General features: G+C 40.4%; 2 protein-coding genes and 3 pseudogenes across 6 annotated transcripts; 2 read left to right on the top strand and 3 right to left on the bottom strand.

The window, feature by feature from the left end:
* Window positions 1-17,491: 17,491 nt before the first annotated feature.
* On the top strand, window positions 17,492-17,767 carry LOC308252758 (cytochrome c oxidase subunit NDUFA4-like; annotated as a pseudogene). The gene has a single exon. The product of its transcript is annotated as a cytochrome c oxidase subunit NDUFA4-like (transcript).
* Window positions 17,768-31,382: 13,615 nt separating this feature from the next.
* LOC308252759 (small ribosomal subunit protein eS26-like) lies at window positions 31,383-31,768 on the bottom strand (annotated as a pseudogene). Its single transcript has one exon. The product of its transcript is annotated as a small ribosomal subunit protein eS26-like (transcript).
* A 45,597-nt stretch (window positions 31,769-77,365) lies between these two features.
* Window positions 77,366-175,085, bottom strand: CMYA5 (cardiomyopathy associated 5). Of its 2 annotated transcripts, XM_080681932.1 has the most exons (13): window positions 174,714-175,085; window positions 130,350-140,409; window positions 127,715-127,810; window positions 125,917-126,150; window positions 124,309-124,331; window positions 119,888-120,006; window positions 114,828-114,977; window positions 110,489-110,635; window positions 109,294-109,441; window positions 86,083-86,216; window positions 84,789-84,888; window positions 82,590-82,763; window positions 77,366-79,063 (listed from the first exon to the last, which is right to left on the bottom strand). In XM_080681932.1, exons 1-13 carry the CDS (start codon window positions 174,860-174,862, stop codon window positions 78,817-78,819), a joined length of 11,781 nt encoding a protein of 3,926 aa, XP_080538058.1. In that variant the 5' UTR covers window positions 174,863-175,085; the 3' UTR covers window positions 77,366-78,816. The 2 variants fall into 2 exon arrangements, 1 of the variants encoding a protein (XP_080538058.1); XR_013961300.1 differs by lacking the exon at window positions 124,309-124,331 and having other exon boundaries at window positions 77,373-79,063.
* On the top strand, window positions 92,833-94,071 carry LOC308254491 (inositol polyphosphate multikinase-like; annotated as a pseudogene). Its single transcript has one exon. The product of its transcript is annotated as an inositol polyphosphate multikinase-like (transcript).
* A 1,073-nt stretch (window positions 175,086-176,158) lies between the features above and the next one.
* On the bottom strand, window positions 176,159-225,877 carry TENT2 (terminal nucleotidyltransferase 2). The gene is given in 16 exon segments (XM_080682698.1): window positions 176,159-177,603; window positions 179,416-179,495; window positions 181,316-181,407; window positions 190,106-190,242; window positions 196,961-197,004; window positions 201,412-201,540; window positions 201,917-201,993; window positions 208,352-208,421; window positions 209,995-209,998; window positions 210,001-210,153; window positions 212,306-212,397; window positions 212,489-212,603; window positions 213,621-213,858; window positions 216,471-216,548; window positions 216,751-216,921; window positions 225,682-225,877. Coding segments are annotated over 15 exon segments (1,518 nt in total). The 5' UTR covers window positions 216,885-216,921; window positions 225,682-225,877; the 3' UTR covers window positions 176,159-177,528.
* Window positions 225,878-288,358: the final 62,481 nt, after the last annotated feature.

Consider the following 288,358-nt stretch of genomic DNA (forward strand, 5'->3'; position numbering starts at 1 on the left):
GCAGCACAATTTACAATAGCTAAGATTTGGAAGCAGCCTAAGTATCCATCAGCAGATGAGTGGATTAAAAACTGTGGTACATCTACACAATGGAATACTACACTGCTATAAAAAGGAAGGAACTCCTACCATTTGCAACAGCATGGATGGACCTGGAGAGCATTGCGAAGCGAAATAAGCCAGTCAGAGAAAGATAAATATCACATGATCTCACTCATTTGTGGAATATAATGAACAACATAAACTGATGAACAAAAACAGATTCAGAGACAGAGAAGCATCGATCAGACTGTCAAACCTCAGAGGGAAGGTAGGGGAGGGTGGGGGTAAGGGGGAGAGATCAACCAAAGGACTTGTATGCATGCATATAAGCATAACCAATGGACACAGATACCGGGGGCTGAGGGCATGAGCGGGGGCGGGGGGGGAGTAATGGGGGGATAAGGACACATATGTAATACCTTAATCAATAAAGAAAGAAAAAAAAAGTGGAGGTGGTACGTGGGCCTTCAGACTGTTGATATTCCAGGAGTGGGGGTTGGAGGAGGTTCCCTAGAAGCACATTTGAAAGCAAGCAATGTAAAAGATAGGGAGGACATTTAAGAGTGCCCTGGGTTGAGGACTTCAGGCCTCCAGGCCAGATCAGCCTCAGGAAAAGGTGTGAATGAAGCAGCCTGCCCTCTCTGGCTCCTTGTCTGTTTTCCATCCATCCCACTCCTCTACACCCGCCCATTTGTTCCTCCTCCTTTTTACCAAAAATTATTTCACTGGGGGAATTATGTGACTGATGGTTGCTATATTACCCTCCTAGAAGTATGTCTAGCCTTTGCATTTTCAGTTTCATTAGGTGATGAGGACATGTTTTGGAGAAGGCTATAGGGAACAAGTATATTTAACCATTTTTTCCTTCAATAAATAATTACTGAGTGCCTAATATACTCTGGACCCTGGTGGGAGCAAGATGGAGGGTTCTTCGTGCCCTTTTGGTCTTTCAACATCAATGCTATGGCTGCTTCCCTCCTAAATTATCCAAGGGCAATAGTCACCACAGTGAAATTTATTTTCTTTCAAAGTCAACATGTTCTGTTATCAATGAGGAAATCATTAAGGTACTAAGAAACTTTTGGCGCTTCCTGGGTCAAATTATATTACAAGGGTCCCAGACTTAGTTGAATATGGCTCTACCTCAGTCATGTGTGGTTGGCTCCAAATTTCAATTTCTAGCTCTCTCTCTCTTGAGTTCCACACACAGACCTCCATTTGCCTGTTAATCAGCTCTATTCGAATGTTCGACCGGCACCTCAAATTCCACGTTTCAGAGACAAATACTATCTTCCTCCTCCTATGTGCCCCAGATCACTGAACACCTTCTCCACTTACCTAGTTATCCAAGCCAGCAGCTTGAGCATCATTCTTGAAGATTTTTCCTTGACCATATCTTTCAAACCAATCACCAAGTCCTGACTATTCCACCACTTACAGAACAAAGCTTCGTCATGTGTTTATATCAGAATTGGCCAAAGGCATGTTTAATTTCAAGCACTTAGCAGGGAGAAAACTAGACTAAGCACTCAGGTGCTTTCTGTCTAATATAATATATTGAGGGGTGGATTATTGAAAACAATTATGGCATTCATTGCCAACTTAAGAAAGTAAATTCACTTTCCCATAGCACATTTGTGACTTAAGCAAACAATTCCTTAAAAGAATGCATTTTCTATCCTCTGAGGTTATCACAAGCCTTTAAAGGTTACATTTCTGAGAAAATAAATAAAAGCTTTGTAAACAGTTGCTTTTCTTGGCAAACCCCTTTCTCTTTCTCACTGAAAATCTTAACAATAGAGAGGAACTGGTATCATGATTCAAGATGTAGAATAAGTACATTTTAATATTATTTGAGACTTTTGCCCCATGTGGATGCTAGAATATACTAAACTCTCTTTTTATTTATCTTTCTCACCATCTCCACTGCCATCACCTGAATTTAGCCCCATCATTTGTCTTGAGACTGACCAACAATCCCTAAAGGGAACCCCCTTTTCCAGCCTTACTACCTTCCTAACCATTCCCCAGCCTGAATGGTGTTTCCTAAGTGAGCTGATGTGCTCTTGTAATTCTTCTATTTAAAACTATTTATGTGCTTTCTTCTGCTCATAGATTATATAGAAACTCTAGAGTGGCATAATAGGCCTATATGGAAAAGAGGTAAAGATGTGATATTGTGATTTATAATAAGAAATATATAGTATATTTGGTCTTTGTTCCCTAAAACCCTCGGAATTTCCTAAGTGGTAAAGATGTCTTAATATTCATACATACCCCTTTCAACCACACCTGAGTTTATGTTAATGAGGTGACTTTTGGAAAGCATGAAAAGATGGAGGCTGGTTGCCAAGGGAGGAATAGTGGGTTGGAGCTTTCAATCCCACCCCATACTTTCACCCCCCACCTTGACCTCCAGGGAGGGGAGAAGGGCTGGAAGTTGAATTAGTTTGCCCATGATTTCATCAATCATGCTATGTAATGAAGTCCTCATAAAAACCCAAAGGACAGGGTTCTGAGAGCCTCTGCTGGTGAACACGTGGGTGCTGGGAGAGTGGCACTGTTGGAGGTATGTGGCAGCTCCTCACCCCTTCCCATATACCTTGTCCTATGCATCTCTTCCTTCTGGCTGTTCCTGAACTATATATATATATATATATATCCTTTTATAATGAACTGGTAGATGTAAGTAAGCTGTTTTCTTGAGTTCTGTGAGCCAGTCGAGGAAATTAATTGAACCCAAGGGGATGTAGTGGGAACCTTTGATCTATCACCAGCCTGTCAGAAGCCCAGGTGACAACCTGCACTTGTCATTGGCATCTGAAATAAATTAGGGGACAGACTAGTAGGACTGAGCTCTCAACCCATGGGATCTGATGCTACCTCTGAGTAGATAGTTGAATTGAATTAACTGCTTGGTTGTATGGAAAAAACAAACAAACATACAAACTGGATCTCTCCCTGAAATATTATTTTCATATCAGTCAGGACTCAAAAATAAAAAAATAAAAACACTCTAGATATTTTAAGCAGGAGAAATTTAACATAGAAATTAGTTATTTATTAATGTGTTGGAATGGTTTGAGATATAGCCAAATCTCCAAGAATGCCATAATAACTGGCCTGCAAGGGGAGATGGTACCTTTGACTAAATTAGGGAATCAGAACATATTACTATGGCAATGACATAGGTATTAGGAAGCTGCAACCATCACAATAACTAATAACCATGAAACCAACAAGTAGACAGTAAAATGCTGCTTCAGAAAAACTCGACATCTTCAAGAAAACAGCCATGAGCAACAGAATTACAGTCTCTGCCTCAGCTTCACTGTCTAAATTTAGAGAAGTAAATGTAATTGGTGGAACCTAATTTGCAAGAGAATCTTGGTTGCAAGAGAATCTCAGAAAAGTATTCTTCTGGTTGCAAGAGAATCTCAGAAAAGTATTCTTTAGGGGTCCAGGAAGACAGAACAGAAGACAGAATTGGATGCTAAGTATCATTGACCACACTCAACATACCTCTCTCTTGCCTTCTGTTATTGCACAATATTCTGGTTTTCCCCCTAACCCTATGAGGCCTCATCTTCTACCTGTTCCGTACATGTTGTTATTACTCAGGACTCAGACCTACCCATTTCTCACTCTATATTCTCTTTCTGGGCAATTTCAGACACTCTGTATGTAAGAATTCCAAAATCATTCTCTCCAGCCAGGTCTCTTTCACACTGTCTATATTTTCTAACTGTCTACTGGATTTCTGCCTACATATGTCTGCCCAAGCTGAACATATCCAAAACCAAACTAATAATTTCTCCTCCTCAAACCTGCTCTGTCTCCTGATTTCCTGATCTCAGTAAACAGTGACTAATCTGTCTCATTTCCCAAGCCATGTCTAATTAATCACCAAGTCGTGAGAATTGTACATATTAAGTTAAATATCTCTCATTTCCATAATCATCTCCAACCTGAACTCCAACTGATTTTCTGGTCTCCAGTCTTATCTTCAGTAGGTCTGTCCCCCATATTGTATTCAGCAAGCTTTGTCAAAAACATACATCAGATCTCTTAAGGCCCTTCTGGCTCTCTCTACCTATAGGAAGGAGTCCAGAGCTATTAATGTGGCTTCCAAGGTCCCAAGGCTAATATTCAGCTTGTGTTTACCTGTATAGCTATTTATACTGGCTGTTCAGATATTGAAATTCTCCCATACTTTGGAACTACATCCCTTACATTGTCACTATCCATCAAAAGGTTAATGTTGAATCTGTTCTAATTGGTTGGTGCTATTCCAGCCAGTTTTACCCAAAATATAGACTACTGGGCACTGCATTGGCTTCCACCATGAGAGGGTTGGCTCATGCCTGTGTCTTGGTGCTCTCCCCTCCTCAAACCCCAGGTGAGTGCTGCTTGGAGATCATCTTGGTATTCCTTAGCACACCACCTAAATATGCATTCCAAGCTCCAGGCCATGTCCTGGTGAAGTCCCCTACCAGTCTTCCCAGGCTCTGTGGTAGGGGGTGATGTTGGCCCCGATGGTCATGCTGGCAGCCTAGGACCCTCTGAGGCTGTGGCCAACACCACAGCCCAGTGCTCCCTCAGAGTGAACCTCACCTGGCCACATGTGGGAACTTCAGCCTTTGTTGGACTTGGTTCCCAGGGTATGTGGCTAAAAGTGGGGAGAACAGATGGTAGATGGTAAAAGGTCTCTACCAGTCTTGGTCAGGTGCCAGGCTTCCTCAGGAATGTTGGACACTCCTCAGAAAGATGGGAACCCATAAGGGTTGGTTTGGAGACCAGTACAAAATTCATCCCTGTGGAATTCCCCCTTTGTTTATTAGAAGAGCTTGGTTAAATATCACCCCATACACAGCTGTCTTAGGCATTAAAAATATTAATTTTATTACTAAAAGTGAGAACTAATGGGTATAGATGGCTGGCTCTGTCTAAATCAAGGGTGGAGAGCTTTTTTTCTGCCAAGGGCCATTTGGATATTTATTACATCATTTGAGGACCATACAAAATTATCAACTTAAAATTTAGTCCGCTTATATTTAGTCAAATATTTAATTAACTCACCCCTAATGCCTTAGCAGGGCCAGACCAAATGGCCCACAGGCAGGACATTCCCCACCCCTGCTCTAAATGTACATTAATTCAGTTGAAGACTATAGATACTTTAATGTCATTATGGATGAATAAACTGAAGTACAGAGAGGTTATCTACAACCTAAATGGCTGAGCCAAAATTCTGCACTTGCAGCTCAGTACTTAACTGCTCCCTGGAGACTCTCATCTAGCCTGAAGGATTAGGTCATATTCAAGTATGTTGTCCCAGTATATAACTTTCATGATTCAGTCGATATACAGATATTGAATAGATAAAAATTTAAGACAGTATTATACAGGCTAAGAAATTTTGTTAACGTAATTGTTGTTAGTTCGGCAGATGCTAGGAGAAAATTCAGCATCTTGAAAAATACCATTGAAGGTAAGTGAATTCTCCTCTTGCTCAGTCAACATGTTACTTTATGTCTCACATTTAGTGGGAAAATCTGGAAAAGTTTTATCATGACTCAGCGGCTAATGGGGCTAAAGGCAGGTATATCAAACAAAGGAATCACATATGTCAGTGGTTCTCAACCTTTCTGATGCCGCGACCCTTTAATACAGCTCCTCATGTTGTGGTGACCCCCAACCATAAAATTATTTTCGTTGCTACTTCATAACTGTAATTTTGCTACTGTTAATGAATCGTAATGTAAATATCTGTGTAAGACCATCGGAAAACACAGATATTTACATTATGATTCATAACAGTAGCAAAATTACAGTTATGAAGTAGCAAAGAAAATAATTTTATGGTTGGGGGTCACCACAACATGAGGAGCTGTATTAAAGGGTCGCGGCATCAGAAAGGTTGAGAACCACTGACATATATGAACAACTGGTATTATTACTTAAATCTCTTTGTAAGCAAGAGATTGAATAATATCTATAAATTTAGCACATTTAAAGAATAAGTGGAATACATTGTTAAATTTGGGGGCTTATATAATTATTTATTAATCTATATTATGTCTCAATACTGTTATCACACTCCTGCAAGGCTTGCACAGTCTGCCCCCTTCCTCGTGCCGGCCTTCCCTCTCAACTCTTCCTGTCGCTCAGTGCTCCAGCATTGGGGAAGCTTCAGCTCCTCAGATTCCTTCCCTCTTCTTGGAACATTTTTCTCCGTACCACCTCCATTCTGAGAAACAGCTTAAGAATCACTTCCTCCAGGAGACCTTCCCTGCCCTCTGGAATAAAGTCCCTGACTATACATTAGCAGAACCCTCTGGACTTACCCCAGCAAAACCCCATTAGCCATTACTGTGATCATGCACCCTAGTCTGCCTTGCTCACCAGGCTATACGTATAGTGAAGGCTAGGCAACCTCAGCCCTGCTCTCTGCTGCATCTCCAGATCTAGCAGACGGCCCTGAACATAAGAGCTGCCCAACAACTACTTGTTAAATAAATGAACATCTGTGTATGGTCCCTGAAAGCATTTTGCATTTCTCTTTAAGTTAGTAGAGTATATAGATATTTATTTTTAAATTGACTATTAAAATTTTGCAGAAAGTCAAATTCAAATATTTTCTAAGGGGGTTAGAATTGGGATTGGAATTCAAGGTTCTTGACTGCCAAAAGTCTTTCTCTATGGGTTGTTGTTTAATTCAGCAGAACTTCTTGTTATTATTCTATTTTCCTTTGTTGTCCAGGGTTCCTGCTCTTCTCCCTCTTACCCACAACTCACCATCTTCAGAATCTTCACATTTGAGCCCAGGCAGGCTCCTCATGTTGCTTTGACATGGGTAACCTTTTGTTCACTAGACTTTTGCTTGCCACCCCCCTTTTTTAAACATACAAATGTTGTATTTGGTTGATCTGTGGTTAAACACTCCTTGAAAGTTCATACCTCAGCCTCTTGGTGATCTCATAAATTTTCCACAGATTGTGTGTCATTCATAACCTAAGGATCTGGAAGGAAACCCAACTTTAAAATGCACTTCCCAGTAATTTCAGCCTGAAAGGTGATATGTCTGTTTTTCTAACATTTCAGTCACTGGAATGTGCGTTGGCAAAGTTTCCAGACCAGATTTTTGGGGAACTGGCTCACAGTTAAATTAAAGACACTAAAATCTAAGAGACACAGTTAAAGACACTAACATCTCAAAAGCCTCTTGGCTCCTCTACTTCAACTACACAGATGACTGCTGTGGAGACTAACATATATATTAGCTGAGATAAACAGGCATATGTCCTGGAAGAACAGTATTGTCCAACTGCTATTAGAAGCAAAGCTTCTGAGGATGGCATTAAGAATATCATAAATGCTGTATGTAGTCAGACTACTGGTTGATCGAGCTCAACATTCATTCATTCATTCATTCAACACACATTTCCTGCATAGAGGCTATGGGCCAGACTCTGTGCTAAGCCCACATGAATCAGACAGTCTCTATCCAGTTGGGCAGACAGACAATTACAGTGCACTGGTAGAGGTGTTTCACTGGTGGAAGGAATGACCACACTTGCCCTGGAAGAACTGGGGTTGAGGGGGAGATGTCTTCCTAGAACAGGCTCCATTTGAACTAGGTCTTGAGGAATAAATGGTAGCTCACTAGTCTTAGAAGAGAGTGGCAAGAGAACCCCAAGGCAACATTGTGATGAATGCATAGCATTGAGAAAGAGCGCTCTGCGTTCCAGAAATATTTAAGAATTTGATGTGCTTAGAACACAGGTGCCGCTCTAGGGGCAACAGGAGTACCGCTGTGGGAACCTAGTGACTTGGCCTTCATAGAATGATCTTGTAATGAACCATTACATTTAATATTCATGAATTTATCTGGTTTCTTTTTAGATCCATTTTTTTTTAAATTTTCATCTTGAATACCTCATGGGGGTAATGAGTTCAATTTACATGCTATAGGCTGTGTAAAGATGTACGTCCTTTATGTGTCCTAAAATACTCCCTTAAATAATCACCAGCAGGGTCATTTTTTCCTCTTTTTAGAATTACAGCATTACTCCTACTTGATCCCTAGGCATCACATAGCTAAAGAATGGATTTGAAAGGCACCATTAAAATCCTGACTTGGGTAACTATGCCCACCTAAAAGCCAAAAGCCACCCCTCCTTTACCTTCTACCTCACACCCATAGGTGGCATGTTGCTTTTCTGTAACTCTTTCCCTATTTGATAACTTCCCTTGATATTAATGTTATTCTTCTATTTGTTTTTAAAATAAAGCCAGGAAATCCATTTATTAATATGCAATGAGAATAAGTTCTTCTAAGTGACTCATGGTGGACAGAGCAGAACCTTCTTCCTGTGCAGCTGGGAAGAATGTGAGCCCGGCTGCTGGTTAGAAGGATCTAGAAGTTGAATGGCACCAGGTGCTGACAGCCTGCAGTGTCCATTGCCACAATAAGGACACACTTGGCGCCTGGACTAGACTAACTGAGTCTGAGGCTTGCCTGGGCTTCTCCCCGCTCAGGCCTGGGATGGGCCCTGCCAGGGAGAGGCTCTGGAAAGTCACCTGCTTCTGATACCATAAGGATAATAATGTTACGGGGAGGGGAAAGGCCTTATAGGTGGAATAAAAGTTGGTTTTGCAAACAATTTCCCTTATGCCCCAGAACTCTTTGAGACTCTGTCCTGAAACAGGATGCTATTAGCCAGAGTTGTTCTGGAGTTTTTAAGGAAGAACAGAATTCTAGGCTTGAACAATCCCTGGAGTGAATTGTTAGCTCCTCATATTTGACTTTCCTCCTCCTGCCGAGAGAACAAAACTTGCATGGCTCTGCCCTAAGCCCTTTCCCCTTGGTCTCTCCTTGCTTCTTGGCTCACCTCATCTCAGCCTTCTCACTTTCCTGGGCAATTTCACCCACTCCCACAGCAGGCAGAATGGGGGGCTGCAAAAAGAGCACACATGTAAGTCTGAGCTCAGGTGAAGGAAAGAGGGGAGGAAGGGAAGGTGGAAGCAATCTAAGGAAGTGTGACAAGGCTGCAGGGGTGTCCTGGAGCCAAGCTGCCATCAGAGGAGGTCTGGCCTCTAAAGAACAGGCTGCCATGCTCAGTTACTGGCCAGGAGTGCCTGTGGAAAGCATGGCCTCTGCACGTGGTGATGGATTTCCGAGTGCAGCAGCGGAGCTGTGGGCAATTAAGTTCCCTGAACTTGGAGGTATGAGGCCTATGCTCACAGCTGCTAAACCAGGAGCCTTCTCACTTCACCCCCCTCTGGCCAGCTTATAGTCATCCTTTAAGCCTTAGTTTAAACACCACTTCCTCAGGAAAGCTGTCCCAACCTTGGAATTGACTAGGTTTCCCTGATTTCTGCTCCCATAACACTTAATTCTAGTTCTGGTTCCATTATCTGACTCCCTCCCTGGATTCACTCCGAACTCCAGAAGGGCTAGAACTGTGTCTATGAATCCACAGTACCTGGGAGTACCCAGTCTCTGGAAGACACGCAATAAATATTTTCAGACATAATGAGTGACCAGACACTGGTCAAGTGAGATAGGTCAAATTGTGTGACAGTCTTGGTTTTAAGGAATATGCTTCTTCTGAAATTGTTCTAGATATAAGCTTCACCTTTATGGGATACTTTCAATGTTCAGGCTGATTTTCCAGAACAATTTACGAAGCTCCTTGAGGAAAACATTTCAAGTTAGAGCCATGTTCCTGAGCCACAGTGGCTCATTTCCTAACTCTGCCTTGGAATAGAGTCTGGAGCAAGGGAGATGAAGACGAAGGGATCCAGTGCTAACCTAGGTCCTAGTCCCACTTTGATCACTAACAGGGTCTTAAGTTACTTTTCTGAAAACACATGTTCAACTGCCCTTCCTCCTTGGGTTAAGAGCTCTAAAAAACATACTAGGGAATGTGTTGGCTCATTCTGATGTCAGCCCAAACCTGGACTGTAGTGTTATTGCTATTGTTTACAGACTACAAGTGCCAGGATGAAGGGAACATGGGAGCAAATAAGTGAGGGGAAAATGTGGATGGGGACATCATGACTCCTCAAGATGTTTTTGTGAGAGGTTGTGCCTTGGAAAATAGCGCAGGGGTTAAGAGAAGATGGAGCTGCCTAAAAGGAGATGAGAACTGCCTGATGAGGAAGGAGAGATGTATAAACCATGGAGACCCATTCACATGATTTTGCATGAGGTATAAATATAGGACCTTGAGGTTGCTAGACTCTGAAATGAATACTTAGTTCCAGCTAATACTCTTCATTGGGAAGATTGTGGGAAGTTCTGTTGTTTGAAGTAGCACTTCCTGACAGAGAAGTCTGTCGATCCATTTAAGATGTTCAGAACTGTGTCCCTCAAGATGTCCAAAATGCCTCAGCCAAGTTGGCCACGGCTCTAGGAAACATTACATGCTGCTGAGAACCATGTGTGTTGGCAGAGTCATCTCTCCTGCTCTGTGCACAGACCAGTTCAACCTCAGCCCACCAGGGTCAGCCTGCAGGGTCCCCTCTCTGCTCCCACTGGAAGCACTTAGACAAGAGCACTATCCTGGGTCCCTGAAGTTGCATGGCATGCTTGGAATGAATACCAGTACTGAAGAACCCAGAGAGACCTGGCCATAAGCCTTGATTTCACCATTGCAGCATTATGACCTCGGGCTGTTTCCTTAAACTGACTTTTTCATCTGTAAAATGGAGTTACAGCAGCCTTCCTCACCAGTTTGGTATGAGGATTTCAGATCATGTATGTCAAGTATCTGGCACACAGTAAATGTTCAATAAATGAGAACTATTATTATTATTATTTAGCTCAGTGGGGAGTGGAAAACAGATCTGGGTTTGGACCCTGGTTTTACCACTTATTAGCTGTTTGATCTAGGGCAGGTTACTGAGCCTTTCTGAGCCTCATTATTTTCCTTATTTGTAAATTGGGAAACACACTATTTACCCTTCAGTGGTGTTGTAAGAATTAGAGTTAATTTAAGAAAGGTGCCTAATTCAGTGCCTGGCACACAGTAGTACTCAATAAAAGTTTTCTGTTAGGATTATTTGTAGATCAAAGTTGGAATGAAAATTCTTGATGTTGGTTTGTACAGAGCAAGTATGTGTAATCATAACAAGCCAATTTGAATTGTTCTGTGGGAAATAAATTGTCTTTGAAAACAGGCTGCCTTATTTCCCCAGATTAGGCCAGTTCTGAACCTGTGAGCAGCAGAGGCTGGGGACTGGCCCAGGGCCTGGACGAGTCAGTCCCTCCCCCTCGCTCCAGCTCCTACAGGGGCCCCTTCATCTGCTCATTTTCCAGGAGACATTTTCTCCTCCAGCGTCAGGTCCCCTGAGGAGAGTTAGAGCAATAGGTCACTATCCTTTAAACTGCCACCGAATTTTCAGACCATGAGACTCCTGTCTCTCCCCAGTCTGGGCTGGCCCATCCCCAAGAAGAAAGGAAGCCAGGGGGTGGAGGAGGTTATAAAACCATTTTATGTCCGTCTTGTTTTAAATTGATTTCACAGCAGGGGAAGAAAAGGCAGAATCCTTCCTACATAACCTTTCAATGCAGGAGTTCTCCTCTGGTTAGGAAACCCATCTGGGAAGAGCTGGAGTCAATATGTGGCTCTCAGCTTCCTTCCCACGGTCAGTGAGCTCTGTCAGTGTCAGCCTGCTCCTGTCAGTGCTCGCCTATGAGGGCTGCTTGTGTGGGTCTCCTGTGCACCCCCTTTACACACTGGCTTGGAAAGGGGCAGTTCTGCCTCTGCCCTGGGCTGCCCTGGCCTCCAGATAGTCCTAACTCTTTCCCACTTAGGTGGAGCCCACGTGTCAGCTAGGGCATCCCAGTCCCTTAGATCTAGATACCCTTGGCTCTAACAACCCATGCTCTGTGGGAGCCCTAAGTCCTTCTGGGATTTTTATAGATTCCTGGGGGCGGGGGAGGGTGGGGGGTGGGACAGGGGAACTAGCATTCTATAATTACATTTTGTCTCTCAAATTTTCTGCATTTTGTAGCTGGGACATGGCCCCCAAAATAGGATGTGTAGTGCCCTTTATCTGGATTTGGTGGTTGTAAAGAATTTCCACACAACAGTACAGAGAGAACAATTTCAGTTCTTAGAAAACAGTTCAGCCATCCAGCCATGAATGTGGTGTGTGTGTGTGTGTTTCTTAAATATTTTTTAATATAAACACGGCCTCTAGGGAGGGAACTGGGTAGCAGAAAAACAAAGTGATGGCAGGTTTGTATATCTTTTTAACCTTTTGAATTTTGCACATTTACATGCATAACTATTAAGTGCATGTACATGTGCAAATATGTATACACCATATCCCATTTGTATGTAATATATGTACCATATCTGTGATATTGTCTTCCTACTCCATCTAAAATGCCCCATCCCCTGCCGAAACCGGTTTGGCTCAGTGGATGGAGCGTCGGCCTGCGGACTGAAAGGTCCCGGGTTCGATTCCGGTTAAGGGCACGTACCTTGGTTGCGGGCACATCCCCAGTGGGAGGTGTGCAGGAGGCAGCTGATCGATGTTTCTCTCTCATCGATGTTTCTGACTCTCTATCCCTCTCCTTTCCTCTCTGTAAAAAATCAATAAAATATATTATAAATAAATAAATAAATAAATTAAATTAAATGCCCCAGCCCCTTCTCTCTGCAGAGCCAGCCCCTCAAGGACTGATTTCACCTCTTCTTTACCCAACTACTCAAGCTTCAGTGGTCCCTTCTACTCTCTCTAAACCCCGGCAATTTCCAGTCTTGCTAAGGTTGGGACCTACTCACTAACTGCCTCGTAGTGTAACTCTGTTTCCTGAGAGCAGCACTTGTCTCTAATCAGTTCCTGAAGGGTAGAGACAGCCATAGCTTGGTTTCTTTGGATCCCTCACAGCACATAGCTGAATAAATGAATGAATGAATGAATGAATGAGCAACAAAGGCACAACTAGACAATTATGTAGGAAAAGCGCATGGCTAAACAAAAAAACCCTTTGGAACATGTATCAAGTACCTGGTATAAACTCCCGCTGCTCCCTGAACCAGCTGGGCTGATGGAAGTGAGAAGCTGCTTGCCATTAGGCTACTCGCTGTCTCTCTTCTGTCGCAATGAGAACAGTTGGGTCTTTTCTAGGAAATGGGTTTAGAGGAACACCCCGATATAGGAACATGTAATTCTATGGACAATTGTGAACTAGATGTCAGAAACTAAGACTTTAAAAACTATTTTTTAAAATTTAAAATTGATGATGGAATTAAGTTTGCTAATCAGCTGACCTTGAGATGGGGAGAAAACCCTGGGGTATCCGCAGTGCCAGCTTTGAATATGGAGGAGGGGGGCATGAGCAAGGAATGCATGTGGCATTAGAAGTGGAAAGAGCTTTACAGCCTCCAGAAAGGAACATAGCCCAACCAAAGCCTTGAGTTTAGCCTTGTGAAAATCCTGTCAAACTCCTGACCTAGATTACTGTAAGATTATAAATTTGAGTCGATTTAAGCCACTAAGCTTGTGGTGGTTTGTTATGGCAGCAAATAGGAAACCAATCCATGGGGGAAACCAATAATTCAATCTAAATCCTGACTTCAGGAAAATTCTTCTCCAGTTTCTCACCACTTAGCATCTCACTTTGCAACTGCCATGCTCAGATTTACGATGCCTTCACCATTTGTTCCAAGAACAACTTGCTTTACTTTGGTGTAAATACAGAGTTTATCCTGGTGGTTTCCTTGAAAACAAGAGAATCTGCTCCAAAATTAAAGTGCCCATCTCCAGAAACGCAAATGGCAGTTCCCTTTCACAACAATCCCCAAATGGCAGTCCCCTTACTAAAATAATACTTTGAGTTCCTATTCTCTAAGCATCCTGATACATAAATCACAGATATCTCTCCAAGTCATCTTCCCTCCATTCCCATTGCCACCTGTGGGGCTCTGCATTTTCAGGGGTCCACAAAACTTATTAAAATGAACAATGAGAGTCCCCCGCCCTATATGCTCTCTAACATGGCTTCTCAACTTTATGGAACTCATGAAAGGAGACAGATCAGTTAGTTTGCCCTTGATGGGTTGGTTTTGTTCTCTTCCTCCTTAGAGATAATGAGGCCTCAATAACAACTCAGTATTCTTAAAACCTCAAATGTTGCAATGAGAACAAAGCATGAATTTAATCTCTCTCCTTCACGCCTGTTTCTTACTTCCACATAGTTCACCCTAATCCTTGTGTCTAAAACCAAAATGGACTTGATTCCTCAGACCCAGTGAAGAACAGGTGAAGCTGGCTTGGCATGTCTGTGTTAAACTGCCCTGAGCAAAATGTATGTGTGAGAAAACTTCTGCCAGGGGAATAGTAAACACAACAGTTGCTGCCTCTTCCTAGCTAGGATGACTTTCTTGTGAGGGATCTAGGAGGCTTATTCTCAGACAAGTCCCACCACCTCCCAGGAGGAAGAAGACAAATTGGACAAAAAGGCCCAGCTCTGGGTGGGTGAGAATGGAATAAGGGACCAGGAAATAGGTCAGGAACTCATGTCACACTTGCTCATCACAAGCCCTGAAGGTGATCTCTAGGCGGAAACATGCCCATGATGAGGTGAAGACGGGATTGATGGAGGAAGAGGAGAAGGAGAAAGGAGGAAAAGAAAACAGTAGAGAGAAGGACTAAAAGTCATAAGGGATAGACTGAAAAGAAAATGGTGTTATGGCTGATAGAGGGAAAGAGAGCCCTGGGCTGCCTGACCCAATATCCTATGGTCAGGCCCTGGAGACCATCTGCAGGCTCCTCAGTCCAGTCCTTGACAATCTGGCAGCCACAGGTGGGCCTGCACCACGGGCAAGCTGACTTTCCATGCAGAAGGAACAGGCAGTGCCATGTAAGAGTTTCAGTAAAAGCGAACTCACCTCCCAAATGTCTTCCCCATAAGCCTGCTATTTGCCTGAACTTTCTTTGCCACTTGTCCCTATGGATTCAATCTTTGTCTTGGGGCAAATAATTAAAGCTAAGGCTTCTTGAATGTTTACATGTTCCAAGTACAGTTCTAAATGTTGTCCATGTATTAACTGAATTAATTCGCACAATAGCTTTGTGAGGTAGGTGCCTTTATCATCATCATCTTTACATTTCAGATAACGAAACTGAGGCACAAGTGGTGGAGTAACTCACGCAAGGTCATCAAGCTGGTAGGTGGTAGAGTCAGGATTTGAACCCAGTCTGGCTGGCTCCAAAGCCACATTGTTCCACCTGCACTACACTAACTCCCAAGATGAAAACCAGTACTTCAAGAAATTTACTACCATGAGAAACATTTGGAACTTTGGCCTCTGAGCATCTTTCCGCTACCCTCCAACTGGATTCACTAACAATTACTGTTCACACTCTCATGCCTACACACACACACATACCCCTGAGGTGTGACTGGAAAGCAACAAGGCAGACTCCACAGATCATAAAATTTAGTCTCATTTATTTGTAATAAAGTGTATAGGTCATCTGGCTGGCAAAGCTGTTACATCAAGTATCATTACTTAATTTTTGGAAGCCAAATTACAGCACTAGATGATAGAAAAACAAGTGCTTGTCATTTGAGTTTACTAACACTTTTCTCTCAGAAAAAGATGGTAAGATTACATAATAGTATATTACCAAAAACAACAATAACAACTGTCACAAAAATAGTCCTCTCTTGGGCAACTATTACATGTTAGAATAGAATTATAGATACATTATGTCATTTCATAGCCAAACTCAAACCAACCAGGGAAAATTTCTAGGTCCCAGGAAAGAAGTAGGAACTCAAACCCAAAAAGTTGAGCAGGTGCTAAAGCAAATGGTCCGGAGGGATATCAGAAATAGGTGCTGGCACAGAAGGTGAGTTTTTTTTTTTGTTGTTGTTTTTAAATATATTTTATTGATTTTTTACAGAGAGGAAGGGAGAGGGATAGAGAGTTAGAAACACCGATGAGAGAGAAACATCGATCAGCTGCCTCCTGCACACTCCCTACTGGGTATGTTCCCGCAACCAAGGTACAATGCCCCAGACTGGAATCGAACCTGGGACCCTTGAGTTCACAGGCCGACACTCTATCCACTAAGCCAAACTGGTTAGGGCAGAAGGTGAGTTTTAAGATCCACAGAAGAGAAAATTCATCCACAGGCTGCCAAGTAATAAGAAACAGAAACTGACCTCTTAGAACAAAGCTAAAAGCCAAAATGGGCTTTTCTTGTTATGGAATAAGCACTAGAAAACTCTGCCCACTGGTCTTAGGAGCAGCAGGAAGCTGACCATCTGCCCAGCAATGTGGGTGATGAAAGAATAGACCTCCAGAAACCAAATTTCCAAAATTGTGTGATGTGTGGGTGTTAGTCAAAATTTCTCCAAACCATAACTGAAGGAAGTTATAGTAAAAAACACACAAAACCATAAAAAGTATCCAAGAATGAACCCCACAAGGGCAAATGTGAACCAAGTGATACAGATGCCTGCCTCAATGCTGGCTCATCAGACTACAGGAAACCACCTGCTGAAGATGAGCTCATGCTAAACATGTCTAATTGCATGAAGAAAGGAACTATCTTGAGATATGTTAGCAGATGAAATAGTTGGGAATGTCCATATCCCATAAACTATAGAATGGAATAATATGAAAAAGTTTTTAAATGAATATGTTTAAAATATTCAAAAGATGGAAAAATAAAAGACACAAAGCAATATCAGGGCATAATGAAAAAGGAACATGCAAATTCAAGAAAGCCACATTTTCTGATATTATATACACCTTAAAATATAAGCAAATGAATGGGAAACATTAATGGTACACAGTAAGGTGGTTGGGGCAAGCTTAATATAGAAAAATCAATCATCTTCCTATATGTACAAAAGCAATAACCACTTACAATATATGACAACAGAAACCTAATTCACAAAAGCCACAACAAAAATATAAAATACCTAAAAATAAATATAACAAAAAATATTTAAGATCTATAAGAAGAAAACTTTAAAAAGCTACTTAGAGATGCAAAAGAAGACTTGGAAAAATGTAAAGACAAACTCTACTCATGCATAGAAAGATGTGACACTAAAAAATTTTTACTCCTAAGTTAATCTATTCTGTGCATTTATTTTTCAGAAATAGAAAAAATAGTGGCTAGAATTTTTCCAAAATTGGATGAAAACTATATACTCACAGATTCAGGAAGTTCAGCAAAACAAAGACAAACCACACAAAAGCATAATCAAATTGCTGGACACAAGTAACAAAGATGAAATCTTAAAAAGCATTCAGAGCAAAACAAAGCAAACACATGACTTATAGGGGAACAAAGATAAAACTTCTATTGATCTCTCATTAGAAACAATGGAAACCAAGGCACCGACTGCCTGCTCCCGGGCTGTGCAGTTTTGCTCTTCCCTGCTTTGAGGCCCTCTGCCACAACCATGCTCTGCCAGATCCTCAGTCAGGCCAAGGAACATCCAAGCTCCATCCCTCTCTTTGTATTTATTGGAACCAGAGGTACTGGGGCAGACCTGTAAGTTTTGCACCTGGCATTGTTCAATCCAGATGTCTGTTGGGACAGAAAGAATAACCCAGAACCCTAGAACAAACTGGATCCCAATGACCAATACAAGTTCTACTCGGTGAAAGTAGATTACAGCAAATGTAAGAAAGAAGGTCCACTTCTAAATGAAATGTTTCACTATAAAGCTGCTTAGAATGAAGGTCTTCTAGAAGCCATTTGCACAATTTCCCACTTAACCAGGAAATATTTCCCCTCCAAATGCATGAAATCATGTTGGTGTATAGTGTTGGGGTTTACACTGATTAATAAATATTTGAAACTTGAAAAACACACACAAAATGGAAACCAAAACACAAAAGAAGTGACATCTTTAAAGCACTGAAAGAAAAAGCTATTAATCTAGATTCTATAACTAACAAAAATGTTCTTCAAAAGTAAAGACAAAAATAAAAACATTTTCAGGTAAACAAAAGATAGGTAAATTTGTGGCCATCAGACTGGCACTAAAGGAAATGAAAGAGGATATGTTTGAAGCTAAAAGGAATAATATCAGATAGAAACTTGGATCTGTACAAAGGAATAAAGAAAACTAAAAATGATAAATATTTAATATAAAGTTATTAAATATAAATTACTTATTTCTAATTTTTAAATTTCTTCAAAAAGACATTTAATTGTTTAAAGCAAAAATAATAACAATGTATTGTGGGATTTACAACATATGCAGAGCTAAAATGTATGACAATAATAATACAAAAGATGGAATGGAGAAGTAGAAATATCCCAGTGCAACAGGGTAAAATATTTGAAGATAGGTTGTGAGAAGTTAAAGATGGTTATTGTGAACCCGAGAACAATCAGTGTTAATAAAAGAAGAGTAATAGTCAATATGCCAATAGAGGAAAAATGATCTACATTACAAAAGGACAGGGCTGTCATGACCTAAACGACCAGATGGATGACTGGTCACCAGGAAGTACATGGAGCACCTCTCGGTCCCTCCCCCGTGGCCCAAAGGCTCCTATCACAGCAAGGCTGGCGGCCGGGCGGGTTGGCAGGGGGGTGAGTGCAGTGAGATTGTTAGCCTCCAGCCCGGGGCTGGGCCAAAGGCCTAATGACCTCGCTGCTGCCGTGGCGGCTGTGGATCAGGCCCAGAGAGAGGTCTGGAGAGAGAGGCAGGGCCTGATCAGCAGCTGCTGCAGCTGCTGGTGAGGCCTGGAGAGAGAGAGAGAGAGGCAAGGCCTGATCAGCAACTGCCGTGGAGGCTGAGGATCAGGCCCGGAGATAGGCCCAGAGATGCTGACTGGCATAGAAATTGACCAATCAGAACCAAATCTGGGTGAAGTGCGAGGAGCCAATGGCTGCCTAGGAGGCGGAGCTTTTGACGCTCACTGGCATAGAAACTGACCAATCAGAACCTAATCTGGGTGAACTGCGAAGGCAGAACCTAAGGTGAGGGCTGAGGAAGGATTTTAAGGGCAACAGCTGTTTGGTGTAAGGTGTAATAAAGCGGTTCAATTTTTTCATGACCAGTTTGGCAGTATAGTGCATATGGCTGGCTATCAGTCCAGATATAGGGATTGTGTATTTTTGTCTGTCAAGAGCATCTCCTCCTGCTGAAAAAGGCTCCCCCCGCATATTTAAGCAATCCTATCCTATATAATCTATCTATACTAATAAAAGAGTAATATGCAAATTAACCATCACTCCGCTACACCCACAAGCCATGCCCACAAGCCACGCCCACCAATCAGGAGCGAATATGCAAATAAACCCAACCAAGATGGCTACGGCCACAGAGAGCAGGAGGGAGGCTTGGGTTTCCCGGGCAATGGAGGAAGCCAAGCTTTCCGCCTGCCCTTGCCTGCCTAGGCCTCCACTCAAGGCTACAAAGTTTCAATGATAGAAGATACATAAAACCAAACAGAAATGGTGGCAGCCACGGAGCTGGAAAGAGCAGGAGGCTAGGGTTGCCCCCGGTGATGGAGGAAGCCAAGCTTTCCACACACCCTGGCTGGCCCAGGCCTCCGCTTAAGGCTACAAAGTTTCAATTATAGAAGATACATAAATTCCAACAGAAATGGCTGCTGCCACAGAGCAAGCAGAAGGCTTGGCTCTGCTCCAGGCTACAAAGTTTCAATTATAGAAGATAAATAAATCCCAGATACCAGGGCCTCTGCTTGGGTCACCGGGGGGCGTGGCCGGCCTGCAAACCACCACAAGCCCCTCGCCCAGGCTGCCTCATGCCCCAAGGAACCCCCACCCTGATCCGGGACACCCTTCAGGACAAACCAGCTGGCCCCCACCCGTGCACCAGGCCTCTATCCTATCTAATAAAAGAGTAATATGCAGATTGACCATCACTCCAACACACAAGATGGCTGCCCCCATGTGGTCAAAGATCCTGCCCCCATGTGGACACAAGATGGCCACCACAAGATGGCCAGCAAGGGAGGGCAGTTGGGAGGGACCAGGCCTGCAAGGGAGCGCAGTTGTGGGCGATCAGGCCAGCAGGGGAGGGCAGTTGGGAGGGACCAGGCCTGCAAGGGAGGGCAGTTGGGGGCGATCAAGCCTGCAGGGGAGGGCAGTTAGGGGTGACCAAGCCAGCAGAGGAGGGAAGTTGGGGGCAACCAGGCCTGCAGGGAAGGCAGTTGGGAGGGACTCAGGCCTGCAGGAGAGAGCAGTTGGGGGAGGGGGGGAACCAGGCCTGTAGGGGAGGGCAGTTAGGGGTGACCAGGCCTTCAGGGGAGAGCAGTTGGGGGGAACCAGGCCTGCAGGGGAGGGCAGTTAGGGGAAAACAGGCTGGCAGGGGAGCAGTTAGGCATCAATCAGGCTGGCAGGGGAGTGGTTAGGGGGTGATCAGGCTGGCAGGAAGAAGCGGTTAGGGGCAATTAGGAAGGCAGGCAGGCGAGCAGTTGGTAGCCAGCAGTCCTGGATTGTGCGAGGAATGTCCAACTGCCTGTTTAGGCCCAATCCCACCGGGCAGTCAGACATCCCTCGAGGGGTCCCAGATTGGAGGGGGTGCAGGCTGGGCTGAGGGACAAACACCCCCCCCCCCGGTGCATGAATTTCGTGAACCAGGCCTCTAGTCTATACTAATAAAGGGGTAATATACTAATTAGACCAGGTCAACCAGCCATCTTCTGGACATTCAACTTCCTTCTGGACAAAGACATGGTGGTGGGAGCCGAGGCAGAGGCAGTTAGGGGCGATCAGGCCGGCAGGGGAAGGCAGTTGGGGGCAAGATCAGGCCAGCAAGTGGTTAGGGGCAATCAGGCCAGCAGGGGAGGGCAGTTGGGGGCGAGATCAGGCCAGCAAAGGAGGGCAGTTGGGGGCAACTAGGCCGGCAGGCGAGGGCAGTTGGGGGTGACTAGGCCAGCAGGGGAGGGCAGTTAGGAGCAATCAGGCCAGGAGGGGCGGGCAGTAAGGGGCGATCAGGCAGGCAGAGAGGTTAGGGGTGATCTGGCAGGCAGACAGAGGCGTTAGGAGCAATTAGGCAGGCAGGCAGAGTGGTTAGGGGCGATCAGGTAGGCAGGCAGGTGAGTGATTAGGAGCCAGTGGTCCCAGATTGTGAAGGGGTCCCCGATTGGAGAGGGTGCAGGCTGGGCTGAGGGAATCCTCCCTCCGCACATGAATTTCATGCACCGGGCCTCTACTGGAGTATAAAAATACTCAAATCCAAAACAGGGCAGGAAAAGATATAAAGAAGGAACAAAGATCAATTGGGACAAATAGGAATCTATTATATTTAAAGCCAACTATATTAATAATTACATTAAATATAAATTGTCAAATACTCAAAATAAAAGGCTGAGGTTGGCAAAATAGATAAACCCAACAAGTGTTATCTGCAAGAAATCCTACTTTAAATATAAAAAATGGAGAGAAGTTAAAGGCTGGGATGGGAAAAGATATACTAGGCAAACAATGATCATAAGAAAACCGGGATGACTATATTTATATCAGATTAAATAGATTTAAAGACTTTGATTATTGTCAAAGATAAAAAAGACATTTTGTGATGGAGAAACCAAGATGGCGGCATAGGTAAACACCTAAACTGCTGCCTCGCACAACAATTTCAAAACTACAACTGAAAGACAAAATGGACATCATCCAGAACCACAGGAAGGCTGGCTGAGTGGAAATTCTACAACTAGAAGGAAAGAGAAAAGCACATTGAGACTCAGTGGAGCTGCAGAAGGCAGAGGTACTGGGACGCGTGCGTGGAGAGGACTGGCAACTGAGTGCGCGGCTGGCTTTCTCAAGCGGGAGGGAGACGGAAGCTCCTGACTGCACTGAACTCCAGTTCCGGGCAAGACTCTGGGGACCCAGACTCATTCGGGGAGAAACTGGACTGTCTGGCGGAACTCAAGGGCGGCTTTCTCTCAAAGGTGCATGCAGCGATTACCACAGGACACAGAGACACAGGGGCCTATTAGGGCAGGGCTGACGGGAAACCAATGCTGTCTGCTCTGCCCTGAGACTCCGCCCCATCCAAGCTGAGCACAGAGGCTTTTGCAAGTCTTGTCTCATAAGGGTGTCTCCAGCACAGAAGTTCTCCCAGCGTAGACACAGCTGATCCTCACAGCCAATTGGCCTGGAGGTCAATTCCTCCCAGTGATACCAACAACAATCAATGCTTAACTATAACAAGGCTGTGCACACAGTCCACAGAGGGGTACAACAAGAGTGTCCACCTCAGGTAACTGTGGAGGCTGAGCCACTGGGCCCTATAGAACACCTAGCACACAAAGCCGCTCTATCAACTCAGGGAGGCAGCCAAAATGCAGAGACAAAGAAACAGATCACAAATGAAAGAAATGGAGGAAAGCAAGCGACTGGATATAGAGTTCAAAACCACGGTTATAAGGTTTTTCAAGAATTTCCTAGAAAAGGCCAATAAATTTAGCGAGACCCTCGAGGATATGAAAAAGGACCAACTAGAAATTAAGCATACACTGACTGAAATAAAAAATATTATACAGAGATCCAACAGCAGACTAGAGGATTGCAAGAATCAAGTCAAAGATTTGAAATACAAAGAAGCAAAAAACACTCAACCAGAAAAGCAAAAAGAAAAAAGAATCCAAAAATATGAAAGTAGTGTAAGGAGCCTCTGGGACAACTTCAAGCATACCAACATCAGAATTATGGGGGTGCCAGAAGAAGAGAGAGAGTAAGATACTAAAAACCTATTGGAAGAAATAATGACAGCAAACTTCTTCCACCTGGTGAAAGAAATAGACTTACAAGTCCAAGAAGCGCACAGAACCCCAAACAAAAGGAATCCAAAGAGGACCACACCAAGACACATCATAATTAAAATGCCAAGAGCAAAATATAAAGAGAGAATATTAAAAGCAGCAAGAGAAAAACATTTAGTTACCTACAAGGGAGCACCCATATGACTGTCAGCTGATTTCTCAACAGGAACTATGCAGGCCAGAAGGGAGTGGCAAGAAATATTCAAAGTGATGAATAGCAAGAACCTACAACCAAGATTTCTCTACCCAGCAAAGCTATCATTCAGAAGTGAAGGTCAGATAAAGAGCTTCACAGATAAGAAAAAGCTAAAGAAGTTCATCACCACCAAACCAGTATTATATGAAATGCTGAAAGGTATTCTTTAAGAAGAGGAAGAAGAAGAAAAAGGTAAAGATAAAAATTATGAACAACAAATACATATCTATCAACAAGTGAATCTAAAAACCAAGTGAATAAAAAATCTGATGAACAGAATAAACTGGTGAATATAATAGAATCAGGGGCATAGAAAGGGAGGACTGACAGTTCTCGGGGGGCATGGGGTGTGGGGGGTGTGGGAAGAGACTGGACAAAAATCGTACCCCTATGGATGAGGACAGTGGCGGGGGAGGGTAAGGGCTGAGGGTGGGGTGGGAACCGGGTGGAGGGGAGCTATGGGGGGGGGGAAAAGAGGAACAATTGTAATAATCTGAACAATAAAGATTTATTAAATTAAAAAAAAGACATTTTGTAATAATAAATGATCAATTTATTAAGAAGACATAATTCTACATATTTATATATTCAAAAACAGTTACAAAACACATAGAGCAAAAACTAACAAAATTGAAAGAAGAAATACAAAATTTCAATGCTTTTTTCCAGTAACTGATAGAATAATCCATGGTTGGCAAACTGTGGCTCGTGAGCCACATGCAGCTCTTTGGCCCCTTGAGTGTGGCTCTTCCACAAAATACCACGGCCTGGGTGAGTCTATTTTGAAGAAGTGGCGTTAGAAGAAGTTTAAGTTTAAAAATTTGGCTCTCAAAAGAAATTTCAATCGTTGTACTGTTGATATTTGGCTCTGTTAACTAATGAGTTTGCCAACTACTGGAATAAGTAATTAGAAAATCAGGGGAGATCTAGAAGATCTGAATCACACTTGCTCTAATTAATGGTTATAGAACATCACACCCCAAAACAGCAGAATAACATCTTCTTTATAAATGCACATACATAATCCACATAGAAAATGGCACTGGGCCATAAAACAAGTCTCAATGCCTTTAACAGGATTCAAATTATATTCAATATGTCCTGTAACCACATCCGAATTAAATTAGAAATCAATAACCAAAAAAGATATGGAGAGATTCTAAATAATTAAACAATGTATTTCTAATTAGTCCATGGGTCAAGGAAGCAGTCATAGAGAAAATTAGAAAATACAGGATGGGGCAAAACTAGGTTAGAGTTGTTCATATGGAAAATAGTACAATAACTAATAAAAAAAATACAAGAATAAACTCTAGGCCCTGGCAAGGAAGCTCATTTGGTTAGAGCAGTGGTCAGCAAACCGTGGCTTGCGAGCCACATGCGGCTCACGAGCCACGGTTTGCCGCTCTGTTGAGTAATGAGTTTGCCGACCACTGGGTTAGAGCATCATCCCAATATGCCAAGAGTTGTGGGTTTGATCCCTGGTCAGGGCACATCAGGAAACAACCAATGAATTCATAAAAAATATGCAGAACAACAAATTGATGTTTCTCTCTTCCTTTTTCTCTAAAATCAATATTTTTTAAAAAGAATAAATTCTGTTTTGCATACTTGCAACAATAAACCTATTTTTGCCTCACCCTGTATTTTGAATTAAAAGATTATGAAGATACAGCACATTAAAAATTGTGGGATGCATATGTCTCAGAGACCTCAGGCAAGGGAAACAAAGAAAAAATAAACAAATGGGACTACATCAAACTAAAAAGTTTTTGTACAGCAAATGAAATCATCCAACAAAATGAAAAGACAACCCACTGAATGGGAGAACATATTCACCAATGATCTGATAAGGGGTTAATATTCAAAATTTATAAAGAACTTATAAAAATCAACCCTCAAAAAAACAAACAATGCAATTAAAAATTGGGCAAAGGACCTGAATAGACTTCTCCAAGTTGATCATACAGATAGCCAATAGGCATATGAAACGATGTTCAGCGTCACTAATCAACAGAGAAATGCAAATTAAAAACCACAATGAGATATAACCTCACACCTGTCAGAATGGCTATCATCAGTAAATCAACAAACAAGTATTGATGAGCATATGGAGAAAAGGGAACCTTTATGCACTGTTGGTGGGAATGCAGACTGATGCAGCCACTGTGGAAAGCAGTATGGAGTTTCCTTAAAAAACTAAAAATAGAACTGCCTTATGACCCAGTGATTTCATTTCTGGGAATATATCCGAAGAAACCCAAAACACTAATTTGAAAAAATATATACACCCCATATGTTCATTTCAGCATTTTTTACAATAGCCAAGATTTGGAAGCAACCCAAGTGTCTATCAATAGACAAGTGGATAAAAAAGCTATGGTACATTTACACAAGGGAATACTACTCAACTGTGAAAAAAATAAAAGGAAATCTTACCCTTTGTGACAGCATGGATGGATGTGAAGAGCATTATGCTAAGTGAAATAAGCCAGTCAGAGAAAGACAAGTACTATATGATTTCACTCATATGTGGAATCTAATGAACAAAATAAACGGACAAACAAAATAGAAACAGACTTATAGAGAACAGACTGACAGCTTTCAGAGAGAAGGGGGGTTGTGGGGCTGGGTGAAAAAGGATAAGGGATTAAGCAAAACAAACAAACAAACAAAAAACTCATAGACACAGACAATGGTACAGTGATTACCAGAGGGAAAAGGAGGTTGGGGGGAGGTAGAAGACAGTATAGGGGGGGATAACTGGTGATAGGAGGAGACTTGACTTGGGGTGGTGAACACAAAATACAATATACAGATGATGTATTATAGAATTATACACCTGAAACCTATATAACTTTTTTAGCCAATGTCCCACCCCCCAATAAATTCAATAAAAAGAGACAGAAGTCCACTTTAATGTAAACACAGAGATAGATTACAAGTAAAATGATGGAGAAAAATATACCATACTTGAGTGGATACATTATGATCAGATAAAGATTTCAGGGCAAGAAATATTTCAAAGATAAAGACAGACATTTCATAATAACAAAGGACTCAATTTACCAAGAAGATACAATAATCTTAAATGTGTATGACCCAACAACAGAATTGCAAAATATGTAGGAAAAATAGATAAATCCACAGTTATTGCTGGAGATTTCAACACTCTTCTCTCAGTAACAAGTGGTAACAGAACAAGAAGACAGAAAACCAGCAAGTGTGCACAAGACCTGAGCAACACTACGAACAGACTTGAACTGAACTATATTCATATAGGACACTTCACCCAACAACAGCAGAATACACTTATTTTCAAGTGCACGTGGAACATTTACCAAGTTAGACCATAATCTGTGCCTTTAACAAACCTTACCAAATGTAAAATAATTGGAATCAAACTCTATTCTCTGAATAAAATGAAATTAACCTAAAAATCAATAACAGAAAGACATTTGGAAATAGCTACTATTTTAATTTAGTTGAGTATCTGTATGTTTGCATATTACTTTTCTGTTTTATATATTTTAACATTTCACATATATTTTTAAAAATATATTTTTTAAAATCTTTAAACGTTAAAACTAGCATAGAATGAAAGCTTGGTGAAATTTACATAGAGATAGCTCCTCCTTATTACTAGATTGTTATCAGAGACTCCATAAAACTCAAAGGAGGCTGGGGGGTGGGTGAGAGGGAAGTGAAGATTCAAACTCCCAGAAGGAAAAATCTTCAACAATCGAGTACATATAGAATTGTCAAGGGTAAATAAAATCTTCAATGTAAATTGTTACATTGTAAAGTGTAAGCCATGGTTTTATTTGTTCTGTGACATTTGGTAAAGGTAGAAAATAAAGATAAAATTTGAGAACCTTGCTCTCTCTCCAACAGCCTCTATTTGCCACTCCTCCATTGCTGCCTCCTTTCTCTCCCACTACCAGCCTTTTCCAATTGTAGAATTCTTGGCAGTAATTGGACAAAGAATCACCAAGGTCCCTGTTTAATGAACAATGTTGATTCAGGCCATGGATTGCATTACCTGTTTCTGCTCACAGCCCTGCCCACTCCTCTCCTCTCACCATAAAATATCATTTTTTATATATTAAATCTTTATTGTTGAAAGTATTACATATGTCCTCCTTTTCCCCCCATTGATCCCTTCTAACCCTCCCCTGTCTCCCACCCCAGGCCTTCACCAACCTATTGTCTGTGTCCATGGGTTATGCATAAATGCACACAAGATCATTGGTTGATTGGTCAAGCTCCTCCTAAGCTTAGCAGCTGCCACTATTTCCAGGATCTGGCAATCACAATACCTTGAGTCCCAGCTTAGCTTTGGTTTTCTTATCTGGGAAATAAAGATAATTAACCCACCTCACAAGGAGTTATGGGGGTTAAATGAGATAATAGATAAGGAATGTACTTTGTCAACAGGGAAAGCGCCACACAAAATTTTTATTGCCCAAAAGCTCAGCCCAAGGATCTTGAGGTGGTGCTCACTGGGGAACGTGGCCAGCTGCCTTTACCTCCTTAAAAAGGTGTGACCTGAGTCAGCGAACTATCCCATCATACTCACTAGAGGAAGGGCAGCGATGGCCAGCTGATCACCGAAATCCTTGCTCTCCCTCCCATGCTGCAGACTGACCAGACAGAAACAATACTCCCTTCCCCCTTAGCCCTAACTGTGGCCAACATTCTAGTTCTTGCCATTGGCACATGAGCCACAGCTTTTAAGAAGTAAGAGTGCTTTCTCCTTGCTCTTTTCTTCTGACATGCTAGATGTGTATGAAAAGGACCAGTGTCTGTTAATGAAGAGCCACAGGCCAGAAGGAATCTGAGTGCCTGAATCAGCACAGGGAGAAAGAGTGGCACCCAGTCACAAGAAACACCCCCATAGGACCATTACATGAGCATGAAATAAACACTTTTGGTCTAAAGCAGTGGGCACAGCCTTAACGAGGAGGATGCACAATGATTCTAGGATAAATTAGATTATAGTTATTGCCTTATTCCTGATAATATTTATTGCTTTATTGGGTTGTTGTGAGAGCTAATTGATGTAATGCATACAAGGTGGCAATAATGACAAATGTTCAATAAAATGTTGGCCATTATTATTAACAGCATACAATTACCAAATACTTTTTGAAAGTTTATTCCTTTACCCCAGGAAAAATTTCTACCTCTGCAGCTTATCTCCAGGTGACTGTGGCCATTAAGTGCACATCAAAATATTTTCCAAGGAAGTTCTTTCAGGGCTTCAGTGTTTTTCCTAAATAGTTTGTGTCTTAACCTGATCATCATTACCTAGCAAATATCCAAATCTAAAGTTTCAGGCTCAGCTTTTATCTGAAGAGCCATGGTGTGCATTTAATGATAGTCACTGACTTGACCTACAGTTACTCAGAAGTCCCATTCACTCACCTGTCCTCTCTCCAGGTTGCAGTCAATAAGTCAAGGATGCTGTTGCCATAAAGCTGCAGGTCCCACTGTAACCAGCAGAGGACAGTGCTTCACACAACTGCTGCAACTTTTGGAGATATCGCCCAGTGCCTTCCTATTATCCACAGGTTTATTTTATTTTATTATTATTTGTTTTTCTCTCCATTTTCATTCCTTGCCTTTAGAAGAATCACCATGATGTGTCAGAAAAGTCTGGTTTACCTTCCGTTGTGCTCAGCTTTTACAGATTTGGATCTCTTGTGTGGTCACTGGCACTCTTGTGTGGTTGGGGGAGGCATATCCCCTGGGTGTGAAAATAGGAGCCCCCGCGCTTTCCCGGAGCTGCTGGCACAGCCGCCTGCTCTCCGCGTCCTCCTTTCCTGAGTCACTTGACACCCACCCGGTTTCTGCAAACGATTTCACCCCATCTTCTCCCACATCATGGCAAATTCCAGGACCCCAGTCCTCTGTACTTCAGCTGTGTGTGTGCTGGGGGAGGGGAGGAGTTGAGAGGATGGGGGGAGGAGGTCAGGTGGCTAGGATGCATTTCAGAACCTCTGAAGGGTCCTGAAAACACACGCGCGGGGTCTCACCGCAGGCCTCCCGAATCAGATGCCTGTGGGTGAAAGTCTGAGAAGCTCCTGCAGGATGGAGGTCTGACCGCACTCCCACTTCCGCCGCCTGCACAGCGTGGCTGAGTTAATGAGGACCTAGACAAGGCAAACGGCACCAGGAGGGCCAGGTCGGGGTGCAGCTGGCATGACTCAGTGATTGATTGGTTCTGTTACTACCCCGTTTTCCCCACAGGGAAATCTGAGGCCCACTCACTCCCAACAGGTGATCTCACTGCAATCTTAACAGAAAATTAGCTCTCCAACTGTTCTCGCCCTCCTCAATGCTTTGGGTTCTTGTCCACATTCTCCTTCTCCCTCCCCCCTCCCCCCTGCCCCCTCCACACACACACACACACACACACACACACACACACACACACACACTCTCTCTCTCTCTCTGTCTCTCTCTCTCTCTCTCTCTCTCTCTCTCTCTCTCTCTCTCTCTCTCTCCACCAGTGTCTGTAGCCCCTCTCCCTGCCTCTCTGGGGACCTCTCCCATTATCACTTCCCCACCTGCACGGCAGGCATCGCCCTCTCCAGGGCTAATTTTCTCCTTCCAGAGCCTGGGCTCCTGTCTTCAGAGCTTCCTCTTTCTCCCTATGGAGCAATCACCAGTTTTATGAGTTTTCCCTGCTACTGATGAACCTTCCACTCCAGGAATCCCCTCTTCTTGGTCCCTGTTTTTGTGCTGAACACTAGCACTTCTTCCCATGAACTGGCCCATCTGTATCCACACAGGTCCCTCTTCAGACTGACTCCAGAGAGATTCTTCTAACATGTTCATCTGGTATGTCTTGCTCTGGCCGAAAATCTTTCATTGTCTACTGCCCAATACCACAGGACAAAGCCCAACCCCTGGGGATATCACACAGGCCCTTCTCCACTTGTCCTTTCCCCACCCCTGCACTTTATACACCAGCAATATGCACTCATGAGCCTCCTACAGAATGTTTGCCTTTGCCTACCTCTCTTTTCCCCATTTTGCTTCATAAAGCAAACTCCTATTCATGCCACAAAATCCAGCTCAGGCACCACTTCCCATGTACCCTTGAGTAGATTTCCTCACATTCTTGTAGGATAGCTCTGACCTAATATCAGGCTGTCACTGGTATATCTTCCCACCCTGCAACCTTGAAATCATTAAGTATTCCTTCTCTGTAGAACACTATTCATTTACAATTCTCTCTTTCCCTTCCACGCTTTAAGCTTCTTTGAGGTGAACTATTCATCTCAGTGCCCTCAGTGCCTAGAACTCAGTAATTGTAGGAATTGGGTTAGAGCAGTGGTCGGCAAACTGCGGCTCATGAGCCGAGGTTTGCCGCTCTGTTGACTAATGAGTTTGCCGACCACTGGGTTAGAGTATTCTCTCTGCTTCCTTTCACTGAGAGACTTCTTTAAAATACCAAATCTCTACCTTTATGGTGTTTCTACCCCCACTCACCTCTTCACCCACTAAAATGTATTTTCCTCCCACTTTTCTGATCTTTAAAGAAACAAATGACTAAGCCACAGATGCCCATTCACGCCCATCCCATCCTCATCAATCTCTGGGTCATGTGACAGTGTTGACTATCACCCTAATTGACATTCTTCCCTGGGTTTCTATAGTGGATAGTTAATGTTCTTGCTATATCCATTTCACCTTCTTCTGTGAACAGCACCCCATATTCCCCTAGGAAACCACTTTTCTCTCATTATCAGTCCATATCGTTTGGATGCCTCCAGGCCTAACTCCAGAGATGGGTACTGACTTATCTAAACATCTGTTGCCCCCAGAGATCAGCTTTAAAATGAGCAAATAATGGCAGCTACACCAAACAGTCAGTCAGATGAACTCAGATTCCTTCATTGGAAGTGTGTGTGTTTGTGTCGGGGGCGGGGGGTGGGGGGGTGGGGTGGAGAATTGCTCTTCCTGATGGAGAAGATAGAATGGGGCTCAGGAAGAAGGTTCCTGAGCCAACCTAGGGAAGCAGAATAAGATGAAAGAATAAACAAATCCCAAAGCCTTGGAGACCCCAAATGCATCTGAACCTGGACTACCCTGTTACATGAGTCAAAATACTAATTTTTTAATTTAAAAAATAAATAAACCAATATAAATAGAATTTTTTATCACTTGAAAAAATACTGTCTACTTATAATTATTGTGATCCATTTCCCTCACACATTCTCTTTCTCCTTCACTGGTTTCTTTCTTTCTTTTTTTTAAATTACAGTTTCCATTTCTCTCCTCCCCAGAAACTTTTCTTCACTCCTTAAGGACTTAGCTCCTTATGTGTGCTTTGGTCATGGGGCAGCACCTGCAGGTCTAAATCGGGGTGGGGGTGTTCGGTCCTTCCAGGCTTCACAAGAATGCTTCCTGACTACTTGCTGTGAATGGCACAGCTCACACAGTAATGTAGCTTCACATACAGCTTGAGGAGCACATAGGCGTCGAAGACACTCGCTTCGGAGATGTCCCTACTGGCTGCGGCCTCTACTATGTTTCGAATGACAAACTTGTTAATGGCCTTGTCCTTGGGCACGCACTGGGCGCAGCTGGTGCAATGAATAGGCTGCACATGGCCTCGGCCTTTTTTGGCAGGACCATTATTCCTTCTTTTCTTGGTTATCTTGGAAATGAGGACCCAAGAGAGCATCACTGGTTTCTTGTTTTCTCCTATCTCATACATGAAATCCTGTGCTTAATAATATAAATTTTCACTTGCAGAATGTTTTATAGCTCACAACTCACCCCTCCAGAGCCCTCCCCAGCTTTTACACACTTTTCCTTATTGAATACAACCAATTCTGTTGCTCCAATTCCCATTTCTATAGACTGATCCAAATTCTCACCTCCAATTCCAACTTCTTCACAAATCCCACCATCACTTTTCTAACTGCCCCCCCTCCCCCATTCTTCATTAGAGTCACACCAATACCTCTGACTTATCTAAAACCAAAGTCTGTCTTTCCAATTTCTCTGTTTTCCAAATCCAGTGCTCTTTCAGAATCTCTTAATTTGTGGTGTTTCCAGTCTGAAACCTTGGAGTTTTCCTTAATTATTCCTTTTCTCTTAGTTTGGGGATCAGCCCTGACTCAAGCTGGGCTAATGAGAATTTTCCAAGATTAACAGGAGAGATTGTCTCTTCTTGGGTTGCTGAGCTGATAGGATCTTTGAGCTGCAGGTGGATATCTTGCCTGCCTGAGGGAAGCAAAGATGAGAGAGGGCAGACTTTTCCTGATGGTGTCCTTTGAGCCCCTCCACCCAGCCTTGCCAGAAGCCAGACCTATACCCTAGACATCTCAGTTTTATGAGCGATTAAATGATCTTTTTTGCTTTGGCCCAATTGTCCATTTTGTACCTCTTATAGTGAGTCTGGTTGATACTGACTGACACAGACTTTGTCTGTTGCTTGTCTTAAGGGTTCCAGAGCTATCTGGCCATGGAATGACAGCAGATACTTAAGAAAGGTCACACAATCACTGATTGGCTAAGGATCCCACGAGGAGCTCTGGACAAGCTGACCTTAGATGTCCTTCCAGACTCTGAGAACCACTTCTGGGTGCATTGATGACCCTTCCCTTCCCTTCCCCTCTGGGAGTGCAGCATTTCCTCCAAGCTCCTTCCCTTTGGGCTCCTCACACCCACTCTTTGTCAGGGCTGCTGCTGCCATTTTCTGCTTGCCCTATGAAGTCATGATCTCTTGGAGGGAATGTGAAGACTGTGAAATTTTCTTTTTAGCTCAGTTAGTGTTATTAGAAGGAAGGGAAGGAGGAGAGGAGAGAGAGAAAGGAACAAAGGAAAGAAAGGCAAGAAATCTACTTTTTACAATAATTGTAAGCACTTAATTGTGAAGCTCTATCTAGTCTCCTAATTAAATTATTGATTCACTAGAGGCCTGGTGCATGAAATTCGTGCACTTGGAGGGGGGCGGGTCTCTCAGCCCGGCCTGCACCCTTCTCACAGTCTGGGATCCCTCGGGGGATGTCCTAAGCCAGCAGTCGGACATCCTTGGCGCTCCCGCCACCACTGCTGTGCTCGCCAGCTGTGAGCCTGGCTTCTGGCTGAGCGGAGCTCCCCCTGTGGGAGTACAGTGACCACCAGGAGACAGCTCCTGCATTGAGCTTTGCCCCTTGGTAGTCAGTGCACATCATAGTGACCATCATTCCACCGTTCAGTCGATTTGCATATTAGCCTTTCATTATATAGGATAATCTTTCTGTGTTGTGTTGGCTACTTTTTAAAATCCAAAGTGCTCCCCTAGGCTTCTTTTAGGTTGATTTTAAAAATTCAATCTATAGACAACAGTGCTATGTAGTATAGAAGGCTTGTAGTGGAAGGTTCAATCTAAACTCCAGTTCCAACCTCTCTTGATGTAGTCTTCTTGCTTACCTCTCTATTTTTCCATGATTCTCTTAGTTTCCTTTTTTATTAGAATGAAGTGCTCAGACCAGGTGCTTGAATCATAGTGATGTACCAGAGGATAATTGCAGAGAATGCTTTCAGAAGTGTTTAGACAAGTGACACTACTGTCTTGTCTGACTTGTCTAAGGAAAACTAGATAATGACATAATCATCCCCAGCAAACTACAGAAACAAATAATATGTCTAAGAATAAGACTACTTTGTTTTTTCTTATCAGAGACTTGACAAACAAACAAAAGAGAAATGAGGGAAAAACCATCTTAGACACCTTCTACCTTTAATTATTGGGGAGGTTTTCCATCTAGACATTTTTTAAGTGGTTAGAATGGTGCTGAGTGAATTGTGGCAGGTCTAGTTGACTCATATGTCCTAAAAGGGCCTCTGCAGTGCAGCATGTTTAAAATGGTAGTTGCTGCCTCAGGTAGATAAGATTTCTAAAGGAATTATACTGCTTGTCTATGCATTCAAGAATTTATATTTAAATACTTATTGAGAACCCACTGTGTAGTGCATGCATTCTATTAAACTCTGAGGGAAAAGATGCCAAAACATATGGCACTGTCCTTGCTCTCTAGGAATTTATTATCTAAATAGAGACCTGGTGCACAAAATTCGTGCACGGGGAGGGGGGGTGTCCCTCAGCCCAGCCTGCACCCTCTCTAATCGGGACCCCTCGGGGGATGTCTGACTGCCAGTTTAGGCCCGATCCCTGGATGGGGCCTAAACCAGCAGTCGGACATCTCTCTCACAATCTGGGACTGCTGGCTCCTAACCGCCTCTGCCTGCCTGCCTGATCTCCTCTAACCACCTCTGCCTGCCTGCCTGATTGCCCCTAACCACCTCTGCCTGCCTGATCTCCTCTAACTGCCTCTGCCTGCCTGCCTGATTGCCCCTAACCACCTCTGCCTGCCTGCCTGCCTGATCACCCCTAACCACTCTCCCCTGCTGGCCTGATCGCCCCTAACCACCTTTGCCTCTGCCCTTGCCACTGTGACTTTGTCCGGAAAGACGTCCGGTCAATCCAGTCTAATTAGCATATTACCCTTTTATTAGTATAGATTAGAGAGATAGGAAACATATGCTACACCTTTCCTTTTAGCTGAAATCAGAGGTTCTTTGTCAACCCTGGCCACACAGTACCATCACTTGAGGAGCTTTAGGTACTCCTGCCTAAACCTCACCCTAGACCAGTGGTCGGCAAACTCATTAGTTAACAGAGCGGCAAACCGCAGCTCACGAGCCGCATGTGGCTCGTGAGCCACAGTTTGCCAACCACTGCCTTAGACAATTAAATGATAAATATCTGGGGAGAGCTCAGGCATTAATATTGTTAACCCCTGCCCTCACCTCCACCCCTAATTCAAGGTGCAATCAGATTTGAGGAACTTTGGTCTAAGTCCCACCTCCTCTTGATTATGGAGATCAGTTTGCCCTCCCAGATTTCCCCAGCCAGAAGGAATAAATAGTATTGATTAATTCTCAAAGGTCTCATCTGCAAGATTTCTTTATTCACTATTGATGGAAGGTAAGGGCCAGCCAGCCACACCTAGGAGGTGATAGAGAATGAAGAAGTCGCAGTTAATCCAAACATAGTCCAACTCTTGGACTAACCATATATATATTTCTTGGTAGCCACGTGACATGCTTGAAAGTGCCTAGGTTCATAAACTGGGCTGCAGCAGTTGCCTGGTCTAAACAAGAAGTACATTTCATGTCGCAAAACTGGAATCTTTGGGAAGCAATTGAGGTTGACCTGGATTTTGTCTTCCTAGGCCTCCATCTTCTGACCATATTCTGGTCCAATGCAGGTGCACAGACCCGTCCAGCAGAGCTGGGCCTAGGCTCCCAAAACAGACATTCTTGGGCACTGACGAGGGCTGCCTGGCTGGGAGATGCAGCTTAGTCGTGATTAAAGTAGTCTTTTATTTCCCTTTGAGCAAATGAGCCCATTCAGCCAACCCTAACCCATTTGTCCAATTGATTCTAACCTAATCACCAGCACTAGCAGCCAAAGCCTCTAACGCCCTGACCTATCTCTGCAATGCCCTGACCCAATATATCTGCATCCTCTCACTGACAGTGCAGACCAAGCTCCAAGCTCCACCTCAGAATATGATTAATTTAGAACAACAGAGCATGGGAGACACCGACTGGAAACTTTTTGTATGTTACGGGAAAAAAAAAAAAAAAAAAAGCTAGACTGAGCAATGGAGACGTACGCTTCCAAGTAATCATTTCTTAATTACAGGATGCTTTATTCAGAATGTGGCAGGTTTTCCAAGTTCCAGAGGGGCTCCAAACCCTTACTCAGGACCTTCTGCTTTGGAAGAAATAAGAGCTTTCTCACCAATAGAAATACCCAGTCCTCAGGCCCAGTTGGATATTCAGTTTCAGAAGAACTCAGGCTTTCTAGAAAGGATTTCAGCATCATTGAAGCTCACTTGATCATAAGCTATGTTTTCTGGGAAGCAGTGACATCTGGTGCTCAACTGACCCCAAAGAGTTGGCCCTACCCTGAAGGATGAGATAAGACCATTTGACCTCCTTCTGCCCTCAGTTTTCCAGCTCCAGTGTCTCCAAATGTCATGATCTTAAATGTCACCTCCAGATGCGCTCTAGTCATGTCTCCTCCCTCTTGCCCTGATTCGGAAAGAGCAAGGAAGGACAGTAGAAGTGCCTCCCCTGGGCCCTCTATTCACAAAGGGCTTTCCCACTTACCCCTCAACACATGGGAGATGGGACCTGGTTTTCTGGGGTGGCAGGGAATTTAACCCATACAGTCCCTGACAACATCAGCAACATTGTAATTGCTCATTCCACCAACATTTGCTTAGTTTCTACTACGTGCTGGGTAGGTGCTAAACTGTACATTGCATAGGATGCAAAGCTGAGTATGAAGGAGCCCCTCTGGAGCTGATACTCTAATAGACTGGGCAGGGCACGGATGCCGAGGGGTCCTGGGGTAGAGCAGCAATAGCAGGGGACGTGGCCACGCAAAACCTTGTCCTGGAATTCTCACAGCTTCATTCAGATCATTTACAAAGGGAGAAATTCCTCATCTGGACTCAGTCTGAGAAGGCCTTTGGATGGTGATTTGTCCCTGGTGATTGCTGTGGCTTTCTGCAGAGCTGTCCTTTCAAGTGTCCCTGTGTTTTTCTTCGGAAGAAGAGGGCAGCCTGAGGGGTTCATAAGAGCAAGTGTGTTCCCTCTGGTGATCGCTCCTGTGTGAGGCAGTGAGGCCAAAACCAAACGAATTGGGGGACTTAGTACCCTTTTCCCAGCCCTCAAAGTATTTCATTAGGAATAAAGATTAATTAAGGCAAAAGGGCGGCCGGAGAGCGAATGTTCTTTTGGTGCATCTTCCTTTCCTAAGACAGCCTTTTTGGACCACTCTCTTAAACCAGGGTTCTTGACCACAGTTAGAAAAACTAGAAACTCCTGAGGGCTTTAAGCATGATGCTTGGGTCCCACCTCCAGTGGTTCTGATTCAACTGATTTGGGGTGAAGCCTGGGCATCATGGGTTTAGAGCTTCCCAGGTGATTCCAATGTGCTATTAAAGGACTGGTACTTTGGGGTCTCTCTTGCCATGTTTTCTTACTCTTTGTAATCTGTGTTATCTTCCATCATTTTGTTCACTATTATAAAGAAAGAGCTGAAGCCAGAGTTCTGGAAGTTAAACATTACAGCATCAAAGGCATTTATAACCCTAGTTTTCAGCCAGAGCTGGCCCAGATTTTATCTCCAAGGTCACCAGTTCCCAGGAGAAGTACCACCCATATTTCTGCTTATATCAGAAAACATCATCACACATTTATATTCTAAAAAGCCACATTCTCCTAAATTAATTAATTAATTAATTAGCCACACTCTGGGGCTGTTACTCCAATAATTTGTGGGCATATGGCTCTGGGTGTGTCTTTTCCCATTTGTTTTTGTCTCCACTGCCCTCTGCTCCTTAGTTTTTCCACCTTAAAAATAAAATCTTGGGATGTATGATAAAATATAACTTAGGTGGCCTACCTCCAGTTCATAAGGGCAGGATGAGGTGGAGAGAGCACTTCCCAGAAGACACAAGTCCTGCCTCAGTCACGCCAGTCCTGTGACCTGAGATGCAAGCCACTGACACTCCCTCCCTTCTCTCAACTAGAAAATGAAGGATAACATCCTCACAGCCCACATCCATACAGTCCATATCTGTGGGTTACTGTGTGAATCCCATGAGCCAGTATTTGTGATTATAGTTAGAGGGAGAAATTATTCATGTTCATCAGATATACTGTGACTTTAAATCTTTCCATAAAGTAAATTTTCTGTCCTCCTTTCCTAAGCTGCTATTTTGATTTCTTTGGACACCTTGCTTCCATTCAGGTGACCAGAGCTGCTGTTTCCTGCAAGTTTCATTTCAGAGGGCAGCCCTGGCGAGCTTCCATCCCAACTTCTGCAAATCACACCAGGGGAAAATGGGACTGACTCAAGTTACTGGGTTAAGTTTTCATGGATATTGTTCAGGGAGTACGTGCTGTCTCTGGGCCAAATCACTTGAAATCATCATGACATCAGCCCTGTTACTGCAAATCTGTCTGTGCCCCCACAGGAAGCAGGGAGAAGGATGGGTGCTGGGATGCAAGGTTACTCTTAGAAAAGCCACTTTCCTTGCCTTTCTGAAGTATTAGAGAAAGGCAGCCTACAAGCCCGGCAGTATGCCTGGTGTTTAGGAGAACAACAAAGGGTGACCAACTAGTTATGGCACTCTCATAAATAACACAATACAAAATAAAGTGGCTCCAGTGACTCAACTTCTGTGGAATGAGGAGAGACGCAAACAAACCACAGTGGCAGCTGCGCAGATGGTGAGTATCTGAAATACTCACCCCCATACCTTCTTGGCTACCTCTGACATCACTGATTGATCATTGCCTTGTCTGTAGAATAGATCATCCTGGATACAACCCCAGAATCCATCTTGACTCAGTTTAAACAGCTGTTACCAATCAATCAAAGATGCCAATTGTTATGAAATTGTTGTTCATTCCAGTACAAAGCTTTCAGTAACCAACTCAATTCACATATAGCATTTGGTCAGATCCTCAGATCACATCATTACAGCATCTTCCTCCTTTTTATCTTCATCATCAATATCGTCCTTGAACTCATCATCATAAAGCTAATTTGAGCATTTTCATCAGAAGGCACTTTAACCTTGATGTAGTACTCCACCAGGGGTGTAGGGGGCTTTCATTCTATCCTTTTATGCTTTAGTCTTGGTGGTTAAACCGGTTTCCTAATGATTTCAACATACTCTTTTCCTTTATTGTCCTTCCACTTTCAAACATAACTGAAAATATTTCAGAAAGAGAAAGAAGCTACCTGTGTTGTCCCCTTTGGTATAGGATTTTCTCTCCCTTATAATAGTAGGATGATACCACTAACCATCCTACTATTAATGAATGATCAATATTAGTTATTGAATACATAACCATCAATAATTAATTACTGAATCCATGAAAACAGACTCCTGACATTGAGGTAAACTGTAGGTGAAAACATGTGGTAGGAAGATGTTCTACAATAAATTGCAAAGGAACTGAGCTAGAGAGAAAAGTTAAAGGGAGGCTCCTGGAGAGAGAGCACCCTCCTCTACTGAAGGAGGAACATGTTCGCTACAGAAAGGAGCTCACTATCTTTTTTTTAAAATTTTTTTATTAAGGTATTATATGTGTACATATCTTACCATTGCCCCCCCACCCCACTCCCATACATGCCCTCACCCCCCCATGTTTTGCATCCGTTGGTTACTCTTATATGCATGCATATAAGTCCTTCAGTTGATCTCTTATTTCCCCCACCTCTCCCTAACCTTCCCGCTGTAATTTGACAGTCTGTTTGATGCTTTACTGCCTCTGTATCTATCTTTTTGTTCATCAGTTTATACTGTTTTTCATTATCCCCAAATGAGTGAGATCATGTGGTATTTTTCTTTCATTGACTGGCTTATTTCACTTAGCATAATGTTCTCTAATTCCATCCAGGTGCCTACAAATGGTAATAATTCCTTCTTTTTTATGGCAGCATAGTATTCCATTGTGTAGATGTACCATAGTTTTCTGATCCAGTCATCTGCTGACGGGCACCTAGGCTGTTTCCAAATCTTAGCTATTGCAAATTGTGCTGCTATGAACATAGGGGTGCATATATCCTTTCTGATTGGTGTTTCTAGTTTCTTAGGATATATTCCTAGGAGTGAGATTACTGGGTCAAATGGGAGTTCCATTTTCAGTTTTTTGAGGAAACTCCATACTGTTCTCCACAGTGGCTGCACCAGTCTGCATTCCCACCAGCAGTGCACGAGGGTTCCTTTTTCTCTGCATCCTCACCAACACTTGTCGTTTGTTGATTTGTTGACTCACTATCTTTTGCTTTCTCCTTGGCCCCTTTGCGCAGCACCATCAAAGACACTAGTGACCCCCAACTCCAGCTTCCTCAGGCTCTGTGTTCTAAATGTGGTGGCAATCAAGGTTTGAGGTATGATAAGAATGGAATTTAAATGACCACCTGTCTTGTGACCTGGCCAAGATCCATGCTTATATTTGCTTTGAATGTGGGAAAGAGGGATGTAGGGTACACAGGGAGGGCTGAAGCTGGTGAGCAGGGATGGAAGTACAATGAACATTTCATCACTCCTGAACAAAAGCAGTTTGGCTCTGTAGTAAGCTCTGTTACCCTAGGTAAAACCAGTCAACACATTCTGACATAGCCTGGTCTGTGCTTTCCCAGTATAGCATGGTGCACCATAGGTGACATTGCCAGTCTCTGTCAATCTCTGCTCTACAGCAAGCACCTGGGTAGTGGGTACTGATGTAGGGTAACCTCCCACCCTTCAGGAAATACTGTCTCAGTCTCCCTGACCAGCACTGGGTGCATTTGACTAATCAGACTGAGAAGGCTAACCCCTATTTTGTAAAACTACTGTTTGGAATTCTCTGCTGTTTTTTGTTTTTTTTTTTAGACGGCCTCTTATTCTAAAAAATAACTTTGCTTTCTAGCCTGCTTTAGCCTGCTTGAATAATGAGGAAGATAAACTTAGCTGTCTGACCTTGTAGGCCAGAGACTAGATATGCCCATAATTTCAATGCCATGCCAGGTGCATTTTTTAATTGGATAGAACTGTGTTGTTTTCAAGGCCAGCAGCGAGATAACCACTAAGTGCACACTCTTTAATAAAAAGGCAAGTTCTGCTTGGAGCCTTGCTTAGAATTTGAATTCATTTTCTCTAAGCCCACTGGTGAATAAAGTGTGACTCCAAACTCTCCGAGCATTGCTTGATTTATTCCGGTTCTCTGTAACAAGACTTTCTTCTTCTTCTTTTCCTTTTTATCTAGTTAATTGGGGTGACACTGGTTAACAAAATTATATGGGTTTCAGGTGCACATGTCCACACCTCATCTGTACACTGTATTGTGTGTTCACCACCCCAAGTCAAGCCTCCTTCCATCACCTTTTATCCCTCCTGTACCCTCCTCTCCCTCCCTCCACCCCTCCTAATCAGACTTTCTGACTCTGATGCTCTTTGATGTCATATCCTGCAGGAAGTCTAATCTCACCTCATCCTCCCTCTCACCCTCCAGCTAAGGTGCCTCTCCTTGGTACTTTATAATATCTTGCCTATTGGGTCTCCATCCCATGAGATTGCTAACAGTAGAAGCTTTATCTTGTTCCTGATGTCCCCAGGGTCCAGTCCAGGATGGGCACATATAACAGTTCACTAACTATTTCTGGAAGGGAAAAGGGTAATAGAATGACCAACTTGCCCAGGTTTGCTGGGACTTTCCTGGTTTTAGCATTTAAAGTCCTGTGGCCTGAGAAACCCCTCAGACTTGGGTGAACAGAGATGACTGGTCACCCTGCCAGAAAAGAGAGAGGGAGGGAAGGAAGAAGGAAGACAAGAAAGAGGGAGGAAGGAGTGAATTAAGTTAGGTCCAAGTGGGCCTGGGGCAGAACCCTGTGTGCTCTGACTTGCTGGTATGAGGTGAGTAACAGCTGAGCTATTGGGGACTACAGGGACATTCAATGAGCTCATCCCTATAAAGGAGCAAAGAGACAATGGGCCAGAGTAGATCTAGTCATAATTGAATTCTGAAAATAGAATTACTATATTCATTCAAGGAGCATCTGTTGAGCACCTACCCTTTGGCAAGCTCTGGACTAGATACTGAGAATGCAGAAGGAAAAAGGACTGGGCTTGCCCCCAGGAGTCCACAGGCAGCAGGACATGCTGAAGAAATGTCCTGCGTGCTTCCCATTTCATCATGGGGTAAAGCTATGTACACATTGCTAATACACATAAACATACTGGGCAGGTTGTCTGCCAGGTTGGCATACACAGAATCCAGAAGGACATTCTTACAACCTCTAAATAAGTCTTCACCATGCATTCCCTTGTCTATAAAGTGCACGCGCACACACACCACACACCACACACACACACACACACACACACACACACACACATACACACAACACACATATACACATACACACAAAACCTTACAATGTAAGAGGGCTATTGGTTTGTTTGTTTTTTAAGCAATATGTATGGCTTCTCAGAGAGCTGTTAAAAGGATCAACAGGCCCCTGGCTTAAATTACATGTGTTGGAGATCAACAGAGACTGGCAGTGTCACCTAAGGCGCACCACGCTATACTGGGAAAGCACAGACCAGGCTATGTCAGAATGTGTTGACTGGTTTTACCTAGGGTTACAGAGCTTACTACAGAGCCAAACTGCTTTTGCTCAGGAGTGAGGAAATGTTCATTGTACTTGATGTCATGGCCAGGCAGGCATGAGGCTGCAGGGCCTGCTGGAGGTCAGGCACCAGGAGAAGGCCCAGGGAAGGGAAAGATGAGAGGTTTCTGCTGAGCTCAGGGCAGATGGAGCTAATCCCCCAGATATCAGCCCAGCCTGCTCCTTCTGTGGACCTCCCATTCGAATGGCCCAAGGGCCAGAGAGCAGGCAGCTGTCTTCAAGCCCAGAGACATGGCATAACCAGGACGGTATGATGGAAAACAAGGCCAGGGCCCTGCCCTTTTTTTGCTTTACTCCTCGTTTTCCATTCTCAGCAACAGGTCATGGCCAACAAGGACTGTTTGGGTGACTTTTTGTTATGGCCCACAGACTCAGCCAAGGTCAAGTGGAGTTGGCCATCTATCTCTTGGTTGGTCTCCAATCTATCTTCAGATTCAACTTCCATAAATCTGACACTGTGGACAAAAAAGGGCTTTAATGGAAAGTAACCTCACAGGGTGATCTGATTATAAATTCCTAACTGAGTAGGTCCTGGAGGGTAGTCATAGTTACCTCCAACGTAACTTTTTAGTACAAGGTTAACTTTGCCTTAAGCAAGCCCTATCCATTGTTTCTGTGTATCCCAGTGGTCCGAAAACTGCCGCTTGCAAACCACATGTGAGTTTGCCGACCACTGTGTAAGGCATTACCCTTACCCAGAAGTTTTGACTTCAGGTTAAAGACATTAGTACATTATTAAAATGTTTTTTAAGTGTTTTTCCCTAAGGCAGTGGTCGGCAAACTCATTAGTCAATGGAGCCGCAGTTTGCCGACCACTGACCTAGGCCAACACACCCTTGAAATAAGCCTTAACCATCCTCTTAGAGAGCTCTTAATCTTGTCGACCATTTTGTAATTCAACCCCCACTTTGCTCTCCCCTACCTCCATGTAACCTTCCTTAACTTTCCTTCTTAATTTCAGATGAAAAGCTGCAAAAACGGTTCTTCTCCAAAGCTTGTTCTCCAACACATGTCATCAGTTTGGCTCAAATGAACTCTTATAAAAATTTTCTTTGGGTTTAGACATTTCTTATGTTGACAACATTGTGTCTGTTTGGCTCTTGATACCTGCTGACTGGTTTTTCCCCCTAAACTCCCACCCCACTCCACCTCCACCCCTATAGTTCATTTAGAGAGTGGATTCGTTTATGGAGAGAGGAATAAAATCTTTCTGAGTTGTTACAGATCTCAGAAACATGGTTGGAAGCACTTTGTTTTACAGATCAGAGGAAACAAGACACGGAATATGTCTCAGAATTAAGATGAACTCAGCATGCCTTCTCTTTCTCCTTTCTTATCTGTTTATAGAATCTCTCCTGCTTTTTCTCTTCGCTCCTTCCCTACCTCATTTCTGGCCATGAGCTAGGGTTTAACAGTAAAACAAGCCTTGTTTTCTGCCTTCTGGGAGTTCACAAGTAATTGGACTTACTACTATCCCATGGCAAAGACTTGGAGTTTTGCTTCTGAACAAGTAGGGTCAGTCACTTGGCCACTGTACCCCATGTTAACAAATTATTTAAACACAGTATGCTAAGCAAAGAGTAAAATAACTGGGAGGGCCCGAGGGGGAGAAAGGAAGGAGTAATCAGAAAGGCTTCCCAGAGGAGGTGATATTCAAGTTGAGTTCCCAAGAATAAATAGGCATATACTACACAGTTAAATTTTAACAAAAATTCTCAGCAATCCATAATAAAGATAAGTCAAAAACATGAAAAAAAAAAAGCAGGTTTATATCAGAGATTTTGCTTTCAGGATAAGCAGAGGGGTTCCTCATATAATTCACCCAGGCTGGGACCCTTCCTTTCACAGACTCTCCAGTCTAGACATAGGTATTCATGTCTAGACTGCTGCCCTTTAAGGTCCTGTAACTCCCATGTTCTCCATCTGTAATGGCGATAAGAAGTGAACTAACGTTATATAGAAAGCTTTTCTAAATTAAGGGTTAAGACAAAAAGATTTTGGCTCTGTGCACAGTGAACTAGAAATTTCTGCTAACAAAAATGCCCTATTCCCCAAGCCGGCTGGCTAGTTGAGGTTTTATTGCCTCTGTCTTTTGGTTTTGCTTTCTTCCTTCTGCTTGCTCTGAGGCCCTTCCTTTTACTCTGGGCTCCTGGGCTCCTGTCTTTGCAGCAGCATTTTCTTCTCTTCCTCTCACCTCTCCGCCCTCTCAGTTGTCATGCTTGACTCAGCCAGAGCTGTGTGGGAATGGGTGGGGAGTGAATCAGTGAGTTGGGACTCTGAAGGCGACTTGTCGCCTATTTTCTCTTCACTTGATAGGGTACACCTAGTTCCTCCTCAGCTGACCACTTTCAATGAAGCTATTTTGGTGGGTGAGGCCATAATCCCTGACTCCAGACAGAGAGTATAAAAAGCAATGCACATGGGGTGGACAGAGAGATTTATGTTTCTGGAGGAGGAGATTGAAACTTTGACAAGACGCAGCTGGCTGAGGGGGTGAGCTGGAAGATTCAGCCCTGGGGTGAGGAAGAGGAGGAGGAGACCTTTAAATAGCAGGTGGCTTCACTATTTCTATAAATGAAAATGATACGTTTTCACTGAACACTGATTACGAAAATGGTCTTTTATTAGACAGCTGCACCAACCCATAGGACGGCCCTTGAGGCTCCAGCTGGGGCACTTTCCCTGTAGTTCATACGCATGGTTGACTCCTGCCGCCCAGCGCCAGGAGTGTTTGTTATTTCTTTCTGTTCAAGGACTCTATATAGGCCAGGAATGAGAGACCCAGACCCATGGGGGTAGAAAGACAGGAACAGGCCAGGGATTTACTTCAAGCACTGCCAGATTTAATTATTCTTGCCATTTGTGTATTTATCTGAGTGTCATTCATCCTCCTTTTGAACAGATAGAAAAAGAGACACATGTGTTCTGCCTTGGGGGTGGGGGAGGACAGGGAGGAGGGTGCTGGGATGAGGCAGGGCTTGCAAAGACCTGGCAAGTCTTCTCTCTGAAAGGCAGAACTGAATGTAATTGATGTCTCCTCTCTTTAATTAACTGAAAAATGGCAGCATGAAGTGGGCAGGAGACTGAGGAGTGCCTCACCTCTGTGCGTCACCTGCCTTCCAGCCACCTTGCTTTTGGGAAGTTGAACCCAAGTCCTATGGCAGGTTAGGATAGTCCACTCCACTTGCCAACTTTCCTGGAAAACATAGCAGCCCAAGTGGTTGAGAAATCTCAGTCAAGGACGAATGAAAATCGTCTGGCTGACACGGCTCAGTGGTTGCGTGTCCACCTATGAACCAGAAGGCCACGGTTCGATTCCCGGTCAGGGCACATGCCTGGGTTGTGAGCTCGATCCCCAGTGTGGGGCATGCAGGAGGCAGTCAATCAATGATTCTCTCTTATCATTGATATTTCTCTCTCTCCCTCCCTCCTTCTCTCTCTCTCCTCTCCTCTCCCCCCCACCTTCCTCCCTGAAATCAATATATATATATATTAAAGGATCAATGAAAACCTCATTGGCCAGGCCCCATGCTAAGCCAGGGGATCCACTATCATGTCCCAAGAAAGGGTGAATAATAACAGCTAACATTTATTGAGCACATACTGTGTGCCAGGCACAGGGCTAAATGTTTCATATCCATTAACTCATTTAACAACTCCATGAAGTAAGTTCTATTTTCAGATGAAGCCACCAAGAAGAGAGTAAAGAACTTGCTCACAGAGACACAGCTGGGAAGTGGCAGAGCCAGGATTCAAACCCAGGTTGGTCAGAAGCCTAGTGCTCTTAGCTACCACCTTACACTGCCTCCCTTTATTCTGCATTGTGAGGGAGTTCAGAAGATGCCAGCCCAGAAGATGCTGCTCTGGCATAGTGTCTATTCTGAGGCAAAGGCACTTGAAAAACAGCAGATGCAAGAAAAACACTCTGACCTTCCTTCTTTTTCATAAAAGCAGGAGATGAAATTCTCTTATGAAAGATGACTTCCCTATACCAGAAAAGCAACATTCTTACCATCAAGAATAAGTTGAGATTGATAGAATTCTATACAAATGGACGTTAAAATAATTTTTCGCTTCCTTTCGCCACCCCACATAGTTTAGTCATTTTCCCACAACTGCCTCTCTTTGTTTAACCTACTATAAAAGCAAGTAGATTTCCCCATTTCTTTGGGTCTTCATTTCCTTATTTATTAAGTATATTGTATGCTTTTCTCCTATTGATCTGTCTTATGTCAATTTCTCAGGCCCAGCCAGAAAGAAACCCTAAGAGGGTAAAGGTAAAAGTGTGCCTCCCTTCCAAATTCACTCTCCTGCTCTCATCTTAGCTACTCATCCTTTTTCCCAGACTTTCTTTCGACACGTGGCATTACAATGCTGCCTCTTGCAAACATCAGATTTCCTTGGTCAGATTTGCTTAGCATGGGACTTTCTGCTAAGATATATCAGGGATATTACCACTTGGAAAAATGTAAGCAGAAGTTGTCTGCGATCCATCTGCTAGGTAATGAGGAGAACTGCTTATAAGCTTTGTGATAGTACCACCTTCTTTAGAAACATGAACGAAGAAGGGGGCCATAAACGCAGCCAAGACCTTGTCTAATCTAAACCCTTTTGAGATGTGTCAAGAGGCACATCATTCCAGAAGTATCTCACAGAATGAAGGCCTCTTAGCCATAAGTTTTGTAAAGCCATTTCCACCAAGTGAGGAAAATTGATTTCTCAACATGGAAAGCTGGTTTTGACAGCAGCCCTGGAAAAAACACTGGGTCTTGGGTGACAATCAAATAAATCAACTTGGAGGCTCAGCTGGATTCCCCAAACAAAGAGTGTGCATCTTCTAAAACCCTTCTTCTTTCCCCCGTTCCCCCCTTCCTCCCCCCACCCCGCCCCGAGGGACAGTGGGCAGACACCCAGATGCTTCAGAAACAGGACTCATAGGCATCTTGTGGTGTGTCCATTCCCCAGTGGGAGCAGAAGGCAGCACATTCACTTCCCAGATGCTAGGTTTTGGACGACAGGGGCTGGCCTCTTCCCAAGCCCTTTCTTGATGGTGCGGCTTTGGCTTGGGGATTAGGGTGGAGACTACTGCTCTGAGAAATGCATTTGCCCTTCGGTTGCAAAACATCTCCAAGTGATTGATGAACCAGTCCCTGGGAAGAAGAAATGTCACCAGTACCTGAAATACAGCCACCTCTAGAGAAAATATTTCACCCTTTCAGGAAGCCTCAAGCCACATGGACATTAATTAGAACAGGAATGAAAGAGGATCAGTTGCATTCCTAAGGACTGGAGGCTGACTAACAAAGGAGACAAGGTCCCACGTAACGAGATGAGAAATTTACTCACACTACACCCTGACCTTTGTTTCCCCTTTGGCTAAACATGCCTCCTACCCGATCTCGCCCTCCGCAGAGGCCATAACTCTTTCTCAGCAGATGGTGTCCGCCAGCCTTAGGAAATCAGGCGACGGCCTTCCCGGCTGCAGGTGGAAAGGTCACAGTCCGTGCTGGCCCAGGGCACACAGCTGGCTCGGGAACGAGCCTAGTTCAGAGTGGGCCTCTTGGGGAAACCATCAACCTTGTTCAGGCCAGGTCACCAAACTTTGTGTCTCCATTTTGTGCTCTTGTGACTAGAAGGTCACCTCTCTGGGCCTTTGATTCTTCTTATATAAAAGGTAGGGATCAGACTACATATGTGTTTTCACATCTTTATTGGCAGTGGAGCCCATATTATAGACTAAATACTACAAGTTACCCCATAACACATAAAACAAATACAAGGGAGCTGCTTCAAGGTTGGCATAACATGATGGTGAGGAGTTTTATCATTTGAATGCCAGCTCTGCCACTTACTGGTTCAGTGACCTTATCTGCCACACCTTAGTTTTCTCATTCATAAAACAGGATGACAACAATGCCTACCCACTTCATAGAGTTATTGTCAGGATTAATGAGATAATACATGTATAGCAAGTACTTAGTATAGAAAGGTTTGATAAGCATTTGCTACTATTATTTACCATTATCAGATTGAAGTGGGGTGGGGCCTCAAGTTTTATACAGCCAAGCCCTCCCCATCATTCTTACCTCATCCTTCTGTAGCTCTAAAGAAGCTTTAAGACCTCGGGGCTCTGTGTGGCCCAACCTGAAAACCACTGGGTAGATTAGTGTTTCCCAGACTTTCTGAGATCAGGTCGCCTGAGGTGCTTGTCAGATACCTCGGTGACCAAGCTTCAGGAGGGGGTGGTTCAGCTCACAAGGCTCTGTGCTTAATAAGCACACAAGGTGCTTCTTACTACCTTCAGGGTCTTTGGGAGACACCAGAAGAGGGTCCTGAAAGTCCCCTAAGCTATAGTATTCATGATTCCATTTATCTGCCTCAGTCAGGGCCAGGACCACACCCAGATAAGCCCTACTGGCTTGGGGCTACCCATACCAGATGCTGGGTAAAATAGCCTGTGCCCACCTCTGAGGTGCCTGCTGGAAGCTGGGGCTTGCCCTCTCACTGACCTCCTAGACTCTGGATCCTGGTCTTCCACTCCTAACCAGTGGACCTTGCCTATCCTCTTGACCTCAGCTGACTTTCCTGGCCCTCACATGTGCCTGCCCAGAGCAAAGGTCCCTGCTTGACCTCCCCTTGGCCTGCCCTGTTCTGTTATTGCCAGCATCCTGGTGGGACAATTTCATGGGTGGAATCAGAGTGCATTAGAGTAAGAAATCTAAAGAGATGCTATTTTCTACCTAATCTGTTTTCTCCCCATGGGTCAATTTGGCTGCACTTTTATTTTGAAATAAAAGAACCTAGAAACAAATGAGCAAACACCTTATTATTGAGAACCATCTGCAGAAAATTCCAGGGAGCAGCTCCAAGGTCAAAGCTTATCTGTTCTGCCTCATACACAAGACAGCCAGCAGGCAGGCAGGATGGGGAGTCACAGAATCATAAGAAGTTTGGGTAAAAGCAAGTATCTTCTTTTCAATTGAATGTAAGAGTTCTTTATGCAACCCAAATCTTGAAACTCAGAACATTTGTGTATTTTACAGAAACAACAACAACCATGTTGAGTTGGCTGGGGTGGTCAGGAAAACTCAACAGCAGTCCTGAGACTCATGCTTGGCTCTTTCCTTCTCTTTGATCCCAGATTTTCATTTTTTTAACAGTGCTGTCTGTTCTTTCTCTAACCTTTATGTTGGAGAAAACCATTTCAAGTCTCAAAATTGTGTATTTCCCTCTTTCCCCCAGCCCGATTCCTTCTTTCTGCATAGGTGAAGGTAGGGGAGGGAGGCAGACATTAGTTTCTATTAATACTGTGTGTGATTAACTCCCACCAGGGAGGATGAGCCCTGTGATGCCAGGCTAATCAGTGGTGCCATGAGTAAGATGCACCATGGGATTTGCTTTAGGTTGCTCACAGCCCTTCTGTGACAATAGAAATATTCTCTACCTGCACTGCCCAATAGGGTAGCCCCTAGACACATATGGCCAGTGAGCTCTTGAATCTTGCTAGTGCTGAGGAACTGAATTTTTAAATTTATTTCATTTAAATCTAAAGTTAAATATTTAAGTATGTGACAATTTAGGGGATTAGTGCTGTGTGTGTGTGTGTGTGTGTGTGTGTGTGTGTGTGTGCCCGCGCGCATGCACTGGGGGAGGTTTCAGAGGAGGTAAGCAGCAATAGGATCCTACAATAGCAAATGCTGATCTCCTCCCTCCTCTCTTGGTCTTCTCTTGGTCTGTGGTCTTCCCACCCACCACCAATAATTCTCTGAAAGGCTCATGAAGCAGTTTCTTCCAACATATGCACATAGATTTTTTTTTTTTAATTGTAGCTTCCAGCTACTGTTGTTATCTCAACTATTCTGGTCTAACTATACTCTTCAAGATTTCTAGCATAAAATATTAGTTTCACCTAGTACACTGACTCCAATCCAAACCATTAAGCATTTTCTCAAGAGGAAAAGTGAGGTCAAGTTTCAGCCCAGGTAGAAAGAAGTGTTACTATCCATTAGAAATGTCTGCTGTGGTGTTATTTACAATAACCAAGATTTGGAAGTAGCCCAAGTGCCAATCAGTAGATGAGTGGATAAAAAATTTACACATGAAATATTAGTCAGTCATAAAAAAGAAGGAAATCGTAACCTTTGTGGCAGCATGGATGGACCTGGAGGGTGTTATGTTAAATAAAATAAGCCAGTCAGAAAAAGACAAGTACCATATGATTTTACTTATATGTGGAGTCTAATGAACAAAATAAACAAACAAAATAGAAACAGACTCACAGAAACAGAGAACAGACTGACAGCTGTGGGGGATGAGGTTGTGTGAAATACTAGTAGGTGAAGGGATTAAGATAAAAAAAATCCCTCACAGACACAGACAATAGTATGGTGATTACCACAGAGAAAGGGGAGGGGGCAGGTAGAGAGGGTTAAGGGGGATAAATGGTGATGAAAGTAGACTAGATTTGGGGTGGAGAATACACAATACAATACACAGATGATGCATTATAGAATTGTACACTTGAAACCTATGTAGTTTTATTAACCAATATAACCCCAAAATTTCAATAAAAATGAAAAATTTTAAAAAGAAATGTCTGTCATGGCTGCAGGCACAGGGGAAATGGTGGCACTGGCTTTCCTATTTCCAACCCTACAGTCCATTCTTGTAGCTTTGCACTACGGAAATTAATACACTAATTAACTTACACTAATCTGTGTATTCTACACAGGTATTGTCAAGCCTATATAGTATGGTTTATTTTACAACAGACAGTCTCTGGCTTTCTTTCCCTCATTCAATCCACCGTCATACCCAACCCCAATATCAGTGACATTTTACTTTATTTAAAATTTTTGCCTTTTCAGAAAAGTTTTTATTTTATTTTTGTTGGGGTGACATCTATATATATAAAAGCCTAAGCAACCATCACAACTGAAACAACTGAATGGAAACTGAACAGGCTGCGTGGGGTGACCAGGCCAGCAGGGCGGTTAGTGAGGGATGACCAAACAACTGAGCAGCGGGCTGCATGGGGCGACCAGGCCAGCAGGGGGCAGGGGCTGTAAGGGGCGACTGGGCCAGTGGTGGGGGGGAGGTAGTTAGGGGTGACCAGGCCAGCGGGGAGGGGGAAGTTGGGGGCGACCAGGCCGGCATGGGGGAGGCAGTTGGGGGTGACCAGGCTAGCAGGGGGGACAGTTAGGGGTGATCAGGTAGGCAGGCAGGTGAGCAGTTAGGAGCCAGTGGTCCCGGATTGTGAGAGGGATGTCTGACTCCCTGTCCTAGGGATCGGGCCTAAACCGGCAGTCAGAAATCCCCAGAGGGGTCCTGGATTGGAGAGGGTGCAGACTGGGCTGAGGGGACCCCTCCCTCCCACCCCCCATGCATGAATTTCAAGCACTGGGCCTCTAGTTGGTTAATAAAATTATATACGTTTCAGGGGTACAATTCTATAATACATCATCTATATAATGTATTATGTTATTTTTTATTTTTTCTTGAGAAGAAATACATTCAGAAATTTAATGTTGGTTCATTGGTGATTTGGTAATAGGACATGAATATATTTCTAAAACTGTGTTCATATATCAATTAAAAATAAATCATATTTCATAGGAGTACATAGAAAATAAGTGGGATTGTAAATGTGTTTTACATGAGTCAGAATCTTTTTTGATGTTGGCTTGATAGGACACTGTACACTTAAGTAAACCTAACATCATCAATGATGTGACATCAAGTAGAAATTAGAATTGGTCACTTGCCCAGTGTCTTTTTATACATCACATATCCTGAGGACAATTTTTTTTAGCCACATATGGGTCTAAAGTCTCTTGGCAAGATACTATTAAAATATATAAGTAATTCATCTAAAGTTAATCTGTTGTTTAGAAAGACTAAACTAGGCTAGCCAGATTGAATTAAGGAAAGGAAATCAACTCTTCCCACAAGTCTGCCATGCGGGACTGAAAGAAAACAAACAATAGACTCCTGCTTTTCTTCCACTCTGTAATGTGAAGGGCTTTTTTTTTGAAATGCTTAGTCATCGATGATGTCACTTGATGCTCAAAGCTGACATGGAAAGGGCAGGTTGCATTTTACAGATGAAGAAATGGAGGCCCAGGATGGACAAATGCCTTGCTAATGGTCACAGGGTTAATTTTCTTGGAGCAGAGATCTCAGATTGAGGCTAAGGTGGGACCCAGCATCCAAGATAAGTATGTCTGATGTAGGCATGGGAGGGCCTTCTAGGAGATGACTGCATGAGGGTCGTTTTTGTTGAGAAGAATGGGGAAAGGGTACACATTCTCTGGGAGAAGCACATGGAGCCTATGTCACATTTTAGCCCTGGAGCCAACGCCATGGTTCTGTGTTCAAGTCTTATGGAGAAAGGGGCTCTGGGAAGAAACTCGGGAAAGGGCTCGGCAGGCTGTTTCTGAGAGCAGGTAGTGAAGAGTGGTCCAGAGTTCAGGAAGACGTAGCTTGTGAAACACACGAGGGCTCTGGCACATGAGGCCTCCTGGGGACAAAGTAGGGCTTTGTAGCTCTAGGCTTTGCTGCTAGGCACCAGCAGCTGTGCGCTTGAGGTGAGAAGCATAGTTGGGATCTGTCATCGGGGCATGAGCGGCAAAAAGATGCCAATCCTTTGCCCACATTCTCCAAAAGTCTGTTGCAGGGCTCGGAAGAGGAATGCAGACTGCTCCCCGATTCCTACTAGCCACTGACATGGGACATGGTGACACACAGGCCCCAAGTGGAGTCACAGGCAATAGATCGCAAAGGAAGGGGTGGAAGAGAACATGAGGACAGGTGGATGGTGTAGGGTGCTGCAGGCTCTCCTCCAAATATTGGGTTCGTACATTGGGTTATTATTGGGTAATGATGGTTCAGAGGACTTTTCTGTTACCAACAAGCTAGTGAGGCTTGGAGAAAACAGGTTACACAGTAATAAACAGAAACATAAAAGTCTGAAATTAATTTTTAAATGTGATCCAAGCTCTTTCCCAGGATCCAACCTGCTGCTGCTTAAGCTTTGTGGTCAGACCTGCCACATGGACTGAGGCAGAAGAGAGCAAACTAAGGAAGTGGAAACAAAGCTCAACCCCTTTGTGAGCTGCCCTCCTGCTTGCAGGAATGAGATCTTAGTAGTGGGCCAAGAGACCCTGGGGGAGCATGCCTGCCCCAAATATAATTTCCAGCTATCAGGCTGGTGAAAAGTGGGTCGCAATGATGAAAACTTGCCCACACTGGGCCTCGTGCTCTTCTTGTACACAGCCAGGCCAGGAAGTCTGTCCTTAATGCTTTCAGGGAGGTGGGAGGCCTCCAAGCACAGGATACTCAACAAATACTTGCTAGCTGACTCCCTAATTTTAACTCCCATGCATTGGTAGTGTTCAAGGAAATTTGGCAAAGGAAACCAAGTAACTATTTTTGGTTTCTCCTTAGATTACATTTTATTCTGCACAATTTTGAGCCAATACATTTAGAATATATAATTACATACGGGGTAGTTTTAGGAGTGCTACAGAACTTCCTGCCTCTGGTATTTATGATCTGATGCAGAAGACATCAAAAGGAGGAGTTAATGAATGGCTCACAGGCCCAGACATGTTACCCTCAATCCCTAGGTGGTTTTCTCTTCACCCAGTTTCATGTCTCCTCCATCTCAAATGGGAGTAGGGGAGCGAGAGGCAGCATAGCAGGGTTGAGGGCTCTTTCTCCTGAGCAGTGCCTCTGCACAATTCCTTTCCTCCAGAACCTCTCCTTTAGGTCTGGTGAATTAAGGAGCAAGGAGAAACACTGTGAGGGTCAGACCAAGCCGAGAGCCTCTGGGGGCAGCAGATCTGACCACACAGCCCAAGCAGCAGCAGCAGCAACAGGCCAGATCCTCTGGAAAGAGCTCGGATCACATTTAAAATTAATCTCAGATTTTCATGTTTTGTTTATTACTGTGTAACCTGGTTTCTCCAAGCCTCACTAGCTCAGCGCCCCTGAGGTCTAAGACAATGAAGGAAAGAGGAGCTCCCCATTTTCTGCACCTGGCTCTTCACTTCCCAAAACAAATGACACCCCTTGAAGTGGAGGTTAGCACCCGGGAAAGGCAGGAGCAGCTGGTGGAACGTGTGTGCCTGGAAACTCAGTGCCTACTATGTCCTCCTCCCCCCTTGTCTTTTACCCAACTCTAAATTTAAAACCATTTCCTTTTCACATTGTCCTATTATTTTTAACTTTCATTCTATAATGTTTACAAATCCTATGTTATCACTAGCTTCCCTTACTAACATGTTTCTCACTTCTCACCTCATGGCTTTTATTTTATTTTATTCACGTATGGCTTCATTTTTAATCTCTTCTCGGAGTTCAGCCATTTAGCCCATTTAAAATCTTGCCTAGTTATAGCTTCTCTTTTGAAAAAACTCTTAGTATTCTGTTGTTGGAATTATAACTTTCTTCCAATTTTCTAGATACAAAGTTGCTTAAATTTTATTTTTTAAACTTGAAGCCTTTTCTTTTTCTCATTTTTAAGCCTCATTCATTGTAGTTATTTTTTTCTTCCTTTATGTTGAAATGTTAAACAAATGTTAAAAAAAATAAGGGTATTTTTAAGCTTATTTTGAAATGTCTTTTCATGTTTAAATGTTTGGTTTTAAGCCCATCTTAACCATTTAGTTTTTTTAATTATTGAAATTAAATCTTCTTCATTACCCTTATGTTCTTCATATAAATATATTTATTTTCCATGATTTATTTTTCAAATCGTCAGCAGAAGGTGTGCCTCAGGAGTGTTAATAGTGGGAAGCCCCTGCCCCTAACCCCTAGACAGATTGGAGGTCCCCTTCCCTCCTGCCTCCCCAACAGGCTCCTCCCTATCTTCTTAACAGAGATACCAACCTAGTTAAGGATTGTGTGCAAAGACACTCTCCTCAACTGGCTTGAGAGATCTAAGTGTTAATCCCACCCCGGGCAGTACATTTCATTATGGTGATGGAGCCTTAGGGAAAAGGATCCTGTGGGCCCCCACTCCTGCCTCTTTTGGGGCCTGGGTAAAATCTGTATGTCTGACTCTAGGCGTTCCCATTCTTCTCTGCTCTGCCTGGGAGGGGGAGAGATGGGGAGGACACTCAGGATGCCCTTTTGAGGAGACTAGGGTGCCTGGGATGCCTGGATCAACTCTCAGAGCCCTCTTGGACTGATGCGATGGCAACAATACTCAATTTGCCTCCAGATTTCCATTGAGTCCCTTTGGTGGCTGTCTTCCTCAAGACAGGCTCTGCCCGCTCCTGCACAACCCAGCACTCTGCACTCCTGCCTGTTTTGGAAAAGGGTATCTTCCTTATACCTTTCGTGACCAAGAGACTAGCTGTTCAAACCGCCCTTCTTTCCTGTCCACACCCACCGTCCCTGGTCCCTGGCGGTGCCCCTTGAGAGGGCTACTTTGGGTCTGTTAGCAGGGAGCTCTACCTGGTGCAGGTTACCTGATTCAGAAATCCTATGAGCCCTCTTAATTCTAGAAACTGTTTAAACATAAACTGTTGCAGCTCAGAGGGCCTTGGGCCACCAGATCTGGTGAGCCATCTTACTGGGAGAAGCCCAACCAAATTCCACTCTAAAGCCCTCAGTTACTATTTCTGAGTGTCAAATAAGAGAATCTGTACCCCAGTGGAGAAGCAGGCAAAGAATACAGTACGATTTGGGCATATTCAGGCCCTGGAATATTTAACCTGAGTAGAAATCAACACACGGAGGAATGTCCATCGGACCCACTTTGTTTTGATACATTGTTCTCTGGGGGACCAAGAGCTGAAAAAGATTTTTTGTTTTTCTGGTAAGCATGCCAGGTTTGCATTTGCCACAGTCCAAACTGCTTGGCCTGTGGTTCTGGGGAGCAGACACATGCTTCTCCCCCCAGAAAAGTCTCCTGTCCCTACCCAAGCTGCGAGCAGATGGGTCAAGGTACAGGGAGGATCCACAAAACTGATGCCATGAAAAGAAATAAAACCTTGCCTACAGCACTTAAGACTACCCTACACATAGCAGATACTCATGAAAATATCTCACATGACACGAAACGCAGGCTGAGCCTTCCCTTGCTGTCTTTGATATGGCAAGATGCAGACCAAGACTCAGCATGGTGTCCATGTGATGCTTCTTAGCCTCTAGAGGAAGCTCAAGGTTCCTCCAGCACTGAGCACTGGGCCAGAGAGAGGAAAGAAGCGGGTGCAGGGAGGAACCTCATATGGACACAAATGCTCTGCCCGGACAGCTTCCTGGGAAGTGCTTTGCTGCAATGCCCCTTTCCCCTGAGGAGCCATGAGTGAGACAGAGGGAAGCAGGCCATTCAGTGAACGCTCCTTTGCCTGCTCTGGCTCCAGGCCATTCAGGGTGCCTCTCTCCTCCATCAATGAGTCTCACCATCAGGGTACTATGCTGGGTTTGGCAATAAAGGTTTGCAGCAACAGTAAGCCTGAACATGCTTGGCCTCGTCCTCTCTGCTTGTTCTCGTTCTTTCAGGAGACTCTGGACTAAACTGGGAGGGGAGGGAGAGAGGGTTGATGAGGAGTGGCAGGATAGGTATGAGGACTGACAATCTCCAAATTCAGAGAAAGGCTATCATATATATAAAAAATACTATCTAATAAAAGAGTAATATGCAAATTGACCATCACTCCAACACACAAGATGGCTACCCCCATGTGGTCAAAGATCCTGCCCCCATGTGGACACAAGATGGCCACCACAAGATGGCCAGCAGGGGAGGGCAGTTGGGAGGGACCAGGCCTGCAGGGGAGAGCAGCTGGGGGTGACCAGGCCTGCAGGGAAGGGCAGTTAGGGGAGGACCCAGGCCTGCAGGGGAGAGCAGTTGGGGTGGACCAGGCCTGCAGGGGAGGGCAGTTAGGGGTGGCCAGGCCTGCAGGGGAGGGCAATTAGTGGCAAACAGGCTGGAAGGGGAGCAGTTAGGCATCAATCAGGCTGGCAGGGGAGTGGTTAGGGGGTGATCAGGCTGGCAGAAAGAAGTGGTTAGGGGCAATCAGGAAGGCAGGCAGGCGAGCAGTTGGGAGCCAGCAGTCCTGGATTGTGAGAGGGATGTCCACTGCCCGTTTAGGCCCGATCCCAATCGGGCCTAAATGTGCAGTCAGACATCCCTCAAGGGGTCCCAGATTGGAGAGGGTGCAGGCTGGGCTGAGGGACAACCCCCCCCACCACCACCGTGCATGAATTTCATGCACCTGGCCTCTAGTGGAGACCTATAATATGCAATGCTATAAACTAAACTTTGATAGGAGCACTCAGATAATACTAATGGGAAGTTAAGTTGGATAACCTTTCTGAGGGACAATATGATTATATATGATCACCAACCCTTTAAAAAGTTAATATCCTGAATCCAAGGACCAATTCTTAAGGGGGAAAAATCATATTTGGAGCAAAGATTTAGATACAAGGAAGGTTATAGCAACATTATCTATAATACTAAAAACCAAAAGACCACAACTTAAATATCAAGGGGTAAAATTATCTAGCGCATTCAGATGATGAAATATTCTACAGTCATTATGTAGCAGGTATTCACTACTACTGGCATGGAAAAATGCTCTATTGTAATCCCTGTCTTTTAAAAACAATTGAAATGTACTATATGTCCTCATTTCTAAGATACTGACAACTGAAAGTGGCATAGAAGCTTAGCAAAAGTCTTTTAGGAAGAAATAATAATAGCACATCAAGCATATATCAATTGTAAAATACATGCCAAATTAAGAAACATTAGGAGAGAAATAAAAGCCTTAGAATAGAACAAATATAGTATATCTCTGGGATTACTACTGATTTTTATTTTATTCCCCAAACCTTTGAAGGTAAACATAATTGGGTTGGTGAAATACCTGGACCTGTGTCTAATGTTTCTGCCATGTGAAGGCAAATACCACTGTGGTTTCTCCCTGCCCCCGACTTCCTCCACCTGGGGAGGCTGGAGGAATCACTAGAATGGTGGTTTAGAAAAGACACTGGACTTGTCCAGCCCCTTCTTCCAGGGAGCCCATCTACCAGTCGAGATTGTGGGAGGAGGACTGCCCAAGCTCGTGGGAGGAAGATTGGAGGGGTTGTCTGTGGGGTTTCCATCAGTTCTGAGATTCAACATTAGGAAGCTCACCTGACAGTAGATATAAGCCCCATTCCCCAGCATCAACTTTATCATGAACTGTTCATATTTGGTTTGCCAAGTGCCTACTTTTTTTCTCACTTCAAAACCCCAGCATGGAAGAGGGGTGCTATACTGGATCCTCTCAAAACCTCCAATACATAGGTTGAAATTTATAGTCAGAAAAAAGTAGTTGTGCAAAGAATAAATCTAGTCAAGCAGAGCCAAGCCCCCTGGGGAATGATGCTGTGGAAAGGGGAGGGAGAACCCGGACGGTCAGGACGGGCCTCTCTGGAGACTAGAGAACAAGCAGGACCTAGGTCAGAGATGCCCTCTCTCCTTTCTCTGTGTTCAGCATCTCAGTTACAAGATGCCACTGAGAGAAAAATCTGCTTTTCCTCTCCTTGCAGCCTCTCTTGGTTGCTAAGCAGATCCCTTGGGTAACTATGTGGGCATAAAACCTTTGCAGAACTGCCAGGAATCTGCTTCACCCAATTGTCAAAATGAAATCATTCCTCTCACCTGTCACTACTTTGCACAAAACTTCCATTATTGAATAGTATGGCCCAGAATGTTATTCTCACCTACCTGTGAGCATAAAAATGAGTTTTGCATATTTTACCCCCAAGAGAGTGGGAGGGGAGGAAGGGGACTTTGGGAATCTCTCAAGCTGATACTTTTGTGAGTCTATGATTGGGGAGAAGCAGATGGAACAACTAACAGCATCCTCTGTCCTTGTTGAAAATGGTGCCTCAGGCAGGTAGGCTGTCCTTTGACTCAGAAATGACCCCCTCTGATGTTAGATCTACTGAATTAGAAGCAGAATCTCTGGGGGTGAAACCAAGAAATTTCTGCATTTTTAAAGAAATTCCTTGGGTGATCCTTATTTATTTTATATATTTTAAAGTTAAAAAACCACTGATTTTGCTGGCATAGATATATATGCAAATAAGTGCCATAAGATATTACAGGTGCTATGATACGTATGTCCAAAGAGTGAGACACTGTTGAAGAGATGGTCAGTTTTAACTGGAAGTGCAAGGAAAGAGTTGCTTTGAGCCTTGATCAATGACAAGATGTACTCTCGGGAGAGGAGGAAGGGGAGAAGGACGTCCTAGGCAGGAGAGAACTGCTAGCAAATATACAGCTATGTGAAGTTGTCCTGATGAGCTAAAAAAAGGAAAGATCACTAAACCTTGAGTGTACGGTGTTGGGAAGAGAACCACAAATGAGGGGATGAGAGAAGAGAGGACTTGGAGGTTAAAGAGTTTCAAATCTAGGCTGTGGTCAATGAGTTACTACCAAGAGTATTTAGCAAGAGAGTGATGTTAAGATTTGCATTTAAAAAAGGCAACTTTGAAGGCTGGTGCAGAAGTGGACTGGGGTGCTGGACAGGTAGGTTAGTTGGTTAGAGCATCGTCTTGATAAACATAAGTTGCAGGTTTGATCTCTGGTCAAGGCACATACAAGGATCAACCAATGAATACATAAATAAGTGAAACAACAACTCAGTGTTTCTCTCTGTGTCTCTCTCTCAAATAAACTTTTCTTTAATCCTCACCTGAGGATATTTTCCATTGATTTTTTAGAGAGTAGGAGGAGGAGAGACAGAGGGAGAAACATAGATGTAAGAGAGACATATCAATTGGTTGCCGCCTGCACACACCCTGACCAGGGTCTGTGCCAGGGAGGAACCTGCAACCAAGGTTCGTGCCCTTGATCGGAATCAAACCTGGGACCATTCTGTCTGCAGGCCAATTCTCTATCCACTGAGCCAAACCAGCTAGGGCTCAAATAAACTTTTCAAAAAGAGATGGATTGGAATGGGACAAGACAGGAAGCAGAAAGACCAAATGACGCTGTTCTGGTAGCCCAAGCTAGGCTCAGGCTGGGTAGAAGGGTATTGGGATTGAAGAACCTTGTCTTCTTTGGCCCTGATCTATTAAGCTACAGGTGAATTTGTGGTACCAGCACTGAACTTGATAATACAATACTACTCAAATATCATACCTATTTATTTAAAAAAATCAAAATGTATGGACCTATAGCTTAGGCTCCAAATATGATGATGATACTCCTTTCTAAATACTTAAAAACAAAAAACAAAAATTTTAATCTCATGAAATAAGTTATGGCCCTTCAGCAAATCAATTAATCTGGTACTTCTCAAATAAGGATACAATGGTACTGACTTAGGGAGGAGAAACCAAGATGGCGGCATAGGTAAGCACCTAAACTGCTGCCTCGCACAACAATTTCAAAACTACAACTAAAAGACAGAACGGACACCATCCAGAACCACAGGAAAGCTGGCTGAGTGAAAATTCTACAACTAGAAGGAAAGAGAAAAGCTCACAGAGAACTGGAGGTATGGCAAAGGGTCTTTGTGCACACAGAGAGGAAGGGCGGCTGAGAGCCTGGCTGACTTTCTCTGGCGGAAGGGGGAAGGAAGCCCCCGACTGCATTGAACCCCAGTTCTGATTGCACTGAACCCCAGTCCCAGGCGAAACCCCGTGGACCCAGGCTCACACAGGGGGAGTCTGGACTGTCAGGTAGAGAGAAAGGCACCCGGAGACTCGGAGACCCGGGGGAGACCCGGGGGAGTCCCGGCGGGTAGGGGTCTGGAGGCGTGCGCGCCAGTGTGCACAAAGGCTGCGGAGGTTGCCACAGGCTTTCCCTAGCAGAAGGGAGTGGGAAGCTCCTGACTGCACTGAACCCCAGTTCTGACTGCACTGAACCCCAGTTCCAGGCGAGCCCCTGGGGACCCATGCTCTTACGGGGGGGAATCGGGACTTTCGGGCGGAGACTCGGGAGCCGGGGAAGACAGAGGTCTGAAGGCGCGCGCGCGTGCAAGGGCAAGGCTGACTGGAAGCCAAGACTGTCTGCTCCGCCCTGAGACTCCACCCCATCCAAGCTGAGCACAGAGGCTATTGCAATTTGGCAAGTCTAATCCTATAAGGCTGTCTCCAGCACCGAACTTCTCCCAGCATAGACACAGCTGATCCTTACAGCCAACTGGCCTGGAGGTCAATTCCTCCCAGTGATACCAACAACAATCAAGACTTAACTACAACAAGGCTGTACACACAGTCCACAAAGGGGTGCACCAAGAGTGTCCACCTCAGGTTAACTGGGGAGGCCGACCCACTGGGCCATATAGGAAACCTAGCACACAAATCTACCTTACCAACTCAGGGAAGCAGTGAAAATGCGGGGTCAAAGAAACAGATCACAAATGAAAGAAATGGAGGAAAACAAACGACTGGATATAGAATTCAAAACCACGGTTATAAGGCTTTTCAAGAATATCCTAGAAAAGGCCGATAAATATAACGAGACCCTCGAAGATATGAAAAAGGACCAACTAGAAATTAAACATACACTGACTGAAATAAAAAATATTATACAGAGACCCAACAACAGACTAGAGGAACATAAGAATCAAGTCAAAGAATTGAAATACAAAGAAGCAAAAAACACTCAACCGAAAAAGCAAAAAGCAAAAAAAAATCCAAAAAGTTGAAGATAGTGTAAGAAGACTCTGGGACAACTTCAAGCGTACCAACATCCGAATTATGGGGGTGCCAGAAGAAGAGAGAGAGCAAGATACTGAAAACCTATTGGAAGAAATAATGACAGAAAACTTCCCCCACCTGGTGAAAGAAATAGACTTACAAGTCCAGGAAGCCCACAGAACCCCAAACAAAAGGAATCCAAAGAGGACCACACCAAGACACATCATAATTAAAATGCCAAGGGCAAAAGACAAAGAGAGAATATTAAAAGCAGCAAGAGAAAAACAGTTAATTACCTACAAGGGAGCACCCATACGATTGTCACAGCTGATTTCTCAACAGAAACTATGCAGGCCAGACGGGAGTGGCAAGAAATATTCAAAGTGATGCATAGCAAGAACCTACAACCAAGATTACTCTACCCAGCAAAGCTATCATTCAGAATTGAAGGGCAGAAAAAGAGCTTCACAGATAAGAAAAAGCTAAAGGAGTTCATCACCGCCAAACCAGTATTATGTGAAATGCTGAAAGGTATTCTTAAAGAAGAGGAAGAAGAAAAAAGTAAAGATAAAAATTATGAACAACGAATACATATCGATCAACAAGTGAACCTAAAAATCAAGTGAATTAAAAACCTGAGGAACAGAATAATCTGGTGAATATAATGGAATCAGGGGCATAGAAAGGGAGTGGACTGATAATTCTCAGGGGGAAAGGAGTATGGAGGGGTTCAGGAAGAGACTGGACAAAAATCATACACCTCTGGATGAGGACAGTGTGGGGGAGGTAAGGGCAGAAGGCGGGGTGGGAACCGGGTGGAGGGGAGCTATGGGGGGGAAAAAGAGAAACAATTGTAATAATCTGAATAAAGATTTATTTAAAAAAAAAAGATTTTTTAAAAAAAGGATACAATGGTACTGTCACAAAGAGCCACTAAAAAAAGTGTCTTCTAGGAGTATACCATTTCTTTGACAATTGGGCCTATTATTTTTTACTAGTTCAAATGCAAACATATTATACTGTGGCAAACCAATTTGGAGTCTGATGGCTCATTCTTCTCAGCTGTTGGCCTATCTGTAAAATGTGGGAATTGGTTTCCATTACCTCTAAGATCTTTTCAATACTCCAATATACAATGATTTTTTTTTCTCCTAACTAGTTAACACCCCCATATTTTCCCTTTAGATTTTAGAGAGAGGTCATTTTTCCTATTTCTGTAAGGTCACTCTCCTTAATTCATATTCCTGCAGTTGGCAGCTTTTCACCTGGTGCTCTGGTCCTTTTAAGCAAAAGGTAGGGCCTCTCACCCTCAGTTCTTGCTCAACCAGCAGTTTCTTTTGTCTCCCTCTATCTATCTTGTCTAGACTTTGTTACCGTCTTCATCCCTAATTTTGAAAAGGAAAAGTGGGGGAGGCAATAAAGATAGAGTAGGCCTTTCTTCGGAGAAGGGAAACTCCAGTCCTCCATTTGACTTTTCCCTATTTTGCTGGTTTGACATTTCCCCCTTCATTCTGAGAAGTCCCTCCTGAACTCTCTCATTTGGAGTATGAATTACTTTGCATTCAGTGACTTTTCAGCTTTTGATTTAACATTAACAACTTTGCCTGTCAGCCTCCCTTCCTTTCCAAATTTGTACAAGAGAGCTAAGAGTGTCCCCCACTTAAAGTCATAACATCACTTACAGTGAAATTTTGCTGAAACCTAAACAAAAATTGCACTGGTTTCATCAAGCAAGAGAGGCAGAGATATAAGCCTGATGTTGCTAAGTGAGTTTATATTCTTCATTTTCCCAAATCTTTCACAATCTCTCTCTCTCTCTCTCTCTCTGTCTCTGTTTCTCTCTCTCTCTCTCTCTCTCTCTCTCTCTCTCTCTCACACACACACACACACACACACACACACACACACACACACACACACCACTCTTCCAAATTGTATTTTTATGGATTGGTTTTGGAATTGGAAAATTCTGTCATGAATACAATACTGGTTTAAGACAGAAAACAAAAGATAAGGACAAGTAAATTCACCTCTCAATGGAAAAGAAACCATAGTGGGGTTTCTAGGGATCAGTGCATGACAACTTTTAACTAAATTTTTAAAATTAAATGTAGAGTAAGATATACTCACAAAACCTCCAGTTTTCAGAAGTCTTATCCGGTTACTATGCCATAATCTGATCAGAGCAAACCCACCACAGTCTCTCAAAGATAAGTGAAAGGGCAAGCTCCGTGAAAAAGGATCAAAGGATCAGGGTGAAAAGGTTTTAGGTTATATAGTTAGGGAGGAGGAATTTAAATTATACTTATAAAAGAATAATATCTGAGTTTTCTATTATGTTCCAGGAACATCATTATGATCAGCATCATTAGTCATATGCAAATTAAAATCACAGTGAGATACCTCAGTACATCCACTAGAATAGCCAGTAGGGAGCCTAGGAATCATTATTTATGGAATCTAGGAGTCACATATTTCTTTAATAAGCCTAGGTTGAATTAATGGGGCCAAAACTAGAGTAAATGGTTTTGTATATTTAGGAAGCATGTGGGAAACCAAAGTGTGTGTGTAGTAATGATAATGATACTAGTAGTGATAATGATAATAGCAACAGGGGAAGAAAGGTAACTATTTATTGTGCCTACTCATGTGCCAAGCATATATATTTCTCAGGCAAAGAAAGCACATTAGAAATGGAAGCAATGGGGCAAACAAACAAACAAACAAACAAACAAAACCCCACTAAAATAATTATTATCAAGTTTCAGGATAGGAAGAAAACAAAAAAATCCAGACTTCTCAATTTAGAGAGACAAAAGCTATATGGGGTTTTGATTAATATTTGTAAAACTCTAAAAAATTTTGCTAGGCTTCATATTAAAATATGATTAGAGGAGTTTACTTTAAAACAAAATAATTAAGTAACATAAAAATGCATATAAAGTAAAAAAAAGTAATTATAATAGTGTGGTACTGGCATCAAGACAGACATATAGATCAATGGAGAATAATAGAGAATTCACACATATATGGCCCATTGGTTTTCAACAAAGGTGTCAGGGCATTTCAATGAGGAAAGGATAATATTTTCAACAAATGGTGCCGAAACTCCTGGTTAGTTCTACATGAAAAAATGAATCTCAATCCTTACCTCACACCATATACAAAAATTAACTTGGAATGGATTATAGACTTAAATATAAGAACTCAAGCTATAAAATTTCTAGAAAAAAACATAGGAGATGATCTGAAACAAATTTTATTTTTAAAATATTAAATATTTCATGCAAACAAAGATTTGCAATTTATGTATAAGGTATCTATATATATATAAAAGCCTAAGCGACTGGCTGATGGTTCGACTATCTGACTGGTAGCTATGATGTGCACTGACCACCAGGGGCAGACGCTCAACGCAGGAGCTGCTGAGCTGTGGTGACTTGGCAACTGCGGTTCTCGGGTGATGCACCCGGAACCAGAGAGGAGGGAGCCCAATTCCAGGGTGCGTCACCTGAGAACTGCCCTCTCACAACCTGGGACCCCTCAGGGGATATAGGAGAGCTGGTTTCAGCCCGATCCCCGCAGGCCAGGCCAAGGGACCCCACCAGTGCACAAATTCGTGCACTGGGCCTCTAGTAAAGAATAAAATAACAATTGGAGCCCCTATAAACTCCTTCTCAATCACATTCCCCTCACTCTTCTCTAGATTTTATTGTTATCCTGAATTTGTGTTTATCATTATCTTAAATTTGTATTTATCATTCCTTTGCTTTTCTTCATGGCATTACTAGATATGTATATATCTCTAAAAATATGCTATTTCATTTTCCGAGTTTTTTAATATTATGTAAATGACATAATTTCTGCAATATTTTTACCAAAAAGAAAAGAAGAAGAACCTGAATCTAATCATAAAGAGACATCAAGGAAACCCAAATTTTGAGGTATAGTCTACAAAATAATCTGCCTATAATTTTCAAGAGGGTCAAGGTTATGAAAGTAAAATGAGGAATTTTTCCAGATTGATGAAGACTAAAGAGACATAACTAAATGCAATGTGCAATTCAGAACTGTATACTTCTGCTATAAGGACATTATTGGGACAATTAATGAAACTTGAATGGGGGCCTGAGAATTAGATAATAGTAATTTATCAACAATAATTTCCTAATGTGGTGGTTGTACTGTAGTTATACAGCAGAAGGATCTTGGATCACTTCCAAGCAAAAGTTTTAAGAACTGACAGGTGGTTCCCTGAGCTCCTCCTCTGCAGGAGATAGCAATGTTCCTGTTAGAGCCTGTTGCAGCAGCTGGGTCCCAGAGCAAAAACAAGAGGAGACAGAGCCACAGCCAACCCACAATGGACATACAGCAAGAGCAAGAAATAAACATTTGGTTTGTAAGCTATGGAACTGATGGGGTTTAGTTATTGAAGCACTAACCTGACTAAAGAAATAGGGAAATTTTTTCAACCAACTTTAAATGAAACCAACTAGCACTAGCCTGCATTTTTGACATCAATAGCAGTAGAACTGGATCAAGAGGGTGGGTGTCTTCTGTGTAATGAGAAGATGCTCTGACCTGACTAAGTCTTGGCCCCTCCCTGGGCAAGTGACTCTAGGCCCTCAGTCCAGCCTGGCCACAATCTAGACAGGTAATTGCTATCCCACCACCAGCACCATACCCAGGAGATGAGGACCACCTATGAAAATGTCCTGTCAGAGGAAAGGGTAAAAGAGGGGAGCACTTAAGCATTTGTGGCAGAGGAGACATTTCAGTGCTTTGTGAAACAAGTGATCTTCCATAAATGGGGTTAGATCAACTTTTTTTCTATCAGGGAAAAAATGCATTTGAACTCTACTTCATACCATACACACAAAATCAATTATATTACTTCATATATGTAAATTATATGTGTGTATCTATACACCACATACATAAAACCTAAATGTCAGAGCTAATGTAAAACAATAAAACTTTTAAAAAGAAACATACGAAAATATCTCTATGACTGTAGGGTAGGCAAAGCTTTGAGTACAAAAACAACCATAAAAAAAATTCAATTTTACTAAATAAAAAACTTCTGTTTATCAAAAATACCACTAAGAGAGTGAAAAATTAAGGTACAGATTAAGCAGTGATGTTTGCAAAATATATATCCAACAAATGACTAATATTCAGAATATATTTTTTAAAATCCTACCGAAAGGGAAAGTAGAGAGAAAGGGAGTGAGAGAGAACAAACACAATAAAAAAAATGGGCAAAATATTTAACAGAAACTTAAAAAACATATATCCAAATGTCCTATAAATATGTACAAAGGTGTTCAACTTCTATAACATCAGAGAAATGCAAATTTAAATCACAATGTGGTACCACTATATACCTATCAGAATGGTTGGAGTGAAATAGACAAATAATACCAAGTGGTAGCAAGTATATAAAGCAACTGAAACTCATATAGTGCTGGTTGAAGTGAAAACTGGAACTTACTTTGGCAGTATGTACTGAAGCTGAATATACACATGCCATGCTCCAACATATTCACTAAAAGATATGGACAAGAACGTTCATAGCAGTACGTTTTGTAATAGCCCCCAAACTAGAAACAACTCAAATGTCCATCAGTAGAAGAATGAAATAAGTTGCATTATCTTCATAAATTATACAACTATACAGTAAAGAGAATGAACAAATAATGCTACATACAATAGCATAGATACATCTCACAAATATGTTGAATAGAAGAAGTCAGAAACAAAGAAAAAAAATTACTGAGTGATTCATTCATATAAAGTTCAAAAACAGGCAAAATTAATCAATACTTTCAGATACTCGTTAGTCACTTAAGGAGGTGGGAATGGCTGGGAGTTACTGTGATGTTCTTTTTCTGGATATACACGTTACATGACAATACATATAATAGCTTTTAAAAAATTCACAGTGTTGAAAACTTGTTACATACTTTTCTGAATATACTTCAAAAGAAAGCTATCTTAATGGCTTAAAAGGATAGAGGTCTATCTAACAAAGCAACAAAAAGTTCAGAGTAGGCCCTAACTGGTTTGGCTCAGTGGATAGAGCGTTGGCCTGTGGACTGAAAGGTCCCAGGTTTGATTCCGGTCAGCAGCATGTACCTTGGTTGCTGGCACATCTCCAATAGGAGGTGTGCAGGAGGCAGCTGATCGATGTTTCTAACTCTCTATCCCTCTCTCTTCCTCTCTGTAAAAAAATCAATAAAGTATATTTAATAATAATTTTTTTTAAAAGTTCAGAGTAGGCGGGAGAGAACCAAAATGGTGTCTCAACAACGTCATTGAGATTCCAAGCTCCTAACTTCATGGTCTTTCATGCTCAGCATGTGAATTTCATTCTCCAGGCTGCAAGATGCCCGTGTCACCTCTAGGCATTGCACTGGCTTTAGGGGAGGGCAGAGGCAAAACACCCAAAGCCTAAGTGCATACCAACTGAGTCTAAGTCTGCAGAACTGTGGATACTTTCTATTTCAGTCATCACAGTTTTCTATAGTTTCTAAAATGTCCACAATGATAGGTATTAATGTGATTTTTAAAAGAAACTCTGCTTATTGGTTTGGTGTGGGGGGGAGAAAAATCATGTTTAGATGTTCAACTACAAGCTCTATGGGGGTAATTCACAGGGTTTCCTGTTGGGCTGAATAATTGCAGAATCCCTTCTATGCCTATAGGGGCAGAAAAATAGCCCTAAAGTTATTCTTGGGAGAGTGCAGAGCAATGTACTGCTCCCTGATTCTCATACAAAACCCTATGTGGAGGCCCTAGGTGCTATTCTCTGGGAGCAGAGGTGTTCCTGACCTGAAATGACTTGGGGAAATGGCAGCGTCCCACACAGCCAGGGTTTGGTGTGTAGGTGTCAGCCGCTGCTGTTCAACACTCAAATACATATTTTATCCATTTTCTGGAGCTCTGCAGGGTAGAACTTAGCTCAGAATAATTAAGGAGAAATGCAAATCAAGGAATAAGCCTGGTTATAGTTTAATTCACTGAAAGAAGACAAAAGTAAACAGCAGCATAAATTATATTTCAACAGAGTTGATTTCCTGAAAGATATGATTAACATTTTTCTTTTTAAAAAATGGCCTTTGAAATGGCTTGTGTTTCGAACAAGTGTATTCACTCCTTCTGAATGATAATGTCGATCCTGAGGCTTCACTTACCTTTAGTCGTTCCTCCCAGAGAAAACTCGCTGACCAGCACACAAACTTGGTGGGAGCTTCTGCTTGAAGGACCTGAACATTTTTCTCCCTCTGACTTACAGTTCAGGGACCATTTGGAGATGGCCCTCAAATTTTCCAGCGAAGAGAAGCAGGGAGTTGCTGCATAGTGGTCCTGAATTGTGAGAAGGTAAACTGTGTTAAAGAAGAGCCAAATCCTATGATTTTCAGCCTTCACTTTCAACAGTATTTGCGGCCTACTTTGTATAAGGGCCCAAGCTAAAACCTGGGGTATTCAGAGAAAATCTCTCCCATCACAGGAGCCTTGCTCAGTCACATCCTAGAGTCACCCCAATAGCCCCTGTCCCTCCTCCCCCAGCTATACTGAACTTTGACACTTTCTAGGCATCAGGCTATTTCTCACCTACTCATTTTTACTCTTTTATTTTTTATAGAATCTTGCCCAAAGGACACTGTTATGCCCCAACTCCTTGACTGAGAATCACTAGTTCCTGTATATTTTACTAAGCTTTACTTATTGTAGTTTATATTTCAAAAAGAACGCTCAGCTGGAGCCATTTTGGGGCTCAGCCCACCTGGTTTTCCAGATGACCTAATAAATTCATAATTCTTTACCAAAAAAAAAAGAGAAAAGAACACTCTCCCTCCTGTTTTTCAAATGTAAAACATAATAACATTACATGTTCTTTTTCAAAGTACATATGCCCCACCCCTAAATCAAGGCTCACTGAGCACAGCAGGCCTGAATCAGGGTGGGCTCAAATCTTTACTATTGAACTGTGTGGTCACTGCAAAGCCATGATTAAGGGCTTGCCCCCCTACATCTAAGGCTAGAGAGAAACGAAGAGACCAAGTTGAACTAGCTATGGTTTTATCCCAATTTATACAAGGATTTCACATAAGAGTGTGAATGCAGGAACTGGTATTACTATATCAAAGCACCTCTGGCTTTGTCCAGCCGTGGGCAAACTACGGCCCGCGGGCCGGATCCGGCTGTTCTATCCGGTTCTCTTGCTCTCCCCTCCGCTCCTTTACTTTGAATTTATATTAGTTCACACAAACACTCCATCCATGCTTTTGGTCCGGCCTTCTGGTCCAGTTTAAGAACCCATTGTGGCCCTTGAGTCAAAAAGTTTGCCCACCCCTGGTTTAGACTCTAGAGACTTAGGCCTGTACCCTTGTGGTAGATCTCTTGCAAAGGATTTCCTATCTCACAGCTTTACACTCAGCCCCGGTGCATAAATCTTTGAGCACTGACAATCTCCCAGCCATGCACTCCCTATGTGCAGTGACTCAGGGTTAAGAGAGCCTGACCACTTTAAAAAATCTTGCCTCTACAGACTAGAAATAAACATATAATAACAAAAAATGTTTGAGTCCCAATTTCAATGTCCAACAGTTCTGAGTCCCCATTTCAATATCAAACAGTTCCTTATGTGGACATGTCAGCAATGATATCTGGATACAGAGGCAAAGAAGCATTGAACAGACTGTCAAACTACAGCGGGAAGGCAGGGGAGGTGGGGGTGGGGCTGTAAGAGATCAACCGAAGGACTTGTATGCATGCATATAAGCATAACCAATGGATACAAGACACTGGGAGGGGGGGCAGGTAAAGGCATGTACTGGGGGGTAGGGGAGGCCGGGGGGGAGGTCAATGGGGAAAAAAAAAGGAGACATATGTACTACTATTTGTAATACTTCAAACAATAAAAAAATAATAATAAATAATAATAATAATAATAATAATAATAAAAGAGAGCCTGACTACTACTGCTCTAGCCAGGGTATGACTGACCAATGGCTGAGCACAAATTAGAAACGGAAAAAGGCCTCAGGCAGTTCTAAACAAGGAGTTTCCACCACAGGCCTCCTAATCCTCAGTAGTCCCACCAACTCTACTCCCAAAATTCCCCACAGCCTCAAGCAATCATGTTTCCAGGACTTGGCTTGTACCGCCTGCAATAAGCACTGCAAGATAAACAGGATGGGCCACACTCAGAGGAGCTCTATTTCTGGGAGAGGACTGGCTGCATTGTTAGGGGTAGGGCTAGCTGGTAAAGGGATAACCAGCTGACAGGTACACTATCCCAAGGATAAACTTGACTCTACTAGCATGTTTTAATCATTGAGCCCATTAGAACTATGGACCATAAAAGTGTGACAAACCTCAAGAGAGCAAATGGTTTGCTCTCTGCCGTCATGTCCACAGAGTAACTTGTTCAAGGTCATATGATAAGTATGAGCACAGGAACACTCATTCTTTATGCTCGATGACCTTGCTTTTCCCGACTCCCTCATGCCAACAGCAGAAGGGGGAGAGGGGTTTGCGGCTGACCATAGCAAGGTTTCTATATATCACATTTTAGCCTATATCAGGTCTCACCTGTGGCTTGGGGAACTCACAGAAAGACAAGGTTGCACACCTCAGAATTTTTCTTTTGGCAGCTAACAATGGGTCACATTGCACCTCTCGAGGTTACAGAGCTCCATGGTACAAACATGGGGCAGGAGCAGACAATTCTTTGCTCAGAGCTTGACAGTAAAGCCAGAGCCCAGTGTTCCAGAAGCATCAGGAAGGCGCCCTCTGGAAGCAGGCACCCGAGGGACTTCAGAAAACTCTTCACCCAGGCTTTCAGGGCTGTTCATGTTGGGATCTCCTTCCTGGGCATCGAAAAGTCCAACAGTTCTGAGTCCCCGTTTCTGGACCGCAGGGAGAGCATGTGCTGGTCAAAGGCTACGCTGGGCGAGTGGGAGGCGAAGGGGGAGAGCGGTTCCTTCGGACCCCCGCAGAGGTAGGCTGTGTAAAGCCAAGGGTTCAAGACAGGAAAGGCCATTTTCTGGGGTGTGGCTGGGGCTGCCCCCCTTCCCTTCTCTCGCGATTAAGAACGAATGCCTATGGCGATGACGATTGTGAGGAGAAGGAAGACTGAAGCTGTGCCCCGCTGGATCTCATCCCAGCGGAAGCCCTTCTTAGCCCGGTCCCCCTGCTGCGGGCGTTGTTCACGCTCTAGCTGTTCTCGGTAGAGCGCCTGGTAAAGGCCGCAAAGTTGAACACAGTGCAGTCGGCGCGCGCGGCGGCCTGACCAGAGCTGTGGGTACCAGAAGCGGGCGACGGGGTGCAGGCCAAGCGGGAGTCCGCCGAGGGCGTCGCGGAGGGATGGACGCCGGGTCCGCGCAGGCCCGTGTCGCTGAGCAGGCCGTGGTCATACATGCGCGCAGGTGGCACTGCCCAGCACCATGTCTGCCTGGGAGAGCGTAAAGCACTGGAAGCCTCGGCGCTCCCCCAAGCTGCGGTGGGGGGGGGGGGGGGTGTAGAGGCGGGGGAGGGGGAAGGGGTGTAGAGGAAGCTTGGGGGGGGGGGGGAGAGGAAGCTTTGACCCCAGTCAGCGGCCTTGGTTTGCGCCTGCGCCTGCGTGGCTGGCCATGGAGGGGACATCGAGCATCTGGCTGTCACCCCGGGAGTGAGTGAGTGAGTGAGTGAGTGAGTCCTCGCTGCTAAGCCTCGGCACCCCGACCCTGCCACAGCCCCCACAGTAACAGCCTACTCCCCCTCTCTCCTCCTGTTCCTCCCAGTCCCCTCCATGTGGCCAGCTTCTCTGCAGCCATCAGGGCTTAGTTCAGATAGTTCTAAGAAAACCACCTCAGTCCTCCAAGTTCCTCTGCCTACACTTCCATTTAGAACTGCCTTCCACTGACTTAACTTAAAAGGGTTCAAGGAGACAAAAATAAAAGGGCACTTACGACTATATCTCAGGAGTCTTACTTACTCAACATGCTAGTGACATAAAACTAACGTTTGTTATTATTTGGTCACCTCAAACAGATATGTTCCCTCCCTACTTTGGAACCCCATGATTCTTCTGTCCAATATGCTGTACGTGTATTACATTACCTGTGTGCCTGTCTGGCCTTCCTCAAGGTAGGGATTATGTCTTACTCATCTTGTTTCTTTGCAAAAATTGGTGTCCTGACATGGTAAACATTAAATTAAAATATATTTAAATTAAATATAGTTAAATATAATGACATTGCATTGACTCTAAATAAAACTGGGCGCCAAGTTTGGCTCATGAAGAAGTTTCTATTCAGTCTTCCCAGCTGGGTTTATAAAAAAACTGATTCAAGTTCATAGTAAATATGGACATAATACATACTTTCCCGACAAACCCAAGAAAAGCTCTAGGCCAAATAGTAAAATTGGTACCTTTAAAACCAAAGCATTTTTATGGGAATGAAAACTTGGAAGTTAATTGAGTATCTATCACTAATGGACTGGCTGAGTAGTTTAAGATCATCTTTCCAGTGGACAACAATTGGGCATTAAAATAGTGATATGAATCTATAGTTGATGTGAGAAGTCAAGACATAGATTTAAGTGATGAAAGTAGATTTTGTTTGCATTTTTAAAGTGTGTGTGTGTGTGTCCAAAGAAATAAATGGGTGGATACACACCAATGTTAACATTGCTTGTCTCTGAGTGGTGAAATTAAGGATCATTTTTCTCTTTCCTTGAATGTCTGTAATGAGTAAAAACAGGAAAATATTAAACTTTCTTTGGAATTACAGTGGTCATAGATAGCATAACTAAATGCTTCTATGAGAACACTGTGGTATTCTGAGGGCTACACTAAGCTCTTTCATTGTAACCAGTCCCTGCGTTATAGCTGAATTAATAACAGCTAATGTGTTTGCTATCATTATATGTCACTCTGTTAAGAGCTTCACATTTTTTAATTCTTTCATTTATGTATCACAACAACCCCTTTCTGCTTTATTTTCCTTTATAGTACACTAGAGGCCCGATGCACGAAGATTCGTGCAAGAATGGGCCTTCCTTCCCCTGGCTGCCGGCACCGCCTTTGCTCAGGCCAGAGCCACCTTTCCGCCTTCCCACGCTGCCCAGAGGCCCACCTGCGTCATCATCATGGCAACGACGCAAGCGTCCCACCCCGCCCCCAGCTGCTCGGTGCCTGCGTATGCAAATTAACCCACCATCTTTGTTGGGTTAATTTGCATATACACTCCTGATTGGCTGGTGGGTGTCACGAAGGTACAGTCAATTTGCATCTTACTCTTTTATTAGTGTAAATATCACTTTCTGGTACTAAACTATTTACATATTTATCTCCTTTATTGCATGTCATTCCTCTCACTAGAATGTGAACTTCCTGAGGCAGTGATATTTGTTTCAATCACTGCTGGATTCCTAGTACCTACAGCAGCGCTTGGCAACTTATTAGTACTCGAATGAATGAGTGAATGAATGAACAAACAAATGAACAACCTTATGACATAATAACTAGTACTATTCCTACCTTACAATAAGGACTCTAAAAGAGGCTAAGCAATTTGCCCGGTCACACAGCTATGAAGGAGCAGAGCCATATTTCAACCCAGATCCACATGATTACAGGATCTGTGTTCTGAATCACTCTCATCAATCACAACAAATCCTTGAATGAGTGTCCTCCTCCTCCCACATGCAGTCAATCCATGGAGGAGATAGTGAGATGTCACATAAGGAATGGCTTGCTTTTATTAAATTAGTAAGATTATCACATAATAGGTTATGTTTTATCATCTGCAATAGTCATCATAGCAGGTATGATATTTTCAGATAAAAAGTAGGAGGAACAGCCCTAGCCGGTTTGGCTCAGTGCATAGAGCTTTAGCCCATGGAATGAAGGGTCCTGGGTTTGATTCCAGTCAAGGGCATGTACCTCCGCTTGCAGGCTCATTCCCTGGCCCTGGTCAGGGCATGTGTGGGAGTCAACCAATCTCTCTGTCTCTCCACCTCCCTTCTACTCTCTCTAAAAATCAATGGAAAAATATCCTCTGGTGAGGATTAACAACTATAAAAACAAGTAGGAAGAACAGGGCCTAGACATCTAATCAAGTATTCACTCACTGAAGAAGAAAACTATAGCCTAAGAAGTAGTCTTAAAGCATTTTTTAAAATGTGAACACAAGAAGTTGGGCTGAACAGATAAGAATCCACAAAGGACAAGGATTTCTCTGGGAAGCCCAGCTCTGATGAAGGAGAAAGTACTTAGAGCAGCAAACCCAAATATTTGGGCCCATGGCTGGCCAGGGCAGTTTAATAATGTTGGTCAGTGAGAGCATCCACATAACTTGCCTTGATCACCAATCTTTTGACCATCATGAGACTTCCCATGTGACAATATGTCAATTCACCTGAGCATGTGGGATTTAAGAGGTAACCAGCCACAGGTCATGTGTGCAGCCCAAGGTGGACCATGGTGAGTACCTGCAAGTGTTGGAGCTCAGGGGCCTAGAGAGAGTATCCTCTGACTACATATATGTGTTCTCCAGCCCCTTTGTCAATTTCACTTCTCACTATAAATTAAGCAATTGTCATTCTAAATTATTACTGAGATTTTTGTGGACTTGATTAATGTGGCTGAGTCCCTGTGGACCTGACAACATTTGGGAGCTCTGATGTTCCAGTTTCTAGATCTTCAATGGGAAAACTAGCTCTGAATTGTAATGATAATTCTACTTCCTCCAACCCCCCAAGTCACACACACTCACAAACATATATAGTCACACATATGAAATATACACAACATACAGATGCACATACTCATACACACAATATATACACATCTACGAGGCCCTGTTTGGCCAGCCAGCCTCCCTGGATGACATCATTATCTCATCTTCCCTGCAACTGCAAAATCATGCCATTGAAAAGATACGATATTTCACCATCTTTGGTGGTGGCCAACTTTTCATCAAAGGCAAGCAGACGCAGTTCAGCACAGAGTCGGTCCAGCTATAAGAGCAGTTTCCTCCCACATTCTGCATGAGGCTGGCCATTATGGGGAGTCAGCAGGGGCTGTTCCCTTGGAGCAGGATTTCTGGACAGAGCTGAGAAGGAAACAAAGAATGACTTTTCTTCTCTCCCACCTACACTAGGTCCTTTCTCTGCAGAAGCTAAGAGCTGGTACAGCCTAACCCAGGGGGGGCTTTATGGAACATCCTGTTTAATGTTGAAAAACATAATACCAAACACGTGAAGAACCAATTCTTTGAGACTGCCTTTGAATCTACTCTTTATTCCTGCTACTTCTTGTTAACTCACCCAGAATATAACCTAAAGTCCTTACTTAGCCTTTAAGGCTATGTGAACTGATCCCCAGCTACTCTGTTTTCATAGCATTTTCTCCCTCCTGTTTATTTCACTCCAGCCCTGCTGACCTCCTCACTGGTCCTCTAACCCACCCCTATGTTGCTGCCTCGGGACCTCTACACTTGCTGTCCCTTCTGCATGGAATACTCTCTCCCCACAGATATCCACATGGCCTGCTCCCTCACCTCAGTTAGGTCTTTATTCAAATGTCACCTTATCAGAGCATCAGAGCTACTTTCCATCATAACTAAAATATACAGCAGCCCCTACCTCCTATTATTCTTTATTGTCTTACCCTCATTTATTTTTCTTCCTAGTTCTTACTCCCCACTTACATATTACATATGTGTTTATTGTCTGTCTTCTTCCACCAGAATATAAGCTCTTTGAAAGCAGGGCTTTTATCTGATTTGATGACTGCCATTTCCCCAGGGCCTAGAATAGTGCCCAACCCATAGTAAGTCAATAAATATGTACTCAATAAATATGTACTGAATAAATGAATTGTGCTTCTTCTTCCCCATTTTTCTTTTTCCTAATTATTTTCCCCCCTCTTTCAGAAGTTATAAAATCCTCAAACAACATACTGACTCTAGTAGAAGTGCCTGGCACACAGTCAAGTCCAACAGAAAGTCTGGGCAGCCCAGCACAAAGTCTGGGGGCCTTAGGTAGGTTGAGAAATGAGCTGATTCTACAGAAACCCACCAAAGGGAAGACACTAATGGGATTCTAAGGCCATTCTAAAATGAGAGGGATTGATTTAGTAGGCCTTTCAATTCTACAAAGAGAAGCCTAAGTCTGGGCAGGCTGGAAGAGACTGAGATAGAATGCTCTGCTGCTATTATGAAAGAAGTCTGTATTGGTAAGAGAGGTTTTTATATGTTGATGTTTTCTAGTTCCCCTACCTGGTTTTGAAAAAACAATGTTTGAAGAGATGCCAGAAACTTACAGAATAAAGGAAAACAGAGAGGTTAGTCTATTCAATGTGGCAAGAAGACCAGGCTGAAGAAAAGATCAGAAGTGACTTCTGGCAATGGTGGATATTTCACATTCAGCTTTATTTTGTTTCAGGTTGTATGAAGAAATTTTCCTCATTAACCTCAAATTATCAACAAAAGCTGTGTTAACCACTTCCAAGGACAGCCTTGTGTTAGTACTGCCTTAAGGAATCAAAGGAGCATTGTTTGTGTTTTGAGATGTTGGAGACCAAATCGGCCTAGGAAAGCATGAAGAGGTAAGTAGTGGTGAGGTAGCCAGAGGTGATGGAGGAGAAATCCGAAGCAGGAAGTCAGAGATGTCATGTCAACCAGGAGAATGTAACCATCTACAGAAATTCATGGAAATTTGGGCTAAAAAACATTTTTTTGCAATTAGTGTTTGGATATTAAAGGAAAAGGGACTCTGAAATGAAGGATTTAGGGACTTTGGGGTTACCCTGCATCACAGAATCCAGATTTGAACCTCAGTGGTTATCTAGTTTTCTAACTTTATTTAACCAAAGAAACATTTTCATCAAATAAATTATTATGAAGAACCCAATGTGTAAAACAGATCAAAATGGAATATGGATCTGATTTTATACCCACCTAGCTTTTCCATTGGATCCCACATGGGCCCTTAGGCACCTCTGTGTAATTCCAATACCCCAGTAGCACAACTCTGCACACATTTTAGGAAGATTTTGAGAGATTTCAATATAATATCTAAAAACGACCTAGCACTTTTTTCTAGTAAAAGGAGACTACTGGCTTTGGGTAGTGGACTATAACACTGAGCTGAAAGTGTTTAGGTTTTAAAACATACATGTATAAAATTCTCATGTGAAAATTAGTAGTAGCATGACCCACTAAAGTGTGATGGCTATTTACCCTGCAGTTTGTCCTGGTCCAGAGAGGCCAGCTGTTAAGTTACAGACCATAAGCTCACATAACATGTTTTGTTTTATAGACTCTAACCATTTATTTAACAAAATGGAAATTTCTAATATTCAGCATTTTTCTACATTTGAAATTTCAGGGAAAAGAGACCCGTGTTCTACAGCATATATTATTACAAAAGAGTTCATTATCAACTTGGAAGGGTTAAAACACTTTCTCTTGTGATTAGGATTCATCATCCTTTAGTGAAGTGAGGCAACACTTCTCTTGTGGAAAAAGTCCGTGTTTCTTGTCAGAGGAGAGGGGTTACCAGCACAGTCCTCCCTCTTCACTCAGATCTGAACTTCCGAGGATTTCTTTTATCAATAAGACAGGTGGAAGTCCATTTCTCTGCTTTGGTTGCCACGTCAGGTACAAATCCTTTCAAAGCAGGGAAGAACTCGGGTTTTCTTGATGGTTTTGCTCACGTGATGATCCCTGTGCATGTAGCTATCATTAGTGCAAATGTGTGGGAGACACTTTGAATAATGGATAGCACCCATAGGAAAGCAACGGGCCCCCAACAGAGTTTGAATTATTGTTCTTTCCAACTCTGAAAGCCAGTGATCACTTGTGCCTCGCAGAATCCGGCGGCTCTATCCCCAGGTGCAAAGTACATTTTCCAGGTTTCTCCAGGGCAAAGGCAGGGTGAACACCCTCATTAAACCTGTGCCTAATGATGAAGAGCAACTGTCCACTTTCGGCGTTTATGAATAGAAGCCGCTGGTGGTTGTAGTCCAGCAGAATGCCCACCCTGGCAGGACGCTCAGTCACATGGACATCGCTCACAATGCCACTGTAGAAAAATGTGTATCTGAAATGAAACGGAATGGAAAATTAAAAACTTCAGAAATCCTGATGGACCATGATAAAGAAAATCACTTGGAGGTCACCAATGTTTCAGTTATTAACTTCAGTTTACAACAATGAGTTGCAATAACATTGTCCCAAGTACTTTAAACAGATCCCTCCTAGATGCTAAAATGCATAACTCATCCCAACAGATGAGCATTTTTAATAATTTTGTTCCTTCTACATTAGGAAGCAGTCCCAGAATAACCAACATATGCCTCCCTTGTGATTTTTTCTCAACATTCTAATTCTCTCCCAGCTGCCCACATGTTTTAACTACCGCATTCACAGTGTGTCATTCTTTTGAATAAAACTCCTTTGAGGCTGACATGTATTTTTAAAAGTACTTCCGGCTTGCCTTCCATAAAATGTATTAATTTTACAGTTTAAGGATTTATAATAACTTACATAAGGGCCTTTATGAAGTTTAAGAAATATTTTATTATTTTTGCCCAGCTTTAGCCTTTGTATAAGCTCCCCTTATTCCAAACCAACTTTCTTTTTTGACTTAGCAATGATTTTGTGGTCTTGCAGCTAAAGGGATTGCCTTTGGTTTATCTTTTCAATTGAAATAAATTTAATTAAACAAGTATTCACTTGAGCATATCTGTGTGTCCAGCACTTTATTAGGCCTTTGGGGGATGAGGGACCAGGGCACACTGTCCTTGACCACCAGTATCCCATACTCAGCTGAACAGAAAGGAAAAACTGATGATGACTTAAACACTGGCTAGAGCTGAGACTCTAGCTCAGAGCACAGACTGTAAAGTGTTTACTAAACACATCTAATGGACCGGTTTTTGCTGTGAGAGGAAAGGTTCAAGGTCAGGTTGGGAAGGAGAAATTGCTGAACAGAAGAAGCTAAATTTCTCTGTGCAAAAATGTAACACAAATTTGGAGGTTTTGCCTGCTGGTCTTAGAAATGGAAGGTGGAGACCTGAAAGTGGGGGAAAGGAAGAAGTGAGAGATGGAAAGGAAGAAAAAGAGAGGAGAAAAAGTTCTGTCGGTATGGTAGGTCTGAGGGGTGGGAGCAACACCAGGGCAGACTCATCCTCCAGAATCCAGGTAAGTGACTCTGATATGGGTATGGCAGAAAAGGCTAAGAACCTTTAAAACCTTGTGATGTCTCTTAAAGGCTCAGAAGCTTGAGTGTAGGTATACTTAGGGAATGGCAAGTTGGCAACTTCACTGCAGAATGAAGCTCGTGTGAAAAGGCAAAGGTTCATGGGAATGGGAAGATAAGCAAGACTTTATGATGATAAAGAAACTTGTAGAGCAGAAAAGGGTTGCAGGTGTCAATGATGGGGACCAGCAGTGTAGGCTGGGGCTCTTACAGAAGGCTTGGGGAGCATAAGGGCTCATACTCAGCCAAAAGGAATGGTCAGGCTGGATAGGTGGAAAAGAGGGAGAAGAAGACCCAAGCTATTGGGCAGCAGAAGCAATGATGAGGTGGCAGAATATGCCTGTATGTTGTAGAAAACATTACTATTGGCCTGACAGGTTGGAGGGGACATGTGAATGACTTTGAGGATATTTCATGGATCGGTAAGTCAGGAGCCAGGAACTAGACCTGTCCTGTTCAATATAGTAACCACTAGCCACATGTGGACACTTAAAATTAATTAAAATTAAATAAAATTCAAAATCCTGTTGTACAGTTCTACTAACCATATTTCAAGTGTTCAGTAGCCATATGTGACACCATTTTTCTATTTTTGCAGAATGTTCTATTGCACAGCACTGGTCTAGAGAGTTCTGAATGCCCAAATAAGTCATATCCCTATCCTTGAATGGAAGGTCCCTGATGTCCAGCTCAGGTCAGTCCCTCCTCACCATGGAGGCCAAGGATGTAAAGACATTCCTTGAAGACTTGGCTCCACCAGTTCTACAGAGCCTGGAACATGCCCTGCCCCACTTCTGTCTCCATTTCTTCCTAAGCACATCAGTTTCTTCTTCAACTTGAACTCTGGCCTAAAACCAAGCCTGTCTGCCAGGGGCATGGCTCCTTGTCCAGTTATTGCCTGTTCCTCCTTGGAACACAATACAATTCTGTTTTCTAGAGTCTAGAAATTTGTTACCAGAGGCTAGTCGAAGGACCTTTTCATAAAATCAATATCTAGTTTCAGCTCTAAATCTGATTATAAACTCCAGGTTTGAGTGATGTTTAATTCTGGGAAGGGGCTAGGTCCTTAAGCATTGCACGATGCTGAATATCAATTAATCATAATTGCCCTGACTTGATGAACTGTTACTTTAAATAGCTCTTGGAGATGGTGTCCTTATGAACCATGTCAGAGAATCAAACTATCAAGGAGGATTCAGGGAGAAATATGCAAAATCCCAACTGTGGGCCTTTCTCTGGAAACTTGCAAGCACTGAAGGCTTTCTTTTTAAAGCATTACATTTGAATAATATCCCACATTGTATGATAATTTGCAATTTCAAAGCTCTTCCCTGTACCTGATTTCATGTGATCCTCACAATCCCAAAAAGTAGCAGACCAGATATTGCTTTCCCCTGGCAAGACACATGAGGCATATGCTCAGAGGGTTAAGCCACTTCTGATAAGTAGCCAATAGGAGGACAGAACCAGGACTAAAATCAGTCTCTGGTTCCCAGTCCGTTGCTCCTTTATTAGACCATCCTGTGAGCATATTCGGATCATCACATAGTTGCCCTTCACTCTCTGAGATGAACACTGGTTAATGGCTTTTTCACTTCAACCAACTAAACAATACTAATAATCTAGACCAGAGGTCAGCAAACTTTTTCTGTAATGGGCCAGAGAGTAAATATCTTTGGGGGCCATTCACTCTCTAGTTAACTCTGCCATTGTAGTGCAAAAGCAGCCATAGACAATATGTAAACAATGAGCATGACAGTGTGCTAATAAAAGTTTATTCACATAAACAGTGGGTCATATTTGGGCTGTAGTTTGCCAATGCTTGATATAGACCATATGGGAAGGGTATTGGGGATCCACTTCTTTCTCTCACTCCTGTTGACTCCTCTCTGTGGAGGGAGCCCTTTTAGCTTTGCCCTGTGGACTCTCCCTACTCTGGGGTGAGTTTAGAGAGAAAAACTGTCCATGCATGGCCCAACAGTCCCTTCCTGTTCCCTATCTCTTAATTAGGAGCTTTCCCGGGAGACACACTTCCTTCTCTGCTTCTCCAGGGACCAACTCTGCCTTGCAGGGCCGGGAAGCTGGCCTGGCCAAGGCTGTGGGTGGATGTGTCTGTCTATTAGTAGGGTTCAATATTAAAGAAACCTCTTGCTCTTGGGTATGAACTACATTCTCTAAAATTGGCTTCCCCAGTAGTAAGAATAATAGTTTAATCTCCATATACTTGACTCTTGTTTTCTTTCTTAGTTGGTTCAAAACTTGGGCAGGGGATTGGGATGGCATTTATTAGGCCCTCAGAGTTCTCTAACTAGAAAGCAATTCATGACATTTTGATGAAGAGGGGAGGGGCAGGACTCCAGCTTACCTCTGTGGCTCAGAGCAGTGCATGTACCATGAGGTCTCCCCTTGTCCCAGTGCACCGGCCTGCACAGCCGAGCTGGAGCAGATGCCAAGTCGATAAGCTGGGCAGTCTGTGACTGTAGTTTCCCAGTAATGCTGGCCACAGGCAGGCAGCTCCTCACCCAGCACTGATGGGATTCTGTAGGCAAAGTTGATTAGGATTTGCCAGCCTTCATCTCATAGACATCAACATTCACACATTCACACCCAGTTTAAGCAGGACTCTATCCTTGGGAAATGCTGGAATTTGACTAGACTTCCATTGTTCATTGTGCCCCGAACCTTGACCTGATTGCCACAGAATTCACTAAACTCTCAATATGCATTTGAAGTATTCTACTGCCACATACTACTTGCATGTACTGTACATTTTATCTCTGGAAGAAGCTGGGAACCAGACAATAACTAGAATAATGCAGGACAAAAAGAAATGGCACAATCTGCTTTTAAAGAAATTGAGACAATACAAGGGAGGCAGGTAGGGAGTTCCAAGAGAACATTACTTGCAAAGTTTTCTTACAAAACTTGCAAAAAAGTTTCCAAAACCTTTTTTTAACAATGAGTTCCAGTGTCTACTGATTTAACTGGGCACAGAGAGCAATGAGGTGCTGCTTTTGAACAGCAAGATGGCTAGGGAGGCCAGAGCAGAGTGGAGTATGGAAACTGAGACTCTGGCCTCTTTGGATTTGTAGTAGGTGTGCCTGAGAGGTTGTTGAAAGGTCTCTTCTTGTTTCACCTTAGTTATTTTTATAAGAGGCACAGGGAAATGAACCAAAGCACTTTTGGTAACCTTGTTTGCATGAATTGCTCAATTTTGCTTTAAAATGGCTGAGACAGCAAGGAAGCATTTTTAATTTAAGCAGTGTTAAGTCAGCACCTCTCCCTCTCCCCTTTAATAGATGAGAAAATGCTCCCCTTTAGATGAGAAAATGATTAATACAAGGAAATGTGTTTCACTTTCTCATGTCTTTACCCAACTTGATTTCAGAGAGGTGCTCTCTGGAGCAAAGCTTGGTTGCCTGATAACTGTGAGATCATTTTTAGATTAATTATAAATAAATAAAATTCTATAAAATACATTACAGTTATCAACAGTTATTATGTATGAACTCTTACCAACCAGTTTATTTCTTTTAGTTTTTATTTTTTGAGAAACTAAACAAAAAGAGACAGAAAAGTCCAATCTATTTTTAAAATATTTTATTTTTTGAATTCACACATTTGTATATATTTAGCATCTATTGTGTTTCTGGGTCCCATGCTAGATTCTGGGGATTCAAAAATGCAGAATATAAGGCAGCTGCTTGAGGATTATTCAAGATCAAGTCGCTGACAAGCAACTCCACACATGTTCAGACCCTTTCACAGGTCAAATTAAAGGATGCCAGGGCCAAGAGAAAGCATGGGCATTTCCAGGAGCAGGTAACACCTGAGCTGGGCCGGAGACAGGTGAATAGCAACCTGATAGGAAAGCAGGGCAAGTCCCTGTTGGTCAACTCAGTGCTTTATTGTGAGCACTTGCTGGCAGCCCACACCAGCGCCGACAGCAGCCTGCGTTTCAAAAGGGTTACAGTTTTCAAAAGCCTTTCATGTACATTCTTCCATTTGACCATTTGGACCTTAAAATAACCATGAGAGATTGCAGGCAAATTGCAGAGCAGTCTCCCAATTGTGCCCTCAGCTTTTGGCACTTCGTTACTTTGATGCCTGTTTTTGTGGGTGATATGGGTGTTGGGGGGTGGGCAAGAAAGTCTGAAAAGTCCTGCATGTGGCCAGAGCTAGAAACTCAACAAAATGTCATTCTCCTCTATTCCTTTCCAAGTGGATGGATGTAAAATCTGGTTTGCTATTGAAAATAACAGAAGAATTAACCTGAATTCTCTTTTCATTAAACCGGAGGTAATTCCATAAAACAGCCTATGTTTTAAACAAACCATCTGTGCTTATATTTCCAACAAAAATATTGACACTTGCTCTAAGTTATGAACTCTCTCTGTCACCTTCCCTCTAGTAATGAACCATAACCACACTGTATGGGCGTGCACACATTTCTATTCGATACCACACAGCCAGGCATATTCATGAAACCAAAAATATGCACAATGAAGGGACACACCCTCAGAACACCCTAATGCAGAGGCATCTTGCACTTTCTTCTACTTACTCTGTCAGCCGTCTTCTCTCAGCGAAGCTGATCACTGTCCCATTTGAGGAAATTTGCAGAGCAGGATGAGCTGTTTCTCTCAACAAGCGAAACCGGGTTCCTATTGCAGTTAAGAAAATATGATTATAACATTGCCACAATGCCCAGTTCAGTCCCGAGGCCAAGTCTCTTATTTCAGACCTTGGTCTCCCTTTCTCCAGGTTTCAAAATACCCCAGTGTCTTTGGGCCCACAGTGAAACTTCATAAGGCATTAGTGGATGCCAGTGGCTGGTTACTTCTACTAGTATGCTTCCTATGCTGGAACTTGCTGTGCTATGCAAAATGTGCTCCGTGCATCTTCATCCCCTGGAAATGAGTTAGAAATGCAGAATCCTAGGCCTCACCCCAGACCTACTGAATCAGAATCTGCATTGTAACAAGATCCTCATGAGAGTCGTGTCCACATTCAAGTTTGAAAATGCATTGGTATAACCTAAAGGAGTGGTTCTAAGAGTGAAAGGGATAGGCACCATACTGGGACTGTAGGGAATTTAATTTCTGGGCAGGCAGCCCTCGTGTCTTCTCTTTATAAATATCAGGCAGATATTTATAAATATATTTACATCACAAATGAGGCACATATGTAAGTTTTTGCCGACTAAGCATATCACTTAATGTGCCACACTCAATCTTGCGCCATCTTTGGGTCTAGGATGAAATAATAAAATGATTGCCTTTCCATTCCTCAGTTCTTTTCGCAATGATTGAGAACAGACAAACATTTCTGTTGACATCATTTGGGTATTTTCTACAAAATGTCACTCAACAAACATTAATTGGCACAAACAACATGGTAGGCACAAACAAATAAACAAAGGAATAAGGCTGGAAACTTGTTTATAGAGTTCACAATGCAATAGAATAAGACTATCCCCATCCCACATACTCAAAACATACCCACAAATTATAACACACTGTGAGGCAAACGAGAATCATCTGGGGAGATTAAACCCACACGTCAGAGCCTGTCTTCAAATAACCAGATTAGGATCTCCAGGATGGGGCTTAGGCATCAGTATTTTTTAAGCACCCTGACAGACTGCTAATTGGTAGCCAAGGTTGAGACCCTAAACCAGAAAAATAAAAGAAACATTTCGACCCTTGACCAATCTTGGGATCTCATGCCAAAAACCTTGCCCTGCCAGCAGGTTGGGGCCTTTAAGAAGTTGCCTTCAAAGATGTCTCCTCTGGTTGGTGGGAGGGAAGGAATGAGAATGCTTGGAGATATGTCACTGTGTGCAAGGGAGAAAGTACCTCTGGTGGAAATGAGGGCAGCTTCACTCTGTTCACTTGTTCCAAATGTATTGATGGCTCTCACGTAGAAGAAGTAATTATCATTGGGCTGGAGGTTAATCTTCAACTGGAGTCCTTTAATTCCAGAGTAAGATCTAAGTGCAAGGGGAGAATAATAATTTTAAATATAATTCATTGCTAAACAACTCATCATATTTCAATCCTATAGTGAATGAACATCTTTTATTAACAACAAATAACTTATTTTTTCTCTTTTAATGACCACTGGCATTAGCAAGCAACATTATATAAGATGGTTATTATTCACTAAGGTTACTTTATCAAATAATTTGTACCTTTGTCAACTTTTATCCAACAGATGGCTTTCAAAATGCTCTTTGGAATAAAACCAGACAAACTTTAAAAAAAAATTTTCAGAAAAGTGACTATTAATGAATCTCCAAGAATATATTATTTTCTTTATCAATTTTTGGTTCAGAGTGCACTTTTGGATGAAAATTATGTTCAAACCATCTACAATACAAAGGACCTAATTATTTCATTCACAGATCTGGAATTGTAAAAAACTTAAGGTGAGTGATGATTTTATACATGGCCATCATGCTAAAGTTATAGAAACTGAGATCTCTAAAGAAGACAATATATTTTAAAAAAAATATATCTTTATTGTTGAAAGTATTACAGATGTCCCCTTTGTGTGTGTGTTTTTTTTTCCATTGACCCCTGACCCCACCCCTTCCAGGCCTTCACCACACTATGAAGACAATATCTTTTAAGGCAGGTTAATCCTAGCAAGAAGAGAATTCTAATTGTCACATAAAATCCCCCAAACTGCAATTCTTAAATCTCTCATCTACATGAAAAGAAAGTGATGGTAGTTGTTATCTGATTGGCAGCATACACTGTAACAGCCCAACCATTTAAATAATAATGGACTTGCTGGATTTAAAGATGGAGCTCTCTGAAGTTGCCAAGTAGCTAGAATTGTTTTGTGCCTTTTTCCATTCTCTTTAATCTGCTCCATATCATGGCCTAGAGCATCCTATATAATAAAGAGGTAATATGCAAATTAACCCTCACGCCCTCACAAGATGGCTGCCTATAACCAGGCCAGCAGGGGGGTTAGTGAGGGATGACCAAACGACTGAACAAGTAGGCTGTGTGGGACGACCAGGCCGGCAGGGGGGTTAGTGAGGGATGACCAAATGACTGAACAGCAGGCTGAGTGAGGCAACCAGGCCGGTGGAGGGGGGGGGGCAGTTGGGGGCAACCAGGCAAGCAGGGGGGGCAGTTGGGGGCAACCAGACTGGCAGAGGGGGGCAGTTGGGGGCAACCAGGCCAGCAGGGAGGGGGCAGTTGGGGGTGACCAAGCCAGCAGGAGGGGGGGCAGTTAGGGGTGACTAGGCCGGCAGGAGGGGCAGTAAGGGATAACCAGGCCGGCAGTTAGGAGCGACCAGGCTGGCAGGAAGAGGACAGTTGGGGGTGACCTGGCTGGCAGGTGGGGGCAGTTAGGAGCGACCAGGTAGGCAGGCAGGTGAGCAATTAGGAGCCAGCGGTCCAGGATTGTGAGAGAAATGTCTGACTGCTGGTTTAGGCCCAATCCTGGCCCGACAATCGGACATCCCCCAAGGGGTCCCGGATTGGAGAGGGTGCAGGCTGGGCTGAGGGAGACCCCCCTCCACCCCCGCCCCAGTGCACGAATTTCATGCATTGGGCCTCTAGTCTATACTAATAAGAGGGTAATATGCTAATTAGACTGGGTTGACTGGCCATCTTCTGGACAAAGCCATGGTGGTGGGGGCCAAGGCAGAGGCAGTTAGGGGTGATCAGGCCAGCATGGGAGAGCAGTTAGTGGCAATCAGGCCAGCAGGGGAGAGTAGTTGGGGGCAATCAGGCTGGCAGGGGAGCAGTTAGGGGTGATCAGGCAGGCAGGCAGAGAGGTTAGGGGTGACCAGGCAGGCAGGCAGAGGGGTTAGGGGCAATCCGGCAGGCAGGCAGAGGGGTTAGGGGCAATCAGGCAGGCAGGCAGGTGAGCGGTTAGGAGCCAGCAGTCCCAGATTGAGAGAGGGAAGTCCGATTGGAGAGGGTGCAAGCTGCGCTGAGGGAACCCCCCCAGCCCGTGCACGGATTTCGTGCACCGGGCTTCTAGTTTATAAATAAAACACAAAAGTGCTCTTCCTTCTGAAGTAGTGAAGGTGGGGTTGGGGGGTGGAGGCAGGCTGGGAGAGGACAATGGGGGGAAAAGGGGACATATGTAATACTGTCAACAATAAAGAATTTTTTTAAAAGAAAAGAAAACTACAATAGTTTTCATGTTCATTCTCAGAAGGATAGGTTTGTTTGTTTTTAATCTGTGTGCTTGCTTTGTTTGTTCTTATATTACTTTCTGTTTGTTTTGTTATTAATGAGCATACCACAAAAGGTTTAGAATCAAAGAGTGGCTACTATTCATCCACAAATAGATTTTTTTTTTCAGGTTATTTCTACCTCTGTTGATTTATTTCACTTTTCACTACCTAACACTACCATATTAGAGAATAATATGAAAAACCAGGAAAAACAACAATTATTATCGACTCAAAAAACAAGTAAATTTAGAAATTTTTAAGAGCATAAAATCTCTATAGAATAACAACCCCCCAACCACGACATTTCTAAAAGCACAAAAACTCCATTGTGTTCCTCGGAGGGAGGGGAGCGGGGAGGGGAGCAGCCTGGGTCTATTTGTATATCTTCTATTTAGTGCCCGTGGCTGGAAAAGGTCAGTATAAACCCCTCAAATGTTATTGGTTGTTATTTCAGAATCTATCACCTGACCAGAACCTTTGGGAGAGTACTATCTTTAGATGTGCTGAGAATGGATCCATGTAATTGAGCCACATGTCCAATGACAACTAATCATGCTTCAGTTAATTAATGAAAAATGTCCTATGACTGAGAATTTAATTCCCAACTAATATCCAGAATATTATTCTGGGGTAGATGTATTGCTTATTTTATTTGAATTGATGACGGAAGAGATGTTTTAAATATACATTAATTATAGTAAGCAATAAAATTATTGTCTCAAGCACATTGGGGTCTGAACTGAATTTCAGACTTCATCCACTCATTAAGTAAATATTTATTGATTACGTATCATGTGCATAGGCCCTGTCTCTGCCAGAGGTGGAAGTGGCAAAGATAAATGAGAAAATTTCATGTCTAGAAACTAGATAGAATGTACTGACTTCATTTTGTAACAATGTGGTTGTTAAATGCCAAGGATGCTGTTTTGGGGGGTAAGGGTTTGCTCTTAAGTTTTATAAAGTCTGCCAAGGAGAAAATTGCATATATGTGTGTGTGTATATATATATATATATATATTCAACTGCATGCTATGTCTTATTACTTATTTAAAGACTAAAGGTTTACAAGGTACTTAAGCCAACTATAGGATCAGATCCTGCTTTCAGTGCCTGAAAGCAGGTCATGCAGACTTGACATATATGTACAATGCCCTCACTGAATATGTGAAATAGAAGCACTGGGCATGAAAATGAAAGCAATACAAAATGTGGTAGTGTTTTATTGTTTATAAGTTGCCATCTTATGCTCAAGAACCAAGAACAAAGCAAAACAGCTTAAATACAAATGGTTCGTTTCCATGTCTATTTATTTTGTCTGATCTCACTTACATGTCACAAAATTCTTCGTGTCAGCTGTCCCTGCTTTTTAGCCAAATAAACACTTCAAAAAATTTTTGAATTTGAAAACTGAAGAGTGGCACCCTCCCATAGAGTATAATCTTCTAAAATTTCAAAAACAAACACTTGTTATAATTACAAATTCACATGACTTATAATGAGCTTGCAGTTTACAGAATTAAAATTCACAGCATATCCTGATTAAGGTAAGTGATCAGACAACTGATGAAACCATAACAAGTTGTTGGTGCTTAGATAAGAAGGGGTTTTAGCCTTATCAGTAATATGACTGATCTGACTGTTAGAAGTCTAGAGCCAATAATAAAATCCAAAAGACAAGAAGAAATATAACTCAGTTGGTCTCACTTTGGGTCATAAGTGTGGAATTCTCCCTACAAGTTCCATAGTGTGGTGCAAAAGGATGTCTTTATATGTGTAGTTTCCAGGAATGCCAGGACAAGGAAGCATCTAGAAACCCGGAGTCATCAGCAAATTAGCTGATTTCTGGTAGAGAATAAGCACATTGTGGAGTCCAACCACAGAGCTCTGTGCCTAGAAAGTCTTCAAAGGACTCTCAACTCTCCATTGGGAGGACAAAGGACATTTGTTAAACTCCAATGCTGTGAAGCAGAGAGAAACAATTTAAATAAGAGACCAACCTACTGTCTCCTGAATGAGTCTGATCTCCTCTTCTCTTTTTTGTTTGTTTGTTTGTTTGTTTCCAGAAGGCAAATGAGTGGAAGCTAGGTGGAAGCTGATATCTGCCCAATATAATGAACACCTTTCTAGCTTGAGCCCTTTCATTCTTTAGTTTTTGCAAGGAATGATCAAAAAGTTTGCCACAACTAACTATGGACAATGGAGCAAGAATCATTTTACTTGGGAATTAAAAAGGATCTTTATAAAGTAAAAAATTAGAGAACTAATGCTTAATGGGAAAATACTGAAAGCATTCCCATTGAGTCAGAGGGACAGACATGAGGTTAAAACAAATTTGGAGACAGGAGGTAAAATAGTTACCATTTGCAGATTATATGATTTTTTTTTTTTAATCTAGAAAACTCAAGAAAATCACCTGAAAAAGGCTTACATAAGAAAATTCAGTAAGATGGCTAGGTGTGAAACTAATATAAGAAATCATAAGGCTGACACCTGACTTCTCATTAGAAACTCTATAGGCCAGAAGGAAATGGCATGAGTACTCAAAGTAATGGAAAGCAAGGATCTGAGACCAAGATTACTATATCCAGCAAAGCTACCATTCAAAATAGACCATCAAATAAAGAGCTCCCCAGACAAAAAAAAAAAGGCTAAAGGAGTTTATCACCATCAAGCCAGCATTACAAGAAATGCTAAAGGGATTGCTGAGAAGGAACAGAGAGAGAAACCTAGCCATACAGAATTAAAATGGCTAAAAAAAGTACCTCTCAATAGTAACCCTAAATGTAAATGGATTAAATGCTCCAATCAAAAGGTGTAGGGTAGCTGAATGGATACAAAAACATGACCCAACTATATGCTGTTTACAAGAGACCCATCTCAAAACAAAAGACACAACCAGGATGAAAGTAAAGAGATGGAAAAAGATTTTCCATGCAAATGGAAAACAAACAAAAAAAAAGCTGGAGTAGCAATACTCACATCCTACAAAATAGACTTTAAAAGCATCATGCTTAGCGAAATAACCCAGTCAGAGAAAGATAAATATCATATGATCTCGCTCATTTGTGGAATATAATGAACAACATAAACTGATAAAAATAGAGCCGGGGTGGGGGGGGAGGGAATATGCTAGAATATAATAGAAGTAATCCTGTTATTTGCAGATTTTTAATATTTCCTACAACTTTTGTGATATCATACTATGTTAGTACAGTTTTGGTAATATTATTATACTTAAAATCCTTTTATTCTTGAAATAGTAATGTTTATTGCATGTAATATTATATGTAAGATCATTTTTCTTGAATAATTGGTGTTCTTCGCATGTAACATTGTCATATTTAAAATCATTTTTGTTGAGATATTAATGTTTATTGCATATAACATTATATTTAAGATCGTTTTTCTTGAAATACGTTTATTGCATGTAACATAAAAAAAATAAATTTAAAAAAAAGAAAGAAACCAAAAGCCGTCATATACAAATCTATATATATAAAAGCTTAATATGCCAATTGTCCTATCAGGAGTTCCATGGGGAGAGCAGGAGTTCAATTGCTCGCTATGATATGCGCTGACCACCAGAGGGCGGCTCAGAACGAAGGAAGGCCTTGGCCGGCAGCCAGCAGCCAGGAAGGAAGGCCCCGGTCAGCAGCCAGAAGGCCCTGATTGGCCCTTATCACCGGTCAGGCCCGGACCCTACCTGTGCACAAATTTCGTGCACCGGGCCTCTAGTATCCAAATAAAGATGAAACAAGAGAAACACTTATTTAAATAGTGGCACCACAAAGATCCCAAATAGCCAAAGCAAGCTTGAGAAAGAAGAACAAGGGTGAGTATCACACTCATGGATTTAAAACCATACTAAAAAGCTATAGTAATCAAACAGTATGGAAGGGGAGCAATAGGTGCCCACCTCAGTGCTCCTCAGCTGGGAGCTCAGTTCTATCTCTCTAGGGTTGTGCTGGGCCTGGTGGCCTGGGCAGCAGAGCAGTGGCATCATGGGCCTTAGCGCCTAGCTGGAGAACCCCAACCCCTATTCTCCTGTGCCCTTTCACTCGCCCTATTTTTTTTTCTTGCCCTTCAAAGCTGTACCTGCCACTTCAGCTCTCTGGCAATGGAGATTCCATCCCCACTTTTTAAAAACATATACTTTTTTATTGATTTCAGAGAGGAAGGTGTGTGGGGGGGGAGAGAGAGAGAGAAACATCAATGATGAGAGAGAATCATTGATCATCTGCCCCCTGCATGCCCCACACTGGGGATCGAGCCTGCAACCCAGTCATGTGCCCTGACTGGGAATCGAACTGTGACCTCCTGGTTCATAGGTCAACGCTCAACCACTGATCCACACCAGCTGGTCTTCATCCCCACTTTGCCTGAAGCACCCAGCTCCCCAGAAATGTGGGCCCCACCTGGGTGGCCAACCCCACCTGGCAAGCAAGGCCATCTCTGAGAGCACCCTGAAAACAGCAGCGGCAGGCTCCACTTCCTCTATGGCTGACATCAGGTGGCTGGGCACATGTACAGGAAGGACAAAGTGGATATCATGCAACATCCAGATGGAACACACAGTTTTGAAACAGCTACAGCTACCTCCAAGGGGTCCAATAAGGAAGCTAGAATTCTATAGATTTAGAGCTTTGAAAATTTTTGCCAAAATATTATGGCATCTGGTCACCTCCCACTGTGCCAAATGATTTATACCTAAACCTTGAAGATGTGACCCATAGATTTAATAAGCCCTGTATAATGGATGTAAAGATAGGGCAAAAAAGCTATGATTCTCTTGCATTATCTGAGAAGATTCAGCAATAGGTAGGCAAGTACTCAGAGATTGGGTTCTTGGTGTGCGGTATGAGGGTTTATCATGTTCATTCTGATAGCTATGAGACACAAAACCAGCACTATGGAAAAAAACCTAACAAAAGAAACTAAAGGATGGAGTTTCCAGATTTTTTTCATAATGGATTCTGCTTAAAAAAAAAAAAAAAAGATGCTGTTGCTGCCAGTATTCAGAAGACTGAGAGTACTCTGCAGTGGTTTGAAAGCCAGGAGCAGCTTAACTTTTATGTGAGTTCATTACTGTTTGTTTATGAAGGTTTATCTGAGCCAACTACTACAAAATCAAATGACAGGACTTTGGCAGAAATGTTTTTGTCCAAAGGACAACTTTCAGACACAGACATACTGGAGTACAATAATAACTTTCAAGTGTTAAGTTCCACAATGAACGGAAAAATAGTAGAAAAAAAGCTTATCCAAGATGTATGGTCATCACAGAAAAATGTATTTGAAAAACATCAGTCAGACTTCATTGAAAGTTGAAAATATATAGCAAGACAATAGGTGGAGAAGTTTGTCACAGGAACATTTAAACAGAAATATACTTTCCCAACTAGAAAAGACTTTCTACCATCTTCCCACGGGTTGCCAAGAGATCACAGAAGTAGAAGTGGGAATGATAGATTTTGCTCATGTTTTCCCTAGCAACACAATAGATGCGGGATATGTTTATGGACTGAAGCATTTAATTGCTGTACTACAGAGTACTTTAGACAATGGAATCCTTTGCTGCAATCTTTTTAAGGGGTGGGGCAATCATTGTGAAGAGCAGCCATCAATATCTCTGCACTTGTAATGCTATGTAAAATATTTGTATTGTGAGCCCTAGTTGGTTTTGCTCAGTGGATAGAGTGTTGGCCTGCGGACTGAAGGGTCCTGGGTTTGAGTCCAGTCAAGGGCACATACCTCGGTTGTAGGCTCTTCCCCAGCCTAGGCCCTGGTCGGGGCATGTGTAGGAGGCAATCAATCGATGTGTCTCTCTCACATTTATATTTCTCTCTGTGGGTCTCTCCCCCTCCCACTCTCTCTAAAAATCAATGGAAAAATATACTCGGTGAGGATTTAAAATAATAATAATAATAAATTTGTATTGTGAGTCTATATTTTATTTGTCTTTACACTTCTGGTAGAGGATTAACTTTTTAATAATCTTACTCAGGAAAAATGATTATTTGTTAATAAGAAAACTATGAAAAATAAAGAAAAAACTTTGAATGTTAGGCAAAGAATGTGGTAGCAAAAAAAAAAAAAAAGAACAGGAGAAACCAAGATGGTGGCATAGGTAAGCACCTAAACTGCTGCCTCGCACAACAATTTCAAAACTACAACTAAAAGACAGAACGGACACCATCCAGAACCACAGGAAAGCTGGCTGAGTGGAAATTCTACAACTAGAAGGAAAGAGAAAGGCTCACAGAGAATTGGAGGTACGGCAAAAGGTCTTTGTGCGCACAGAGAGGAAGGGCAGCTGAGAGCCTGGCTGACTTTCTCTGGTGGGAGGGGGAAGGAAGCCCCCGACGGCACTGAACCCCAGTTCCGACTGCACTGAACCCCAGTTCCGGGCGAAACCCCATGGACCCAGGCTCATACAGGGGGAGTCTGGACTGTCAGCTAAAGAGAAAGGCACCCGGAGACTCAGAGACCCGGGGGAGCCCCGGTGGGCAGGGGTCTGGAGGTGCGCGCGCCAGTGTGCACAAAGGCTGCGGAGGTTGCCACAGGCTTTCCCTAGCAGAAGGGAGTCAGAAGCTCCTGACTGCACTGAACCCCAGTTCTGACTGCACTGAACCCCAGTTCCAGGCGAGCCCCTGGGGACCCACACTCTTGCGGGGGGGAATCTGGACTCTCGGGCAGAGACTCGGGAGCCGGGGAAGGCAGAGGTCTGGAGGCGCGCGCGCAAGGGCAAGGCTGACTGGAAGCCAAGACTGTCTGCTCCGCTCTGAGACTCCACCCCATCCAAGCTGAGCACAGAGGATTTTGCAATTTGGCAAGTCTAATCCTATAAGGTTGTCTCCAGCACCGAACTTCTCCCAGCGTAGACACAGCTGATCCTCACAGCCAACTGGCCTGGAGGTCAATTCCTCCCAGTGATACCAACAACAATCAAGACTTAACTACAACAAGGCTGTACACACAGTCCACAAAGGGGTGCACCAAGAGTGTCCACCTCAGGTTAACTGGGGAGGCCAACCCACTGGGCCATATAGGAAACCTAGCATACAAACCTACCCTACCAACTCAGGGAAGCAGTGAAAATGCGGCAACAAAGAAACAGATCACAAACAAAAGAAATGGAGGAAAACAAACGACTGAATATAGAATTCAAAACCACGGTTACAAGGCTTTTCAAGAATATCCTAGAAAAGGCCGATAAATATAACGAGACCCTCGAAGATATGAAAAAGGACCAACTAGAAATTAAACATACACTGACTGAAATAAAAAATATTATGCAGAGACCCAACAACAGACAAGAGGAACACAAGAATCAAGTCAAAGAATTGAAATACAAAGAAGCAAAAAACACTCAACTGAAAAAGCAAAAAGAAAAAAAAATCCAAAAAGTTGAAGATAGTGTAAGAAGACTCTGGGACAACTTCAAGCGTACCAACATCCGAATTATGGGGGTACCAGAAGAAGAGAGAGAGCAAGATACTGAAAACCTATTTGAAGAAATAATGACCAAAAACTTCCCCCACATGGTGAAAGAAATAGACTTACAAGTCCAGGAAGCGCACAGAACCCCAAACAAAAGGAATCCAAAGAGGACCACACCAAGACACATCATAATTAAAATGCCAAGAGCAAAAGACAAAGAGAGAATCTTAAAAGCAGCAAGAGAAAAACAGTTAATTACCTACAAGGGAGCACCCATACGACTGTCAGCTGATTTCTCAACAGAAACATCAGGCCAGACGGGAGTGGCAAGAAATATTCAAAGTGATGAATAGCAAGAACCTACAACCAAGATTACTCTACCCAGCAAAGCTATCATTCAGAATTGAAGGTCAGATAAAGAGCTTCACAGATAAGAAAAAGCTAAAGGAGTTCATCACCACCAAACCAGTATTATATGAAATGCTGAAAGGTATTCTTAAAGAAGAGAAAGAAGAAAAAAGTAAAGATAAAAATTATGAACAACAAATACATATCTATCAACAAGTGAACCTAAAAATCAAGTGAATTAAAAACCTGAGGAACAGAATAAACTGGTGAATATAATAGAATCAGGGTCATAGGAAGGGAGTGGACTGATAACTCTCAGGGGGAAAGGGGGATGGGGGGATTCAGGAGAGACTGGACAAAAATCATACATCTATGGATGAGGACAGTGCGGGGGAGGTAAAGGCAGAAGGTGGAGTGGGAACCGGGTGGAGGGGAGCTGTGGGGGGACAAAGGAGAAACAATTGTAATAATCTGAATAAAGATTTATTTTAAAAAAAAATAGTACTGGCAAACAGGCTGGCAGGGGAGCAGTTAGGGGTGACCAGGCCTGCAGGGGAGGGCAGTTAGAGGCAAACAGGCTGGCAGGGGAGCAGTTAGGCATCAATCAAGCTGGCAGGGGGGTGGTTAGGGGGTGATCAGGCTAGCAGGCAGAAGCGGTTAGGGGCAATCAGGAAGGCAAGCAGGCGAGCAATTGGGAGCCAGCAGTCCTGGATTGTGAGAGGGATGTCCGATTGGGCCTAAATGTGCAGTCGGACATCCCTCAAGGGGTCCCAGATTGGAGAGGGTGCAGGCTGGGCTGAGGGACACCCCCCCCCCCCGTGCATGAATTTCATGCACCAGGCCTCTAGTATATATATAAAGAACTCAGACAACTCAACATCAACTCAAAAAAAGGAAACTATCTGCTTAGAAAATGGACAGAAGCCCAAATAAACATTACCCCAAAGAAGACATACAGATGGCTGACAGACACATGAAAAGATGCTCAATGTCACTAATCATCAGGGAAATGCAAATCAAACCCACAATGAGCTATCATCTTACACCTGTTAGAATAGTTATTATAAAAAAAATCAACAAATAACAAGTGTTGGCAAGGATATGGAGAAAAGAAACTCTTGTGTATTGTTGGTGGAATTATAAACTGGTGCAGCCACTATCCTATCTAATAAGAGAAGCATGCAAATTGACCGTATCTCCACTACACCCACAAGCCATGCCCACCAGCCAATCAGGAGCGAGTATGCAAATTAACCCAACCAAGATTGCGATTAATTTGCATATGCAGGCGCCAAGCGGCCTGGGTCCCAGGAACATACTTGGGACCCAGGCCGCTCCTAGCCTGTAGGCCCGCACTTAGGCCTTAAGCGGCAGGGGTCCCAGAACACCCCCGGCCACTCCAGGACTATGGGTGCAGCTGCTTGCATGTGCTCTGGCGCCAAGTGGTGGTTCGGGCCCACGCCCCCAGCTGGGCACCCACGACGGGGCTGGCTGCTGGCTCTGGGGCATTCAGAGACAAGGATGTTCCTGCCCCGCCCCCAGCCGCTTGCATGTGCTCCGGTGCTAAGCAGCGGTTTGGGTCCATGCCCCCAGCCCGACGCCCACAACGGAGCTGGCTGCTGGCCTCTGGGGCATTTGGAGACGGGGATGTTCCCACCCAGCACCAAGTGGCGGTTCGGGTCCACATCCCAAGCCCGAGCTGGCTGCTGGCTTCCGGGGCATTCGGAGACAGAAATGTTCCCGGCCAGCGCTAAGCGGCAGTTCAGGTCCACACCCCTAGCCCAGCACCCACGATGCGGGGGCTGGCTGCTGGCCTCTGGGGTGTGCAGAGACCCTGGCGGTCGCCGCTGCATGCAGCCCGGGGGTCCCCGCATGCCCCGCAGCCCAGCGCCTATGACGGGGGGCTGGCTGCCAGTCACTGTGGTGTGCAGAGATCCCGGTGGCCACCACCGGGTGGCAGGCACACACCCCTAGCCCAGTGGATACAACACAGGGGCCGCATGAGCTGCAGAGGAAATACCATTTTTAAAAAAAATATATTATTTTATTGATTATTTTACAGAGAAGAGGGGAGAGGGATAGACAGTTGGAAACATCAATGAGAGAGAAACATCGATTAGCTGCCTCCTGCACACTCCCCATTGGGGATGTGCCTCCAACCAAGGTACATGCCCTTAACAGGAATCAAACCTGGGACCCTTCAGTCTGCAGACCCACAGTCTATCCACTGAGCCAAACTAGTTCCAGTGTAAACACCTTTTCTGACTGCTCATTGGCTAACTTCCTGTATGCCACCACTTGCAGTGTTCTTGGTAACTTGGGTTATAAGAATCCAAGGTGATCTAGGGTTTTTCCACCTCATTCCTGGAGGAAAAAACGAAGGTCTGCTGCTGGAGGGGCTAAGAAATGTCATATCCTGCCCTAGCCGGTTTGGCTTGGTGGATAGAGCCTCAGCCTGCTGACCGCAGAGTCTGGGTTCGATTCTGATCAAGGGCATGTACCTAGGTTACAGGCTCCTCCCTGGCTGGGGCCCAGGTCAGGGCTCATGCAGGAGGCAACCAATCAAAGTGTCCCTCTCACATTGATGTTTCTCTCTGTCTCTCCCTCTCTCTTCCACACTCTCTAAAAATCAATGGAAAAATATCCTCAGGTGAGGATAAAAAAAAAAAAAAGAAAGAAAGAAAGAAATGTCATATCCTATGAAAGACACATCTTGAAAATGCCTAAAGAAAGTTGTCATTTTTTCATGGTGAAGGGACTGGAGTCTATGTTGATGAAAACACCTTGGTGGCTGCGGTGACTGGCAGTGGCTGCAGTAGCGGGGTGATGGGGCTGGTGCCTTCCCCTGATCAGTCCAGTCGCCTCAGCAGGACATCCCCTAAGGGCTCCCAGTATGTGAGAGGGGGCAGGCTGGGCTGAGGGACCCCTCCCCGCAGTGCACGAATTTCGTGCCCCGGGCCCTAGTGTGTGTGTGTGTGTGTGTATATATATATATATATATATATATATATATAGAGAGAGAGAGAGAGAGAGAGAGAGAGAGAGAGAGAGAAATTTTTAAGTGTCTTAATTTTTTAGTTTAAAAACTAAAAGCTACTTTGCCCTAACCGGTTTGGCTCAGTGGATAGAGCATCGGCCTGCGGACTCAAGGGTCCCAGGTTCGATTCCAGTCAAGGGCATGTACCTTGGTTGCGGGCACATCCCCAGTAGGGGGTGTGCAGGAGGCAGCTGATTGATGTTTCTCTCTCATCGATGTTTCTAACTCTCCCTTCCTCTCTATAAAAAATCAATAAAATATATTTTTAAAAAAACAAAAAACTAAAAGCTACTTTAAAAAGAGATTTCTAAGGTCAACTAAATTAACGTTATAAAATATGCATGGGAAAAGTATTTGCAACTCATATCATAGATAAGGCTAATTCCCAATCAATAAGAAAAATTTCTACATTCAACAGGAAAAAAATTGTAAGGAAATTGAACAGTTCATCAAAAGGAAGCACATGGCTCCAAAACATACAAAAAATATGTTCAACCTAATAATAGAAATACACAATTAAATTATAATAAGAGTCTATTTTCTACTTATCAAATTGTCAATGACCAAAAGTTTTATCACACCCCATGTAGGCAAGGTGTGAAGAACCAAGCACTCTTATGTGCTGCTAGCTGGACAATAAACACCTACAGACACTATGGAGACAGTTTGATAATATCTACCAAAATTCAAAATGTAGATAGCTTTTAACCAGTCATTCTCCTGCTAGGAATTTATCCTACAGACATACTTAGACATGTGTGAAATGATACATGCACAAGGTTTTTTCCATAGCATTGTTTTTTGATTATTAAATGCTTCTTAACTGGTAAAATAAATTCAATTATATTCTTTATATATGTATTTTTTAATTTATTTAAGAGAGGAAGGAGGAGAGAAAGAGAGAGAGAAACATCAATGATGAGAGAGAATCATTTATTGGCTGCCTCCTGCATGCCCCCCACAAGGGATCAAGCCTGCAACTCAGGCATGTGCCCTGACTGGGAATCAATCAGTGAGCCATGCCAGCTGGGTTCCAATTGCATTCTTAAAACAGAATGGAATGGAATTGCTTTTTAAAATGAGGCAGTTTTACTAAGGTACTGATATGAGACACTAACCAAGAAAAAAAAAAAAAAGAAAAAATATATATATATATAATGTTTTTTAAACTGAGGTTTGTTTTTTAATTTTTTTGGTATGTTTTTATTGATTTTTAAAGAAAGAGGAAGGGAAAGGGAGAGGGAGAAATATTGATCAATCACCTCTGAGGCTCTAACCAACTGAGCCACACCATCCGGGGCCCCAAAAATATTTTTAAACAAGAAAAGCAAGGTGGTAGAAATATATATAGCAGCTATCATTTGTTGAAAAAATATAGAGGCTTGTATGTGCACAGGTCATCTGAAAGGATAAGTATGAGTCAGGTAGTATTTGCCTCTGAAGAGGAGCACTGAGTAGGTGACGTATAGGTAGAAATGGGACTTCATGTTCACTGTATTCCCTTTTGTATCTTTTAAATTTGTACCATATGTTATACATTATCTACCCAAAATTAATTAAATAATTTCTTTCCAGAGCTGTGTTACAAGCTCAGGAGTTCAGGAGTTGGTTGACTATGTTTGCAGAATGCACATTAATTTGAACTTTGTAAAGTAGCTTCTCAAAAAGCTACTTGTGGAATGGAAAGAAGGAATGTGCATGTGCTTAAGGCAACCTGAGGTGCTATAGCAACCATGAGGAATGCCTGTCCTCTGTACTGCCATGTCTAACACCTGGATCTAACTAAGCATGCTTTCTCCTGGAGGAGGGCAGCAGCATGTGTACTAACAATATGGAGCAATCCAGTGCTTTGACCCCTGGAAGCAGCCTAGGAGGGTGCTGCCGCTGCGGTACACAACAGATGGCCAAGTACAAATTGTGTTTTAAAAAACCCCGTGGGCTCTTATTGGCATTGCTGTTGGCAGCACCAATATTCAGCTATCCAGTCAATACCATTTAATGTGCATTGTGACAGAGCACACTGCTAGGCCTTACGGGGACCAGCTAGTAAAGGGATGTTTCCCAAACCTGCCTAGCACATTAAACCTTCTGAATTAAAATCTCTTAAGAGAGGCCTGTGAATCTGAACTTGAACAAGCATCCTTGTTGATTTTTATGATCAGTTGGGTTTTGGAAACAATCATAAGAAGTGTGGGGTAAGAAGGGATAGGAGGGAGAAACAGGAAAAAGGAGAAAAATCCTTGAAAACATAAAGCAACATTAAATACAAAAACTAACTAAATAGTTCTAGCTGTTGGAAGCTATTTATAAAACCTTAAAACAAACAGTAAATATGGAACTTTTTGTTTAAGATGAAAAATTTTGGTTAAATCAGGATTTGGAAGAAAATTCTTTATATATTGATTCTCTATTTTTTAAAAAGTTAGCAAAAATTTTTGAACAGGATTATTTTTCTTCTTATAAATGAGGATATGAGACTCAGTGTTACCTAAATATCACTATCCTATATAATAAAAGGGTAATATGCAAATTGACCCTAACGGGAGAACGACCGGTTGCTATGATGTGCACTGACCACCAGGGGCACATGCTCAATGCAGGAGCTGCCCCCTGGTGGTCAGTGCACTCCCACAGGGGGAGCTCTGCTCTGTCACAAGTCAGGCTAACGACTGTGAGCACAGCGGTGGTGGCGGGAGCCTCTCCCACCTCCTTGGCAGCACTAAGGATGTCCAACTCGGGGGATCGGGCCTAAGCCATCAGTCAGACATCCCCTGAGGGCTCCCAGGCTGCCAGAGGGATGTCTGACTGCCAGATTAGACCCGATCCCCTGGGGAGCAGGCCTAAGCCAGCAGGTGGACATCTCCCAAGGGATCCTGGACTGCAAGAGGGTGCAGGCCAGGCTGAGGGACTCGCCCAAGTGCACGAATTTTTGTGCGCCAGGCCTCTAGTCTATATATATAAAACCCTAATATGCAAGTAGACCAAATGGCAGCACAACTGAACAACTGAACAACTGGTTGCTATGACATGCGCTGACCACCAGGGGGTGCGTGCGGAACATGGCAGGCATCAGCTATGGTGGGATGGTGGAACAGGAAAGTGGGGGTGCCAGACTAAGGCGGGGCGCCGGTCACCATCATCGGGGCAAGCCTCTGATGGTTACTAAAAATTCTTTGCTCCCATGTGCCACGGGCCTGTCCAGTGCTTACACCTGCTGCTGGCGCCAGCCCCACTCGCACCTGCTTCTGGTGCCAGAGCCACTGCTCACACCCACTGCCAGTGCCCGGCACCAGCCCCGATCACTTGGCGCCGTCAGTGGGTGTGAGCGGCGGCTGCTGGCCCTGATTGCCCCTCAGGGCTTCTCCACCTCCCCCTGCTCCTGAGGGCCGATCAGGGCAGCAGCTGCCGTTCATACCTGCTGACGGTGCCAGCCCCGCTCACACCCGCTGCTGGTGCCGGCCCCAATCACTCCATGCTGTCAATGGGTGCGAGCGGGGCTGGCGCCATCAGTGCGTGGGAGCGGCGGCGGGAGCAGGGCTGCCAACAGACAGGGGACTGGGGGCCACAGTGGGAGGGGCCAGGCGGGGGCGCGGAGGATGGGCTGAGACCCACCCCTGTGCCCGCTGCAGCCTTGTGGCCCACAGTTCCTTTCAAGGTGCACAAATTCATGCACTGGGCCCCTAGTCTATATAATAAATGCCTAAGTGACCATTACAGCAGAATGACCAGAATGATCAGTCGCTATGATGTGCACTGACCACCAGGGGACAGACACTCAATGCAGGAGCTTCCCCCTGTTGGTCAGTGCACTCCCACAGGGGGAGCACCACTCAGCCAGAAGCCAGGCTCACGGCTGGCAAGAGCAGCAGCAGTGGCGGGAGTTTCTCCTGCCTCCGCAGCAGCGCTAAGGAGCAGCGAGCCGAGCGGTAAGGAACAGCGAACAGGCGGGCGGTAAGGAGTGAGGGGTCCTGTACCGAGAGAGGGCACAGGCCAGGCTGAGGGGCCCCTCCCGCACCGTGCATGAATTTCATGCCCTGGGTCTCTAGTTAGTTCATAATAATGTAGACACATAACAAGGGCTAAATGTTCAAGCTCTCCTGTAATTAGAATTCTCACAAAATCAAAGTGAGCCAAGGACTCCAGCAGAAGGTTCCTGGATTCCTGTTTTCTCTAGAGTTACCCTCCAAAGCCTCAGTGGACAGAGAATCCCAGGAGCCTAGTCACATTCGTTCCTCTAGAACCTCTAATCTCCCCTTTACCACTCTGAGGCTACATATGTGGACAATTACTTGAGGTCCCTTAGAACTGCCTACACATAATGATTTATTATGTTTTCAGATCCCATTTTTTAAAATGGTTACGTAGAGAATTTTCTTCATCTTTTGTAAAACTGCTCTAAACTATAATCACTATTATCTTGTTCAATAGCCCTTATATAAAGTTCTGCATGAAAAATTCATCTCCGAGCTGAATGTCAAGAAATATAATTGTCTCTCTTAGTGAAATGTTGTGCTTCCTTTTTAAAAAGAGATGAGTTATATAATCTCTTTCTCCCTCTTACTCTCTCCCCCTCTCTCCTGTTTTCATCTTAGCTGCCAGGAAGTACAGATTTAAATTTCATGTTCCACTGAGGTACTGTTCTTAACCTGTGCTTTTTGATACAATCTCCTCATCCCTGGTTTATGTGGCTCCTATTCTCACAGGGTTGTTTTTAAAGGTTCCATTATGTGTGGGTCTTTTACTTGAATACTTTTGGAAATTGACAGAACATAAGACAGAATTGAAGGAACAGGTTGGGATCCCATTGACTGGGGTTTTACTATATTACCAGGAAGTATATAGGATTTAAATAATCAAAGTTAAATCAGATTCATTTGGGAAGAAAGGTTTAGGAAAAGCCGAATGCCAAGGATGCTGCGGGTGGAAAGGAAATCATCTTCATGTTACTCACTCTCCCAAGGGCTCCTTGCGGAGGGATGTTACCACCCGGGGCAGGAAATCAAAACTATATAAAGAGAAGCTACTAGGTCCTAATTCCTTAATGAATTCTGGCCCAATCATGTCAGTGACCCAGAGAAGCAAGGATGGGGCAGGATGACTGCCTCCTTTACCCACAGGTTGCAGAGAAGGTCAGATCATTTGTGGTTGATCATTGGTCACCCATCACCTATTCAGCTTAGCAAAAAGTTGTTTAAAAAGAAAGAAATGCTGGGATTTTTCACCTTGTTCAGGCTGCGCATTAGGAAACTTGGCCTTATTTGTCCTTATTACACAGATGAAGCGGCAGGTGTCCCCAGCTGGAACATCCAACTGTGACAGACAATTCTGTTCCTGCCCTACCACATGTGGCCCCCACCCTGGAAGCAGGAGGAATGTGAGCTCACAGGCCCAGCATCCAACACCCCATATCCCCAAGGGTCTCCCAGCCCACAGCCTCCGTCAGGACTTGGGAGCAGAAAGTTCACTGCACCCGACTTGTGTGGCATAGTGAGTCTCACAGATTTGTCATTCCGTGCAAAGCTTCTTTCTGTACAGCCCACGCAGCTAATGGCTGAGCTATATTTCTCTCAGTTTTCCCTCCTCCACCCACAGCTCTGTTGACTTCTCTCCACACAGGAGAGACGGAACAGCTGAGGAAACAGCCCAGCGGTGGAACATTTTTGAAAGTGTTTTGAGCCCACCCAACCTGAGGAGAGCATTCAAAGAAAAACAGGAAAGGGTGAGTAGGAGCTCCCTCAGCCCCCGCACACAAGCCAGGGATTGTCACTCCCGCCCACCCCCAATCCCAACAGGGACCGACTGCTGGGATGAGCCACTGGTGCCCCCACACAAAAATATGCAAATGTGTTTTCTGTGAGGATTATGGAATGGAGGCAATTGCTGGGCTATTTCAGACACTGCGTCATGGAACTTGGGAGCACAATAGGCTCATTCCATTCAAACACCCACCATAGGAGCTGAACCAGCACCTTTGGTCTTAAATTGTAATATCCTAGAGGCCATCATACCGAGAGAACAAATGCAGGTTTGAAGATGAATGTTTCCGTGTGTGTGTGTGTGTGTGTGTGTGTGTGTGTGTGTTTTCACATTATTCATCCTTTTCATTTCCTTCCAACTTCTCTTCCTACTCCAGACCAGAACTTTTAAGGCTGTCTGTCTTTTCAGGGACTGAGTGGGAGAAAGAGAAGTGAAGTCATCTAGTTCTTAGTTCTCTCTCTTCTTTGCTAGAGATTCCAGCCAGTTAGACTTGGATTTGGCAAGCACAAAAGATTGGCTAATCCCATCATCCATCCACTCACTCATTCATTAAACAGACATTTATATACACAGACATTAAATATCTACACAGACAATATCCCAGTCCTCTCCCAGTCAAACTGAGTCACATAAAAAAGAAGTAATTGTTGATCCCCTTACTTCCCTGCAATGGCCTCTGGATTAATTTTTGGATCTGGTTTAGCATAGGGTTTTTGCATAGAACCTAGAACTGAAATAAGGGCTATATAACCAATGGATAAGCAAGATTATAAGTGCCCTTCACTATCTGTGACCCATGAAAAGGTTTCCAGCCTATAGTTTAGACTAGACCTGTCTCCTATCTAAGTATCCAAACACTAAAATTAACTCATTCACCATCCTTCTTTACTTTGTTGGCAGTTTTGTTTTTTCCCCATTTTGAATAAGAGATTATCTTCAAAGCTGGTCAAACTTTCCTTATTGGAGTCAGTATTATGTGTGCAATCCTAATTGATATTTGCCCATTCAGGTAATACATATTTATTGAGTGGCTACAATATGCCAAACACTGTCCCAGGCACCGAGGCTGCAACCTTACATAATGATCCCTCCATGTAGTCAAGTGAGTGGGATCAGACAACCCTTGGCTTGCTGTTCTTTCCAAGAAATACAACAAATTATGTACTGCTGGGCAGAAAGCCAAAGTGAAGAATGTGGTTCTAATAGAGGAGAAAGTAGGAATTATTTGCTTTTATTGACTGTGGTGATCAAGTTTTGAGGTTCTTTGTTTATCAATTCTATTTCTGACTAGCTGTCTATAGTGGAAATCTTAGAGATTGAGCAATATAGATTGTAGTTAATGTTTTATAGTTTTGAACCATCAGACACTGTAAGGAATGTTTTAAAGTGGTTGCAAGAACCAGATGGTGAAAAGACCTAACACGCATGGCCGCTCCGAAAGAGCAGACTTTTCTTTCCCTCCTGATCTCTTAAATTGGAGAACCAAAAGAAATACAAAAGTTTTGTAGCCCTGGGCCTCCGAGCTTAAGGATGAATTATTTCACAGTCTGTTGATGTCCACCTAGGGTATAAGTCATTGAGGGATGACTTTGATATGGTGCATCCTCAATAGACTTAGCAAATGAACAGGGTAGTGATTTGTGGCCAACAAAATTTTGCTTGCTTCAAAAAATTATCTGTCAGACCAGCAGTGATTCAGAGACTGGAGAATCATCCATGGGCTGTGGATTGGACATACCATTCCACCTCCTGGCACTGGCCAGTCTTTTAGCACCTAACTGGAAAACAGCTCCCTCTCCAACACAGCTCCAAACCATCAACAAGGCTCTGCATGTGGAATTTCCCTTCATTTCTAAACTTGCTGGACTATATCCATTCAATAATAAAGGATATTTGTATTGTTTCATAACAACTATAAACCTCTGCTTATCCAGCCTCTCAGATGCTCTCCTTTAATGAGAAAAATAAAAATGAACCCACTGGCAAAGTCTCAACTAGGATAAACTAATGACAAGCCTTATATTTTAATAAGTTCAACTTTTGTCTATATGAAATTCGTGGATGGCCATTGTTCCCCTACAAGTGGAACTGTCATTTGTTTCTTTGGCTTTGATAGAAGGGTTTGTTTGGAATGCATTGTTCACTGTTGATATCAAATAAACATTTGTTTTTGCTTTGAGGGCCCCAGAATGATCAGAGAAAGGAAAAACATTAATCAAAGGGGTTGTGAATAGTACTGCATTCTCTCTTTACATCCATGTTTTTTCATGCGACAAATGAATCTAAGGATACACAATAGCTCCCAGTGGTCAGGTTGTTGAGGTATGCTAACTTAGTCTGCATAAGGACTCCACCATTTACTACCTTGGCCAAATTATTTAACCATCCTGAGCCTCATTTAATGGAGGTCATTTCCTTCCTCCTAGGATGGTTGAGAGGGCTAAATGAGACTTAGCACAGTTCTTGGCACGTTGAAGGCCCTCAGTGAATGCCACCTCCCCTCCTGCTTTCCTTCCTCCTCTCCCTGTAGCCACATTTATTAGATGACATCATAGTTCCCTCAGTGGCATGGCTACTAGGTCTCAGAGTTTCCAGGTTTCTGCTGATTAAGAATCCAACTGTGCTGATGTTATTTATGCAAATGCCAGCTGGGGACTGATGCCATAGCAAGGATGAGTCATTCCAGAACATTCCTCAGAGAGAATTGGATTTTCCTCACTTAGGGAGGAGAAGAGTGGAAGAGACTGCCCTGGGACTCAGCACTCCTGACATAATGTTCTCATAGCATCAGAAGTTTTTGTAGAAAAGGTACAGGGCTCCTCTTAGCCACATTAAATAGGGGTTAGCAGCTTGGGCTTTGAAATCTAACAAAGCAGGGCCTGAATCCCGATTGCTACTCACTAGCTGAGTAGCCTCTCAAAGTATCTGTTTTCTGTCAGAGTTCTTCTGAAGGTTAAATAAGGCAACACATATAAAGCATCTAGGAGAGTGGTTGGCAAACTCATTAGTCAACAGAGCGGCAAACCGCGGCTCACGAGCCACATGTGGCTTGCGAGCCGCAGATTGCCGACCACTGATCTAAGACATTGACTTGGCACGTGGTAAATGCTCAATAAAAGTCAGTTATACTCTTCCTCTGAGTGTCTCTGTCCCTGTCTCCCCTACTCTGCCTCTTTTCTTTTGCCCCTTCTCTCCCAGCTCCACTCCTCTGACCTGGCCTGCTTTCACCTCTCAGCTATTTGCTGACCTTTGAAGCCTGCCTTTCAGCAATTGGCATGTTAGCAGAGATGTACATTTACTCTGATCTCACTTCTGCTGAAATGTCTACATCCTACTCGTACATACCCCTCTCAACATTAATTCATCTTTTGATCATTATTTTGCGAAACTTGTCTTCACACACTTGAAAGAAACTATAATTATTGTTCAGTTGTATGAAACCTCACATCATAACTAAATAAACAGTTGTTGATTGATCATGAAAATAAGAGCTTAATAATACACTTTATTGAAAAGCTGTCTAATTTCACATCATTATTTCTAAGTTCCATAACCTACCACAATAGTTCATCTCAGTAAATTTGTTTTTTAACTAAAAATGTCTCTATCAAAATATAAGTATTAATAATAGTGGTGTTAATATTCATAATGGAGCATGAAGTTGTCCTATTGCCATGAAGCAAAATTAAGAAAACACAGCCTTAGTAAATTTTAGCTTTATAATTTTAGTGAGAAAGCTTTACATTTCTTTTTTTCCTGCAAAATCTCTAGATTCTTCATGCTCTTGGAGAAGCAGGTATGTCTCTGTGATTATATATGTAATTAGCTCCTTTAATATTAGCAATATATTATGGAGATATTCAAATTTATATTTTACATTTATACATTACAAATACATATTTACATTGTATACAAACTCACCACTTGTTTTCTGAATTAGGTGGTACCTATTTAATATAACTAAAATGAGCATAAAATATGTATAAATCCTGTCTAATGATTCATATTAAATATACCTCAAAAATGTTCACTTACATTTTTCTTACAAGGGAGTTATTATTTTGCATTGTAGCATATGTTTTATTACAAACTTAGAGTTCATTGATGAATAGTGATGGAGCTGCAAATCAAGTCCATTTAATTAGCTCAGCAGGATTTCAGAAGTTTTTTCCCTCTATGAGCATAAGCTCAGAGGTTAACTTTAGGCCCTGAGCTGGGTTCCTGGTACCCCACGTTCTCTCTGTAGAGAGGGGGGGTCTCCCTGTGGAGAAGGATTCTTACCTGAGGCCCTCACCCTCCGGAGAGTGCTGTCGGCAATACTCCAGAGTATAGGTCTCAGTGGCCTCTGGATTAGCAGGCTGCCATCGGATGGTGGCCGTGTTCCAACACACAGTACAGTCCTCTGCACGGATCACAGGGGTGGAGGGTGCTGTAGAGAGAGAACCAAGTCAATTGTGGGGCAATGAATGCCAGTTCTGCTTCCCTGGAGCCTGGGAAGAATGCTTGAGTATGATTTTATTTTAATTTTTTATTAAAAATACATTCTGGGTTGAAAACTCCAAAGGTATAAAATTTTATATAGTGAAAGATCTCCCTCCCACCCCTGCCTTCCAAAACTTGCCCAGTTTTCAGCAATCCCCAACCAGCTTCCGATATAAGCTTCCTGTAAATCTTATCCAAGTTTCTTTATTGTACAGGCAAATAAAAATAAAGATTCTTGTCCCCTTCTCTGTACATAAAATTTAGCCATAATCTTGCCCTCAGTAGGTGCTCAATAAATATTTGCTTTAAAAGGCAAGAAGAAAAGATAAAACAGTAGGAATAAGTCATTAATTCCCCTGACGTAGTTAAAATTATCTTAAAAGCAATTCAAACTTGGTTTATGCTATACCTGCTTCGCCCCTTGTGAAAAGACTCCATCATGGGAATGCATTGTCAGCTAAAACCATCGTAGCAACACCTTTTGGGGGCTCGTAGCACCCATATGATAAAGCCTGAGCTTCTTAGCTTAGCAAATATTAACTCTGTACATACTAACTAGTCTACCTCACCTAATGGCTTTCCTCTATTTGTTTTGAAGTCAAATAAATAATACCAAACTTATTTTTGTGTCCTGCACACACCACACTGTTTCTTACCTTGATGTCTCTGCTCATAGGATTTCTTCAAATGAATACATCCTTTTAACACTTTACTTCCTACTGATCCTTTAAAGGAGCTCATTCAGGCATCAGTTCTAGGAAGGTATTTCTGATTCTATCCCCACTCAAGATGGACTCTGGTATCCCTCTGGAGTGTTCTTATAATAACATGTGTATAACTGGATCAGGGCCCTACCACCAAAATTTGTCTGTTGTATGTGCCGCATTACACAACACCCAGCATGCAATAGGCTTAATAAATGCTTATTGGTTAATCTTAATAGTCTGTGAAGAATTGAGTATTGCCTCCTAACACCCTCTTAACATCTCCTTACCTGTTCTAAAAATTGCCCTTTCGCTGGGCAGGCTACATCCGGTGAAGTTCACAGCCATTACCCACACTTGATAGTATCGGTCAGGTTCCAAATCTTCAAAAATGCAGTAGCTTTCTTTCACTGTAACTCTGTATTCTTCTACCAAGTCTAGCATAAAACACAATCATAAATTCTAGGGTGTCTTCCAAAGTTAATTGAAAGTTACAGTTATTGGAAAAATTGGTCTATGACTTTTTTCAGTGGAAACCCCAAACTGATGCACTTACAGATATCATTATGTGGTAGATCACTTTAGAATACATAAGAAAGCAATAGCATTCTGAAAAGAGATAGTTAGAATGACATAGTATTATTTATGAACACTTATAAAAAAATAATAGCATATTAGTAAGATTCTGAGCTTCATATTCTACAATTAAAGTAGCATTTCAATAGCAAATACTAAAATTGCAGAGTTTATGTTAGCTTAAATTTCAACAATACATTCTCAAGATAATCCCTGAGAAGCAATGCCAATATTTTAGGAGAGTATGTAATAAAATAGGACAACTGCATGGTACAAAGCATCTTTATAGATTAGTCAACCATTTTAGTATTCAGTATGATTTTCATAGTTTCAAATCCTGGTTCTTTCTCATGAATTCCAAAATTCTTTCAAATAGGGATTTCCATAATATATAAAAATACTTAAATAACTTTGATAGGCCATAAACTATTCTAATAAGTAACTTCATCCAATCATTTCCTAAAATTTATGCTATTTTGTTATTTTAGTAGTAAACATTACTCAACACCATTCTTAACACTGGTCTCTTTGGGTGTTATAATAACACCCAATCTGATTATTTTTACTGAAATTTTCTCTCCTTAAAAAGAATGTTTTAAAAAATAGTCTAAGGTAATTTCAGTTATCCTTCCTTATTATTCTTGAATGTCACATCTTCAAAACCCCTCAGTTAAGAAACCCAGATTGTTTCTTTTTAAAGGAAATTTAGGAGCTTTTAAACTCAGCAGGTTTCTTTAATTGCATCTCTATTTCTCAATGAGTAATACTTTCTGGACAGAATATTTAATTTAAATAATGTTATGAGGACTTATACACTGAAAAAGTATTTCCCCCAGAGCCTACAAAGTATGACTAAAGTCTTCAACGGAATCATCCTTTCAGTCTACGTTGTGTTACCCCAGTACTTTTAACAATGTACATAACATAACATGTTACTGGACCCCTATTTCACACAGCATGGTACCATGGTGTAGACCAGTGGTCGGCAAACTGCGGCTCGCGAGCCGTGGTTTGCCACTCTGTTGACTAATGAGTTTGCCGACCACTGCAGTAGGGGCTTAATCACAAGGAACAACAACAGCCTGTAATTATTGGAATCGAGAGTCTAGGTCAGTGGTCAGCAAACTCATTAGTCAACAGAGCGGCAAACCGAGCCAGATTCCATTATATAACTAGATAAACAGGGAGCTGAAGTACAGTATCCACCACTTATCCAAGGGAAATATGCCCCAAATCCCCAGGGGATGCCAGATGGGTAGAGAGATAGAAACCCTAATATACTGTTTTGTCCTATATATACATACCTATAATAAAGTTTAATTTATAAATTGGACACAGTAAGAGATTAATAATAACTAATAAAATATAATAATTACAACTATACTCTATAATGAAAGTTATGTGAATGTAAATGTAGTCTCTTTCTGTCAAAATAACTTATTGCACTATACTCACCTTTTCACCTAAAGGAATCACAGCTTCTCTTTGGCATATCTGAATTGCCTGCATCATTACATTTGTGCTTTTATTCAGTAAAATAAGAGTTACTTGGACACAAGTACTTCAATACTAGGGTAGTAAATCCGATAACCAAGATGGTGGCTACTACGTGACTGAAGGGCAGGCAGCACACACAGCGTAGATGACTCATGTCCCAGGCCGGATCACGCTACTCAGAAATGCATGCAATTTAAAACTTATGAACTGTTTATTTCTGGAATTTCCCATTTAATATTTCTAGACTGAGGTTGTCTGTAGGTAACTGAAACCTCGGATGGAGAGTGAAACCTCAGGTAAGGGGGACTACTGTATAACAAAACAAACACAGATTCAAGCAAACAAAAATATAAGCTTTGCAGTCTAAAAGATCTGTGTTTGAATCCTGCTGCTGTCATGTATAAGCTATGTGGCCTTGGGTGAATTATTTAACCTCATATTGGTTTTCTCATTTGCAAATGGAATAATAGCACTTACCTTGCTGTTTTGTCACAGCTATATATGTGGTAATAGGTTCCCAATAAAACATAAATTCTTTAATTTTTAATATGTCTTTATTGACTTTAGAGAGAGGAAGGGAGAGGGGTAGAGAGATAGAAACATCAATGAAAGAAAAACATGGATCGCTGCCTCCTGCACACCCCCTACCAGGGATCAAGCCAGCAACCCGGGCATGTGCCCTGACTGGAAATCAAACTGGTGACCTCTTGCTTCATGGGTCTACCCTCAACTACTGAACCACACCAGCCGGGCTAAAGTAGAAATTCTTATGGACAAAGCCAATTTTACACTATGTCAGGGATTGCTTTTCTTACTTTTTTCTAATTTAAATAAGAACCACATGACATCTCAAAAGACTTAAATATTTGTATCAGTGAAATATTATAATCAATTCCTTATTACATGTAGCATGTCAATCCTGCCAAATGATTATCTGGTTTCTAAGATACAGAGTGGGGCAAAAGTATGTTTACAGTTGTTTGTATGGAAAATAATAGAGCAATTAATAAATAATAATACAAGAATAAACTCACGTACTCACAACTGTAAACCTACTCTTGCACCACCCTGTATATGGGTCTGTCTTCAACAAGTAACACAGTATGCCAGCACTCCCAGCTCTGATTCATCACTAAGTACAGCCTCAAACTGCTTGGCTTCTAGGTCTTGTTACAAACCTTACTAAACAGAGATATTTACAGGGTTCAACTATACTAGTAAGACATGCCATCCACTCACCCTGCTAAGCTCTTTCACCTCTATCTGCACATTAATTTGGGACCCTAGAAAATTATACCACATTGGTCCATTCCTTCATAAGTGTAAACTCTGAATTACCTTTGTAGTATGTTTATAGATTTTATCCAAGGTAGATCTGAGAAAATGCCAACCATGACATCCAATGGTGCATTTGCATTAAAATTATTGTGGAAGTCATTGTCCTAAATGGCTCCTTTCTCCTCCACAAAGTGGCACACATTACACTTGTCTTTTGACCTCAAAAGATTGATCAAAACTTTGTTCTCCCTGAGCCGAAGCCGGTTTGGCTCAGTAGATGGAGCGTCAGCCTGCGGACTGAGGGGTCCCGGGTTCGATTCCGGTCAAGGGCATGTACCTTGGTTGCGGGCACATCCCCAGTGGGAGGTGTGCAGGAGGCGGCTGATCGATGTTTCTCTCTCATCGATGTTTCTAGCTCTCTATCCCTCTCCCTTCCTCTCTGTAAAATATCAATAAAAATATATTTTAAAAAACAAAACAAAAAAAACAACTTTGGCCGAAACCGGTTTGGCTCAGTGGATAGAGCGTTGGCCTGCGGACTGAAGGGTCCCGGGTTCGATTCCGGTCAAGGGCATGTACCTTGGTTGCGGGCACATCCCCAGTGGGAGGTGTGCAGGAGGCAGCTGATCGATGTTTCTCTCTCATCGATGTTTCTAGCTCTCTATCCCTCTCCCTTCCTCTCTGTAAAATATCAATAAAATATATTTAAAAAAAAAAAACAAACAAAAAAAAAAACAACTTTGTTCTCCCTGAAACTCTTGCATGTTACCTCCTTTCTGAAAATGAGGATCACTTAATTGCTCCTCCTATCCTGAGAGCTCAAAGTTAAATATGAATCTCAATGACAATATTCATGTTGACCATTAGGATATTAATGCATTTTTGTTTTCCCTTACCCTGATTTCCAACTTTGCTTATATTTCATTTCATTATACTGCTGTTGGTTTGTTATTTTTATAAGTAGCTATGAATGCTTTATGAAAAGAGCCGTAATATGTATATGTTTAAATACTTCATGCCCTAACCAGTTTGGCTCAGTGGATAGAGTGTCGGCCTGCGGACTGAAGGGTCCCAGGTTCGATTCCGGTCAAGGGCAAGTATCTTGGTTGCAGGCACATCCCCAGTAGGGGTGTGCAGGAGGCAGCTGATCGATGTTCTAACTCTCTATCCCTTTCCCTTCCTCTCTGTAAAAATCAATAAAATATATTTTTAAAAAAATACTTTACATTAAGATGCAGAAATATACACATGCACCTGTGTTTGTATTAGCAACCCTACCATTTACTTCTTGGTCATCTTGTGGCTCCTCCATACAGTAAACCTGGAATGAGTCGATGACATCTTCCTTGTTTATGCTCCAATAAACCGCAATTGTTGTGCTCGTGGCAGAATTTGGTTCCTGAGGTTCTAACCTAGGAGGCTGTGGAACTGGATGGAATATAAGCAACATTTATTGTAACTAATGCTGATTTTATTGATCGATTTTTCTTTCTTTTTTCAAATGTCACTTACAAAAAATTCTAACAATACAGAAATATATGAAGTAACACTGGGAGTTCTCCCTTGTTTCCCAACAAACCCCTAATCCCTAACATTCCACTGCTGCGGTTCAGTGTGTATCCCTCCAAAACGTTTTCTTTGAATTTGTATATGTGTACATATAAGACACATAGAAATAAATAAAAATGGATCACTTGAGAATATTCTTCTATAGTTCTATATTTAGAGAAATTAACTTATACAGGTTAGACTCGAGGATATAGGAAATGACTTGTTTTTTCTTTGAAGCAAAAACTTGAGTATGCTTTGCTAGATAACCTTCTACATCAATATAGAGTCTATATTCACAATAGACAAATGAAACCACTTTTAACTATAGGTGCTATATCATCAAAGCTGAAAAAGACTTGCATGAATAAAATAACAAAATACACTTTCTGAAATTACTATCCTATTTTCTCTTTCCATCATGACCATAGCTACAAATTAAAAAGAAATTTAAACAAAATGTTAAAATTACATAGGGGGAAAAGTACCCTATTAACTGATTAAAGTATAAGATTTAACTATCTAGTATTACTCTATTGTTTTGAATTTTAAAGACAACAATATTCTCAAGTGTTTTACTAGAGATTTGAAAGTTTATAATTTTGCATATTGACCATCAACATTATATACAACACCATAAATCAAGCTCCTATGCAATTCTCCTCCAACATTTTTGAGAGACAAAAACATTGAACATATTTTACAAATTAAAAGAAAAGGTTATTCCCATCAATTGAGAAGACGTCATGCTTTTAAATTTATTTTTGTGGTTATTTTTTCCAGGCAACAATTTCCTAAGAGATAATCTTACTAAAATAGTGTGAGTCAAATTTTATGAGATTACTTTATTAAGAGTAATGAAAAGAAAAGAAAAGAAAAGAAAAGAAAAGAAAAGAAAAGAAAAGAAAACAAGGTTAGTTCAACAAGGAGTTAAAAATGATGAAAAACAAATGGGTCTACAGGATGGAACAAAAAGAGACAGATTGAAAAGATTCAAGAAAGAGATAAATTGCTGAAGAAATACACAGGCATGAAAAATAAGAAGCAGGATAAGAGAGTGGTCACGTTCATGGGCTTTGGAGGAGAGAGGCTGACCTAAGGTAAAATGCCAGATCTCCATCTTATTAGCTGTGTTATTTTAGCCTCAGTCTCCCCATATTAAGTTGGGAAACAACAACAAAAATAATAATGCCATTTATTCTCAGGGTTGTTGTAAGAAGCAACATAATATATAGTAAGTGCTTAGCAAAGTGCCCGACACATAAACAGTGCTAACATTCAGAAGGCAAGTGGCCTTGGCAGGAGCACAGAAAATGGAGGGGAGAAGGCAAGAAACCTCTTATGATGCGGGTGAACTAGGACTCCACCACCTGTAAATCCGAGAGGGCCTCAGAGGTCAGGCATGCTGAGCAGGCTTCATGACAGGAAGCCTGCCTTTCAGGGCACCTCCCCAAGGACTGATAATGGCTCACAGATCCTTATGCTATCTTTGACTTCACTGTTTGTCTTCCCAGCAGGAAATCAGTGTCACATTCTAAAGGAGTCCATCCGGACAAATGCAGTGCAGTAAATTTTCATGTTACCCAGGTTTACTGAAGAGCCAAGCAGAACGCTTCAACTATTGTCCATCGTCTCTGAAACAGTGTGAACTCCTTGAGGCATGAACAATGAAAATGCTCCTGTGTTTTTATTGTTGTTGTTTTTTAACGAATTATACATTGAGCAATATCTGCTTTTTTAAAATGGTAACACACACACACACACACACACCATCACCAAATTTTAAGGAAGAAGCAGTTGTAGGGAATTAAGCAAAACATGTAGGTTAGAAATAATTTTGTACTTAATGTGCTTCTCCCAAAATCATTAAAGTTAGAACAATCTTTTTCAAAAATAGGAAGACTCTTACTTTTCAAAATACTCCAAAATTAAAAAGAAAATAGGAATATTTCATAGATGTAATCCTATCTAATAAAGAGGGAATATGCTAACTGACCCCCATGCCATCGCAAAGATGGCAGCACCCACAGCCAATAAGGAGGGAATATGCTAATTGACTGTCACACCCTCAAAGATGGCAGCGCCCACAGCCACAAGATGGCAGCGCCCAGTCCCCTCAGCCCCACTGGGGCAACAGGCGCCTGGCCTTGCCGCATGCCTGCCTCCAGAGTCCTCCAGTCCCCTCAGCCCTCCAGCCGCCCAGAGCCAGCCCGAGGCGCAGGCAAGCCTCGGACGGCAGCTGCCCAGGGCCGCCCAAGGCTCAGGTAACTAGGGCCCACCGAGGCTTGTGCTGCTGGCAGTAGCAACAGCAGAGGTGTGATGGGGCATCGCCTTCCCCTGATCGCCGGGTTGCCCCCACCCCTGAGGGCTCCCAGACTGTGAGGGGGGCAGGCCAGGCTGAGGGACCCCCTCTCCAGTGCATGAATTTTCATGCACCAGGCCTCTAGTTGAATAATAATTATTGGATTTAAAATTCCTGTGATAGACAAGCATCAGAGACCTGGATTTTATATGTCAGCTACTCTGTTTACACTGCCATAGCAACAAACGTGAATAGGATTAAAGACAAAATGAGATTTTAAGGCTTCTTTGCCAGAGGAATCCCCCCATGGATTCCCTCGGCCTGAGGAAGTGTCCTGTAAAGAGCTGTCACACTAAGGGAGCTGAGCGGTAGATCAACTTGGGACTTCAGGACCTGTGCCCAGATCCAGATTCCCACTCAAGCCAGCTTTCAAAATAGTCCCCAGGAGAGCAGTATTATTCAGAGTAGCCAAAAGGAACCCAAATGTACATCCATGAGTGAATGGATAAGCAAAATGCAGTATAAACCTACAATGGAATATTATTCAGCCCTTAAAAAGGAAGGAAATTTTGACACATGCTACAATGTGGATAAACCTTGAAGATATGGTAAGTGAGATAAGCTAGTCACAAAATACAAGTACTATTTGATTCTACTTATACCTGAGTAGTTAAATTCATAAAAATAGGAAGCAGAATGGTGGTTGCTGGGGTGGGGGTGGGGAGTTATTTAACAGGTAGAGAATGTCAGTTCCGCAAGATGAAAGATTTCTGGAGATGGATGGTGGTGATGGATGCACAACAATGTGAGTGTACTTAATACCACTGAACTACATACTTCAAAATGGTTGAAATGCTAAGTTTTACATTATGCGTATTTCACCACAATTAAGAAGAAAAAAAGGCCCCAGGAGCCAGAGTCAAGGAAGCCTTGTCACTAATCTATGGTTACCGCTCCTTTCAGAGCAATGCACTCTGCCTCTTAGGGGTAGAGCAGTGGTTCAAGAGCAAGCTCTGAACTGAACTCCTCCACTACAAGCCCGCAAATAGTTGTGTATCTAGGGCAATATGAGAGACACTTTTCTGCTCCTTTTATTTCCTCACCTGTCAAATGGGAATAACAATAAAACCCACCTCCTAGGGTTGTGAGATTAGATGATCCGTATGCTTAACAGCCTCCACAGCGCCAGGCATCATGTAAGAGTGGAATACACATTAGTGAAAAATTCATATCCTTTCCTCATTATATCTGTTTAGGGAGTGATCTGATTAACTTTTCAGGTACCAGGTGAGGACTCAAGATCTGAGAGGTGTCATTGGTCACAAAATGAACAAAAACTATTTAGCAACAAGTCAACACCTTGGGCTCCAATTCTGTGAAGTACAACCCGCAGCATTTATCTCTCAGAGATCAATTTCCCCAAAACAGCTTGGAATTACTGGGACTGCCACAGGCACTATTTCAGAATGATAATCTAACTCTGTGGCTTCTAAAATATATAGAATGTCCTCTCATTCCCCATCGGGTATTCAAAAAAGAATCCCTTAAAAGCAAAAGATCTACTCTGTTAATCAGAATTTTTTAGTTTGCAATCCCTGCTTTATTTAAATGCCTCTTAAAGACATTCTAAGAAAACATCCTTTTGTTTTGAGACATTTCTGCAGAAAATCCATAAATGCCTACATTTTTCATTTTACATAGGGTTGGTAGGATTTTTGGTCTTTTTAAAGACACAGTGGCTTTTTACCAGTTACTAAACAAACCCTCTTCCTACAGGAATGAAAGTTACTTGTCAATTGAAAAACAGCAGCTGTCTTTAAGGTGGTTTTGAAAGAGTAAAGCATCTCTTAAGGAGGACATCTGAGTACATTGTACAGTAAGTGAAACTTGGTAACTTGACTGAAACACGGCAGCTTTGAGAAATTTAAATTGTCTTGTTTGTTAAAATAGCACATTAAAAAATATTTTGAAGAGCCAGCAAGATGCTTCTGACAGCTGAGTGGGAGGCTCCTGGCTACAAAGCATGATGCTGAGCTGTTAGTTCTTCTAAGCTAATCTGTTTAGTTTTTAAAAAAGGAAAAAGTACTCAATTGAAGAGGGGAAAACCACTCATAAGGAAAAATCTGTTCAATACACATGAAATTATTTGATTTATTTTTCCTTCTCTAGCTGGCTGCTGGTGTGAAGCAAATAATCTCTAGAAGAGAGGGAGAGAAATGCTATTGGACAAAGGAAAATAACAGGAGACCTTTGGTTTCATTGCTACCTCTCCCACCTCCTCAATATCCTAGCACAGTCATTAGGCTTCAAATGGAAATGCAGTTTATGACGGGAATGGTGTGCTGGTCTCATGCTTTATTTCAGAATCTGGCTTTAAATGTTTACAAAAAAGATTTTCCTGTTTCCAGTTATATTTCCTTACATTCAAAAACAAACAAGGAAAAACCACCAAATCTCATCAAGCTCTTTAAGATATTAAAATGCCTACCAGCCACTTGTTTTAACATCTGGTCAGTTCTCGTCGAGCTGTCATCATAATGCTCAAAAAGTGAAAACGCAGCAGGCATTTTCTCTAATGAAGCAGTACTCTCCATGGCAGAAAGCAACCTATTTGGGGGAAATATAAGTCAAAAAATTATTAGCATACAGAACGAAAGTAAAGTAATTGTTCAAAATGAACTTGGGTGGTGGTAGTGGTAGTTTTTGTGAGGCACTGTATCCAAAAAGGATTTAAACTGTTTCAAACTCTAGAAATACATTTATCCTTAAGATTTTGGTGTAACTGCTCATATTAGAAATTCCATTCCTATATCCTCAAATCTAAGTAGATTCCATTAAATTATACAATTTTTTATTTTGCATCTATAAAATTACTTCTAAAAATCACTATATTTTAATGATCACTTTTATTTATTTCCTAATAATATAAAGATTCAGAGTCCGTCTGGAAATTCACACACTGTATTATGTCTTTGCTGTTCTCAGACCTCATTATCATTTAGTCTTTCAAAAAATATGTTCACCTACTATGTGCCTGGCACTGTTCTGGGTAGTGGGGATACAGCACTGAAGGAGGATAAAGTCTATCCATTCTTAACAGACTAAACAAATACAGTATATAAATGAATAGCTTTTATAAATTCAAGACCCTCTAAGGAGAGATGCCAACAAATAATAACTTTTAGCATTTGTATCTAGGTGAAATCGGGGCTTTTAAAAAAAAATCTTGATTCTGCAGAGGGGAAAAGAGATTGCAAACATTTATCTTTAGCTTGAGGAGCCTCAACTTTGGTTAGGAGCTCTCCTCTGTGCACCCCTCTCAGAGGACTGGAATTATCTTCCAGCAATTAAACAGCTTTGAGGAACTCCACTGGCTTCCGCATCACTGACTTTTTGATTTGGGTAGCACAGAGCCTCAGCCCTTGAACTTGCTGTGGGGACTTTCTTCTCCCACATGTATGGTTCCTTTCTCACTTAATTTAGATCTCTATTCCAATGTTAGCTCCTCAGAGAGGCCGGCCCTGAGTACACTAAACACTGTGGTGCCTATGCCCTGGACCCCTTACTCTGCTGTGTTTTACTTCCTCAAACTTGTCATGACCTATTGGTTTTTGTCTGTCTACTTCACCAGAATATAACCTACATGCACAAAAGGACTTCATCTTGTTCCCTACTGCAGTGTAATGGGTAACCTGGCATACAGTAGGCATTTAATAAATATACTTTGAATATATAAGAGGGTAAAGTTTTATTTGGGTGAGAATATCAGGATCTCAGTTCTGACAAATTTTTTTATCAATGTGAGGGGAAAAGATTATAAAATATAACTGAAATATTTAAAGAGTGACTACTACTGTGTTTACTAGTGTTAGGAATAATAAAATTCACTATCATTTGATTTAGGGAAGATGGTTCCCATAGGGGCTTCAAAGATGAGGTGATTTTTGGACCAAGAGTAAGGAGGTTGCAGACAGAATAGCTTGGATCATTAAGGCATGAGTTGGGAGAGTATGGCACATTCAAGAGCCAGAGGTGGTCCTGGGCTATGCTGAGAATTAGAAAATGGAGACAGAGTTGAAACAGAAAAGCAATTTGTGGTTTAACTGTGAAGAGCCTTTCGGATTCACCAAGAGATTCCATTGTCTCTTTGAAGGCAGGGAGAGCCACAGAAGTGTTCGCAAAAGGGAAGTTTAGAAGCATGGCCTGGCAGAGACTGAGGAAGAATCAGAGCAAGTAGACTAGGGAGGTAGTGAGGTCGGTTGAGAGGACCCCATAGTGCTCCAGGCCAGGGAAACATCACAAGCTTAAATGAAGGCCTTGGGGATGCAGAGGAAGAAATGATTGGATTAACAGACAATGGTGACTAGTACATATACTAAGGCCACTCAACACATGCCACTGACTAAATGGAGGGCTTTTTGTAGCACATACACACTGGTTGTAGACACTTGTCCAGTTTTAACATCACTATACAAAAGGACAAGTGAACATCTTTTCATGAGCAGTGATTCTCTTTCTCATTATTATAACACAAAAGAGCAGAACAGAGAAAATGAATGCATCCTCTCAATAAGACCGCATTTTCTAAGCAAATGTGTTTTTCATAATATACAAATTTTGAATCTAAATATGCTTGACAGCATTCCTTAATTTAAGCACTTTCAGTGTTGAGAAAAGTTGTTTAGTCTATGAGCACTGCCTTTAGAGATATAACATGAAGGGAGAAAAAGCAGTAAGGTAAAAAACACCAATTAGGTAATTAGCACCTCTCATGGAGAGCAATATTGGTAACCCTGCGATCTTGAAGTAGAGGTTGTCTTGAGGACATGAAAGGCTTCTTAGTGACACAATCAGGCTTATCACATATGCCCCCACACACGTGCATGTTTAACAGGGTTTTCTTTGCTTATATTTCTTTACCAAATCCCAACTTTTGCTTTTTCCTTTACAGAAAAATAATGGTTATCCCAAGTGGAACCTCCTTTAGGTGACATGCAGCTTTTGCAAAGGTTAATTCACAACACATTGGACAATGAAATCAAGATTAATTAAAATAACACACAGATGAGCAAGCTCAAGCACAAGACCAAAGAAATAGAATTTAGAATTAAATAGATGTCAATTCAGATTAGCAAGTTAATATTCTAATGTTTATAAAATTAAAAATGTACTATAGTATTTTTTAAAGTAAAAGCATTTGCAAATTTTCATTCACCAAACTTTCCTTCCAATCAATGCCTGGCATGAGTGGATGAAATATAAATAAACAAATATGTATCGACACTGTCCAGTGTACAAGGAATGGCACTGTAAATCCATATACTTTTTGGATAAAAATAAATATCAATAGTATGTAGGAGAAACGTGTACATTTTTTAAAACAAAGGAAACTGGGAACAAAGCCTGGGTGTCATTTTCTAGGTCTGCCTGGGGCAGAAATGGTAAACAGGCAGACGCCTGGGCCTATCCTGGACTCTCATGCAGTGGCTCTGGGGTGGGCTCCGGGAGCTCTGGTTTAGCAAATTGCACAGCTGATTCAGGCACAGCCAGTTGGGAAAAAATCACTGAGCCAGAGGACAGACTGTTATAACCCAGAGGTTCTCAACCCTGACTGAGCATTAACATCAAATGTTCAGGCTATAGCTCAGACCAATTAAACCAGAACCTCAGGAGGTAAGATTCAGGCATGGGCATTTTTATTTTTAATATATTTTTATTGTTTTCAGAGAGGAAGGGAGAGGGAAAGAGAGAGATAGAAACATCAATGATGAGAGAGAATCATTGATTGGCTGCCTCCTGCATGCCCTCCTACTGGGAATCGAGCCCCTGAACAAACCCAGGCCTTCAGCTGATGCTCTATCTACTGAACCAAACCAGACAGGGCCAGGCATCAGCATTTTTAAAGCTCCCTGGGTTATTCTATTTGTAACAGAGCCACTGAAATAAAACCCTTACTGATTAATGCTAATATTACTATACAAATTATTTTCTTAAAATGTATTGACAATATTCTGTTCAAAGGTAAACAAGTTCACCTGTACTATTTTTATTATCTAAAAAAAAATCAAGTTTCTAATCCAAACCCATTTTTCCATATTTTAATATATCACAAATATAAATTTCTGATTTTATGATAGTTCACAATCTGGTATTGAAGTAAACTGAAGATAATATTTATAAGATTAGAAATTTACACAAAAGGGGTAAAAAAGATAAAAGCATTAGGTTCAACCAGGAGAGACCTCAGGTCTTGCTGTGGAACAAAGGGAAAATGTGTCAGATCAGTATCAGCATGTCACTATCAGAGGCTCCAGAAGATAAACACAGATCTGATGTTTTTAGAGACAACATTTCCTAATTTCAATTTAATGCTTTGACTTTTAAAAGAATAAAGACTTTCCCTTAAACTGAGTGCTAAAAACAAAAATCAAAAGAGGAAGATTCATTTAGGTTAGCTGAGCATGAAGAGAAGATAAATGCATGCCTATCTTTTGAAGACAACATGAAAGAAGTTCCATTAAAATTACATTAAGTTGTAAAATTATTCAAGGCAGATATGAATGATTCTTTCAAGCACTCATATTTAACTAATAAGTCTAAGGATCTACAAAATGTTCTGTGTGCAGTGACAGGAAAGATGGTCGAGATTAGGTTGGAAAGACAAACTACATCTCAAGTTAAAAACCTATACTATGATAATTGTTATTGAAGTAAAGCACATGCAATTTTCTTTCAACTCTGTCATTTAGCTTTTAAAAGCACTGCATCTAAAAGTGAAAATGCAATAGCTTACTAAAAGTATGTATTTTTTAATTGGCAGCTCATTTTCTATAAAGCATCAAAACATTAAAAATAAAGCATAGTCATGCTATTCTTGAATGCCACTACATTGTGCCATGTTTTATATACCTTTCATTGATTTCCTCAAATGACTTGGGAGGGAATGAGGGGCGGGGGGGGAAGAGAGAGAGAGAGAGGGAGAGAGAGAGAGAGAAAGAGAAATTAACAACAAAAACCTAGAGAATTAAGCTTATGCATGTTCTAAAATCATCACTCCTCACCTTCCCCTTGGGTGGCTTCAGCTGGGGCAGCAAGGAAATTAGTGCTCAGAAGGGATGAGGAGGGTGGAGGGCAGGGCAGGGCACGGATGGAGGGGGCTTCAGTTCTCAGTTCTGCTCTAACTCTCCACTATCAGCAAGGCCAGCAATGAGTTGCTCAGGCTTTGCTTCTCTCTTCATTAACAAATGGCTTCCAGAAAAGAATTCTCTGAAGTAAAAAAAATAACTTAAATTTGTTCAATGTGGGATATATACAAAAAATGTAATCAGTAGTTATCTCTAGGTGATACCTTCTCTGTGCTTTTCTGTCTTTTCCAAATTTCCTAAAATAGATATATGTTGCTTTTATAAGCAGGAAAAAACCAATGCTTTCTTATTTACAATTTGTTCTTCTAGACAGAAAAGAAAATATTCTTATCAAACAAAAGTAAGGTTCTTAGGGAACACAAAGCACTTTATTAATATTGTACTTTGCAAGAGGTGGCTAATTTTAAAATATTAAAGCACTGCCTTAATTAAAAAGAAAGCACCTGAATGGTTTTCATTGTGTTTGCGGATGCCATGTCCACCTCAGTTAAATTTGCCCTGGCTGGAGGTATCCCCAGCGGCAAATGAAAAGCCTAACATTGACCCATTTTGCCTTGCTCTATCTCCAAAACTTACTGGAGGGCCCAGTGGACCAGAGAGCTTTGAAAAGGAGGCTCCCCACTCACCATTAGATGGTGCTTTCCTTTGGTTTGGTAATTAGGTTGGGGACTTCCCTCAAGGAAAATACCTCCATTACTCCTGGTTAATCCTGGCTCCACAGAGAGTCAGTATCCTACTGGATGTTCTAGGGAATTAGGAGAGCAAAGAGCTGCCTCTGTGGTGCAATTTGGGAATTTTGGTCTACAAGGTACTTGTTAAAATTAAGGAATCTGGTCCATAGGAGTACCCTTATAAAAACATCCCTGAGTTACCTGAGAGAGGTATCACATTATATCATCCCTTTGCCTTCTGAAAGTGAACCAAATGTTACTCTCAGCCACTTGGCGAGGCTCAGAGGGAATGGTCCCTATGAGAGGTCACTTCAGATGAGGGAGTGGGAATGGAGAGGACAGGCCAAGGGGCCAGCATGACGATGCCAGGCCTCCAAAGGGAGCATGGCATGAATAAGATTCACAGGCTGCTTTTCTTCCTCCCTTTTAGAAGGTGACCAACCCATTGTGACAGAACAGATGAGGCTGTGCCCTGACTTCCATGTATCCTGCAGCTGGATCTGGGTGCTAAGGATTTGCTGGGCCTTTTCCATAGGCATCAGGCATGCCCGATAATTTTTATAATGTCATGACTATATAAAAGAAAAACCCCACACAGGTATATAAATGATCTTAGGGAATATTGGAAATTACAATTTTAAAAGTAGACTTGGGGGCAGAGTGGGTGTAAGGTGTTTGGGCCTGTTTTGATCGGTGCTTACAGTCAGGAAAACGGTCTCGTCAAGCTCCTCTGCTTCTCTCACAATGGTCTCCAGGGTGTCCTTGGCAGCATCCATGCTCTGCAGAAAGTGGACCATCTGGTCATGCAGGAACTCCATCTTCTTTTTCTTCACTTCCTCAAAGCTCTGGGCCTTCTCATCATACTGTGCTAAAACCTTCTTCATCATCTCCTCATTCTGTTCTTCTAGCTTTTTCTCATTTTTACTACAATTTTCCTAAAACAAAACAAAACAAAATTCTGAATGAAATGAGAAGTGTATGTCTTTTTTTTTTTTTTTTAGAGAAACACCAGCCTTTTATTTATTTTTTTAATATATTTTTATTGATTTCAGAGAGGAAGGGAGATGGAGAGAGAGAGAGAGATAGAAACATCAATGATGAGAGATGCACACCCCCAACTGGGGACTAAACCCACAACCAGAGCATGTGCCCTTGACCGGAATTGAACCTGGGACCCCTAGCCCACAGTCTGACGCTCTATCCACAGAGCCAAACCAGCTAGGACAACACCAGCCTTTTAAAGAATTGACCTCTGATCAGAGAATCACAGATTATGTGTACAGTCTCAATTTCCAACCCACCAACCCCCCTTTGACATAGTTAGCTCTGCAACAGAATTTACTGTAAGAGCATCCTCAAGAAGGATTTAGTTCATGAAAACACACAGATATGTGCATGGAAGTCTTTTCCATCGGCATTCCTACATGGTAAAACTTGACAATGGCATCACAATGAATGAAGATTCATGGCCTTCAGGGAGTGGAGAGTGTTTTGTGCCATTTTCACCACTCCACTAAAACCATAGTGTGAGGAAGGGGCAGCCAGGATATTGGATATGATGCTACCTTCATTTATGCTCTGCAGGAAGGGGGAAGCTTCTTCCACAGTAAGAGAAACTTGATCGCCTATCTGAACAAACCCAGATGCTGGGCTGTCCTCATAAGATGGCTAGTGATAAGGTGATCATATAATTTACTGTTTAAACAGGACGCTTTGGTACGGGGGGGGGGGGGGTGACAAAAAATAATTAGCCATTATTAATTGAGCTATAACTGGAGTTAAGCAGACTTTTCACAAGCAAACTAGGACACAGAGTTGCTCTAGTGATAGAAAAACTGTGCACCAGCCTTTTGCAGGGGCCCCTTGCCACTCCTGATTGACGAGTATGCTTGGGCCACCTTTGTATATGGATGGAGCATTGCTATGCCTACCCTTCACTTCAGAGGGAGCAGGGCCAGCAGCTGGGAGGGCATGAACTCATCAAAGACAATGGTACCATGAGAAACACTCGTTTATGAGGGCATGGGACATTGGGCAATGACTTAGAGCATTTCTGCAGAGCTAACCTAAGGAAAGGCAGGATGGTGGAGCAAATAAGAACTTGGACCTGAATTCAAACCTTGTCTCTCAACATATGACCTTGGGTAATATACTTAACTCTAAGTCTCAGTTTTTTATCCATAACAGGGGAACAATAATAACATCTATTTCACATGGTTATTATGAGGAATAAATTGGATAAGCATGTAAAGCATTTGCCTTATTGCAGCAAGTGCCCAATAAATGTGTATGTGTTTTTAAGGGCTAATCATTTACCTTTAGACAGAAAGTAGTAGTCTCAATGATTACACACAGATGGAAGACTTAATGGGAAAAAAATCAACAACAGCAAACAACACACGCACACACAAACCCAACTCAGATTCTTTTAGAACAGAATTATGTACTTGTGATGCCATGAACAAACCAGGTAAGAGTGAAAGGGATATAGGAACTTACCTCAATGGTGTTGAAAAAGGTTTCTATCTCACTAACAAAGGCTTCGATCCTTAAGGACTTCTCTTGCAAATTTTCTAGAAATTCTGCTAATTGAACCTGAAGAAAAGAATTAAGATATCCTTAGTATATGACATTTGATTTATTTTTGTTTGTTTTTTCTTTTTTGTCTCTTTTAATTTTTTTGTTTGTTTTGGGTGTGTGTGGTATTTGTTTGTTTTTTAGTACATGACATTTGAGAAAAGAACTTTAAGTGGTGAGTTCAATTTCCTTATAAATTTAGTATGTAGAGGTAGAGGTTTACTATAACATTTTCACCAACAAATCAGTTTTTTTAAATTTTTGTGCTGCTTCATCTAAATTGACTATAATAATTCTATACAATAAACAATTAGAAGGTTTATGAGTGAGAGCAACACAAAGACAATGTATTTTCTCATAAAAGAGGAAGGACTTGCCAAAACCGGTTTGGCTCAGTGGATAGAGCGTCGGCCTGCGGACTGAGGGGTCCCGGGTTCGATTCCGGTCAAGGGCATGTACCTTGGTTGCGGGCACATCCCCAGTGGGAGGTGTGCAGGAGGCAGCTGATCGATGTTTCTCTCTCATTGATGTTTCTAGCTCTCTATCCCTCTCCCTTCCTCTCTGTAAAATATCAATAAAATATATTTAAAAAAAAAAAAGAGGAAGGACTTCTTGGTAAGTTGGTGAGTTCAAAGAATACTTGTTTTAGTGGGCTTTGGATTTGAATTATTTCTCTTTAGCAAGGCCTCAATTTTTATATATTGCCTTTCTTCTAATAGCGGGCTTTTTGCTGAATTGATCTAACTTATGTGAGTAGTCTTATCCCATATGTGCCAATAGCCTCAGGTGAGCCTGGAGCACCTGAGCCTGAGAGGTGATCAGAGTGTCACCAGGCCAGAAGTCTACATATCAAATGATAGAAACTATCTACTAAAAAGACCTAAAGGTTCTAATGATCCCCAAAGCGTTAAAATACTCAAGGGGTGACTGCCCATTAGAAAATGCATGGGTGATGGGGGAAGATGGTACCTACTTTAGCTGTAGTTATAACCTTAGCTGTAATCTATCCTGCTAAACTTAACAAGTAGCACAGAAACACAGAGCTTCAGCCGCTTGATTCTTTATCCACAGAATAAGTGGAGAAATGACACTGATGGAAGTCCCTTCAAGATCTGGCTTCTGCTTCCCTCTCCAGCCCCTGCCTCTTCTCCATAAGCCCCCAGGCTCCAATCACACAAGCCCCATCTTTCCTTAAACTCTTTCTCAACTATGTGCCTTTTCATATGATATTCTCATCTCTAGAATGACCTTGTTACCCTTGTTTGCTGGCAATTATTTAACGGTGACCTAACTGAATAATCATATTGAAAATTGCTACCATTAGGAAGTTACTGAGCCCAGCAACATGGTTATACAACCAAGAACATGAACTCTAATGCCAGACAGACATGGGTACCAATTCTAGTTTTGTCTTCCATGACCTTGGGCAGATCACTTAAACTATCTGAGCCTATTTCATGATCTTCAAATTGAATTTATCTTGTATATAAAGAACACAGTGGCCTGGCACAGAATAAGTGCTCAGTTCTTCTTATTATTTGAATTTTTAGATCATTCTGGCCACTGTATGGAAGATGGGTCAAAGAGACAAGAGTAGGGATTCCACTTAGAAGGCTATTCAAAGGTAGATGGAATCTCAAAAACTAAACAACTTATTTCCAGTAGTATCTCCAAGGAAGTAGAGTATTATAGTCACATACATAACAAAATGTATTGTGACTAACTTTTTAACATCATAAGGATATATGTTGTGACTAACTTTTTAACATCAGAAATCTACAGACATAGCTAGGTTTTCCATTTCTAGCATAAATTTGATAAAGAGAAAATATGGAGAAAACTAATTTAAAATGTGTTACTCTCTATTTTATAAAACTTGCAACAAAATTGCTCAAAGTAATGTAAATGTATATTTTAAAGGATGATATTGTAGGTAACAGAAAATAAACTGTTTTATGCACAAAAGTATATTTTAATTTAAAGTCATTTGGCTTTTTTGGATAATGTTAAGACCCTTCAAAGGCAGTGACCCTGTGTTATTTATCCTGGTATCCCCAGAATCTAGAAAAATACTTGGCACATAGTGTATACATAATAAATGTTTGTCAACTGATCTTAACTAAATGCCTGGGGAAATGTTCTTAAGTTTTCTTTCAGACTGTTATGCCTAAAGATGAATGTGTCAAATACTGATCATTTTTTTAATTGAGAAAATATGAAAACAAATTACATTTATACAGGGGTGGGCAAAAGTAAGTTTACAGTTGTAATACAGATACATAATACAATAATCCTATATAATAAAAGCCTAGCGACCGAGTGGCAGAACCACCAGAACGACTGGAACAACTGCAGCCCCTCTCCCTGGTCGGCTGCGCCCCTGATCAGCCCCTCAACGGGGCAGGCCGACTGTACCCCACCAGTGCACAAATTGGTGCACCGGGCCTCTAGTTAATAAATAATAACACAAGAATAAACTTTCACATACAACTGTAAAACTACTTTTCCCCACCCCTGTATGTATTATTATGTACTTAATGCTTTAAAATATATTTACCTTTACAGCACTTATAGCTGTATCAAGCGTTGATACCTCATGGTCTTTGTGGGTGCCAAATATCTTGTCAACAGCAGAAATTGGGCTTTTGCAAGTATAGCAATACGTGTCAATCTGGGACTTTTTTGGTTCTTTCTGCTCCTTCTCAGTTACCAACTCTGATGATAATTGGTCTTCTATCCTCTCTCTGCCCAACTCGTTCTGTTCAGAAGACATATTTTGTTCCACCTCACTCACAAATTCATTTCCACTGATGTGTTCAAAGGATTCCTTTCCCTGAGATAACACATCTTCAGGCGTGGATCCTTCTGATAAAGTGTCTTGAGTAACTACTTCATAATTCAGAGATTCAGCAAACTCATATTCATCCTGGACAGGGCTACTGCGGAGCCTATCTTCCCTTGGCTCATGTAGGACCATTATTGGAGGTTCTACTTGCAGTGTTTCTTGAACACAAGTTGCACCAGATGCAAACTCTTCCTCTGGGAAGGACACTTGTACTGGGACATTCAGATTGACCTCTGGATTTTCATTTGCTGCTTCATTACCCGGAGTGCTTGTTTCATCTATGCTCTCTAGAACATGAGGAGTATCTTCAAATGGAACCGCATAGCTTATCTTCTGGGTAACCACTTTGACTTCCTCAGTGATGGGAGCTTTCCTCTGTGTATCTACATTGTCAAGGGTCTCCACATGGCCTACTGATTCTCCCTCCTTGAAAGAAGCTTTCTGTTCCTCTTCCAGACTCCTTTCCCCCCAAATAGTTCTAAACTTCATCCCAACTTCCCTTTCTGCTGCTATTAGTTGGTATGAATCATCCTTACCAACTGGTTTTCCTTCCAGATCTTGGTCTTGGTCCTTTTCCATTACAGATGTGTCATGAAGAATGTCATCTTTGAGTATATACTTCTCAAAATATATTCCTGTTCCATCATCAGTGTCAGAATTTTTGCTTGGAAATGCCTCAGAATTCACACTGTCACCTTCAGAAGCTGTCTCCCCTTCCTTCTTTTTCTCTCCAACTGCTTCTTCATACAGATCCTTGTATAAAAATGCGAGTGCAGGTGGTTCTTCCAGAAGTTCAGGATTAATGGCTTTAGCAGTGGTAGGAAATATCTGGGTTGGTGACAAAACTGCTTCCTCTGTATCAAATAAGGGCATCCCAGGTAACTTTGAGTCTACATCTCTATTTGTGTTCTTTGAAGCATCTCTGTCAGCTGATTTCTGGATAATCACAGACTTTTGGGTCTCTGAGTGAGATAATTTGCTGTAGTCCTTTTCCAGTCCATAAAAACTTTCATCTAACTTCACCAAGTCATATTCATGTTCTAGGGCACTTTCCTCTGAACTTTCTGGGAAAGAGACAGCTTCTTCTATAACTTCCTTTGAGAGTTTCACCTCAACATTTAATTTCCCTGGAGCTTTCTGTATTTCTGTGTCAGGGGAGATGTTATAATCAATCAATGTATATTTTTCAAAATAATCCTCTTCACCAGGAATTGTGGGCTGATTAAAGGCTAAATCACCCGTTTCTGAATCTGTGGATATTTCCTCTTTTGTTTCATGAGTTTCCTTTTGTTTATTTTCTTTCAAAGATGTAACTTTTTTCTCAGAATCTAACTTACTCTTTAATGTTTTATGGCAAGCAACTGCCTCACTATCACCAGGGAAGGGTAGAATTTTAAATGAGGCCTTCTCTTCCAAATATTCTAACTTATCTTGCATTTGTTCACTTTCTTCCTGATCACCTGAAGATATAAATGCAGGAGCATGGATATTTAATATCTCACAGCCTTCAGAAATGATACTGAAGGCACTCTTTTGATCTTCTGAAAGTCCAGCTGGCTTACTAGTCGTCGTAAATTCTTCTTCAGGCTCCTTGGATATTTTATCGGCATTGGTTGTTGATGCATTTCTTATAAATTCAGCATAGTTGCTGCTTGCTGGAGAGTGTGGTTCATTTACATGGGCAGCTCCTACAGCCCCCAAGTGGTGCTCTGAAACAAGTACAGATTGTTTAGACATTTCAGATGTTTGCACTTTAGATGTTTGAATAGTATGGAGTGTATGCCTATCTGGAGTCAATTCTTGTTTCTTCTCTGTACTAATTTCTTGATTCTTTACAGTACTAATTTCTGGAGAAGCCTCTGAAACAAGTGTTTGTGGTTTCACAGATGGCAACAAATATGGCGGTGTTTCTAAGCTCTTTGATTCTTTAGATGGAGATCCTTGTTTTATATTATCTTTTGTGATATCTACTGAACCACCTTTTGACAGCTCTGACACTGTGACCTGTCCCTTGTTTTCACTGTGACTTGCCACATCCCTGCTTGATTTTTCCAATACCAGATTTCCTTCCTTAGGAAAGGAGTGGCCATCTAGTTCATCACGATAAGGAAGATCCACTGGAAGGAACGTCTTGGTTTTCTCCACCAACACTTTACTTTCTTCTAATAGAGACGGCTGGGTTCCTACTACCTTTGTTTCCCTGATTTCTGGGTGAGTCTCTGAGATCATGGTTTCTAATTTTTCAGTAGTTGATGTAGTTTTAACTAATGAAAATGGCTGAGTTTCACCCAAAGAACGACTTAAAGAGTCATCTGATTTTTCAGGCATAGTCCTGGCTATATTCACAGAATAAGGCTGAATCTCCTGCTGCTTCTTTCCTTCTGAAAATGCTTGTTGCTGCTTTTCTTTTTCTTTTCCTTTCTCCTCCTCAACAATTTTGTGTCTTTCTTTGTAGTCTTCATTTTGACAGACTTGCTGCAGCACAGCAGCAGCTTTTGATTCCTCCAATTTAATATAGCGAGATCCATGTGTAATTGGTGTCTCTTCTATTTCATTATTATATCTTAACTCTAATGGGGTCACAGTTTCTTGTTTTTCTGCCAGCACCTTCTTTTCTGCCAAGGAATATGATCTGATTTCCAAATTATCTTTCTCCTCAGTTGGGCTAACAGACCTGAGTTTTACTTCCTCTTCAGAAATTTTCAGGGAAGTAGGTTTTGGCATTTCTTTCGTTAGTCTGTCCTCACCAAGATTAATTAAATTGCCTTTAGAGTTTTCTGGCAAAATTATTAACTCTGGCTTCTCTGATTCCCTCATGATATTTTTACTTGTGAGGCTAGATGAAACTGATTTTGGCTGTTGTGTCACCTTATCTACTGCATCAGATGAAAAGAGTGAGTTTTCTTTTTGATCACTTCTTGGCTCTTCCTTAAGAACAGAAATATTCCATTTAGATGGAGAAGAGATTTCTGGCTTCTGGGCTCTTTTATTATCAGAAACATGGAGAGGAACAGCATTTTTGGCTTCTTCCATAATGGATTTCTCACCCATCGGAGAATAAGATTGAATTCCAAAATGTCCCTCACTATCAACAGAAGTAACTACTGAGTTTAGGTCCATTTCTTTCTTCCCACGATCTTCACTGGACACCTCAAAGTTGGATTTTGGCTGCTGTAAAACTTCTACATTTGATAAAAGAGTAGGCTTTTCTTTAAAGTCTTGACCTTCCTCAGATTTAACTAAAGTACCTCTGGATTCTTCAGCAGTTATGAGTTTTGCCTCTGGTAGCAGTTGATCAGCTGGTTTCTCAGTTGCATTGAAGTCAGTGGGAGCGATACCTTTAGGCTCTATCACAGTCGCTGCTTTTTCTATAGATGGACTTGGTTGTGTTTCTAAATCTTCTTTTTCAGCAACTTTATTATCTGGAGTGCTGGATCTAAAAAACAAACTGGACATCCATGACGTGAAAGATGAAATTCCTTTCTTTTTCTTTTCTTCAGAATGGCCTGGTTTAACTGCCTTCGGCTGCTCAGGCAGCTTTTGTGTCACCTCAGGTGATTCTGGGGGTTGAGGTTCTTTATTTTCTAGGATTGAGGTTTTTATTTGTGTGGATATTTTCATTCCAGATGTTGGTTTCCCTCTCTCATTAGCATCATCTACAACTTTTGACTGATCCATTTTTGATTCTTCTAATTGCTTCTCTCCAGGTAAAGGAGATACACTCCTGAGTGCTTCTTTTTTATTGCCCACCACAGGTTCTGCATCTTCTGCCAGGAAAGGAGCTGCTTTGGCATGTGAGGGAATAGTTTCTGACTTGACCTGTTCCATGGATGGACCAGACACTGGTTTCTGGAGGATTCTTTCAGAAGGCAGTTTGACTTCTTCCTGGCTGTCTTTGCAAGGTCTGGAAAACTCTGTGTTTGCTTTTTCCAACACTGAACTTTCGCTCCTCATGAAAGAAGAGACCTGCTTCCCCTCTGCTTTGTTTCTCTCCACATTTTCAGCTGGAAAGAAAGATTTTGTTTGGGGGACCAGCTTTATTTCTTCAGAAGAAGATGTTTTAGTTGATAAGATCTCTACATTACCACTGGGGATATCATGAGTAGTTAATGGTTCTTGTAATGATAAGTGAGATTCTTCAGCAGAATGTGGCAGAATCTGCTTTCCGGTTTCATACGCACGGTCTTTATTTGACAAAGTAGCCTTGGGCTGCCCTGTCTCCAGATCAGTGCTGCCAGAGGAATCCAGCTGCACAGATCCCAATATTCTTTCTTCACGATGACTTGCCAGATCTTTTTCTGGCTTTTCCAGCATCCAGTTTTCGTCCTCTGGAGAAATAAGGGCCTCTCTCATTTGTGTTTCTTTAACATCTGCACCCTTGGTTGTAAAAAATGATTTTGATTCTTCCAAAGGCAAATTCTCTTTCATAACTGCAAGCTGTTTAATACCCAAATCTTGTTTAGGCACAAAAGATGTGCTTATATCAGGTAATTTAACAGCCTTATCTGACTGAAGTGTGTTTTCAGGCTTCTCTTGTTCCATAAGGTGGTCAGAAGAAACCATCTTTGATGGTTTCATTATACTCTGGGTGGGTGCAGGGAATGAATTTGTTTGGTCTGTTTCTTCTTTTAGTGTACTTACAGTATCTCCTGTCACTTGTGCCTCCAAATTTCCTGTTGGCAGTAATGAGCTTATTTCTTGTTTCCCCCCCTTTTTAAAGTCAGCTGAATGGCTCAATTCTTTTGATAATCCTTCTAAAATAAAAGTGTATGGCTGAAGTTCTTCAGGGTTGTCTCCTTCAACCAAAGAGGTAAATGCTTCTTTTGACCCTAAGCTGACTACCTTAGGAGAGACAGACTTAATTTCTTGTTTCGGAGGTTCCTCCTTAAGGTCTGATGAAACCTCTGAAATTTCAGGCACTGTGGTTGACACATGAAGTTCCCTGTCTTCTTCTTCTCCTCTGCTCCTAAGCTCAGCAAGGCCCTTTCCTAAGACAGAACCCCCTGTTTCAGTTATGGGAGATTTTATTTGTTTGGAGTCTATAGATCCACTTTGCCTACCTAAACCACCAGCATTTGGTAATTCTGATATTTGGTGTGGCTTGTCTTTCTTCACGGGTTCTAAAGAGAGCTCTGCCAGAATGAGACCCTGTTTTTCTGACAGAAAGTCTCCCTGAGCTGTAGAAGATGTCTCCATAGTCTGTTTGCTCTTATCATCACTGACGGTTGGTAATGTTGGAGCTAAATCTTCTGACACTAAAGTTTCCAACTCGGGAGAAGAACTTGCCATTTTCTCAGTTTTGCCTTTTGGAACTTCATGTTTGGGTGCAGGTGACACATTTTGTGAGAAAGGAAGTTCAGCTTCTTTTTTCTTTATCTCACCACCTAGGTTGACTGAAAGCCCTGATACCTCTGAGGCAGACACAGAATTCTTTTTCTGTGGTAAGGCCAAATGTTCAGAGTCAAGGACTGTAGAAAATGAAAGACCTTGTTTGCTTTCCACTCTTGCATCCTTAGATACATCTGCATTCTGAGAAGACAGTGTTTTGGTTATTGGCAACCCAGGTTTAACTTCTTCAGTTTCTACCTTTGACAAAATAGAATGCTCTGATATAGAGGATATGCTTGGAGGTGAATCCAGTTTAATTTCCTTCTCTGCTTCTGACCAAGTTGGATGTTTTGATGCAGCAGTTTCAATATAAGAGCTAGCTTTAATTGCTATCTTTCCTTCATCTTTAAGGAGTAATTGCTCATCCATAGATGTTACCAATGGTGGCAAACCACTTTCTAATTCACGTTTTCCTACAGTTAAGACTGGATGTTCTACAGGGGCAGTAAAAGATAACTCTGTTGGAATTTCTTCTTTTGCTAATTTGGTTAAGTTTGAATCATGCTTAGCTAGAGAGGCTGTGGTTACTGAAGAACTGGGTTCAATTTCTTTCTTTATTTCTTCTGAAAATTCTGGTGCAGATGGTCCATGTTCAACTTCCTTTTCCACTCCTGGTGAATGCAGCACTCTAGGTACACCAATTATTTTGGAATCGTGTTTCACTTCCATTTTCACTGCTGATAACCTCTCAGGCCCAGATAAAGGTGGTTCCTTTAGAGGTGAATATGGTTTTATTACTTCAGGCTCATTCTCTGACAATATTCTCTGTTCTAGTTCAGATGTCACAGTTGGAGCTAAATTGAATTTGACATCCTTCTTTGGCTCATCTACCAAATCAGACAGAATGGAAAATTTCATTCCAGACCCTGGAACATTTGGAGGCTGAGGTTCCATTTCTTGATCCTGTGATACATGTGCTGCAGCTTCTTGAGAATCAGGCAAAATTTCTTCCTTACTTTCAACATTAAACAAAGCCATCTGTTCATTTGCAGCTTTTGGAGTGAGCAATGCTTTGGGTTCTTGTTCTTTCTTAAGGACATGGACTGAATCAGGTGAAACTGGATACTGAGATGAAGGTGAAATAGGTTTGGTTTCTTCCTTTACTATGGGTGATTCTGCAGGTACAGAAACAGGTGTTGCAGCTACTGATGAACTAGTCTTAATTTCTCCCTTCTCTAATTCACTGGTTAAATGTGGTGGATTCAAATCTTCAGACTCAGGTTCTAAAAATGCTTGAGTTACCTGTTTCCGTGCTGAAATAAGATATTCAGATACAGATGTTGAGAATATTTGAGCATCTGCTTTCTCTGCTTTATTTGGCAGACTCAACTCTCCAGATGCAGACATAGGAGGGGAAGGTGCAGCTTGTTGCTTCCATGATGAACTGAGATGCTCAGGTACTGGTGTAGCAGCTGTTGATTCAATTTCTTCCTCGTCTGCTTCTGTAAAGCAGGAATATTCCGAAGCAGATACCGCAGTTAACTGTGAATCAGGCTCAATTTCATTTTTCTTTGTTTCTGGGATTCTATATGGTGGGACTGAAACTTGTGATGCTGAGTCTGGAGAAAAAAGTTCAGCTTCTTCAGTGTCTTCATCGGACAAAATAGTGTGTTCTGATGGTGATGTTAAACATATTGGAGATTCACACTCCAATTCTCTTCTCTCTCTTTCCTGAGTTGCATAGGGTGGGAATGAGAACTCTGACACAAATGCAGAGTCTGGAGAAAAAGGTTCAACATCTTCTTGCTCTTCTTCTGAATAATTCATGGGTGAAGAGACACCTTTTAGATTTAAAGGGGATCTGTGGACAATTTCTTCCTCCTGTAAGTCAGGTGTTGCATGTGGTGGTACTGAAAATTCAGAAGCAGTGGTGGAAGAGGGTGTGTACCGCTCCATTTCTACTGTCTCCTCTTCTAATGGAATCATGTGTTCAGATGGGGTGGCTGAAAGTGGCGGGGCTTGGTATTCAGAAGTCATCTCAGTTGTGCATGGGGGGAGAGAGTGTTCAGCCACAGAGGCCACATCTGGGGAATACAGCCCAGTGTCTTCCTTCTCTTCTTCTGACAAAACCATGTGCTCAGAAACACCTTTTGATTTTAAGAGCGTTGCATCATCAGTTATTTTCTCTGGAATTTCCTGTGTTACATTTGGTGGAACTATATATTGGGAATTCAATGTTGAATCTGGTGTGAAACACTCACTTCCTAGTTTCTCTTCCGATAGGACCACATGTTCAGAAGGAGTGGCTGAAAGTGGTGGGGCTTGGTATTCAGAAGTCATCTCAGCTGTGCATGGGGGGAGAAAGTGTTCATCCACAGAGGCCACATCTGGGGAATACAGCCCAGTGTTTTCCTTCTCTTCTTCTGACAAAACCATGTGCTCAGAAACACCTTTTGACTTTAATGGGGACTTATGGTCAATGTTCTTTAGTGACTCTTTTGTTGTCTGTGATGGAATTGAATATTCAGAAGCAGATGTGGAATCTGGTGTGTAATGCCCACTTTCTGCGGCCTCTTCTCCAGACAATGTAACTGTTGAAAACAGTGGGGATTGGCATTCAGAAGTCTTCTCGGTTATAGATGGTGAGAGAGAGTGTTCAGATGCAGAGGCCGAATAAGGCTCAAATTCCTCATTCTCCTCCTCTGACAAAACTGCATGTTCAGATGTAGCTTTTACAATGGATTGAGAAACTGGCTCAACTTCTTGCTTCTCTAGTTCATGGTTCATATCCTGTGGGACTGAGTACTCTGATACGAAAGCAGAATCAGTAGAAACAGACTCATTTTCTTCTATTTCTTCCTCAGACAAAGCAACACGTTCAGGTGTTGATGTTGTCAGGGATGGTAGAATGGGCTCCTCTTCTTTCTGCTCCACTTCAGGGGCCAAGTGGGGTGGGAAGGGCTTCTCAGAAACAGATGGACTTTCTGGATAATCAAGTTCTATGATCTCTTCTTCCACTAAATGAGAATCTTCAGGTTCAGGGGTAGCAGCTATTGGTACAGAAGTCTCTATTTCTTCTTTCTCTGACACTAAGGGTTCAGAAAGAGAAATGGGTGGCTCAGGCACGTTTTCTTCTTTCTCTCCTTTGACATCGAACTGAGGAGGGGTCAGTTGTTCAGAGACTGGTTCTGCCCTTTCTAGTGAAGTCAGATCTAATTCTTCTCTCTCTGGACCAATGTCTTCCTGGATAGATGCTGCCAGACCTGATGAACCTGTTTCCAGAGAATCCTTCTCTGCCTCCGGTGAAATGGAATGGTCAGTAGAATACACATCTTCCTTCTTTACCTCATCCATGAAAGTTGGTGAGACTAAAGATTCAGGCTCTGAAGGTACAATTTCTTGTGAATCAGGCTCGAATTCTTCCTTTGCTGTTGCAGATGTATCAGGCATAAGAGAGGAAGGCTCCATTTCATAGGGTTTTGCTTCAACACCTGGCTGTTGTGACACTGACTGCGGAGGGCTGCGCTGTGTTTCCTTTGCTGTGTCATTACTTCTGTAAGAGGAAACTGTGTGCTTGGTGGCAGAAGCAGCCCTTGGAGGAGAATCCAGGTCAATTTTCTTTAGGTCTTCTCGACTGAATAAGGAGGTATGGGACTTCGATCCTTTGGAGAGTGCACCTCTCCAGGGTGAAGTAAGCTCTTTTCCTTTATCATCTTCTACACTTTGGCCTACTAATTTGCCTGTTTTAGAAACTATCTTAGAATCACGATTGCCCATATCTGGCTCTAGACTAACGGATGCATCTTTCCCCTTCCTATAATGTATTTCTTTAATTACATAACCCTTTGGCAATGTCCCATAAAATTGTAGAGGAATTAATTCTTCTTTAACTGAATTAAACATCTTGATTTTATATTGTACTGTTCCTATATAGACTGGCCGTAACACTAATGGCTTGTGTTCTTTGTATATTGCTCCAGTAATAGGAGGTGTATTTGAGGTGGTCTTCTTTTTTCTCATTTTATCATAACTGCCACTAGATAACTTCTCATTCTGGGTATTTAGTACCTGGCTTTCTGAAATTAAAGGATTATCTTTTTTGTTTGCTGGAACATCTTGGGTTTCAAAAGAATTTCTTTTTTTGTTGCCTTTCCGACGCAACGATGGTGAGCCATGCTTTGACTTAGATGTTCTTTTCCGGACCTTTTTAACTTCATCCACAATAAAGGAAACATTCCCTGCAGTAGAATTTATACCTGACCCTTCCAGACTACATACACCAGACGTCTGACTTTCTTCTGAAGCCCAAGGCGTGGAAGACCTACTTGAATTTGTTTCCCAGGTTATTCCACTATCTTCCCGTTGAACTGTCACCATGGAAAAGGAGGGGTCAGATATAATACACTTCTGCTTGGTCTTGCCTTCTTCATCCTGGTCTGATAACCTACAGTGAAAAAATAATAATATTAATAATTACATATATTATAATAAAAACATTATATTAATTAATTATTATAATAAGTAAATATCATACATTTACCAGCTAAAGTATTAATGTGAAATTAAAATATAGAGATAAATTTACCACCCATATCAAAAATAGAAAGTATACAAAATAAAGTTTAAAAATTGTCAAATATAATAACACATCCTAGACTGAAATGAATCAATATCCTCAAACTAAAAAAAAAAAAAAAAAAAAAGCTAGCTTGACTGATGTGGCTCAGTGGTTGAGCATCAACCTATGAACCAGGAGATCATGGTTCGATTCCAGGTCAAGGCACATGCCTGGATTGTGGGCTCAATCCCTAGTAGGTGTCTGCAGGAGGCAGCCAATCAATGATTCTCTCATCATTGATGTTTCTATCTCTCTCTCTCCCTCTTCCTTCCTCTCTGAAATCAATAAAAAATATATATATTTAAAAAAACTAAAGTTAGAGAGAAACCAAGATGGCAGCATTGGTAAACACCTAAACTGCTGCCTTGCACAACAATTTCAAAACTACAACTAAAAGACAAAACAGACATCATCCAGAACCACAGGAAGGCTGGATGAGTGGAAATTCTACAACTAGAAGGAAAGAGAAAAGCACACTGAGACTCAGAGGAGCTGCAGGAGGCTGAGGTACTGAGATGCGCACGAGGAGAGGACTGGCAACTGAATGCGCTGGCTGGCTTTCTCAAGCAGGAGGGAGACAAAAGCTCCCGACCACGCTGAACTCCAGTTCTGGGTGAGACTCTGGGGACCCAGACTCATACAGGGTGAAACTGGACTGACAGGAAAGAGAAAAGCACACTGAGACTCAGAGGAACTGCGGAAGGCAGAGGTACCGAGGCGCACGCAAGAGGGCGGGCAACTGAGTACGTGGCTGGCTTTCTCAAGCAGGAGGGAGACAAAAGCTCCTGACTGCACTGAACTCCAGTTCCGGGCAAGACTCTGGGGACCCAGACTCATTCGGGGAGAAACTGGACTGTCTGGCAGAGGGCGGACTTGAGGGCGGCTTTCTCTCAAAGGTGCTTGCAGCGATTACCACAGGACACTGAGACACAGGAGCCTATTAGGCAGGGCTGAAGGAAAACCAATGCTATCTTCTCCACCCTGAGACTCTGCCCCATTCAAGCAGAGCACAGAGGCTTTTGCAAGTCTTCTCCCATAAGGGTGTCTCCAGCACAGAAGTTCTCTCAGTGTAGACACAGCTGATCCTCACAGCCAGTTGGCCTGGAGGTCAATTCCTCCCAGTGATACCAACAACAATCAAGGCTTAACTACAACAAGACTGTGAACACCTCAGGTAACTGTGGAGGCTGAGCCACTGGGCCCTATAGGACACCTAGCACACAAAGCCACTCTCAACTCAGGGAAGCAACTAAAATGCAGAGACAAAGAAACAGATCACAAATGAAAGAAATGGAGGAAAGCATATGACTTGATACAGAATTCAAAACCACGGTTATAAGGTTTTTCAAGAATTTTCTAGAAAAGGCCGATAAATTTAGTGAGACCCTCGAGGATATGAAAAAGGACCAACTAGAAATTAAACATACACTGACTGAAATAAAAAATATTATACAGAGATATAACAGCAGACTAGAGGACCGCAAGAATCAAGTCAAAGATTTGAAATACAAAGAAGCAAAAAACACTCAACCGGAAGAGCAAAAAGAAAAAAGAATCCAAAAATATGAAGATAGTGTAAGGAGCCTCTGGGACAACTTCAAGCGTACCAACATCAGAACTATGGGGGTTGCCAGAAGAAGAGAGAGAGCAAGATACTGAAAACCTATTGGAAGAAATAATTACCGAAAACTTCCCCCACCTGGTGAAAGAAATAGACTTACAAGTCCAGGAAGCGCAGAGAACCCTAAACAAAAGGAATCCAAAGAGGACCACACCAAGACACATCATAATTAAAATGCCAAGAGCAAAAGACAGAGAATATTAAAAGCGGCAAGACAAAAACAGTTACCTACAAGGGAGTACCCATATGACTGTCAGCTGATATCTCAACAGAAACTATGCAGGCCAGACAGGAGTGGCAAGAAATATTCAAAGTGATGAATAGCAAAAACCTACAACCAAGAGTACTCTACCCAGCAAAGCTATCATTCAGAATTGAAGGGCAGATAAAGAGCTTCACAGATAAGAAAAAGTTAAAGGAGTTCATCACCACCAAACCAGTATTATATGAAATGCTGAAAGGTATTCTTTAAGAAGAGAAAGAAGAAGAAAAAGGTAAAGATAAAAATTATGAACAACAAATACATATCTATCAACAAGTGAATCTAAAAATCAAGTGAATAAAAAATCTGATGAACAGAATAATCTGGTGAATATAATAGAATCAGGGGCATAGAAAGGGAGTGGACTGACAATTCTCAGGGGGAAAGATGTGTGTGGGGTGCGGGAAGAGACTGGACAAAAATGGTACACCTATGGATGAGGACAGTGGGGGGGGGGGGGTAAAGGACAGAGGGTGGGGTGGGAACCGGGTGGAGGGAAGCTATGGGGGAAAAAAGAGGAACAATTGTAATAATCTGAACAATAAATATTTATTAAATTAAAAAAACATTTACAAAAATAAAGTTAAATTCATCACCTCCCTTATCAGAATTACCCTCCCCACCTTGACCTTTCATTCAGGCTTCCTCTCTAGTCACCTGGACCTTCATAATGGCTCTTGCATCTGTGCCCTCTCTGTTACTAAGCCACCCTGACCTAGTGTTGTTGTTTTTTTAACCACATCACCTCTAGATTTTTACATTACATTCCTAACTGTTCAGCTGATATTATATGTACCTCTTATCTGCCCCCACCCTTAACTCATCTTGCCCATCTTCCACTAGCTTTACTGAAAATTTTCATCATATCCCTGCTCAAAAATCTCAGCAAATTCCTTCTACCTGTGGGAGAAAACAAAGTTCAAAATCCTTAGTTCTCTGATTCCTAGCTCACTTTATTTCCAAGTACCCACCTCCACCCTACCTTATGTAATACATTTCTGTTTTAACTCTAAAATTTGCTGTCCAGTAAATATATCATGGGAATTCTGAGTCAGGGCCATAAAATGAAAACCCATCACAGAAAAAGAGAATATATATCTCCAAATTTAAATTTTTAAAGTGAAAATGACTAGCCATCAAAGAGGAGCTACCAAAATGATAGTTTCCCTTATTTCACCACATCTTTTTTTTTAATTGGTACTCTCATTTTTTTACTTAAAAAACAAACAAAAAAACACACTGCACTTCTAAAGAAGTAAAAAGGTCCTCAATTTTCTTCTGAAAGATAAAATTTTAAACTATTACATTTTGTTTCTATTAGGCTCAAGATACATATTCTAGGAACTAGTTATACCTACCTATGGCTAACAGCTAAAGTGACATTAAAGTTCCTTATAGGAATATAATTATGAACAATAGCTTAGATTTGCATGTTGCTTTATTCTACTCTCCAACAATCTCAGTACACTAGCCAGAAGTGTAACAAACAAAACAAGGTCATGGGTAGAATTTTTCCCAACTAAATCTGTTAAAGTGCGTTATGTATCTATTAGAGGTCCAATGCATGAAATTCGTACAAGGGCCTTGGTCCCGGCCCCTGCCCGCCACTGCCGCAGCTGCGGCCTCTGCCACAGCCCCCACCCAATGCAGCTTTGTCTGGAAGGAAGAACATCTGGAAGGACGTCTGGTCTAATTAGCATATTATACTTTTATTATTATAGATTGTTAAAACACAGCAATAAAGTCATTTATGATCCTGCTTATATTGCAAACTTTGAAAAAATGTTTTTAATGCATAAAACACCAAGCAAACTTGTGATCTTATAATACAAATTGTTACTATTTTATAAGGGCCTTAAAAAAAGAAGCAAGAATTCTTAAAAGCATAATCACTAATTAATATTTCACCAAGAATTAATTGAATCCTTATGTCTTTAGCAGAAAACTAATTACATGCATTGCTGAACAAAAGTAATGCAAAGTAGCTTAGATTAAACAGTGCTTATAAACCATTAGGGAATTAAGAAAAAATATCCATGTAACTATGAATGAAAAAATTATGACACAGCATTATCATGCTCTAATATAAAGTGCTTGTTTTGTAGATATACTAAAGACCGCAGAAATTCATTGTGGATGAGAAGAATAAGTGTCTTATTTTCACAATGACCAGACATTTTACAAGCCTGGAAGTTAGGGCTCGCTACTATTTGGAACCTAGTTATCTTTCTAGTTTTACTTTCCATTCTTCCCTTCGTAAACAGACCAATTTTAAAGTGCAATACCCATGATCATAAACCATGTGCTCCAACCAAACATTGGCCTTCTCCCTCGTGCCTTTGCTTACATCCTTCTCTTCACTTGGAATGAATCACCTCTATATATCCTAACTTTACACTCTTCAGAGACTAGCTCACATATCAGCTTCTCCATGTAGCCATCACTGATGCTGTAAGCCAAAAGTAATTGTCTTCCCCTGAGTTTCTGGAATCCCAATGTAATCTCTTCCTAAGGCATTTACACCCTACATGAGAGTTTTTTTTACATATATCATAGCTACACTACAAGGCCATAAACTACCTGTGAGCAGGGATCATGTGGTTTAGCAGTTCTTTTAAGGGCTCTCCTCTTATGAAGTCTTTCCAATACATTCACCTTCATTTTCAGAGGAATAACTCGTACTTTTGTACACATATTTCATCAGCTTCAGTAATATTTAAATAAACCATGTAATAATAACTAGCACAACTAGTATAAAATGGTATGAAAATAATCACAACTGGCCCTTAGTAAACATGAAACTCAAAATAATGGGTATTATTAGACAGCAACCTTCATCAGGAGTGGTTAGTTTGCTTTGGGCATCAGTCTATTTTACAGAGAAAATGGGGAGTTTTGGCTATTCCTGTCAATTAGGTTTAGTGGAAAGTAGTTAAGAGCTTATGTTACTCTTTCTGTACATTTCTGGTTTCCATTCATTAGTGCTCACAGGCATGGAATTTTTGTTTCAGAAGAAGTTCAAAATTGCAAGACTTTTTCAGTCATCATTGGTTTTCAACTGATTTCAAATTGAAGTTAAAGTCAAGATTGATTCACTGAACAAGTATTTAATAAACTCCAATTATGTACTAGGCAGTATGCTAGGCATGTGGTATAAATTTGTTAAAAGATCTTAGAATTAATTTCAAATTAACCATTTTGATCTGAGCTACAGATTTGTGGTAGAACTATATATTACTTTTTTCTTATTTTATTCACTGGAAATCTAGGATGTGTTTGCATGTTGCCACTAGAGGCAGCTCCACAGTAAAGCAAATCAGGTCCTTGCCTAAGCCCTCATCTGTACAAGAGCATCGCTAGACACAACCAAAGTTCTCCCAGACTAGCTTGAGAACACTCAGTTGTATGTGAACATTTTCCTGCTTCTTTTATACAAGGGTGCAATATAAAGATACATATCTTTTTAGCTTTTTAAAAGGAGTTCTTTTTATCTATAAAATCTTAAAATACGTGATAGCAATTTATTTTAAATTATTACTTGAGACACTAATTTCTCATTCCGTTGTTTCTTTCCATGTGGAAGAACATCTGTTATAACACTCCTTCCTGGCCTAGCTTCCCTCTATCACTCTTCCCCATTTTACTCTGTTCCTGGTGCTATAAAGTATATAAGGCAGGTCCTCATATGAAGAGGTCTTCAGAGCCTATGACTTGGGATATAAATTTGGCTATTTCTGCTCTGGCCAGTTGGTTGGAGCGTCATCCAGTACATCAAAAGGTGGCAGGTTCGATTCCCTGTTAGGGCACACACTGGACAGGAGGCAACCGAACTGATGTTTCTCTTTCATCTCTCTCTCTTCCTCTCTTTAAAATCAATTAAAAACATATCCTCCAGTGAGGATTAAAAAAAAATCTGGCTATTTCTGAAATTTGGTATTAGAAAGCACTTTGTTGTTTTGTACCTAAGCCACATTTTCTGATATTATTAGCTTTATCAGTAATAAAGTTGACGTTTTGATCTGTATGTGCCATTCCTTTGATTTATCTATCAATTGCTTCAGAACTTAGGGAGGAAAAAGAGGGTGCTGTGTGGCAATTCTACTTGCCATTTTACAAAATAAATAAATGATCACATATACTGCAGTTGGTAGAGCCTAAAGGACAACACCTGACAGCAAGAGCAGATATGATAGCTAACCTACATGCTTGCTAGTATCCACCATAAAGTGATATGTGGACCCATCAGACCAAGAGGAATTCACCTGTCAGAACTCAGCAATGCCCTGATCACATGAGTCTCCTTCACAAGCACTCAGACAAGTGCATACCTTTGTTTGCACAAGCTTTCAGAACTCCAGAACCACAGTGGTTGACATGATGCTTCATAAGCAACAGAGACCAATTTTAAAGCAATACCCATGGTCAGTGATAATATTATATCCATGGCAAAAACGTCTATAAGCTGCAAAGAATAAGGGTTGACTACGTGAGTCAGATTGTGCAAAAAAGAAAAAAAAAAAGGTGATATTCTTAAATGCCTCAGGTTACTTTAGCCTAGGGCAATGCTAGGTCTAAGGTTGCTTCTGCTGCCATCTGCTAACAGGAGGAAGAAGACCTAGATTCTAGTGCTTGCTCTGTCATTCACCCAGTGTCTGGTTTTCAGCATGGAAATAAAACAGTCTCCCATGTTGCTTAAATTCTAGTAGAGGGAAGACAGAAAAAAAAAAAAAAAAAGCAAATGAACAAATGTTAGGTGGTGGTAAGTACTATGAAGAAAAAACAGAGTAAGTGAAATAGAGGGTGATGGTTATGAGTTTGGGTGCTATATTATATAGGGTGGTCAAGGAAGATCTCTCAAAGAGATTTTGAGCAGAGATCTGAAAGGAGTGAGGGAGTGAGCATGCAAATATTTAGAGAAAGAGCAGAGTGAACAACAGTATTAAAATCACTGAGATGAGACTGCCTTGGCAAACACAAACAGCAAAGATGAGACAGTGCTAGAATAGAGTAAGGGAAAGAGAGAGAAGATGGGAAGGGTAGTTGGGACCCAGTTCACCTGGACTGATGGGCCATAGGGAGGGTTTGGGTTTTTACTCTAAATGAGATAAAGAGCCATTGGACGGTCAGCCCTGCCATCTTCTAGAAGTTCAGAAATGGGCAGCTACTCAGACTCAGCTGATTGGGACCCATCTACTCCACAGCCCTACACCAATCAGGAATTTGAATCTTAAGCAGAAATGACAGGAAGGCTGAAAATCCATGGCACTCAGGCCGGATCAGTCCTTCCTGTTCCCTGGGACCCAAAGCACTCCCCTGGTTCCTGTTCAGTTCCCCAGTCTGCCATTCATTCTGTGAGCTCTTTAAAATTCTTCCAATAGATTCCGTTTTCTATCTGGTATACAGAGAGTTGTTTCTTTGCTCTCTGTTAGAGATGACTAGCTATCACCAAGCTTATTTCTCTCCTTTCTGGGCTTACATTTCCCAGCCTCATATGCAGATTTACAGAGAAGGAAATTTTTAAACTTTGAGTGGATTGGGGCAGGCTGTGCGAACACATGTGAGAGGAGGGGTCTGGAATATAATGACAGAGTATAAAAGGCTGATGTAAGGTTTTGCAAGATAAATATGAGTTTTCCAGGAAGACCAGGTATTTGGGGACAATCCAGTCAAAAGGAACAATACGTGCAAAAGGTGGGAAGTGTGAAATTATATGGTATATCTCAGTGTGCTTTGGGGCACCTTCACAAAAGTCTGTAATCTTTAAAATCAAAAGACCCAGTGGCATATATGTTTGTATAATACAGATGGTTCCAAAATACTACTCTAACCTCCAAGCAGATTGGAAATTACCCATCATCCTATCTTTCTCAGGGCTTTAGATAGTCCTGATAATGAGTTAATGATGGTTTACATGTATACTTGTTTACATGTGTGTATATATATATATATATATATATATATATATATATATATATTGATTTCAGAGAGGAAGGGAGAGAGAGAGACAGAAACATCAATGATGAGAGAGAATCACTGATCGGCTGCCTCCTGCATGCCCCCCACTAAGGATTGAGACCACAACCCAGGAATGTGCCCTGACTGGGAATCCAACCGTGACCTCCTGATCCATAGGTCAATGCTCAACCACTGAGCCACATTGGCTGGGTTGTATACTTGTTATTAACAACTGAGGTAACATGAGTTATTGAGTGCCTAAGACATGTGCTTGACCTTACAACCAGGACTAGACAAAAAAAGTGTTCCATTTGAAAGTATAAGGTTTCAAGGCCATGGTCAGGTAGTTCAGTTGGTTAGAGCATCATCCTGATACGCTAAGGTTGTGGGTTCAATCCCCGGTCAGGGCACATATAAGTGACCAATGAATGTATAAATAAGTGGAATAACAATCAATGTTTCTCTCTCTCTCTCTCTCTCTCTCTCTCTCTCTCTCTCTCTCAAATCAATCAATTAAAAAGTTATAATGGAGGTACAATGTTTCAAAATAGTGAGTATCTTCCTTCTTTCCTATCTATCCCTCCCCAACCAAAATATTACATGAGGGCCACCTGCATAAATTTGTCCATTTACTTCAAAGTAGGACATGTCTACCTAGTTGTGGGTAATAGTGTTACAGAATCCATCAGAACTTTGAAATTATTAAATTCTCCACTATTACAGAAAACTGAGGGCAAAAGCGTGCCAAATCCAGAGAACCAAAATAAATTAACTATGGTATGACAGGGCTGGTTCATAGCTTAGTGACTATTTCAAACCAAAACATGGGCAAGTCAACTATGTGTGGTCTTGGGAGTTCCCCAACAGTGGCACTATTGACATTTTCGGCTACATAAATTCTTTGTTATGGAGGGCTATCCTGAGGGCTGAAGATATTCAGTAAGATCTCTGGCTTCTAGTCACTAGATGCTAATAGTACCCTGCCCCCATTTTGACAACCAAAAATGTCTTCAGAATTATACTAGTTGAGGGCCACTAATATAGTTAGACCCAAGAGTGCAGGGAAAAATAAACCATCAGCCATGGGCAATATTAACCCTGGTTGAAGATATAAGTGAAAAACCATGGAAGATAAGAACATTTGTGTTCTGAAATTCCCAGCTGAGGAGTTAAACAGAAGCTTAGCTCTTGAGCACTGGAATTCTTCAAGAGATATGGAGTATTAGCGAAGAACAGAAACTGTACCCCACCAGACACTGCTGTCAAGTTCCTGAGAAGGTTGAGTTGTGGTTACTAGGAAACAGAGCACTTCATTTGAATAGAATGTGTCAGGCTGGGACTTTTAAAAATATATCAGTGAGTCAGGAGAGATTTCTCCCCTGCTGTTCCACTTTTTTTTTTCTTACTACAACTATGCAAATTTCATAAAAGCACTAAGGACAAGGGCTAATTGGTCCAAAAAATAGAAGAAATCTGATCCGGTTTCCTCATTTCCTTAGTGACTGACCCTTCAGCATTTTTTCTTAAGTTTGCAACAGAGAAAAAGTCCTTAAATTGTGGCCTGGAAAATAACAATAATACATTTAAAAATAAAACCCAGCTCCTCTACTAGATTGAATGAAGGTTTTTTCCATATACCTAGTATGGTATATGCCATTTTTTTTTATCATTTTTTGAAAGAAACAATTACAGTACCCAGACCTCACTCCAGCACATGCTGCAGAGATAAGCATGGATGAGTATAAAACCTTCCAACCCTGGGGCTTCCGGAGAGAGGACCCTCTGCCCGCACCAGCAGAGAGGTTTGGGGGTCAGTGGGTTAGCTCTCCTGGGCCTCTATGGATCAACCTCACAGAGAGACCACTAGGAGCACAATAAGGGCGCCCTCCAACTATGGAGAGAATGTCCTTGAGGATCTTCTTTGCTGAATATAGAGTACAAGATGGGAGGGGGAGAGGAGTTAGACCAGAAAATTTTGATTGAGCAACCACCACATATCTTCTCTTTAATTTTCAAGTACTCGAGCACTCCACTGACTTTTTAAAAAATGGACTTTAATTGATTTCAGAGAGGAAGAGAAAGGAGGAGAGAGAGATAGACGAGAGAGAATCATTGATTGGCTGCTTCCTGCATGCCAACCTGGTCATGTGCCCTGACCGAAATCGAACCGGAACCTCCTGGTTCATAGGTTGATGTTCATGAATCACTAAGCCATGCCGGCTGGGCTCCGTTGACTTTTGATCTAGTCCTCAAACTAGTGCTGCCAATAATCCATCAAGGAAAATTCATCACGCTGTCACTGTTACTGACAAATCCTTAGACATTTTGTGCTAGATCAGCTCTGGAAGATAACTCATTACCACCACTAACTTCGTGGTTTCTGCATTATTAGAAAGTATGATCTTTTGTGCATACGTAAAGTGTTTAGAAAATTGCCCAATCTCCTTTTTTTTTTTCATTCTCAAACCAATGATCTATAAAGGTTGGGGTGGGAACCTTTTTTAAAATTAATACACTTATTTCCTTCTCCATTGTGGGCTTAAAAGAACTGCAATCTGAAAAATTCATCTCTCAAGAACACAATTTGCAAAATCTGGGAATAAAATCAGTATCGATAACTAAACTTTGCCTCTCTCCCCTTCAACCTTCTAAGCAATTGTCCAGGTATTTTACATTCTTAGACTCGCTCTACCACTTTTAGTGCTTATTACACTTCAGTCCAATGTTGTCATGTTGGGTGGGTGGCAGAAGTACCTGGTTTCTACAGAGCTGAAGGCATAGCAGCAGCAGCCAAGCTAGACCCAGCGTTATGAGAAACATCCACAAGACCTAGCGGACGGTCTAACAGGGGTGGGCAAACTTTTTGACTCGAGGGCCACAATGAGTTCTTAAACTGGACCGGAGGGCCGGAACAAAAGCATGGATGGAGTGTTTGTGTGAACTAATATAAATTCAAAGTAAAGGAGCGGAGGGGAGAGCAAGAGAACCCTCTGCTCTTTTGGCTCCGCGGGCCGGATAGAACAGCTGAACGGGCCGGATCTGGCCCGCGGGCCGTAGTTTGCCCACGGCTGGAACACCACAGCTAGAAAAGAACAGAAACTTTTTACCTACAACATAATGCAGACAGTAAACCAACATCCTAAAAGGAAGTCTCTCAAATTCCACAGGGAATAATAAATAAGAGATCAAATAAAATTCCTGTTGATACACTGGGAAATAAGTTGCCAGTAGCTTGCTCTAGCCTTTTTGTTTCTGGCTGAAAAATCTCAAAATTGGAAGCCAGCAAAAGATTTAATTCATTTTTATGGAAGACTGTGTTGGAATAAATAGGATTCATATAAAACTATGATCCCCCCAAATCATTTTTACACATTTTAAAGCACTTAGATCTCTTATAGCAGTTCTCAAAATTAAGATAAATATCTCATAATATCCTTTTATTCTTCACCCACACAAAAATCCAGCAAAAAAAATATATGTGTGATCTAGTGAAATATTTTTTAAAACATAATATAGGCAAATACTTTTCTCCCCATTCTGCAGTCAAATTCAGGTGAAAATTCAAGATTTTTCTAATTGCCAAATACAAATTCCATTGTAGAATATATAGGAAAACAGAAAAGCATGAAAAAAGAAAAGTAAACTAACCAGCAATTCCAACACTCAAAGATGAGTACTTTTTAAATACTGGGTAGTTCCTTCATTGCCATGTTATCCTGAGATGTGCTCTTTCTTTCCTTTTTTTTTACACAAATTATATGCTTTGTAATGTGCTTTATTAATTATTATTCTCAAATTTTGGGGTCTCAGAACCACTTTGTGCTCTTTAAAATTATTGAGGACCTCAAAAAAGCCTTTTTAAATGTGAGTTATATTTATTACTATTTATAATAGTAGCAATTAAAACAAACTTTTAAAAATTCAAATAATCCATTTAAAAATAAAGTAACTCATTACATGTCAACATTAATAACACATTTTATAAAAACTAATTCTATTTTCCAAAATAAACAACAAAAAACATTTAGTGAGAAAAGTGACATTTTTTTCAATTTTTGCAAATACTTTTAATGTCTGGCTTAACTAAAGACAGATGAATTCTCATATCCATTTTCTACATTCAAAATGTTGATATGTCCTGTTAGTAAAAGTATGTGAAGAAAATCTAGCCTCACACAGATATGTAGTTGGGAAAGGAAGAGCAATTTTCAGATTATTGTGGATATTTTTCTTTATACCACACCAAAACTTGACAAGAGGTAGTGTTTTAAAGATTAGTTGCAATGTGGAATTTAAAATAAAATTTAAAAATCAATGAACTTTTAATACTCTGTGCTCTCATGAGAGAATAAAAATGAAAAATGCAAATGTCTTAGTATTACAACGAAAATAGTTTTGACCTTCAGGACACCCTGAAAGGGGACCTTAACATAGCATTGTGTCATAGGACATAACACTTCACCCACTATGCTGTTGTCAAATATTTAGATTGTTTCCAGGTTTTTGCTATTATAAAAAATGCTATAACCAACATCTTTATAGATACATCTTTCTATACATTTGCTTTTTTCAAATAACACTTTAGGAAGTAGAATTTGAGGGTCAAAAACAAAGTTACTTTTCAGGACTTTATACAGATTGCCAACTTTCCCTCCAGAAAGGTTTATTAATTCACATTCCTGTCAGTAGCCTGTACAAGAGCCTTCCATTCTCACCACACTCTTATCAACACTGGGCACCATGTGAGCCCTGTTTTAAGAGTTGCTTTTAAAGTGTGACTGAGCTGGCTGTTAGAGAGCTCACTCTTATATGGCATGCAATACTTGAGATTTACTGGAATTTTCTGCTCACAGAGTACTTCTCCGATAATTCTACCACAGTGTTTATTTACATTAGCATCATTACAATTAATATTTACCATGTGTCTTCTACTTGACAGTAAGGTCTTTTTGTTGATAAATTATTTTATTTTTCAATTACAGTTGATATTCAATATTATATTAATTTCAAGTGTATAGCATAGTGGCTAGACATTTATATAACTTAGGCAGTGGTGGCCCCCTGCTCCCTACCCTCCGATAAGTATAGTACCAGACATAGTTATTACAATATTATAGACTACTAGAGGCCCGATGCACGAAATTTGTGCAAGGGGCTTGGCCCCCGCCACTGCCGCCGCGGCCGCCTATACCTTGGCCGCCGCCATGGTGGCTTCGTCCGGAAGGTCGTCTGATCTAATTAGCATAATACACTTTTATTATTATTGATATTTCTATGCAGTACTTTATATCCCTGGCAATAGGTTTTTTGAGACCGTAACCATGTCTCATTATCTTAGTGCTGAGTCTATGGGGTGGAGACTCATGGGGTAATGGTGGAAACAGTATTTTCCACCTTCGAGAGACCTGGGTTTAAATCATGTCTTCACTGCTTACTAGCTGTGTAAGCTTTTGTAAATTACTTCCCCTTCCTTTCCTGAGCTTGGTCATCATCAGTTAACTGGTAGACTAACATCTACAGTACTTCAGAAGGCAGCTGTTTTTGCCGAAACCGGTTTGGCTCAGTGGATAGAGCGTCGGCCTGCGGACTGAAGGGTCCCGGGTTCGATTCCGGTCAAGGGCATGTGCCTTGGTTGCGGGCACATCCCCAGTGGGAGGTGTGCAGGAGGCAGCTGATCGATGTTTCTCTCTCATCGATGTTTCTGGCTTTCTATCCCTCTCCTTTCCTCTCTGTAAAATATCAATAAAATATATTTAAAAAAAAAAAAAAGAAGGCAGCTGTTTTGAAATCCTATCTAATAAAAGAGTAATATGCAAATTGACCATCACTCCAACACACAAGATGGCTGCCCCCATGTGGACACAAGATGGCCGCCACAAGATGGCCAGCAGGGGAGGGCAGTTGGGAGGGACCATGCCTGCAAGGGAGGGCAGTTGTGGGCTATCAAGCCTGCAGGGGAGGGCAGTTAGGGGTGACGAGGCCAGCAGAGGAGGGAAGTTGGGGACGACTGGGCCTGCAGGGAAGGGCAGTTGGGGGGGACCCAGGCCTGCAGGGAAGGACAGTTTGGGGGGACCCAGGCCTGCAGGGGAGGGCAGTTAGGGGTGACCAGGCCTGCAGGAGAGGGCAGTTAGGGGCAAACAGGCTGGCAGGGGAGTGGTTAGGGGGTGATCAGGCTGGCAGGCAGAAGCGGTTAGGGGCAATCAGGAAGGCAAGCAGGTGAGCAATTGGGAGCCAGCAGTCCTGGATTGTGAGAGGGATGTCCAACTGCCCATTTAGGCCTACCAGGATCGGGCCTAAACGGGTAGTTGGACATCCCTCAAGGGGTCCCAGATTGGAGAGGATGCAGGCTGGGCTGAGGGACACCCCCCGCCCCCCCGTGCACGAATTTCGTGCACCGGGCCTCTAGTTATATGTATAAAATGCCTTGTCCAATACTTGGCAAATATTCCATATATTTGTTCTCTTCTTTTTCCTTTCCAATGTTGAATTAACCTTGTGAAATCCAAATTGAAGGATCGTAAATACATGTTGATTTACTAATAGGCTACACTTAATTAAGACAGAAGACACCTCTTTATAATGATTACCTCTGGAAAGTGTAACTAAGCAAAATTGATGAGTTTTCTAATTACTCTTTCCTGCATCACTCAGTCGTTACTGATTCTCTCAGTCAGTCAACATCTATGAGTGTGTCCTATGTGTTCCAAAGACAAAATATACACAGTCGCTAAACAAAACAGAAATGTAAAATGAAACTTTTTAGTGTCAGAATGCCACTTCTTTGGTCATAGTGAAACCTGTATTCAGAGAAAAGCTATTCATAAAGGTATGCTGAGAGAGCTGCTCTCACTATAGATCTCAGTGGCAGCTGGTACATCATCCTTGGCCCTATTCTGGTTCAAAGCTGACAATTCTTGCAGTGGGGCTTAAAACTAGGGTGTGTGTGTGTGTGTGTGTGTGTATTTTTACGCAGCATTATTTTATTATCTGTCTACAGTATTATAAATTTTTAAGGATAAACAAAATCAAATAAAATGAAAATCTTCAACAACTTGAACACCTTTGGGGGCCTCCTAATTAGAACTACTCATAGATTATATAGAAAATAACTACAATGATAACATTATTACAGCAACACTTATAAGGTGTACCTAAAACTATACCCAGAGGCAAATTAATAGCCTTAATTGTTAGCTTATTGAACAGTAAAGAGTCAAAATAACCTAACTAAAGTGTGCCAATCAAAATGTTTTAATACATGCATTTAATGTATATGGTATACTATTTAAAAAAACCCTTATAATCAACCTCTATACTCACAAGGAAATGCTCACAGATGTTGGCTCCTATTTGCTGTTTGTGAATTGGGAAAGGAATTGGCTCCTTGTCCTATCACTGTTGCACCAACCTCGATGTCTAGAGATAACTCTAACAAGAAAAATTAAACAGAAGAAATATACAACTGCAACCAATGAAAGCTTGTACTAGCTAAAAATACTAAGCAACACAGATTAGAGGTTCCCAAACACCATTCTATACAAACTGGAAGTGTCAGAGTATTTGAAATTTATTTTTTACACTAAAACTCCTGGGCCTTGCCCCAGAACTTCCAAATCAGAATCCCCAGTGGTAAGACATAGTAGTCTGTGTTTTGGGTAAACCTTTCTGGTGAGTTTAAGGTATAACAACTTTGGGGAACCACTAGATACAGATCTTAATTTTTAATTATCAAACAATAAGAAAAAGTTACTAAACACATGAAGATTATCAGCAATTGAAAGAGGTGAAACAACTGAAAAGTCAGAGGGAGTAGATACAACGTTAATGCAGAAAACAGTAGCGAATGTTTCAGTGGGATTAAAGAAGCTGAAGCTGGGATTTCATCACTGAAACAAGATAGAATAGAAAAAAAGGAAGGAGGAGGATGGAGTAGGGGTGGGGAAGAAATTACCTGAGAACAAGAATGAATTCTTCAAATTTTAGAGAAAGGGATGAAGAGAGGGAGAGGATAGAAGGGAGGGAGGGAGGGGGGAAAGAGAATGGAATGTTTAGTAAAGTCAGTGAAGAACAGAATAGAAACCAAGACTAGTATATTTTAATGTGACTCTGAAATGTCTTCAAATACCAACAATAAAGCTTTGATATTTTCTGACAACCCAACCAAAGTAATTAGAGAAAATACACTAGTGAGATAAGATGCAGTCCAGGTTGAAGATCACTCCTGGTTTTAACTCAAAATTAAAACACAAGTCAAGTAGAATTATTTGTGCGCCTTGGATATACCCCCAACTAAGGGTGTAGAGTGAGTAGTGGTCACTAAGGAATAGCATTGCTAGAAATAGCAGTATGAACCCATGAAACTGCTCAAGTCTTCGGTCCTGACAGATTATAATAGAGGGAGGGACAGGGAACTGCTTGCTCTGTTCCAGGAACACGTGATGTCCTTGACCACTAATATCATTCCACACACACACACACACACACACACACACACACACACACACACATCTACATTTTTCAGAGGCTGAGGGTCAAAGAGATCAACTGGTTCTCACCAGTATATTCTGAAGAACTGTGAGTGCTAAGGTTTTAACTCTAGGAGAGATTCAAAGAAAGTCTGAGACTCTGATCCTTGAGATGAAACTGAGATTAATCAAGAATTTTTTGCTACCAGCATTGGATGGTATACGCTAAAGTTGTTGTTAAGTCATTACAAGCCTCTCTTCAGGTCTATAATTCTATGTTCAATAGGGTTTAAAATATTTGCAATGGGGAAGGAAGCATGTGGGTGGGAAGGTTTAGTTTCTTCAGCTCTAAAGCAGGTTTTAAAATTTTTGCTAGTAGTGTGTTGTGGTGATGAAGGACTAATGGAGCTTGGGGGTTTCAATATCGTGACTATTTTTTTTTTTAGGAAAAAATATATATAATATTTTTTATTGATTTCAGAGAGGAGAGAGCGATAGAAACATCAATGATGAGAGAGAATCATTGATCGGCTGCCTCCTGCACACCCCACAGCGGGGATCGCGCAACTGGGCATATGTCCTGACCAGGAATCAAACCATGACCTCCTGGTTCATAGGTCAATGCTCTATCACTGAGCCACGCTGGCCGGGAAATATCATTGACTATTAATGGCTGCTGCCAAATAGCATGTTCAGAGTCTGCAGAATTGTCTTGCAGGTATTAGTTTTTCTTTGTAACAGACAATTATTTCCCAAGGAGATGGAAAGATAAGCCAAAACCAAAAGCAGAGCCTTCTGACTTTCTGAAAAGGTGTTATATTGCCTCTCCCTCTTCCAATCTCTATATTCCAGAAAACAAAGAGAAATGGACGGGAAAGCTATACAACCTCACCTCTTGCTGTTGGCATGGCCGCTCTGATGAAGGATGGAGCCCTTCCTGGGTGACAGGATCAAACAACTTTCACTCTCTTACATGTGGGTAGACAATAAGGTGTGAGCCAGAGGTATTCCTTGTAGGTGCTCTTGGGTGACCTTTTTTAAGGTTTTAGAAACTCACTTGGGTGATTCTGCATTCAGAATCCTATCCTTTCTCTCAGAATCAAGTATTCTCCCACTCACTTCTATCCTCTGGGCTCCCTACCTTGACAGATAGCTTTTATTACCTTTTTTCCCCTGGATACTATCTCAGAGACCAAATTATGCCCAGCAATTTTAGCTAATGTTCTTGTTGGACAGTTTACAGATGTAAATTTAAACATTTTTTGACTAATAGAAAAATTAACTACTTAATAATTTTCAAAAAAGATAAAAACCAATATTCCTTCCAAGATATTACAAAGATCAAAATGAAGTTGGATAGATGTCCAAAACATTCAGACCTGTCCCCAAACCCTTCTTTTCTAAAATTAGCTAAATAGAATTGGTGTCTCCATTTCCGAGTTACCAGAAGAGGGAATCTGACACTGTTGGAGTCTCATTTCTCCCTTGACCAGGGTCACAGTCACCCACCTTTTGAGTTGCAGAAAATTCTCAAACAAGGACTGACCTAGGTATACAGACTACAAGGACTAGAAGGCACTTATCTTTCTGATAACAGCAAACAGATAATGAAGAGATTTCAATAAAGCTTTGAAACTCCACAGCAGAGATGCCAAGGTGTGTGACAAGTCACATTGAGACCTAAATTAAAGACTTGTTCCTTTTTTATATAAGTCAAGCTAGAATAAACAATGATAGTGACATTCAGCTGATACTTAATGCAAAAAGCTACTTCAACCTCACATGATTGTGTTTGGTCATTGCTCTGTGTTGTATTTTCAATTAAGTTCCTTATGGGGATATTAACTAGTTGATTTGTTCCATTGTTTAAATAAAGTGTATGTCGACAGAAGAAGCAAAACCTACTGCATCATGTGTTAAATATTCTGAGGAGCAGGTAATGAAACCTGAGGGAAGTCTAGTCCAGTGCTCCATGCTGTTCTAGTAGACATTTGACATCCTTTTTGATAGTCCAGCATCTGACCTCTCTTCCTGTTTTGTGAATTCCCCAGCTGGTGGGTCCTGCAGGAGGCAGAGCTGACAAAGCCAGATACTGTCCCAGTGATGACCTTCACACCCATTCTAGACTGACCTGAGGGCTACTCAGGAAAGACACAGATGGTGGAGCTCCTCATTCTCTCTGGCCGTAGTGGATGTTGCAATAGTGAGCTGCTGGTATGGAAGTGGTAACAGTACTAATTGTGACATCTAGTGCTCAACAGTAATGGTAACCATTTCCTCACCAGAGGATTATTTTTTCAAAAACAGCTTTATTGAAATATAACTCACATGCCATACAATTCACCCATGTAAAGTGTACAATTTATTGGCTTTTAGTCTATTCACAGAGCTGTCCAACCATCCCCACAATAGGTTTTAGAACATTTTTATCATCCCCAAAATAAACCCCACACCCTTTAAGCATCATCCTCCAATCTTCCCCCATCTCCTTCTCAGCTCTAGGCAACCATTAACCTACTTTCTGTCTCTACAGATCAGCCTATTCTGGACATTTCATACAAATGGAAATATATAAGACGTGCTCCTTTGTGTCTGTCTTCTTCCACTTAGCATACTGTTTTCAAGGTTCATCCATGTTGTAGCATGAAGCATACTTCATTCCTTTTTATGGCCGAATAATATTCCATTGCATGAATATACCATGTTTTCTTTACCCATTCATTAGTTGGTGGACATTTCTATTGTTTACACTTTTTGGCTATTATGCATAATGCTCCTATGAACACTTGTGTACAAAGTCTTATGTGGACATATGTGTTCATTTTCATGGGTATATACTTAGGAGTGGAATTGCTCTATCACATGGTAACTCTGTTTAACTGTTTGAGGTACTATCAGATTGTTTCCAATGCAGTTGCACAATTTTACATTCTCACCAGCAGTGTATTCTTATTTTTCCACATCCTCTCCAGCACATATAATTAATTGCCTTTTTTTATTATAGTCACCTTAGTAGGTGTGACGTGGTATCTTGTGGTTTTGATTTGCATTTTCCTGATGGCTAACAATGTTGAGTATCTTTTCATGTGCTCATTGAACATTTGTATATCTTCTTTGGAGAACTATCTATTCAGACCATTTGCTCATTTTTAAGCTGTCTTTCCATAATTGGGTTACATAGTTCACCAGACCAGTTTTGAGGCATGGTTTTAAGGGTTGTTCCTGGCTACCAGAGGCTACTTTTCCACACTTCAATGATTTTATGAGCTACCAGTACCCTTTGAATGAAGTAATTTTCTGCTTAAATCAGTCATAGTTAGCTTCTATTGCAATTCAGAACCCTGACTGACAAGAGTCTGGAATGCAAGGCAGCACCAGCACCCCTCACCTAGAGAAAATCACTTATATAAGGCTTTACTGGCAAATGGAAAACTGTTAAGTGGCAGTGTTGGGTTTCTGAATTCATGATCCTAAACTTTGAAACTATGCAAACTCAATCCAAGGGAATTTAAGGGATTGACAAGTGAAAACTTTGGCAGGTTGAGTAGCAAGTAGGAACTGGAGCACAGAAAAACAGAAAGAAAACTAAGAAATGGTTGTCATTTCTTGTTATTTCCCCCTAAGATAAAGTAGGCCGTTGATTCCTGTAAGTTGTTCAGATGAGAAGGCTCTAATCTTCTGGTGCCGGCAGTCTCTCTTTGCCTTGGGTCCTGCAGCCATAGAGGTTGCATAACCCTGAATCTTTCTGCAAAATGAGGTTGGTACCTAGGGCCTCCACTAGGATTTTCTTCCAAAGGGTCAAGTATGTGAATGATGTAGGAGTTCTAGTTTTATCAGCCAATTTAGCTACACACTTGGTTATCACACAACTTCAGTTCATATATCAACATTGCTAACTTCGAGTTAGCAAAATAAGAATATCACTCCCTCCTAGAGTTATTAGTGATCTGAGGCTGAAGGTTTGGAGAAAGTTGTTCTTTGCAGTTTCCTGGATAACACCCTTGGCTCACCCCTCTGAGCAGGACAGACGGAGCATGCCAGTTTGCCTTTGGTTTCCCCTCACAACCCTTCTAAGCACCTACTATCCCCTTTCTGATGCCTTTTTCTTCCAGGAGAGTATCTTAGATCCTGTACTTAAAGGGATTTCTTTGAAAGGGAATCCAATCAAAAACAGATGCTAATAGGTTAAATGGTAGTAGGCAGTTAGGCAGAATAGAAAGGACAGGCCAGGTGCAGAATGGCACCAGGGCAGAAAGCCATGGACAATTGTAAAGTGGTACCTTGCCCCCAGGGTGACCTTTCCTCCCCTAGCATATCACTGGTCATGGTTTAGACCCTCTAATCTTTCAAAGTTCAGACCCTCCCTGACCTTTCCTCCTTGGCATGCCACTAGTCATGAGATAGAGCCCCTTAGAAGAGGAACAAGAGGACTGGAGACTAACCTTATATGACTTCCATAAGCCCTTGCATGACCACTCCCTTAAGCATTAAGCCCTCAAGACAATGAGATTCTGACCAAAGCCTCAAGTTTGTTGCCCACAGAGACAAAAGGTGACATCTAGGCTTCAGTTGTCTTTCAGCTTCCAGGCCCAGAAAAACATCAAGGCCAGACAAGTGATGCCATGGCTGACCTCAGGACTAATGACCACCTGCTTTGGCACATGAACCATCAGTACAGACCATGACCCTGAAAGAACACACCTGGAAAGCTGATGAATATTCCACTGAGATAGTCCCCTGGGACAGCAGTCGGCAACCGGTGGTCCTTGGACTACTGGTTGTCCGTGAGGTCTGAAAGGTTGGCGACCGCTGCCCTGGGACATCCCCTAAAAGATCTCTTCACAAAGGGGATAAAACCCTCAGGACAGAGGACCCCAGCATGCATTCATTCTCTCTCTCTCTCTCTCTCTCTCTCTCTCTCTCTCTCTCTCTCTCTCCCTTCCTTTTCCTTTAGACATATCTCTTTGCTTTCTTTCTCATAAGCTCCAAGGGCCCTTCTTTTGACTCTATAGCTTGTTTCCTGAGTCCATGCATAGCCCAGCTGGCTCACTTCTTCTACCACTGTGACCTTCTAAATAAACTGTTGCTTGTATCTGGGTATTGGCTCTGAATTCTTTCTTTCTTTTTTTTTTTTTTTAATCTTCACCTGCAGATATTTTTCCATTGATTTTTAGAGAAAGTGTAAGGGAAAGGGAAAGACAGAGAGAGAGAGAGAAACAGCGATGTGAGACAGGCACATCGACTGGTTGTCTCCCACATGCACCCCGACCAGAGCTGGGAGCTGTAACCAAGGTACGTGCCCTTGGCCAGAATCGAACCCAGGACCCTTCAGTCTGTAGGCTGACCCTCTCTCCACTGAGCCAAACCTGCTAGGGCTTCTTTCTTAGGCAGAAATCAAGTGCCAAGGTTGCTGAACCAAGGTCCCATCGCCAGTAACACCTAGTTCCGGTTCACCGCTAAGAAACTATTAATATTCTAAAAGGTGTTTGCATTTCTATATCATTAATCTCTCTATACTGACTTGCTTTTTGCCAATTCAAAGACCAATTCTCAGTTGTCATTCTCCTTGCCTTTGTTTTGTTTTTTGTTTTTTAATATATTTTTTATTGATTTTTTACAGAGAGGAAGGGAGAGGGAGAGTTAGAAACATCGATGAGAGAGAAACATCGATCAGCTGCCTCCTGCACACCCCCCACTGGGGACATGCCCACAACCAAGGTACATGCCCTTGACCGGAATCGAACCTGGGACCTTTCAGTCCGCAGGCTGACGCTCTATCCATTGAGCCAAACCGGTTTCGGCTCTCCTTGCCTTTGTTTTGGCATCTACGAACAAGATGATTTGTTATGAGTGAGAGGATATGTACAGATCTGAGAGGAGGAAACCTGAGATCCTGGGGTGAAATGTTTTGTGGTGAGACTCAACCACTAATTTATTCAACAACCATCTCTTAAGCACCTACTATGTGCCAGACACTGTGTTCTTAGCTGCTGGAGATGCAGCAGGAAAGATAAGCAAGGCCCCTGCTCTCATGAAACTTCCTCTCTAGTGGTGACAATAAACAATAAATAAAGAGACGCTGATACTGGTAGGTGCTATGAAGAGCAATGTGAAATAGGGAGAAATGTAATAGTGATAGATGTGAAAAGAGCCCCTTAGGCTGGTGGGTTGAGGAAAGCCTCTTTAAGAATCTGATGTTGCTCTGACTCCTTGATCCAGCCTGCCTTGTTTCTATGGCCTTAAGGCTAACAGCTCCTGCTTTAGACACGATCATCATTAGAGGAATGCTGCTTGGAACTTGAGTTTTTACAAAAATAGCCCTTCCCATTTTCCCCTCCTTTGACACAAAAGAAGCCTGAACTCTATACTTTCTTAAGATGGATTTGAGGAACTACTAGGTCTCCCATCTTCTCCGTTGGTGCCTTCTCAATCAATGACCCTTTCCTTACTACAAACTCTGACATTTTTAATTTGGCCTTTTAAGAGTCAGGATCACAGACTTTGGGCTGGTAACATTTACTCTGAAACCTGAAGAGTGGATTTGGGGAAGAAGAGTTCCAGGGAGAGAAAACAGCAAGTGCGAAGACCTAGATGCAGGAGCAGGCCTAGCATGCTGGAGGTTCAAAAGAACGAAGAATGACTGGAATGTGGTGAAAATAGCAAAATAGTATGAGAGGTAAGCAGGTCGGGTAGGGTCTTGAAAGCTATTGTAGAGTCGCAGAGAGGTTATCTTGCCCAAGACACACAGTAAGTGGCAGAGCTGGGATGATAGATAATCCAGGCCTTTTCAATCCTATCAGGTGTTTTTGCATTGGAGCCTGGTTTATGCCCAAAATGGTGCTAGATGAAGAGGTGATTTATTGAAGCCCTTCTTGGAGATCCCAAAACTCTAAGAGACAAAGATCACTGTCTCACTCTCTTTCCTCATTCTATGAAAAGGATTGTCCACTCACTCCATATTTATATTGCTGCACAAAAAATTAGATTAATACACCAGGCCGAATCCAATACAAAATCTATTAAATGCAGAGTTTTCACAAAAATAGCCCTTCTGAATTTTATAGATATTACGGTAAATACCTATTAAACATTTATCACATGATCCCATAGAGCACATAGAGAAATTATTTTGGTGTTGCTATGTTTGACCTTATGAACATTAATCACACTGGATTGCCTAATGTCTATTTTTAAACATAAGCTCTACTCTTCCTATTACACATTAGGAAACTTAATATAGCTAAGGTATTTGTGAGCATTAGCTACTACCTAGACTTTCTGGATCTTTTATGCTTTGCTTTTAAAATTAAAAATAGAAAAAAATATTTTTTAAGTAAATTTATACTCAAATAAAAAAGCAATTGGCTAATAAAGAGCAGATGTGTGCATACTGTGTATATATAGACAGGTCATATATCTACCATTAGACTAGCATACTTACTAGCTGTCTGACATTAGGTAAATTGCTCAATATTACTAAGCCTCCATTTTCTGTTCTACAAAACAGAGATGAAAACAATGCCTATACATACAGCTATTGTGAAAACTACTCAAAATAACAAGTGACAGTACTTGAAATAGAGTAGCTATTACTTGAGTAAGTGTTGGTTTCCCTTCCCTTCTCTGTGTTTCTGTTCACTCATCAGAAACATAAGCAGGTCAGTGACATGATGCTAACATCCCTTCTAGGACAACTGTCATCAGCAGCTAGGCTTTCCTGCCAGACTTGAGCCACGGGAAAGTGAAAACTTTTGCTGTAGGCAAATAGAGAAGTGCTAATAAGACAGACCTGGAGACTGACAGGAAACTCCCAGGGGGATGAGCAATGAGGCTTCAAGAACTGGAACTTGAAGGGCCAGGGTCCTAGCAGACCCCTACCTCAGCTCCCCAGGCCCAATTCATTTCACCAGTGCATTTGTTTCAACTACTAATTACTAGGGTATTATTTATTTAATGTCTGCCCTCTCCAGAGACCAAACCCTATAAAGGTGAGAAACTCTGGCCCTGGCTAGTGTGGCTCTGTTGGTTGGAGCATCGTCCCTTACACCAATAGGTAGCGGGTTCAATTCCCAGTCAGGGTACATACCAAAGTTGTGGGTTCAATCCCCATTGGGGCACATGTAAAAGACAACCAGTTCGTGTTTCTCTCTCTCTCTCTCTCTCTCTCTCTCAAAATAAAAAACGACTCAAAACTGTTTTGTTCATTCACTCCACATTTACATTGCTACACACATAGTAAGCCCTCAATAAATATTTGTTGAATGAATGAACCTGTTTTCTTACAGTAGATGCATTTTTTAAATTGGAGGTGTCACAAGTTTAGCTAAGCTACTCCATGTATTGCTGCCTCTACCTCCATTTTGTTTGGCTGCAGAGTTCTAAGCTGACACTAGCCCCCTCATTCAGGTCCATGCCCTAAATAACAGGCAGAGACACAGGCAAATCTAAGTTCCTGATATGACTTCTCTAATAGTTTTTGGGACCAACAGTCTCCACCACACCACCTCCAACACCTTCCACTTGTGTACCCCTTAGCTAACACCCCTGTGGAGCTTACCAAAACCTCACTTACCTTGGTTTGAATCGACCTATCCAGCCTTAGCCTGGGAACCCCAAAGCACTCCATCCCTCAACCCTAATAAAGGTGTGTCCCCTAGGTCCTGTCAATCTATCTGCCTGCACTCTGCCTTGGCCTCCCTGGGGGCTCCCTGAGATATGCCATACACTTCCTCCAGGATTTTTGAGTAATGAACTTCTCTATTTCTATTTCTCTTGTGGTCTTTTGTTGAACTCAGGGTCATCATCAGGCACCCTATGCTCCACTTAACACATGTTAATTTAACAAAGTCATCCATGGACACAGACAATAGGTAGTGAAGGCCTGGAGTGGGGGCTGGGAGAGGTCAATGGGGGGAAAAGGGGACATATGTAATACTTTCAACAATAAAGAATTATTTTTTTTTAATATTTTTTAAAAAGTCATAATAGGAGGAAACTAATTTTATTTACAAATCAATTTCAAAAGCCCTGGTGAAATCAACCGTTAAAGGGAAATTTGTGGTTTATGTAAATTCCTTTTTTAAAATTTTTTTTTATTTATTTCAGAGCAGAATGGGGAGGGAGAGAGAGATAGGAACATCAATGATGAGAGAGTGTCATTGATCGGGTGCCTCCTGCATGCCCCACACTGGGGATCGAGCACGCAACCTAGGCATGTGCCCTGACCGGGAATGAAATCGTGACCTCCTGGTTCATAGATCAATGCTCAACTACTGAGCAATGCTGGCTGAGCTGAATTTTCTTTTGAAAAGAAGCATACCCAAACTAAGAAAACATAATGGCTCTATGGGAGGGCTTTAAGCATTCAGAGTTTGGTAGACTGAACAGCAGCATTAATTAATCTTCCCACATATCTTGGACTTTATCAGATTAACATGTGGAATTTTGAACACATCCAAGTTGCCTAATACAGGACTTTTCTCTGAGCAACAAGCAAAGTCTATTCTTATCCTTCTATCTATGATCTGGCTCAAGGGTCCATCTAGGAGAGGCTTTCTGAGAGTCACAGAGGTGGGAATGATGACTATAGACACCCTAACTGAATAATCCCTCAGTATTTATCATTGTCCCCTCTAAGCTACAGTGTTTCCAGAGTCACTGGACATTGTCAATCCCTGGTAAACCAATGGTCAACAACCTCACTCATTTTGGTTTGAGTTGATCTATCCAGCATTAATTCTATCTAATCTAACAGGTTCAACATCCCAACTAAATTTGCTTCTTGCAAGAGTATGGATGACTTGACATTCACTTGCTTATTCATTTGTTCATTTACTCATCCATTCATTTATTCATTCTACAAATGTCCTCAGTCCTGGAAATTCTGAGTGATTCTGGATGAGAAAAAGAAAGCTTAGACAGAACAGCAGTAAGTAGCACAAGAACTGGAACCATGAACTGAAACAATATCTAACCACACTAGCGGCCCGGTGCATGAAATTTGTGCACGGCGGGGGGAGGGGGGGGTCCCTCAGCCCAGCTTGCACCCTCTCACAATCTGGGACCCCTCAGAAGATGTCTGACTGCTAGTTTAGGCCCGATCCCTTAAACCAGCAGTCGGACATCCCTCTCATAATCCGGGACCATTGCTCCTAATTGCTCGCCTGCCTGCCTCATTGCCCCTAAATACTTGCCTGCCTGCCTCATTGCCCCTAACCACTCACCTGCCTGCCTGATCGTCCCTAACCACTAGCCTGCCTGCCTGCCTGATCGCCCCTAACCGCCTCTGCCTGCCTGCCTCATCGCCCCTAACCGCCTCTGCCTTGGACCCCACTGCCGCAGCTTCGTCCAGAAGGATGTCCGGAATGAATTCCAGAAGAACGTTCAGCCGTCTGGTCTAATTAACATATTATGCTTTTATTATTATAGATATGTCCAGCTATAGTACCACCTCTACAAACTAAATCTCATTTTAAGAAGAAAACATGTCTTTTCTCTATTCCTTTGTTAATGTCCTTAGTATAGCATTTATGACATTATGTTGGGGTTAACTGCTACCCCTCACCTGACTGTGCACAATTGTTCCTTAAGAGAAGCAATTGTGCTATCCAATCACCTTTATGTTCCTGGTGCCTAGCATGGGGCCAACACATAGAACTCATTGTCTATGGAGCAGTTCTATGGATTCCAGGAAAGGTAATGAATTTCTAGGTATTATCAGGCCTACATAGTAACCACTAGCCACGTGTGGCTATTGAGTATTTGAAATGTAGCTACATGGGAGGAATTTAGATGTGCTGCAAATGTAAAATACACATCAAATTTCAAAGACTTGACATAAAAATATAAAATACTCCATGAATAGTTTTTATATTGATTACATGTTGAAATACTTTGGATAGTGGATTAAATAAAATATTAAAATTAATTTCACTTTTTACCTTTTTTAAAAATGTGACTATTAGAAAATCTAAAGTTACAAACGTGGCTCACATTTTATTTTTATTGGATAATGGTGGACTAAATCAAAGATTTACTATTTCAGGTACAAACCACATCCAGTCTCTTGTACCTGATTCTCTAATTTTTGGTAGAAAGGGGAATTTGGTTACCTTGTCTGAATTGAGTCAAGGCATTTACTAAGAGTAGGTTTAGAATATCCAAGGAATATAAGACTTTGGGGAGGGGGGCAACATTTTATTAGTCAATATGTTCTACACTTTACTAGGGATGCTGTTTTAAAGAAAAAAATAATTCCAAATCTTACTGTATTCACCTATATTGAAACAGAGTCTCAAGGGCATGTAATACCCATGCAGCCAACACTTAAATAGCTCTTCAATTTCTGGCTACAAGTGCCTCTGTTTTATCCTCTCCTCCCCCAGTCTCTGGCATCCTGAGCAGTCACCCATCCCATCTCAGCTCTTTCTACTGACCTTAAAAGAGGCCTCAAATAGCACACTTGTCCAAACACCTAGATAAGCACAGCCAGGGGAGACATATAAATAGATATATGGAAACAGAGTGCTCTGTACTGATAACAAAAACCATTTACAAACTCCCTTTACCTTCCAAAAGGTTTTCTACAATGATTAGTTAAATGTAAATGTCACTAATAATCTTAGTTCTATCAGCTTAGAGACAGACTTATTTTTTACAAGCACTGACAAAGTTGCAATTGAAAGTGATCTTAAGTCTTGGTTCTGTTGTGGCAAAATCCTCTGTGCTTAAATAGAGAAATGAAAACTGACCAACAGAAAATGATCCAAAACAAAAATACTGAAAAACTTCTAAGTGATCTATGGGAAAGGTTAAAAGAGTCAGGCTTCATTGGTCTACAATCAGAAAAAAATCCCAAAACCAGTGAGTATCTATTTACATATCTCCCCCCATTAAGAAGGTCATGAGTTTGAAACATTCAGCCCAGTGTTTGGCACATAGTGGGTATTCAATAAATGTTAGTTGAATGAATATATGACTGTATATGCTCACTATTTAAGGGAACACTGCAGTCACCATACTTTTTTTGTTGTTTTTAAAACCCTGAGTGGTATGGTAGATAGAACACAGCTTCCTATTTTACTCAGAATAAAGCTTGAAGTCCTTACCTTGGCCTACAAAGCCCTACATGATCTGCAACCTAATTATTCCTTCAACTCACCTCCCACCACTCCCCCCTTATTTACCTACTCTGCTCCAGCAACCTGACTTCCTCGTGTTCCTCAGACAAACCACACACATTCCTGCCCCAGCGCCTTGCACCAGCTCTTCCCTTTGCCTAATACACTCATTCCTTAAGTCTACTCAAATGTCACTTCATCAGGGAGGCTTTCCTCACCACCTTATCCAAAACAGCATAACCCTTATCCTGCTGTGTTTGTCCTCATATCACTTATTGCCACCTAACATGTTACATAGGTGTTTCATTTGTCTCTTCAAACTGGAAAGTCACACCCAGGAGGGCAGGGACTTCGTTCATTTTGTTCACTGCTGTTTCCTTTGTGCCTAGAAAGTACCTGACACATAGTAGGAGTTCAATAAGTAGCTGTTGTGTGAATAAACTAACAAACATTAGACTGGAATCCAGGAAGGATGATCCCAGCACTTTCTCCTTACCTTGAAGTGCTTCATACATACCTTTTCTTCCTCAAATATCATAACAGTTAATGACATTTTATGTTTTTATGTTTCTCCACCTAGAATGTGAACACTGTGAGGACATTTATGGATTCTTAGCTATTATTTTATCCCCAGCACCTTGCATGGTCCATGGCAATTAGTAGGCATTCCATAAATGTTTAGTGAGTGAATGAATACAGGAAAGCCAAAGTGGAACGGAATCATTACACTTATTGAAAACTGAGACCACCCCTCTTCCTTCACTGATGAATGGTAGGCAGAAGGTAAAGCTTTGCTGCCAATGAGTCATCTGAAGGGACATAAGAAACTAACATTTAATGGGAACCTACTAAGGCCAAGCACGCTTACACGTTCACAGAGTTTATTTAATCTTAAGACAACCTTATGAATTAGGGGCATTACTATCATCTTACAGATAACCAAATTGGGGTTCAGAAGGATAGGGAGTTTGCTCATGACAGAATGAATGGCTAATAGGACTCACACTCAGGGCTCTTCATGCCCTGTGTCACACTCATATCACTGAATAATACGTCAGAAAGGCATTTCTCTGATCCAGTGTAAGTACTGGCATGTGTAATGGTGAGCTTTCCTACACTAGAAAAGAATTTTTACAATTAAAGGTTTTTTCCCCCCTTGATTCAGAAAGGTAGCTCTGGATAAATTTAATATATATTATTCGTGATAAGATAAAAAAGACTTGAACAGGAAAAGATGGTGGCTGGCAGGACGGAGGTGAGGGAGAGGGAGTGAGTGATGGTATGAAAGGAGAGTGTGTGGAAGTGCGTGGTGTGTGTGTGAGTGAGGGAAAGTTAAATCTCGCAGGAGCAGCAGGGGCTGGCAGACAGGCTCTCCTTGACAAAGAGAGACTACCACCGCTGCGGGCACTCCCCGGACAGCGGGACTCCAGCACGGAGCCCACGCCATTTTGAAGGGGAGAATGGCCTTTTTTAGGAACTCATCAATACCACCAACCAGACAGGCCTTGGAACTGCCCTGCGACCCAGCAGCCACTCCAGCCAAAATCCTGCTGCCCCAGCTGCAGACCCGCAGACCCTGGGACCTCCACCTCCAAAGGAGCACCGCTCGGCAGCACAAGACACCCATGAAAAACACACATGGTGTCAAAACAAGCCAAAGGAAAATCGTTTGGGCAAAAAATGAAAAAAAGATCCCAAGTCAAATTTATAGAAAAGATTCCTTTATTAACTTTTGGTCAAGAATATGTTTGTATAGTTTCAGAAAACACCTCCAAGACCATGTGGATTCCTGCAACAGAGAGGAATTGACAGGACTGCTCCAGCCATGAAGACAGAAGAGAAACAGTTCAGAGATGGAAGACGCTGCAACGCCTTGCCATACTAGCAGTCAGCAGCTGTGCGTCCCGGCAGGTTGCCCAGGACCAAACCAGAGAGGGTCGGACCTGCATTACCACCATTTGTCCACCATCCAGAACTGAAATATCATCGCTGACATGTACACATAAGGAACTGTTTGACATTAAAATTGGGACTCAAAAGAACTGTTGGCCCAGAAAGAAACTCACTACAGACTGATTCATTTGCCTCTCAGCATAACCATTATTGCTTGTCTCATTTTTGGTTCTTATAAGGGTATTTCTAGTATCACATGATCTCACTCATCTGGGGGAAATAATGAACAACATAAACTGATGAACAAAAACAGACCCAGAGACAGGGAAGCATCGATCAGACTGTCAAACCTCAGAGGGAAGGTAGGGGAGGATGGGGGTAAGGGGGAGAGATCAACCAAAGGACTTGTATGCATGTATATAAGCCTAACCAGTGGTCACGGACAACAGGGGGGTGGGGGCATGCATGGGGAGGGGTTTGGGATGGGAATGGGGGGATGAGGACAAATATGTGATACCTTAATCAATAAAGAAATTAATTTAAAAAAAACACCAAAAAAAGATAAAAAAGACTTACAAGCAGATTATACTTTGTGCCTTTTGAATTTTTAAACATAAAATTTATATTTTCTGATAATAAAATGAATTATCTGTTTATTAAGAAAACCTGAAAAATACAGATAGATATAGAGCAGTGGTTGGCAAACTCATTAGTCAACAGAGCCAAATAATCAACAATACAACGATTGAAATTTCTTTTGAGAGCCAAATTTTTTAAACTTAAACTTCTTCTAACGCCACTTCTTCAAAATAGACTCGCCCAGGCCGTGGTATTTTGTGGAAGAGCCACACTCAAGGGGCCAAAGAGCCGCATGTGGCTCGCGAGCCGCAGTTTGCCGACCACGGATATAGAGTAAAAACTTTAGTCAACTATTATCCCATGACTCAGAAACAACCACTATTAACCTTCTAAACATTAAGGTTAATAAAGTTTAGCATAACCTTAATTACGTTAACCTTTATTAACCTTTAACACCTTTTTCCAATACATATTTTATTTTTTAAAGTGAGATGATTTTAATTTATACAGTATTTTTTCAAATGCTATATATGTATTTTTCATATTGTTAGAAATCTTCATAAATAGCATTTTAATAATGGCTTAATATCACATCAAATAGATACAATAATTAATCTTTCTGTTATTACTTAGGCTATTTCCATTATTTATTTTTATGTTTCTCTCAATATAATCAGTTTGTAATTCAACTTCTGAGAATGATTGTGACCTTTGAGAATGTGCAGAGACAACTTTTCCATTAAAGAAGGGGAAAAAACTCCCACTAGTATTCAAAGAGATAAAGCCTTTCCTTTTCCTCTAATAACCTTTCAACGTAGAAATTAGTTGGAGTCATTCAAGTTTCACCTTCAGTAAGGAAGGGAAGCAGTGAAAGTCTACAAGTAGCTTGGAGTAAACAGACCCAGGCTCACATCTTGGTTCTTACATTTACTTGCCTTATACCCTCAGTAAATTGTATAAAGCCTCCGTTTCCTCATCTGTGACCAGACAATCACCTCACAGAGTTGCTGAAGGTGTTTAAAATGAGAAAGCATATGTAAAGACAGCACTGAAACTGGCACAGAGTAAATGGGCCTTTTTGAAATTGTAAAACTTCGGTGAGGGAGACATCAGGACATCATTCTTGCCTGCAATAGATTAGAGAATATGCCAAGTTCTCACCTCTAGTAAGAACTTTAGGCTACAATTTGTAAACTCACACGCAACAAATCAGTTTGATTTCTGACAACACTTGGAAGTAGGAGAAATTCGGGGTCTCCTAGTTCTCCTAGGAGTTCCTCCCTACTGACATCTCCCTACCTCTAGCTATAGCTACCAACCCGTTCCCCTTGCCCCCACAGTGGTTCAATTCCTTGACATCTCCTTTCTTTCTCTCTCTTACTGATTCTCTGATCTGAGCCCTCCCCAAACCCAGCTTTCCAACCTGCCTATCAGTCTGTTTCCAATAACATTAGCCTGATCTTCTAAATCCTGTTCAGTTCACTGATTTCTTGTTACTAATGTCACTGAATCCAATTTTTTTAAAAATGTGATGGTTTTCAAGGCCTCTACCACCACCTATCTATTCCCTTATGTTTCCCTCCACTCTATTCATTCTGGTCCTTGTGCTAGTGTCCACCTTACCATCTGTAGTCAGAGCAGGCTAAGTTTACTGCAGATAAAGCATGTCTTTATCTGAAGAGTTCGCCCTTTGAAAAAGGGCAATGCAACCCCAAAGTGGTGCTTTGAATCACTGTCAGCTGCTCACATTTTAGGGGAAATGAGGTTTCAGATTCTCAGCGGTGGGGGGAGTAAATTATGGGTGGACAAGGACATAGGATCACAGGCACCATTAGGGGAAAAGGTTAAAAAGTCTGGGATTGACAGATCTCCCTTCTCAATATTCCCTATTCCTTGTTCCATTTCCTCCAGGTGCTCTCTCTTCTGCTTTTCCTTTCTGCACCTCCTGCCATTCTGTAAAGCGCCCAGGACAGGTCCACTTGTCGGGGCAGTCACAGATCTATACACTCTCTCCTGACCTTCCACAGACACTGGTCTGTCCTCCCCGCCCTCTCACTTACTTAGTACATAGTGTCACACTTTCCATATTGCTCTCTAACTTTTCCCATAAAGTCCTGGAGGACAGGGGCTGTGCCTGCTTCCCACTTGGCAGCTGATTGGTAAATATGTGACCCATATACCAAACTTAACTGACAGACCATTCACCCTAATCAATGCCAGTTTAGGACTACTTCAACTCCAGCTCTATTGGCTTCGGTTGGGCAGTACTTTTTAACTTTGGATAAGATGGGCATTCTGAAATGCTGCACATAATCTGTCACCTACAAAGTAGGCCTCTCTATTGATATTAATAGCAATAGGAAGAGACATCACTGACAAAAACAAAACAAACCAAAAACAAAACAAAAAGCCACCCCAAACCCAAATAGAACAAGTAAAAGTAGAAATAAATCTAAATAGAGAGAAGATGACTTCTACTTATCTCATTTTAGGGTCCCTATGAAGGGAGGGAAGAGGAAGATCTAAGTGGAGGAAAAACCATAGTTTTATATAGTATTATCTAATTGCATTCACATTCATTGAAACGTTGATATTTGGGACCACGAAAATAAAAAAAGCAGGATTTTAGAACGAGGGTTGCTGGAACTCATGCTTCTTTCCTCCAAAGAATTCATGGGCCTTTGTACAAAATAAAGTTCCCTTGTAGCAACCTATCCCAATATTAGCCATCCAAGAGACCGCCACCCTCACCCCCGCCCCAAACCCCCCTTCTCTAGCTCAGGCTTTCAAGGTTGTTCCTGTGTCTTAGGCCAAAAGTTTCAGCATTTCAGCACATTCTGCAGTTAGGCAGGACCCGAAGTAAATTCCCAGGAATAAACAAGAGCTGCAAGTGACAAGGAGCTGGGCTGGGAGGAGAGGGGGTAGTGATGGGGGAGCAGGGCGGGGCGGGGGGGAGGCGGGGGGGGGGGGGACGACCGCGGAAGGGATGAACTTTGCAGCTGCAGGCGGGCCTGTCACTCCAACTGACAGGAGGCCCCTTCACCTTTAAGTTCTTACCAAGGCAGCGCCCCCAGAGAGAAAGTACTTAGCTCGAGGGGAATGAACTCAAGCAATTAAGAAGAGGAACAGGCAGGCAGGCTGCGGAGCTGCGCCGCGAAGCACCTGCCCTAGGCGGGCCGCATTTCCAGGCCCGGGCCTCGCGCTGGCTGCGGGGCTGGGAGAGGCGCGCACGCTACCTGGCGTCCGGCTCCTCCTCCGACTCCGTGGCCGTCTCGTCCTCCTCGCCCTCTGACTCCTCCTCGGTCTCCAGCTCTCGAGTCGCCTCCTCGTCCCCATCGGAGCCGAGGAAGCTCTCGGTGGCGTGGTTGCTGTCGCTGCTCGCCATCGCGTCTTTCCGGGCCGGAGCTGGAGCTGGAGCCGGAGCCGCCCGCGCCGCGCCTGGTGTTCTCCCTGACTGCGCCTGTGGCCCGGAGGGCGGCTCGGGTTCCCGGCACTGGGGGCGGGCACGTCCCGCGACTTTAAATAGAAGGCGTCAAAAAGTTTTGCCGCCGAGCTTCAGGGACCCGGACTCAGCTTCTCCTCTTCCCGCGTGTCTGCCAACTTCCCCCGAGCCCTCCCCGCGCCGTTCAGGCGGATCCCTGGCGGGCCCTTGGGACAACTGACGATCGCCCACCACTCCAAGGGGCGCAGGCTCCTAGGCAGCACCAGGTGGAGAGAAGGAAAGGCGCCCAGACCCACCTCTTCCCTCTAGAGTGGGTTTGGTAGGCTTGTTTCCAGCCAAGCTACCCTTTATCCCAACCTAATAAGTACTCCTCACTGAGCAAGGGCCTTAATAGTTCAGGCCCTCAGCTAAGGGTCTCACTCTTATGATCCCCTCACAACTCCGCTGTGTAAGGTTTAACTGCAATGCTGGTTTTCTAGGGGGAGCGGGGGGGGGGGGGGGAGGGGGGGCGGGGGAGTAGCTAGCCTGCTCAGGTCTCAGGGCTAGTTCAGTGATCCATGGGGAATTTAGGCTTAAGTTTATTGATTTTGAATTGAGTGAAAGTTTATTCACTTTGATCTATTTTCCAACAAAACAGGTGAAAAGCAGCAACAGTAAAATGAGCGGTGTGCGGGGCAGTGTGTGTTTTTCTTCATCTTTCAAAGTTTCTCACCTTTGAAAGATGAGAAAATAGTGCCAGTGAAGGAGTCCATACCATAATAAATTTGGGGTGGGAGGAAATTTATTTGGAAATGTCATAATATTATAGAGGCAGAACGCCAAATACCCGATCCCTGAGAGCTGCACAGAATTACTATACAGTACTATAACTACTGTTTATAATGATTACTCAAGTCACTGTAATATTAATTATGCTCAACACATTCTGATAAAGAGTTGCAGTGTATAATACATTTTAGGAAAATTTCCAAGAAAAGGAATATATAAAGCATAACTGCTTTAAAAGTGTTAAAACATCAATAATCTAAAAAATTCATCTGTGTAGAAAGCTTCATTCCTAATAATACCAGAGAAATAGGGTGTTGATGTAGTTAGTTGGCTTAACAATGAAAGAACCTGATTCCAAGACCCTCTGTATAATCTAAATAATCAAGCACAACTGGATTCAGTTCAGCTCCAGATGATAGCTACAGCCTCAATCTCAAGACGCACAAACACACACAAAAAACACATCAACAATTTCCATATATAAACTTTATTGCATTTGACATAATACAAAACTTTAAACTTAAAGAAGAAGATGAAAATATGCACCTTTTACAAGTCAAAGAAAAGCAAGTCTTAGCATTTGGATTCGTCTGCAAAAAAAACAAAACAAAACAAAAACAAAACCCCCAAATATATTAGAGGTACAAACTGTGCTACAGCAGGTCTAAAAGAAGTTGTACAGAGTCCTTTTGAAAAAAGTTAAAACTATTTCCAAGATTACTTTTCATATTTAAATGTACAGGCATTAACCATTTTACAAATATTTACACAACCCCAAACAACCTTAATAAACACTGTAGCTTTTTCAGCAGCCACCAATACTTCTTCATGTGGAAAAGAAACACTAAAAAAGTATCTTTACAAACATTAAGCTTTTATTTATAATGATTTTATGTTTTACCCTAAAACATTTCATTAGGGACTTACTGCCTAAAAATTCCAGTTGATTACAATCCTATAATTGCACACAGAAAAAATCTGATATGATCAATAGGTTATAATCTCAACTTTGAGCTTTCAGTTTCTGTTGTTTCATGTCACATGGAAAATAAAAGCACAAAATGGGAAGTAAAGCTAAAATGCATATTGCACTAAGCTACCATAAAGCATAGGGAACTTGATCTTTTCAAAATGTCTACAATGAATTGATTTTTTTAAAACAATTCACTAACTGCTGTTCAATACAGAGTTAGCGCTCATATTACTACAGTGCAAAATGTACTGTTGTCACAAAAAATTGAAAGCAATCTCGAGTACATCAAAAGCATCTGAGGTACTAATGAAATGCTAATACAGACACACATACAGCCTCTATCCTGGAATCAAGAGAAGACTTAAGGCAACTGTCCAGTATTTCCTGCCTCTGCAGTGATTTCATTGAAATAAAAGATTTCATTTTGCTTCAAGTAACTGAATAACTGACTTGACTCTTCACTTTACTAGGACAGGCAATAAACTATCTACTGTAGATTATACTTTCCAAAATTCCACAAATCTTTTCAGTATTAGCATGTGGTACAATTAACTGAAGTTATATCAAAAACCTTTTATTTGTTCAGGTAGTCTCCCAAAAAATATTTTATCTGATCACCTGAAAATTCATGCCATAATATCACTAATCATCAATGTAAACATTTTCAAAAATACATCTTTAAATCAAAGGGTTTTATTAGGAAATGTTATAATAAAATATGCAATCTTTATATAAGTATGTCCTTTTAAAAATAAAACATGAAAACAAGAACAATGAAAAGAAACTATGATGGAGGTAAACAAAATGCATTATGGTATTACTATTGTTCTTTATTTATCAGAAGAATTTATTAAGTAATAGAGGCCAGTCATCTTTTCAGGACAGCAGCTCTTAAAGGTAGTATACTGTTCAAATCTTTTTTGTTTCTCAATCTGTGCCATGACTGTGAGAAAAAAAAATCATTTTTAAAACCTAAATTATGTGCAGAACAAATACTGAACGGAAAGTTACTAGAATGTTAATAGTAGTTCTCTCCAAGTAGTAAAAATTTGGGGTGTTTTTTTTTTCTTCTTTGTGTTTTTATCTCCCAAGTTTTTAACACAGTACAAGAATTGTTTCTGTCATCAGAAAAGAAAGTGTTATCTAAAAAATCAATACCTGTGTGGCTTCAATTAATAAAGAAATGGACATATAGGTGGTACAAAAAGACACAATTGACAATGTTCACATTCATTCACAGATTTAAATAATTTCATCTAAAGCAGCATGGTACAAAGTAATTAAAACAAAACCTTTGAGTTTGAAAGAATAAGGGAAGACTACTTAAATTATGTAATGGACTATTTGGCATCTAGTAAGCTTTTTCAATTAAAAATAGTATTTATGAAGGTGACAGTAAATCTATTAAAAAACACTTTTTATATGAACCTAGAAAAGACAAGTAAGTTGAATTGCTAAGAAAGAAAAAAAAAAAAGGAACTGAAGTGCCCTAGCTGGTTTGGCTTAGTGGATAGAGTGTTGGCCTGCGGACCAAAGCGTCCCGGGTTCGATCCTGGTCAAGGGCACTTACATTGGTTGCAATCTCCTCTAGCCCTGGCCCTGTTCAGAGGCAACCGATCGATGTGTTTCTCTCACATCTATGTTTCTCTCTGTCTTTCCCTCTCTCTTCCACTCTCCCTAAAAATCAATGGAAAAATATAATCGGGTGAGGATTAACAAAACAAAACAAAACAAAACAAAAAAAGGAAATGAAGGAAGCTCATCCATCATTACGAATAGCTATGTAAGCAATACTGTTTTTGAGTTATCAATTTAACCTGACAAAAATATTCCCTCTGGAATATCTGTTTTGTCCTGCAGAATTCCATTCATTTAAATTTTCTTGTCTGGTTGATAATTGAGAGGGCCTAATTTGAAGAAAAGTTTGTAATATGATACACTTGCATTTTTAATTATCATCAAAATAAAGTCCACTTGTATGTCTTGATAATAAAAAGGTATGTCTCTAAAATGATTGTCACAATTCACTGATCTTTTTCTTCTATGAAGCATTTCTCCTGTATGTCTCATAGTACATATTTTTATCAGTGTGTTTCTACATTGTACTGTGGAATTCCTTGAAGACTAAAACCCCACCTAGCAAAATTACTGATGAATAAATTCATAATGTGACTAAAGAGCTAAGCAATAGACTACAGTATCTGTGTGTGTGTGTGTGTGTGTTGTGTGTACATATATATAACAAAGTTTATATATATAATGCGTGTATATACACAAATATACTTTTTTAACTTCTCAAAATAAAAACAAAGATAAAATGGGACTCAAGTTCCTGTTAGGGCATGCAAAAGAAAAATCATGGGGGGGGGATGGGAGATATCTGTAATACTTTCAACAATAAAAATAAATGAATAAATAAATAAGTTTTCTTTTAAGGCTATAAGTTCCCCAATATTTTAGGAGGCAAAGAAGTCCACCAGGCTTTAGTTTCATTTTGAGAGTTTAATAAGTCACTATGGAAATGCTTATTCCCACAAAAGTGAAAGCCATGTGGATGAAAACAGAGCCAGATCTCTCTGAAGGGAGAGATATAAATATCTAAATTCAAGTAATAAATTCCCTATTGTGCCACATTGATGGCTTCACAACACAGAAACCAGGGCTATTCTGTCCAATTACTAGTACATATGTATTTCATTTTCAAAGCACACTAGTCTACTAATGCTTTTAAGAGTTAATCTAATATACTGTTTACCTTTAAAAATTGATCCTTTATCATGTCAAACTTCTGTTTTTCATGCACAGCTCTGGCAGTATTTGTTCCATCAAAAGGTTCTGCAAAGTTAAATGCAGATATAAACAAAAAATTATTAAAATGAGAGCTTCAGTTTTTTTATTTGGTTGAACTATATGAAATTGTCAATATTTGACAGTTTTTTTTACCTAGAAAATAGCAATTACATATAATTCAACCTACTATCTTATTAGATTTATGCATATTGAACATAGTTTTATATAGCTATGCACTGTCTAATAAGGTAGAAAGAATTCAAGTGAGAGGATAACTAAAAATGAAGTCATCAGCATTAGGTATGTTAAATCTAAATCATAAAAGTGGATAAGATTTCTGCAGAATTACAGTGTCAAAAACCTATCTACCCTTAAGAAAATAAAAATAAGTTAAAGAATTAAAGTTATCAAAAAGAATAAAGCATTGTCTGAGAGAGGTGGTTAATGTTAAACATCACAGAAAGATAATTTTAAATTTAAAAGACCACTGATTTGTCAAGCAAGAGAAAGGTCAATCCCTTTGAAAGTAAGTCTAAACATTTTGAGGACAGAAGACAGTGCAGAGAGTTATGGTGTGAGTGGATGGTTTAGAAAGATACAATAATAACAGTGTAACTTGTATGAGAAATTTGGCAGTGAAAGAAGAGAGAAAAGATAGCAAGTAGAGAAGAGAGGAAGAAAATGAAGAGTTTTAGAGAACAGAACATTACCTTCCATGTCACCCACAAGAGGGAAGAGTCCATATATACAGACAACAAATGTTTTGTAATATTGAGAAGACAAAGAAACTGAAGATAATAGTGAGAAAAGGAGGCTAACAGATGGTAGCTAAAAATGCCAGCAGTAGGTAAAAATTACTTGAGTTTAAGAATTTTGGCAATAAAAAAGAGGGGGGGAAAGTACTTAGAAGAGGCAGTAGGATGAAGCCAAGAGTATTGATAAGAACTTGTGCCCTAAAGCTGAGACCTGGAAAAAGGGTGAAATCAAATGGAGAGGTTAACTTTACATTTGTAATACAATCTAAGCAGGCAGGCCCATCATTTTAAAAGCTTTTGGCCGAAACCGGTTTGGCTCAGTGGATAGAGCATCCGCCTGCAGACTCAAGGGTCCCAGGTTCGATTCCGGTCAGGGGCATGTACCTTGGTTGCGGGCACATCCCCAGTAGGGGGTGTGCAGGAGGCAGCTGATCGATGTTTCTCTCTCATCGATGTTTCTAACTCTCTATCCCTCTCCCTTCCTCTCTGTAAAAAATCAGTAAAATATATTTTTTAAAAAAGCTCCTTTTGTTTCTTTTGTGTGTTTTTTATTGCTTAGAAAGGCTATTATAAAAAGAAGTTTACTGTCACAGTACTGTTTTCTTCAATAGAATAATGCCATATGCCAAATTATCAGTTCACATGACACATAGCACTTTACAACAGTCAGTGTTTCTTTGAGTCAGTGATAGTCAACTATATATAAATTAATTTTAGGAAACAGAATATCTCAGCATTTAATTTTTAAAGTAAAATCAATTTCTATTCATAAAAATCTAGCTTGCATGTAAGAATCAGTATAAAAGAACTGATTTTATTTCAATATAAGAATGACGTTTCCATCAATTATAAGCAGGAGGGATGCATAAAGACTGCTCAAATCTTACCAACTAGAAACACTAAACACCTAAATTCGTGTTTGTTATTTTCTACAAATGAAAGTTTTAAAATTATTTTTAAATATTAAATTAAAATCTTATAACTAAAAGACTTGTAAACCACTTCAGAATATAAATTTATTATTTTATAATAATATAAGCTGAAATTATTCAAGTAATTCTCTCAGTACCATGATGATAACTGAATGACAGAGAGTAGTGGGAAAGCTACCTTCTACACAGATGTATTTATTTCTCCATTCAATACCATCAGGCCTGGGAATGGCTTTGGCTTCACGAACTGAAATCATTTGACTGTTCCAGCTATAAGAAAAACATTAATTATGTTAACTATTTTAATTTCCCCGTTACTATTTTTATTATATTAGTAGTAAGGCCTCCTCTGATCTTCTCAAAGAATACTGAAATTTGCCTCAACCCTCAGCAACACAATCCCCATTTCCGTTTCTCTACTTTTTTCTCCATAGCACTACAGTCTAACAATTTGCTTAGTTATTGTTTATACTGTGTCTCCAAGATATTAAATTATTTCTGTATTTTTTTCACTGTTCAACTAATTGTTTAGCACAAATTAGGTACTTAATACTTATTTACTGAATAAATTAAACAATATAAAAAAGTAAGAACACTGGCCCCATGGCTCAGTTCGTTGAAGTATCGCCCCATACACCAAAAGATTGCGAATTCGATTCCCAGTCAGGACACATACCTAGGTTGTGGGTTCGATCCCAAGTTGGGGTGTATATAGGAGGCAACGGATAAAATGTTTCTCTCACATCAATGTTCCTCTCTCTCTCTCTTTCCTCACTCTCTAAAATTAATAAAACATATCCTCAGAATTTTTAAAAAAAGAATGTGTAGCCCTAGGCGGTTTGGCTCAGTGGATAGAGCGTTGGCCTGTGGACTGAAGGGTCCCAGGTTCAATTCTGGCCAAGGGCATATGCCTGGGTTCCAGGCTCGATCCCCAGTAGGGGGCGTGCAGGAGGCAGCCGATCAATGATTCTCTCTCATCATTTATGTTTCTCTCTATCCCTCTCCCTTCCTCTCTAAAATCAATAAAAACATATTTTTAAAAACATAAAAAAATAAAATGAGTAAGTAAGCAAAAAATATAAAAATTATATTCATTATTAATACCTCACTAAGAATTTTTAATTTAAGAATTAATCTTCTTGTGTTATTTTCTGATTCAGTCAGTAATGTGTTCAGTTCTATATCTATTAGTATGATTTGGGGGGAAATTCTGAAATTTTCCAAAAGAAGCAAGTAGATGCTGGTTCAGAAAACAAAATTAATACTCTATGAAAACATTAATACACTGTGAAAACATGTATTACTACGTATGGATGTAGTAGCTAATAATGAAGTTTTACTCAAGTAAAATGATTTTATCTGCATGTCTGAAGGCAAATTGTCCAGTCTTTAGTAATGTATTAGCATTACATTGTTGTTCTTTTGATTTCTTTACAATTATAATAGTTTGTAAGTACTATTTTCTTTTTTCAAGAATTATTTTAACACTTATGACTACTCAGCCTGTATACAAGAGAAAATGAGTTTGGGGAATAGCTGATATCTTTTTTACAGTGCTATCTAGCTTTCTCCATCATTTCAGTAAGAAGAGAAAGACCATGGTTTTGGGACCTTCAGGTCCAACGCTTGCCCTACTCTTTCTATATTTATTAGACAGAGAAACCATCTATACTAATAAAAGGGTAATATGCTAATTAGACCAGACATCTTCCGGACTCCTTCTGGACAAAGCCATGGTGGCGGGGGGCCGAGGCAGAGGCAGTTAGGGGGCGATCAGGCCGGCAGGGGAGGGCAGTTAGGGGCAATCAGGCCGGGAGGGAGGAGCAGTTAAGGGGCAATCAGGCTGGCAGGGGAGCAGTTAGGGGCAATAAGACGGGCAGGCAGAGGCGGTTAGGGGCGATCAGGCAGGCAGGCGAGCGGTTAGGAGGCAGTGGTCCCGGATTATGAGTGGGATGTTCAAGTGCCGATTTAGGCCTGACATCCCCTGAGGGGTCCCCGATTGAGAGGGTGCAGGCCGGGTTGAAGGACGTTCTTCCCCCCGGCCCCATTCAAGAATTTCGTGCACCGGGCCTCTAGTACAAATATAATTGTGGATTCAGTATGGCATTTGTTTCTGAAAAACTGATTAATTTCTATGTTAAATGTTCGAGAAAATATTGCATCTTGTGAAGTTTGATCATTGAAAAGAATCCTCGAAGTATAATAGTTTTCTACATTTTATTATCAAGAGTACAGTTTAGAAAAATTAAAAAACAAACAAAAAGAGTACAGTTTAGAAATACAGGGTGTGGCAAAACTAAGTTTATATTGTTTGTATGGAAAATAATACAATAACTAATAAATAATAATACAAGAATAAACTCTGTGGTTTGTATATTCTCAACCGTAAACCTATTTTTGTCCCACCTTGTACTTTGCAAAGATAGCTCTAAGTTTGTTTTTGAATATATCAGAATTTATGCTTTTAAAAAAATAAGTGGGTTGTTAAAGAGAAAAACTTGTATTGGTTATAATAAGATGGTTTAGATTATTTCATGTACAGCAATATGGACTCAACACAGAAAAGAAGTATACTGCTCTATTGTTTCAAGTGTACTTCTAAAATTTTTAAATAACAGTGCAAAGAGGAGTTACATAACCACATGCCTGAACCAAATAAGATTACAGTAGAATTACAGTGTGTGCTACTTCACTTTATACCACTTAGGGCAAATTTTCACTAATAAAATACTTTTTTCCTGAGCCTACTTGTTTCTAATATTGACTTATAGGACAACTGAATTTGCAGTACAATTAAAAGTAGAAACAGTATGTTAAAAAGGGGTAGATTGATTTTTTCTTTCAGACGAGCTTAGAATATTAAAATACTGTATCCTGTTAAACTACAACTTTTACTTCCTTAAATCAAAGGAACTCCCCTCACCTCTATATTTCTATTGAATCCAATCCTGACTTTATATTACATGCCAGTACTTGGTTCTAAACAGGGTCAAAGAAACATATGAACATACCTATATTCACTTTATCATCACTAACCAGATATCATTTAAGCATCCATCTATAATCAACCCGAATAATGCAGTTATTTAAATGACTATATCACCACAAATACTGAAAAACTTCAGAGAGGGAAAAAAGAATATTTTGAATCACTATCATTTAGACTGATTCAATCTACTGCATTTTCAGAGCTTTTAAATATTTCTAAATTATTAAACATTTCAAGTCATAAAACATGATATATAGCATATACTATTTTTATTCTTAGAGGTAAATTTAAATGGAGAATTCAAATGGTAATTTAGAAATATTTTCCCTAAACATTTCATTCTTTAATATAGACAGACCCTAAACTAAACCTTTTATTATCTTTTTCTGCCATAATTTGCTTGCCATGTGAAAATCTGTTACTGTCACTCATTAAAGTGTAAAATATGATACAGTTTATAGAAGATCGATATTTCACAAAAGAATGGAAGAACATATATATGGGGCTTAATTTGATCTAAAATAGATTTGATAATTTACAATAATCTTTTCACTATAAAGCTGAGATTACTGACTCCATATTAGTAAGATGCTTGCTTCTTTTCTTCAGTAGTGATAATGCACAGGTATCCATCTATTAGCTCTCATTTGCCATTCTTTTTGTGCAAAGTATTTTGAGATGATTGATTAAATTAGAAGTGTAGTCTTCAGCAACATTACAAAGAAAAATTTAAGTCTAACAAAGTCTAAATTATGGGTCTGATATCACATGGCTGCACATATACCTCATCTAGTCAAATTAAGTGAAGAAATGTATATAGTTTTGTTTTATTATTGAGAGTTGGAAAGCAAACAAAAAGAAAACTTTGTTAGGGATTTGAAACCTCCTAAGCAGAGAGAAAATTTTACTCTAACCCTAGAGTTTTGTTTTGACTGGCTCTTCTGCCTGACTCTTTAAATGCTGGTGTCCATCAGGGCCTTTCTTCTTTCATTTCTCTTGTAATGCTAGAACACCTATTTCAGACCTCAATACTCTCTTATTTTACAAAAATAATGCTTTCTCCAGCTCTAACCTTTTTACTAGGCCCCAGGCCAATATTTATCACTATTAGAAACTGCAACAGGATGTGCTACAGGCATTCCTGTACCTACATTTCCAAGACTCGATTTAATATATTCTGTCCATAGTCAATTATTAAAATCACTCCTTTGTGTATCCCCTCAACTCTCTCACCTGCTCTTACTGCACTGAACTTCCTTGGATGAAACACAACCATAATTAAATCTTGTCTACTCCTATCCTTTCCCATGCAGTTAAACATGGCTGAAGGAAAATATGTAACCCTGCTGACCTTTAATTCACGATCACTTTAAATTCATGATGTCCTAGTTCAAAGGACCCTATATGCTACTACACATCAATCATAGTTTATTTTCATAGTTTCTTTACTCTTCTGCATGACAATTCATATCTTCTCCTCACTTCTCAAATTTCCTCCCTCATAACCAGTCCCAGCTGCTATTCATGCTTCACTTCACTAAAAAAAAAAAACCCCAAAGCAATCAAAAGATAATTCCCACTAGCTCCTACCACATATATTCATCTGTATCCATGTACATGTTCAGTTTTTTCTCATTATTATTAATTATCTGTGCTCCTATTCCACTTTGTTCTAGATTCCAACTCTTCTTGACTCAAACACTTATGTATACTGTTTAACAATTTACTATTTCTTTTTCTGATATCATCCATTTTGTCATCAAGATAGGTTATTTCTCATTTCTAAAAACAAAACCAAAAACTCAACCCCACTTAATCCTTCAATTTCTACTCCATTTTTCTGCTCCCCTTTACAAGTATGTAAACTCCTCTAGAGTTTATATACACTAACCTATCTGTATCTGATTCTCCGCCTGTTCTTTCTTAAGCCCACTCCAATGATGCTTTTTATCCCCATTATTCCACAGAAACTGCTCGTCAAAGGCCCAATGAGTGGTCTCCACGTGGACCAATGCACCAATGATCAGCTTTCAGTTCTCATTTTGAACTTGACCTATCAAAGAATGTGACAGATAATCACTCCCTTCTCTTCGAAACATTTTTCTCCCTTGGATTTCAAGACACTACATTCTACTGGCTTACCTCCTGATTCTTCATTTTTAGACTCTATTAGTTCCTTCTCATCCCTAATCTCATTTTCATTTCATCTTTGTATTATGAAATTTTTCAGAGATAAACTGAAAAGCATAAAATTAAAAAACAAATCAACAGTTGTTAAGATTTTGCCCCATTTGTTTATTTGTGTACATGTATGTTTTAAACAGAACCACCTGTTAAGCTGTAGATATCACAAAACATCATTCCTTTTTCCTTTGGCATTCATCTCTTAAGAATAAGACCATTCTCCTTTATAATACCTACAGCATCTAGAAATTAACAGTAACTCAAATGCCCCTCCATACTACAATGTAAGTTCCATGAAGACAAGCATTCATGCCAGTTTTGAGTCATCATCTCTCTTTTGTTAAATGCTATATCCCCAGTGCATAAAAAATAACTTAGTATACAGTAGGCATTCAATGATTTATTAATTAAATAAAATGAGTGAAAAAAAGACAGAACAAAAAAGGAGATTAAAAAATTGGACCTTGTAATTTCCCTTTTTTAAAAATGGATGTGTTTAAGTATGTAGGTATGTACTTTTAATCAAACAGACAGACTAGCTATAAAATGTGATTAGGCAATCAGGAAATAAAGACTATAAAATAGAGCCCAGCTGGTATGGCTCATTGGTTGAGCATCAACCCATGAACCAGGAAGTAACGGTTCAATTCCCAGTCAGGGCACATACTTGCCTGGGTTGCAGGCTTGACCCCAGTATGAGTCATGCAGAAGGCAGCTGATCGATGATTCTTTCTCATCATTAATGTTTCTAACTCTCTCCCTCTCCCTTCCTCTCTCTGAAATCAATAAAAACATATTTTTTAAAAATACAAAAATAAAGTTCATAGACTCTCCAATATTTATGGGTCTATAATATTTAGAACTTTCGTCTTGCTAAAATACAAATTATTACATCTATTTTTTTCTTTTAAAAATTCTTTATTATTGAAAAGTATTACATATGTCTCTTCCCCCATTGACCTCTCCCAGCATGCTACCCACCCCCCCAGCAAAGCCCCTCACCCCCCTATTGTCTGTGTCCATTGGTTATGTTTATAAGGACACATACAAGTCTTTTGGTTGATCTCTTACCCTCAACCCCCCACTATTTTTTTCAAGATTCCCCGAGTCACCTAATTCTTTTTTCCCCCTATTTTGTCAGTTCCCTTTTCCCGGGTACAGTTTTAGAAGTCTGATTTCATTATGAGAATTTTCAGCAGCAAGGTTTAGGAGAAAGTTATGGGTGAAATAGGTAAGAACATCTTAGTAATTTTTAAATGGCCATATAAAATTTCTGCAACATTTATGCCGTATATTCAAGCATCTCTTAAAAGGCACTTAATTCTGTCTTCAAGTATAGACAATTTTTTAATTGAATATTTCAAAGTTCAGAAGAAATCCTTACAAACATTTCTAACAGCTATCAGAATTTTTAACAGCACCTAGTTCATCACCATGACTGCATTCTTGGCTGTGCTCCCTACAGTCAAATATCTGAAAATATCTGGTATGAAACAATAATGCACTTGACAAATGCTCTATATGATGAAAGAGTAGAGGAAGATTGCTCGTAAATCATGTATCATCATGATCACAAATGCATACAAAAGTTCAAAACCTTTTTCAAGCATCAGCATCCTAGCCAGTATCATTTGGCACAGCAAGCTAGTTTCTGTCAATGCTAAACTAACACACAAATGGGACAACTACCATCTTGTTTCAGTCCAAGCAGCGATTTTCAAGGTGTTTGTACGTAGGTGCTCTAATCCTAAACCATACACATGGCAGAAATATAACTTTCTCCTATGTGTATCCTTTTCCCTCTACACAAACTTCTCCCAATCCTTAATTTATATGACATAACAAATGATGCCAAAATGGTCTAACAAATTAGAGTGTATTTTGTAGTCAGACCTGAATTTGAATCCCAGTTTTCTCACTATCTGCTGTATTGACATGAGCAGGTTCACAAATTCCCCCTAAGCTTGACAGGGGGTTATTTTAAGGATTAAATGAGATAATACATGGGAATCACTGAGCATACTCTAAAAGGACACTAGATAAAGAAATATTCACTAAATATTAGCTATTTTGTTACTGCAATATCTGAACTCTGTAGAGTAACCTTTACAGTTTATGTCCTTATGTTTCATATAGTCTTAAATCTTTCTTCATCTTTATATTAATGAAGGCTCCTTCCTTTTTGTCCTTGTTGCCTGCACTTATACTTAGGTCATTTTTAACCTGGTCTATCATAACTTCATTCTTACTGAACTCCTTTCTTCCAACACTTTTCCTACTCCTTTTCTTAACCTTAATCAGCAATTTTAATAATCTTAAGGATCTTTGAATCAGGTCTACAATCTTACTTTTTGCTTCAAAATTTATTTATTTATAAATATTTGTCAAGTACCCACTATCTGGCACTGAACTAGGTAGTGGAGAAACAACTTTAACTAAACAGGTTCAAACAGTCCAGTATAAGCTTTACTTTGAGAAATTTAAAAAACATTTTATCTTTCATGCCCTATGTTTCAAATCATCGTATATAAGTCAATTTTCTTTAAAGTTACTACATCATAGCACATAAGACAATATCAACATTGTGGTAAAGTATCATAGTTAAGAGTGTGAATTTTGTAATCAAAACTATTTGAAATACTCCCCTTACAAGCTGTGTGATCTTAGTGCAAATTTCTTAACCTCTTTATATGCCTCACTGGTAAAATGGGCATAATACTAGCATAATACCATCTTATATGGTGATAATGTAAACTGAATGAGATAATACATATAACCTGTTTAGAATGTTTACCCCACCTAGCAATAGCAATTTATTACTCTTACTATTATTATCCCCTCTCCAAACCTCTTCAGTGTGGGATATCCCCTCTCCAAACCTCTTCAGTGTGGGATTCTGTGGTCACTGTATTTCTCTAACTTTTTATAACTCCCTGCCGAAACCGGTTTGGCTCAGTGGATAGAGCGTCGGCCTTCGGACTGAAGGATCCCAGGTTCGATTCCGGTCAAGGGCATGTACCTTGGTTGCAGGCACATCCCCAGTAGGGGGTGTGCAGGAGGCAGCTGATCGATGTTTCTCTCTCATCGATGTTTCTAACTCTCTGTCCCTCTCCCTTCCTCTCTGTAACAAATCAATAAAATATATTTTAAAAAAAAACAAAAAAAAAACTCCTAAGTCCTTTCTCCTTCTCCTTCAAGCTTTTCTAAATTGATCAGAAGAGCTGCGAACAACCCCTAATCCTATTCTATGAACTGAGAACTCCCATAAGAACTTACAGTTATGTCCAGTCTGAATATATACTTTAATCTTTCATATTTACACATCACCCTCAACAAAAAACATGGAAAAGGATTATTCCTCGATTTGTATTTCATATACCACAACTATTAAATTCAGATATCAGGTATTAAGTAAATTTTTTCCCAAGTTGTCACAGCTGTGTTTTTTACTACAAATTTTCAGTATCTAAAAAGTAGATGTTCCAAATGATATAGTACCTACATATGATCAACACAAACATTTATTCAGGCCCTACTATGAAAAGAGGCAGCTAAACATAAAATGGGATCACTACTGAAAGCAACTAAAACTGGGCTTACTGAGCTATAATTTTTTTAGCTAGGAATATGAACTCTACTTAGTTTCTAATAATTAATCTTTAGATATTAAATTTTATAAATTACACATTTCTGGACAAGTTTGCAGCATTGAAGTTGACAAAAATAAACTTTTGACCAAATTTGTAGCATTCACTTATATAAAAATGAATAAATACAATTTGAGGTTTCACTTACTCAAATTCCGTAGCATAATACTTAAGAAAGCCCAGTAAGAGGTCCCCAAGATTTGATTCATTCTTTGAGAGGTAAGGAGGAACATTACATGGAACTTGATGTACAAGGTGCAGTTGTATAGCAGGACTAAAAGATTCCTGTCAGGAAAAAAAGGGGGCGAAATGTAAAGCCATTTAAAACATACACTAAAAAATAAAATTAAAATAAAAATAAAAAATAAAACATACACTAAAAACTTTATTCTGATCTAAATAAAGTGCTCTGAAAATGAGAAGAAATTTTTTTTTATGTTGGTATTTTGGAAATTTGAAGATTTTCTTACACTTAAGTTTACCAGTGTTTAGAGTAGGCCAGAAAGTATCTGAAAATCTAAGATAATCTAATCCTTAGGTAAGATATAACAAACAATGGATCTGTATGCTAACAAAGATTTTCTAACTCATAAATAAAATCTTACTGTACATGCCAAAACTCCATGCAATAACATACAGATTTCTTTACAATTGTATCTCCTTTTTAATTATTTCTATAAGGAGCAGTTGCACTTTATAAAGGTTATATCAAACACCAGGTAAAAGAGCTTTCTAACTGCCAGTTAAAATTTCTCTCAAAGGCCATAAAAATAACTTTAACAAATGAATAGTACTATACCAATTATAAATTTTTTATTTTGTATCTTAGAGGGAAGATAAGATGGACATCAAACATTAATTGAACTTGAAAAGACAAAGAGGGCAGGGAACAGAAGAAAGGAAAATACCAGCAAGCAATATTCAGCAAATTTTTACCACAATATTCATAAAGGAGGTTATCATTTGCTTGTAATCCAGGACCAAACAGCACATTTATTAGAAAGAATACTAATGGGTACTTATTCTTTTTGCCTATGATATGCCATTCATTTTTATATTTAATTTTTCCTCTAATAGCAGCAAGTTCTGGTTCTAAAACACACTAAATGAACTATACAGCTTCAGGTAATATATATCTGTATGCCTGAAAATAAAAGAATTTAGTAACTAATCTTGTTTTTCACTGCTAAATATAAACTCCAATTTTGCAACTGGCTGCTTGCCCTAATCCAGGATCTGGAAAAGTGGGGAAAGGACAGCTGGTTGTTAAAACTATTTACAAATGAAAAAGAAAATGTTTCCTAAGGTAGTTTGCACAGTGCCCTCAAAAAGGGTTTTCTATACTCCCCTTTGCCATCAAAATAGAAAAAAAAATTTTTTTTTTCAAAAAAGCAATTGGTTAAGGCAGCAGAGTGACAACTACACTTAACGTTCCCAACTCTAACAAATCAATCTTGGGTTTATTGATAGCGATTAAATTAGTAATGTCTAAATAACTCAAGATAACTGCAGTATAATACAGAGAATTGGGATATTGCATCTATTTAATGGCAGTCATCAAAAATCATCACTAAAAAACAAAGGAGCAAGAAAATCTTAAGCTTCTCTCCACTACCCCATTATCTATAATTCTATCAATAATTTTTAACCACCAGAAAATGATTCTTTCAGAAAAAAAAACTCTACTCCAGAACCACAATTCATAAAGTTGGGACTCCTAACCTTTACACTTCCCCTTCCACTTCTAACATATTTAGTATTACAAGTAGATAAACTAATTTTTTTCTTAGACTAGGGGGAATAAGAACAATGCCTCAATTTATAATAAAGAGTAAAAGCAGAAGGAAGAGCAGGTATACTGCCTCTACCATCTTTTGTCTCTTAATTGTTATGTGTAAAAAATTGGACATAGGACATTACTTAAAATTGTAAAACTTAAATATTAGTTTCTGGCAAATTAAAGACAAAGGTATAACAAGTTCAAGTGACAAGGAAAATAAAAGTGGGTCACTGTTTAATACTTTCAGCTGTGAAAGCTACTTAATAATTTTTATTTCTAGCACCTAGCACAGTAAGCATACAATTTATGAACTGATGCTAAAATGCAAGTTATTTTCTCACCTGAAGTTTAACACAGTTTGGACTTCCTTTAAATTTTTTATTTTGTTCAATAATTTAAAGAAAAGTATCAGCAATTGTGAGATTAAAACTGAAGTTGTGAGACCTAGTCTACTAAAATGATTGAATGACCTTGAACCAATTTGGCCAGTCTCCTCTTAAGCTCCACTGTTCTTTTTCACAGTCATATACTAAAGGGCCATGTTATACATACTGAAGGAGAAATATAAATAAACAAATAAATAAATATCAAAGACCAAAAGAAGCTACAAGTACTAGTAAATAGGAATTTCATTTAACCTTAAGAAATTCCCACTTTTGGTTCACATTACAGAAAAATTCTCTGCTTTAGGAAAAATTTCATCTAAGATTTTTTTCAAAACAGATCTCCCCCATTACAGTTATACTACTTTGGACATGATGGGGGTGGGTAGAATTTACACTAACATATTAGAAAGCACATAAAGAGCCAAAAGGAAAAAAGGTATCCTTAAAATTATAACCTAAATTCGTGGAAAAACAAGTTAACTCATACAATATATAGTAATACCTATTTTTTATTTTATTTATTGATTTTTAGAGAGATGGGGGGGGGGAGAGAGAGAGAAACATAGATTTGTTCCATCATTCATATATTCACTGGCTGATTCTTGTATGTGCCCTGACCAAGGACTGAACCTGCAACCTTGGCATATCAGGATGACGCTCTAATCAACTGAGCTACCTAGACAGCATTATAATATCTACTAGAGGCCCAGCACATGAAATTCATGCACTTGGGGGGGTCCCGCAGCCTGGCCTATAACCTCTCACAGTCCAGGAGCCCTTGGCGGGGGGTGGGGGGGATGTCCACCTAACACAGAGGCAGGAGAGGCTCCCACCACCGCTGCTGCACTCGCCAGCCATTAGCCCGGCTCAGCGCTTCTGGCTGAGCGATGCTCCCCCTGTGGGAGCACACTGACCACCAGGGGGCAGCTCCTGTGTTGAGCATCTGCTCCCTGGTGGTCAGTGCGTGTCATAGCAACCAGTCGTTCCAGTATTTGGTCGATTTGCATATTAGCTTTTTATTATATAGGATTTTTGGATTACTACCATTTCATTTTTTAATGTAGAGAGGACTTTTTGTTTTTTTAATATATTTTATTGATTTTTTACAGAGAGGAAGGGAGAGGGATAGAGAGTTAGAAACATCGATGAGAGAGAAACATCGATCAGCTGCCTCCTGCACATTCCCTACTGGGTATGTGCCCGCAACCAAGATACATGCCCTTGACCGGAATCGAACCTGGGACCCTTGAGTCCGCTCTATCCACTGAGCCAAACCGGCTAGGGCTGTTTGTTTTTCATGTGGGGGTTTTATTTTGTTCTTTTTTATTGGAAAGACATTTGCATTATTTTTTTAAATGTATTTTTATTTATTTCAGAGAGAGAGAGAGAGAGATAGAAACATCAATGATGAGAGAAAATCATTGATCAGCTGCCTCCTGCCCGCCCCCCTACTGGGGATTGAGCCCGCAACCTGGGCATGTGCTCTAGACTGGAATCGAACCTGGGAACCTTCAATCCACAGTCCAACACTCCATCCGCTGAGCCAAACCAGCTAGGGCTGTATTACTTTTTAAGGTTATATCTTATTTTGGGCTTCTCATAACCAAATGTATAATGAATCAATTCTAAATGATATTTAACACATTAAGCGCCCAGCCTATTTTGTCTTCCGGACGGAAAGTATAGTGTCAAGTCACTGGAGATTTACATGGCGCTTAATGTGTTAAATGCTGGTATTTTTAACGATACATATTTTCCATTTCTCTTCAATCAATGCCAAGGTAAGGAAAAATTTTAAAGGCAATCCCTTGAAAAACATCTGAAAAGTTGCACTGTTTTGTCAATACAATTGTTTGACAATATGGCAAAAACATCTTCTGCCATATTCTATTACTAGAGGCCCGGTGCATGAAAGTTCATGCACTGGAGGGGGGGGTCCCTCAGCCCGGCCTGCCCCCTCTCACAGTCCGGGAGCCCTCGGGACAGGAGGTGACCCAGCGATCAGGGGAAGGTGACGCCCCCATCACACCTCTGCTGCTGCCACTGCCGGCAGTGCAATCCTCAGCCGGCCCTGGTTACCTGAGCCTCAGGCAGCCCTGGGCTGCTGGGCAGCCGCCATCTGAGGCTTGCCTGTGCCTCAGGCTGGCCCTGGGCGGCTGGGGGGCTGAGGGGACTGAAGGACTACAGAGGCAGGCGCGCAGAGCGGCCAGACCCGCCTGGGGGCGGGCCCAGCTGTGCCGCGCGACTGCTGCCCGGGGGGGGGGCTGAGGGGACTGGGCACCACCATCTTTGAGGGTGTAGCAGTCAATTAGCATATCCCCTCCTTATTGGCTGTGGGTGCCGCCATCTTTGTGAGGGCATGACAGTCAATTAGCATATTCCCTCTTTATTAGATAGGATGGGAGGCTGTGCCCATAATTTCTTATTGCATCTTCAAAGTTTGAAATCTGGACAATTAAAGACCTTCTGGAATAAATTAGACTGGCTAAACTTTTACTTGGTAACTTTTCCTTAAAAAAATGTGTAGATGTAAAGAGTAAGTAGATATAGAGTAAGTAGAGTTTTGCCTGAATAGATAAAGAACTAAATAATATACTGAAGTTCTACCAAGCTTTCTTTATTGTATACAGGTCACCACCAATCTGGTGATGTATGTTAGAAAACTGATCAATAAATTTCTGTTACATTATATCAGATTTTAGTGAGATTTTTAAAGTTTTGAAATCAATATAAATAAGTATTTAACGTAAAGTATGAGTACTATAATAAGGTGATTAAGGCATAAGCTTTGGACCACTTAGGTTTGAAACCTTGTTCTTCTATTACATGAAGTTACCCAGCTTTGCAAAGATTCTTCATCTATAACAGGCGTCCTCAAACTACGGCCCGCGGGCCACATGTGGCCTGCCGAGGACATTTACCCGGCCCGCCGGGTGCTGCTGCCTGTCCTGCTTAGCAGCCGACTAGTCCGGGCCCGCAGTGCGCATAGGAATTTGTTCATAGTTTTTTTTTTTAAACTAGTCTGGCCCTCCAACAGTCTGAGGGACAGTGAACTGTTTAAAAAGTTTGAGGACCCCTGATCTATAATGTAAAGAAAATGGTACTCATAGGGTTGTTATAATGATTAAGTAACATAATGTATGTAAAGCATAGCAGCAATAGTATTATCTAAATATTCATTATTTAATATATGCCAGCCATCATCATTATTTTAACTGTACATTTATATAATAATGCAGTATGGTTAGGTCCTAAAACTTCTAATGTATTATTTCAAAATTAACTTCCTATGCTTTTAAAATTTTAAGTAATGTCAACTTGAAAATAATAGTTTTAGTATCATTTTATTTTTTAATATATTTCAGAGAGGAAGGGAAAAAGAGATAGAAGCATCAATGATGAGAGAGAATCATTTGTGCCCCCACTGGGAATCGAACCATGACCTCCTGGTTCATAGATCAATGCTTAACAACTGAGCCACATCAGCCACGTTTCACTGTCAGTTAAAAAAAAAATATTCACCAAAATGTGTTTTTTTTGTCTTTTCAAAGGTATTCAGTGAAAGCCTGTTTTATTTTTCATGTTTAAAAGCATACCCTAGTACTATTGGGAACTCATTATAATGGTTCTTCATAATAGCAGAATTTAGTTTTTAAAAGGAGGAAAATAAGATATACAAATGCCAAGAGGTGGTTGTTTTAAATGTGTCCTCTAGAAGATGACCCACCACAAACTAGGAGGTCCCACTATAGCAAAACTCTATTACAGTAAACCTTTCATCACCCAGGACCTTGCATGTATGTATTGCAATTATTGCAATAACTGAGGTTCAAAACAAGATCAGTTCTTTTCAATTATCAAGAATTAAATTATATTTAATTTAGGTTCTATGTCAAATGTATTTATTATATTTTGTGATACATACAAAATAAATAAGTTCTTTGAATGCTGACCACTAAAGCTAGATACTATGTTTTTCTTTGTAATATGACCATTTAGTAAGTTTGAAAAACTATCAGGTAAAAATTATGTGGTTTCAGTGGGTTGGTCAAACATTCTAAACAAGTAGGTTAAATAATATTTTCAAATAAAACCAGGAACAAGGCTGACTATGGAAGAAAACAAAAATAGTAGGACTATAAAACAAGGCAACAGAGAATTCTGGAAAGAACACAAAAAAATGGAAGAAACGAAAGTATTCACATACATTGCAAATATGTACATTACCAAGGTTTTCTCTAAACTCAAACTGAGAACATACTAAACTTTTTCTAGTAGGTACACTTTATTTCTTGAGTATTTCCAAATTGCTTCAGCAGGATTCTTATTATGCACACAAGGATAGAGTACTATTGTTACCTCTTTTGCTGTATTACTTAATAAAATCAAATGAAAGATACAATGATTATCCGATTGTTCAATTTCTTAATTTCCCCCCTCTGCTTTCAAAATATACATACATTGGACTGAAAAACTTCTGAGTTAACTAACTAAAGAAATGCTGTAAAACTGTATTTTAAGAAAACTAGAATGAGTCCAAATGGGACTAATTTAACTCCCATTAGGGATAATAATGAGCTTCATGCACAAAATTCCACCTTTAAAAAAATGACCAGATTGTCTGCCAATAACAAAATAAATTATCAGTCTTCTGAAAAAGTATATGAAACATTTTTAATGTTCTAATGGCCAATGCCACAGCCTATAGAGAAACTGTTATCAATACTTAGAAGGTTATGTAACTATTACTACTTTTATGTTTACATTAACACTACATAAATAGACCCACATATACTGGTCACAATATGTATTATAATAATTTATAAGAAACACTTACTGGGTATATTTTTTGGATGGATGGAAGGATGGGTTCAGGTAGGGCTATAAAAAAAAAAAAGTTTAAAGCTTCCGTGATTCATGTAATTCATTTTACAAAACAGTAATTTGTCAGCTAAGACCCTCAGATATGAAACTATAAGGGTTTCTGCTAAAAGTCAACAGTTTCCATATATTTTGTGAAGTTAATTCTGATCCCTAAAAATTTTAATTCAGAATATATCTAAGTTGGCAATTTAAGGTTTGTTAGTAAACTGTGCATATTTTAATGTAAACCAATGTTCCTTACATGGTTTTAGAATAAGCCATCAATAAATAGACACACATCATTTGATCCAACATTAGACACACACACAAAATAAGCAAGACAAGAATTGTTCTACAGATATTAAATGGACATTGTTAAGATGAATGTAGCTATCAAAAAAAATGTTTAAATACAGTCCAATGATACAGTCCAACAACAATTCTATCACAATTATGCCTTTATTATTTAATTTCTTCTAACAAACAATAACACTAAAATTAAGGTAGTTTCTGGAAACTGATCTACTGAAGAAAAGAAAATGGTAGAAAAATCTTCAACTTCATTACTTAAATTTTTAAAAGAAAGCCTCAGCAAATTTTAGAAATCTAAATCAGGAGATATGAACCAACATTCTATAAATAAAATTTCATGCAAAGGAATCATTCTCTTCATATGCTACTATATTTTTAATTGTCATTCTTCACCCTTCAATAGCTTTACCCAAATACAACCTTACTAAATTCATTAACAGTCATTTCACATCATTATACAGTAAATGACATTAAAGGCAAGGTTCCCAATATTCACAACATAATAAATAACATATAATGTTTTATGTCACAATACAAATATATTTATAGACTTCTTTAAGATTAAAGACCAATATAGTATCATATGATAAACTATGATAATTTAAGAATTAGAAATATGTTGTATATAATTAAATAAACTTAGTAATAATCTTTAATTCATTTTCAACTGGCTATTTAGCAAAAACATTTTTAAATGACTTCTGGAATACATTAATATACATATAATCAACCATTACAGTCAACTTAGGTCTCCAACTATGATTATAAATGTATAAATTTCTGCCACATAGTATTTAAATTTCCTTCCTGTATCATGCTTCATTCCCAAGTTGAAAATTGGAATAGAATACTCTGGAATGTTCACAGTGTATGACTGGGAATATCAGAAAAAACTTACTCATTACTTAGAAAACAAGGTTACATCTTTCCCCAGAGGCATTCAAATGCACAAAATTCTACAAGACCCTATAAATAAACTCAAGCCCTAGTCACTTTAATTCTAAAAGTCTCTATATCTGTATAACATTTTCATGGCTTTCTAATAACTATTGTTATAATATAGAAGTTAAATTGGAAAAGCTTATTAGAAATTAGTTTTCTTAATTAAAAACCTAAATTCCTTTCCTACTGAATTCTCATAATAAATTAAAATTGTAATTTAAAAGAGAATGAAGAAAAGGTTACAGAGAATATTTTTTAAGTTTATCTCATTCTAGAATTATAATTAGAATGCTAGGAGAGTAATACAAATACTAACCACTGGTTTAAGGTCTTTTAATAGACAAAGAGTAATTTGGAAGCTTCTGGGGGCAGAAATATCATTCAGTAAATCTCTGACAAACATAGATTTAAAAACACTAGTCATGACAGAAGCAATTAGTGTACTGTAGCAGTCATTTACACCTATGTAGTCTATTACTGACTATTGAAATTCATTCTAGGAAGTGTTTTTAATCTTTTCAAGCTTTCTACATACAGAGGACCTGTTTCCTTTATCTGTTCCTGGCAGAAAAAATATTAAAGCACTTAAGAAGTTAATGGTAACTTAAAAGTCATCTAATCCAACTATTCATGTATCAATGAGAATATTAAGGCCAGAGAGGTAGAATAACTTGGCCAAAATCATAAACACTAGTTCATTATGGTAGACCTTGAACTGCTCAATACACCTTGCAGACTCTTATATGAAACAAAAGCAACTACTTATTTCAATTCCTACTTCTAGCAAGGAATGGCTTAAATTTGCCAAAGGACAGAGTTGCTGATGTCCTTTAACAAAGACCTAGAACCTAGAAATGGTTGATGATAGTACATTAATTACAAATCAACTCAGTAAATGGGACCACTCTGTCAAGAATAAAATATGTTTAACAAAATCTAAACCAAATTTTAACATAATTTCATTACACTAGTAAAATACTATGTTTAAATTTTCAGCTTCCTTACAAAATCACCTTAGGCTATCTGTGATTAAAGTACATTTTTCTAAAGAAGACCATCAAATTAAAAAGTATAATGTAACACATTAAGAGTGAAGAAATAGGGCACATATGGATGTTCATGCGTGTTAAATGCTTTAGTCAATTCTAGTTTTTAAATCACAACTAAAACTAAAAAATTATGAATAGACAGTAGGTGGTGATATGAGGTTTGTCATATTATTCTTTATATTTTATAAGAAGTATTTCTAATCTCTTCAAGTTTTAATAACTGAATTGTACAGAGTTCACTAAAAAAGCATCAAAAGTACCCTGGCCAGTGTGGCTCTGCGGTAGAGCATTAGCCGGGGACCAAAGGGTCGAGAGTTCAATTCCCAGTCAAGGGCATGTACCTGATTGGGGGGCATGTGGAAGCCAACCAATCAATGTGTCTCTCTCACATCAATGTTTCTCTCCCCACCACCCCCACTACCTCCCTTCCACTGTCTCTAAAAATCAATGGAAAAAAATATCCTCAGGTGAGGATTAACAATAATAAAAAAGCCTCAAAAGTAATTGGTGTTTTAGATTGAACTGCAAAATTGGACACAAAATGATTAGTGATATGTGAAGTAGTATCTAAAACAGCTAATATCATGTTTCAAATCCTACTAGAGGAGCAAATCAGTCATCAAATTAATGTATATCTCAGATTAGTCAGCAGTAAAAATACATATAATTAGCTTGAATTTTTTCTGATAAGTGATTCATAAAACTTTGACCCATTTAACTATTTTAAGTCTCACCAAGTTTAAAAAAAAATCACCTGATTTCATCATTCAAATAAAAACACTCTTATTTAATATATATCATAAAACATCTACAATTACAGTCACATATAAAGGACACAACTCCTGCTATCCATAAGTAACCTGATAAATTTTTAAATCTTTGGCACATACCTTTTCAATATGTTATACATATGAATATATTATGAAGTCAAATATAATTTAAAAAAATTTTTTTAATCCTCACCAGAGCATATTTTTCCCATTGATTTTTAGAGAGAGTGGGAGGAAGGGGGTGGGGGGGTTGTGGGGGAGGGGGGGAAGAGAGAGAGAGAAAGAGAGAGAGAGAGAGAGAGAGAGAGAGAGAGAGAGAGAGAGAGAGAGAGAACATGGATGTGAGAGGGACACATCAATTGGTTGCTCCAGCACCAGCTCTGACAGGAGCCTGGGATCAAACCTCCAATCCAGGTATGTGGCTTTGACCAGGAATCAAACCCATGACCCTTTGGTGCACGAACCAATGCTCTAACCGCAGAGCTACACCAGCCAGGGCTAGTTACTATTTTTTAAATAAATTTGGTGTCATGTTGTATATGTATGTCATGTTGTGTATCCTGAATCTTTTCTTATATCATTAAACATCTAAAAAACATGATTTTTAGTAGCTGTGTACATTTCACATTGGGATATACTATAATTAATTTAATCATCCACATTCCTAAAAACTTAGTATATTTCTAATCTTTTACTATTTCAACATTATGAAAAACAGCCTTATAAATAAATCCATGTAAGCATCCCTGGTTATTACTTTGCAATAAATTCCTAGGAATAGAACTACTAAGTCAAAGGATAGGAACATAAATACAACATCACTTTCTAAACTGTGGCAATAACATTAACTCAGAACAGATCAGATTCTAGACATCCTGGTAAATGGTCTTCTATTATAATATCAAGTTTTCACTCTATTTCCATACCAGCTCACAGGGAATAAATGCTTCTTTGACCAACAGGAAAATAATTTAATTCCTACCTCAAGTGAAAAATAAAAAACATGATGAATGGTATGTGAACTTATTTTTATAGGCCTTCTGAACATTCATTCACCTGCCTGAAGAAAATGGTTCCACAATACAGTGGTGAAAAGTTCTTTGAATACAAAAGTGAATACAGAAAACTGTTAAAAAAACAAAAGCACTGTGAAACTGCTTTTTAATGCTTTCCAGGGAGCAACATTTCTAAAACAAGTGTTCAAAGCAACAAAACAGAAAATATGGTCTAATGGACCTTAGATGTAAATGTTTAAAACAATACTATTTGAAGCAGGGTCAATAGGAAAGACACCATAATAAAGTTTAGCTGCATTTCCATTTTAAAAATTGGGGAAAACCCATAATACTTACTTTGTAAGTAGTGCAAAACCATCAATACAAGACTATAGCTGCTTAAAGTACCACGACTGGCATCATTTATATCATGGTGACTTGCCCACTTCTTAATCACCAGTACTAATGGACGAACTCGATTTTCAACTGAAAGTAAAATTAAAACTTAAAAATTGTAAGAAGACATTATAGTTTCTTTGAACGTTTCCATAATTTCCCAGCTCCATGCTAATAAAAAGAGTACCACCTCCCTGTGTATTAACAGTGTTCACCATAAATGTATCTTACTTCTAAAGCATAGCTACCTTTTAAAAAACTGCTAATTATTAAAATTCATCTTATTGACCTTTAACTTTGGTAGTATATAATTTTAGTGAAGCAATATATTTTACATATAATAGGACATTATACATAAACACAATTAAAGAGATGTCAGTATTTACTGTAAACATCTTTAAAAAGGACAAAAGAATGATAAATAAATGAAAAGCTGATAATTATTTGGAACTAAACAAAAACTTACGATATGCATAAGTTCGGAGAAGGAATGTGTTTCTTATTCCAACAATATTGTTTACATTCAAGTCGAATTCCACACAACTATTAAAAAAAGAAATAGAAAAACTTTAGCTCAAGTACAAATTAAATTACCTCACTAATAAATGAATGTATATCCAACGATGTAAAAACAGCATAGGCCCAAAGCCCCAAGACTATAAAGTGAAGCACTAAAGAAATAAGAATGAGTATGTACTCAGTATATCATTTGAATATGATTTAGTGTGTTTTAAAAATATAAAACGGTATTACTGTTGAAAAGATTCGTAATATATTGGTAAAACTCCAATTATCCTTTAACAGAAGAAATTTAAAGTTTTGCAATCCAATCATTTCCAGACCAAAAAAAAAAAGTGACCAAAAACATTTCTAGACAAGTTATCCCACTAAGTTATACATTCTCAATTAATTTGAAATTAGAACATCTTCTGATTTTTAAAAAGCAGAAATAAAGAAGAGGCAAACAATAAAAAAAATAAAAGCTTTGTCTATACATTATATTCCCTTCAAAAAATTGGTAAATTATAATACCACTAGAGGCCCGGTGCACGATTTTGTGCACCAGTGGGGGTCCCTCGGCCTGGCCTGCTGGATCGGGTTGAAACTGACTCTCCGACATTCCCCGAGGGGTCCCAGATTGTGAGAGGGTGCTGGCCAAACGAGGGACCCCACTGATGTACAATCAGGGTTGGGGAGGGACGTGGAAGGTTGGCCAGCTGGGGAGGGACCGCAGGAGGGCTCCAGGGCGTGTCGTCTCACTCAGTCCCAATCAGCCAGACCCCAGCAGCAAGCTAACCTACCAGTCAGAGCGTCTGCCCCCTGGTGGTCAGTGCACGTCATAGTGACTGGTCAACCGGTTGACTGTCTGCCCCCTAGTGGTCAGTGCACGTCATAGGGAGCAGTTGAGCAGCCTTAGCATATCATTAGCATATTACCCTTTGAGACCAGACACTTCGCATATTAGCCTTTTATTGTATAGGATGCCAAAGACACTTCTTTGAAAGTAAAGATATGCAATTCACAATTTAGAAAAAGGGACAATATTAATGAAATCTACAAAAAATGGCTAAACTCAAAATAAAAGATTATTTAATGTATAAGAGTTTTTCTATGAGGCTTCTGGATAAGATGGAAGTGTAACTAATAGTGGTACTCACCTCCTCCCACAATCACATCAGAATTACAACTAAACTATAGAACAACCATCATTCAGAACTGACTGAACGGAAGTCCTACAACTAGGGCACTGAAGAAGCCACATCAAGACTAGTAAGAGGAGTGGAGGTGCAGAATGAGCTGATACCACTCCCATATGTGGAAGATAAAAATCAGGAGTGTTATCTTGGCTGCAGAGGTACCCCCTTCAGGAGTGAAGGGTCCCAGCCCCACACTAGGCCTTCCCCCTCCGCCATCCCAGAGTCCCAGTGCTGGGAAAAATAGGCCCTATAACTTCTGGCTATAAAAATCAGCAGGGACTGAGGTGGAACGAGGGCTGTTAAGAGTTCAAGGAAGTTCCTTTTAAAGGGTCCGTGCATGGATTTACTTGGACTCACCCCTTCTGAGATGCAGCACTGGGCAGCAGCTTGAGAGGCACCAAGAGACATATGGGGAGGAAATGAATTGTTTGGCAAAAGGGCAAGAGCTGGAGGGGCAGCTTTCTCCCAGAAAGAAGTGCTGGCAGAAGCCATTGTTCCTTTGATAAGCCCTATCCCTACAGAACCAACAAGCAGGAGCCATTTCTGAGTCTCCATCAATCTATCACTCACTGATTGCCCCACCCAACTTACAGGCCCACCCAAGCTGTTTCTAGTGGCTTTTCCATAGGAATGGCCTGTCTTGATTCATGCTTCAGATTTTCCTAAATCTCCCAAACAAGTAGCATCTAGCCTAAGTGTGCTCTGTGCCTCTTGCTAAGCCGCCCCAGGCCTGGCAGTAGTAACAGCCAATCTTGGTTCACAGCTTGCCCTTGCCTAGGCATCTCTAAGCCCAGCACAGCAGCAGCCATCTACAGACTGCTTTGTAGCTTATGCCAGGTGATACAGGCAGAACACAGGTGGCAGCTGACCTTGGCCTGCACCTTCCTGGAGGCCTCAGAGCCAGCTCACCTAGTGGATAGCTCCAGACCACATCAAAGCAGCACCACCCAATCACCCTACAAGCAATCACTAAAGAGGCAGACTCAGTGGGCAATGGAGCCCCACTGAAGTCCTGCTCTGTGGGATGGGCCCTAGCAGGTCAGGTCAGTTGGTCTGTAATAGCAGCCAGTCCTTGCAGCAGATCCGCCTGGGGATAAATCCCTCTCATTGATGTGCCAACAGCAATCAAGGCTTAACTAGAAGAAGAGTACACAGGCCACACAGAGGGAGCACACTTCAAGTGCCCAGCTTAGGTAATCAAGGAGGCTGTGCCCACTGAACCCTACAGAACACCTACTACATAAGGCCACTTTACCAAGCATGGGAGATGTAGCAGCTCTACCTAATACATAGAAACAAACATAGGAATGCTGCCAAAATGAGGAGACAAAGATACATATCCCAAATGAAAGAACAAAACAAAATTCCAGAAAAAGAACTAAACAAAATGGAGACAAGCAATTTACTAGATGCAGAGTTCAAAACATTGGTTATAAGGATGCTCAATAAACTTAGGGGAAGAGCAGATGACCTTCAACAAAGAGATAGAAAACAAAAGCAGAACTAGAAAACATAAAAAAGAACCAGTTAGGAATGAAACATAAATTAACTGAAACAATACATTATAGGAGCTATGGCTGGTGTGGCTCAGTTGGTTGGAGTGTTGTTCCATACATTAAAAGGTGGCAGGTTGGATTCCCAATTAGGGCACATACCCAGCTTAGGGGTTGAATTCCTGGTCAGGGCAAGTGCAGGAGGCAACTGATTGATGTTTCTCTCTCACATCGATGTTTCTCTTTCTCCCTCCCTTCCTCTAAGAGCCATAAAAAGCAAACAAACAAACAAAAATCTTACAGTTAATAAAATCAGGTTCATTAAAAAAAAAAAAAGAAGAATACATTACAGGGAATTAACAATAGAGCAGATGAAGCAGAGGATTAAATCAAAGATTGGAAAGATAAGGAAACAGAAAACACCCAATCAGAATAGCAAAAAGAAAAAAGAACCCAAACTGAGGGTAGTGTAAGGAGCCTCTAGGACAACTTCAAGTGTACCAACATTCATATCATGAGGATGCCAGAAGAAGAGAGAGAGCAAGAAATTGAAAACCTATTTGAAAAAATAATGACAGAAAACTTCCCTAACACGAAGGAAAATAGACATACAAGTTCAGGAAGCACAGAATCCCAAACAAGAACCCAAAGAGGCCCACACCAAAGCCCATCATAATTAAAGAACAAAAGGTTAAAAAACAAAGAGAGAATCTTAAAAGCAGCAAGACAAATGCAGTTATTTACCTAGGAGGGAGCTCCCATAAGACTGTCAGCTGATTTCTCAACAGTAACTTTGCAGGCCAGAAGGGACTGGCAAGAAATATTCTAAGTGATGAAAAGCAAGGACCTACAACCAACATTACTCTACCCAGCAAAGCTGTAATTTGGAATTGAAGGACAGATAAAGAGCTTCTCAGACAAGAAAAAGCTAAAGGAGTTCACTACCAAACCAGTATGACATGAAATGTTAAAGGGTCTTCTTTAAGAAGAAGGAAGAAAACAAAAAGATAAAAAATATGAACAAAATGGCAATACATCTCTATCAATAAATGAATCTACAAAACAAAATGAATAGAAACAGACTCATAGATAAAGAGAACATTTTGACAATTGCCAGATGGGAGGGGGCTTTGGGGAATGGGTGAAAAGGGTGGAGGGGTTAGGAAGTACAAATTGGTTGTTACAGAATAGTCATGGGGATGTCGAGTATAGCATTGGGAATATAGTCAATAATATTCTAATAACTATGTGTGGTGTCAGATGGGTGTGAGTTGTACTGGGATGATCACTTAGTAAGTTATATAATGTCTAGTCATTGGGGCATACACCTGAAACTAATATAATAACATATGTCAACAGTAATTGAAAAAAATTTTTAAACATTTTTTTTATTTTTTAAAGTTTTAACCCTCTAAAAATAACAAACAAAAGTTTTTTCATGAAAACACTGCCTAAAATAAAAACTTAACAAATTTATTTACTATAGCTTTTAATCATAAAATTTAAAATCTACCATTTCAGATTTTCTTGTTTTAGGGAAAGAAATCTTATAATTGTTCAATTATTCATGCATACTGATACAAAAAGATAATATTATTAACAGTTTAGTTATCACATATATATTTGGCTTTGGGAAACATGGTAACAATGGATTTATATTCTTTAATTGTGTGTGTGCAAATCTAATAATGAAACCAATTTTCACTTCTTCTATATAACTCAATAGAGTAAAACATGTAGATGGTCACTAGTGTAAAATTAAAAACTTTTCAAAAATATGAATACAGAGCTTTAAAAATATTCATAGCAATTGCTTCAACTTCTACTTCTGGAAATACTAAAGTAATCCTTCTTATGGAAAATAATTTATGCACAAAATGCTTATTCTAACTAGTTAATGACAATAGAGTCACTCAATGAAATACATAAACTCATTAAAAATGAAGCCAGAAAATATTCAATGATATAAACAGTGTTCATGATATTTTGTTAAGTAAAAAACTATGGGCTCAATTTTAGCTTTAAAAGCTCATGCATTCATTTGCATAGTAAGGGACTGAAAGGTTTACATCAAAGTGTTAACATCAGTTATCTTTGGTTGTCAGAAGTGGAGGTTTTTGTTTTTTTTACTAGTTTGTATACAGAAAAATTATAAAATGGAGTTATAAAGAATACTTAAAAATAAAGTTTGTATAATAATCTTAGAGAAATAGAATTGTTTATATAACCATATTTTTTAAAAAATTTAATTAGCCAATGTTTAGAGAAATAGAATTGTTTATATAACCATATTTTTTAGAAAATTTAATTAGCTAATGTTTAGTTTGTTTTATCTCCCTATATCTTTGTGTTTTAGACTTTATTTCCTTGATAAAATTCAATACAGATTTATAGAGTGGATGTTTTGATGAATGAAGGGGAAGGTTTGAGTCAGGAATACAACTAAAGTTTTGTTAAAAAAAAAAAAAAAAAAATATATATATATATATATATATATATATATATATATATATATATTCAGTCCATTCAGATTACTCACAGTAGTTATGTTCTATAAAGTCATTTCAAACAGTAACTTAGCGACTACTAAACCATTACTCCTAGGGGAATAAAGTCATGTTTCCACAAGCCTTCAGTCACATTTTCATCAACTGATCAATATGTAACTAATTTCTATGTACATTTCTGTTTAAAGACACCTTATTTAATAAGTTGTTGATTCACTAACAGTGAACTCACAACCAAGGGTACTGTAACTCATGCGTGAACAAAGCATATCTAACACATGTATTTTCCCCATGAGGACAATCACAGCTTTGTACACAGAAACACTATACATGGGGCCATTTTAAACAGCAAATCCACTTACAAAAAGCACAAAAAAGTAAAAAACATGGTACTAACTAGACTGTAAAAAGGACAGTATGAAAGCTGAAACAAGAAGGCAAAGTATCATATTGTTTAACCTCAGCTGGGAATGTGCGCACTGGGTGACTCAAAATTTTCTGAACTTGCACATGTCTATGAATTGGTAAAAGAATTAATTTAGGGGAATGAGGGATTACAAAATAAATTTCATCAAGAAGAATTTGCAAATATGGAATCCATGAATAATGAAGATCAGCTGTATATATACTTACACCTATATTTCAATATTACTTTTATAAAACTGAGCAGAAAAACCTGACTTATCAGAATCCTATCTATTTTTCAGAAAACAACAAATCATTTTTTAATCAAGAAAAGAGTCAACATCTAATATTTACATTTCACAGTCAGATATTATCTAAAAGATTGTAATTCCAATACCCATAAGAAATTCAGAACCCAGGCAGGTAGAATATACAGATTTTCAACAACCCCTTTGACACATAAAGTTTCATCAAATAAGATATGTTCTTAATACATTAATTACATTTCCAAAAGGCAAGTGATCATTAAAAAAATCTGAAACATAAATATGTATATATTCTTTAAATTGGATAGTCTCAAATACTCAAAATTTGAAGCAGAATAACTACATACAGTTAACCATGAAAAATTGGTCAGACCATTTTCAAAAATTATTTCAAAGACTCAATCAAGTGAATTTCAAAAACTGATGAAGACAAGCTATTACGTTATAGTAACATTTCTTAATTATCTACATCAAGAGAGTATCTAAAAATTATTTAAAGCAACTGAAAAAAAGGGAATTCAGTAATTATTTACCTGACTTTATCCCTGAACTTTACAATTGGCACTTTTGCTCGAATCAGCTGAGGTCTCTCAATGTAGCCAGCTACAGGATAAAAGATGTCAATATCTGCAAATTCTTATCAAATTTATAGTGTATCAATGCATAATTTTTTACAAATAGTATTTTACTAAGCTAAGATCATTTAAGAAAACATAGTCTTTGAGAAAGAAAGCAAAGAAAAAACATTGTAGAATTCTTCTAAGACTGGAATTTTCAATACCATTTAGAGGGCTTTATATTCAAGTTTTCAGAAATATGGTCTAATGTTCAATAACATTGATAGCAAAGTTCACCCAAGCATTTTAAACATGAAAAATACCTAAGCTAGCAGCAGTGGGATGGCTAAATTCTGGTCCAGCACATGGCAAGATGTCATGGCAGTCATAAATAACATATGTACAGAATCTTAAATGTGAAAATGCTTGCAAAGTGACACATGGAATGGTGACACATTCAAATAAGTATGACCTCTAAGGGGAGAAACACATACCTACATATTTTTTATTCCATCAAAGTTTAAAAGAATTTTTCTCCTGAGTTCAAAGTAATATATCATTCATTATAGAAATTTGGGGAAATACAGACATGTATAAATAAGAAACTCTGCAAACTTTTCCAAATGATCAATTTCCTAATGTTTTAACTAAAGAAAATGTAACACCAGATTTTTTAAAAACAAAAAATTTCTGTGCCCAGGCTGGTGTGGCTCAGTTGGTTGGCACTGTCCTGTGCACCAAAGTTATCCGTTTGAATCCCAGTCAGGGCACATGCGGGCTTGATCCCAGGTAGGAGGCGTGCAGGAGGCCGTTGATAGATGTTTCGCTCTCTAATCGATGTTTCTCTCTCCCTCTCCTTCCACTCTCTCTAAGAATCAATAAAAATAGTTTTATAAAAAATTTGTTATAATGCTTTATCACCAAAATCATAAAATATACTAAGCTTCAAATAGAATTTATATGTAAGAATTCAGTGAAATTTAGTGAAAAATAAAGACTTCAAGTTCCAAGTACAAGTTCTAATACCAACAACAACCAACTATACTCCTGCAAGTTACTGATCCCACGGTCACCAGTCTTCTTAACTATAAAAGCCACAAAAAGGGAAAAAAGAAAAAGACAACTTTCATTTGAGTTAGATGATCTCTAAGGTCCCTTCCATATTTAATATTTATAATTCTAATACTAGCTATTAAAAATAACATTGGCCATCAACAATTTTGCTTTCTGTTGGAGTAATTCATTTGGGTTTCATGTTCAATGATCACATTTTTAAAATCTGATGTCATAAATTCCATGTCATTGCAAAACAGATGAAATTCTCTCCCTCACCTGAATAAGACTTTATCTGCAACACTCTTATGGCTTTATAGAGATTTTGCATTACTGCTATTTATAGTCCATGCTTAGCTTCAATCTACTAGTATAACCTTTTGAGAAAAAGAACTGAAGCTTGTATATCTGAGTTCCCCACTGCATTCAGTGATATTTGTAAGTGAATTCAATAAAGAATTGTTGAATAAATGGTTATTCTTCTTAATCAAAACTAAAAGGGAATTCATTTGGAAAAAAAGGATCCACATAATACCTATCCTGACCGGAAAATAAACAATTCTTACCAGAAAATTAAGTGAGAGAGACATTTTAAGTAAATAGTTAATGTCAGATGACATATGAACTTGAGGCATATCCGACTTACAAAGTCTAGTACAGAAGTGTTTATGGACTAAGGTGAGTATATGCCGTGCTTCAGTCTTCTGATTTACCTGAAAAAAACACTGAAAAGTTAAAAATAAAGTGTTTTTTCATTATCTTTCTTAACTTAGTGTTTTATTTTCTTAATGTATCTCAACAAAGAGAAAGCATATAAAGTATACTTTTCTTTGGAGTTACTTTTCAATATAGACTAAATTGCATCTAGGAAAAGTCAAAGTTTATGTTGTCTTTCACATCACAATTTCTAAGTAAATTCCTGATTTTAAACCTAATGGGAAATTTTAAAAGAAATATTGAAAGAGCCATATATGCCATGTTTTTCTTTAGTATAAATGTACAAAAAGCAATGTTCTCCAAGAAAAATAAACATAATTTTAACTATGTTTTATTTCCCCATCTAGATTAAGGATAAGGTTCAAATCTATGGTGTCTCAGTACAAGCTGTATGTGAATACAGCTTTAGACATGTGAACAAGATTGAAAGGTTAGTGGGATGTGCCTGAGTATAGTATAATTACATGAGAGAAAGTGTTAAAACTCTAGTATAGTCCACTACTTTTATTATTTCTGAGGTTTTTTTTAAGTTTCCTTTGTTTGATTTCAAAGCCTAAAATAAAGTTTCTTTTCTGAAATAAATCTCTTTCTGATTTGCAGTAAATAGAAGCCAATTTTATTAGTGGAATAATAGGAATAGTTAAAATATATATTAGCATTCAATAGATTTTTCTTGTGTTTTTAAAGAGGTAGACTATAATAAGGCCTTTTAAATTATACTGAAATTAATTTAATCCTTGATAATTCTGAAAGGATCTCAGCATATTAAAGAGGCTGCTTCAGGTTAGCAACTACTGTTGTATTAAGGATACACAAAAGTATTAGTTAAAAGGAAATTCAAATAAACCTAATACTAAATAACAAAATTTAATAAAAATAAAAGAAACAAAGCCAAAATATCAGAAGAAATATATCACAATAGCTTTATTTTAATTTTCAGTGAAACCACTCCTTTTGTATTCCCAAATGAGAACTCCAAACCCCATAGCATTTTCAAGGTAGTAAAAAAAAGATTAAAAATAGAACCACTGAAAACTCATATGGAAAGAAAATATATCAAGAAAACAATACTGCCCTAACTGGTTTGGCTCAGTGGATAGAGCATCGGCCTGTGGACTGAAGGGTCCTGGGTTCGATTCCGGTCAAGGACATGTACCTTGGTTGCAGGCACATCCCCAGTAGGAGGTGTGCAGGAGGCAGCTAATTGATGTTTCTCTCTCATCGATGTTTCTAGCTCTCTACCCCTCTCCCTTCCTCTCTGTAAAAAAATCAAAGAAGAAGAAGAAGAAGGAGGATTGGGGAGGAGGAGGAGGGAGAAGGAGGGGGGAGGAAGAAGAGGAAGGAGGAAGAAGAGGAAGGAGGAAGGAGGAAGGGGAAGGAGGAAGGGGAAGGAGGAAGGGGAAGGAGGAAGGAGGAAGGGGAAGGAGGAAGGGGAAGGGGAAGGGGGAAGGAGGAAGGGGAAGGGGAAGGAGGAAGGAGGAAGGGGAAGGAGGAAGGGGAAGGAGGAAGGAGGAAGGAGGAAGGAAGGAAGAAGAAGAGGAAGAAGCGGAGGAAGAGGAAGAAGAGGAAGAGGAAGAGGAAGAAGAAGAAGATGAAGAAGAAAATAATACTGCTCTACCTGGTTTGGCTCAGTGGATAGAGCGTTAGTCAGCCTGTGGACTGAAGGGTCCCAGGTTCCATTCTGGTCAAGGGCACATGCCTGGGTTGCGCTCAATCCCCAGTAGGGGCGTGCAGGAGGTAGCCAATCAATGATTCCCTCTCATTATTGATGTTTCTATCTCTCTCTCTTCCTCTCCCTTCCTCTCTCTGAAATCAATAAAAATATATTAAAAAAAAAAAAAAAAGAAAATACTGACATATGCTCTTCTTTGGTGCATCCTAGTAACATACCTAACGCAATGATTGTTCAAAAGAGGCAGAGCTCTTTAAAAATAGTGAAGCCATCTTGCTTTAACAACTTAAAAATAAATTAATGCTAAAATTCCTGTTATGCTTATTGTACAAACACCTTAAAAGAAAAAGTAGTATTTCCTGGGTTTCCTTGAATTACTATAAACAAAGAATCCAAAGAACTAAAATAAAACAAATTATTTTCCTCAATGACTTTTATATAAAATTTCTTAAATGTCTTAATATGAGAATAAATGTTTCTTTACTTACTGGTTCATCTTTAACAACTAGACATAAATCACCATCACTGCTCCGGGTACCAAATCCATTTAAAGAGGACCCAACCAAAAAAAGTCTGCTTTCTAGAGAAACAGAAGAGAATTATAAGATATTATTTCTAATTTAAAACAGAAATTCATATACATAATGGGCATGAAAAACAGGGAAACATACGTGGAAATAGTAGCTGAATTTCTCTCTGCAGCTGTGCTCTACAGAGTTCTTTCTTCTTTAAATCACTTACTTGCTGCTGACATGCTTCAAATAACTCCAGTATCTGCTGACTCAACTTTATCCACCGCAAAAAGTAAAAAAAATTTGTTCAGAAATGTGTAACTACCACAGTGAGAAGTGTAAAACAATACTATCAACAGTATTTAGTATTTTAAAGATGAATACATATTTTCTCCTTAACACTTTACAATCAAAACTACTGTGACCTAAGTAACAATGGTTACTTAGTAACTGAAGTAGTTACTAACTTTTAAAAGTATCACAAGTCACAGAAAAGCATAGTCACAGACAATTCATAGTAAGTATAATCCATGGGGGTCCGCTGACTCCAAACTTTGATTGCTGTTTTTGGATGGCACATGAGATAAGCATGGCATTTTTTTGTTTTGTTTTGGGAATATATATATATATATTACTGATTTCAGACAGAAAGAGAGGAGAAAGAGAAACATCAATAATGAGAAAGAATCACTGATTAGCTGCCACCCTGGAGGGAATCAAGCTTGCAACTGAGGTACGTGCCCCTGACAGGAACTGAACCGGGACCCTTCAGTCTGCAGGCCGACACTCTATCCACTGAGCCAAACCATCTAGGCTGGTTTTTATCTTTTTAGAGGGTTATAAAAACAAACACATATGACAGAAGCCATAAGTCTAAAATATTTACCATCTGTCCCTTTAAGTAAGAAGTTTAGCCCTAGCCAGTTTGGCTCAATAGATAAGAGCAGGGGTCCTCAAACTTTTTAAACAGCGGGCCAGTTCACTGTCCCTCAGACTGTAGGAGGGCAGTACTATAGTTTAAAAAAAAAAACTATGAACAAATTCCTATGCGCATGCGGGCCCAGGATGAGTCAGCTGCTAAGCAGGACAGGCAGCGGCACCTAGCGGGCCGGATAAATGTCCTTGGCGGGCCGCATGTGGCCCGCGGGCCGTAGTTTGAGGACGCCTGCTAAACAGTGCAAAAAAAGGCATGTTCTACTCAATCCAAGACATTAAATATTTTTTATACTTTTAATACATTATTTATATTCACTTCTCAAAATGTAAAACTAATCTACATTATTATTATTACCTTATCTTTGGCCTCAGGCAGTGTGATTTCTCTAGGTTCTAAAATTGGTATTTCTCGAAAAGGTGGAACACATCTGACTATATCTGGTACATAGTTTGTATGAAACAACGGAGGCATTGAGTATCTTCTATCACCTGATAAAGGCACTATGTGGTTAATTATAGTTGGCTCTTGGTGGGGTGAATGGAAACGTTGCCGTTTACCGTCAAGAGGAAGGTTTTTTTCATCGCTTAATCTCCTGAAAACAAGCAATATACCTTAGTAATTACAGGTATAACTTTCTGATAACAAATAGAGAACAATTAAGAATATATAAATAACATGACAATACTGACATTTTCAGCAAGTCCACAATATTAGCTCTATGTGAATCTTAAAATATCCATCTTCAGTATAAAAGATGGAATAGAAAAACACCTTAGAAGAAAAAAATATGTAAAAAAAACAAACTACATATATAAGGTGTCCCCAAAAAATGTATACACACCCTTTGAATAACTATAAAGGCAGTGTTTATTAAAATACATTTTATTTTCAAAATTGAGCTATCAGCTGTTAAAGTATGTATACATTTTTGAGGGGACAGCTTGTATACAAAGATTAGTCTCCAATGTTTCATCTCAGGAGTGAAAACTCTGTAGGAAAGTTTCTACTAGTATTTATAGAACCACCAACAACAAAAGATCCAAACTCTAACATGAAGAGAATAAATTAAGTGAATTGAGTGCTATATATTTAAAAAAGGCTCTTTGAGTCCACTTATGTTCTTACTCATCAGTAGGAAAAACTAAATTGATACTTTTTTTAAAAAGACATTGGACAAGAAAATTTGTTGATGATCTACATTTCAGGTAACAGTACTAGTATATTACTGTCAAATTTCTTGGATGTGAACAATGTATTTTTGGTTATTTAGGAGAATCAATCGGCTACCTTCTGCACACCGCCTACTGAGGATGGAGCCCATAACCCAGGCATATGCCCTGACCAGGAATCAAACCAGTTACTTCATTTCCTGGGTCGATATTCAACCACTGAGACACACCTGGCTGGGCTATTTATTCTTTAAATTTTTCTGGAGGCTTAAAAATTTTCAAAATAAAAGGCAAGGAAAAAATCATTAAAAAGAAATTATTTGTTGAAAAATAAAGAAATTTACTTCATTGATATATTAAGTTATTCATGAGGATAATACTTTATGCCATAGGAAATGGTCCAATTCCTTTTAAGCTCTAAAAGTCTACTAGTCATAGAAACCTGAAGGTTTTTATTGTAATACTCCTTTGGGATTATCCCAATTCTCCTTGACAGACCCACAAATTCCTGGAACTCCTAAACCTGTTCACTAAAAGTGAACACTGCTAAAAACATAAGAAATATATTTAATATTTTTTAAACATTAAAAGTAATTTAGAGCAGTGGTCACCAACCTTTCGGAACTCACGGACCACCAGTTGGTGACCGCTGATTTGGAGCTTTATATTTTAAATATCTTCTATTGAGAATGCCAATTTAGTTTTTAAAATATGTATAACTATGAATTAATGGAATTTATTTTCATTCATGATTCACAAATTGGCTATCAAGGCAAATTTCCAAAAATTAAAAATCTGAATAAAGTCAGTACTCTTAGCATCATTATATAGCTCTCCACAATGACAACGTTGAAGAACAACTCAGTGCTGCTAAGCATAGGATCTAGAGCCAGAATTCCTGGGTTCATACGAGTTATGCCAATCTTATTCGAATAACTAATTGCTTAACTTCTATGTGCTTCAGTTTTCTCAACAGAAGAGGTATAATAGTATCTATTTCATAAAGTGCTATGAAATTTAATCAAATTATTATTTGTAAAGTCCTTAGAACAATGCCTACTACATAATGTGATCAGTAATTCTTAGGTAGTGCTCTTAACTGGACATAAAAATTATAAAATATTTTATATGTTTTAAATAGCAATATCTTTTAAATATTGCCAAATCATATTTTTATAATCTACCTCTAAAGCTCTATTATAATTACATTGATACATTAATTTAATCAAACTGGTTAAAATTAATTGGCTTGAACTTCTCTATAGAAAGCTTTATGTCATGTAGAAATTTTTATTATAATAATATTTATCATAGAACCTTACCTGTATAAGATTTAGATAAGCCAAATAGTAGTAAACTTCACTAGAAATAAGGTGTTATGGGCTGAATTGTTTCCCCTCAAAACTCATATGTTTAAGCCCTAACCCCCAATATCTCAAAATGTGACTGTATTTGGACACAGAGCCTTTAAGGAAGTTAAAATGAGTCATTAGGGTAGGTCCTAATCCAATAAGACTAATGTCCTTAGAAGAAGAGATTAGAACACAGAAAACACTGACACAGGGATGGCCATGGGAGGACACAGAGAGAAGGCAGCCATCTTCAAGCCAAGAAGGAAAGCCTCAGAATAAGCCAGACCTGCCAACACCTTGATCTTGAAATTCTAGCCTCCAGAATTATGAGAAAATAAATTTCTGTTGTTTAAGCCACCCAGTCTTATACTTTGTTATGGCAGCCCTAGCATACAATATAGAAAGCCATCTGATTTTAAAATCTCAGTTAAAAGTAGTTTTCTGAAGAAACATAGCTTCATGCCATGTAAAACTTATAATGGCAGAAATAATTCAACAAAGGATCCCTAAAATTCTTTAAATACTACACAGGAGTTTTAAAATTCTGTGACAGGGCTGATCACACAGATCCCAGGGGGAAAAAAATTAGGGCATATTGTTCATACAATTTTAATAAAATATACATTATTTCACAGTTCTAAGAAAAGCAAAATTTTCTTTTAAAATAATTAAGATATACTTACTTCCTTCCTCGAAATAATGGGGAAATTGGACTGACATTTCCATATGTCAACTGCTGTAATGACACAGCTCTAGACAAGCTACCAAAAACAAAGAATAGTAATAATAAACATTTTGTTCCTTAAAAAACAATTTCGGAAAAAATAAATTATTTCATTGATCAAAAGAAAACAAGTCATAATGACATTTTGTCTAATTTCAAATGTTTTATATATAAAGGACTTGCATCAAGTAGAAAACATAATTTACAAATGGTATGGGCCAAAATATTACCATACTTACTCTGCATTCTGAAAGTTGAACTGTGCATCTATAAGCTGCTGGTGTGAATAAAGAGTTGGTGATAGGGCGAAGAAGTTATGTTGTTGATGGTTTGGAGTGAAAGGTGGGCGACCCAAAATTGAGTTTGGGAACATGCTCTTGTTCACTAAAAGTGAACATGTATTCTTCCACCTAGAATAGTTTTAAAAGGCAAATTATTATAACTTAAAGTTATTGAACTCTTTCATAACTAGTATCCGCTATTTAAAACAATTAGTACCAAGTTATAAATTTCATTTGCAAACTTATTTTTAAAAGTTTAACAGATCTCTTAAATTATATTACAGGTAACAAAAAACTTACTAGTAATTAATTTTAAATCTACATTATCCATAGAATTATTCAAATGATAATACAATATATGTTTCAAATTTTCTGATGTATCCTAATAAATTTATCCTAATATCAATAAATATTTTAGAAATCAAGTTATTACCACATACTCTAGTAAAAAGAAACTACCTAAGAAAAATATTTAATGAAACTCTAGATTCTTATAATTATTTCCAATATAACTTATTTAAAGGTATAAGCCATCATGTAACAACCTGATTCCTATAACTGAGATATTATAGATCTGATCAAACAAGGGAAGGAATTTGCATTGCCTAATAACTATTTATAAAATTGTGAGATTTTCCTTAAAGTCTAAATAACGTATATAAAGGACTTTCAATATAAGAGGACTTGTTCCACAAGAATAAGGAAAACGTGTATACAAAGACATCAGAACCTTTCACTGACCCAGGCAGGACTAGATATTTATTCTTTTGCAATGAATGATTCCGAGGCTGCAAACTTACAAACAGCAGGGTATGGTAATAAACTCAAAATAAGCATTAAGTGAAGTCTACAAAGTGAAAAGAATCCTCAGCCCACCTTTCTAAAGCAGGAAATTAGAAAACTCATCTATAGAATAACTGAGAAAGAAAAGAGACACATATAAAATAACCAGAGAACCTATATAACATAGTAAGTTTTCCACCAAAGAGAAATTAAGCCAGCTAGCAAGTACAATGAAGCCTACTATTGAATTGCCCACCATTCCCACAGAGCTTCTAATTAGATTTCTAATAGCTCTCACTTAAAACAGACATCATGGATTGTCAAAAAGAAAAAAAAAAATCTGAGAATGAACAGAAAAAATGCCAAGAACAAATGAAAACTCAATTTAAAAAAACAAACAAACCACAAGTAATGAAAAAAACATTGCATATACAAAACAAGAATATAGCCCTAACTGGTTTGGCTCAGTGGCCCCGATAGAGCATCGGCCTGCGGACTGAAGGGTCCCAGGTTCGATTCTGGTCAAGGGCATGTACCTTGGTTGCGGGCACATCCCCAGTAGGGGGTGTGCAAGAGGCAGCTGATCGATGTTTCTCTCTCATCGATGTTTCTAACTCTCTATCCCTCTCCCTTCCTCTCTGTAAAAAATCAATAGAGGTGGGGGAAATAAGAGATCAACCGAAGGACTTATATGCATGCATATAAGAGTAACCAATGGATGCAAAACATTGGGGGGGTAAGGGCATGTATGGGAGTGGGGTGGGGGGGGCAATGGTAAGATATGTACACATATAATACCTTAATAAAAAAATTAAAATTAAAAAAATAAATAAATAAATAAAATATATTAGAAAAAAAAAAGAATATACTGCTTAAAAACAGAAAGGGCTCTTGAAAATTACAAAACTGAAAGCCAAAATTCCCACAGAGAGTTAAAAGATTATTGAGGAAATCTCTTAGAAGGAACAAAAAGGAAAAACTGATGAGAGCAGAAGGGAAGCAGGAAATAGTAGAAAAAATAGAAGAGAATCAAACTATGTGATCCAACATCCAACGTAACAAGCTCCAGTAAGAACAGAGAAAGAAATTACCAAGTAAGTAAAAAAGAAAATGTCCAATACTGAAGAACAACAATCCTTACATTTAAAGGATCCAATGAGTACAAAGCACAGTTTAAAAAAAGAAATGAATATCAAGGCATACTATGGTGAAATTTCAGAATTTCAAAGTATCAGAAAAGAAGCTGATAAAATGTTACAGCGGAAAATGTTATAAACAAAGGGCTGGTAATCAAAATGGCTTTAAAGCAACAGTAGAAACCACAAGACAATGAAGTCAATGCCTTCAAATTTCTGAAGAAAATGCTCTCAAGCTATTAATTTTATACCCAGCTACACTACCAATGCAAGGGGAAATAAAAACATGTTTAGACATGTAAGGTATCAAAAAAGAAAACCTGGGATCTAAGAAAAAGAAGGTCCAACACAGGGCAGAGACAAAGTAAATTACCCAGGATGATGGTAAAGGGAAACTAATAGCTTAAATTAGAGCAGGACAGAGGGCTTCAAGATATCCAAGGAGGAAAAAAAGTTAACTTACAGGTTACCTAATGTATTTGACCATAGAGAGCAATTCTGCTGGAAGAGCAGAAATAATTACAAGAAGAAAAATAAAAGCAGCAAGTTCAAAATAAATTACTACAGAAAAAACATACTCAAAAGGTTATATAAAAAAGTAAATATAATTAGTTAACTTGGTTCCCACAATAAGACAAACATTGAAAACACAGAAATAATAATATATTTATATCACTTACTACATACTATATTCAAAGATCACATCTATTCATATATTGTTATACAATATACATCACAATTTATGATGAGAGAAAATACAGAAAGGTACTAAATCTTCATTTTCATCAGATGTCAATCCAAAGAATGAGCTATTAAAGTTTTTTAGAACATAAGAAAAGAACACTTAAGCAGCTACAAAAAAAAAAAAAAAGGTAGTTGCCTCTGGGGTTTGAGACCAGATGGTTGGAAAAACTGGTGCAGGAGACAACAGAAGAGAAAAAGAGAATGATCTGCAAAAAAATAAATCACTCATACAAACTTTGTCCCTTTTTTTTAATTCTGAAAGATTAAAATTCCGCAAACTGGCCACAGATAGTGAAATTTACCAGTCCAGGGCTCAAAAGATTTTGTTTTTTGGTTTTTTAATCTTCACCCAAGGATATATATATATTTTTAATTGATTTTGAGAGAAAGAGAAACATCAATGCGAGAGAGAAACATGGTTGTGCCATCTCTGGCATGCATCCCAACTGGGGATCAACCCAAAAGCTAGGTATGTGCCCCGATGGGGAATAGAACCTGCAGCCTTTTGGTGTATGGGATGACACTCCAACCAACTGTGCCACCTGGCAAGGGCAGGTTCAAACAGATTTTGAGTAAGAGTCTCTGGCCACCATCAGATACCATCCCAAGTGCCTCTCATCTGAACCAAAGACAAATGTTACCTCCAGAAAATAAGTATTTGTCAAATTCCTTTACCAGGCCTTTATCTGTTACAGATTTTTTTTTTAAAACAATCCTATAGAATCTACCACACTGTACTGATTTTAACTCAAAGGAAATGGAAAATATCTTGAACAAAAAAGGATTCCAGAGAATCCTTTATTAAAAGTACACTCAATTGAGAGTTCAAAATGCACAACACTGTTCAAAAAGCTGTAGACTATTAGGTGTCAGTGTCTTTATTCTGCTGACACTGCAGAGAAGCTATTCTCCATCACTGCTCAGCAAAAATCACATATGCTCACTGCTTCATCATCACCTGTACCTTTTCATTTTATTTTTCCAGTTTCCTTGCATTATTACAGTGTCACTAGTTTTGAAGAGCTTGTTTATGACTAAAGATGTTAACCATTTCTCATGCATTGCAAATGAAATACCATGTTTTTGTTACTATTTTACTCTGGTGTTTTACTTTTTGGTTATATCAAACTTGTGTATTAAATATAATCATACGCTGTTTAAAAAAAAAGGTACACTCAATAATCATAGAATTTCAGATTCCAGATTGGCAGCTAATGCCTTGTTCTATACCAGTGGTTCTCAACCTTTCTAATGCCGTGACCCTTTAATACAGTTCCTCATGTTGTGGTGACCCCCAACCATAAAATTATTTTCGTTGCTACTTCATAACTGTAATTTTGCTACTGTTAATGATTCGTAATGTAAATATCTGTGTTTTCTGATGGTCTTAGGCGACCCTAAGCAGTTCTAGCAGGGTCGCCTAAGACCATCAGAAAACACAGATATATACATTACGAATCATTAACAGTAGCAAAATTACAGTTATGAAGTAGCAACGAAAATAATTTTATGGTTGGGGGTCACCACAACATGAGGAACTGTATTAAAGGGTCACGGCATTAGAAAGGTTGAGAACCACTGTTCTAGACCCTTTGCCCGGGTTCATACTTTCTTAGCCTTCTTTACTCTGCTTCCCTGATTCACATCCCCATAAAACATTATTCCTATTTCATGTGATTCCTGAGAAAATGACATTAAATACAAGTCATTACAATAATTAATTTTGCTTGATATTTCATTTTGTTAGAAAACAGATACTACAGATATGATCAACAAGGGATGGAATCTGTATTCAGAAAAACTAGAATTAAAAAGTTTTCAAATTTATTTAAATCAGTTCAGCTCAGCCAGTGTGGTTCAGAGGTTGAGCGTGGAACTATGAACCAGGATGTTACTATTTGATTTTCGGTCAGGGGACATGACGGGTTTGGGGCTTGATTCCCAGTGGGGAGCATGCCGGAAGCAGCCAATCAATGATTCTCTCTCATCATTGATGTTTCTAGCTCTCTCTTTCCTCCCTTCTCTGAAATCAATAAAAAAATATATTTTAAAAAATCAGTTCACAGTAAAAATTCTAAAACACTTTGTTTATACCTATAAATAATATAGGTCTGGGCAAAAATAGGTTTACAGTTTTGAGTACGTAAAACAGTTTATTCTTGTATTATTATTTATTAATTATTGTACTATTTTCCATATGAACTATAAATCTACTTTTGCCCACCCTGTATGTGTGTTTTTCTTCCAGACCCAAATAAAGCCCTATACCTATGCGCTCAATTTGAAGACCGGAAGTGACTTAATATCCCAGACCGCACCTATTCCTATCCCATTACAAGGTCAGCCCCAACCTAAGAATAAGTCAAAAGATGTCTTATGGCCCAGAAGTACTCTACAAAGCTAATGACCAAATTATCCAAGGCTTAAAAGCTTACAATGATTCCATAGCCAAAAGTTTACTTTGAGGTAAATACTGAGTTCGACCTGTCCCAAATTCCCAGAAAACCACTGAAGTTTTTGGAGTCCCTCCATAACAAAATATTTGTCAGGTGCCTCTCAGTATGAATCTTGGCCTTCAAGTCTGGCTCTTACCAAGTCAGCCCACAAAGTAAAGAGGAACATTCCTAGGGAATGTAACCAGTGACATTCATCACTCCCCAACATTAATATCCTGCATGACCACCTAGAAATAAGGAAGTAAACCAAAGCCCATGAATTTCAATTCCTCTTTCTAACATTTTTTTCTAATACATTTCAACTCTGATTTTTATGAAGATAAAATGTCACCAAAATAATAATCTATCCTAAACAATATAAAGGATAATTTTTTAAATAGAATAGTTTCCACAAAACTAAGGAAATCACCACAGAATTTGAAATCTTTTTCTTTATATTCTGAATAAAGGCTTCACTAAGTAGATAATGATCTACATAAAACACTACTTCACATTAACTGTAGTAATAGGTATAAGAAATGTTACAATAAATAAATAAAATCCAGGTATTTGTGGTATCCCATTTTTCTTAGCTTGAAAGTTAAATTTCTCCATCAGTACTTGACTATAAAAACAGAATAACCTCAGTAAATTTTGAATTGTTTTAAACAAAAAGGCCAGAACCAATGCAGTGGTTCTGAGACAAGCTGTATCAGATTACAAAGTAATTCCTAGTGCTATATAGTACTATAGATCCTGTACCTTACAACCTGGAATTTGTCCCTAAACTTGACCTCTCCTCCAAGGAATTAGAGAACACCTAAGGTTACATAATTCCTTCATCAGGATTCCTCGGAAAGCAGAATTTACCTAATATAAAAACAGAACTGTAGTGGCTAAATCAAACTATCTGTCCACTTTGTCCAAATGCCTTTGATCCATCACTTACACTCACTTCTTTTCTCCACAATGCAAAAAGTCCAATCCCTAAATCCTGTTCACCCACTGTCAAAACCTCTTGCAGGTTTCAAAAAGGACACTCATTTTCATTAAGAATTAGATTCCATCCAAGTGTTGAAAAATAATCTAGTCACATGGTTTGAAATGGACATTTCTTAAATGACCTGTTTCACTGGAGCTTATCTGTTAGACTTAATTGGAGTTAGCACATCAACAAAGTAATGTTACTATTATTAGCTATCAGTACATAAGAAGAGCCTTTAGGACACTGAAAAAAGAGATAGAGGAAAACATAAACAGATGGAAGAACATACCGTGTTCATGGATTGGTAGAATAAACATCATCAAAATGTCCATACTACCCAAAGCAATCTATAGATTCAATGCACTCCCCATTAAAATACCAAAGGCATATTTCACAGACCTAGAACGAACTTTCCAAAAATTCATCTGGAATAAGAAAAGACCCCGAATAGCTGCAGCAATCCTGAGAAAGAAAAATCAAAGTAGGTGGGATCTCAATACCAGATATATTACAAAGCCACTGTTCTCAAAACAGCCTGGTACTGGCACAAGAACAGACATATAGACCAATGGAACAGAAGAGAACCCAGAAATTGACCCAAGCCACTATGCTCAATTAATAATCGACAAAGGAGGCATGAATATAAAATGGAGTCAAGACAGTTTCTTCAACAAATGGTGTTGGGAAAATTGGACAGATACATGCACAAAAATGAAACTAGACCACTAACTTACACCATACACAAAAATAAACTCAAAATGGATAAAAGACTTAAACAGTAAGACGGGAAACCAAAAAAATACTAGAGGAATCCACAGGCAGCTAAATCTCAGACACATACCGAAGCAATTTCTTCACTGACACGGCTCCTAGGGCAATGGAAACTAAAGAGAAAATAAACAAATAGGACTACCTCAAAATAAAAAGCTTTTTCACAGCAAAAGAAACCATCAACAAAACAACAAGAAAGCCCAATGCATGGGAGAACATATTTGCCAATGTTATCACCGATAAGGGTTTAATCTCCAACATTTACAGGGAACTCATACAACTTAACAAAAGGAAGATAAACAACCCAATCAAAAAATGGGCAACTGACCTAAATCGATACTTTTCGAAAGAAGACAGAAGGAAGGCCAAGAGGCATATGAAAACATGCTCAAAGTCACTAATCATCCGAGAGATGCAAATCAAAACAATGCGGTACCATCTCACACCTGTCAGAATGGCTATCATCAACAAATCAACAAACGACAAGTGCTGGCGAGGATGTGGAGAAAAAGGAACCCTCGTGCACTGCTGGTGGGAATGCAGACTGGTGCAGCCACTGTGGAGAACAGTATGGAGTTTCCTCAAAAAACTGAAAATAGAACTCCCATTTGACCCAGTGATCCCACTTCTAGGAATATATCCCAAGAAACTAGAAACACCAATCAGAAAGGATATATGCACCCCTATGTTCATAGCAGCACAATTCACCATAGCTAAGATTTGGAAACAGCCTAAGTGCCCATCAGCAGATGAGTGTATTAAAAAACTGTGGTGTATCTACACAATGGAATACTACACTGTGGTAAAAAAAGGAGTTCTTACCATTTGCAACAGCATGGATGGAAGTGGAGAGCATAATGCTAAGTGAAATAAGCCAGGCAGAGAAAGATAAATATCACATGATCTCACTCATTTATGGAATATAATGAACAACATAAACTGATGAACAAAAACAGATCCAGAGACAGAGAAGCATCGATCAGACTGTCAAACCTCAGAGGGAAGATAGGGGAGAGTGGGGGTAAGGGGAAGAGATCAACCAAAGGACTTGTATGCATGCATATAAGCCTAACCAATGGACACAGACAACAGGGGGGGTGAGGGCATGAGTGGGGAGGATGGGGGGGGGAGAAATAATAGGAGAATAAGGACAGATATGTAGCACCTTAATCAATAAAGAAATTTTTAAAAAAGAAGGGCCTTTAGGCTGTTAATCAGTACATGGTAATGCTTTGAGGTGATAAATCATACAACAATGGGGGGAAGGAGACATATGTAATACTTTAAACAATAAATAATTACAAATAATAAATCGTACAATATGATGGCATTTACAAAAAATAGTATGTTACCTATAATACAAACACATAAACTTAGTGTTCAGTTAGGCTCTCGTTCCTCACAAAATCATATATACTTCACATCTGCTAACGAGTTGCCAAGTTAGCTGGAGTTTTTACAGTTTCTCTGTTTCTTTGTTGTTCTCCCTACTGGTATACGATAACTAAAACAACTATTTTAAACAAAAGGCTGAGAAAGCTGAAACAAGACATGTTACTTTGTAATCCGGAAGTTGTGAGAAACATAAATCCCGCGTATCCTGGCCTAGAAAGAGAGATGAAGAGCCCATCTACAAAGGCTGAACAGGCAAAGAACGGTAACCACCTGACAGTCCTAATCTGTGCACTTTCCTGTAACGTGAACAACTAAGGCAATGTCATGCCCATTTAAACCAGCCTTTGAAACACCATGCAGCGATCCCAAAACAATCTTCCTCTTTTGGTCCTAGGCTGAGGACAGGCACGAGGAAGGGAAAAGAGTGAAAAAAAAGTAAACGGTCCAAAGATTCTTCAAAAAGTACAGTACCCTGAGACCGCCCATAAGTCTGGGAAGAGATATTGCCGAAACCTCCCACGCAAAACAAAACAGTAGTTTCCAAAAAGTTCCCCGCGCCCCGCCCTCTGGGCCTAGGCCGACAGGGTGCGTCCCCCTCCGAAGCCCGCTAACTCACAGGTGTCCCTGGGGCAGGGCCTACCGGCACTGCCCGCCCAGGAGCTCCAAGGCCGGAGCGGCGACGGCCCACGCGCTCGGTGGGAGCTTTCGCCGGAGCCGAGAGGCAGCGGCCCGCGGAGTGGCGAGGCCTGGCTCCGAACGCGGATTGCGTTCTAAACCCGAACTCGGCAGCCGGGGCGGAGAGACGCGAGAAAAGGCAGGGCCGGCGAGGGTGTGGGAGGTTGAGGGCGGTGGCTAGAGGCGGAAGACCGAAAAGTCGCCCCAAAAGCGGCGTAGAAAGCCCATTCGGAAACACCCGGAAGACCGCCGTGACCCCGGATGGGAAGAGCGAGGAAGTCACACTTCCGGCAACACCCCCGCCCCTCCTGCGAGCGCTTTGCTAGAAAGCGCATGCGCAGGACTGCTAGGGTTTCGGGTTGGCGGGAGATGTGGCTCAGCGCCAGTTAGGGGGGGAGCGCTAGGACTATACTGAGGCGGGAGACCTAAGCAATTAACGGAGGGCAGCCTGCCCAGGCCCACGCACAGCAGTTCTCTCTCTGGTAAACATTTTTTACTGGTCCTTCGTATCTCAGCTGGGTGACTCCTCCCCGGAGAAGCTTTTTCTGACCCAGTTTTCCCTCACTCTTTTGCACCGATCTGTATTAAGCATTTTTGTCTTTTTATTTTTTGATATATTTTTATTGATTTCAGAGAGGAAGGGAGAGGGCGAGAGAGAGAGAAACACATTCAATGATGAGAGAGCGTCATCAATCAGCTTCCTTCCTCAGGCCCCACATTGCGGATGGAGCCTGCAGCCTGGGCATGTGCCCTGACCTGGAATCAAACTGTGACCTGGTTCATAGGTCCACACTCAACCATAGCCACAGGGCTGGGTTTGCATGTCTTATGCTATCTTCGCATTCACTTCCTAGAGGCCTGAACTAACACAACAGCATTCCCTCAGAAAGTGCCATTTAAGATGAAAATTTGAGCCTTAGCCCGTTTGGCTCAGCGGATAGAGCATTGGCCTGCGGACTAAATGATCCCAGGTTCCATTCTGGTCAAGGGCACATGCCTATGTTGCGGTCTTGATCCCCAGTAGGAGGCGTGCAGGAGGCAGCTGATCAATAATTCTCATCATTGATGTTTCTCTCTCTCCCACTACCTTCCTCTCTGAAATCAATAAAAATATATTTTCTCTAAAAAAGATGAAAATTTGCCGAAACCGGTTTGGCTCAGTGGATAGAGCGTCAGCCTGCGGACTGAAGGGTCCCAGGTTCGATTCCGGTCAAGGGCATGTACCTTGGTTGCGGGCACAACCCCAGTGGGGGGTGTGCAGGAGGCAGCTGATCGATGTTTCTCTCTCATCGATGTTTCTAGCTCTCTATCCCTCTCCCTTCTCTCTGTAAAATATCAATAAAATATATTTTAAAAAATAAAAATTAAAAAAAAATAAAAAAGATGAAAATTTGAGAGAAGAAAAGGAACAGTCCTGAGTTAGACAGGAGCTTGGCACAGTGCCTGACACGTGGTTAATGGTCAATAAATATTGCTTTACTCAATGGAATGCAAAGTACTTTGTGTACCGCATATACTGGTAATTATTCCTCAAAAACAATTTTGAAAAAAAGAAGTTATATTATCCCTAATTTACAAATGACAAAACTGAGGATCAGCGCTGTAATGTATCTTGTCCAAGGTCAGGCAGTAGTTGAAAAGTACAGCTAGGATACAAACTTAGATTTGTTTGTTTCCAAGCCAGTTTTTAACTGCTTAACCACCAAGTCATACTGGCTCCCTTCATAGTAACTAAAAACGGACTTTGAAAAGAAAATGCCTGCAATAGAATTTTTTTAAATTTGTAATTCATCCAAAAGTCACTGGCTCTTACAAAAACAGCAGAATCACCCCAATGATGCATATGAAAGACATGAGATAACTGGAAATGATTTCATTAATGGAGACTATGTTGTAAGAAAAGTTCTATAGAGAAGCAGAAGTTTTAAAGAAATTCTAGGAAGTTCCTCTTCTTCAAATCATACCATATGGAGATACACAGATGTCTTTCTAATTAGGAAGAAGTGACTGAAACCAGAGGTACAGGATAGAGTTAGATGATTACTATAGTATTAAAACTCTTTAAACTTATCAATTTCTCACTTTCCAGTGTGATCCCTCACACATCATGGATACACTTTCAAAGTTCATTCTTCTGTATGCAATTTGAGAACATATCCTGGCTACCGAGTTGAACAGTGCTCCTTGGAATTCAAAATACCCTACTTTATAATTTCATCACTAATGAGTTTATTATAGAACAATCTCAGCAAATGATTTTAGAATATTAGAACGAAAGCTAAGTTTAGCAATTATCCCTGCTCCTCGTTTTACATGTAAGAAAACAATGGATGTATTAAAGATAGAAAAAGAAATAAATTAATATATACCAGGTCATTTTAAGTAGATCAGCATATAATGTCAACTTAGATATGGTGTGAGAATAGACAGTCAATCAATTAAGGCAATTGCAAATTCTACACAAATACACTATGAATACAGTTCTCTATTCACCTCGACAGAGCCCTTGGAAATTTCAAGTTGAAATTACTGCCATAGGTTCTCATGCCTTTAAAAGTTGCTATAATAAAATGTAAGTTTTAGTAGGAATTTGCTCAGAGTGATAAATTACTGAGTTGGTGGGGTGGAGGGTTAATAGAATGTATTGCTTTCTATGATTATAAAAGTAATGGAAGCTTACTGGAGAAATTTTGGAAACTACAAAAATGTATTAAGAAATAAAAATTTAGCCCTAACTGGTTTGGCTCAGTGGATAGAGCATCGGCCTGCGGACTGAAAGGTCCCAGGTTCGATTCCAGTCAAGGGCATGTACCTTGGTTGCGTGCACATTCCCAGTGGGAGGTGTGCAGGAGGCAGCTGATCGATGTTTCTCTCTCATCGATGTTTCTAACTCTCTATCCCTCTCCCTTCCTCTCTGTAAAAAAGCAATAAAATATATTAAAAAAAAAAGAAATAAAAATTTATAGGGTACAATATAACTAACGTCTGTGAGCCTGAAATTTGCCTTTTAAAAGGTTAATTTTATAAGACAAAAATAAATGTCAACCAATATTTCAATTATTGTCATCATGAATATTTAACAGGTCTGATTCAGTATGGGCCAGATTAATATCACAGTCTTTAACTTTTATTACTTTGAAAACTAGAGAATGTACAATGTAAGACAGTATTCTAAGAGATTCAAAGTAAAAGGTAAACTCTATGAATGGAAAACTAATTTATAGGAAAGAATAACTGCAATTAAGTATGTCAATTAGAACCCTCCCAAAAAAGTACTCATTTTTTTCATTGATCCAATAGTAGTCATTTTTAAAATAGCATTTGATTTTTCTAAGCAGAATTCTGAAATTATATGGCTACACTGACTTTTCAAGGTTATGAAAAGGTTAACAAATTTGGGGGAAATGTAAAAGAATGAAATCAGTATCACAAACACTTCGTTACAAAATTCATCAGTAAGAATTTGTTTCACATTTACACTCCTTGAATTTTTTTTTTCTTCCTGGGAAGGTTTTCTCTCACTAATTCATTTGTTCATTCATTTAATTAGCCATTCAGTCAATCAACAAATCTTTATTGAGCATCCATTATTTGCCAGATTCTTTTCTAGACAAATAGTTACAACTTAAACGTCACTATTGGGAGGTTGAGGGTGATAGTAATGAATACCTGAATACAAGAGACAGCTAGCTATTAGAAAAGGAGCCAGAAGTTCAAAACTAAGCAAGCAATATGTAAAGAATATTAAATCTCCACACGGGCTGGAAAAGTGTTTTCAAGAAATACAATTTCACTTAAAAGAATCTTTCCTCGCCCTGCCGGCGTGGCTGTGTGGCTGAGCGTCAACCCGGGAAGTGGGCCTCTGTGATCCATCTCCAGCATAGTCTGCTTTTGATGGAAACTGCTGCTGAATTTTTTCAGGGCAAACAGAATGTAGGGAGGAGGAAAGAGGATGTAAGAGCAAGGAACTGTGGACATGGGCCAGCATCATGGTGAAAACCCCCAAGGCGCTGCCCCAACTAGATGGGGAAAGTGGAGACAACTAGAAAAGGCCTCAGACCTATTTTTTTAATGGCCCAATGGGAGACAATAAGACCTAGGTGAGGACATATGAGGAAATGGGTGATCCCATAATACTCAGCCAATGGGGAACCAGAGGAGGGACTGAACAAATGGGCTGTGATCACTGCCCAGCTGTGCCTGTGCAATCTGGACTGACACCGGCTCTCAAGAACATCTTGTTTTGAGAGAAAAAGATGGCGGCTGGCAGGATGGAGGTGAGGGAGAGGAAGTGAGTGAGTGAGGGTATGAAAGGAGAGCATGTGGATGTGCGTGGTGTGTGTGTGAGTGAGTGAGGGAAAGTTAAATCTCACAGGAGCAGCAGGGGCTGGCAGACAGGCTCTCCTTGACAAGGAGAGACTACCACCGTTGCGGGCACTCCCTGGACAGCAGGACTCTAGCACGGAGCCCACGCCATCTTGAAGGGGAGAATGGCCTTTTTAAGGAACTCATCAATACCACCAACCAGACAGGCCTTGGAACTGCCCCGCGACCCAGCAGCCACTCCAGCCAAAATCCTGCTACCTCAGCTGCAGACCTGCGGGCCCTGGGACCTCCACCTCCAAAGGTGCACCACTCGGTAGCAGTAAGTGCAGCCTCCCCCTCCCCAGCGGCAGAACTCCGGATTCCTGAGTATCCAGATTCACTCGTTTCCAGCCTCCCAGGGCACTCCACTCCTTAGGCAGCGCTTGGGAGCTGCTGAGAGCCCCCAAGGGTGTGATTCTGCACAGACAAGAGCGTGCAGCCCCACAGTAGAAATTCTGAATTCCCTTTTACTGGATAACTGCCCACATTCACCCCAGCAGCTCAACCACGGTGCCAGGACCCCACAGAACTCTGCGCACCTCCACAGAGGCTAAGTTCCAACAGGCAGGCACCCTGAGCCCATCTACCCACAGGGCGCTAGTGGGAGCCACTGTGAGCTCTCCCTAGGTGTGATCTTGAACAAGCGGGGGCGCACTCCCCCCCAGCAGTAGAAGTTTTGAATTCACTCATCCTGGATACCAGCCCACAGGCGCCTCAATTGCGCAGCTACACTGCTAGGGCCCTTCAGAGTCCTTCAGTGTGCCTATCCACCACAGGTGCAACAGCAAAAGCTGCGTCTGCCCACCACAATACTGCAGAACTCTGGGCACCACAGTCACGCCTTTCCAGAGAGCAGGCACCCTGAGCCCTATCACCCCAACAGACGTTTCCTGGGTGCCACTGTGAGTCCATGCTGGGCACACGTGATTTAAATTAAGGGTGCAAGACAGCAAAAATTGGGACACTCCCTTCCACGTGGCTGACTTCTAGACACCGCAGTTGTGCCTCTCAAGCTCACAGGCCTACATCAAGAGAACCCAAATAGCTCAAGTAGGGAGCTACACTAGATTAACAAGCCCAGGAGAACTGAGAGATAACGCCAGTAGCACCATTCCCAAAAGAACCTGGGTAACAAAGCAATTGGATCTACAATTAAAACATTACAGGAAAACATGGGAAGACAAAAAAGCAATCCCCAAAGGAAAGAAAAAGAGGAACCACCAGAAAGGGAGTTAAATGAATTCGAGGCTAGCAGCTTATCAGAGATAGAATTCAGAGTAATGGTTATAAGGATGTTTAAAGGGCTGGATGACAAATACACGCAACTCAATGAGAATTATAAGGAGCTGAATGAGAATGTCGCCAACATGAAAAAGAACCAAGAGGAGATGAAGAACGACATAGCTGCAATAAAGAACACAATGGAAGGCTTAAACAGTAGACTACAAGAGGCTAAGGACCGCATCAGCGAATTAGAAGAGAAGGTAGGAAAAAACACACAAACACAGCAGCAACTGGAAAGAAGACTTAAAAAGCAAGAGGAGAGCCGAAGGGAGCTTTGAGACAACACAAAATGAAACAACATTCGCTTAATAGGGATACCAGCAGGAGAGGAAGAGAAGCAAGGAATAGAAAACCTCTTTGAAGAAATAATGACAGAAAACTTCCCTGATATTGGCAAGAAAAAAACTATTCAAGTCCAAGAAGTACATAGAGTCCCAAACAAGTTGAACCCCAAAAGACTGACACCAAGACACATCATAATTAGATTGGTGAACACCAACGACAAAGTAAGAATTTTAAAGGCTGCCAAGAAAGACAAAAAGTTACTTACAAGGGGTCTCCTATCAGAATATCAACTGATTTTTCAACAGAAACACTCCAGGCCAATTGGACAGATACATGCAAAAAAAATGAAACTAGATCACCAACTTACACCATACACAAAAATAAGCTCAAAATGGATATAGGACTTAAACATAAAACGGGAAACCATAAAAATACTAGAGGAATCCACAGGCAGCAAAATCTCAGACATATGCCGAAAGAACTTCTTCACTGATACTGCCCCTAGGGCAATGGAAGCCAAAGAGAAAATAAACAAATGGGACTACATCAAAATAAAAAGCTTTTGCACAGCAAAAGAAACCATCAACAAAGCAACAAGAAACCCCACTGTATGGGAGAACATTTTTGCAAATGTTATCACTGATAAAGGTTTAATCTCCAACATCTATAAGCTGAAAGTGGAACTCCCATTTGACCCAGTAATCCCACTCCTAGGAATATATCCTAAGAAACTAGAAACACCAATCAGAAAGGATATATGCACCCCTATGTTCATAGCAGCACAATTTACAATAGCTAAGATTTGGAAACAGCCTAGGTGCCCATCAGCAGATGACTGGATCAGAAAACTATGGTACATCTACACAATGGAATACTATGCTGCCATAAAAAAGAAGGAATTATTACCATTTGTAGGCACCTGGATGGAATTAGAGAACATTATGCTAAGTGAAATAAGCCAGTCAATGAAAGAATACCACATGATCTCACTCATTTGTGGATAATAAAAAAAATTATAAACTGATGAACAAAAAGATAGATACAGAGGCAGTAAAGCATCAAACAGACTGTCAAATTACAGTGGGAAGGTTAGGGAGAGGTGGGAGAAATAAGAGATCAACCAAAGGACTTACATGCATGCATATAAGAATAACCAATGGATGCAAAACATTGGGGGGTGAGGGCATGTATGGGAGTGGGGTGGGGGTGGGGGCAATGGTAAGATATGTACACATATAATACCTTAATAAAAAAAAATTAAAAAAAAACCACCAGGCCAGAAGGGAATGGAATGAAATATGCAAAGTGATGCAAAGCAAGGGACTGAATCCAAGAATACTATACCTGGCAAGGCTATCATTCAAAATTGAAGGTGGAATCAGGAGCTTCACAGACAAAAAAGGGCTAAAAGAGTTTATCACTACCAAGCCAGCAATGCAAGAAATGCTAAAGGGACTGCTGTAAAAAGAAGAAAGAGAAAGGCAAGAAGAAACACAAACACTAAGGAAAAATATGACAACAAACATGTACTTGTCAATAATAACATTAAACGTAAATGGATTAAATGCACCAATCAAAAGACATAGGGTAGCTGATTGGATAAGAAAACATGACCCATATATTTGCTGTCTACAAGAGACCCACCTCAGAGCAAAGGATTCACACAGACAGAGCAAAGGGATGGAAAAACATTTTTCAGGCAAATTGAAATGAGAAAAAAGCTGGGGTTGCGATACTTATATCTGATAAAAATAGACCTCAAAATAAAGGCCATAATAAGAGATAAGGAAGGCCACTACATAATACTAAAGGGAGCAATTCAACAAGAAGATATAACTCTGGTAAACATATATGCACCCAATGCAGGAGCACCCAAATACATAAAAAAATCTCCTGGAAGATATCAAGGGAGAGATCGACAACAATACCATCATAGTAGGAGACTTTAATACACCACTGACATCACTGGATGAATACTCTAGACAAAAAATCAGCAAAGAAACAGCAATTCTAAATGACACACAAGATCAGATGGACCTAATTGACATCTTCAGAGCATTTCACCCCAAAGCCACGGAATATACGTTCTTCTCAAGTGCACATGGGACATTTTCAAAAATAGACCACATATTGAGTCACAAGCAAAGTCTCCCCAAATTCAAAAAGATTGAAATCATATCAAGCATTTTCTCAGACCACAATGGTATAATATTAGAAATAAACTACAATAAAAACATTCCAAAAAATTCAAACACTTGGAAGCTGAATAGCATGCTACTAAACAATGATTGGGTTATCAATGAGATCAAAGAAGAAATTAAAAACATCCTGGAGACTAATGACAATAAAAACACAACATTGCAAATCCTATGGGACACAATGAAAGCAGTCCTGAGAGGGAAGTTTATAGCTCTACAGGCCTACCTCAAAAAACAAGAAAAAATGGTAATAAATCATCTAACTCAGCAACTCAAAGAATTAGAAAGAGAGCAACAAGAAAATCCCACAGTGAGCAGAAGGAAGGAAATAATAAAGATCAGAGCAGAAATGAATGACATAGAGGCCAAAAAAAAAAAACAATACAAAAAATCAATGAAACCAAGAGCTGGTTCTTCGAAAGGATAAACAAGATTGATGAACCTCTAGCCAGGCTCACCAAGAAGCAAAGAGAGAGGACCCAAATAAACAAAATCAGAAATAAAAGAGGTGAAATAACAACAGACCCCACAGAAATACAAAGGATTGTTAAAAAATACTATGAACAACTCTATTCTAACAAACTAGACAACCTGGAGGAAATGGACACATTTCTAGAAAAATACAACCTTCCAAAACTTACTCAGCAAGATTCTAAAAATCTCAATAGGTTGATAACTATGGAAGAAATTGAAGCAGTCATCAAAAAGCTTCCAGCAAACAAAAGCCCAAGGCCAGACGGCTTCACAGGGGAGTTTTACCAAACATTCAAGGAAGAACTAAAACCTATCCTCCTCAGACTATTCCAGAAAATTCAAGAGGAAGGAACACTTCCAAGCTCCTTCTATGAAGTCAGCATCACCCTAATACCAAAACCAGATAAAGACAACACAATGAAAGAGAATTACAGGCCAATATCCCTCATGAACGTAGATGCCAAAATCCTCAACAAAATTCTAGCAAATCGAATCCAGCAGTTCATCAGAAAGATCATACACCATGACCAAGTAGGATTTATCCCAGGAATGCAAGGATGGTACAATATCCGCAAATCAATAAATGTGATACATCACATAAACAAATTGAGAGATAAAAATCACATAGTCATATCAATTGATGAAATAATGAACAACATAAACTGATAAACAAAAACAGACCCGGAGACAGGGAAGCATCGATCAGACTGTCAAACCTCAGAGGGAAGGTAGGGGAGGGTGGGGTTAAGAGGAGAGATCAACCAAAGGACTTGTATGCATGCATATAAGCCGAACCAGTGGTCATGGACAACAAGGGGGTGGGGGCATGCGTGGGGAGGGGTTTGGGATGGGAATGGGGGGATGAGGACAAATATGTGATACCTTAACCAATGAAGAAATTAAAAAGAAAAAACATCTTGTTCTTACCATACTTCTATCTCCGAGTCCGTTATTTGAATTCGGACAGGTGAGCGTTTCTCACAGACCTATGAACCAGGAGGTGACTTTTTGATTCCAGGCAGGGCATGTGCTTGGGTTGTGGGCTCAATCCCCAGTGTGGAGTTTGTAGGAGGCAGCTGATCAGTGATTCTCTCTCCGCCTTGATATTTCTATCTTTCTCTCCCTCTCCCTCCCTCTCTGAAATCAGTAAAAATATATTAAAATAATTTCCTCAAAAGGAAAAGTGAAGAAAGGGGCTGGGGAAAAAGTGAACTCATTGTACAAAAGGTAATTCTCATAAGTATCAGAAGGTAATGCTTTAGTTTCTAAATTGTTCTATTTGTATTCTGCCTAGCTTTCTTTATACCACACTTTCTGCTCTTAACAATTTCTTCTTAGGAAGTTCCCACTCAGAGAAATGTTCAGGGTAATGTTAACCAGATAGCTTTTTCTAATCTTCCCCAGGAAAAAAAATGCAAAGTAGGGTTTGAAAGGAACACTGCCACCTACAAGCAAGTACTTTGAAAAAAAAAAACAAAACTGAAATTCCATCATCTGGGTAGATGTCCAAGCTGCAGAAATCTAAGAATAAGGCTTTGCAGTGGGGCTTCTGGTTTACAGAAAATAGGAATGTGATTAAAATAAAGTAAGAAAAATAACTTCAAAGTTTTGGCATCTTTCAATTACAAAAAGTCTATTTGCCTGTATATTTTGTCTCTATATTAGCTGCATCTTTCCAGTAACATGAGATAATTAGCCACATTCCTCTAACATCTCCGCATCTCAGTTTCCTTATCTGCATGGGGATATTATAATAGCATCTACCTCTTTGTTGTGAAAATTAAATTCTTAGTATTTATTAAGAAGGTTTAAACATCAATCCAGATACCTGTCCATTTAATCATTTCCTAAGTATCATTATATTAGCCTTAACCACTACTAATAGCCAGGACTCCTTCCCTTCCACCACCATATCCCTCCAAAGTTACCAAAGCCTTTGTTTTTAGATGAATCTGAGGATATGCATAGGATCATTGAGTAAGACTATTTTCTGATTCATCCTGCAATGTGTACCTCACCACCTGGTTACATAAGAATAGAACTTCAGCATTAATAATAATAACGTAGGCTGTAAAAAATATTTAGTGAATTGACTTTTTAGTTTTAGGAGTTACAGAATTCAGCAGATAGCTCCAAGTTCTAATCTCATAACAGAGACATACACTGAATGGCCAGATTATTATGACCAACCCATCAGTACTTCGTTGATCCACCTTTTGCCTTCAAATACTGCGACGATTCTTCTTGGCATTGACTCCACGAGATGTTGAAAGGTGATGGTAGGAATCTGACACCATGCCTGATGAATAGCACTGTCCAGTTCTGTGAGATTTGATGGTTGTGGAACCAGCTGCCTGATGGCTCTTTTAACTTCGTCCCACAAATGCTCAATTGGATTGAGATCTGGTGATTGTGAGGGCCACCTAAGCAAGGTAAAGTCTCCCTCATGTTCTTGAAACCACTTCTGCACAATACGAGCACCATGGCATGGCGCATTGTCTTGTTGGAAGAAGCCATCTCCATTGGGATATGCCATCAACATGATAGGATGAACTTGATCAGCAACGATACTTAGGTATGTTGTGCTATTCAGACGTTGTTCCACACGAATTAAAGGGCCCAAATCATGCCAGGAAAACATGCCCCAAACCATAACTGCCCCCACCAGCTTGAAGGGTTGTACTCATGCATGTGGGGTGCATGCTTTCATGCTGTTTCCGCGAAATTCTCACTCTGCCATCTGCATGATATAACTGGAAACATGATTCATCGGACCACATGACTTTTTTCCAATGCTCAACTGTCCAATCCTTGTGTTCCTGTGCGAATTGGAGACCTTTTATCTTGGTAACTGCAGACAGCAAAGGTGTTCAGACAGGCCTTTGGCTTCCATATCCCATACGATGCAGTGTAGGGCTAATTTGCCTACAAACGTCAGGTGGTCATAATAATCTGGCCACTCAGTGTATATCTTGATGTTAAAATAACTTTATTTTTTAAGATATATTTTTATTGATTTCAGAAAGAAAGAGAGAAAGAGAAACATCAATGAGAGAAAATCATTGATGAGCTGACTCCTGCACATCCTCTACTGGGGATTAAGCCCGCACCCAGGAACGTGCCCTTGACCAGAATCTTAACCGGGCCCCTTCATTCTGCAGGCCAACACTATCCACTAAGCCAAACCGGCTAGGGCTTAAAATTACTTTAGAGGCCAGTTTCTTTTAGGTATGGCAACATACACATCACATGAGCTTGGTTTCCCAGGCCACAACTTGATGATTTGGGGAGGTGGATAGATGGAACTGAGAAAAAGGAAATAGAAGGGCTCCTGAATATATCAAATTATGCCCAGATGGTGCAGCTCTAATAAATAATCAATATTGTTTCTCAAATCGATCTGAATGTCACTCAGCTATTTATTCAGCATCTGAAAAGTAGATTTATTTAAAATGATAGCTGACAAGTTTAAGTGATGCAAAGAGGTGATAAAAATATATCTTCAAATTGAGGTTATAGTTGAACTCAAACATGAAAAATATAAAGATAGAAATACAAAGATATATTCAGTCATCTGTAGAATGACATTCCTGGCAAAAATTTAAATATACCCAATACAGCCTGGCTGGTGTGGCTCAGATGACCCAGGAGGTTACAGTTCAATTCCTGGTCAGGGCACATGACTGGCTCGATTCAATAGTGCAGGAGGCAGCCCATGAATGATTCTCTCTCATCATTGATGTTTCTATCTCTCTCTCCCTCTCCTTTCCTCTCTGAAATCAATAAAAATATATTTTTTAAAAAATAAATATACCCCAATATCAACTATTGATAAGGATGTGGAACAGTGAGAAATCTTAAATCTTCTTTTATTTAAAACTAGTTTGTTTAAAACCACTTTGGAAAATACTGTGGCATATTTAATACATATATATATCCTGTGATCCAGCAATTCTGCTCTTAAGTATATACCCTAAAGAAGTTCTTACCCAGAAGACATGTACAATTATGTTAATACCAATATTATTTTATGTAGCAAAGAAACTATATCTGTGGACAAGCAACTGAATGATTAAATTATAGCTTATTCATAAATAAAATACAATACAGCAACAAAAATAAGTTACAGCTTCATATGTCAACATGGATGGACTTTATAAACCTGTATGTTGAAGAAAAATAAAAAGAGCAAGTCGTAGGAGAAAAGACTACATGATTCCACCTATATAAAGTTTAAAAACATGTAAAACTAAACAATTTATTTTTTAGGGATTCATTCATAAGTGGTGAAACTCTAAAGAAAAGCAAGGGAATGATAAATACCAATTTCAAGGTAGCAAATACTCCTGGGAAAGGAGGAAAGGAGAGGGATGAGATACTGGAGGGACAGAGAAGGGACATAGAGGAGTAATAATCTATTTCTTAAAATTGGTGGTGGTACAATTGTAATAATCTGAACAATAAAGATTTATTAAATTAAAATGGGTAGTGGTTACCTGGTTGTTCACTCTTTATTATTATTGCTACTTTTGTTTATATTTTATGTATGTTATGCATAATTATAAAATATTTTAAATCAGAAATTATATATCATAGGAGATTTACAATTAATGTGAGATTTTTAACATTTCATAAACACCCAAAATTCAGTAAAAAAAAAAAATCTGAACATTACCTTATAGGATTGAAATATTATGAATATAATCAAATTATTTGTGATTCTTTGGTAAGAATTTGAATTCTGTATACGTAAATTCTAGTTTTACAGAATTTCTGGCCACAGAATGAGCTGGCTGCTTGGAATATACCTAAAACTTATATGTTATTCTCTTTTTATCTTTCTATATATGAAGACACTTGTGAACTAATTTTTTAATAATTATTTATTTGCGTAAATAGTCTCCACAGTAAAGCCAACTATTATTGATTTATTTTTTTAGAGGAAGGGAGAAAGGAAGAGAGAGGAAGGAACATTGATGTGAGGGAGATACATCGATTGGCTACCTCCGCACCTGCCCAGACTTGAGATTGAACCCACAACCAAGGTATGTGCCCCAACCGGCAATCAAACCAGCGACCTTCCAGTGCACTGTACAGTGCATGGGATGACATTCCAACCAACTGAACCATACCGGCCAGGGCAGTAAAACCAACTTTTAGTGCTTTTAGGTGGAACTGTAGAAAAAGACAAACAGCCTAGTTAGGAAGTGATTCCTAACTAAAAATTTTACCCCCAGGAAAATATACTATTGTGAAATTTGCAATTTGAAATTTCTGAAGGTGACAAGATATGTGTCCCAAGAATGAAGAATAAATGAATTATAGAAAGGAGGTTATTGTATGAATGTACTAAGAACAGTAATTCTCTTGACATACCAACTCATACTTCCAATACCTAGGCAAGAAGCCTATCTAAGAAATGTATGTATTAGGACATCAGACTTAATGATATTAGCCAACTAAATTTCCTTGCTGTGATTCCATATTCTCTGAGCAACCTTGTGGTTATAATTCAATTTCCTATATTGCTTTTCTACACGGAGGATGGACAGACCTACCAGCACTATGCTGGACATTTGCCATTTGCCCTGCATATCCATTCCATGCACCCATCTGCTTTCTGCCCCAAAGGCTGATCTTTACGGACTCTATCACCTGGCTTTCTTGCCCATTGGGCTTTCCATTGAGTTGGGCCAAGACGGAGCCTCAGAGAAGATCAGCAGGGCTAAAAAGAGAAATTGGGTTATTTATTTCCCAGGCTTCTCTTTGTGGTGTCATTGCAGGCTTGCTGCATCCATGACTAAAGATCTCAGATAGCCTTATAGCTCTCTCAGTCTCTGTGTTCCAGTAATTGCTCCTTCCTCTCATTTCTTCAGGCCATCAGACCATCCAAAGGTCTGACCCTGTGACTTTGTTCCCAGATATTTGGAACAGTAATTCTATACAGTCTGTTCCCAGAAAAAATAGTCTTCCAAGTAACCAATCATGAGTAGGGGCCAGAGGATGGTGCAAAACAGTTCTGTACTTTTCCCACGAGATTATCCCCATACAGAGACAGCATTAGATGGATGCCAGAATCCCTTTTTGCTCTGACTTGCTTCTCTCTTTCCCTGTCTTTTCCTCTGCTCTACACCAGGGATCCTCTCCATCCAGTCATTGCCCATGGAGATCAAGTCTAGGGAGATTCCTGTCCCCAACACAATCATAGGAGAGCAACTGTAAGACCTCCAATCCTTCAATTGAATTGACTTAGTCTTTCAGAATATTTGGAGTGAAGGACCTACAAAACAAACACATTTTAGAAACAAGAATTTTTTCTGCAAATATTGCTCTTTTTTCATAGTACAACTTTGGTACATTATTTTGCTTCTTCTCACCCACCGGTGTGGCTCAGCCTTTGAGCGTCCACCCAGGAAACAAGAGGTTGCTGGTTTGATTCCTGGTCAGGGCATATGCCTGGGTTGCGGGCTCGATCCCCAGTAGCGGTGTGTACAGGAGGCAGCCGATTGATGATGTTCCTCTCTCATCTATGTTTATGTCTCTCTATTCCTCTCCTTTCTCTTGCTCTAAAAATAAACAAAAACATGTTTTAAAAGACCTTCTTCTCACCTTGGGTGAGAAGGGGAAAGAATGGTGGGGAGGAGAAAGGGGGTGCTGAGAGCAGAGGGAAGAAGAGGAAAGAATGGAGTGGTAACTAACTGGGGATGTGAGTGATGTCTAGGGAGAAGAGGAAAAAAGAGAGAAAGCATTTCAGGAAATGAAAACAGCATATTGAAGGCCCAAAAGCTGGGAACCTGGAACATTTGTGGAACTAAAATAGGCCAGTGTAACAGGAGTTTTGTTAAGAAGCAAAAGAATGTTTGTGAGATAGAGCTGGGAATCAGAGAAGCAGAGCATTATGGGTCACATTAAAGAGCTTGACCTTTAGGCTAAGAAAAGAAAGAGTGGATTGTTGGAAGAAATCCGGTGGAAGGTAGGTTAAGTAAATATTATAAAGTTTGGCTGAAAAAGATTGAGAAGCTGGCCCATGTGATCTATTGTATACCATTCTATTTCTTGGCTTTCTTGCACTTAAAATTTTTAAAAATATATATATTTTTATTGATTTCAGAGAGGAAGCGAGAGGGAAAGAAAAAAACATCAATGATGGGAGAGAATCATTGATCAGCTGCCTCCTGCATGCCCTTTACTGGGGATCGAGCCTGCAACCTGGGCATGTGCCCTTGATGGGAATCGAACCTGAGACCCATCAGTCAGCAGGCTGACGCTCTATCCACTGAGCCAAACCAGTTAGGGCAACCATATTCTTAATGTAAAATTTTTCAATAATAAAAACTGAAAGTCCCTCTAATTTGTCAACTGAACCTTTCTCTAAGTTAACTATTATATATTAGGAGTGTTTACATGTAAAAATAACAAGAAAACCTGACTATCAATGACCTAAAGTAATTGGAATTTGAAAGCAGCTGCTGGCATTGGTTCAGTAATTCCCTGATATAAAGATTTTCCCTCATGATGTCAAGATGGCTGCCATAGCTCCAGGCATGGTATCTATTGTTCACAAATTAGTGTGTAGCTATACATAATTAATTTTCACCATTGTGTGGAATTGTATTGTATGAATATACTGCAATTTATCCATTCTCCTGTTAGTGGACTCTCGGGCTATTTCCAGTTTGAGGGATTTTTTAAAATTTGTTTATATTTTCTGTTTTTGTTATTAAAAATGTGCTATTAATAGTCTTGCAAAAGTCTTCTGGCATAAAAAATACACAAGTTTCTCTAAGGTACACATATAGGACTGAATTAGCTCAAATAACAGAGTTTTCACATCTCAATTTTATTATCTTATACCCTTTATATATAAACTAGTGGCCTGGTGCATGAAATTCATGCATGGGGGTGGGGGTGTCCCTCAGCCTGGCCTGCACCTTCTCCAATCTGGGACCCCTGGCTCCTAACTGCTCACATGCCTGCCTGTCTGATCCTCCTGACTGCCCCCCCACCGGCCTTCTCCCCCCTGGCTCCCAACTGCCCCCCTCTGGCCTGATCACCCCCAACTGCCCTCCCTTCCTGGCCTGATCTCCCCTAACCACCTGTGCCTCGGCCCAACCACCATGGCTTTGTCCGGAAGGATGTCTAGAAGGTCTTCCAGAAGGTCTCCCAGTCTAATTAGCATATTACCCTTTTATTAGTATAGATGGTGTCATATAGTACATATTGTTGTGTGTCTTACTTTAATTCATTACATAAGTTCAAGGATTTTGTGTTTTTCTCACTACAAGCCAAAAGTGACCTTCTAGGAGCTAGGCATCAGAGATACCAGGTGCCTCTGAGGTGGCTTTGAGACAGGCCAGGAAGCCAGGACAAGTGGAATAGGGAAACTGACACAGATAAACCAGCAGTTTGCAGCCATCTAGTAAGTCCAATCTTCCCTAAACCAAGGACACTTAAGAGAAAATGGATAAAAAAGTTGTGGTACATTTATACTATGGAATACTATGCAGCTGTAAAAAAAGGATATCTTACCCTTTGAGACAGCATGGAGAGTATAATGCTAAGCAAAATAAGCCAGTCAGAGAAAGACAAGTATCACATGATTTCACTCATGTGTGAAATCTAATGAATAAAATAAACTGATCAGCAAAATAGATCCAGAGACATAGAAGCTTGGAATAGACCAGTGGTTGGCAAACTGCAGCTCGAAAGCCACATGCGGCTCTTTGGCCCCTTGAGTGTGGCTCTTCCACAAAATACCAATAGGCCTGGGCGAGTCTATTTTGAAGAAGTGGCATTAGAAGAAGTTTAAGTTTAAAAAATTTGGCTCTCAAAAGAAATTTCAATCGTTGTACTGTTGATATTTGGCTCTGTTGACTAATGAATTTGCTGACCACTGGAATAGACTGATGTATATCAGAGGAAATATGGGGGTGGGTGAGTGGGAGAGATTAATTAAATAATTTATATGTATATATGCATAACCCATGGACACAGACAATAGTGTGGTGAAGGCCTGGGGGATGGAATGAATATGGGGTCAATGTGGGGGACAGTGGACATCTTTCAACAATAAAGATAAATTAAAAACAAATTTTTTTAAAGAGTAATTGGTTTGTACTTCTCCCCAACCGGAGGGTAAATAGCTTAAGTTACCCTCCTCAAGGAGACAGATAGCAAAAATCCAATTAGTACCATATGCCAACCACACCCAAGGACAGATCAAGGAAAGGGAATAAATCTCATTTTGGCACATCAGTGTGAAACTAATGAATATTCTGTTGAGATCCTCCTCTAAGACCTCCCTTAAACCCCCAGCCTTTAAAACCCCTCAAAATGTCAGGGGCAGAAATAATGGGGACTAGCTATTAGGTATAAGAAATAATTAATCAGCCCTAGCTGGTTTGACTCAGTGGATAGAGTGTCGGCCTGCAGACTCAAGGGTCCCGGGTTTGGTTCTGGTCAGGGCCATGTACCTTGGTTGTGGGCACATACCCAGTGGGGAGTGTGCAGGAGGCAGCTGATCGATGTTTCTAACTCTCTATCCCTCTCCCTTCTTCTCTGTAAAAAATCAATAAAATATATTTTTTAAAAAAGAAATAATCACACTCTGTTAAGCGTGATTGTTTTGTTTTGATTAAAGAAAGCATATTTTAACGTGGCTGGGAGTTGTACTCCCCCACCCCCAGTACCTGGGAGTCAACCTTGGAATGGATCCATTCTCATCAAAGAACTGCCTATTATCATGGAAAGATTGCCAATCTTTTTGCCTAAACAATGGAGTCCCACCCAGCCCTGCCTGTAATCTGTAACCATTATACCCTTTCTTAAAAATATATATATATTTAAATTTTTTTTTTTTATTGATTTCAGAGAGGAAGGGAGAGGGAGAGATAGAAACATCAACCCTGAATCACAATGGCCAGTCCCACTCTTATTCCTTTTGCCTACTTCCCCATGATAAGCATCTGGCTTATTGGGAGGCAGGGAGGTGCAGAGGCAGGTTTTCATAGATGACCCGCTGCTCTCTAATACTGCTGGCATTGTTGGAATGAATGCTCATGTATGATTCAACCCTGTCTCTGCTTAATTGGCTCAAGTAGTGACAGGCACCTGGACCCACTGGTTTCTAGCTTCAAAAAGGAAGGTCCCAGTGCGTGCTCTCCTGGGAGTGTGCCGCAGCCTTTCCCTTCCTCCCCACACAGGCGTGCATCTCCTAAACTCTAAGGGACCTCATGAGGCTTGCAACCAGGGCAGCAATGGGCAGTGTCAGCTCCTCCTGGGCTAACCCCCTGACCCTGTTCCCAAGGCCCTCTTTTCTCTTTGACTTCTTAGTGAGCCAAAGTGGCCCAACCTAGGCTCATTTCCCCACCTACTCCTTCTGTTATCCTAAGCCCTTCCTTGTTTCACTGTCCCCAGCTTTAATAAGTGTCCTCTAATATTCACCTGGACTTGGGTTGTGAAGATTTTCCTGCAAGAAGTCAAGATCCCACACACTACCAGCTAGACAGACCTACTCAGGGCCAGGTTCCCACCCTCATGATGGCTTCATTCAATTTCTGTACAGTAGCCCAATTTATATTTCTGCCAAGTGACACTAAACAAGCCAGTCAAATTCTCTCTTTGAGAACCATAAATTATAGATAAAGAACAGATTATTCCAGTTTAATTAGTCCAAGTGATACTGAGCAACTTATGATTTTTAGTAATGCTCAATGTTGCACTAAGTCCCAATGTGGGGAAATTTGGGACCCAAAGCAACTTCCCTTGTGCAAAACTTCCAACAGAGAAGGAAATCTGTGTGACTGACTTGGTACACTAATTGGTCATTTCCCCCACAGATAAGTGTAAACTGTCTTGTAGCATTTTCTAAGTTCTATTTTTCTCTCCCAGCAGATGCTAACTTCTTCAAGAGAACATCCTTGTGAGTTCTGTAACCCCTTGCAGTGCTGAGCACACACATACAAGAATTCAATAAATATTTGAGAGGATAAATAACTTTTTTAAAAAGTGTTAATAATTCAACCTAAAACATCTATATTATAAAAGGCCTGTGGCCCTAGCACATCACACCGTAACAAGCAACGACCAGACTCACCAGGAGGTGCATCGATGGGTCCCGCAGCGGTGCCCTCAGGCGGGACTCTGGGTCTCGCGTGATTTCACGCGCTGGGCTTCTAGTTTAATTATAAAGTAACTTGTAACCATTATAAAAATGTAAACAATATAAATTGAGTTCATGTGCTTTTTTTCTCCCCTAATCTCAACCCAAGGATTATCTTTATTTATTTTTTAATATATTTTTATTGATTTCAGAGAGGAATGGAGAGGGAGAGCGAGAAAGAAACATCAATGATGAGAGAGTCACTGATTGGCTGCTTTCAGCACCCCCACATGGGGGAATTGAGCCCACAACCCAGGCATGTGCTCCAACCAGGATTCGAACCCTGACCTTCTGGTCCATAGGCTAACGCTTAATCATTAGCCACAATGGCCAGGCTCAAGGATTATCTTTAAGTTTGTTATGTTTCTCAGACCTTTTAATATACAGACATATTAATCTATAAAGTTTTTTCCTTATAAAAAATGGAATCAGCCCTGACTGGTTTGGCTCAGTGGATAGAGCGTCAGCCTGCGGACTGGGGGGTCCCAGGTTCGATTCCAGTCAAGGGCATGTTCCTTGGTTGCGGGCACATCCCCAGTAGGAGGTGTGAAAGAGGCAGCTGATTGATGTTTCTCTCTCATCGATGTTTCTAACTCTCTATCCCTCTCCCTTCCTCTCTGTAAAAAATCAATAAAATATATTTTAAATAAATGGAATCAAATGTTTTGCAACTTGCTTTTTAAAATTAAACATTTTGTCTATTCTTCATGTGTATGTGTGTGTGTGTATGTACGTGTAGCTCATTGTTTTATATGGCTGCATAGTGTCCTTCTCGTAGTATGAGTGTTATAATTTTTTTAAATAATTTTCTATGGTTGAATATTTATGTTATGTAGTCTCCAATTTACCATTATTATGACTAATTATAGGCCCGGTGCATGAAATTCCAGCATAGGTAGGGTCCCTAGGCCTGGCCAGCGATCAGGGCCGATCTGTGGGGCAACCGGTGGGGTGATTCGGGGGGGGGCTTGCTGGCACCTGACTTGGCTGGCCTAGGGCCTGCGGACTGGGGGCAGCTCCTGCGTTGAACGTCTGCCCCCTGGTGGTCAGTGCACATCATAGCAAACAGCCATTCCGCTGGTCGTTCTGTAGTTAAGTTGATTTGCATATTATTTTTTTATTATGTAGGATGCTACAATGAATAATGCTACAATGAACACCCTTGCACACTTGGGAGTATTTTTGTGGATGTAGAATCACTGGGGAAAGTTACAGTAATGTTTTGCAAAGCAAATTCAGTTAAGAAGGCTTGAATTCTAGGCTTCACATCTGCTTTAGAATTCTATAAAGTAATTGTCAGAGAAGTCTACAAGATCTTTACAATAAAAACAGTCACGTAAGTATAATATACCTTTAACTGGTTAAGAAAGTACTTGTGCTACTAATTTGTTATAAAAAGACCTGAGCTGATTTAGAGGATCCAAGATGGCGGCGTAGGTAAACACCTAAACTGCTGCCTCGCACAACAATTTCAAAACTACAACTAAAAGACAAAACGTCTATCACCCAGAACCACAGGAAAGCTGGCTGAGTGGAAGTTCTACAACTAGAAGGAAAGAGAAAAGAGCAGTGAGACGTGCAAAAGCGCTGAAAAGCTGAGGTATGGAGGCCTGCGTATCGGGCTGGCAGCGGGCGACTGGGAGCGCTGCTTTTTTCAACCCAAAGGGAGATAAGCTCCCGATTACTCCAAACTCCAGTTTCTGGGGAGACGCAGGGGACCCAAACTCCTATGGGGAGAAGCTGGACTGTCTGCCATTGGGTCGGAAAGTGAGGGAGGCTTGCTTGCAGGGCTGCACGCAGGAATAATTGTTTACTGCACTGGGGTGCGAGACGCAGGGACGCGGTCAGAGACACAGAGCCGGCTAACTGGCATCCATCGCTGTTTGCCACACCCTAGCATAGTGACGCCCTGAGACCCCGCCCTGCACAATCTACAAACCCACCCAAGCTCCAAGCAGTGGCTTTAGCATATGAATGGCCTGCCCTATAGCAGCTTAACCTAGCAAACTTGCAGCCCGGGTCAGACAGCTCCAAAACCTCCAAACCCCAAGCAAAGATGAGAAAACTATAGTTCTCGCTGTAGCTCCTGCTGAGTGGCCTCAGACAGTAGCTGACCTGCACCCCATTGGAGATCCAGAAGCCAGTGTACCTATTGGTCAGTGTGAGACACCAGATTTCAACTCCTCACATCCATAAGTGACACATTCAAGAGGCAGACTCAGTGAGCACCAAAGCCCCACTGAAACAAGCCCTGCACCATAAGCGTGTCTCCAGCGCAGCAGTTCTTCCATTATAGACACAGCGGGTCCTCACATCCAATTGGCCTGGAGGTCAATTCCTGCCAGTGTACCAACAGCAATCAAGGCTTAACTACACCAAGACTTTGCACTCAGCCCACAAGGGGGTGTACCAAGAGCGTCCTCCTCAGGTGATTGGGGAGGCTGAGCTACTGGCCCCTATAGGTCACCTACCACACAAAGCCACTCCATCAACACAGGGAAGCAACCAAAATGCGGAGACAAAGAAACATGTCACGAATGAAAGAAATGGAGGAAAGCAAGCTACTGGACGACATAGAGTTCAGAACCACATTTATAAGGTTACTCAAGAATCTTCTAAAAACCGCTGAGGAACTTAGTGAGACCTTTAAGGATCTTAATGAGAATGCCAAAAAAATGGAAAAGGACCAGTCAGAAATTAAGCATACACTGTCTGAAATAAAGAATATACAGAAATTCAACTGTAGATCAAAGGACCCCAAGAATCAAACCAAAGATCTGAAATATGAGGAAACAAAAACACCCAACCAGAAAAACAAAAAGAAAAAAGAATCCAAAAATATGAAGATAGTGTAAGGAGCCTCTGGGACAACTTTAAGCATACCAACATCCAAATTTTTGGGGTGCCAGAAGAAGACAGAGAGTAAAATATTGAAAACCTATTAGAACAAATAATGACTGCCCTGACCGGTTTGGCTCACTGGATGGAGCGTCGGCCTGTGGACTGAAGGGTCCCGGGTTCGATTCCAGTCAAGGGCATGTACCTTGGTTGCGGGCACATACCCAGTAGTGGGTGTGCAGGAGGCAGCTGATCGATGTTTCTCTCTCATCAATGTTTCTAACTCTCTATCCCTCTCCCTTCCTCTCTGTAAAAAATCAATAAAATATGTTTTAAAAAAAAAAAAAGAAGAAATAATGACAGAAAACTTTCCCTATCTGGTGAAAGAAATAGACTTACAAGTCCAGGAAGCGCACAGAACCCCATACAAGAGGAATCCAAAGAGGACCACACCAAGACACATCATAATTAAAATGCCAAGGGCAAAAGACAAAGAGAGAATCTTGAAAGCAGCAAGAGAAAAATGGTTAGTTACCTACAAGGGAGTACCCATACGACTGTCAGCTGATTTCTCAACAGAAACTATGCAGGCCAGAAGGGAGTGGCAAGAAATATTCAAAGTGATGAATAACAAGAACCTACAACCAAGATTACTCTACCCAGCAAAGCTATCATTCAGAGTTGAAGGTCAGATAAAGAGATTCACAGACAAGAAAAAGCTAAAGGAGTTCATCACCTCCAAACCAGGATTAAATGAAATGCTGAAGGGTATTCTTTAAGAAGAGGAAGAAGGTAAAGATAAAAATTATAAACAACAAAATGACATCAAATACATACCTACCAACAAGTGAATCTAAAAATCAAGTGAATAAAAAATCTGAAGAACAGAATGGACTGGTGAATATAATAGAATCAGGGACATAGAAAGGACTGACAATTATCAGGGGGAAGGGGGTGTGAGGGGTGCGGGAAGAGATTGGACAAAAATCTTACACCTATGGATGAAGACAGTGGCCGGGGGTAAGGGCATGGGGTGGGGTGGGGTGGGGAATCAGGTGGAGGGGAGCTATGGGGGGAAAAAAAGAGGAACACCTGTAATAATTGAACAATAAAGATTTATTAAAAATTAAAAAAATAATAATAATAAAAGACCTGAGCTTGAATTTTTACTTTACTACCTACCGGTCTGTGAATAAGTGGTAAGCTCTCAGAGGTTTATGTTTTGTTTTTGTTTTTGCAAAATGGAGATAACAAAAATTCCTAGATTATATAAAGTACTGTATGTAAGGAAGCCCAGCAGAGATCCTTGCAAATTTGGACATGCAGTAGATGTAATGGGAAGAAAAAAGAAAATTCTCATGGAAATGATATTTCAAGGAAAAAATAGCTCTGAGCCCTTGAACCAAGAACCACCATTTCCTTCACCTGCAAAATAAAGGGATTGAAATAAATTATCTTTAAGGTCCCTTTCCTTCAAACAATAATAAAAATTGTAAAGTTACATGTATAAAGTGCTTACTTTTCTAATTGCCTTATACTTATTGATTCATTTAATCTTCATAGCAAACCCATGAGGCAGATACTACTATTACCATTCCCATTTTACAGATGAGGAAACCGAGGGATAGAGAGATTAGGAAACTCGTCCAAGATCATAAAGCTAGTGAGGGCTTTGGGCCTCGGTTGTCTGGCACCAGAGTTCATGCTCTTAATCTTCATTCAGTGACTGATATCCTCAATCACTTGAGTTCTTGGATTTATGTGGATATTTGTAAGAAGTTTCTTTTCTAATAGTTTCTGCTTTGTTTTACATTTATTTAGAGGACCTTTTTTGAGAAAAATTTGAATACAGAGAAGAACTTAGTTTTCTACTGCTGAATAGCAAATTAGCCCAAAACGTAGCAGCTTTAAATAGTAAACATATATTATATCTCAAATTTCTGTGGGTCAGAAATCAAACCTAAGAGAGGCTTAGCTGTGTTCTGGGTCAGGGACACTCCTGGATTTGTAGTCAGGTTCTCGGCCAGAGCTACATCATCTGAAGAGGCTGAGAATCTAATCTACTTCTGAGTTCAGTTATATGGCTGTTGGTAGGGGATTTCAGCTCCTCACCACATGGGCCTCTTCCTAAGGCTGCTCCTATAACTTAGCTGCTGGTCCTCCGAGTGAGAAATGAGAGAGAGAAAGAGAAAAGGAGGAAGGGATTCAGAAAGAGAGAGAGGGAAAAAAAAACCCAAGAGAAAAGCTGAGGCTTCTTCCTGGCTCTTCTCCTCATCTCAGAGGTGCCATTCTATCACCTTGCTTCTGCTTGCTAGAAGCAAGTCACCAAGTCTAGCTCAGGCTCAAGAGGAGGAAATTAACTCCATCTCTTAAGAGGAGTAATATAAAAAAAATATAAGAACATATCTTTAAAACCACAGGAAGTACAAAGAAAAAATATAACAAAGAATAGTATATTCATTGTCCCAAATTGGCCATTATTACCTTATCACATTTTTCACAAGAACATTTTTAATTAAAAAAATATTAGAAATAAAGTCTTTGTTCCCATCCCTTTCCTACTCTCCAGAGGCAACAACTATCAGATGGTAGAGCATATCTTCCAAGTCTTTTTTATTCTTTTATATACATTTAATATAGTGAAAAAACAATGTCTACCATTGTTTTGTGAGTTTTTTTTTTTTAATATATTTTATTGATATTTTACAGAGAGGAAGGGAGAGGGATAGAGAGCTAGAAACATCGATGAGAGAGAAACATCGATCAGCTGCCTCCTGCACACCTCCCACTGGGGATGTGCCCGCAACCAATGTACGTGCCCTTGACCGGAATCAAACCCGGGACCCTTCAGTCCGCAGGCCGACGCTCTATCCACTGAGCCAAACCGGCTTTGGCTGTTTTGTGAGTTTTTAAATTTTTCATCGATGGCATCATACTTGCATATCCTTCAGCTTTCCATTTTCACTCCAGATTGTTTCTGAGATTTATGTTTGCTGATATATTTAGACCTAGTTTAATATTACATTGTATACCAGACCATTTTCAATTCATCTATTGATGGAGATTTCCTAAATTATAAACCATTAGTATGGTCAATGCTGCAAGAAATAGCTTTTCCATGCATCCTTGTGCACATGTGCAGGAGTCTCTCCAGAGCCGTGTTTCCACAGATTTTGACAACTTGCGACAATGTGAAATTTCTTATTGTAATCAGGCTGTGTCTCATTGTGACCAGTTATATATATGGAACTAAAACCAAAGTTTCGTGAGAAAGAGTCCTATCCTTTCTATGTATAATGACCTGATATTACTTATTTTAAATCTATGGTCTTTTACATTGCTAGCTGAGCACCACTAAATTGGTTTCTGGACCCACTATTGGGTCTCCAGCCACAGTTTGAAAAATAATCTTCTAGGTCAGATGTCGGCAAACCGCGGCTCACGAGCCACATGCGGCTTTTTGGCCCCTTGAGTGTGGCTCTTCCACAAAATACCATGGCCTGGGCGAGTCTATTTTGAAGAAGTGGCATTAGAAGAAGTTTAAGTTTTAAAAATTTGGCTCTCAAAAGAAATTTCAATCGTTGTACTGTTGATATTTGGCTCTGTTGACTAATGAATTTGCCGACCACTGTTCTAGGTATACATCCAACTGGTATGGTATATTCCGTTTATGGCAGTTTAAACTTTACTACAAGACATTGCAAATTTGCTTTTCATCATAGTTGTACCAATTTGTACTCCCCCAGCAGCATCTGAGAGATTCTTTGTGCCCACACTGACACCCACACTCAGTAGTGTCCAATTTTTCATTTCTGCCAGTCTCATTATTGGATCTCATTTAAGGCTTGGGTGAAAGCAGGCCTGCATGAATGCATTTTTCTTTTGTTTGGAAGGCACAGCTGTAATGGAAGAATTCTCCTATGCTTGTCCTCATGGCTGCCGTGTGTCATTACTGAGTCCCTTGGAAAATGTAACATTTAAAGGGAGAAAGAAAATAAAGGGAGAAAGGGAGCACTCTGGGGCATCCCTCAGAGAAATCCCAGGAGCCTCTGGAACAGAGCTAGATGCATCTGCCATGGCTCCTTCTGGTTTTCCAAGGAAGCCACTCCAACCCATTTACCACTCTCCCCCGCCCTCTACTCCACAAATCTTCCCAGATATTCAGCAACCACTCTACTGCACAGAGAATGAGATCAAGGAGAACCTCTGTCCAAGCCTACCCTACATCTATAAACTTGCCAACCTCTGCTTCCATTTCCTCTCTTCACCATATCCCAGAGCAAGTGGTAACCTCCTTCCACCCCAGGGCCGAGGTCCACCCCTTCCCACCCTCTGAGGGCTCTAGCTTCATAAATAAACCCGTTTTCCTCTCTAATTCCTCCCCTGCCCCTCAGCCATCCCTTCAGCACAGAAGTATGCTCAAGTCTCCCCTTCCTGAATACAATCTTCTCTTCAGTCCTTTTCCTCTCTGACTTCTCTTCTTTATCTTCACACATCACTTTCTCAGAGTGTTGTATCGAAAATCAGCGAGCTGGACAAGACGCCTTAATGAGCCAATTAGTTAGGAGTCATCTTCATTGCGCGCAGGTTCAGAGCAGATTACCTCTGTCAGATTCTGAGCACCCAAAGGAGGAAGCATTCTCTTTTTATATTTTTTTAGGTCCTTGTGCAAGTTATTTTTACAGACAATTTGTAACCTTGAGTACATATCATATCTAACAAACACCTGTAACCTTGAGTACATATCATATTTATACAGACACCTGTAACCTTGAGTATCATATCTATACAGGCACCTGGCATCAATATCAGCGGATCAGTTAGATGGCTAGCTTGCAAGGTCAGACAATTAAGTTTATCTTTTCTATTCAAGCAAAAAACAAAATTATTTTACAGTCTAAAAATAACAGAGTTGACCTACAGAATAAGAGACTAAGGATAACAGAGTAGTTCAAACAGCAGTTTTCCAAAGGAGGGATCACTATGCTTCAAGAGAAGCATTTCCTTTCCTGCATAGTGACCATCTTTTTCCTTCATAACATTTACTGAAGTATATATTTTTATACTTATTTGTGGGTCTGCCTCCCCTTCTATGAGGTCATCTCCAAAGGTCAGGGACCTTGTTTCCCCAGCACCTAACAGAGAAGAGGCACTTTGTAACATATTGGTTGAGTAAATAAACGATTTCCAGCCTACAGCCCCACTCTTCTACTCTCCACTCCTACACCAGATGATCTTTCAAAATGCAAATCCTGTCACACTCCTCCCCAGTTTGAAAAATGCTGCTGATTCCTCAGCCTGTGGAGTCCACTCTCCTTAGCAGAGCATAAAATGGTTCTGCCTCTCCTCCGCGCCCCGCCCTGCCCTGCAAGCAAGACAAATATCACATCTTCTTACAGAGGAAGCAGAAAAGAAAAACCTCAGCTAATATTATTAAGAGCTGATAGCCCTGGTAAAATAACTTGTGGAGGAAGAGTTTAGAATCAATCCACAGATAAAGGGGGTTATATAATTATTTCTAGATTTCAAGTGGTTTCTTTTTCATTTTGTTTTTTCCCCATGCTCATTTTCTTTCATGAGAAAACTTTATTATTTCGAAGAGAAGGAAATCTAACATTTCATGGAGCACTTGGGTGATGCCAGGCATTAGGCTAAATGCTTTATTTACCTTATCCTATTTAATGCAATTCTGTCGAAAACACAGAGTATGTGTCACCTCCCCTCTCAAAAATAAAATGATCCAGGCCCATAATATCAAATATACCAAGGAAAATGAAGTATTCTGATGATTTCCACATTACAAGAAAGTACAAATGGCCCTGGCTGGGCAGCTCAGTTGGTTAGAGCGTTGTCCCAGTACACCAAGGTTTTGGTTCAGTCCTGGTCAGGGCACATACAAGAATCAACGATAGCCCTGATCGGTTTGGCTCAGTGGATGGAGCGTCGGCCTGCGGACTCAAGGGCCCCAGGTTTGATTCCGGTCAAGGGCATGTACCTTGGTTGCGGGCACATCCCCAGTAGGAGGTGTGCAAGAGGCAGCTGATTGATGTTTCTCTCCCATCAATGTTTCTAACTCTCTATCCCTGTCCCTTCCTCTCTGTAAGAAATCAATAAAATATATTTAAAAAAAGAATCCATGATAGCCCAGCCAGTGTGGCTCAGTGGTTGAGTAATGACCCATGAACCAGGAGGTCACAGTTTAATTCCGGGTCAGGGCACGTGCCCAGGGTGCAGGCTCGGTCCCCAGTAGGGGGTGTACTGGAGGCAGCTAATCAATGATTCTCTGTCATCATTGATGTTTCTCTCTCTCTCTCCCTCTTCCTTCTTCCTCTTTGAAATCAATAAACATATTTTAAAAAAGAATCAACCAATAAATGCATAAATGAGTGGAACAGAAAATTGATGTTTCTCTCTTTTACTTAATATGTGTTAGGTCATGGGTGATACTCCTAATATGCCAGTCTTCCACATAAACTCCTCTTCCACATCTATTTCTCTCTTTCTTTTCTCTCTTCTTCTCTTACTCTAGGCTTACTCCTTTTTCCCTTGCCCTCAATCCCATTACTTTCCTTTTTTTCCCTTTTTTTTTTCCGCCTACCTCTTAACCCATCCACAGCTTCATTGTTGCCTCATAGACCAACAAGGTTACTGACTACTTGTCTAAGCTGACATGAAAGCAAACAGAAAGAAAGGCTTCTTTTAATTCCTGGGCTAGAACTGCAACATGTGTAATGATGTTGCAGTACAATATGTGACCCAAAGAGATAGTCATATACTCTAGCCAGGCTTTTAGCTTCCGACACGCAGGGGAAAGTTGCCCTCTGAGTTCTTTGTGAGGTTCTCAATCATGACTAATAATACTCATGTTTCCATTTTGAGAGAGAGAAAAAGGAAAGAACCTGTAACCAGAAGATGTTAGCGTTTTATCAGCATGTCAGAAGCTATAGAAGGAAATTTCCCTGAGACCTGGAAAGTAAGAATGGAAGCAGAAGAAAGAAGCCTTTAAAGGACAGTGATTTAGGATGTGAAAATCTAAAAGTAGCCTGTCACATGGAAAATTCAAGATGACACTGGTGAAACAGGAATTTTAGGGGTAAAATAGGACAAGTTTAGAAAATTTTAGAAATTTTGGAAATTAAGGGGACCATGGAGGAAGCACAGGGCTGCAGAGCAGCAGAAGGTACATTTCCATAGAATGAGGGAGCTGAGAACAGCAAAAGGTCTATATATTTTTTTAAATATATTTTATTGATATTTTACAGAGAGGAAGGGAGAGGGATAGAGAGCTAGAAACATCGATGAGAGAGAAACATCGATCAGCTGCCTCCTGCACACCTCCCACTGGGGATGTGCCCGCAACCAAGGTACATGCCCTTGACCGGAATCGAACCCGGGACCCTTCAGTCCGCAGGCCGACGCTCTATCCACTGAGCCAAACCGGTTTCGGCAAAAAGTCTATATTTACAAAATAAAGAGAAGGAAGCCCTTCATCTAGAAGGAGAAGAAGAAAGCCCAAAGGGAATAGGAAAACAATAAGGAGGAGGGGTGGGGTGGGAAGAACCTCACAAGTCCCGTGTGAAGTTAACCTTTGAGCCCAGGAGTTACTATAGTAACCAGTCTAAGGGAATAGTGACCAATCAGAGGGAATATCATGACACCGGGATCTGCAGCCTTTATAAGCCATAGAGAAAGGAACTCAGTGGGACCCTTTTCCCCTCCCCATGGGGAGTCCATTCTGTGGGACTCTTTCCCTCTCCCCACGTGGGAGTCTGTACTTGTTCTTCAATAAATCTCCACCTTTGCTATAGCACTTTCTGTCCGTGGATTCATTCTTCCATTCGGCGGACAAAGAATCCAGGTTCCAGTCCAAAAATTCCGTTTCACTGGCAGTCCTAAAATTCTGCCCATTCCTTAGATCCTGAGAATGCCGAGGCTGCTTTGGAAAACCAAAAGTAGGTTATTAATCCAGGAGATTTGATAACTCTGAGTGTTTTAAATTAAGGCTGGCACAGCAGGTGCTTTCCGTTTTGATGCTTTCTGATTCTCCCCTTTCAGGCAAACAAGAAGAAACCAAGTTCAATTTCAAGAAAAGGGTACTCATTTATTTGCAAAAATTTTCAAGTGCTGTCTGAATACTAGACTCCATGTTTAAACTAACCAAGTCTTGGAGATCAAGCAGATGCTATAAATCATCAAAATAGCTCCCTGTTCACCCATCTCCCGGACAAACAAACAGGCATTAAAAGAAAATTAGCGCTGAAGAACAGAGCTAGTGAGTAGGTGGTTTATAGATTGTGGGCTGATGATCTGACAACATTTTAGCAGAGGACTTTGCTGACTGGCAAAAAGTAATGAGTTGCTAAACAATGAAATATTGTTATGAATACTTAAGGGCAAAGGTATTGTTCTTGGAAAAGGGGCAGTGTTTGAAAGATAGTGCCCCACAACCTTCATGATCAACTCTTTTTTTACCTTTCCTTGATTTAAAAAAAAAAAAAAAAAAAAGCATTGAGATTCCTGCCAGAAAGCACCCCCTCCTCTTCTACCGACTCCTACCACCCTGAATTAGTCACAGCCTTTGTTGGCTCATTAAGTCTTGGTGTCATTTCGATGCATGTATTATTACAATGATACATACAACGTTACAATATTCAATCTCTGCTTAAAAGATTACTAGTAAAAGGCCATACTTTGGAGATGGAAAACTTTGAATCATCCAATCGATTCAGGAAATGAGTTCACTGACCTTTTGCAGAGTCATTGGAGGAAAGAAAGAGAGGGAGTGAATCTCCTGGGGCTTAAATTTCAAGGGAACTCTCAGCTCTCCACTATACTTTTAGGAATAAAATTGTAATGGTAGTCATAAGGAAATTTTACAAATTGGCACACCAAACATTTCTTTTTTCCTTTTTTGGCTAACTGCATGTAACTAGTTCATTGAATAAGCTGGACTCGGTCAGGGACAAAGAAACTTCAGTCTTTTTCTCCACTGCTGTTTCAAAAACCTCCTTGGTCAAATTATTCCTCTCCATCATTGGATGAAACCTTAGGCAGAGACCCTAGCTTTTCTGGTCATGTGTGTTAACATAAAAACATTCAAACCTGTAAAGAATTTTTGTGAGTTTATTTGAGCCAATTAACTGAGGACAATTGCTGGGAAGCAGAACCTCAACAGATTGAGATAATGCTCCAGAGAATGGCGGGTTACATCTACATTTATACACTGCAATCAAAGGAAGGGACATAGGTGGGTTACATGAAATCCATTGGTGATAGACTAGAGAGGCGGGAGAAACCCCTGGGAATGGATAAAAAGTAAAATGATAGACACATACTTAGGTGGGTGCAGAAACAATTAACATGAAAACAATGAAGGAATTTGTGGTATCTGTCCTGGGGCCCAGGCACATTAGGTTGTGCCCCAAGGGGTCCAGGAAAAGGGAAGTTACAAGTTACCCAGACATGCTATCATAGGTGCAAAAAGACAGATAGGCTCAGTTAAAGTAAAAGTTGACCTTGTCAGTGAAGGTACCAGCCTAGGAGGTGACTACCCACCATAATTGCTTTTAGTTAAAGTTTAATTTCAAACCATCCTTTGTGGTTACTTTAGGTCTTTGAGTTTGCATGACTGCCATGCAGGCCTTCCCTGAGCTTTTCAGGTTCGCATGTGGCCCCTTTTGTCCATGTGTACATGTATTAAAAAGCTCAGTATCATCTAATATTAAAATGTTATGCTCTCATTAGACCCGAAGTTTCTTTTCTACCCCAATCCCCTCCCTCCATCCTCAGGCCTGAGTCAAGCTTGCAAGTCCCACAAGGGAAAGCCCAGGGTGGTTTGTGGGGCATGAAGTGGGGTGTTCTTTCTTCCTGGATCCACCTCCTTCTATACTTGCCAGCTGCACGTTGTGGCCATTGTATGGTCTGATCAGTGGAGGAGGTGGATCAGAGGACAAAGGCCGTGTTCTCTGCTGGGGCAGTGGACTTTCTGAGTTCCCATACTGAAACCTCCTACCGTTTCCTCTCATCAAAAATGATTTCAGGCTGACTACTGCTTTCTCCACCACTTCCCACTCAAAGGACCACATCTCATCTTGAAGCTTTAGATGGCCATCACCACCCATTTTGATTGAGTGCCTTTAAAGATGACCAAAATCCAGTTCTTTTTAATATAATCCACATGCCACATCACAGGAAACCTGTGTTTGCTTCTTTAGACCCTATTTCCAACTGTATTAAACAGGGTTCCTCAGAGAAACAGAACTAATAAGATATTTATATGTACATATGTATACCTATATATATACAGACACATATATACACATATGTATGGATATGGACATATAGTTATAGATGTATATAAATATAGACATTTATTATAAGGACTCACGATTATGGAGGCTGACATATCCCAAGATCTGCAATCAGCAAGCTGGAGACTCAGGAAGAATCCATATTTCAAGTCTGAAGGAGGAGAAATTCCTAGCAGGAGACTCCCCACCCCCGCCTTACTCTTAGGAGGGTCAGTCTTTTTTATTCTTTTTCATGCCTTCTGAAGGATGGGGCCTGCCCACATTAAAGCAATCTGCAGTCTCCCTATTCAAATGTTAATCTCATTCAGAAATACCCTCATAGACACACCCAGAATAATGCCTGAGCACCCTGAGGCCTAGTCAAGTTGACACACGTAATTAACATCACACCATCTCTATTCACTCTGCCACCGTAGTTCCCTTCGCCAAGCCTCTTCCCACTTAAATGATTTCAGATGTGGGACAGGTACTAATTCCTCCCCTACCCCCCACCCCCAGCTATCCCATCTTGGACTCCATGGAGAACTTAGTTTAGTCCTACCCCAGACTGATGTGAAACCCCAAATTCACATGTGGATTTGTAGTTATTAATACTATGGGAAGGGAATGGATTTTGTTCTTTATGAATCTCATGTTCATTTATTCATCTGATAAATATTTATTAAGAGCTTAATGTGTTCAATGTTTGGCAAATACAGACTTTTAAAAAATCATGCTATCTGCTTTCAAAGAGTCATATCTGGTGGGTTGTATAAATGATCATACTATATGTATTCAATGGGGCACGACATCAGTTCGAAATGGTGAGGATTACTCTGCCAAAACCCTTGAACAAGTAATGACTGGGTCGGTTAGAGTGGGCCTAACCAACAGACTGCTTATTCCCATGAGGCTGAAGCAGCCAGGGATTGATCAGGTCTTGCTGTGGGAGGCAATTAGACAGACATGAGCAGAGCAAGGAGGGACTAGCCAGGTACAGAAGGTCATCAGGATGTAAAGCCCCAGTTGCCTAGCAACAGACAATTGTAGAGTAGGACCTTGCCCCAGGGTGACTTTTCCTCCCCTAGCATATTGCTGATCAAGGGGTTTGGATCCTCTGACCTTTCCTCCCTAGGGATAACATTTAGGCCTCAATTGTTTTTCAGCTCCGGGTCCAGAAAAGCAGCAAAACCAGACCAGTGAGTGACCCCATGGCTGACTTCAGGACCAGCTGAATTACTGAATAATGACCTCCAGCCGTGGCACCTACCAATCCATCCGTGGAGACCCAGACCCTGGAAGAACATACCTGGAAAGCTGCAGAATATTCTATTAAGATCTTCCCCTGGGACCTCCCCTAAAATCTCCACCCTTAAAACCTTTATAACCTAGCCAGTTTGGCTCAGTGGATAGAGCATTGGCCTGCGGACTGAAAGGTCCTGGGTTTGATTCCGGTCAAGGGCACATGCTGGGTTGCAGGCTCGGTCCCTAGTAGGGGCCGTGCAGGAGGCAGATGATCAATGATTCTCTCTCATCACTGATGTTTCTACCTCTCTTTCCCTCTCTTTTTCTCTCTGAAATCAATAAAAATATATTTAAAAAAAAACAACCTTAAGCTGGAGGACCCAAGAGCACACCCCTTAGCGCCTTTTCCTTTTCTTTCCCCCTCCCCTCCAAGCACATTACCATTACCTTCCTCACTCCCATGCTCCTAGGGCCCTTCCCTTGCCTCCATAACTTATTCCCTCAGTCCATCTCTACTACGAATTATTTCTTCTACCTCTGTAATTTTTTAAAAAATATATTTTATTGATTTCTTACAGAGAGGAAGGGAGAGGTATAGAGAGTTAGAAACATTGATGAGAGAGAAACATCGATCAGCCGCCTCCTGCACACCCCCTACTGGGGATGTGCACACAACCAAGGTATATGCCCTTGACCAGAATCGAACCTGGGAACCTTCAGTCTGCAGGCCCACGCTCTATCCACTGAGCCAAACCAGTTAGGGCCCTCTGTAATTTTTTAATAAATTTATTTTTATTTATTTCAGAGAGGAAGGGAGAGGGAGAGAGAGAAAGAAACATCAATGGTAAAAGAGAATCATTGATCAGCTGCCTCCTGCATGCCCCACACTGGGGATCGAGCTGCAACCCAGGCATGTGTCCTGACCAGAATCAAACCGTGACCTCCTGGTTCATAGGTCGATGCTCAACCACTGAGCCACACCAGCTGTTATTATCTATTATAAAAATCTGAACTCTGCCTCTGAATTTTCAAAACTTACAGATGCTGCTCTTTCCCTAGGAAATGACATAGAGAATTGCTCTGCTCTTCAGCCAAAAGGTCTTGACTTTTTTTTTTGCAGAGTTTAACAATACAACTAGATATTCATATAATACAATAATCTACAACAATAAATACACACATGGTAATAAAGAATAATCTCCTTATAAAGTTTCTAAAATATGCACACATAGAGTTGTTGTTAATTTCAATAAAAGCAAATTTCAGTTATCCACATAGCTGAGGATGTCTTAAAATGGATAACAGAATATATCTGCAGCTCTTTTCGATAACCTCAGCTTTTATAATATCACCCCCTAAAACAAAAGAAGAACATTACCAAGTTGATTTTGGTTTTCAAAGTAAGGCTCACCAGCTATAATGTCATATTCCTGAAAGCACCAATGGAAAGATGTTTGGTTTTTCAAATGTGTTGGCCCAATGTCTTATATAAAAGGCCCGTGGCCATAGCGCCATAACGCCGTCACGACCAAATGAGCAGTGGCTCTCACGGGGCCACAAGCAGCGGAGGGCAGGGCAGCGAGCTATGAGCGGCAATGGATAGGGTGGCCAGCTGAGGCAAGAGGAAACGTGCGCGCTGGGCCTCTGGTATAAATATAGGTATACACAACATCAGGCTTAGCCATATTTAGCCAACCATCTTTATTACAAAGTGTATTTCTTAAAACATGGTCCTTATCACACCTTCTGAGGTATAGGTTAAAAACAAGTTTTAATTCTAAATGAAAAATCTAACAACTTTTAAAATGTATCTTTGTAATTGAAGTAGACTTTTCAAGTTAATTCAGAAAATATTAGCTTTTTATTGTTTAAACTTTCTTATTGTGAAACATAGCATACCTCCACAAGAGTGTATATATGTGTATGTGTTGTTCAAAAAATAATAATAATAGAATTGCTATGTACCTACTGTCCATCTTCAGAAATAGATCGTTCCCAGGACCTTAGAAGTTTCCTTTGTACCCTCTTCCTGATGATGTCCCCCACTCTGACCACCCCATAGGTAACCGTACATTGAAACTTTGCAAGAAATTATTTATTGCTTCTATTAATTACTTTATCACATATGTGTTTCCTTAAGCAATATATTGTTTAATTTTGCTTGCCTTTGTAATTTATGTAAATGGAATCATACATAACAGGCTTGTGTGATTTGCTTTTTTTGTTCAACATGTTTTGGGGATTTATCAGCCATTGATACACAAACTGTAATTCTTTCAGTTTTGCTACTCTGTAGTATTCCATTTATGAGTAGATCACAACTTGGTTATCCATTCTACTACTGATGGATATTTTAACTTGTTGCCCATTTTTTGTCTCTTTATGAACAATGCTGCTGTGAACATTTTTATTCACAGCTCCTGATGTGCATGTGTACAAGTTTCTCTAGAATATAAACCTCGAAGTGGAGAGTTTTAGTATTCATCAAAATAGTTCAATTAAGTAATAAAAGCAATGCCAAAGCACAGAACATATATTTGATGATGATGATGATTTCCTTGCTGAATAATGAAACAATAGTGAGAGTTCATGCTTTGCTCAATAGTTCTGGCTCCAAAACATGTATCACCAATCTCACAGGAAGAAATTCCAAGAAAGCTAATAAAAGTCTCCAGGGTTTTCAGATAAGATACAGGAGCTGAGAGAATGGAAGATTCAATGAAGTGTTTTTACCAAGTGATGGTAAATATTTGCCAAGTGATCCAGAAAGAAAAAATGTAGTCTGACTACCATCAGAAAAAACATGAACTGCACAGGAGCCCAAAAGTTTGACTTCTTCTAAGCTGCCTCTATTTATGGAAGGCTGTGTGGTCTTTGACAAATCAGGTAATCTCATTGGGCCTTAAATTTCATATTCACAAAATATGAAGTTTGGATTCAATGACCTTTGGGTCACTTCTCACTCTTAAAATTTTAAGTCAGTGATTTCAAAATACTTTTGGAAATGACAACTTTGCTTGCCCCCTAGTGGGTTCCTTTGGACTTGCATTGAGAGAAACCAACTTTAAATGGTGGTTGTTGCCTCTCAAAAACTTCCCCGCACAGTATATTTTAGGTGTTATAATTAAAACCTGAAAATTAAAGGAGATTTTTTGTAAAGTTACTGAATTTTTTAAAAACACAATGAAATAAAAAGTTATTTTTTTACCCGACCTGCGCGGCTCAGTGGTTGAGTGTTGATCTATGAACCAGGAGATCATGATTCGATTCTGGTCAGGGTACATGCCTGGGTTGTGGGCTAGATCCCCTGGAGGGTCGTTCAGGAGGCAGCCAGTCAATGATTCTCTCATCATTGATGTTTTTATCTCTCTCCCCCTCTCCCTTCCTCTCTGAAATCAATAAAAAGATACTAAAAATATTTTTTAGAAGTTATTTTTTCCATTGACAAAAATTAATATTTGGTTTAAATGATCATTTTTTAAACAATTTATAATCGTATTTTTAAAAAATATTTTTAAAATATTTTTTATTGATTTCAGAGAGGAAGGGAGAGGGAGAGATAGAAACATCAATGATGAAAGAAAATCATTGATCGGCTGCCTCCTGCATGCCCCCCACTGGGTATCGAGCCCACAACCCGGGCATGTACCCTTGACCAGAATTGAACCTCAGTCCACAGGCCGACACCCTATTCACTGAGCCAAACCAGCCAGAGCAATTGTTGTATTTCTTTTTTTTTGTAAATGCAACTCATTTTAAATACAAAGTGAAAAATAAAAGGTTCTGTTTCCTTCCCCCAGATAGAAAAAAATTTAATTAATGCACCTCTCTTCTACTACATTAATGCCATTAATCGTTATCTAAGCAGATAAAAGACTGGAAAATTTCTGAGGATTAAACAAAACGACTTACATAGTATTCAGCCCATAGTAGGTATTCAATATAGGTTAAATGAATATAAAACTGAATCTGAAAAAAAATAACAATACAACTTTTTTTCAGCTAGAGCCTGACTTGTCTAGTGGTCTAAAAGTAGAAGCGAATGGCATTGATCTCTTAGAAACAGACTTAACCACTTTAAGACTGAGTTTATCTATTTTCAAAGAGGGAATAAAATTCCCGATGCCTGTTGAAATGGCAGGGACATCTTAGTGATTAGTGGGTTGAATGTTGGTAAAGAATATCATGTCCCTTAGAAGAGCAGTGTTATGTAAAAACTCAGTTCAGTATCATCAGAAACTGGCTACAAGTGCACTATGAAATGCATTACATGCCATTTTTGAAACAGAGTATAAAACCACAACAAGAAAAATAACCCTGCTCACCAAACTATAAAATGCCATTTTTCTTCAAAGAGAAGAAAATAAGAAAAATGAAGACTCCTACCTTTGAGTTTAAACACAAAATCAATATATAAAAGAAAAGAATCAAGTTCTGAGTCCCGAACATTTTAGTTCTTTGAGGATTTATGGAATACATCAAAAATAAGTTTAATTATATAAAAATACTTTGACAAAGGTTTAACATTTTTATCCTTTTGTTGCTGTCTTCTGAACAGTAGAGAAAACCTTTTGTGTGCTCTCTTATCTGTTCACCTGATTTTCTCGGAGCTGAGAGGCTCTGCCTCAGCATCTGAAAGGATAAGTGACCTTGGGCAAGCCACTCGGCTCTCTGAGACTTATTCTTTTCTCCTCCAGCATTGTTCTGATGAGAAAGTAGAGTGTATAAATTCTCTTTAGAGACTGCACCACTGTTTCCCAATGCTAATGATTGTCTTTCACATCTTTTTTTTGGTCTATACAAACATATCAGTCTTTTCTTCACCAATAATCAATTTTTGATGATTTTACCACAAAACTGTCATATCCAGCTCTTCCTCTGTATTCCCACCTTTTCTGCCCTGGATTCCACCAGGACCATTTCCACTCACCACCCGATCCTATACCTAAACCCCACCCCTGACTATCACTAGCCTCTGGCTCCAATCAAACCACTCCACCACAGGGGTGAAATTTCTCATATGCAAATGTAATCTAGTCTTTCTAGTGCTCAGAGTTCTTTATGGTTCCGATTCACCTACAGTGAATTGGAATACAATCTCAGTTCCTTCCCTATCCAGCCCTGCCTATCGGTTCAGCTTCATCTTCTGATGGTCCTTTCTTGCACTTCATAGACGCATAATTCCATCACTGTTTTTACCTGCTTCCATGTGTTTGTACATTTATTCCTCCTGCCTAAAATATCCTCCTCTTCCCACTCAGCAACTCTAGCACATTTTTTTTTCTTCTGCAGAATCTTCTTATTTATGTCTGGCAAAATTCTACTTACACTTTGTCTTTTTAAAAAATTCTTTATTGTTTAAAGTATTATATATGTCTCCTTTTCCCGCCATTGCATCTTTTTAAAATATATATATTTTTATTGATTTCAGAGAGATAGGGAAGGGAGAGAGAGATAGAAACATCAATGATGAGAGAGAATCATTGATTGGCTGCCTCCTGCACACCCAACATTGGGGATTGAGCCTGCAACCCAGGCATGTGCCCTTGGCCGTAATGGAACCTAGGACCCTTCAGTCTGCAGGCTGACGCTCTAGCCACTGAGCCAAACCAGCTAGGGCTCTACTTACCCTTTACGTCTTAATTCAAAATGTCTCCCTTGCACATGCTCCTTTTCCACTTAGAATCTCTTTACTGTTTTCATTGTACTTGCTGTGCCTCTTTCAGGCAATCCACTCCTAAAGAGGATTGATTTTGTCTTTTCATATTGCTATCAGCTGTGGCTAGCACAATGCCTGCACCTAGTAAACACTTAAAAATTTTTGTTGCATAAATGAATACTTTCACTTTATAAATATTATTTATCTATTTTTATAAGTTTTAATAATTTCTGAATGCCAGTTTAGCATCCTTCTTTTAGTATGGTATAAGTAGTTATAACAATCTTATCTTGAGACATCATTACTGTATTAAATACAACATTATTGCTTAAGTTAGGGCTCTTAAAATAGAAGGAACAGAATTGCTCAAGCTAACTCAAGGTAAGGGGTAAGTGCAAGGGTTGTTTTTAAAACACTGAGGTGAGCCTTGGCCCAATCACTCAGTTGGTCAGAGCCTCGTCCTCAGACACCAAAGTTGTGGGTTCGATCCCCGGTCAGGGCACATATAAAAATTAACCAATGAATGCATAAGTAAGTGGAACAAGAAACTGATGTCTCTGCCTGTATCTCTCTCTCTTTCCTTCTCTCTCTCATCAATAAAATTAAAAAATATTAAAGCACTGAGGTGATATCAGGGGAATCTAAGCATAGGTAGCCTCACGGGAAATGAGGCTGTACAGAGCAGCTTCTTGATCTCTTGTCATGTCTTCACATCTTTCTATACCTGTGCTTTATTGCTTCTCTCCCACTACCAGCTGTTTTCAATTTCCTGATAACTTGCCCATGAACTTTGGCTACAATTCAAGCCCCCTACATCCTTTTTTGCTCCACTACTTCCTCTCTTTTCTCAAATTTCAGATTCCACAGGAGAGGACTCTAATAGGAACAGTTAATCTACTTGGCCAAGCCACATTCATTCATTCATTTCTGAAATATTTATGAAACACCATAAATATATGCCAGATACTCTTCTTTTTTTAATATTTTATTTTATTTTTTATTGTTTAAAGTATTACAAATAGTAGTATATATGTCTCCTTTATTTCCCCATTGACCTTCCCCTGGCCTCCCCTACACCCCTACCTCCCGCACATGCCCTCCCCTCCCCTCCCCCCAGTGTCTTTCGTCCATTGGTTATGCTTATATGCATGCATGCAAGTCCTTCGATTGAACTCTTACCTCCCCCCACCGCCAACCCTCCCCAGCCTTCCTGCTGTAATTTGACAGTCTGTTTGATGCTTCTCTGCCTCTGGCCAGATACTCTTCTTGGTGCTGGGATAAAAGCAGTGGAAGAGGGTAGGCAGGGTCATGTGGCATAATACGTGACCACTTGGTCAGCAAAAGTGAGCAAGGTAGATTGATTCCCCAAAAAGAAGTGTGAGCGGACACAGAGGGACTTCAGTGCAATTTTAGTTTGATTTTTCTTTTTATTACCCATATTCCCTTTCTTTGTATATACAGAGGAGGGTAAAAGTAGGTTTACAGCTGTGAGTACGTGAAACACAGTTTATTCTTGTATTATATATTTTTCTGTACAACAACTGTAAACCTACTTTTGCCCACCCTTGTATCTTATATATGGTTTTTAAAATATTCTTTTAATCCTTTCCCCCCAAGAATTTCTGGTAAGTAATATTTAGAAATGTTTGGCCAAAGAGAATGATTCTCAAATGGGAGTGGCTTGTTCCCTACAGAACATTTGGCAATGTTTGGAGACTGATTTTTATTGTTGTTGGGGAGTGGAGTATAGGTCACTTCTAGCAGCAAATGAATAGCATCGGAGATGCTGGTAAACACCCTCAATCATCATGAGCCAGGACCCTGCATTTAGAAGAATCTCAGAGGATTGAGGGTACCTAGTGCCAGTGTTTGACTACAGTGTATAGTTTAAAATTTCCTCCAAAAGTGTAGGAACCACTTGTTCTTGTAAGCCAACATTCCTTTAATCTAATATTCTTTAGTCCATTCAAGGCCACCATGACATTTGAATGTATTCTCATATCTTCTAACTATGTGTAATCTTCAAAGTAATTTGGAAAGATTTTACCTTAAGAAAATTTGGAGTTCATAATGCTTCTTAATGACTAAAGAGTATATCCAAGGCAGGATGAATAATCTTTTACTCTTAATTTTAGTGTATCAGCTCATTTTGCTAAGTACTATGTAATTATTCCTATACTAGAGGCCCAGCACATGAAATTATGCAAGACCCAGAACTGCCACACCGGTGGGACCCCAGACCGTGCCACGCAAGCTGTGAGCCCCGCCTCGCCTCACAAGCCCCACCACACCGTGCTGCACAAGCCCCACCATGCCACATGAGCTGCGAGTGGCTTGCGGGCCTGGGGGAGGGACCGAGAGGTGCTCCATGCACCTCCTGGTGACCGTTCGTTTGGTCGTTACGGCATTACAGCCACTGGCCTTTTATAATATAGACTAGAGGCCCGGTGCACAAAATTCGTGCACGGGTGTGTGTGTCCCTCAGCCCAGCCTGCACCCTCTCCAATCTGGGACATCCTTCTCACAATCCAGGACTGCTGGCTCCCAACTGCTCGCCTGCCTGCCTTCCTGATTGCCCCTAACCGCTTCTGCCTGCCAGCCTGATCACCCCCTAACCACTCCCCTGCCAGCCTGATTGCCTGCTGGCCTGATTGCCCACAACTGCCCTCCCTTGCAGGCCTGGTTCCTCCCAACCGCCCTCCCCTGCTGGCCATCTTGTGGTGGCCATCTTGTGTCCACATGGGGGCAGGATCTTTGACCACATGGGGGCAGCCACCTTGTGTGTTGGAGTGATGGTCAGTTTGCATATTACTCTTTTATTAGATAGGATAGAGGCCTGGTGCATGGGTGGGGGCCAGCTGGTTTGCCCTGAAGGGTGTCCCAGATCAGGGTGGGGGTTCCCTTGGGGCATGGGGCGGCCTGGGCAAGGGGCCTGTGGTGGTTTGCAGGCTGGCCATGCCCCCTGGTGACCCAAGCAGAGGCCCTGGTATCTGGGGTTTATTTATCTTCTGTAATTGAAACTTTGTAGCCTTAAGTGAGGCCTGGGCCGGCTAGGGTGTGCAGAAAGCTTGGCTTCCTCCATCACCAGGGGCAACCCTAGCCTCCTGCTCTTTCCAGCTCCGTGGCTGCCGCCATTTCTGTTTGGGTTTATGTATCTTTTATCATTGAAACTTTGTAGCCTTGAGTGGAGGCCTAGGCCGGCAAGGGCAGGCAGAAAGCTTGGCTTCCTCCATTGCCAGGGAAACCCAAGCCTCCCTCCTGCTCTCTGTGGCTGTAGCCATCTTGGTTGGGTTTATTTGCATATTCGCTCCTGATTGGCTGGTGGGTGTGGCTTGTGGGTGTAGCAGAGTGATGGTTAATTTGCATATTACTCTTTTATTAGATAGGATATATCTATAGTTGGGGGGAAAGGAATACTTTAGAAACCTTTAGTAAAAAACCCTAAACTCCGTTAAAATCCATCTTCCTTTGTGATTCTACCTGTCTTTTGGGACCACTGTGTGCATTTGCATGGGTGTGGATGCATGTGCACAAAAGTCTATGTAGCATATTATTCTTGCTGTCCCTTGATAACTCCATCTCTATTTCTTTGCTGCTAATCTTTCTCTCCCTCCTACCTCTCCATCTTGTTCTCCCCCCTCTTCCCACAGCCCCCAGAGTCTGTCTCCCTTAACTAACTCAGACATACAAATGACGTCAGTGTTTTACTATAGGTGCCACCTCTCTGTTGGACTGAATTACCATTTTGTAGCAGGCCTAAACTTTAGTTAGCTGTCAACAGTTGAGAAGTTATGACTCAACCCTGGGCTTCTTACAAAAGTGAAAAACTGTCACTAAGTAACGGCTTTCCCCCTAAAACTTTGTTTCCGAAATAATGCATTATGCAAAATTTATAGTAATGATGAATGTATATTTTCTATTAGAAAGTGATGACTCTGTATAAGGATGCAAGAAAATCTAATATCCTTCTACAGTTAAGAACTTTGCCCATTAGTCTTTAACATACAGGTATGTACTCAGTAATCCTCTGCTTAAACTAACCCAGGTTTACTTTGTCCCATGCAGATTAAATTTGCCATAAATCTCAGAATCAGAAGTCTACAGGAATGCCCTGGCTCTAGAACTATGGGATGTTAGAGAGCCACTTTCCATAAAGAAATTCTTATAGGCAGTTCCCACTCTGCTTATAAACCCTCAGAAGTTCTAGAACTGTTTGCTTACAATTTATAGAAAAAGCTTCCAGTCACTTGTTCTAACTCTCCCTGTTTCTGACCTCATCTCTTTGGCCTCATGGCAAAAGAATACAATATTTCAGTATAACCTAGAACTGAATGAAAATCCTAAAATAACCCCCTTTCATTCAACAGGCAACTCTATAATTGACTAACTTCATTCAATTTCTCCCATGCTCATAACTGATTTTATACCTACACTTGCCATCTAAGTATTAACTCATTTCAAACAGCTTTAGTAGAATTCCATCTTTTTTTTAACTTGCTTCTTAAAGAAATTCACTTTTTTCTTTTTTCTATCACCATTTATCCCCTCTTCATCTCTATCCACCCTCCTCCCTCCATCACCACACTGTTTTTCATGGCCATGTTCTCTTTTTCCCCCTTTTTTGCTCAATCCCTCCACCACCACCCCAACACCTACACACACACACACACACACACACACACACACACACACACACACACACGCTGTCTGCCTGCTCTCTCTGAGTCTGTCTCTATTTTGCTTGGTAGTTCAGTTTGAAAGAAACTCACTCTTAAAGTGATATCAGAATTCCCTCTCTTGTTTTCAAACATTTTTACAACATGTTAAAATAACAAGAGTTTTTAATCAATTTATTCAAATTTTCAAAAACGTATTTTGAGTCCCTACTTGGGCTAGGTACAGCTGAATAAGACAGACAACTACCATGTCCTCATGGTGTTTACATTCTAGTGGGTGTGAGAGAGACAATAAACAAAGTTACTAACAATTATGTAGTATGGAAAAAAATGGAATGATATGGGGAAAAATAAAGAAAGGCAGGCAGATAGGAAGTGGGGCTTACAATACTAAATAAGGTGGTCAGATGGGCTGAGTCTCGAAGTTGTTTCATATTTTCTATTCTTGACTTAAAAAGCAGAGAGATGTCAGTTTATAATCCTCCAACTATAAAAAGGTGAAATAATATTTTTAATTGCTTTTGAACTTACACACCTTTGATTAAGTATTTTGGTGTGGCTCTATCTTCTTCCAGAAAAAATTCCTAAACTTCTTAATTTTTTCATTAAAAAGCTTATGGTTTGTGGATTGCCTGCTGCTGCTGCTTTAATTGACTACTTTATAGCAACAGTCTACTTTCTGAAGTGACTGCCAATCTTGGGCAACAGGAGGCATGTCCCTAAGAGCTGATGACCTCATAAAAAGAGAGTGCTCTAGAATATCTGTGACCAGAAACCTTTGGTGAAAAAGCCAACTGATTGAGTTATTTCAGACTAATGCAGGAAAGTCTTGCATTTCATAAGCATCCAATAACAGTAGTAACCAACTACAAATATTTGTGGATTAGTATAGCATGCAATTTTCATTGTTTTCCCACATGTGAAAACAGGTTTAGTTTCTCTGTTTTGCTTTGCCTGGCTTCTCTTGAGCATCTTCTTACCAACCAAATAATCACAGAGCATCACTTCACCTTCCAGTCAGCCAAACCAGTGGTTCTTAACCCTGGCTATGCACTGGAATCATCTTCTAAAATTACTGACATGAGCACAAAATGCAATGTACAAATGACATATTATAGAATTGTACACCTGGAGCTTATATAATGTTATTAACCAACGTTACCCCCAATAAATTTAATTTTTTAAAAATTACTAATGCAGGGGCCCATGATTCTAGTTAAATCAGAATCTCTGGGCGGTGGGGCCCAAATATTAGTTTTCTTTTTTTTTTTTTTCCAATTACACAAGAGGATCTATTGCATAGCCGTGGTTTGCCTCTCTGTTGACTAATGAGTTTGCCGACCACTGACCTAGCCTCTCGATTCCAATAATTACAGGCATGTGGCTCGCGAGCCGCAATTTGCTGACCACTGGCTAGGCCAAGAACCTCTGAACTTAGCCTCTCAGCCCTTAGTAGCCTTCTACTCAGCACCTCTGAGGGTCTCCCAAGATAATTAGTGATTTATTTCCTCTATAGAGACCTCAGCTTTCACCTCATTCTCTTTTTCTTTCAACTACTTTTCTCCCTTTCCTTTATTTCTTGTCTCCTTCTTGCCTCCTTCTGCCCAATGCCTTCCAACAGTACCTGCTAAGGTTGTTTGGCCTATTGGTGGCCAGCGCTGGGCTAGGTTTTCAGTCCTTTGATGCAAAACACACATATCCAGTTACCTGGAGATTGCCCACTCATCACTTCTGCAGCTGCTTCTTGGTGTCCTGGGGCCTCTCCACGCCCTGTCAGTCTGGCTGCCCTCCAGAGCTGGTGCCACACTCAGGGCCTGCCCCCAAGGTAGCATACTTTGGCCCCCAGAATTCCTATTGAATATATATTATCATAGCATCTGAGAATGCTCTCATTGTGGCTTATAGTGGTAAGGCATTTTATCTTCTGGCCCCTGTCCTCTTTCCCACTATCACCACCACAGAATAAACAACATGAGAGTTTGAGTGTACATCCTGTGTTGGAAAACTTGCCCTCCATTACCAAGTGACTTGATAAAACAATCCTGCAGTATTTCTTCAGCTAGCAGAGAAAAGGTGGGCTCCCTCCCAGCTGACTCATTTACCACATACCCTGTGGAATGGATTCGACTCAGCATATTTGGGATCACTGGCCAGAGACCAAGGTTCTGGAGTTTCCTTCCTGGGACATTTCTCAAGGAAAACTCAGCCTCTTAGAAGAGCAAGCTGGTTTTTGAACCAATCATCAGCTGCAGTTGCACTTGGAAACATTTAATTGGTAATTTAGGGTATATAAAAGAAATGCACTGTAATAAGAACATCTGACATTTACATAGCACTTTCTAGGTGGCAAAATTCTGAATGCTTTACTTTTATTAACTCATTTAATCTTAACAACAACCCTACAGAAGCAAGTACTGCCATTATTGTCATTCCTGTTTTACAGATAAGGAAACTGAAGGACAGTGAGGTTGAGTAACTTGCCCAAGATCACACAACAAGCAAGAAGCAGAGCCTTAGATCAAACCTAGGCAGTTTGGCACCAGGCTGTCTTTCTCTTTTCCACCTGTCTACATGTTAAGAGGTGCCTTTTACATTTTTGACCAATTTTTTTCCATTGGAACAGCAAATATGTAGATTTAAAAGTCTATTTTGTTTACTTAAAATGATTTACAATAATTGATTTTGATAGTAAGGTAATTTAAACTCTTTTCAGAACTTTTAGATTATTATGAGTTCCTTGCAAAAATGCTTATAGAACTATAACACATTTATTTTGTGGAAAAAGAATGAGTAAAATTATAGAAGGTAATATTTTTTAGTCAAAGTTTCTGAGTGATATAAAATCACTGTGATTTCATTGTTTTCCTTCCTATTTCATTATTGTATCTTACGTACTATAATTAGAAAATGTATCCTTGCTTTTTAAATTTTTTTCTACATACTGTCATTTTTCATTATGATTCTATGAAGAGAATGTCATTGTTCATTGTATAAAAATGTTTGCAAATAAACATCAGGTTTTAGCTGAAGAAATAAAAAGCACAGTGCTATAGTTCAACTATACCTATAGAAGCAAATACATTTGTGTAACAGCTTGAATTTTTAACTTTTTTACAATAAGAGCAAAGTAATTATATTGCATAATCTTTGTTTAAAATTAGTTGAAAATCAATATAGCTCTAACATATTGTGTTGAGTCAATACAGTATTATCAGTTTTTAAAACTCTCAACTTTGTATAATTTCTTTTATTAAACATATTATTTATTTAGCTTGGACAAAAGCAAAACTTGAGATCATGCTACACTCTGACTGGTTTCCTAAGTTTATTCTAAGAGACCTTTTCACTTAAACTATTTTTAAATCATGGTTTGAAGTTTATACCATTCGAACATTACTAAATAGGATCTCATATGTTTAAGTTATAAACATATTATAAGCATTATGGATCCTGGACCTCAGATTCCCTAAGGGGCTTTTAGGAACTTGTAAATATTTAATAGAGGATATGAGCTTTCTTTTTTAATTTTAATCTTTATTTTTCCAGAAGGGGATATTATATAACTCATTGATATTTACTTTATTCTCATAAGATAATGCCACAGGGGACATAGTGAACCTATGGAACCTAACTTCCAAATTCCAAGGGACTTTTTATATTGTGAATGTTTGCCTATAATGGGAGTCTGTTGAACAAGCTGAAACAGTCGCAGGACACCAAGAGAACAATTTCCTTTCTTGTGCTACATTTACTACTAGTTTTGAAGATTTCTAAGAGTCAATCTAGAACCAAACTATTTTTGCAAATATAGTATTGAGTTTCTTCCTTCATGTGCAGCCTGTGAGATGTTAAAGGAAGTGATAATTTTTGTAAAATAATGTTGTTTTTTAAAAATATGTTTTGTTTTTAAATGTGTGGCTTGCCCAATTTTGCAACAATAATGGTAAGTTTTAAAAATAATCTACAACGTCACCATCTTTACCAATTGAGACTTTATTATTTTATGTGTCTGCATACAATTTGATTTGCATATCACTCAGCCGGTAGCATTATAATTTTAGCAACATCATAGTTTTCTGTATATTCAGCCATCAATTAAGCATTTTAACCAGTAGGTGATGGACTAATGAAGGAAAATAAGTAAAGGAAAAGTAATCATTAATCTCTGAAATGACTGAATCTTTTAAATATCTCCCTTCACAGCCCACACTCTTCGTGCTTTGCTCGTGATGGAAAATAGCACAGCTAACTCTGTCATCATCCATACTTCGTTTTGTGCAAGTCCAGGTTGACCTTGTTCAACCTATGTTCAACCATTCTAGTTGATTTCTCTCTGGGGGTTAGAGTGCATTTAACAAACATGTGGACCTTTGACTTATTGGCCACAAACAAAAGCTAAAAATCTTACAAAAGGATAAAACTCATCTTTGTTTCAGCTTATGTTAGCAGGAAGAGTTATTTTAGCCCCATGGAGACTCTGAAACATATTTTGAACTTATTGTCTGGTGCCTTAGAGCATTGGGATCAATATTTTGAGGCATTTTTTTCAAGCCCCACGATTCCAAATCAGCCTCAGCAAGTTGAACTAAACTCTATTTGGCTTTAGCACTTCAAACACGTTAATGAGCAGATAGGATTGACTTTCAATGAGCAGATAGGATTGACTTTCAATCCTATCTGCTCATTAATGTGTTTAGATTTTGTTTGAAGCACAGGTGTTTTACTTACTTGTAAAAGCCTTAAATTTTTATGCGTACAAAAGGAGCATAATCCCGTTATAAAAATCCAAACATTATAAAATTACTATAGAAAGTTATCACTCTTGTGATATAGAGAGGTATTATTAATAGAGGAATAGCAGATATTTCCCCAAGAATGTTTTCTGGTTTACTGATACATATTATACAGAGAGAGAGACTTTTAAAAATAATTCCTTGACAATTACATATCTCTTAGAAACATTCCAATTATACATACTGTTTTCCATATTGTGTTTATTATTTAATATCTCTTGGATATTTTTCCATGTTGGTGCTTATAGCATCTATTTCATTCTTTTCTCTATGATATAATTGTATCATAAGTTACTTAAATACAGCCAGCCCTCTGTATCTGAGTTCTGCATCTCTGTATTCAACCAATCTTGAATAGAAAATATTCTAAATAAAATGTACATTGTTACTGACGTGTACTATATGGCTAGGCGTACTGAACAAGTATAGATGTTTTTCTAAACAATGCAGAATAACTGTTCGTAAAGCATTTACATTGTATTAGAAATCATAAGTAATGTAGAGAGTTGTTTCCAGGTTGGCTTTTTTTTTTTTTTTTTTTTTTTTTGTAATACCAATGTTGCAGCGAACATATCTCTATACACTTGGAATACAGTATTAAAAAGAAATAATAGAACAATACTGTTTTAATGTATTTCATTCTTGTTCTCACTTCAGATTATTGTTACCAGCAGACCAAACTCATAATAATATTTCAACATTTTAATTCAATACCTTTAGTTCTTAAGAATAAGTGCATTTTTCCAGAATTTGAAAATATTGACTTACAAGTGACCTTGCAACATGTTCTTTTATCATTCATTGAATGATAATAATAATGATTCCTTGACCATTATATAACTCTTCAGTTTACAAAGAGCCTTCACATAATTATCTCATATCACTTCACATCATTGTGATGTATGCAGAACACATTTATAGGGAAAAATAGTGCTGACTTGGAAAGTTTTACTGCCTGAAATATATAGAGAGTGTGTAAGTCCTTTGTTTTGCTACTTCAAGGAGTCAAGGCCGTTGTTCTGATAGGAGTGTTATATCATACTGGTATCTTAATGTGAAAAAACACACCCTTATGTGTCACTTTAATAACTGGTGTTGCTAATTTACTACCCAGTTTTCAGGCAGTTTAATTTAATTCTCTGATATCCAGAGATTAGACTCACCAGGCATTTATTAGCTAAGTGCTCCAATAATTGCTACTCCAGAACCAAGTGTTTAAAAGACATTTATGCAGCAGTTGTTAATGGTGGGTGACTTTCAGTGCCACTTTTCCTCATTTGGAATTGGGAGAACAAAGGGTAAGGGCAGAAAAACAATGTCCATAGACTATAGCACCAACAAGATCATGCTTGCTAAGACCTTGGAAAGTCCTTAGCCACTCATTATCACTCCTGTATTCCTATGACCCTTCCTTTACCCGACACCTTTCATGTGGGCCTGGCAGTAAACGATGAAGCTTCTCTCATTTCCCAACTCCTGGTAGGAAGCAGGCTCCTGTGCAGGGAGAGGAAATCATTGTTATAGTGCTTCCTGCTTTGGGAAAGGAAATGGTCTTGAATGGCATTATTGTTGCCATAGCTGCAAACTTATGTTGCTGCATTAGTAGACCTATCCCAACCCTCGATTTGGCTGAGAATGCACTTCTGAACCTCCTCTCTTCCTACATTTACTGTACCAGGCACAGGACCTAAAAATCAGTTTCCAGATCTCAAGTCTTGTAAGATCCCATCCAATTCAAGCCCTGCGTGTTGAATATGATAGCATTTTTTAACCAACCATAATTCTACAGGCTGCATCAATACTTATAAGCACATTACATTACTTAAAGAGAAATCACATAACTATTAACACTCTGAAATTCTGGTGCTGTGTTCTTTCATCAGTACAATGATAAGATGTTGATCTGCCCCATTCTATCTGTTCACTATTACTTTGTATGGCTCCAACTATACTTGGAGGTCAGGTCAAGCTGGTTTCTTCATTGTCCTGTGGGGAATAGAAAGTTCATTTCTACCTCTTTGCCTACCCTTATATTTTTTCCTCTCTCCTATAAGTCCTTCTCCTTTCTTGCCTGTCTGAATCCTAATCAAATTAGAAAGCAAGCCCCCAAGTCCTTACCTGCATAAAGCCTTCTCTGCTCTAATAGAGAATCCCACTAATGTCTGTACACAGGTGGAGAAACTCAACACCTTTCTGCACATTCTATCTTTTCCTTCCTAACCTGTGGGTAACATATCAGATTTGCAGTCTTGACATCCAAGCTCTTAAAACAGTAACCTGTTTATTGGATTGCAATAATCATATTAGGCACCAGAGTATAGTGAATGCCTTCCACATTCTCCATATCTGGGGCTTTCTCTCTGAACCAAGTAGGGAGATATACTAATGAGCAAAGTTGGATTTTAGTGCATATCCTTGGGCCTAACAAGAGAGTCCCATAGAAGCTAAGAATCAAGCACAGTTGATAAATTTCCTATTCACAGAGTGTATGGGAATGGTGGCTAGTTCCAGACCGATCACTGGCAAATGCCTTACCATTCTTCTTGTTTGACCAACAAATTCCTTGTACATACACAAGATGACCTCTTGGACCTCATGTTTACACAGCAGGTACCTTTGGACACATTTCACTTACTCAGAATATTTCAAGCATGAGTATTCCACAGGTAGTTAATCTTTCACTAACATTTTCTAGTTCTGAATACTATATTTTGTAAGTCTAAGAAATAAAAATGTTTCTAATTCAGGAAATAAAAATTTGTAAGAAATGTGGCATGTCTGGAGGGTGAGCATTTCCTATAATTTTGTCTCCTGTTGCTTGACTAGTCCTATGAACTACCTAATTTAAGATTTAAAGATCTGTGTTACATGTGAATTATTTAATATGTTAATCTCGGACTTTCTTAATAGATAATAAACTTCTCAAAAGCAGAATTGTGCCACAAATGATTCTTGTACCTCTCATAGCACTTAATATAATTCTGAGCTTATCAAGATGTTGAATATATATTCATTGAAGTCAATGTCATCTTTAGAATGAGGTGCTTAAATTCCAAATTAATGGGTTTTTGGTAAGAGATGGTGAATCATTTGGGGTCCTAGGGAAGAAACAAAATTCACCTTAGATATTTTACATGAAAAGACTTTAATAAGAAGACTGAGCCCTAGCCGATTTGACTCAATGGTTAGAGCGTTGGCCCTCAGACTGAAGGGTCGCAGTTCAATTCTGGTCAAGGGCATGTACCTCGGTTGCAGGCTCAATCCCTGCCCTTATCGGGGCCTGTGGGAGGCAACTAATCGTGGTATCTCTCACATTGATGTTCCTCTCTCTCTGTCTCTCTCCCTCCCTTCCACTCTCTCTAGAAATCCTTGGATAAGGATTAAAATAAATTAATTAATTGAAGAAAAAAAAAAAAGAAGACTGACTACTCAAAGGTATAGAGGCAAGGTTAAGAAAAAAAGTATGGCGAGGCACCAGTTACAGAGGGAACGCTGTTTTCCTCCTGGGGCTGAAGAAACAAAGAAAGGAAACAGCGTTAGCAGAACTCGGTGGAGCTGGAGCTGGGGAAGAAGACTGACCTGGCAGAGGAGATGTGGCTCAGGAGTGATGAATAAGAACTGGGGTGACAATGCAGGGTGGGGGGTGGAGGAAAAAATACTCCATTTTCCACTTGCCGATCTCCTCTGTGTTCCAGTGCACAAGGAGTCATGGAGATGTCAGCAAATTTCAGTCTTCTGAGGCACAAAGTAGGACAGAGGAGATTGGAGAAAAAAGGGGGTGGAGAGGTTTGGGCAGATTGGACCAGGAGGTAGGTGGGAGGAGGGCATGCAAAATAACCAGTATAGAAGGTTTCCATTATAAATGGAAACAAGGAAAAGGCTGAATTATTATGTATAGAAATCCAAAAATTATGTGGGGAAAACTAAGTCAGACTTGGCCAAATATAGGCCCTGACAATTTTCTTCCCTGAGCCACTCTGAATATAATCTGAATAAAGAGAATAAACACTGTTACATCCAAACTTTCAATTATTGCTGTTTCAAATCAAGAAATAAACACATAAGTCTATCACTCATGGCAATAAATACAATTTATTGACAGACATAACTGCCATCACACGCTAAAGTGGGGGCTGACCTGTTTAATGAGCACCTCTGCTCTTTTGACTATAAAGTAAAATAACAGACCAAACATATTCCTCCTGGGTGGAGGAATAACATCCATTCAGAGTAGTTAAGACTAACATCATACTGTTCTCTTTAAATTTAAAAGGAAGACATATTTTAATATTTTTTACTTTAGTTTGGTACCTGTTCATGATCACATAGGGGTTAGTAGTTCTGTGATTCTTACATAAAAATAAGATATTAAAGGTTTTGTAATCTATCATTGCATTTAACAGATAAAGAAACAGGCGCCCATGAACTAAGACACCTGCCCTCAATCAAATAGTTGGTTGTGGCAGAACCAGCCCAGAATGCAGAGAGTCTACACCCTAATCTAGTCATCTGTAGTTCTAGAAATGCTTGATTTAGCTCCAAGTAAATGGCAAGAGAGCATAGGGATTAAGGGCAACGGTTTGGAATTAGACAGATCTAACTGGACTTTTGGCAAACGACGAATTCCTGCTGAGCTTGCATTTCCTCCTTTCTATAGCTGGGGTGAATACAGAATATCCATCCCATTAGAGTTGCTACAGATTGACTGAAAAAAATATGCATAAAATGTTTAGCATAATGCTTAGCATATAGTAGACACCCAATAAATAAAAGCTATTATATAGTTATAAATTTTTTCTTTCTCTTTTTTTTGAAAATCAACTGATAATTTAGTCATAGATGATAATAAGAATTTAAGAAGAATTATGCAGGGGTCTCTAAATGAAGAAAAGAACATTTATATCAGTCAGAAGAGGTAGAGAATAAAGGAAACCACATTAGGGTGGAATGGAATGCAACAGTCCTGATAGCTAGATTGGTATGTTTTTTTCCTCCAACTTTAATTAAGGAAACATTACCAAGAGTCCCTCTTTTAAATTATGGGTGTTTTTTTTTTTTAATTAATAGATTTTTAAAAGTAGTTTTATAGAAAACTACTTTTCTGTAGGTTTACCGAAAAATAAATTATTTTTTTATTCCTAGAGATTAATATTATTAGATCCATTGAAAAGTTGAAAATACTTGATAAATATAAAGTGTTATACAGATAGAAGGTGGTATTATTCTTGCGAATAAATAATGTGAAGTGCCCAGGACCTAGTTAACACACCAGGAAGAGATAAATCAATAGAACTTGATCAACCTAGGCTTTTAAAGAACATCAGGGGCAAAAGTATGCAACTGCTAGCAAAGTTGTGTACCCTGTTATGGCAAACTTTCCAGGGACTGATGGATTGCCTATCTGAATTCTATCTAAAAGAAAAATTGCAGGCATAGCTACGGAAACTTACAGATAGTATCACACCATACTAAACAAACTAGTTGAATCTGTAATTCAAGGGTAGGACCACTGAAAAAAATGTATAAACAACCTACTGGTAAAAAGGTACATAGCTTGTAAGGGAAATTAACATAGAAATATTACAAGGTCTTTAAAGAAATAATGACTATTATACCAAAGGCAAAACTAGTGGATGAAATTTATAAATATAAGACTTCCCCAAAATCATTATAGGCAAAGACATTTCCTACTAGTTAATAAGAATTTCTGATTGGCTCATCATTGGATTGGCACTACCTTAAAAAAACACAACACAAGGATAGGGATATGGCTTGAAATGAAATGATATGTTTAATAAATGTGTCTTTATTTAGAGAAGCATAAACAGCAAAGTTTCAGCGATCCTTCTGTGCTAGAACAAATATATTTTAAATTTGTGCAAGTGTTCTGGGAGACAGACATTAGGTTCATAGATGATACTGAGTTCTTCCAAGTAGAAAATGCCAATAAAGGCAATGGGGGAAATAAGAGGAAAAACCTGAGAGTTTGAGAAATTAGGCAGAAAGGTAGTAGTCTCATTCTTTGACATTTAAAGCCCAGGAGTGTTGACGCCCTTTTTGGATGATGGGGTCACAGTGATGTGCTGTTAGTTAAGGGAGTGTCATGGATGAGAGGAAGGCTCCGTGCAGCTGAAGCCTTGGTGCTCACTATAAATTAGGTTTTGGGTGAAGGACAGAGGCGGTCCACTCTCTCTCTGGGTGCAAACTGTGGGATGTTCTGTCATTTCTGAGAAGCCTTCCTGTAGGAGTGGAACGCACAGAATTATGAAGAGAGGCTTTTCCCTTAAAGAAAAGTGTTTTGTTTTGTTTTTTAATATATTTTATTGATTTTTTACAGAGAGGAAGGGAGAGGGATAGAGAGTTAGATACATCAGTGAGAGAGAAACATCGATCAGCTGCCTCCTGCACACCTCCCACTGGGGATGTGCCCACAACCAAGGTACATGCCCTTGACTGGAGTTTTGTAGAGGTTTTGATAAAAATTGTAATTAGGTACACCCTAATGTACTTTTAAGGGCACAGATAACTCATAGGCAGGCATGGAGGCCAACTCTGACTGAAAACTTCAAAGGTCTTTGAAGGGTGACATGAGTCTTTTGGGCATTCTTAAAAGGCCAGGAGTTTACTCTAGCACTTATTTGATAAATTCAGAGATAATGATAATCTGCACTCCATTTCATGGATGGAAGAGGCTAAAGCATAGTAGTTCACAAAGATTCAGAGATCAATGGGCATGAATTGGGCGGGGGGGGGGGGAAGGAAGGGAGAGAATGTTGTATTTATATACTAAAGTCTCTGTTTTGCTTTCTTTTTATACTTGGTAAGATCAGAGTTGGTATGCCTCTGCATAAAACTCCAGATTTGGATGTTTTAAAGGAAAAGAATGCATTTTGAAAACAACTTTGAAGTCAGTTTCCCCAATTCTTACATAGTCTAATGTTTCTTTTCAGTTTATAATGGCTAATTATGAAAGGAGTCTAGAATGCAATTAATTCTCACATCAGTAAAAGAAATAAAAACAGACCATTGCCTTTCATATATAAAGAGCACACTGACTAAGCCAGGGGTCCTCAAACTTTTTAAACAGGGGGCCAGTTCACTGTCCCTCAGAACGTTGGAGGGCCGGACTATAGTTTTTTTTAAAAAAAACTATGAACAAATTCCTATGCACACTGCGGGCCCGGGACGAGTTGGCTGCTAAGCAGGACAGGCAGTGGCAAACGGTGGGCCAGATAAATGTCCTCGGCGGGCCGCATGTGGGCCACGGGCCGTAGTTTGAGGACCCCTGAAAGCATTTGCAATGTACCAGTATTTTGGACTTCATTTAATTACTAGAGGCCTGATGCACGAAATTAGTGCAAGAGTAGGCCTTCACAGCCACGGCTGCCTCGGCCCTCACGACCCCTGCCCACTGGTTGTTCCGCCATCTGGTCTAATTAACATATTAGCTCTTCATTATATAGGACTAGAGGCCCGGCGCACGAAACTCGTGTACTTGGAAGGGGGTCCCTCAGCCCGGATTGCACCCTCTCGAAGTCTGGGAGCCCTCAGTCGGACATCCTTAGTGCTGCCACAGAGGCGGGAGAGGTTCCCACCACTGCTGCTGTGCTAGCCAGCCATGAGCCCAGCTTCTGGTTGAGCAGTGCTCCCCCTGTGGGAGCACACTGACCACCAGGGGACAGTTCCTGCATTGAGCATCTGCCCCCTGGTGGTCAGTGATGTCATAGCAACTGGTCGTTCTGCTCTTTGGTCAATTTGCATATTAGCCTTTTATTATATATGATTATAGCCCTTCAGGTACTATTATTATTGACATTTCAGAGACTGGGAAACTGAGGCTCAGAGATATTAAATAACTTATCCAATGCTACCTGGTTGGGTCAAGAGGACTCAAATTCTAAGTCTGTCTAATTCCAAAGTCCATGTTGATATATATATAACTTACTGATATATAATAACTTACTGATATTCTTACAGTTCATGTTTGTATTTGATAGTGAGTTGTATTAGCATAACAAAAGGAAGTTTTGTTAAAATACTTTCTCATCTTTAATCTTTAATCATCTTTAATCTCTACTTTTAAAATCTTTTCACTTTATTCTACATGAAGCTTACTCTGTTCATAGAACATCTACCATTATAGATTATAAAAACTATTTTTCAACAGGGACATGTTGTTGAATGTCATGACTATTCATGTACTGGTTCTAGAGCTTCCAAACAAATTTGTTTTTTGGTGCCCACTCTATTGCTTTTCTGAGTAGGCTGTAAATCTTGTTAAAACCAATAAAAATATAATTTCAGAATGTTTCAGAAGCAATCTCTCATGTCACTGGAGTCTCCAAGGTTTTCTGTTTCTACTTTCTTCTTTGTAAAGTACATAAAGGATTCAGATAAAAATAATTTATCTGTACTAGTAAATATAACATTCTTTTCTAATTACAAAAAGTGGTACATGATGACTTGAAAGAACTTAGAACATGTCCTAAGTACAAAGAAAATAAAAAGATCCAAAATTCCATTATTCACAGATAAAACATGAACATTCTAATGTATTTCCTTCCTTTAAATAAATATATCAAAATATTAACTATGGTTTATTTTGGAGGGAGCCTGAGGAACTTAAAGTAAAATAAAGTACACATATACACATTTTAATACATATCTATTTTGTATATGTATATTTGTATTTTATTTATTTATATAGTCATCTAAGATATTCAATGACATTTTCAAATATTTTTCTCAGAAATTATTACGTTTCTCTAAAGGGTCACCGAGATGTTGTGATTATAAGGAAAAAATTGGCCAATTTGTTTATATTAACTCATTTAATGCTCATAAGAACTCTAGGATGTGCCCACCATCCAGATATCATTGCTGACATGTACACATAAGAAACTGTTTGACATTGAAACGGGGACTCAGAACTGTTGGACATGGAAATTGGGACTCAAACATTTTTTGTTATTATATGTTTATTTCTAGTCTGCAGAGGCAAGATTTTTTAAAGGAAAGAAAAGGGGAAAAAATAGATACAGAAGCAAAGAAGCATTGAACAGACTGTCAAACTACAGCGGGAAGGCAGGGGAGGTTGGGGGGGTGCTGTAAGAGATCAACCGAAGGACTTGTATGCATGCATATAAGCATAACCAATGGATACAAGACACTGCGGGGGGGGGGGGGAGAGCAGGTAAAGGCATGTACTGGGTGGTAGGGGAGGCCGGGGGGGAGGTCAATGGGGAAAAAAAAAGGAGACATATGTACTACTATTTGTAATACTTCAAACAAACAAAAAAAAAGCCAGTCAAAAAAAACCTCTAGGAAGTAGGGACTATTATCTATTATTTTCGTTATACAAATGAGAAAGTTTAGGCATAAAGAGGCGAATTAATTTGCTTAAAATCTTGCCTTACCAAGAAAATAGTCATGCCAAACTAGCATGGTTTTTATTTTGTTCTTTGACTTGTTTATTTTAATGAGAAAACAAAGATGATGAATTAGGGCCTTGCCATGGACATATTATACCTTCATTTCAGGAAAGGAAATGATAGCTCCACATGACATTCTTGTAAATGAAGACGGTAAAGGGGGAGAACACATACCTCGGAGGATCTGGAGCTGACTGAACCCATGGACTAGGAGGACAAGTTAATGGATCAGTATCAAGAACATGTAGCTACTAAATGACAGACTTGAGATCCAAACCCAGGCAGGATTTCCTTGGAGCCCACACTTAACTACTCCCTAAATTGAATCTATAAAGAAGAAAGGCATCAAGAAGAAAGCCAAAAATCAGTCTTCTGATTACGTGACTCGGGGATAACTACTGCCAGCATTTTGGTAAACATATTTTCAGACCCTTTTTGATGCAAAGCTTAAGTGCAGCTGATCTAAGTTTAGCAAATGTCTTGTGATCCTCTTGGAACATGAAACCATGGGAAGCTTGTAAGAAACTACTTCAAGGCCATTTCTCACTGTCTTCATATCTTTCCAGGAGGGTATCATGAGGTGTTCTGCCTTCCCCTCTCTAATGCAATTATGATGTTAACTACCTGAAGTTAGATCAGATTTCACAGGTTAAGGGCACACTTCCCTACAAGACTGCCCTAACTTCAGACACCAGCCACTAGCTCAGGGTTTCCAGGACAACCATACTTCTTACCAACTAGCTACAAAGTCAGGAGTTCCCACTATCCCTTCAAGTTTGATAATTCGCTAGAACAGCTCACAGAACTCAGGAATGCACCATACTTATGATTATAGTTGTTGTTTTTTATATATAAAGAATACAAATCAGGACTAGCCAACTGAAGAGGCACATAGGGCAAGTTCTTAGACAATCGCATGTCCTTTGGGGTCAGGAGGGCCCATGTCCTTCCCATGTGAAGCTTCCAAGCCCTCAGGACATGTAACCCTCTGACACATCAATGTGTGATTACCAACCAGGAAGCCCACCTGAGCCTCTGTGTCCAGAGTGTTCACTCGGATTTCTTCATGGAGGCATGAATGATTGAATCATTGGTGACATGACTGAATTCAATCTCTAGTCCCTCTCTCCTCCCCAGAGGTTGGGCTGATATCACTTGGATCAAAGACTCAATCCTCTAATTACATAGTTCATCTTTTTGACATGCCCCCCCATTCTGAATTTTCTATTAGCATGAACTCAGGTGCCCACCATGAATAACAAGATACTTCTATCTCTCGGGAAATTTCAAGGATTTAGAGGCTAACTCCCAGGAACCAGAAACAAAGGCCAGCCATGTTCTTCACTATACGACACCCCGCTCTTCCCACCCCCACTCCAGCATACAACTGCAGGCTGCAGAACTACTAGCTGCAACATGGAATCCAGCAACGGGGTATTCCACTACTCATGTTGCACTTGGCCTCCAGCCTCTTTTGTTTTTATGCTGTCCTGTGGGACAAGGCACAGGGGCTGCTGGCACCTTTGCTGTTTTTGCTTTTGCTATCTAGGTAATAAGCTGTCTGAATTTTTTAATAGATTGGCCTTTTTTATTTGTCTGTTTTTTAAAAAATATTTTTATTGATTTCAGAGAGGAAGGAAGAGGGGGAGAGAGAGAAAAATATCAATGATGAGAAACATTGATGGGCTACTTCCTGCATGCCCTCTGATGGGATGGAGCCCACACCCCAGGCACGTGCCCTGATGGGGAACCAAACTATGGGTCGACACTCAACCACTGAGCCAAATCAGCTGGGCAACAAGCATCTTTTCTGCATCACCCCAATAATTGCTCATACAGCTAGTTTCTGCTTCAGTAGATATAGTGAGGAAGAGCTAAGCCAGTGATTGTCGATGCAGCCAGTTCTATTGATATAGGTCTGAGGGTGAGTGGCTATGAATATCTTCCAGATATTTTATAATCATGTAAGAGATGCAAATCGAAACAATGAGGTATCACCTCACACCTGTCAGAATGGCTACCATCAATAAACGACAAGTGATGGGGAGGATGTGGAGAAAAGGGAAACCTAGTACACTGCTGATAGAAATGCAGACTGGTGCAGCCATTATGGAAAACAATATGGAGTTTTCTCAAAAAATTAAAAATGGAACTCCCATTTGACCCAGTGATCCCACTCACTTCTAGGAGTATATCCCAAGAAATCAGAAACTCCAATCAGAAAGGATATATGCACCTCTATGTTCATAATAGCGTGCTTTACAATAGCTAAGATTTGGAAACAGCCCAAGTGCTTATCAGCAAATGAGTGGATAAAAAAGCTGTGGTACATTTATACAATGGAATACTACATGTAAAAGAGAAAGAACTCTTACCATTTGCAACAGCATGGATGGACCTGGAGAGTATTATGCTAAGCAGGGAAATAAGCCAGTCAGAGAAAGACAAGTATCATATGATCTCACTCATATGTGGAATCTAATGAACAAAACAAACTGATGAACAAAATAGATCCAGAGCCATAGAAGCATGGAATAGACTGTGGAACTTCAGAGGGAAGGAAGGGGAGGGTGGGTGAGTGGAAAGAGATCAACCAAAGAACTTGTATGCATATATGCATAACCCGTGGACATAGACAATAGGGTGGTGAAGGCTTGAGGTGGAAGGCAGGGGCAGGCTAGAAGAGGTCAATGGGGGTGGGGGAAGGGGACATATGTAATACTTTCAACAATAAAGATTTAAAAAATAAAATAAAGTAAAAATGTTCAGGAAGTCTCTCTCAAGAGATGCAATTTGAGCATACAACTGAATAATGAGAAGTGTGAAGATCTTGGGCACATGTGTTACAGGTGGCAAAGGCCCAGTATTTGAAACAATCTTATCCTATTTGAAGAGCAATAGAAATACCAGAGTGGCTTTGGGTCCTGTGGCAAATAAGTGATTTGCTTACCCGATAGCATTGCCTTTTTTCCTGGCTGTGAGAGCTCTAATTTTGTTCAGACACAATATGTAGACTCAAGGGATGAACCATCATTTGTCGAAGCAAATTATAAAAATACTAGGGCCCAGTGCACGAATTCGTGCACCTTGAAAGGAACTGTGGGCCATGAGGCTGTGGTAGGCACAGGGGTAGGTTTCCGCCCATCCTCTGCGCCCCCACCCGGCCCCTCCTGCCGCAGGCCCCTGGTCCCTGCCTGTGGGCAGCCCTGCTGCTGCCACTGCCGCCACTCCCACATGCTGACGGGCAGGCCCCGCTCACACCCGCTGAAGGCACGGAGCGATTGCAGCTGGCGCCAGCAGTGGGTGCAAGCGGGGCCATCGCCGTCAGTGGGTGCGAGAGGCAGCTGCTGGCCCTGATCTCCCCTCAGGAGCAGGGGGAGGTGGAGAAGCCCTGAGGGGTGGTTGTGGCCGGCAGCCATCACTTGCACCCACTGACGGCACCAAGCAATTGGGGCTGGCGCTGGGCACCGGCAGTGGGTGCGAGTGGTGGTTCCAGCACCAGCAGCAGGTGCGAGTGGGGCCAGAGCTGGCAGCAGGTGCGAGCGCTGCGCGGGACTGTAGCACGCGGGAGCAAAGAATTTTCAGTAACCACCAGAGACTCCCCCCATGACAGCGACCGGCACCCTGCCTTGGTCTGGCGCCCCCGCTCACCTGCTCCACCATCCCGCCGCGGCAGATGCATGCCATGTTCTGTGCACGCCCCCTGGTGGTCAGCGCACATCATAGCCACTAGTTGTTCGATTGTTCCACCATTCAGTCTACTTGCATATTAGATTTATTATATAGGATTTTTAAAAAGACAACACTTGAAGATGGCAAGTTAAAAGGCTGGAAAGAGCCTGGACCCTAGTGACACCTTGGACCATCCAAACCAACTGTAGGACCACCTTCCTTCAGACTTGTGAGACAGACGTATCAATTGGTTGCCTCTCACTCGAGCCCCA

Source organism: Plecotus auritus, assembly GCF_963455305.1.
Source record: "Plecotus auritus genome assembly, chromosome: 7".
NCBI classification, from domain to species: Eukaryota; Metazoa; Chordata; class Mammalia; order Chiroptera; family Vespertilionidae; genus Plecotus; species Plecotus auritus.

What these genes read in the sequence shown, in the direction of transcription:
- CMYA5 (XM_080681932.1), bottom strand. Translation starts at nt 174,862, where the DNA reads ATGGCGAGCAGCGACAGCAACCACGCCACCGAGAGCTTCCTCGGCTCC. An exon ending in AAGGGCAATTTTTAGAACAG is followed by an intron (nt 109,442 to 110,488) that starts GTAAGGAGATGT and finishes CTCTCTCTACAG; the next exon opens with CACCCTCCACCCCTGTGATC. An exon ending in TGCCCTCATTTCCACCAGAG is followed by an intron (nt 84,889 to 86,082) that starts GTACTTTCTCCC and finishes TAACTGCAATAG; the next exon opens with GAACCCGGTTTCGCTTGTTG.